The sequence below is a fragment of the Nipponia nippon genome, unplaced genomic scaffold, assembly GCF_047370975.1.
Source record: "Nipponia nippon isolate SJK-2023a ecotype South Korea unplaced genomic scaffold, ASM4737097v1 scaffold_22, whole genome shotgun sequence".
Classification (NCBI taxonomy): domain Eukaryota; kingdom Metazoa; phylum Chordata; class Aves; order Pelecaniformes; family Threskiornithidae; genus Nipponia; species Nipponia nippon.
The window spans coordinates 3,557,071-3,845,428 of record NW_028262339.1 but is presented as its reverse complement, the minus strand read 5'-3'; the positions used below and the strand labels follow the sequence as shown (position 1 = coordinate 3,845,428).

Here is a 288,358-nt window from a genome sequence, read left to right as displayed (position 1 = left end):
TAAGAGGTCAGTATAAATACTAGTGAGATTCATACAGCTGCCGTGGGAAATACTTAGCTGATTTAAATTCCTTGATGTGGCCTTCTACTCATCCCTGCAAGTGCTCTAGGGCTTGAAGTCACTTCTAACTCAGCTTCCATCAAATTCGATAAGAATTTAATGTGCTTTTCCCTTCTGTTTAAATGAAGAGTTAAACTCGACTTCTGTGTTGGTACTAAGTATAAGGTTTTCTATGCCTAGTAGGAGGCACTATTACACAGCACTATTATGTATAGAAATATTTTGGTTTGGTTTGTGACCTTATCTTTTAAAAAATAAAATACATTGTTTTATCATAATACCTTGAGATACCAATAATCACTGCAGAATAAGAAATATATCACCAAACTACTTTATGTTTCAAGTCTACTGTGAGCAAAAGATGTATCAAATATAACTTTGTGCATCAATGTGCTTTAAATACCTACATAATTACTGCACCTACTAAATTTGCTAACAATACAGTACAGTAAAATTGTTTCCATAGACTTGAGTAAGCACCTCATCAGAACACAGTCCTTCTATGTACTTGCGCTAAAACAGATAAAATATCATGCTATTGGTGATGACCCCAAAACCTAAATATGCATTTTAAAATTTCATATATTGATTATGATTTGCACAAAAACAGCACACATCATTGTTTCACTTTTTACAGATCTGCTTAAACACAGAAAGGTGCCATTCTATTAACTCATGATGTTTTCATATCTTTCAGTCTTTAGTGTCATTATATTTCTAGCTTGCTTGCTCTTAGAAGCTTATCTGACACCTCTCTCTTGATTTTAGGTGAAAAAAGATGTATTGTGGAATGTAGCATCATATTATTGAAGGGGAAGTGCAGCAAAGGGCAAAGAATTAGGTTAAAAAAACATTAAATTACTACACAGTACCATAAAGCGTGGGGTCTATTTCTGCCTATTGCATGGATTTGTTGCCAAATTCAAGGTGGCAGACATTTGCAAAGCTATAGCCATAGGTTTTATTTTCATTTGTATTCCTGAAATTAAGTTTGTTTTCTTTCCTCAGCACAGACATCTCAGTTCTGCTTTTATTTACCCATTAAATAATGCATTTCAAACTTTTTTCATAAAGTTTTCATGTTTGCAGTTTACTTATAGTTTATCCTCACTCTTTTACTAGTGAATAATAATATTATTAACTATTACATAATCTCAGAAGACATCTTCAACATCATGTTTTTTATTTTTCTCTACATTTTCTACTTTTTTCAATATTTCTTAGTAGCATATCATGTAATGGTGATGGAAACCATTCTCTACGGAGTTGACGGAGCGCATACTTTAAAAAAATTGCATAATTCCAATGATTTATATCGGGTCACTGTAATCAGATCAGATTGCAACATCTGCAGTAAAAGTGCAATGAAGTCAGGTGTAAGATCTTTCCCTTGGCCTTCATGGGCTTTTGGATCAGAATCGCCTAGTCCTATTATCTCCTTCCATGGTATTTACAGTACAACACTGCACTGACATTGGTATATGGAGAGAAAAAACTTCACCTATCTTCTGAAAAGTTTGGACCCAGTTCTACGCCAAGGAATCAAAATTTGCCCTATTTTATGGTTCTTCTTATCATATTACATTGCAAACTTATAAATGATTTAATGCCCTTGTATACTGATGTTTTTTTTACCATTTCTCCTCAGGGTTCCTTTATGCACAAATGTTTGTATCAATACTTCTAATGTTTAATGATCAAATTTATCTACTTACTGATTAAGATACTGGCCTGCTCTGAACAATCCTTGATATTTGCATGTTTAACCATAGCTATGCCTTCAAATATGGTCTGGTTTATAACCTGTGCATATGCATTTATATGATTCTACACTTTCTGATGTTTTAAGAATAAGCTAAACCTGTCTTCCTGGTATACATAATAGTTATGCTGGCATCATAGTTAAGTCTTTATTTCATCATCACCTAATAGCATCACCTAATGGTAATAACACTTACTGAAAATAATGTGTCTCTGTCTCAGATGCCAATCCTTAATGACTAATTTTAAAGAGTAATAGTCAGCAGAGACTCTAGTTCACAGTTTGAATGAATAGCACACACTTTTATAAGAGATTAATACAGTATAAATTGTTGTAAGCCAGGATCAATGCACATTAGAATTTAACTGAGATTTTAATTTTTCATAATATCTTTGAAAGTGATTTCAAGCAAATTATTAAGCATAATCATTCTGAATAGATGAATGGCATTTTAATTGTGATTATCATCAGCAGAGAGATCTGAACAACAAAAGTTTATTCTTTTATATACTCAAATCTTTATAATAGGATCTTAGCTTACAAAAAGTCACACTGACTTCTGACTTTGAACCAGAGAAGATAATGAGCTGAGTGCAACTAATAACCTGAGAAAAGACTCTTCTCCTCATACCCTCCTGTTCTGTCTCCAAAGAAGATTCAGAATATGCCTGAAGAAATAGAGCTGGACTTGGATTCGTGGTTTAACCCCAGCCAGCAACTAAGCACCACACAGCTGCTCACTCACTCCCCCCTGCCCCAGTGGGATGGGGGAGAGAATTGGAATGGTGAAAATGAGAAAACTCGTGGGTTGAGATAAGAACAGTTTAGTAACTGAAGTAAAAAGAAATAGAATAATAGTAGTAGTAGTAGTAGTAAAAATAATAATGATAATAATGATAATAATGATAATAATAATAATAATAATAATAATAATAATAATAATAATAATAATATAATACAATAATAATATACAAAGCAAGTGATACACTATACAATTGCTCACCACCCGCCGACCAATGCCCAGCATGTCCCCGATCAGTGATCGCTGCCCCCCGGCCGACTCCCTCCAGTTTATATACTGGGCATGACGTCATATGGTATGGAATAGCCCTTTGGCCAGTCTGGGTCAGCTGTCCTGGCTGTGCCCCCTCCCAGCTTCTTGTGCACCTGGCAGAGCATGGGAAGCTGAAAAGTCCTTGACTAGTGTAAGCCCTACTTAGCAACAACTAAAACATCAGTGTGTTATCCACATTATTCTCATACTAAATCCGAAACACAGCACTATACCAGCTACTAGGAAGAAAATTAACTCTATCCCAGCTGAAACCAGGACACTTGGAAACCATCAGAGAGTATTCCAAAATTGTCATTGATAGCCTCGATAATAAGAATTAGAGGAGGATGACACCTTGCCGGTCAATGAAATCTCCTGAACAGTGATCCTCTTTCATCTGAAAACTGTAAATATTCACCCAGGAAACACTAGGTGTATTCTTTATTATTTGCATTACAATTCTAAACACAACATCAGTCCTTCTTATTTTAAAGACACTTGGAAGCCAACACAGAGTATTACAATAATATTTCTTGCCCTCTGCTCACACTCAATACATGACTCCCACCACAGTTTTCAATTTTCCTCAGGTTCTGAAAGACTTGAAAACCAGGTGGGTTGCAATATTTTGTGCATCGTCAGTGAAAGGATGTGATTGCAGTTGCTTATCAGAATTTTTCAAACCAAAGCCTTTAAGAATCAGTGACTTGCCTCTGCAGCATTTCACCAGTGAAGTATTTTTGAAGCAAAATAAGAAATTCATTCTGAGACCAAACACAACTTGCTGTAACCAGATAAGATCTCAAAGGCAGGTTATTAATCCTTCATAATCAAAGACAATGTGATCCTTCTATAATGGAGCTTCTATTCTGAACTATTGAAATACAAATATAAACAGTTCACAAATGCATTACACCCATTAAAGACTTATAGGCTCAACCAGATCTGTCACCATAATATCCATTTATCTGAAGAGAAACTAAAGCAAACCTTCATAGTTTAAAATTTGCATATCTGATATTTCTGATGCATGGTTTGCTTTGTCTGTAATTGAGTTAGACCTTATTGCTTATATCCAGAGAAAGAGATTCTTACATCCACTTTTAGTTGTGCTGCTTTAGTAAAGCTCTCCAGAGGTGTTGCAAAGCTGCAAAACAGAGGTCTTATCTGTTTGCTCGTTGGTTTGGGTTGATAGTGCCCTATGTGAGGTGCTCAGTGCCAAATAACACAGCTAATCTATGACTTCCAACAGAAAGCGTTAAAGACAGGCATGAAGAGGAAAAGATTTTTCAAACCTGTGCAAAGAAAGGGACATTCTTCATTTTTTTAAGATGTATATGAACTATAAGTGAATGTGAAAATTGATATTGAACATTTTCTGAATTAGTTAAAAAGATGGGTAAATACTGAATGTTTTTTATTCCTGTCACCATAAATACAAGCTTAATTATAGTTATAACTGGCATTGGTAACACGGGGCGTATAAAAGCCCAAAGAATCAATCCTGCCTCTTGATTGTTTTATAAAGATACTTTGAACAAGAAATAAGATGTACCACTTGGCCCTCTAGTTCTTCATTAGCCTATGGCAATAGTTTTCTGTAGAGGTCTACTGGACTAAGAGTCTCCTCTCAAGGCTGTTTTCTTCTACCTCCATTATCTGGAACCAGAAAAAGAAACTTAGCCTTACTTCTGAAGTACTTCAGCATTCAGCTAAGCTATTCAGGGAGAACACCATGGCACAGGATTTAAAAACAAATGAATAAAGTCTTGTGGCTCAGTCACATGTTCTTGGTGCCTGCATTTCTCAGCTTGGTTCAAATAGCAAAAAATGCAGATCTGGATCCTTACATTTTACAGATGAATACTTGTAAAGCATTAGACACACACTGTTTACTTACATATCACAATAAATATAGGAAAGCTTTACACTGAAAGTAAATTCAAATACAAGGCCTTAAATAATCAAATATTTTGAATCACTTTGATTAATCACTAGAATATATTAAAAGATATGGTTTCAGCATATTTTGCACAGAAAATGTCTTTTAGTCAAACTCTAGTTTCTCTCTTTCTATCTGGTCCATGTATAATTCATGAACCTTTAAACATTATGGGATTATAGATAGCTAAGCTGACATTTTTACTTTCACTTAGCAGCCTGAATAATTGGCACACTCCAAGCATTTTAAATGCTAAAATAATCATTGCTTTGAATCCATCTTGTGATGTCATAGCAGCTGATAATTGACATAAGTTTCAAGAATATGAAAGCTTGAAAATAATATTAGAAATATTTCTTATTTTTAATACATTATATTAAATTTATATAAAATTATCTATAATCAGCAGTATATTCTGATGTTATCTTTAATGAAATGCTCTTTAAATGTATGATGTACTGTTATTGGTTTTCTACTTCTGGGCAAGAAGAGAATTCATTAAATTTTTTAGTGTGTTTTCCTCAAAGTCAGAAAGAAATGTATAGACAAAAATATCAAATCTATTTAATATCTTGAATAACAGTGGAAGTTCAGTGATGAAAATTAAAAATTTGACTTTCAGTGTAGGAAACTGCAGGAACTGTCATCTTCTCCTGCTCAGGAGTTGCTCTGGAAGCCAGTCACAGCCAAGTAACAAACCACTACAGCTTGCATCAACTATAATTTAACATAGGAGATAGCTGTAAACTACATCAAACCCCAGATGGCAACTGATTTCCTAGGAGAGGCTGGGGGACCTGTAGCCCCCCGACAACCAGTGCATGGTGCAGATCCTGGTCCCACAGTTCAGAAATGTCCACTCGGCCATGCAGCTTTCCTTGAAGACTTAGGTCAGATCCAGCTATGCAATTTCTGGAATAAAAGCCCATGATTTTGAGTACTGCAAATCAGTTCTTTCCTCTGGTTAGTGCGATTTGAACAGATTGAATATCTGTATGGGAAGGAGAAGACATCCATCAAAACAATATGTATTTTTTGAAGAGCAAAAATTGAATATTGCCCTTGGTGCTTCCTAAATAATGTGGGAAATGCTGTTGTCAGTTAGAAGGACATCAGCAAGATAGGAATTATGGCAAAGGTAATTTTTTAGCTTAATGAAATAACCCTTCAAGATCTGATATTTTTATTTATATCATAGAATCATAGAATTATAGAATAATTAAGGTTGGAAAGGACCTCTGAGATCATCGAGTCCAACCATTAACCTAACTGCCTGGTCCACCTCTAAACCATGTCCCTAAGCACCACATCCACACGTTTTTTGAATACTTCCAGGGACTATGATTGCACCACTTCCCTGGGCAGTCTGTTCCAATGCCTAACCACTCTCTCCGTGAAGAAATTTTTCCTAATATCTAATCTAAATCTCCCCTGGTACAACTTGAGCCCATTTCCTCTTGTTCTATCACTTGTTACTTGGGAGAAGAGACAGACCCCCACCTCACTACAACCTCCCATACATAGGTACACATTTCAGTATAAAGCTAGTGACTACGGAGATGAGCACAGAGACAGTAGGTAATGTTGCATTTCTATGGCACCTATCCTTTTTATTTCATCTTCATTATCTCCTTTAATAATAATAAGAGAATAAATGTTATATTTACCACTGTGCTTACCAAGATGCACAACCTTGCAATACTTCCACAGTCACCACCGTGTAGATGATAGTATGTATGATCTTTGGTCACATCTGCAATTCAGTTTCTTTACCCAGAGATTATGCTGCACTCCATAGGAAACAAGATATGTACTGAATATCAACATATTGGGATGGGAGGAAAGAAGTCTCATTGTCCTTCTCAATAAATCTTTAATTATTTTAGAGAAAAGATAGTAGCTTAAAAAAGAAAGAGTGAAAGAGGTTGCTTTCCCCAGCCACACAACCACATAGAGGCATGGACTGTATGCAAAAGCAGTACTTAAGATACTTCTTTTGGACTGAGTCCCATCTGCTGTTCCAGGTCACTGTTCTCTCCTGTTGGTCGTTTAGGTGGATGTCAGAAACAGCAATGGGGAGGGGATTTGTTTGGCTTGGGTGTTTTTTGGAAGGAAGATGGAAATGCAGATGGACTGCTTTGACTTAGTAGTCTTTCCCCAAAAGATGGTCCATAGCTCATAAAGCCTCAGAAGTTTTCTCTTTCTCTCCAAACTCAGATACCTTCTTGATCTTTCTGTTGACAGTTCATGTCTCCTTTCTGGCTTCTGTGAATTTGTATACTAGGGCAGGAGTTCTATATGGTTACAAGGAATCTAAAAAGTAGTAAAATATTTAGGATTGCAATGTCAAAAACCTTGGTAATGCAATGCAACTAGCATACCATTGAAAGTACATAAGTAGCAATGGTAAAAGCTGATCAGATCTAATAATTGTTTCAAGATAAACCTGTGTGAGCAACAGAACATACATTAATATGAAATTATATTTATATTACAGTAGCACCAAACATTCACAAGGAAGACTGGCACACTATTGCTTTGGACACACCATGATCAATGACAACAGAAAGCATTTTCTTGGGAAATAGCATGTTCCACCTCAGAGGAAATATCCTTTACTTATTCATTTATCGCATATGTAAGGACAAAGCTGAATCAATCAGTTAAGCTTTTGAAGCTGCATTACAGTAAGTAATGTAATTGTTGATTATGCCATGTTCACAGCCTAGATTTTAAGTTGAAAAAACTAAGGTTGATATTCTTCATATCTAAGTCTACCTGTCTAAACGAGACACGTCTCTCTAAACTAGCTGTCTAACACCCTCTGCAGTCAATGGAAAAAAGAAACCTTTGCAGAACAATTCAACCTGTCCCTAGGACAGGTGGGATAAATCTTGCTAGGGATCTCTCTATATATATTTAACAACTGTAGCACAAACTTAGACAACTAGCTTTGGTGGAAAAGGTTTTTCTTTTTATGTTGTATCAACAGCTCATGCAAATACATTGCACTGTTTGAGTTTTGCTTATTAAAATATGGTGTTGGCCCCAAAGTCTATTATTTAACTTGTAACCCAGATGAGGAAAGGTCAGATATGAAAATAAAGGAATTCAATGTCTGAAAAATTAATTAGTGTCCATGTTCACAACAAATACTTGCAGGGCAGGTGTATATCTTACTGCAAAAGCTCCATAAGTGTGGTGTATAGGCTCAGGCTTTAAAACTTAGCAGCTGTGGTAGTGAAAGGTAAAGATGCCAGAACGATTAAATGAGATATGGTAAATATTCATGCCCACAGAGACACTTCAAGGAAGTAAATCTAAGCTTATTTTGCTGAAGGTAAAAGAGACATCTAGTTTTTTGAGATCTCAAATAATAGTTGTTGTTTACACAGTGCCCATAAAACACAAGAACCTGTATATACTTTTATATAAGTATAAACTTTTCACAGAAATTCCTTAAACTACCAATGAAATGAAAAGTATAATCCTGAAATGTATATTCAGAATTCTTTTAGTCCATTTAAAAGAATTGCAATGAGGATTTATCTTCATCTGGTATTTAAAGATTGGTTTATTCCACGTGTTTCTCTTTAGCTTGATAACAGACTATATAGGAAGCAGATCTGGGAAATACGTACCCAGCACACAAGTGCCAAGCAGTGATCATGATACAAGAGTGGTTAAGCTGCAATCCTACATAAATCATGGTAGTGACAAAAACTCCTGCAATAACAGTCTATAAACAAGTCAAGTTCTCTACTACAGAAGAAGTGGTTTTATGTTTTCTAAAACAAGTGAACAAAGAATTCCATATGGATAATTACCATAAGGTTGACTGGAGTTTATGCAAAAGAAATTACTCAAATATTCCTGTCACTTCATCAGATGAAGGGGGCAATATGAAAATGGAATTAATCATAAAGATAATTCTATTACAACATCTAAGAACAAAAATACTGAATTATTTTTAATTTCTATTGCTTTGTTGACTGTTTTAATTGCTAAGGAACTCAGAGATCAGCAAGATAGGTTCTGCAGAAGCAAGAGTGTGCTATCTCATGAACTACAACAGCAAATTGAAGAGCTGTTTCCCAAGTTTCACATGTAGCTAAAATGACTCATCATATTAAAGTTTTCTATATTGCCATCACTGTATTCATTCTTTCTATAATTAAGGAAACAATTCAAGAGTTGATTGAAAAGGACATATTTGTTTCCTGTCCTCACTGATGCTTGAAACTATAGAAATATAAAAGTATTGATGAAAGCCATTTGTTACTACAGAGCCAAAAGGGCAATAATCCATTTCTACTTCATTATTTTAAAGACATGAAACTGCATTAAAAATATTTGCAAATGTAAAATGTATATTACATTTAAAAAGTTTGAACTTTAACTATTGTCGTGGTTTAACCCCAGCCAGCAACTAAGCACCACACAGCCGCTCGCTCACTCCCCCCCGGTGGGATGGGGGAGAGAATCGGAAGAGTAAAAGTGAGAAAACTCATGGGTTGAGATAAAGACAGTTTAATGGGTAAATCAAAAGCCGCGCGCGCAAGCAAAGCAAAGCAAGGAATTCATTCACTACTTCCCATGGGCAGGCAGGTGTTCAGCCATCCTCAGGAAAGCAGGGCTCCATCACGCGTAACGGTTACTTGGGAAGACAAATGCCATCACGCCCAATGTCCCTCCCTTCCTTCTTCTTCCCCCAGCTTATATACTGAGCATGACGTCATATGGCATGGAATAGCCCTTTGGCCAGTCTGGGTCAGCTGTCCTAGCTATGCTCCCTCCCAGCTTCTTATGCACCTGGCAGAGCACAAGAAGCTGAAAAGTCCTTGACTAGTGTAAACTCTGCTCAGCAAGAACCAAAACATCAGTGTGTTATCAACATTATTCTCATCCTAAATCCAAAACACAGCGCTCTACCAGCTACTAAGAAGAAAACTAACTCTATCCCAGCTGAAACCAGGACAACTATATATAATGATTTGCAAATTATAATGTCAACTTTAGGACACTCTCTCTACAAACTAACAGAAAATGAGAATGACTTCCTGCTAATTGTTCAATGATGTCATTCTTTCCATTTCAAATATTTCAGTTATTTTAATTTCAATTACTTTTTTTCATCTGTCAAGAGAGTTTCAGAGTCAGAGATGGTATATCATTATGTCAACCTTAAATACATGAAAATTCTGGGGTATAGCCCCCAAAACTTATTGATCTCTATACCTTCGATTAAAAGAATCCAGAAGAACAAAATTTAACATGTTTTCCAACATATTAAAAGTTACTTTAGTATTTTAGCTGCATTTTGGCTTGTTGAAATAACTTAATTATTTAAGGGTGAATGCAAAGGCACTTCTCATGGATGAATATTGTGTATCTCTCAGTAAAAAGGGGGTTTTATGACACGGTCTTCAAATTAGAATAGTCTGATCTGGTGTGTGATTAATTTTATAACATAATGCATTTTGCTGAAGGGTAAATTATTGATGACACTATCCTTAATCATAAATGTAAATCTTTTCCAAAAATATATCACAGCAAAGCTGAAAAGGGGAAAGAAATTTCAGTTTTATTTATGACCTCTCATATACTTTCAAACTATTTTCCAGCAAACAAATTATTGGCCAATTCTGCCACTTCATCTAAAAGAATCTGGACTTTCCAGAAAACAGTAACATTAGTGAAGACTTGAAACATGACAAAAATCTGGATGCAGATTGAGGAATTTTAAGAGGAATATCATGTATTGTTAAATTCTGTGGAGTGTTTGATCTTGCTTCCACCACTGAGTATGAATGTGTTATGATCCCCTTTCATGCTGTAAAGTTTCTTAAAACTTACAGGATATGTTATGTACACTCCTGACTCAGCTGTATCAAGAAAATAGGTATTTATTTCCTTTTGCAGGCATGCTAGTATAGGTTAGAGAAACCTGCTGAATGCTAATTTGGTTGTGAATTTCCAAATAAATTTAGTTTTAATTCAATGTGCAAATAATTTCATTAATTCATTTCTAAAAGCAAAAATTTAAATATATAGAAACTGTTCAATACAATTCAAAATAGCCAACTCTGGAATCTCACAGCTGGATTGCACATTCAAAGACAGTAGAAATGTACTTTTAGAGTAGAAATATATGAAGTTTCGCTAGGACACCCTTTAAAGTATTGTGCTTGTTTTTTATGTGTTGTCTTCTTGATGAAAGAGAAAAGATGGCTGCTTTGTACTTTTCTATCTCCCATTCACAATCTGTATGGATAATATCACAAAGATGATTAATAATCATTAGATTTTAAAAATGATAATTAATTACTTTATTTGTCTTTTGGTGTCAGCATGATCAGTGATCCTGCCTACTGACCCATGGGCTGGGCACCTTTTTTTTGCTGCTTCTTTGTGAAAAATTAGATGCTCAGATAGCAACCTTACTCCAGTATTAGTTATTTGAAGTTTTGCGGTAAAATAGCAAGAGCTGGCAACAATGCAGTACAAATGCAGCATGAGATTTTATAAAAGATGAATCTTGATGGGAGAAGATATGAAAGTAGTGAAAGATGTCCCAAAGGACAAACAAAAAATGTTTTTCTGCATTTTTTTTCCAAATGTGGAGTGAAATCCTAAAGTATTTGTTTCTAAAATCTCTGCTATAAACTCTCCTTTCCCTATAATCTTGTCAGCTCCGGGGCAACAGAATCTTTAAGGTCAGCCTTGCTGTTAACTACAGCATTTATATTTCTCCTCTATTTCATGGCAGTAGAAAGGAACAGATGATTTATTTTTAGTGAGTTGCTCAACCCTGCACAAGGAACTCAGTGACTTTTTTTTTTTTAAACTGATAGAACAAAAAGTTGTTTAGTGCTCAGTATTCTTTTAAAAAAAAAAAAAAAAAGGTTGGTTTCTTAGGGAAATTAAAACATTTTAAGGGAGGAGTCTCTTCTCCATTCCCAGACTGAGCAATTTCAATTTTGACCTCCCTTACCTTAAGTGGAGTTTACCTGTTTAAATTTGCCCTGCACTGATCAAAGAATTGATACTACAGTATTCATATCAGAAGTCTCTCTCTTTCCACAAATAAATCTCCAAACACAAAATAAAAATCTGTAAAACCAGAAACAATATTAAAGTAGAACCTAGAAAATAATGTGGTAGATGCTTTAAGCGATGTTACAGTAAGGATGCCATTAAAATGTTTTGTGAATATACAGATGATTTTTAACATGCAGTTGTCTAAAATAATATTCCATAAAAAAGAAATAGAAAGTAAGCTTTATTGTCTATGGAAATCTTTCTTTAAAAGGTTCTTTCAATTACAATATATCAAAGCATGTCTGTAAATGCTGACTGCAGTAGTAAGTTCACTTTACAGCCAACATATAAGAGCTGGAAATGTTGATCCCAGGCAGCTGAGAATGGCAATGCCATTTGTTAAATCATCAAGCAGGCAGCTTTGTGCTTTCTCTCTTCCTGTCTCGCAGATTTGCAGGAAGGCTTACATAAACAGTCCAAAACCAGTTTCATTATCATTCCTCAAACCTCTCCTTAAAATGGCCTTTTTCTATAATGCCTCCATAGGGCATGATGGAAATCAAGCTCCTGTTCTGCAGGACTGCCCTGGCCGCCAGGCTGCTGCCCGGGGGGGGGGGGGGGTACACGGCACAGGGCCATGGCACTCTCCCTCTTCACGTCGTATGGGTCGTACAGGTCATACCTTACAGTAGACTCTCCATCTCTGGAGGAAGGGCAGACTGGCTAGCTTGGATGGAAAGGTAGGTGCCTCTGTTAAAGAGGTGTGACACTCCATCCCCTAACACTCTCTCTGTTCCTCTGCTCTGCCCCATCCATGTCCTTGTGCCATCTTTTGTTTTCTGTTTGAGCTACAAGACGCTTCGGACAGATTTTTATCCTCAGGGTCCTGCATGCTTGGACCTTAGCTACTGTTCTTCTGCACTCTAATAGTATTGCAAATGAGTATTACAAACAGAGGTGTCCTCTTGGCTTTGCTATTGCTATGAGAAGGGATCTCTCCGAAAGCAGCACCCTGTGCTCATTGGGAGCCCATTCACCCCTGCCAGTGCTGGGGCCCAAGCTCGTCACACTAGTGGAGCCACAGCTGTGGCACTGAAGTAGGCAGAGGCTACACATGGAGCAAAGCATTGCAAAAGACAAGGAAGGTGGTGTTTCACTGGGGGCAGAGGCTTTCAGTGGGTTAGTTCTTGGAGTTGCTTGTTATTGGCAGAGATTTGTAGAGTCTGCATGGGATTCCTGACATTTCTTCATTTTCTTCCACCAGGTCTGAGGTTTAAGTAAATAAATAAATAAACTATAAATGACAAAGGGAAAGGCCAGGAGAGAGTTCCATCTATCATGATGCAAAGCCAGAATGCTTTTGACTCCAACTATGTTCCATTTATATTAACAAATGAAAATACAAATCCATATTTGTGCAAAAAATGCTAAAGAGCTGCTCTGTCAGAAAATTATTCTCATAACCATCATTTTTTATATTATATTCTTTCTCTACAAAATTTACAACATAATCTCAGCAGAATGTTTCCTGTATGAGATAAAGAATTTATTTTTTAATTATTTTTATGGCACCAATGAAAGGAAAAAAATAATGTACATAGCTGTCATCAGGTATTATTCCATTGCCTTCCAGTCTCATTGAACAACAATACAGTCTATTCATATGTTAATTATTTATATTAAAAGACTCCATCATGTACAAACAAGAACTTCTGAATAAAGTAGGCTAAAAAATGTTATTCATATTTTGGCATCAAAATAACTGGCCTAATTTTTAGATATGAGAAATATCTCCACTATTACTGACATGAAGAGTGCAAACAAACTCTCCAGCTGGTAGATCTAAGTGCTGGACAAGGTCTGATTCTGATACAGCAGGCTAAAATCAGCTTCAGGCTCCAGTTCAGTAAAATAGCTTTTTGGTTAACTGGATAATAAAATTGTAATAATACACGTGTACCAAAGTTAGATTATATATTTTGATATTCAGTTCAGTTCAGTATCCCCATGTATTTTTTTTCAGTGTAAGGCATATTCTTTGAATAAGTGTTGTGCTACTACGTCGAAGAATTTTAAAATCAGACTTTTTGGATCCAAGAAGACACCTGAAAGGCTTTTGTGAAATGCTCCATTATCTGGGTATTCCTGTTGAAAACATAAGCCATGAAACAGTTAGCAGCTTCCTATTTAAATTGCTGTTGTCAGACTTCAGAGTTAGTATCCGCAATGAATGATAAGCAACAGGCAGTTTAGGTAACCTGCCATTTGCAGTTTTGATCTTAGCAGAGCCCAATTCTTCCTCTTGGAGGCATAATGCTTATTTACTTTAAGGAATTTTTCCTGAAAAAGAATAGCTAGCATAGGCCCAATATATTTAATGTTTTCTGCACTTAATATCTAGTAGCTATCCTCATTAAAAAAATTATTTACCCCAATCTGAAAGCCCTCCTCATTTTAAAATAACACTAAGCTATTTTACATAGACACCTTACAATCATATTGTTTTTCAATAACTTATTTTCATTGATTGGTCTAACAGTCTGACATGTTATTTATGGGTACTGTGATGAATCACATCCATTTCCAAGGTAAAGTAAGCAAATTCTCTGTTTATAGGATTAAAGTTGAAGGTCAAACTTTGATTATATTTTCTATTCTACTACAGCAATATAAAGCAAGGCCTTTAGACTTCAGAACTGGCAACCAGTCATATGAGATGCTTTTATACTTAAAAATTGACCACAAATCTTGAGTAAATCATAATTAATATCCAAGAGGCAGGAAACCTAGCAGATGACTGTGACAGACTTTAAGAGAAATTTCTTTTGTGTTTTCAATATGCATTTTAATATTTTTTTTTACTTGCAAAGAGGATTTATTTATTTTTAATCTGTTTTAAGAAAAGAGTTTATGTCTACCGGAGTGTGAGAGCTGGGAAAACACTAACCTTTAATGCTTATGGTGTCATGTGATATTTATCTAACTCACTGGCCCACTGCTGTTGAACTTCTACCAGTGTATATTTATCAGTAAGCCATTGGCAGGTGCAAGTGAAATTTGCCGCGTCCAGAAATGTAATGTATAAACAACATTTAATCCCCCTTTTTAGCAACACATTATTAAAGTCTGAGTTGGGATCTTAGAGTTGCCGAAGCACTGACAACCTTAAATTGTAAAGGATGCTGTTGTGCGATGTAATAATGAAAAGTAATTACCCGAATGCCCTCCACTCCAACCACACACAATGTCCAGCATGCTCACATAGTCGAAGGGAGAGGGAGGAGACAGGGGAACCATTTGTGTTAAAAGATAAACGTGTTCCGATGAGAATCTCATCCAAAATGTCCCCACTAAATTATTTAACAAAGGAAGCATGAAAGGGAAGATTGTGAAGTGTATGATTTCAGTGAGCCATGGAAAGGTTGCTTAGGAGGCTTCTTGTGATGCAATGCAAGGATTACTGCATTTAGATTAGAGGTACTGACCTTCCTTCATCACCCAGCTTTATAAACCTGTCTCTACTTTGCATGCTTTTTTTATCTTGGAAGGATTTATGTCAAATCATTTGTTATCACATACATTGTTGTCCCAAGACTTTGCAAATCCTGGCTTGCAACTGCAGCCATCCTTTTAGGTCAGGATTAAGGAATATTTTTGGAGCATTCAAGGAAAACAGGCAGGATTCTTCCTTGATATTAGAACTCTTCTTTAGAGAGGTCTGAATCATGGTTAAAGATTTTTGCACAAGGAGACTTTGCTATGAACAGACTCCCTCTCCTATAAGCATGTGAGGGGGAAAAAGCACCCATTCACACAGGAGCATCCCCAGTCCACAGGAATTTGTGGTGCTAGGTATGTCCAAGGACCTCTCTTGGGGCTAAAAAGGAAATGGTTGAGCTAAAGAAGAAGAGGATAGTGCAGAAAGACAGAAACATAGACCATGTTATAGCCCCATGAGGAAGGAGATGGTGCTAGAAATGAGTGAGGCTGTGTGATTTTTGCTGTCCGTAACTATTATTGGCATAAATCTAGGGATCTCTCTAGTCCCAATACTGGAACGCATATTGGCCCTTTTTAGCTGTCCTGGAATTCTCTGATAGATGAAAAGGATTGAATTGATCAAGGAGACTAAGCTACCTCCTGGGTCTTAGAGCTTTAGCTGTATCAAGGCAGGGATGAGGAAGAGCTGAAAGCATGCAGAGCTGACTGCCTTCAGGAGATCTAGACTGAATGTAGAGCTCTCACACAGTCCTGGAGAGCTGGCTAGTGACGGAGGATTTTGCAGCTCTGGAGCCCCAGAGTGTCCCTTTGAGCTCAGCTCTGAGCAAAAGGAAGTACATAAATGCCCCAGTCCAGGAATAGCCTCAGGAAGCACAAATTCTCTAAAACAGTTTATCTCAGAAACACAATTTGTGTCATAGCCCATACCTACAAATTGCTACATCCCTCTATGCAAATGACCTGGCTGGAACAGCAAGTTCACCATAAAGACAGAATGAAGATTATATCTGTTTCCTTCCCTGAGTATTTGCTGCCTTAAACAGGGGCAAATTAACACCATGTAGTGAAGTCAAAAGTGAATTTTGCGGTAAGGGAGCAGCTGGACCCCACGCAATTCCCACCAATCACCCCGTGGATGCCTTCTGCCATCAGCTACACGCTCAGTTTAGCAAGGCTTGACCCAGAGTTTATGCAGCTTGAACAAGATGCAAAGTGGAGCCCTTGCTTTCTTTTATTCTCAGGCAGAGATATGGAGTGTCACACACAGCCTTGTCCTTACTGAATAAAATTTTGCATTCTCTTCAGCAGTTTGCTCTTTATCTCTGAGTTACAGCACCCACACCAATTAGATTATTCTATCTTTGCATTTCTCTTGTAAAGTAGGTCTTCAACTTTGAAGTTTAGTGCAATTAAAACTAAATACTTCTAATTAGGAACCCAGTGCCTCAGCTATTACTCAAATGAATTCTGTTGTCATGACTTAGGACTACCCACAGGAGCAAGAATTTTCAGGACTGGACTCCATATTCATTAAGGCAAAAGGCTGCTTTTTTCTGAAGTTGCAAACAGCAGATGGATCACAACAGGACCCTTACACAGCATAAAGTCAAGCAAATATATAATGATTTATAGGATCAGAATCCTCCTGAATGCATTGCTTGCACTTCACCAATTTCTGCTAACGAGGATTAAACTGTGCACAGTTTTCTTGTGTGCTGTGACTTTTGACAACAATAAAATGTTCCCTATTGCCATATGACACAGCCAAGTCCAGATGTGCTATTTTGGTTTGAGATGGTTAAATGTTTTTTGTTACTATGGAGATTATCTACTGAATGGTTTACTTACCGCCCCTAAGCTGTCATTGCGTACTGTTTAATTTATAAAGCCGGTCCAAATCTCTGTGGAAAAAAAAAGTCACCAATATTTCTCACAACTAATTTTGATTTATTTTTCAGTGTCAGCCAAGACATAACATTTATTATGATTCACCTTAGCATGATGACATTTCATTTTTCTTACTGAAGAAGATGTTCCTGAAAAAGGAGATCAAAATCTCCTTAGCCTTCTGGATATCACATAATAAATGAGGGGGTCTGGTTTTCCTCAGTGCCTCAATAGGAAGAAGTGTTTATGTTTCAGGAGCAAGCCCCCACAGAATATTTACAAAATTTGTTGGGAGGTGTTGAGCCATAAATCTGAAGTTCGAAACCTACATCAAATAGAAATGAAGACCTATAAAACACAGTGTAAAACAAAAAGTCAGAAGAAAAAATGTAAATATTTTAAGAATTATTGAAATCCTTAAATGTCTTCTGCATAAATAGCACAACTTATTTTATGAAATGGACTTTGGTGCTAACATTCTAAATATTATAAATTAATTAAATATTTTCATTGCAGTGTGCTAAAATAAAAAAGTCAAACATTCTAGGGTTGCTATAGCTAGCCAACCAAAGCCCGTTACACTCTTCCTTGAGCAAGAAAGAGAGACTTAAAATAGCATCTGCTTTACATAAGAAATTGTTATCAGAAGTTAAAACCCTAAATTGAAAGTTACTTTGAATTTCATGATGGTAAATGAATATGAATTTATTTTATTAAGGGGAAAATGTCTTGCAGAAAGCTCATGGAAAACAACCCACAGTAGGATATGATAAAAATATAAGAATAGCCAGATGATCATGCTATTCAATAATTAAACTACAGTTCCTTAGAAAACAGCATCACCCTCATGATCATTTCATAATAGCACTCGCTTTATCTCATCCCACGATCTGTAAGGCATACTAGGATTTTATTGCCTGATGTTCGTTGAAGTGTGCATATTTACTTTTCAGTACTTTTTTATTTATTAGCATTAAAAAATTGATATTATTTAAATTTATACTGAAACAGAATGAATATACTCTTCTATTAAGCACTGTATGCAGAGGGAAACAGAGTCTTGGAGGCATTTCTATTCTGGGGCCCAGATCACTTCTCAAGTCACATAAAGGCAGATGTCATAGGGATCATATAAAGGTCTCCACTCTGATACTAGCTTTAAAGAGACCCTCTGTGGGAACACACATGTCAGAAGATTGTGGGCTCTAAAAACATGTAGCCTAGCCTGACTATTAGGACATAAGTAGTTAGACAATATCAAGTTCTTACAGAACAGTTTCTGGTTGTTGAGGAAAGGTATTCTACAAAATAGACATTTCATTGCTGTAACCATGTTCATGGTCATGCACAACTGTGAGGTCACTGCCTCATGCACCTTAGAAGCATAAAGCTGTTTAATTTTCCCAGCTTTATGTTTTCTTAGTCAGTCCTGCATCTGAAAACCTCCATCTCTTGCTTCTATTCAGAGTCATATTCCTCTCTTACTTGCTTTCCCTCCTGCACACAGCATGTCAAACAACTACTTATTGCCCTGGATTTTAGACTAGTGACAGGGAAGCTTGTTAGCTGTGGCTTCACAGTACTGGCTATTCAGTGACTATGCAACTGAAAAATTGCCATGGATTTGGGACAATACTGGGTTATTTTTAGCCAGGTTATTCCCTGTTCCAGTTGCCGGTGCCATTGTGCAAACACATATGCCAGCACGGCACAGAGGAGAGAGGTGGGAATAAGAGGCTGGAAGAATGGAGGGGCAGGAACTTTTTACAGCAGCAGCAGCAGCTTCAATTCGCATCCTGTTACAGCCTCACTCAATCTTCCTTGCACAGTACTTTGCTCAGGTCTATATGCCTCCAGCTGCAGCTTCTATTGTTTCCAGCTATTTCACAACTAGACATTTAATTGTGCCTCTCATTTCACCTGAAGGAAGGAGATTTAACACATCTGTTGGTCTTAACCTCTTCTGTGGTTTTCCCACAGTTTAAAGGTTCACATGGTGGCTGTCTTAACCACTGGCAGGGCAGCAATACAAAAGCTCTGCAGTGAATGGAGGGGTTGTTTTTAATTAAATAAATATGTATTTCATTGTCTCAGATGATCCTGATGTTCTATATCAGCAGACAACATCTAACATGTCCAGAACACATACATCCCACTTCTGCCATGCAAGTCACGGGTCAGAGCCACCAAATGGGTACTGCCTTGTGCGTGCTCCCCACCAGGACTGCACAGAATGGGGAAGCCCTGGGCACATCGGGCAACTGAGGTAGACAGCCAGATCAGGCTTGGAGCACTGATGGGTTAGGAGGATTACGACAATCCTGGAAGAGAAAATAAGAAATAAGCATCAGAAGACTATAATTAGAGCTTGAAATTAGAAGAAAGAAACCAGTCGAGTGCTTGAAATAGTGGAGCAATGATGGCAAAAGGAAGAGGGGATGACTGTTTGCAGGCAGGTGGTAGAAGGACTGGTATGTGAGTGGCACTGGAGCCTCCCCCTGCAGCCTGTGGTAGCTCTACCAGGCAGCCGAGCCCTGGTAGTGCTGGAGCTAATGAGCTCCACCAGTGCAGTGCCGCCCCTCAGTGGGGCTGGCTTGCTTTTTGAGCTCTCTGGCTCAGCGGCAGCGCAAAGATCTCTGCACCTGACTCCCTTGTGCGATGCAGATTGTCCCTAAGCCTCTTTTACATCACTCTGGGAATGAAATACAAATACATTCAGGTTAAGGCTTGTTCATACTGCCAGTGTGGGATAAAGCTTTACTTTCCCCGATACACACATACTCACACACCATATATGCACACACAATCGTTCCACCAGCTCGAGTTACCCTCATTTTATGCACTGAAAGCCAGCCTCATACAAGTTACCATGTTGTAATCATGTATGCTTCATCACTCTGCCTCTGATCAACATATATCCTGCATGTAACTTGTGCTGCCATTTATGTCACAGCTGAATTTGTCCCAGAAATGTCATTAGTATTATTGCTGTTTTTTTACATTCCACATTTTTCCAAAGATCTTTGGTAACAGTATAAGTTGCAGCCAAAGCTGAATGCTAATCTCCTGAATTTTGAAAGCACAACAGGCAAAGTCAACATCTGAATACATCTGAAACACAAGCACTCAGAATACAAACATTCACAGGAAATAAAAAAGAAAGCCCTGCCATTTCTACAGTCAAATAATAGCACTAGTGCTGAACAAAGAACAATTTTAGAGAACAAAAAGGTAGCAAGATTAAAAATATACCTGATTAAAAGGGACACCATTTTGCCAAATGCTTGGGCTTTTGTTAGAAACAGAGAATCCCCTTCAATTGTGCGGGTCAAAATTTATGGGGATAAAAAACAACAAAAAGCGTAGGACATGATTTTCTGCAATGAGTAGCCAAGCAGTTATTTATCTGCAGTGCTGCGACAATGGAGACTTGGTTTCTATTTGCTGATGAGTGAATTACAAGCCGGGGGGGTGGGGGGGGGGGGGGGAGGGGGAAACAACGCAATGACCTCACTCGAGTGCACCTCACTACTGCTAAAACTGAGGAATACCTAAACCACAATTTATTTACAAACAGGTCCTTCCTTTTTGCACAACTCATGCTGTTCTAAGTGAATGGTTGTGTCCTACTGCTAAGTATGATGTCACATCTGTAGTCATCCTTTCCCCATTTAGTCACATGGTGAAATAATAAGAGCATATAGACCAGCACGCACAAAACCAGACCTAGTTCCAGAATTACATTCCAAAATTAAGAGTTTAATTGCTTGGCAAAACAAGCTTCTCACTCTTTTATTTATTGGTCTTTTTAGTCAATGAGGATACATTATCCTGCATGTAATCAAAAAGTATATCCAAACAATGATCGCTCCTAGAAAACAGAAGTAGTTGGCCAAGGCAGCCTGGGGAATCCATAAAGATCTAAGGGACAAGAGGAAATGGTGGGACAAAGAACTACTGGAAAATATTGCTTGGTAAAAGAAAAATATGTTATGTCAAGATCCCCTGCCTTCTTTCTGATCAGTGCTTTTCATCATACACATTTTTTTTCTCTAACACATTTTTTCTCTCTCTTTCTCTTCTCTCCCATTTTTTTTTCTGAGCATTACCTCAGAAGTTTTATCTAATCCATGAAGTTTTAGCTAACTCAGCTGCACTTAAAGCTCAGGTGCAATGGTGCTTCTAGCACCAGAGTCACAACCAAATAAACTGAAATAGGAGGCAGGGTTTCCTGCTTACAAAAGAAACACCAAGCAGGGACCAGTTTTCTGGTTCCAGGTTTGAATAGTGTCTGGCACAACAGGGTTTGGCCTCTGACAGAATCAGCAGGAACAGCTGCAATAATATTCAAAACACAATCTGCCAATTAATTATTCTCTAAAAGCCACTCCACTTGTCCATGACCACTCTGGAATCCATGTGCTGTAATGGGGCTGGTCTTCAGCTAGCATGAGCAAAAATAGCTCTTCTTTCATGATGATAAATCCATATCAGTAGAGGATCCTGCAGACTAACTTTATCCCATCTACAGATAATTGTGTCTGATTCTGCTCTTTATATTTTGATATTCAGTATCATATTTATTTTCTCAGCCCCAGAGTTCCCAATACAAGGCATGTGCCATTCTGAACTGTCACAGATGTAAGCAGGAATTCAAGCACTTCACTGATGACTCAAAAGAGCTTTAAAATGGGTATTAGTCCATGTCAGAGTGGATGCATTCTGGAATCCACTGCATGCCCATCTGGAGTGTCTTGGATACATTTTTCAAAGATTACAATATATAAATAAAACATTAAAAAAACATGAAAAAGATTAGAAAAATGCTTGCTGCTCACTGCATGGTAAAATCCATGATTGTTGCAAATAGTAGAGATTTATATTTTCACTTTTTCATTCCTATAAACTGAATCTCATAATTTTCATTTGGTTTCAATTTTGTTACATTAAACAGGCATTAAAAAGTTAGCAGAAATATCTATAGTAAAAAGCTCCAATAAAAAAATAAGAAACCTTAAATTGGAGGAAATAAATTTAGGGCACTTCATGTTAATCTTTAAACATATTTCATAAGAAATTTGAGGATCCAGAAAATAGGTTTCAAGATATTAATCATCGTCATCCCAGAAGCACAAATTTGTACTGGAACTCTATAGTGTTTTGAACTGCACATGCACATAGCAGAAAGACACTATGACCCCAAAACTGTCACTGTCTCCTACTGGCCAGCCCATGAATACATTTGGCATCCACCTAGTAGAAGACCCTCTATTTCAGGACAAAGAATGACCAAAATGATGCAAGCTATTTGTTGTACTGAGAACATCAGAGATTTAATAGGAAAATATTAACTCAGGAGCTTCCTTGGAGGGGTGTATATCACTTCGAAGAAACACAACTATCCCATAAACTGAAATTCAAGAACAAAAGGAACATAGAGCATAGGTTGCTTGGGAACTGGGAGAAGATTTTGCATAAATTGTTTGTTTGCCTGTTTGTTTGAATGCTGTAAGTTTGGAGGTGATAGTAAGGGTGACAAACCAAGACAACTTCATACAGGTTTTCTGAGATACCTTCTTCACCAGTGATATCTCCTAATTCTACCCTCAGCTCTTTGCCCCAACTACATATGATTAAGTGGCTGATGCAGACTAGACTGTACCATTAAAATCAGGGATTTTTTTGATGTAGTAGCATCATATCAGTAGTGCCTGATATGCAGAGATAAAAGACTAGTAAAATTAGCCCACCTAGCACTTTAAGAAGAAAGGTTTTAATGTCCATTAAAACACCCAAACAAACAAACAAAAAAACCCACCAGTGTAGATTCTCAGAGACAAATACTCTATACTGGTGTGCCATGTGTGTCATGTAACTGATGCACAATACTGTGATGTGTGCTCTATATGTGTGTGAATGAGAGACAGACTTCTTGGCCTTTGCCGTGTTATTCCCATACTGTTACGGGGGGAAAACTCAGGAGCTGTTAGACGTTATCTCCCTGTAGGACGACTGTCATGTAAAAATGTGAATGTTACAAATTCACTGCTGTGAAGTTTAAGCAGGGTGTCAATTTTCTGTAATTCATGAGCTGGATGCTAGTCAGCCTTTGAATCATCCTTTGGGTACCTTCTACCAGGTGGTAAAACAGCTTGTGAAGAGGCAGGCACAAGGCTGAACCTGATAGTACTTGAGAGCCCCACGGCAGCCCCTGGCACTGTCCCTGGCAGAGCTGAAAGCAGTAACACGCCTGTGTGGCCAACTGCGCTCAAGCTGCAGTGTTGCCTTCAGCTGGGCTGAGGCATGTTGTAATGCCTGGAGGTACAAACTGCAGGCATTTTCCCTGCACTGGAGAGCTAGGGAGATGCACTTTGCTTTGAAGCCTATGATCACAGTCAAGCAAGGTGTTATGGTTTAACCCCAGCTAGCAACTAAGCACCACGCAGCCACTCGCTCACTCCCCCACCAGTGGGATGGGGGAAGAATCGGAAGGGTGAAAGGGGAAAACTCGTGGGTTGAGATAAGAACAGTTTAATAACTAAAGTAAAATAAAAATAGAAGAGTAGTAATAGTAATAATAACAATAATAATAAAAACAAGTAATAATAGTACAATAGCAATAGCAAGCGATAACTGTACAATTGCTCACCACCTGCCGACCAATGCCCAGCACATCCCCAAGCAGCGATCATTGCCCCTCCCCCGGCCAACTCCCCCCACTCATATACTGAGCATGACGTCATGTGGTATGGAATAGCCCTTTGGCCAGTCTGGGTCAGCTGTCCTGGCTGTGCCCCCTCCCATCTTCTTGTGCACCCGGCAGAGCATGGGAAGCTGAAAAGTCCTTGACCACTGTGAGGGCCACTTAGAAACTACTTAGCAATACTTAGCAAGAACCAAAACATCAGTGTATCATCGACATTGTTCTCATCCTAAACCCAAAACACAGCCCCATACCAGCTACCAAGAAGAACATTAACTCCATCCCAGCTGAAACCAGGACAGTATCCACCCCTTATTCCATAACATTTACATCATGCCCAGGTCCCACATTATCCAACACATCCTCACTAACCACCACCCCCTCCCTTTCCTTTGATAAAATACAGTATCTTAGCAGCCTGATCCACCTGCTGGTTGTTTTGATGCTCTTCAGTGGTCCAACTCTTCGCTATGTGAGCATCTACGTGATGTACTTTTGCAACCAGGTTCTCTACACAGGCAGCAATATCTTACCATAATGCAGCAGCCCAGATGGGTTTGCCTCTGCACAGCCAATTGCTCTGCTTCCATTGCTGTAACAACCCCCACAGGGCATTTGCCACCCTCCATGAGTCAGTATAGAGATAGAGCACTGGCCACTTTTCTCGTTGAGCAATATCTAAAGCCAGCTGGATGGCTTTCACCTCTGCAAACTGACTCGATTCACCTTCTCCTTCAGCAGTTTCTGCCACTTGTCGTACAGGACTCCATACAGCAGCTTTCCACCTTTGATGCTTCCCCACAAGACGACAGGACCCATCAGTGAACAGGGCATACTGCTTCTCATTTTCTGGCAGTCTATTATACAGTAGGACCTCCTCAGCACGCATCACCTCCTCCTCTGGAGATATTCCGAAATCTTTGCCTTCTGGGCAGTCCATGATCACTTCCAAGATTCCTGGGCGACTGGGGTTTCCTATTCGAGCCCGTTGTGTGATGAGTGCAACCCACTTGACTCCATGTAGCATCAGTTGCACGATGTGTACAGGGGACCCTCCCTTTGAACATCCAGCCCAGCACCAGCAGTCGGGCTGCCAGGAGGAGCTGTGCTTCAGTACCAACCACTTCTGAAGCAGCTCAAACCCCTTCATATGCTGCCAATATCTCTTTTTCAGTTGGAGTATAGCCAGCCTCAGATCCTCTATATCCCCGACTCCAAAACCCCAGGGGTCGACCTCGAGTCTCCCCTGGTGCTTTCTGCCAGAGGCTCCAGGTAGGGCCCTTCTCCCCGGCTGTGGTGTAGAGCACATTTTTAACATCTTGTCCTGTCCGGACTGGCCCAAGGGCTACTGCATGGACTATCTCCTGTTTAATTTGTACAAAGGCTTGTCGTTTCTCAGGGCCCCATTTGAAATCATTCTTCTTCTGGGTCACTTGATAGAGAGGGCTTACGATCAGACTGTAATTTGGAATATGCATTCTCCAAAAACCCACAACACCCAAGAAAGCCTGTGTTTCCTTTTTGCTGGTTGGTGGAGACATGGCTGTTATTTTGTTGATCACATCCATTGGGATCTGACGACGTCCATCTTGCCATTTTATTCCTAAAAACTGGATCTCCTGTGCAGGTCCCTTGACCTTACTTTGCTTTATGGCAAAGCCGGCCTCCAGAAGGATTTGGACTATTTTCTTCCCTTTCTCAAAAACCTCTGCTGCTGTGTTGCCCCACACAATGATGTCATCAATGTACTGCAGGTGTTCCGGAGCCCCACCCTGTTCCAGTGCAGTCTGGATCAGTCCATGGCAAATGGTGGGGCTGTCTTTCCACCCCTGGGGCAGTCGATTCCAGGTGTACTGGATGCCCCTCCAAGTGAAAGCAAACTGTGGCCTGCACTCTGCCGCCAAAGGGATTGGGAAAAATGCATTAGCGATGTCAATGGTGGCATACCACTTGGCTGCCTTTGACTCCAATTCGTATTGAATTTCTAGCATGTCTGGCACGGCAGTGCTCAGTGGCGGCGTGACTTCGTTCAGGCCCTGATAGTCTACTGTTAGTCTCCACTCTCCATTAGACTTTTGCACTGGCCATATGGGACTGTTAAAAGGTGAGCGAGTCTTGCTGATCACTCCTTGGCTCTCCAGTCGACGAATCAGCTTATGGATGGGAATCAGGGAGGCTCTGTTGGTGCGATATTGCAGCCAGTGCACTGTTGTGGTAGCGATTGGCACCTGTTGTTCTTTGACCCTCAGCAACCCCACAATAGAAGGGTCCTTTGAGAGACCAGGCAGGGTAGACAGCTGTTTAATTTCCTCCGTCTCCAAGGCAGCTATACCAAAAGCCCACCAGTACCCTTTTGGGTCCTTGAAATACCCTCTCCTGAGGTAGTCTATGCCAAGGATGCATGTAGCCTCTGGGCCAGTCACAGTGGGGTGGTTCTGCCACTCATTTCCAGTTAGGCTCACTTTGGCCTCCAATACAGTCAGCTGTTGGGATCCCCCTGTCACTCCAGAAATACAGATGGGTTCTGCCCCTTCATAGCTTGATGGCATTAGGGTACACTGTGCACCGGTGTCCACTAGAGCCTTATACTCCTGTGGGTCTGATGTGCCAGGCCTTCGAATCCACACAGTCCAGTACACCCCATTGTCCCTTTCCTCCACCTGGCTGGAGGCAGGGCCCCTCTAGTCCTGGTCATAGCATTCGTTACTCACTTCTTGTAAATGCGAATCAAAAGTCCCTTTATTAGGATCGGAAACAAAATCAGCCCTTCTACCCTGTCTGGGGAACTGCTCACTGGAAACCGAAGCAGCAACTTTCCTGGGAGAACCCCCTTGTGTGATTCTTTTTCCTTGCAACTCATGTACCCATGCCTCTAGGGTCGAGGTAGATTTTCCATCCTGCTTCCTCATGTCCTCTTCGTGGTCATGCAGATAAAACCACAGGGTGGCCCATGGTGTGTATCCACTATATCTCCTCTCTTGAGCAGAGGGACGCTTACTCCTAATGGCTAATATACAGGTACGTACAGGTGAGGAGTAGGACATATCCTCTTTGAGTTGCTGGACCTTCTGGGACAGTTTCTCCACAGCTGAGATGCAGGCCTGTAGGGAGGAAGAGAGACTTTCTTCGTATTGTCAGAGTTGGCCAGCCATTTCATCCACCGTTGGTCCCTCTCCATCTTTCCAGGTCATTACTGCCAAAGAGTTTACATACGATGGTGCGCTCTGTACAAACTTCCACCACATGGGTTGTGTGCACTGGACTTCACCTGGTTCTTTGGGTAACTGCTCATTTTCCAGGTCATTATAAATCACCTCCAGCATGGCTAATTCCCTCAGGTACTGGATACCTCTCCCCATGGTGGTCCACTTGCCTGGCTGACATATAACATCATCCTTGAAGGGATACCTTTCCTTCACACCTGACAGGAGTCGCCTCCAGAGGCTGAGGGCTTGTGCCCCTTTTCCAATTGCTTTGTCAATGCCCCCTTCCCTAGAAAGGGATCCCAGCTGCTTGGCTTCCCTACCCTCTAATTCCAGGCTACTGGCCCCATTATCCCAGCATCGGAGCATCCAGGTGATGATGTGCTTGCCTGGACGACGACCAAAATCTTTTTGCATATCTCGCAGCTCACTCAGGGACAGGGATCGTGTGGTTACCATCACATTTATGGGTTCTGCCTCTTCCTCCTGTTCTCTTGATGGCCCTGGCTCATCATCAGCCTTTACTAAACGAGCCGATTTCCTTGTGTATTTTTTTCTTCTGTATAGGGGCAAGTGATACTGGCACGGGTTGGTTCTCTGGTTCAGCTGGCGCAGCCACGGGGGCCGGCGCAGCCACGGGGGCCATCATTTTGTCATCTGATCCAGAGACCTTCTCTTTCCCTTGAGGGTACTGAATAGTGTTGAATAAGGCTCAGTAGGCATGGGCCAGGCCCCAGCACATTGCAGTGATCTGTGTCTCTCTGGAGTTGCCAGGGTGACAACATACTTTTTCCAAATATTCTACTAATTTTCAGGATTCCGCACTTGTTCAAGGGTGAAGTTCCAAAACATTGGAGGTGCCCACTGTCCTAGGTACTTGCCCATACTCTCCCACACACCCTGCCACTCATAACTATCCAGCCTTGGAGGAGATCTCTGGATGATATTCTTAAGCTGCTTATTAACCTTAGAAAAAACTGAAACAAAATTCCCAAGAACTACCAATGGATATATCTTAACTACCCAAGGATGCTCAAGATAATGAAAAGTTGTTGTAATGAAGGAGGAAACATCATAGAAGAAAGCAACAAAGGTGCCATTCTGTATTTCCTCCATAAAAAAACTCTCAGAGGAAGAGGTATAATTGCTAATTGTCTCCACGAGGTGGTACCCAAACTACAGTGATGGCTTCACTACAGAACCCAAATACCAGATAGCACTCAAAGTCAGTGTTTTAATAACAAGTCTTCCAGGCAAAACATCACTCATTACGGCAAAGCACAGCAAACTGAAAAAACGCACACCAATCTTCAACATGCACAGCAAAAACAAGAGCATGGTGCAGATCAGGTAGACTAGTACCGAGAACGGGCAAATCAGTATTACGACCGATAACTGTTAACAGATACAAATTCCTTAATACGCTCTAGTTAATCTGTTATTATCTCAAACCCTTCGTGCCCCATGTTGGGCGCCAAAAAGGACTGTCGTGGTTTAACCCCAGCTAGCAACTAAGCACTACACAGCCGCTCGCTCACTCCCCCCCAGTGGGATGGGGGAGACAATCAGAAGGGCAAAAGGGGAAAACTCATGGGTTGAGATAAGAACAGTTTAATAACTAAAGTAAAATAAAAATAGAACAGTAGTAATAGTAATAATAACAATAATAATAAAAACAAGTAATAATAGTACAATAATAATACAAAGCAGGTGATAAACTATACAATTGCTCACCACCCGCCGACCGATGCCCAGCACATCCCCCAAGCAGTGATCATTGCCCCTCCCCTGGCCAACTCCCCCCACTCATATACTGAGCATGACGTCATGTGGTATGGAATAGCCCTTTGGCCAGTCTGGGTCAGCTGTCCTGCCTGTGCCCCCTCAGAACCAAAACATCAGTGTATCATTGGCATTTTTCTCATCCTAAACCCAAAACACAGCCCCATACCGGCTATCAAGAAGAAAATTAACTCCATCCCAGCTGAAACCAGGACACAAGGATTGTAAGGCATATGGTGCATGTGGGCAGGAGATATCTGCTTAAGTGCAAGGAGCTCATAAATGTGTGTTTCTGTGTGCATAATTTGCCTGCCATTAATCAAGGAAAACTTTTAAATGAATCGACCCGGTAAGCAAACTGGAGGGAAATCTGCTAAGCGATCCAAAACCAGAGGGCAACCCGGCATGGTGGCCCCGGCAGCTGCCAGCCCGGCCGGCGAGGAGGAGCTCGGCGCTGTACGAGCCCTGCCCAGAGCAGCGCAGCCAGCCGCCTCCCCTCCGGCGGGAGTTACAACCCATTGATGCATTTTGTTCCACGTTCAGAGGCGTGGGTATGTTGTCTAAAATTATGCAGACTCTGATTTTTTTTTTTTTTTTTAATACTAGTTTAAATGACTGGTACAATGGGGAGGAGGAACAATAGGACTTTGCCGTGCGGGGTGATATGTGGTGGAATAGGATTAAGGAGGCCAATAATTATATGGCAGAATCATGTTTCCTAACCTCCTACGTGATGAAGTGTAAAGTGTAATTGTAAATTACAATTAGCTGGAGAATAAAGGTTTCCCCAGGAGCGGGGTGGAATTTCATCGCGGTGTATCGATGAATATTAAACCCGAGCGGCTTGATCGGCACCATTGGGCTGGGGCTCTGACTCTCCGGAGGCGTTTTGCGGAGGGGTTGAGCCGCGGCTGCCGAGGGGTCGCGGGGAGAGGGAAAGCAGGTCCAGAAGGTCGGGGTCTCCTGGCCGCGCTTCGGAGCTGCTCTCCGGCAGCGCCGACCGCGCAGCAGTACGGAGCGGGGCGCGAGGCGGAGCGGGGCGCGGGGCGGAGCGGGGCGCGGGGCGGAGCGGGGCGGAGCCGCCCCCGGCACGGCGGCGGTGGCGTCCGGGCGCCCGGGGCTTCGGCTCCGCCGCTGGCAGGAGAGGGGCAGCGGTTAATCGGATTGGGAAAGATCCCGTAATACCAGCCCAATCGGCGGCTGTGTCTCCCTCTCTCCAATATCACTAATGTCACTTCTATTGGCTGCATTAGACAGATGTTCAAAAGCTCCCTTTCCCTCGCTCGCTAAATCTGATCCCCCCGTAATACTTTCACTGCTATTAAATCCACATGCACCCACTCTTCTTTCTCCCACCCCCCCCCCCCCCCGCCCCATCCTTTTTACTTTCCTGAGTGGATCCTGGCTGCTTTTGATTGCCTTTTCCAGGGCAAAACGAGATCTTCTGGCGAACAGACAATAGGATGGCCCTCCCTCCCCATCTGTTTGTCTCCCACTGAACCCTGTCTCCTCCAAGACCCCCCCAAAAAAGTAACAAAACCAACCAAACACACACACACAAAGTACAGCCAAACTAATACTGCCTGGGATGTGACTGTTGCTGGCTATTCAAGGGATTTGGTTCTCTGTTCAGAAAAGAATTATGAGACTTAAGTCTTCAACGCATGATTGCAATTAGAGTGTTGGGATGCTCTAGATCCCCCCCCATATAAATGTATAGATGGATAAACATACACACATATGTGTAGACAGATCAGACAGACATTTTTGGCAGATGCATCTTCCCAGTTTGTTTATCTGAACCGAGCTGTCTTTTCCCTAACTCTCCTTTTAAAGAAGGTTAGGAAATATCCAGCCGGACTGACTTTTAACTTCTTATTTTTGTTCTTGATCAGTTTTCCCTGACACTCTTTCCTGCTTCACTGCTACTGTTCTCCCTTACTTTTTGCAATCTTTTTCATTATATTCGCCTTTCCTTCTTACAAGGTCACAATCCCCTTTGTAAGTGTGTGTTTTATTCCCCCCCCAGCAGCTGTCCTTTTGTTGTTTTCTCTGACTATCCCGCAGAAATGAAATACATATGCAACTCTGTCTCCTTGCATTTTCAGATATTTCTCTCACTATTGTCTGTTACAGTTCATTGAAAGTGCAAAGTGAAAAAGATAAAAAATATACATATACACACACCAACTCCATGGCACGGAGAATAAATCTGGTAAATCCCATCAGAGAGAAAGAAAGAGAGAGAGAGAAAGGGGGGGGAGAAAGGGGGGAAGAGAAAGAGGAAGGGAGGAAAGAGAGAGAGAAAGAGAGAGAGAGAGAGAAAGAAAGAAAGAAAGAAAGAAAGAAAGAAAGAAAGAAAGAAAGAAAGAAAGAAAGAAAGAAAGAAAGAAAGAAAGAAAGAAAAAGAAAGAAAGAAAAAGAAAGAAAATAAATATTAATATATAATCTGCATCTCGGATTCCTAATTAGCACTAGCATTTTTATACCTAACATCTGATCGACACAATGTGTTTGTGTTGGAAATTTGCAGAGCCACTTTGCACAAAACCATTAACATATGTGTCAATCACATTTGAAACTGTTTGAAATGGCTGGACATTTCAGCACGGGGCTGACTTGAAAAATGCCGGAAGAAACAGAAATGCACGGGGGACGGATTCGGCTGAAAACACTTCTGAAAGTCCGTCACTTCTTTCCACCCCCCCAAGCCCTAAACTTTGCAAGCGGTTGAGTCGAGTGGGCGAGGTGGGGAGGAGGGGAGCTGAGTGGGGTGCCGGAGGGGGCAGGCAGGACCCCGCCGGGTCCGTGCGATGTGAGACGTGTCCCTCAGAGCCTACAGAGGTCGCCTGAAGAGCGCGGAGCGCGTCTGTGCAGAGGTCGGTGGCCCAGGCACCCCCCGGCACGGCCCGCAGGTGTAGTCCCCAGCCCAGCCCCAAACCCCGCCGGGGCTGTGCCCGGGAGGCTGCGGCCGCAGAGCAGTGCATCTTGGGCAGGCTGGAGTCTCTGGAAAGAGCAACCTGATGCTCGCGGGTCCTCTCCCTTTGGCCCAGGTCTGCTCAGTGCCTCTGCTGCTACCTGTCTGGAAACTCCTCCAGCCCCAGACAGGGATAGGGAAGGTGCCAGACGGATTTCCCCTTGATCTTGCTACTGTACAGTGCTTCACCTTGCTTGTTTGCAAATCCACCAGATAATTCATGCCAAACAACCATTTAGAAAACATTTTCTTTGTTTCTTTGAAACCCTAATGTACAGCTCCATCTGCCTGATATAAATGAATAATCCTTGATACCATTCCTAAACCATTTTTTTACAGTCGAATTGGAAAGGAAGGTGGAGGTGGGATTAATCCTCTTTAAAAATGGAAACCCCCAAACAGCCACGGATTCGACGTATTTATTGCTTCAAATTAATCAAATGTTCCCCCACCCAACCCCCTCCCTGGTGGTTGGATTTAGGACAAACGGGAAATTCTCAGAACCAAAATCCCATGCAAAATTCTTTGGAGTTTAGAGCCTAGATTCTTTTTTTTTTTCAAGGGCTAAGTAGCATCAGGCATAACTCGTATGTCTCAATCAATTCTTCATTAGACGAGGAGGAAGAAGAAAAGCAAGGAGGAGATTTTAGTCCTCGCGGAGGGAGGCCAGTCCCATGCTGCCCTGGATATCCCTGCAACGTTTCACTTCCCTCCCGTGCCCGGTCGCCGCGTTACAGAGGGCACGGGGCAATCATCGGTAATTCATTGTTTGGGAGGGAGCGAGGGAGGGAGGAGGGGAAGAGCAACTGAAAAGGCTGCAGATTCCCGCCCCCCCCCCCCGGAATGATAAACAGGGTGGAGAGGCTGTTTAGCTTATAATATACATCCCCCAAGGTTTCTGCTTTGCTAGCTTTTTCTTTTTTTTTTTTTCTTTCTTGTAAGTGCTAATATTTTTGGACGATAATGATGATTTTCGTGCGCCTCTGGCAAGGCGCCTTGGGAACAAAGAACACTTGTACCTCTTCTCTTGGACAATCAGCGCCTGTTCACATCAGGCACCTTTGCTCTGCCCCTCTCCCAGCGCCCCTCGGTTGTTTTTTTTTTTTTAAATTTAAATTTCCTAATGGAATTGCTTCTTTCCCTCCCTGCTATTTTCATAGATGTTTTATTTCCCGCCTCCCCTCCCATTTCCAGATCAAACGAAAGCTTCCCTATCATCCTGGGGTGGTGGTGGTGGGAGATTAGGTTATTATTGGAAAGCCAGATTCCCACAGTCAAAAAGGGAGAGAAAGGGAAAAATCTCAGGATTTAACGGAGCCAGGATTCTTCCGCAAAATGTTGACGAAGGCGGCGGACACCCGCGGGCAGCCTAGGGCGGCGCCGGGAAGGGCACCACAGCCTCGGCCCCGCATGGGCTGTCCCGGAGTGCTGTGCGCCCCGCAGGCGGCCGCGGATCTGGGGCGCCCTGCCACCCCCCCAGCCTTTCTTCACCACCCACCAGCCCCGTCCCACTCGGGGTGGTCACCCGCGGGTGCGGGCAGGGCTGAGGGCAGAAGGAGCGGCGAGCGCGTCGCGGAGCCCCCCGCGGGCACGCGTGGATTGCGCCCTACCACGCGTGGAGCCACGGGCTTCCTCCTCCGTGCCCGTCTTCACCGCCCGCGTATTTGGGCAGCACACACTTAGTTCCTTTCCTTAACACAGCAACAAAGGGGGAGAGAGAGAAGATTCCCAGCAGATGCTTACTTTTTTTAACTCAGAGATGATGTGAGTACATTTTCGGCCGAAAAAATACCAGCGATAATTAATGGATTAACGAAAACATTGATATTATTAATTATTATTACTACTACTACGAAAACCCTGGGGCTGTGCTGTCCGGTTCCGAGCCGAGACCTAAACATTTCTTTCCATTTCATAATTTCAAACCGACTTAAGTGCTGGATCATCAGTTTTTCCCTTTGTCTGCCCCAGTTGTAAACAATGGCTTTGAGATTAGCTAATTACGGCGCATTAATCACTGATAGAAAGGAAATAAATCAAAGCCGGGTTCGAATTTTCAAACTCACTAGTAGAGACGTGCATAGCAACTCTATCTGATAGGTGCTGTTTAAATTACTGAGGCTACAGAGTAAACCACATCCACGTCACTTTAAAAAAATGAAGATTTTATTTATACATACCAGTTGTGCCGTTAAGTGGAGGTTTGGGAGAATTTTTTCAGTCTAATTTTGTAAAAAAAGAGTTCCTATAGTGCAGTCTGAAGCCAGCAACGTTGAAATGTGAAATTAACAAACTTCTTGTAATAAAAGCAGAACATAGAGGAAACAGAAAGATGTAAAAGAGAGAGAGATATGCAGATAAAAATCTTGTCAAAAAGACTCATTATATTATTTTTCCTGTGACTAGATTATACAGAAGTCTGTATAACAACATTCATATTAGACGCTGTTTTTTTCAGCATTTCGCTAGCCCTCACATCCTTCCTGCTGTCCTCCCTACAGCACAGTGCGTTTTGTAGTCATGTCCTCTCAGTATTTTGAAGCATTTATCTTCGGGGGTGGGGGTTAGATAAGTATATGCCAGAAAGCAACAAGCCAGCTTCTAGGGGAAGAAATCATGTAGGTCTTCAAAAAAATAGAGTCTGCAGACGAAAATTCAGAGCCCCAGCGAGGAGACCTATAAATCCCCCACGGACACACACGGACACACACACACTCTTTCTCTCTCCCCCCAAAAGCACTCCTCCATCTGGAAGGAGACAGCGCCCACCGCAGCCAGCCTTGCCCTCCATCCCCCGCGCCCTCACTCTCGCCTCGCCTCATCTCGCCTCGCTCCGCCCGGAGACTGTACCTTCCCCGGGCTCCGCAGCCGCTGCCCGCTACAGCCGGGCTCTCCAACCCACACAACTGCCCCAAAAGTGGAGATGAAGAAGCCTCCATAGTCCGGCCACTACCGCTAGCACCCTCCACGCTATCCTTAGCTGGGCATCGCTGCGAAGTGCAGGTGGCCGAGGCTCTGAATACTAAACTCGCCTAATGACACCACCTCCCCCCTTCCTTTTAGTCAAGAACCTTATAATTAATTTTAAGTTACTCCGCGTACCGTATTATTAAAAACAGGCTGCGAAACAGCGTCAGATCCCGGGAGCGGGGAAGGGGAGGGCGATTTGCATAAAGCTTTATCTTTAGTGCGGGTTGAGCTGGCACGGGTTATAACGCTAATTGCACCAGATTAATGCTCAGATTGGTCTCCACCGCGCTCCTGCGCCTGGTTTAAACCCGGAGCTGCACTCGTTCCCCCATTCGCGGGCCGGCGGCCCCCGCCACTGAGCCCCCCGGGATCAGACCCTGACGCAGCGGCCGCGCTGCCTTTGCGGGGGGAGCGCTCTGCCCCGACCCCCCCGCCCCCGCCGTCGGTGCGGAGCAGTGGCCCCTTACCCCGCTGCTCGGGCGGCGGTGCAGCAGCGCGGCCATGGCAGGCAGAGCTGTCCCGCGGCCTCCCGCGGTGCCGTGCTGCCACCTGGCGGGCCGCACCGGAGCTGCCGCCCCCCCGCTCAGCCTGCGCGCCCTCCGCCCGCTCCCCACCGCGTCCCCGGGGCGGGGGGGTAGGAGAAGCGCTGTCGTTCCCCCCCAGCCCGGGCCTCGATCGGCACCAGCCCCTTCTGCAGGTGCTGTTCCCCCGCGCAAGCGTCCGCGGCAGCCGGGGGATCCCCGGTGTGGCGGCCCCAAACTGCCCTTCCACCTTCCATGCCGCGGGTGCCCTCCGGTAAGGGAGAGCGCGGTGTAAGCGTCACCTTGTGCACACTCAGTGCGCAGATGGGTGACAGGGTGCTTCCACCATCGCCCCCAGTGTGACACTAAACCGGGGGCATGATTTTACCAGGCTGTTGTACAATTCATGAAGTCTGCTTGGCTTACAGAGACAGACCTTTTAGACTGTCTTAAGCAGTAGTATGAGTAAAAGGCTGGCAAAAGAGGAGAACTGAGGGCCCAGGTTAATACATCCATGTTGCTTTCTACCTCAGGTAGTATAGTGTATGCTATTTTCTTCTGCCTAGTTTTTGGTGACCAGATTTGCCACATCATGCCTACTACTAAGTGGTGCCTTGATCCAAGACTGCATTTTCCCCTTCACAGTACTGTGGCAGCATACAGCATCTCATTATGAAGTACAACTGTGATGATAGTCAGGGATGGGGAGAGGGACAAGGGCAGGGAAAGCAGCACTCTTGCTTCCTCAGCACCCCATATAGTTCTCTCTTGCAGAATCTGACGTATGACACTTGCAGGATAAGAAGACTAAAAAGACCTGAAGTTTCAGTAGAATAGTCCTTCCTTAAGAAATTCTGCTTAAGTCTTGTGCTGAATGAGTTGAGATGACCTTCATTGTTGCTAATATCTAGAATGAACAAAATACTATTTTACTTTTAAATTAATGAGGTTCTTCATACCTTCAGTATTTGGATTAGTCTGAGAGTAGTTAATTTTGCTTCTTATGTCTCTCCCTGAGCTGGCTGTCTTGGTAGAGCCAGTTGTAGACTGGCAGTACAGGGATCTAGCTGTGCATAAACTCATCTCACTCTGTCCTGCCAAAGGAGTGCCAGAATAGGATGCAGCAATTAACAATCCAGCATCTGAACGTAAGCTTATTTTACCATCCATTTAAGCTAATAAGGAGGCAATGGTCATTTCTAGCAGGGGCTGAGGTGGGTAACTGGTTAATCACTGCAGTTAAACCAGGGCTCACCTGTCAGAAACACTGCTGAGCAGATCCTGATGGCAACCAGATCTCAGTGGGTCCCAGAACACAACAGATTTTCTAAGTCCACTTGCAGCACAAGTTAATGATCATTTTGCCTAATTATTAGTTTAATATAGTTATTTATCATTAGCTTGGCATAATCAGTTATGATTAGCCATACTTCTGCTTCCATTACTGTGCAAGCAAATGGTACATTACACACTTTGAAGTACTCATTAGCCACAAATCCCATTACAAGTATCCAGTGGACTTTAAGTTTAGCCTGTGCCTTCCTCTTCTATCTGCACATATTTGTGTCCTTTCATTAACTCTTTCCTAAAATCTTAGGAGTTGAATTCATACATAAGTAGGGATAGAGCATGCTCAGAATTTTTACATTTATTTCCAGTGATCAAATATTCTCACATTAAAGTACTTCAAAATTCGTGGCTGATCTGTGTGCACAGAGACATGCTGCCTGTCAATATGTTATCAAGCTGAGTGCAAACAACATTCTGTGCTTTGAAGACTGATAGCTCTTGTGTCCCTTCTGTTACATCCCCCATCATGCCATTTAAATTAAGAACTTTATTGACCCCTAGGAACTCCACAACAGATTCTTTCCCCAGGCAAGACAAGGGATTCCAGCTGACCAGACAATGAGGTGAATGGTTTCTTCATTATTATTGTAGAAGTCTAAAGAATCCTGAGTGTTTTCCTTGATTCTTAGAATGTATCACTGCAGGAATCGCTCCTAATTACGTTTAACTAGGAATCATTTATTAGAGTCATCAAGGACTAACGACTTGAAAGTCTATGTCAATTGCCTCAGCTTAGGATGTGGACATACCAACTAGAAACATCTGTAACAAAATAAATTAGCTACAGAAATTTCACTTGTTGTTTTCCAGCAATCAAATAAAATAGCAAATAGACACTTAATTTTTTTTCTGCCATCACTACTTCTCTATTTCCTTTTATTGAAGCTGCTGGAAATAAAATTAAACTATGAAACTAGTCGTATGATTGTTTCATCACCTGCTTAAGAGAAAAACTATATATATGCCTATACACATATGCATGCACATATATATATATATTTATATATAAAAATTCTTTTTCTTGCTGTGACAAAAGACCTTCTCCACTAGTCTTGTGTGTAACTATAAAAGCTATATAGTGTATTATAATCCATTTAGGCTATGGGTAAAATGTTTATTACAGGTGAGCAGTTTATTAACTATTAGTAATGATAATAGATACACGAGTGATAATATCAACAGTAAAGGCTATTATTACCACATCTACCACAATTACAATAGACATAACAACCACTTTCTCCTATGCTTTACATTATATACCTTTGTTTTCTTCATTAATTCACAAATTAAATATTAATAAGAATCTCTCAAAAGTATCTCTCAAATGTATGCTGACATATCATTAATAACCATTAATGTCTTTCTTTGCTTTTTGTATCATCTGTTGCAATCTGAAATACCAGACAAATTCAGTAGCTGGTGGGCTGGTATTCTTTATATGACTACACCAGAAATTAATTTGGCCCACACGCCAGCTTAATTCAAGAAGTCCAAGCTGGGGCCTCACCTGCTCTCTTTACACTTCGATTGCCCCATATCACTGACATTTCCACTCTGTAACATGTGTCTTTCAGCCACTAATTTTTATCGAGATGTATTAAAGATCTACTCAAGGTGTTTGCCTTTTCAATATTACATCTGTGTCCCCCAGGGTTTAGTTACACCTTCCACTCTGTGACAGAAAAGGCTATTACATCATTTACTTTTATCCATGCTCTTTTTCCTGTGAGAGAGGGTTGTGGGAGGATCCTCATAGGGGTTCATGCCCTCCTTCCATTGCTGCCTCATCAGTTCTGCTCCTGAGACAATTCCCTGGGAAAAACTCAGAGAGAGCAGCTCATGAAGAGACAGCCTTTCCACAGGTGAGGGCACAACCTAAGTGCAGCAGGCTAACCAGTGCTGAAAAGGGAAGAAGTGACAAGAGCACTCTCATGATGGAGAGACTGAGAAGGATGTGGTTTCATAAAAATCAAGAGTGCTTGAGATCAGGCCAGTTAGAAAGAAGCAGTGTGTGCTAAAGCCCAGAGCATCTGCTCTCTGTGAAAAGTGCAAAGATGAGAAAAAAGAAAAAGATTCCCTTTAACAAGAAGCAAACTTATTCGGGATAATACATCAAATCTAAGCTTCATACATGGCCATGTCTACATTTGTATCTATGCACAGTACTATGAACATATATTTTGCTACATTATAAATTTTCTGGGACAAGTACCATCTGTATTTGCACAGGCTTGAAGTCTGATCGGGGCCTGCAGGAGTTAGCACAACAGGCAAGCTAGGCAACTGTCTTAGTGCGATTCAGGACACAAGAAATTACTTCCAACAAATCTGTGGAAATCTGAGGCCTTATGCATAGCATCACGACTACATGAATAATAGCTCCAATGAGAACCACTGTAATTAATTCTCATAATTGAAATATGAAGTCTCTTGTATCTTATGGGAAATTCTGCTCTTTGAGTGTTTTTGTGCTTTCTCTTTCTGACAGAGTTGAGGTAGATATGGACATTTCTTGCAATTCTAAATCCAAAGCCAATAGCTGAGGAGGGCTGTGAAGTGGGGAGATCCAGAAGATAATAGGGCTCCCTGTCATTTGGCATTTGCTCAGGAAGAGTATTCCTACACAGTGATTACATCAGAAAAACTCTACTTTTAGCTTCCTTATGGAATTTAAGCCTAAACAGAATCAATACATTGTCCATATGAACCAATAACAAAACAAAACCCATCACAAAAGATTACAATCTTCTAGAAAAGTCTAAATATTCCTGCTCTATTGTGTGCCCAGTGACATACTTCTCAACCAGCAGGACAAGTGAGACACGGGTAGAATAAAATGAGAAAAAACACTTGAAAGTTTAACAGTTTGTAGACAGTCTAGATGTTTCCACACAAAAGAGACTCATCTATGTGCCTCTAAAATTGCATATAACTTAAACACCAAATAGCCACAAATAAATGTGATGAAGATTACTGCTGTATAAAAACAGTAGCTGTGCAAAGAAGGTAGCCCATGGTACCTGCACAGATTGTAGCTAATTCACAGACAGTTTTAACACTGGAGACCTGTGAGGTAAGGCTTTCTCCTGGGCATATGTGAGCAAGAGCTTGTGAAACCCAAGCGAAAATTCAGTGAAGCTCCCACAATGTGTAATAAACTATTGATAAGTATGATGCTGTATTCAGCAGCCTTAAATGTGGGGTAATCATTAAGCATGCCTGTTAAAACTGTTTAGTACAGAGTGGTCGTGGTGTAAAAAAAAAAAAACAACCACCTTTCAGTTTCTTCTTAGTAGCTATGTCAACTAGTGCAAATTAATTCTGTATGTGGTATATGCAAGCAATCATTTTCATGGAAGCAGGGAAAATAGCTGTTCCTTAGGGTCAAGCCACTAAAGATGTATTACAACATAGATGAATATTGAATCATTGAAGAAGATAACTAAAAGAGCTGGAATATGGTGCATCTGAGTGTAAAACTTTCCAGTAAGCATCTTTGTACAGTGCCACTTCAAGTCAAAGTCTATATAGGAAATAAAAAAGCACCAAAGCAAGAAGACAGTGCTCTGAAACAGTGGTCTCCAAACTTTTTTGAGCACACACCCCCAATATATGTATATTTATTTATTTATAAGTTATGTACATGTACTACTGAAGTTCTACTATTTTCTTCCTGCACCCCAATGGATGATCTTGTGCACCCCTTGGAGTGCATGCACCCCACTTTGGAGACCACTACTCTAAAAGAACTTCTAATGTTATACACTATCCTAAGAAATATTTTGCAATATCTTATACAAGAAAGACCCAAGAGAAAAACACAGTACAGGCTAAGGGGAATACTGATACTAAGAAACATCTTTAACATCAGCACATTAAAATATTCAGAGACTGTGTAGTATCATATATATCCCAGATAAGAGCTTTTCATGGACACAAACAAAAGATTGTTGCTAAAATTTGACCACAGGATTAAAACAAGTGTAGCTGTGAATGGTAGGCAGCTGATCAGGGTGTTTGGAAGTGGTGTACCCTGGACAACCTCCAGAGTATCTAGAAGAACAGAGCTCTCCATCATCATTTCTGCCATTAATAGAAATATAAACAGTTATAGTGCTTTCTTTCTGCTTTTCTAGAAATCCCCATTCTGTTAGCTAACTCAGTCTCCCTTGCACCTTGAGACTTGATATAGATAGCATCAACATTATCTTCTCCATATGAACAGCCACCATTGAAATGTAATCAAATTCTAGTTATTCTGCTTTAAGAATTTGTGTCACTGCTAAGAATCCTAAGGACTTCTTTAATGACAACTATGTTTCTTTTGTCCCTTTTGAAGTACAAAAGTGATGTTCTTGCACAAAGTGATGTTCTGAGAAACTGCAGAATGAATAATGTGTGGGTTAATGTTTTAGCTTGTGACCATCCCAGAGCTGAGTGTTGAAGCCTTTGAGTTAGACATAGAACACCCCTGACATCAGCATTTTACACTGATCCCCCACCCATCCCTTTGGCATGTGTGAGGCTCATTACAAGGCACCTAGTGTTCCTGGGTTTGGCATGAGACCAAGCTGGTCTGTACTGACAAGGCTGACAGACTTTGGGGCATGCAAAGAAACAGTGAGAATTAGCCTCCTAAATCTGAGTATCAGGATCACTTTCTTTTGTGGATCCAATTCTGTAAGACTTTCCCGAGGTTACAAAGGAGGCAGGTGAGGAAACAGGGAACTGAGCCCTGGCAGCACAGCCCTTGTGAGCTGAGGGGTGAATGCAGAAACAAGCAGCCTGCAGGGATCATGGGGAGATGTTTAAACCTGTGTCTCTGCTGAAGGTGGAGTACATGAGGACGTGGATGTGAGTCACTAACAGGCAGGAGCAGTGCCAGGGTTTGGCTGGAAGTGGAACTGTGTTTCTCTTTCCCTTGCTGCTTGGCTCCAGTCTGGAAGTCCCCATCCTGTATATCCAATCTCTGATTGCTCTGTCCCATCCCTCCACCTCTGATCCACCCACCCTCCTTGTCTGGGCACTGGGACCAGCTGAAATTCCTTTTCCTGCCTGCCCTTGAGCAGAATCTTAATTCTGAGTGACATGCAACCTGCCTGCGTGCGGGCTTGGCAGACCCAATCCAGCTAGTGGATTCCTGTCCCAATTTCTGCTCCATCTTTTTGTGAAAAGAGAAAAAAAATAAGGACAGTGACACTAATAGAATAGCACTTATATTAGTCTAAAATCCTAGAGTTTGCTAAAGAGTATCGTCCTCAGAATGGTTTGTAAACACTAGACTATAATTAATAGAAATCACCAACTCACCTATAACATACTTTCGTCAGAATAAAACATCTATAGAAAAGTTATTCTCTGTTAAAAGCTGCAGGCTTTTTCATGAGGAACTGACACTTTATATGTTTCTCATAAAAACTCCGGCATCTCCCACCTTTTTGACAGTAGTTTATCTCTTTCATAATATTCTGGTGTGCTACAGATGATAAAAGACATGGCTGAATTTCAGATGGATGCTTTTGAAACACCAGTGGGTGATCAGCAATGAGATGATTACCTGTCAAACAGTTGATCCAATTTGTCATGCTCTATTGGGATTTTAATAATTGTGAAGAGGCAAAAAAGTGATTTGTGTAGAGTCAGAAATTGATCCAAACCTTCCCCCAATACATTGCAGAGAACTCAGAACACTTCAGCTAATTTTTTTTTTTTTTTTATAATGAGAAAAGAACAAGCTATAAATCTCAAAACAAGATTCTTACCCAGATTTGAACCATGATGAAGGTCAGTCAGGATGTTTGGCTCTAGGTTTTGGGTCATCCGATTATAGGAGTAAGCAGCTCACCATAACATTTAAGATTCAGATAATTTTAATGTTTTCTAACATGGAAAGGTGTTTTGATTTGGGGTTTTGGCTACAGAGCAGGTTGAGTTTACTTTTATCATGGTTTTATAAGTGCATTTTCTTCCAAAAGTAGTTTGAACTCAAAGTTCCGTCTGGGGAGAAGACCCTTGCTCCTGCAAGATTTCAAAGAGAAAGAAGGAATGGAGTATCTCTCTAACTAATCTAGCAGGGCAAGAGGGAAAGGGTTGGTAAAATTTCACATACATTTGGACAAGCATATGTACTTTGTGATGATTATATGAAATACTGTTCCAAACTTTTGGAAAGATGCCTGGTACTTATCAACATCCATGAACTACTATTCCCTATGATGTGTGAATCTGATTAAAATATTGCAAAAATCCAATGGTATCATGATACAGTTGTTAGATTTTTTTGTAAGAATTGGAAAAAAATCATCACACCCTAATATTGCTCTAAAGCAAAGTCTTCCTGTTTATTTAACTCTCTTTCCTATTGTCAATTACTTTCTGAGAATTACTCTTTGAACCTCAACCTGAAGCTGACTGCACAAAATGTGAGTACTTGGCATGATCACCTTGTTTAGACTTTCCCTGCGTGAGAGCTGTGAACAATGTTATAGTCAATCTGCTCCACCAAACCAAGCATTTCTCAAACATCTGGAATCCTTTAATTTCTTCTTGCTCAATCTAACAGCCTTCTGCAGGGCAGCTTTCTAAAGGCCATCAAAACCAGCAGCATCTCCTAAACTCCTGGTGAGAGTAATTTCCACAAATGGGACAGGTACCTGCATTCAGAAACTACCTGCTTTAGGAGATGTTGGTTACATCCACTGTGTCCAAAATTTTCCATGGCTAACAATTTTTTATTATCTGCTAAGGAGTGGTGTTGGCAGCACTTTCTTGTGATGTCACTAGAAAAGCAGTAGGAATGACTTAAAAGCCAGGAGCTTTGTGTTATTGTGTAAGGTACTTGATTAGCTAGGTACTGTATTCTCCTCACATTTGTCTACAAGACAAGATGCATTTATGGGAAGTTTTCCAGATCTCTCTTCATTAAAATGAAGAGGTCACATTTTATTTGCTGCTAAATAAAATAGTATATTACATTGCAGATTATACCTAAGTGTGTGTGCTTGGATGGTACTTCACAGAAAGCAACTCAAGTGCAGAGCTATAGTTTGTTTCTTCTTGAGAGCCATCTTGGCTCAGAAAAGACCTTTTCTCTCCAAATGTTAAAGGTTTTGTGGAACACTTCTAATCTTACATTCTCTATATCATCATTTCAAATGCTTTCTGTTGACTGTTTAAACATAAATCAAAGTATAGCAGGGCAAATTTTGCCTAGCAAAGGCCTGGAAACCAAGTCCTCCTGGATTAGAGTTTTAAAGGTGCTATATCTGGTTTTGTAATGTTCGACTTTCATGTGCACTTCTGCCTCTTGAGTTTAACAGCTTCAGCTGTGTGTCCAGAGTGCAATTAGACAATCTAAAAGGGGTTGTGACTTAAGCATCGATCTCACACTTTAGGAGTTAAAAAAATGAGCTCTGTCCTTTGACACAAAGAAGTCATAAGTGAAACACCCCCATCCCATCTTCTAGGAATATTAGATGGCATAGCTTCACTTTGTATAAATAATTAAAGATTACAGGATAGGTAGCAATCAGACAAACAGGAACAATCAGGGGTATTTTCCTCCCTAGTGGATTGCCGTCAGTAAATCAGTTCTTCCTCACTGGCCTCTATGTCCCAGCCACAGTTGTTAGGAAATAAAGTTGATCAGATTCTAAAGAATTTGCTCAGTTCTGAGAAAAATCCTTTCCATATTATGCAGGTCCTTCTCTGGGATCTTTGGCAATAGCACAAGTATATCCCAGTCCTGGGTGAGCTGTCTTATCAGTCTGTGGGTGAGTCTGTCCAAGCCAAAGCTAGCATCTGTAAAGTCAAGGCTACTGTCCCACAGGACAATGTCTGTTTGGGTAAGGAAAATTTTACATTTTAAAGGAATAAGGGCAAATTCACAAATGAAAGTACATCCTTTGTGAAGGGGGTTGAATTTATGTCCAAGATTTAACTGAAAAATATGGGAAAGCAACAAAGACAGACAATTCCCTTAGTGAAGAAAAATATCAGAGCTTGACCTAGTCAGGTCTAGCTCTATTATGAAACATAAAATGTCATGCCCCATTCACAAAATCATAATAAAAGTCTAGCTTGAAAGGGATGCCTGGAGGTGATAGTCCAAGTCCTGCCTGACGCCGGGATAACTTCAAAGTGAGATGAGATTGCTCAGGGCTTTGTCCAGCCAAGTATTGAAACTCTTCACGGATGGAGATTCCTATGAGGGACTCACCTTTCTACTTCACTTTTTCTTTTACCTAGTTTTAAAAGATCATTTATCGAAATATTTTGGCATTGAGCTTCTCCTAAATATTTTTTTCAAAAGACTCTAATTTGAGATTTGCTTCAGAAGCCTCATGAATGTAAGCTGTTCATTTTATGTTTATGAAACCTGGTGGCAGAGAGCTCTGTGGACTGCCTGCACGTTCTACTTCAGCAGCAGGAAGCTGAGTATGTAAGCCCTGGTCTTGGCTTGGTAGCTCATCCCAGCTTTTAAAAAGTTCTTTTTCCCAAAGGACAGGTGTCAACAAGAAAAAATTTTAATGTCAAGGAAAAGTATTTCAGATAATTATATTCCTCCTTGAGGAAGAAAAAAAATATGATAGCTGTCCTCATCCTGCAAATATTCCTATGCTTAAATCTCAACACAAGGACTTCCACTACCTTTTGTAACCAATTGATTGTGATGTGATTTCACATCTGTCTAAATCTAAGTGTGCTAGTAAGTGTTTGCAAAACCCAGGTATTAGTACTGAAGATTGTTGAACCCCCTTGTGCCTAGGTGCCTGGAGCTAGGGGAGACAGGTAGGAAGAGGCATACAGAGGGTCTGTGCCCAAAAGAAGCATCACAATTCTAAGCCTAAAGGGAGCCCAGTCCAAAAGCAGTGTTGTATGTCATAGTCAGAGGAACCTGGATGTTCATCCAGGATTTCTGGACACATTGCAGAGGTACTGCTAATGCTCTGGGGTTGTAGAAACCTAAAAATGTTGTAGGGCCCTCAATGACATTTAAAAACAAGGAAGGGTATAGGAAGGGTATAAGAAGAGTGTAACAGCTTTAGCCTGTTGTTGTAGAACTGTTGTTCTCCAATGGCACAAACTCTCCTAGTGTTCTCTGCAAACCGTGACAGCTGTGCTGCTTCCCAGGATGCAAAGGAGCTGTAACGGAGGATACAGCATGATGCTGCTCTGTGTCTCTGATCTATACTCTAGAATGAAATATTTTAATTAAAGTACTGTGGAATGAAAATATAATTTTCAGTAGACAATGGAGTAATTGGACGTTAGAGGAGGAAAATGAACTGTCACTGGGGCAGCAGTTTAGTACTGCAGGAAAATTGCAGTAATCCTACTGAGGTGCTAAAAAGCAAAATGAAAGCAGTCCCAGTCAGATAGTTGATTTTAAAAACCCAGCTGGTTTAGGGCTTTCATATAAAATGCATCATCAACCTCATTCTTATCTACAATACTTTATCTATTATTGTCAAACACTGTCTTGACAGTGTGAGCTTCACCAAATGACCACAAAAATAAGGGGAAGTTGAAGTTAATTAAAAATGCAGTATTTTTTTTAAAAATTAAATCTTATTTAAACCCTGGTCAAGTATAGACTCTGTTTTACTGTATTAGTTCTGAAAGTAACATGATGTCCTGGTTTCGGCTGGGATAGAGTTAATTTTCTTCCTAGTAGCTGGTATAGTGCTGTGTTTTGGATTTAGGATGAGAATAATGTTGATAACACATTGATGTTTTAGTTGTTGCTAAGCAGTGCTTACACTGGTCAAGGACTTTTCAGCTTCCCATGCTCTGCCCGGTGCACAAGAAGCTGGGAGGGGGCACAGCCAGGACAGCTGACCCAGACTGGCCAAAGGGCTATTCCATACCATATGACATCATGCTCAGTATATAAGCTGGGAGGAGTTGGCTGGTGGTGGGGGACTGCTGCTTGGGGACTGGCTGGGCATCGGTCGGTTAGTGGTGAGCAATTGCATCATGCATCACTTGCTTTGTATATTATTATTATTATTATTATTATTATTATTATTATTATTATTATTATTACTACTACTACTACTACTACTACTACTACTACTACTACTACTACTACTACTACCACCGCTACTACTGCTGCTACTACTACTACTACTACTACTATTACTACTACTACTACAACTGCTACTACTATTTTACTTTATTTTATTGCAATTATCAAACTGTTCTTATCTCAACCCAGGGGGTGGGGGGGTGAACGAGTGGCTGTGTGGTGCTTAGTTGCTGGCTGGGGTTAAACCATGACAGTCCTTTTTGGCACCCAATGTGGGGCACGAAGAGTTTGAGATAATAACAGATTAACCAGAGTGTATTAAGGAATTTGTAACTGTTAACAGTTGACGATCACAGAATTAATTCCTCTTTTCTTGATATTAGTTTATCTGATCTGCACCATGCTCTTGTTTTTGCCGTACATTTTAAAAATATTGGTGTTGAGTTTTGCAGTTTGCTGTGCTCTGCAGTGATTAGTGATGTTTTGACTGGGAGATTTGTTATTAAAACACTGGCTTTGAATGTTATCTGGTATTTGGGTTTTGTACTGAAGCCATTACTGTACTTCGGGTACCACCTCATGGAGACAATTAGCAATTATACCTCTTCCTCTGAGAGGTTTATTATGCAGGAAATACAGAATGGCACCTTCGCTGCCTTCTTCTATGATGTTTCCTCTTTCATTACAATAACTTTTCTGTATCTTGAACATCTTTGGGTAGTTAAGATATATCTACTGGTAGTTCTTGGGAATATTGTTTTGTTTTTGTCTAAGGTTAATAAGCATTTTAAGAATATCATCCAGAGATCTGCCCCAAGGCTGGATAGTTATGAGTGGCAGGGTGTGTGGGAGAGCATGGGCAAATGCCTAGGACAGTGGGCCCCTCCAGTATTTTGGAACTTCACCCCTGAACAAGTGCAGAACCCTGAAAAACTTGTAAAGTATTTGGAAAAAGTATGTTGTCACCCTGGCAACTCCAGAGAGACACAAATCAGTGCAATGTTCTGGGGCCTGGCTCATGCCTACCGAGCCCTATGCAACACTATTCAGAACCCCCAAGGGGAAGAGAAGGTCTCCGGATCTGATGACAAAACAACAGGCGTTGCGGCTGCGCCAGCCCCCACTACAGGTGCTGCGGCTACTCCAACCCCCGCGACACGAACTGCGGCTACTCCAACCCCCGCAACAGGTACAGCAGCTGAACCAGAGAACCAACCTGTACCTGTATCAGTTGCCCCTATACACAAGAAGAAATACACGAGAAAATCAGCTCGTTTTGTAAGGAATGAATATGAACCGAGGCCATCACGAGAACAGGAGAAGGAAGAGGCAGAACCCATAAACAAGATGGTAACCACCCGATCCCTGTCCCTGAGTGAGCTCTGAGATATGCAAAAAGATTTCAGTCATCATCCAGGTGAGCACATTGTCACCTGGCTGCTCCTATGCTGGGATAACGGGGCCAGTAGCCTGGAATTAGAGGGTAGGGAAGCCAGGCAGCTGGGATCCCTTTCTAGGGAAGGGGACACTGAAAAAGCAATTGGAAAGGGGAACAAGCCCTCAGCCTCTGGAGGGGACTCCTGTCAAGTGTGAAGGAAAGGTATCCCTTCAAGGAAGATGTTATATGTCACCCAGGCAAGTGGACCACCATGGAGAGAAGTATCCAGTACCCGAGGGAATTAGCTGTGCTGGAGGTGATTTATGATGACCTGGACAATGAGCAGTTATCCAAAGATCCAGATGAAGTCAGGTGCACACGACCCATGTGGTGGAAGTTTTTACAGAGCACACCAGCATCGTATGCCAACTCATTAGCAGTAATGACATGGAAAGATGAAGAGGAACAACTGTCTCAGAAGGTCCAGCAACTCAGAGGATGTGTCCTACTCCCCACCTGTTTGGACCAGTATCTCAGCCCTTAGGAGTAAGCGTCCCTCTGCTTAAGAGAGGAGATATAGTGGATACACACCATGAGACAATCTGTGGTTTACCTGCATGACCATGGAGAGGACATGAGGAAGTGGGATGGAAAATCTACCTCGACCCTAGAGGCATGGGTACGTGAGTTGCAAGGAAAACCAACTACAAAAAGGGGTTCTTCCAGGAAAACTGCTGCTCCAGTCTCCAGTGAGCAGTTCCCCAGACAGGGTAGAAGGGCTGATTTTGCTTCCCATCTTAATAAAGGGACTTTTGACTCGCACTGACAAGAAGGGAGTAACGAATGCTATGACCAGGACTAGAGGGGCCCTGCCTCCAGCCAGGTGGAGGAAAGGGACAACCGGGTGTACTGGACTGTGTGGATTCGATGGCCTGGCACATCAGACCCACAGGAGTATAAGGCTCTAGTGGACATCAGTGCACAGTGTACCGTAATGCCATCGAGCTATACAGCCGCAGAACCCATCTGTATTTCTGGAGTGACAGGGGGATCCCAAGAGCTAACTGTATTGGAGGCTGAAGTGAGCTCAACCGGGACTGAGTTCCAGAAGCACCCCATTGTGACTGGCCCAGAGGCTCCGTGCATCCTTGGCATAGACTACCTCAGGAGAGGGTATTTCAAGGACCCAAAAGGGTACTGGTGGGCTTTTGGTGTAGCTGCCTTGGAGATGGAGGAAATTAAACAGCTGTCTCTCAAACAGCGGTCTCTCAAAGGACCCTTCTGTTGTGGGGTTGCTGAGGGTCAAAGAACAACAGGTGCCAAGCACTACCACAACAGTGCACCAGCGGCAATATCGCACCACACGCCCTGATTCCCATCCATAAGCTGATTCGTCAACTGGAGAGCCAAGGAGTGATCAGCAAGAGTTGCTGTCCCTTTAACAGTCCCATATGGCCAGTGCAGAAGTCTAATGGAGAGTGGAGACTAGCAGTAGACTATCAGGGCCTGAACGAAGTCACGCCACCACTGAGCACTGCCGTGCCGGACATGCTAGAAGTTCAATATGAATTGGAGTCAAAGGCAGCCAAGTGGTATGCCACCATTGACATCACTAATGCATTTTTCCCAATCCCTTTGGCGGCAGAGTGCAGGCCACAGTTTGCTTTCACTTGGAGGGGCATCCAGTACACCTGGAATCGACTGCCCCAGGGGTGGAAAGACAGCCCCACCATTTGCCATGGACTGATCCAGACTGCATTGGAACAGGGTGGGGCTCCGGAACACCTGCAGTACATTGATGACATCATTGTGTGGGGCAACACAGCAGCAGAGGTTTTTGAGAAAGGGAAGAAAACAGTCCAAATCCTCCTGGAGGCCGGCTTTGCCATAAAGCAAAGTAAGGTCAAGGGACCTGCACAGGAGATCCAGTTTTTAGGAATAAAATGGCAAGATGGACGTCGTCAGATCCCAATGGATGTGATCAACAAAATAACAGCCATGTCCCCACCAACCAGCAAAAAGGAAACAGAAGCTTTCTTGGGTGTTGTGGGTTTTTGGAGAATGCATATTCCAAATTACAGTCTGATCGTAAGCCCTCTCTATCAAGTGACCTGGAAGAAGAACAATTTCAAATGGGGCCCTGAGCAACGACAAGCCTTTGAAAAAATTAAACAGGAGATAGTCCATGCAGTAGCCCTTGGGCCAGTCCGGGCGGGACAAGATGTAAAATATGTGCTCTACACCTGGGTGCACTTGGTGGGTGCGGTGGTGCATTCCCCCCCCCCCCGCCCGCCCTATTCTTCTTGTGCACCTGACAGAGCATGGGAAGCGAAGCTGCTTCACAGTCTCAGTAACTCCTGTCAAAACTTGGCCTTTGTGTAATGAGTTTGGCGGTTAAGCGTCCCTTGACTGTATCAGAAACTCTTACATGGCTGAGGTGGGAGCAGCCCTGTCTGTCCCAGGGAGTCAGCCCTGACAACCTTGGAATGTATTTTTCATCTGTCACCACCTGGCAGCCTTGGGGTCTATCTTATCTAGGCTGTAACTCAGGAGGGTCTGTACCAGCATCACTGGAATTTCTGAGAACTTTAGTAATCTTCAACACAGGCTGTGAAGCTGGAATGGAAATTTACTGATGCCTAAAGTCAATCATCTCGTGACTCTATAAACAGTGGTACCAAGTGAGACCCTTTGAGCTCTCCTGGACCGCAGCGGGCTGCACCAGAATCTCCGAGTGGGACGCCTCTTGGAGCTGCGAACTCTTAAGTTTGCATGAGCTGATCTCCAGCACTCCTTGCTCCTTGAGGTTCGACTTTTGCCCGTTGAGACAGTCATTTACAGTATTTCACTAAACCTGGCAGGGAATTTTTATTGGCGCCTTTAACTGCGCATATTTCAATAGGTACCTTTAAATGTGCATATAACGAGTATTTAGGCCTATTGTGTGTGTGCGTGTGTGACTCGATTTAAATATTGTAGTAATCCTCATTTAATCATAGAATCATAGAATCGTCAAGTTTGGAAAAGACCCTTAAGATCATCGAGTCCAACTGTTAACCTATCACTGCCAAGTCCACCGCTAAACCACGTCCTCAAGCACCACGTCTGCCCTTCTTTTAAATACCTCCAGGGATGGAGACTCAACCACTTCCCTGGGAAGCCTGTTCCAATGCTTGACCACCCTCTTGGTGAAGAAGTTTTTCCTAATATCCAACCTAAACTTCCCCTGGTGCAGCTTGAGGCCATTTCCTCTCCTCCTATCACTTGTTACTAGGGAGAAGAGACCGACCCCCACCTCACTACAACCTCCTTTCAGGTAGTTGTAGAGAGCAATAAGGTCTCCCCTCAGCCTCCTCTTCTCCAGACTAAACAACCCTCAGCTGCTCCTCATAAGACTTGTTCTCTAGACCCTTCACCAACTTCATTGCCCTTCTTTGGACACACTCCAGCACCTCGATGTCCTTCTTGTAGTGAGGGGCCCAAAACTGAACACAGTACTCGAGGTGAGGCCAATGAACTGAATTGTATGATGTTAATTGCTATATAATCCTGTATATCATCACTTCTATGGTGGTTATATACCATATGTACAGTATTACATTAAGAATCATGAAGATTAATGAAGAATGAGGAAACTGAGCAAAGTGCAGCAGTGATGGAACCAGAACTGGCTTCAGCATGCAACAATCCAACACCACACACCATCTCTCCTGCCCTGAAAGACTGTGATGACAGATGAAGCCCAAAGTCATGGACTAAATGAACTCAACAGACATTTTAGACAGATGGCCCATAGACTAAGGAAATTATATCTGTGTGTATATATCAAAAGACAGGAAAAGTGGTGGTGATTAATTGGAATGTATTGGAAAGTGTAAGACCTGGGCATGACGTATATGGTATAGAATAAGGGGTGGATACTGTCCTGGTTTCAGCTGGGATAGAGTTAATTTTCTTCCTAGTAGCTGGTATAGTGCTGTGTTTTGGATTTAGGATGAGAATAATGTTGATAACACATTGATGTTTTAGTTGTTGCTAAGCAGTGCTTACACTGGTCAAGGACTTTTCAGCTTCCCATGCTCTGCCCGGTGCACAAGAAGCTGGGAGGGGGCACAGCCAGGACAGCTGACCCAGACTGGCCAAAGGGCTATTCCATACCATATGACATCATGCTCAGTATATAAGCTGGGAGGAGTTGGCTGGTGGTGGGGGACTGCTGCTTGGGGACTGGCTGGGCATCGGTCGGTTAGTGGTGAGCAATTGCATCATGCATCACTTGCTTTGTATATTATTATTATTATTATTATTATTATTATTATTATTATTATTATTATTACTACTACTACTACTACTACTACTACTACTACTACTACTACTATTCCTACTACTACTACTATTCTATTTTATTTTATTTCAATTATTAAACTGTTCTTATCTCAACCCATGAGTTTTCTGACTTTTACCCTTCCAATTCTCTTCCCCATCCCAACTGGGTGTGGGGTAGTGAGCGAGCGGCTGTGTGGTGCTTAGTTGCTGGCTGGGGTTAAACGACGACACATGAAAAACTGAAATGAACTCTGAAAGGCCTTACTATTTCATAAACAAAATATGTATACACAGGATATCTTCCAGCATAGTTGCCTAATTCACAGAGAAATATTATACTAAATATTCACCAAAATAAATTCACTTGTACATCAAAATACATTTGCCTGGCCTAATATATAGGGCATTCATACAGAGCTCTTGTTTAAATGCATTAAGGCATCCTAATTTTCAGCGTTTAGCTTCACTCCATATATCATTTCTTTCTTTATATCTGCAGTGTTATCTGTTGTCTGATTTTAAAAAATTTTTTCTCATGCAATGATATTCCTAGCTCCAGTCTGATCACTGAATTCACGCTGGACTCATGAACTAGCAAAGCACATAGGTATATGTTTAATTTTTCCTATGCAAATAGACTCATTGAGGTCTTGTGTGGTTACAGCTGGACACAGTCAGGAGTGTTCTACAGGATCTTCCTGAACCTCTGCTATTTCTGGCTGAGAAGGTGTAGGAAGGTCGAGAGAATAGGGACGTTGATGGTGTAGGACTCAGAAAGAGGAGTTTCAAGGAAGGGGCTTTGTTGCATTATATTAATGACTCTGCAAATAGAAAGTGAGATGAAAGGTGTGTTCTACTAATTTACTATGTTTGGAAGAAAATTAAAATCAGGGCATGAGTCTGCACATTTTCCACACACTCTGTGTATAGAACATCCCCTGCAAATATGATTTTTTAATTAAAAAGAAGTGCCAGTGAACTGTTGATATATTGTGAAGCTAAAGAAAGTCTGACAGCATTATATGTGGACCAATCAAGTGAGAAAGTGGCTGAACTTGGAAAGAAGATTATAGAGTAAACAGCAAATCATCTCAACTGTCTCTCCCACCCAAAGAGTACCTTACCTTCAGGAAGACAAAAAAAAGACCTGCCATAATGCTGAGGAGAAACCTGTTGTAAAGAATCACAGGCAAGCTGGCGTTTGGGAATTTTTATGGTATCCCTCGAGGCAAATTAAACACATGTTTGTGCTTAAATATAAAAGAAAAATTTAACGAACAATGCGTTGGGCAGACTCCTACTGCCATAAGTGGTTCTACATGGAGTCTGCAAAGATGCGTCACAAGGAGATTCCTTATATACTCTTGCATCAGCAGCAATCCTGTGAGCGGTTGCATGGGGCACCTCAGCCCAGCCCTGGGTCCATCCCCCAGCCCAGCTCTGCTGCCCAAAGGTGGCCCCTGAGCTTGGGCCCCTGAGCTCTCTAACTCCAGGATGGCTACAAGACAATGCTGAGGCTGTTTCTTAACTTATTACCAAGGGAAACTTCACTCCCTTGCAAGGAGTCTTCTGTCTATGGCATTCCTGCTTCCAGCCAGTTTAACCCCTTCTGCAGTTGGGCCTTCTTGCCCTTTGTGCCAGATCATTCCTCAGTCACAAATTACCACTGCTGAGCAGTTACAATTAGAATTTCCCCTTCACCAGCATTATGATTCAGCAGAGCATTTTATACAGTCTGCAGTTTCCATGGTGGTGCAAGCCTGACATCTACTGTATGTTGCATCTCAGGAAGCAGCTGGTTATGCAGTAGAGAGTGCTTTCAAAAAGAAGATGCTCTTGAAGAAGCTATTGGTTTCAAACTCCAAAAACCGAATTATGATGTAACTATTTTCCTTCTCTCTTTTTTTTTCCTCTGTCCCTTCTGAGCCAGTAATTATTTCTTAGGTAAACTATACATCAGTACTGAAGGGTTTATAATAATTTCTAACAATGTTATTATTACTCAGTAGCAATTTCATAGATATGAAGTATCCAAGGCAAAGGAACTTCCAAGCAAAGCCAAACATAACTTCAAATCTGCAATTGCAAAAAAAAAAAAAAAAAAGTTATTTCAGTCTGCATAAAAGCTATTAACATCTATGACTCAGTGAGCCAGAGGATACAGTGACCCAAAAGAGCTGGCCCTGAACGCTGCCTGACCCTCGTGCTCTCCACTGGCTGAGGACCTAGAGCCAGCTAACAAGAAATACTAGACACTGGATTTTAGATGGAAGTGAAGCTGCCTGAACCTAGCTGGAGGTTTTGAAAATGCTGCTAATTCTTTGCCACAACTTCAGTAGAAAGATATTGAAATGCTTTTAAAAATTTAGGGCAATGTCCAGCTCAGTTCCAAAAATAAACTGTAAGATAAAATTTGCAAAATCAAAGGCAGAGTTTAAAAAGCATTTAGGCACACAGAGGTAAATGTTGGGTTTAAGAGAGGTAAATCACACTTGGATCCTAGCTCCTTTTGAAGCCTTTAAATTGTTTTAATTTATGTGATTAAGATGCCTAGATACAGTTGAAAACTTTACCTTCTTGATTAGTTAGCTAGGCATTCAACTCCCACCTGGAATTCAGTTGGATTCCCACCTGGAAACATCTCTTAATCAGGGAAAAGAAATAGGCACCTCCAGAGGCTGACTATTCCCCTTTATACGTACATAGCTTAGGATGTCCCATAACAAGCCTTATAGATGTCTTTTAGAAAGACTTATATTCTTTGGATGAAATCTACAGGTAACTTCATCCCATTCCCAATGGCTACACAATGTTTATCTACTAGGGGCAAAATCATTTTCATCTTTCTCTGCCAGAATCATGAGTTGCCTTTTAGCAGATCTACTTCTCTCTCTTAGTATCTCAAATGGTGCACAGAATGGGAAATAAGTGCTGTTCAGACTACTACAACCAGATATGATTTGTTTTCCCCTGGAAGGATTACTTGTCCAATTACTACTTTCTAACATGTTGCAGCTGATGTTATGGGACCATGTGGAGTTAGCAACTATATATTACAAAAGCCTTTAGAAATCAGTGCAGATTTCAAAATGGAGCCATACAGGAAATGGTGGTAAGCATGTCTAGAGAAAGAAAAGGGATCAGGCTTTAAAAGTTATTACAAAAGTAGCTAGTTTTGTTCCTAGCAAAATTTACAAAAGCAGCTTTATCTCACTGCAATGCTCCTAACTCATTTAGACAATTCTGTAAATATCACTAGGCCTCTCTCTGCATTACACCTGCACAAATTTTGTCCAACACCAGTGACTCTGAAATGAAGTTTTTTAAAAAGTTTTCACCAATACCATTTATTTTTGATGCTCTCACAAACAGATCAGGTATAGGACTGGAAGTGGAATACAAAACAAAATGTGAATGGCTAAGTGAGAGGAGGTAACAGAGACTAATATCCCAAGACACTCTGCTCAGAGACATTTGTCTTTTAACATGTGTTGAAATAACCTGGAGTGAAAAAACAGCTGTAAACTCAAAGTTCTTTTTTTCAGGAAAACAAAATATCTATAAAATAAACAAAGATAGTAGGAAAGGAAATGTATTCTGTGCAGGCTGGAAAACTGCCTACAAACTGAATGCAACACAAACTGGAATTATGATCCTCTTCAGGGTTTGGGGGTGGTATTACATTATATCAACTTACACTCCTGTTTGGGGCAGAAAATGTGAAGAAAATGTGACTTCTTGGGGCATGAAAAGAAGGGATGTGAACTGTTTTATGAAGACTGTGGTAAAGCTGATCTTCTGATGACCTGACTAGTGTAGGGAAGGAAAATAAAACAAACACTTTGAGTGCGATATCCATAAGGTACTAATTACCAGAGGCACAAGTTTACATTATGTAAGTACTGGCTATACGAGAGGAAGTAACAGAGCTGTCACAGCGTTTGAATGTCCTTTTCCCAAAGCTTCAAGCTGCATTGTAGATGGCCCAAATTTGCAACATTTTTATGGAGACCTACCAAATTCAAGAAGAGTTTCTGGTTGAAAGCCAGAATTTTCACTCAGCACTAAGCTCTGTGAGGAAAAATTTTCTTTCCTAGAGTAAAATATAAGCATTACAAAATTGCTACCAGGCTGGAAAATCTGACACAAATAATTCTGAAATAAAGCATTAAATGTGGGTATGTTTCAATGACTCTTAATGAAGAGCTCAACATGCTGTAGCAGGGCTGGGGGCTGGGGCTCTGGGGCATATGGTTCTGGGGCACTGAGCCTCCACGCCCTGAGATCCTTTTGAGTTTCCATTTTCCTAATGCCCTGGCAGAGTCCCAGGGTTTCCTGGGGATCCTTGGGACTTCTTTGCTACAGAGCAGCGCTCCAGAAGCAGAGATCCCTAATGCTGCCAGGGGCTGGCTGGCTGCCCAGGAGACACACATTTGGAAATACAGGCTCCTCAGCAGTGCATTGGCAGTGCATCGGCAGTTTACCTGTTTGTCTCTATTTAATATTAATTCACAGAAGACAATACATTACCACAAAACATCCTTAAGCTTTATTGAATTGCCACTTTCCAATAAAATTGCTTTTTCTACCAAACATTTCTGTGCAGTCTTATTTCTGGGGCGATAAGAAATCAGGTATTGTAATGTACATCAGCACCTAACTGGCTGCAGCTGTCCATGCTTGTGCCTAGAAGTGATAAACATGTAGAAATCCAGTCCTGCTGAAACCCAACAAGCTGAAGAAATGGTTTTTAAAATGGAATTTAAGGTTCTTAGACATCAAGCGCTTTTGAACATTTCACTCTTGACCTTTGGCCAGACAGAATTTTTCTTGCTGAAGAAGTAGTTGGAGGCAGTCTAACCCTGAGCATGATGCTCAGGTACTCCGTGGAGCTTGCTGTGCAGGTGACAGGAGGAGACCCTTTTGATTTATAAGCTAAGCTGAAAAACAAGAAGTCTAAGAAATGGCCTCTTACTGCATTTGCAGGGCTTCCATTAAGATGCCCGGCTGCTTCTTAGCATATTTTTTCAAGATAAAATTTTGTCACCTCCTTTTCCCTCTATCTGCATAACCAGAAAAGGTGTTTTGCAATGACTTCTAAGTAATGTGATATACTGCCACTAAAACCTCCTCACAAAAAGAAAATTGCCAGGCACCTAAGCTAGCTCCCAGGGTGGCAGGGTCTATCTGCTGTGCATGGCAGAGCCTGCCATTTTGACTCTGTTTTTCTGAAGAAATGATTAGTTTCAGTCATTATCAGAAAGAAAGGAGGGAGGGAGAAAACCACAACTTTCTTGCTTTTTTCTATTATTTCCCCTATTTTTCTTTAAATTCAATATCTCAAATATTTAGGCTCAAAGTGAGAACAAATTAGAACTGATGACCTTACTGTCATTTTGAAGATTATTTAAGTACATGATTTAGTGAAGGGCATTCTTTTCTGTGATGTGCCAGAAAGGTCTGTTCTGCTGCGTGACACTGGCTGGTACCTTTTCTTCGTAAAGGATATGGTGGTGGATAGAACTCTGGCCCAAATGCCCATGTTCCGATAGAGATCCCTAAAGTTCCCTTGCTGCTCAGTCCAGAGGTAGGAGAACACACTGGAGTTTTTGTTAGACTACCTAATTATGTTGTTTAATTGCACAGTGCCAGCATCCAGGAATCTCAGCCACAAATCAAACTTCATTGTGTCAGACATTCAGATGCTCAGAATTACCAGATGCTCAGCTTACCACCTCATGCTCCTTCTGCGTCCCTTCTTCCAGCCTAGTGCTGCCTCCACCTTTGCCTTAATAACCACATTTGTTGCCTGGATGTACTAGCTTTCTGTGGAACAGCATGTAGCACTCTATGCCAGAGGAAATTTCATTGCTTAGTGCCTCAGTTTCCCTTTCTCTAAAATGAAAGGCAACAATAATATTTCCCTTAGAAGTACTGTAAGTAAATCTTAATGTAGTCAACACATTCATAGCTGTGAGGTGGCTAACGATGATGAAGATGTAAGTGAAAGAAATATCTGTTAATGACTAAGACCTTACAATTAATCAAAGCATTGCCACAATGAAGACATCTTAGAGGGCAGCAAGCATTTCTAATTAAGAAAGACGAGAGACAAATAGGGTATGTTGGGGATTTTTTCTCACCTATTTATACAGTTACAAAGTATTTAAAATACCTCAGTCATTGTGTTTGGGAATAATATATTAATTGTATTGCCTCCAAGCCATCCAGAGCACCTGGCTAAATCAGTGTCCTCAGAAATATGCTGAAGTATGTACGTGGTCTCTGCAATAGCTCCAGACAAGCATATGTTTAAAATGAACAGGCATATCTACTCTTATGTCTTGTATAACAGCTCCAAGCAGTTAAAGATTATTTTTAGTTTTAGCCACTTTTGCTAGCAGTCTAGCTTTCCTCCCCTTTTGAATATATATAATTTAATCTGTGTACCTGTAAAGAGAGAAACAAGGATAAATCAAGGGAAACATAGGGACAAAGACCATCCAGAGAGTGCTTGGGAGTGGCTGTCTTGTACATCACTGTTTTTTAGTTACCTAGTGAGATGGTAGCACATTTTGGCAAGTTAGATTTGCTAAATGCATCTCATGCACTTCTCATGCTGACCTCAGGGCCAGTCTTTCCATGGGGAAAACCTTTTTCTTCTTTGCCAGTGTTTAATATATACAAATGTGTAGTCATTTAACAGTTACTGGCATGCCAATATACATCTAGTTTATTTTCTTTATTTTTTAAAGACTATTGCTAGTGTTCTTTCCAAGTAAAATAAAATAAAAATAAAAATAAAAATAAAAATAAAAATAAAAATAAAAATAAAAATAAAAATCTTGTGAAATAAGCATTCTCTTAAAGTATAAACTATATAAAATACAAATGTCTGGGTTATAAGCCATGTCATGCATGAATCTTGACTGGTATCCTCTTGCAGCCCTATTCTAGATGACATTTCAGTGAAAAGACAACCCTTATTCTCATACTGAAAGAACATGGAAAAAGTATCATATCATATTCCAAGATAATCAAATCTCCCTAGGCTAATGCTGAAGGAAGATGAAGTAACATTACAGGTTTTTGAACTGTCCATTTCATAGACATAAAAAGTAAATATTCAGTTATTCATACAGATAATTTATTTTATCCTTCTCCAGCCAAGAATTAATCATTTGTGCTTGATGAGCACTATCAAAGATTTATAAAGTCAAAATATAAACCTCAGGGCTTATAGATCCTTAAAACCCTCTGTACTTAAGTGCTTACACATTAAATGTATTTTGGCCATGCAGCTTGTGGCCAAATGCCATATCTGATAATGCTTTTCAATGCCTCAACACAGCTGATAATGATAATTATCAGTTTACATAATTCATTGCAGTAATAAAAATGGAGGTAAATGACCTAAATCTACACTAGTAGGAAGAGGAAATAGTATAAAATCTAATCCTGCAGCTCAGCAAATTTGGAAGAGAAGTACTACTGTTGCATATCTCATCATTTCCCCTTAGATAAAAATATCTAATAAAACCTAGGAATGCTCATTTTGCTGCCTTATTTTTTTTATTTTTGCCATTACCTGTGGGGTTAACAAATATTACAACCATGCAAGAGATAAAGGTAAAAATAAGTTTTGAATACATCATTCCTTAAGGAAGCAAGCAAAACACAATACTCAGGTGATAGGAATAAATACTTTGCTGAGTTGCTTTTAGAGGCATAAATGAGTCCATTCTGAGAGAAGGAAATAAATTACTTCAAAATTGGAGCTTCAACTTTATAGACCATCATTATTCCCCTCCCTGCTGGCTAGCACTCAGGTCTTAGAAAAATTCCAGAAGTCTAACAAGGTCTGGCTGGAAAAGCTGGGATTACAAGCCAGAAAGCATAAAGATGACTATGATAGCAGATCTTAATAGTCAAACCAGAGTGACTATGCTCCAGTACAATGTGTGGAGGCAGTTGCACCCTGTAAAAAGGCATAATAAATCTATATACAAACCAACATTCACTTAAAATTCAGAAAACATGAAATAGACAGTACTTTTTCAGAGGTTAGATACCTGCTGGGCAGCTGCAAGCAAATACTTCTATAATACAGAGCACTGAAGGTAGGTGTGTTATATCTATTCTTTTAAAAAATTGAGCACAGTACATTTTCTTTTTTAAAGATTGCCAAAGATGGCACTGGCTTTTATGAAAGAGCACTATAGTTTATCACTAGTACGAGACTTGGATCTACACGGCTTCACAAAAGGCAGATCGTGCCTGACAAATCTGGTGGCCTTCTATGATAAAGTGACCTGCTCCGTTGACATGGGGCGAGCGGTCGACGTTGTCTACCTGGACTTCTCCAAGGCTTTCAATATGGTTCCCCACGACCTCCTCTTGGAGAAATTGATGCATTATAAGGGTGGTGGTAAATAGCTCTTTTTCAAACTGGCAACCCATCACAAGTGGGGTGCCCCAGGGATCAATATCGAGCCCAACGCTATTCAATATTGTCCTGGTTTCAGCTGGGATAGAGTTAATTTTCGTCTTGGTAGCCGGTATGGGGCTGTGTTTTGGGTTTAGGATGAGAACAATGTCGATGATACACTGATGCTTTGGTTCTTGCTAAGTAGTGCTAAGCTGTTGCTAAATAGGCGCTAAGTGGCGCTCCCACTGGTCAAGGACTTTTCAGCTTCCCCTGCTCTGCCGGGTGCACAAGAAGCTGGGAGGGGGCACAGCCGGGGGGGGGTGGGGTGGGTGCTGACCCAGACTGGCCCAAGGGCTATTCCATGCCATATCACATCATGCTCAGTATATAAGCTGGGGGAAGAAGAAGGAAGGGGGGGACATTGGGTAAGATGGCGTTTGTCTTCCCAAGTAACTGTTATGCGTGATGGAGCCCTGCTTTCCTGGAGATGGCTGAACACCTGTCTGCCGATGGGAAGTAGTGAATGAATTCCTTGTTTTGCTTTGTTTGCGTGCATGGTTTTTTGCTTTGCTTATTTAACTGTTCTAATTTATTTTACTTCAATTATTAAACTGTTCTTATCTCAACCCACGAGTTTTCTCCCTTTTACCCTTCTGATTCTCTCCCCCATCCCACTGGTGGGGAGTAAGCGAGCGGCTGCGTGGTGCTTAGTTGCTGGCCAGGGTTAAACCACGACAAATATGTTCATAAGTGATCTGGATAATGGTATCAAGTGTAGCCTGATGAAGTTTGCAGATGACACCAAAGTGAGTGGGGAAGTAGACACTCTGGAAGGCAGAGCCACCCTGCAGGAAGATCTGGATAGGCTGGAAGAGTGGGCTAACAAGAACCTTATGAAGTTTAACAAGGACAAGTGTAAGGTCTTGCACCTGGGAAAACATAATCCAGGAGTGCAGCACAGACTGGGATCCACCTGGCTAGAGAGCAGCTCTGTGGAAAGGGACCTGGAGGTCCTGGTGGACAGGAAGCTCAACATGAGTGAACAGTGTGCTGCTGCGGCCAAGAAGGCCAATAGGATGCTGGGTTGCATCAACAAGGGCATCACCAGCAGAGATAAAGAAGTCATTATCCCTCTCTACTCGGTGCTTGTCAGGCCACACCTGGAATACTGTGTACAGTTCTGGTCCCCATTATACAAAAAAGATGCGGACAGGCTGGAGGGAGTCCAGAGAAAGGCCACCAAGATGATCAAGGGTCTGGGAAGCCTGCCGTATGAGGATAGGCTGAGAGAGCTGGGTTTGTTCAGCCTTGAGAAAAGGAGGCTTAGAGGTGTTCTCATCACCATGTACCAGTACTTAAAGGGGAGCTACAAAGAAGATGGTGACTCCCTTTTTACAAGGAGTCACATGGTGAGGACAAGGGGTAACGTGTACAAGTTACTCCCAGGGAGATTCCGATTGGACACGAGAGGTAAATTTTTCACAATGAGAACAGTCAATCATTGGAATAATCTTCCCAGGGAAGTGGTTGAGTCCGCTACACTGGACATGTTTAAGACTCAGCTGGACATGGTGCTGGGCCATCTCGTCTAGATTGTGCTAGAAAGGTTGGACCAGATGATCCTTGAGGTCTCTTCCAACCTGGTATTCTATTCTATTCTATTCTGTTCTGTTCTGTTCTGTTCTTGGATCTATTGTTTTCTTCCTTTGACTGAGATAAATTTCATATCTGCTCCACTGGGAAGAACAGACCAAGTTGTGGGGGCCATCCATCACCCTTTCTTTGGCACGACTTGTCTCTTATTCTGGCTTTAGGAAATGCCCTAATAGCCCAGTCTCCTATGGGAATTCCAGTAGCCAGGTTTATTGTCAATTTGGGATATTTATAAAGTTCAGAAGCAGGGCTAAAGAAAGTCCTATGAGACTAATTAATTGGAGTTAGTTTTATGAGAAAAGGACAACTATAAAGATGGAAAATGACTGGGCACATAATGTTGCACATACACACTTCTCCATAACCCAAACACTATCCAGAACCCATTTGTTCACTGGTACTGCTAGTAGAAAACATTGCTCACATACTCATTTTTCTGCAGCTCTCATTCTATAAAATCATAGAATCATAGAATATCTTGAGTTGGAAGGGACCCATAAAGATCATCGAGTTCAACTCCCTGCTCCTTGCTACCTAAAACTAAACCATATGACTAAGAGCGTCGTCCAGACGCTCCTTGAACTCTGACAGGCTTGGTGCCATGATCACTTCCCTGGGGAGCCTGTTCCAGTGACCAACCACCCTCTCAGTGAAGAACCTTTTCCTAATGTCCAATCTGAACTTCCCCTGATGCAGCTTCATTCCATTTCCTCATGTCCTATCACTGGTCGTCATGGTTTTATCTTTCACAGATTAGCTTCCCTTGCTCCTGGACATTTCTATTGACAACTGATATCAGCTGGGACTCTCAGGCCTGAGTCCCCAGCGAGGAGCTGAAGCACTGTGCTCGAGCCTGCTTTCCTTGGGGACCATTTTGCACTGTTGGTATTATTGAGGAAGAGCTCGCTGCTCTCTGCCCACACAACCAATGACAAACCCCAGAAAATACTTGCTTTCACTGTGCTAGTTACTTTTACAAGCTAAAGAAGGCTTTGGGCATTGTAAAATATGCATTCTCTGTGCTTTCAGTTCTTTTTGGTGTATATTACATGTATGGATGTATGTCTGTGTCCTCATCTTCTTTCGGAGTCATGTGTTGGTGTACCGTGGTTTTGCATGAGTTATGAGTTGAGAACTGCTGCCCTGCGGCATATGAAGGGTAATGGAAAAGGGATTCTTGGAACAGAGGGAAGAACCCAAATCCCACCTCCTGGTTTTCAGCACCAGATAAATCACTACTGTCAGTTCCTGCATCTTTGACACAGGGCTGCATCGTGTTCAGAAAGTTTTCTACTGTTGTGCGATTTGGTATACTACTTATATAGAACTTGTTTAGCATAACTTGCTTAGCATTAGTAGCTAAATTTGCTGAAACCTTAGGCCGCAAGCTGTGAACTTTCACCTAGATATTTTGAACTTTTACCTAGTTAAGTAAAAGAAGGCCCCAGAGCCGGTTCAAGCTGGAAGATAAGGAAGCTACAATCGTCAGCAGAAGCTGCAACCTTATAGATAAGAAAAGAAACAGCCCACCTAGAGACAATGAAAGGACCCAATGAAGAATGGGAAAACCCCAGACCCTAATATTACTATTGGTCTGAACTGTCTCGTGAGGGGTGGGGAACTTAGATTGTAAGGGTATAATTGCCCAGGGATTTCTCTGTTCAGGGTCCCTCTTCGGAGGCACCCAGCTCGAGCTGTAGCGCTATTAATAAAAAGTACTTTTATAGAGGAATCTATCTTTCGGCTTATCGATTCAGCGGAAACCTAGAGTCGAACCCTGTTATGGTGTCTGGAATGCGTAATTTCCATAACACTACTCTCTCACAGGTACAGCTTCTTAGTGATATTCCCCCCTACGTATGACATTCTGTATGTATGGCTGTAGGAAAAGACTGAGTTTTTGAGGCTGATCTCTTTTAGGACTGCCATATGCACATGCAGAAGGCAGTCTCTGACTTGAGTTTGGTATGTGCAGCATGTATTTCAGGGGACTATGGAGGAAATGGTGTAGTGCATTCATCTTACACAGCAGTGATGAGAATCCAAATCTGATTATGCTGAGGTCAGCGGAGAGTTTGACAAGAAGTGTTTGAAAGCTCAGGCTGTTCTACTTTTGTTACTGCAACGCTAGTGTTAGATTTCAAAAGTATCACATATTACTGTGCTAAGTCCAGCAGGGAGTTTACACATTCTGCTTTTCTATCAGCTTACATCTTTTACACAGGAGAAGGTGAATAATTTGAACAAAAATGTGTGATTGGTGACTTCTCTGGTAACACAGCAAACCCAGCTGGTAGAAAGGCTGATGCTGGGCCAGGGCCTGTGCCCCAGTGGCATGGCCACTTTGCATGTGAAACTCATATGAGTGTAAGAAGAGCCAGAGGCAATACTGTCTAGGGTGAACAAAGGGAAAGGTGAGGAGATGGGCTTTCAACCCACAGACATTGCCCAGGAAAGGTAATATGGACATAGCAAGGTGATCTTTCCTGTTAGGTGCTCTCCATGATGGGGTATACTTCCAAGACAGCATTGAAAAAATGACTTTTATGCAAATGTTTAAAATGTGAGCACAGAACTGTTTTCTTGAGCAAGAATGCATGCTTTGCCCGAAGAGAGTCTTTGGAGCTGCTGGAGATGAATTAAAAAATAGTTCAGCTTTAACCTCCAGGAGGCAAGGGCAAAAACAGCAGGGCAAATAAGAGAAGGTGAAAGACCCTGCGGCTCAGGTGTGACTGCAGATAGCCCTCAGTTCAGAGGGAATCTGCAGCAATGGCCAAATTTCCAGGCACTCTCTCTGGTGCACCCTGCAGGAAGCAAACTCTGCTCACCAAAAAAAGCTCGAAAAAGCAGTTCTCATGGAGGCTTTCTCATACCAGCAGTCTGGTCCAGTATGGCCACTGTAGGAAAAATCCTATAAGTAAAATTGCTTCCTCAGTTAAGTAGCCCTTAGGTGGTTGGCCCAACATCATGACCTAAAGAAATTAAATCAAAAGTAAAGATACAGAGATGAGCTCAAACCAGCAGAAAAAGGAAAGAATAAATTTCACTTACTGCTGAAAGGGCTCAGTGAAACTGAGTGTCCCTCTTCAAAATATCTAACTACTATAGCATGACTTTCATCAAGTGATCACATTATGTTGGTTGATTAATCACTGCAGGAAATGAGTACTTCAATTCAGGTTTTATGCAGACCAGCAAGAGGGTGCAAGGAAGTCTGTGTTGCATATTGCTACTATAACTTTCAAGTTTTTTCTCAAGAGAAATGAGGCATTCATAATGTGGGGAAAAATAAAAATCATAGAGAGCACCGTAAATCTAAAGGACTAAGTTGTGGAAATCACATCTTTAAACTGACACAGCTGTGATTAACTGGCAATGGCTTTTACAGTTAGAAAAGTTTTTGGTTATAGTGATTTGCCCAGAGAAAGCTTCTGGTGGAAAAAAAAAAAAAGAAAAAAAAGAAGAGCAAGTACAAGTATTTAATCAAATGTTTGTTTTGGGTCTGGTAGGATGGAATCTGTTAAATCACAAGCCTTGCACCTCAAGAAGCTTGGTTTTGAATCTGTTCTGATCACACAGACTTAACTTTCCAATAGTCATTGGCTCACATTTTTTTATAAAACCACCCACAGGATTCAGTAGTCCCTGTTCAGCAGAGCACTGGAATAAATTGTTGTTCATGACTGAGCTCTACTCGCTCAGCCGTCTTTGCAAGTTTAGACAATCTCTGCATATATAAACGAATGGTCCCCACTTTCCTGTATTCAAACACCAACTTGCCAATCAAAATTAAAAAGGATATATGCATGTGTGTGTATGTATGTATAGTTAAAGAAAACAAAGGTAATTATTTTTGATATTGAAGTCTTTATAGAGGCCTGAATCATAATTGACTTAAATGCTGTGGAATCACTTGTACTTACTCAAGATGTAGGAATAATGCTACAAATCAAAAGAATAGCATCCTTCATCCATTTTGCATTTGCATTTGCATTTCACAGGAGACTGTACAAAGTGAAAAGCAAGCACAGCAGTGTCTTAGAAATGTAATCTTCCACCAAGGAATAGCTTCACTGCTACAGAGCAGGCAAAGATCTAGGTCTAGACAAACAAACCTCCTGAGTTTGACCAGTATGGCTGTGCCTATACAAACAAATTGAACAGGCTTGAGAACATTGCTGGGCATGGAACGTGACTGTATGGCTCGTAAAACTGCTAGAGCGATCCCTTGCACAATTTTATCCTACATAAACTCCCACATGATTTCCAGGCACAGTTCAGGAGTCAGCATGGACCATGAACCACATCTTTACTGTAGCTTTGTTTCTTTCTTTGCATTTATGCATGCTAGAGTTGTCAAGAATATATGTGAATAAAGATCCACAGAGCAGTCAATGTAAAGGAACAGTTTGCACAAAGGGACATCATTTACAGATAATAGAATTATATCAGAACGGCCAGAATTTTTAGCTCTATCCAATGGGCCAATGATACACTAAAAGAAAAAAAACAAAAGCAGTCCTCATTTGGACCAATTCATAAATTGTAGCACTACACTAAAGCATCTGCTGCCCAGGCCACGGAAACTCTACTTACAAAGAAACAAGTAAAAATTTTTCATAATAAATCTCATACACACATGCCATCAAATCTTTCAATCTTCTAAGGAAAAATTTGATTCAAGTAAATGGACTTGGGGTTTACAAATGTAAAAAATCTCTGTGGAAAGCAAGCAAATGCATGTGGTAGCTTATTGATGAAAAAGCCCATTTCAAACCAATTTATGGAAATTGTTCAAGCAGATTAATCTAGGAGATCAATAACATTCCTTAAATTAACTAAGACCCCAGTAAACTTTCCTAATAATAACACAGGAAAAGAAGAATCTAGGAAGGAAAGACCAGCAATCCAACCTGAACCCTATTTAAAGACATAGCCAGAACTACAGGTAGGGAGTATTTTAAACTTACACTGCCAATTTTGCTTAGATGAAAGGAAATTATGAGAGGAAATTGTGTATATAAAACCCCTTAGCTTTTAACAGCATCCTTCTCGGCATACTCTTTCAGCCACACATTCTTGTTCTCATGTATGAGTTAATGGTTTGTACACATGCTTTTCATATTGCAGGACTGTAATTTCAATACTTTTTTATTATTCGTGGCCACGCATTTTTACATTTTAACTGAAATATCCTCAGTATTGTATTTTAATGCTAATATTTGATGCTCTTCTAAAGGCTAGTAGTGTGAGCAAAAGAGGGAAGAGAACTGCAACGGATTAGAAATTCAGGTCACATTAGCATAGCTACACAGAATATGAAGTCCTTGAACAACATAACAAACAGCAAAATGGTCATCCCCCCAACAAGTCCTCTCTTCTTTATATAACTTAAATTTATATAATACATATTTACATTTAAATATATATTTAAATTAGCTTGGGCTCTGACTCCTCTTATCTTCAAAATTCTTCATGCTGAATTAACCTTGGTAGATGACTGTGAGCTGAAATCTTCCCAAACCCCAAGCTATTTGTCTAGGAGAGAAGGAGGGAACAAGATTTTTTTCTTAAACAGTCAGAAAAATTGTTTGTTCAACAGCTCACATGGGAAGAATAATCTGATCAGAGTTGAAAATCAGCAAGGAAAATATCAGCCACCTATTCCCTTTCTGGACTGTTTTACCTGTACAGACTCCATCAGAATATGTAAATAAAATATGAGACAGGCTCCAAGGAGATGTCAGCTGAGCCATTCTTCATTCTGTCCAAGAGCTATAAGAAAGTCACTACTGCTGTAAGTAAGCCTGCTACATGCAAGTACAGTGGGATATTTCCCCAAGCATGCTATTAGACTGAGCTATACAGTTACTGGACAGCAGGTTGAAGAAAACTAACATTTTTTTCCCTCATTTCTCCCAAACAATGGAAAGCTTTCTCTTTAAAAGTTATAAATTAGAATTGCTTTGCTGATGATAAACTCTGGCTTTTGTTGAGCAAACCTTAAGCCAGGAGTTCCTGTATTTTTTTCCAGACAAGATCTCTTGAGACTTGTGCTGCTCTTGCTTCTGCAGCAGTCTCTGTTCCTGCTGCTAGTGTTATTCCCACTGCTTCAGCATTTTGCAAAATGCCAGTTTTCTGACTGAAATCCAATAGCTGACGCCTTGTACAGGGGCTCACTACATTCAGTGCTGCTACTAAAAGGGTCTTATGCCCTGTTCAGAGGCTTCAATTTCCTTGTGTTGAATTACACTTCTCTCCCTCAAATGTGAATGGAAAATGTTTACCACATTTAAGAAAATCATCCTGAGGGAGCTATTATGTGGGCTAATAAAAAATGCCAATTTAAAATCTACTGGTTTTTTTTTTTCACATGCTGTTTCACTTTTTCACCTGTTTTGACACTAAGCTTTTGCAAGGCACTGAGTCCTAAAGTAAGCCTTTGTTATATTCCTTAAGATTTCTTCTTTCTAGTAACTAAAGAGCTTGCACTGTGTTGAGAGCTGGGGCATAGCAAAGTTGTGGCCCTCAGCTACTATTTGCTGCAATCTGCATTGCACAGTAATTCACAAAAAAGAAGTTGGCCAAGTGTGCAAACACAGTTTAATGAATACAGCACGTACTCTTTCCAACGGCCATAAGATCTTTTCTTAGCAAATTTTCTGCTCTTCCTCCTGTCAAAAAGGCAATGTGTGCATTTGAAAGCAGCTCTGTTCCATTGCAATAATTTTGTATTGCTGTCAATCAACATTTGGATTATTAATCTCTTGGGTCCCACATTGAACTGTTCAACAGGCGAATACAAAACTTTCTCAATGAAAAATTGACTACTGATGCATATTCAGAGAGCTTGCAATGCAGTGACTTGGAAATGGAGTAGCAGTTAAGCCAAAGCTGGTACGAATCTTGTCCCTCCTGCTACCTGTGAGTACTGATTTTAGTGGAGTCTGAGATTTCACCACTGATTCAATTCTTGGCTTGCAAGCTTGGAAGTCACTGTTTCTTCCAACCTTAAGGTCCCCAAAATATGGAATATCTCTTCCATTATAGAATTCAAGCTCCAGCCTGTAGACTCCAAAGGCAAATTATCAGTCATTGAGGGTAGCAATGATGTGTTTTTTCCTCTCTCCCATAGTTATATTTGTGTAAAATACTTATCAGCATTCAAAATAATAGTATCACTTTAACTTTTCCAATCCAAAATCTGCAATAAACAATATAATAAATTTAACAAAGCAAAAGCTAAAATTTTCAAAAGATACAAGTTAATATCTGCCCATATAATTAAAATGAGCTCATAGGCAGTGAAAAAAATAGTACACTTACTGAATTAATAACCAGTCCCACAAATGTCTGCATATTTTATGAGCTGCAGATGTGCATACCCATTTTAAAGTATGACATGGTTCTTCATATGTTTGCTATGTTTTCATGACAAAACCAGTTCTACAGAAAAAGAAAGAGAGAGGACTTCTTTAAAAGCAATTATAAAATGCATCTTGAAACATTCTTATGCATTTTATATGATACTGTACATGCAAAATACTGCTTCAATTCCAGTATCTCTATTTTGAACCAGTCATGTAACCCATTCAGATAAAAACAGCATGGAAAGCTGGTTTTACAGTTCATCTAAGTGTTTTTAAAAAGATCAGTGCAGAAAAAATTTACTCCAATAATATGTGTAAAAGCATGGCATAACCTTTAGATGTTGTTGAGATTAGCAAAAGTCAAGAAACTGCTTCAGACTCAATTTAATTTAATCAATCAACTTAGTTTTAACTTCGAACAGAGTTCTCAAAATACTGCCCAAATGCACAGGATTTGTTGAACAAATTCTGATTTATTGAAAGTAAACATTTACATTGGCTACAATGTTATAACTTACAAAGCTGGATAAAAGAGGCTTAAAGAGCAATAGAAAGCAAGTGCAGTAAAAAGTGATTAGAGAAAATATTTGGCCTTAGTGATCTTCTGGCAGTATTTACATTATGTATATTTTGTTAAATATTTGTAGTAACTCTAAGGCACCATAGGCTAAATAGCAGGCTGCAGTACTGTCTTGTGCACAAAAACTTAATAAATTTATTTGGAGAAAAAAAGGCTGTAGAGTTAAAAGAAACATATATTTTATGTTTACATAAAGGAATGGCTGCTTCTTAAAATTCAAAGATACAATACATACTGGGTAAATTTAAAAACTATTTTTAGAACATTAAATTATATTGAATGTCTGTGTATAAGGACTATTTTTACTGACTTGCTGGTAAATGTTTAATGTAATCATCTATTCTTCAACAGGGTTTTCACATGCTAGATATGTTCATCTAAAAACTACTTGAATTCTTTTTTTTTTCCTTACAAGAGTCTTATACCTAGTATGTCATACTGTATACAAAATCCCAATGCAAAGTGTAATGGGTAGTAATTTACATCATAGCCATTCCGCAGCAGACAAAAACTTAACAGGAACACACAATCAAATATTATGTTTGTCACACGAAACAGCAGCTCAATGTATTTTATTCCATTTGCTCTTGTCCGTGGCTGTTGCTTCAGCCCGTGAGCAGAGTAAGAAACTTCCATCCAAGGAAAGACAAAGGAGCTCAGCACTTTCAGACCTAAAGTTTCCAAAACCAAATCTGGAAATTCAAACTACTGGTGACATTCTTGTGCATTTTATATGACACTGTGCTTGCAGAACACTGCTTTGTTTCAAGTAAATCTTCCCATTTTTATTTATCCCATTCTGAAGCACAACTTTCCCTCCACTCCTGAGCACCTTAAGGAATAAATTTGATTATTATTACAGCCCTATCTGACTCGACTCAAGATACTTTTTGAACAACTTTCAGCCCTACACATATTTTAACCACTCTCCAAACAAAAAACCTTGCTTAGTTTAGTCAACAGGCTCATCTTTCACCTTGAGGTAGTGTTTGTAATGAAGAAATTGTGCAGGACACCAAATTAACACCTTGGGTTTGAAAAGAAAGCGTCGCAGAACCCTAAGTACCCCAAGAGACAAGTGGAAATGCAGCCAGTGCCAGCCGGGTTGCTGCAGTGCTCCTGGCACACTGCCCACAGTGGTGGCAGCCAGCGGAGGGACCTCGTGGTGCCTGCAGGAGCGTGGCAAGGCTCGGCCCCGTCTGCCAGGACCCTCCCAGCCCCGGGGCCCTCCCAGCCCCTTCTCCCCCCTCACCTCCACCACCACAGCTGCCATCCCACTCTCACGCAGCCAAGAAGCTCAGTCCTGCTAGATCCCGCCCAGGCGTACAGGCCAGGCAATGCACAGGCGTCTGCACGCTAATCCCATCTGCAATGGGCCTTTGCCTCAGAGGCTTTTAAAAAACTTACCATGAGAGTGAGGAATGACTAATACAAAAAAAAAAACAACAAAAAAAAAAAACCTGAGGTCCCCAGCAAATAAGTCTGGAATGCTAAAATACATCTCCAAGTATGTGCTCCTAGGCCCAATAACACTATTTTACTTGCAGGGCACTTCAATTACAGCAAGGAATAAGGGAGTGCAGAAAGAAGGAATCACCCATTACTGCATATCTAATGCAGTTCTGTTTAAAAGAAACAAACACTGGCCTGTGCTCTGTTGTGCTGTTATTTGGCTCTTCGGTATCCTTATTAAGAAAATAACATAATAGATGATTCAGTCTATTTTTGCTTTCTGAGGTGGCCTGTAATAATTGCACAGATGCGTAAGTTGAACTGGTCTCCATATTTAAGGGTATGATTTTATGCCTTGGAGACTTGGTGTTGTCATCATGCTCACTTGGAAAAAACAGTTGTTAGTTTAAAGGACAGAAAGATTCGATTTGATTTGTTTTCCCTTAGGAATAAATTAATAAAAATATTTCACCAAGACAAAATCAGTAAAATTTTGCATTTGTTTGTATTTTCTGATGTACAAACAATCAACTCAGTCATGTAAAAGCCCTAATTCAGCAGGTACTTTTAAATATGTGGCTAAATTTAACCACAGAGCAGTCTCACTGAAGTTAAGATGAAAACATTAAAGAACCTTGTTGATCTAAAGAAACTGTAAAATCTAGTATATAAAAAACAAATTTGTAAAAAGGAAGTTAACAGCTTCAGGATTTCCAGGTGTTTGCTAGGCTCGTATAATTAAAAAATGCAACTGAGCTACTTAATGAATAAGACAGTGTTTCCAGAGAAGAAAACTAAACATACACCATCAAAGTCATTACTTTTTGCTTTGTTTCAATCATTAAATCAAAAATGTATTGTCGTTTTAACCTTTGACTCTAAATCCTAGCTGCATCTGTGCAAAATAATCAAAGATAGCTGCAGGTAACCAATCTCTTTAATTTGACATGTTCCAGACAACCTTTTATTGTGTTTAAATACGGAATATTTTACTTATTGCAGAGTATCCTGCATAATACAGATGCTCTGCTATAAAATCTTCTCTCTTGCTTATAATTAAGTAATTCTAAATTTAAAATACTAGTATACAGTACTAAAACCTCCAACTGAAGTTTAATGTAAAAATATCAGCACAAAACTCCTTTTTAAAGTCTGTTTATTGTGAACAACCCAAATGCCTGTTTAATTATTATTAGTTGTAGTATATTAATAGACTTTGCACCCCTACAGTTGCTAATTCATACCATCTCAGGTATTTTGATGAGATAAGAAATATTAAGTAAGAAAACAGTAAGTATTCAAAGGGTTAATTTGATTAGAATAATAATAATAAATTAGTTTTTTGCATCTTCTTCAGTTCAAAATCCAGCTTTGAGACCGAGGAAGGCTTCCAAATCACATCAATTAAATAAGAGTGGTCCTTTTAACCAGTAGCAGTTTGATTGCCAATGACTCGAAGAATCTCTTTATGAATGCTTGTTTCCTGTGTATTTATACTTGTATCACCCACTTGACCATCTTCATAACTAAAAAAAGAGTACAGAAAATTAAAATCAAATTAGTTTTTTATTAATCTACCTAAAAACATCCAAAACTCTGTTTCATTCAATAATCAAGAGTGTTTATTCCATATGTTAACGTTTCCTATTAAAATGCTCTGCTGCACTTCACTGTTACATGCAGATCCTAAACTCTATAGAGAGTGAAGGGTGGTAGGGCTGCCACTGTCATCGAAACCCTGTGGTTGAATAACCCACTAGGACCCAAAGGGGACTTCTGCCAGCACCTGGCCCACCAAGGCATGTTAGCAGCTTCCCTCTTGCTGGAGGTATAAAGGAAAGGGCTGTTTCTGTTTCTGCAGCTGCTCCCAGACCACCCTATGCGAGGCTGGTGCCAAAGCACGCACAATGTACTGCAATGCCTGCGGTACCCAAACTCCTGTCACAAGTGGGCCTCCACTTAGTGGTGACACCATGACAACCTCCAGGGTTTTTCTCCTTATGAGAACTCGCCTGCATTAAGGATTTGCACGGATAAAGCAATCCTGATCACTGAAACCCCCAGTGCTGGTCAATCTGAAGTCAGCGTGCTCCTCCACTGGTCTGCATGACTCTCTTTGCAGGGCTGAAATCTATGCCGATATATAATTACAAGTCATAGGTGAGAGGGGAAATGCTCACATCATAGACAGGAAGCCTTTAATGAATTCCTCAGCTTTAAAACATGCACCCAAATACAAGAGATATTTTATGATACATGGATAGACTTACTGTAACATGAGGTAATGCTATAGAGTGGGAAAAATCAGTAACTCTCCATTCATTTATTCTATAACTAAACATCTACTAAACCTTTGTCACTAACTTATACATACATTTCCTAACGAAAGTAAGTACAGAGATAAATAAAAAATGAAGTGATATTTTAAAGAATTAGGAAGAAACATCTTTTATCTACTTCATTTACAGCTGTTGGAGGGAACATGGGGAAAAAGGCCTAGAATGGACAGATGTTGAATGTTAACAGAAGCTTTGTACTCACACAAAGAAAAATCTTGTACACACATGATCCGTATTGGGAACTACCCATATCTCTCCATGTTTGTGCAGATCAGATGAAGTTATCACTATCAGGGAAAGAATAAATTTCATAGTGATGAAAACATGCCTGGAAAATATTGCTTTAAAGGATTTGCAAGGATTTGCTTTTTTAAACACTTTAAATAGCCTTCTGGGAATGTGTAGTTTTCCAGTCCATGTCTGTGGCATGGTGTAGACTCTGAGTTGGCTGCTAGTACAAACAGGGAGATGAACTTGATTCTTGTTTCCAAAATATGTTATATTTTCCAGAAAACACAGATATATGGGAGCCAGTTCTTAATTGGAATAAAAAATGAAAAAGTATATTTATTAAAAACTGATTTTAAATGTCCATAGGGCTGTTAAGGAGCATCTGAGTCAACTAATCAGCCTTTGGAACAGAGATATTTGTGTTTGATGATGGCTGAGCCAAAAATAAGATGTGAAAGATAAAGCCTGAAACTGAGATACTACAAATTTGGGATTTGCAATACTACCAAATATTTTAAAAAAATTAGCATAGCAATTATGACTCAAGGGGATCACAAAGCTTGCCAAAACTTGTTCAACGTTTAGAAAACAACAATGTATTTGATGATAGGTTATTTACCAGCAGAATTAGGACAACAAAGGAAAGAAACCTTTTTATTGCTAGGTAGAATCTTTACTATCAATCTGTATTTGAAAAGATTTCTATAAATGCATTTAAACACTACCATGAATAAATGCATATTCAATTTTTATACGATTTCTTCCATGAATTGTAATTTTTAACAAACATTTTTCTCTTGTAATTAATTTTATTTAAAAACTATATTAACCACCTCCCCTAAACACTTCTTTTCACAGAAAAATGAAGTGAATATGAATGATGTAAAATATATTTTACCAAATATTTAAAATTCTCCCTTATAAGATCCATAATCCATTAATAAATGTGAGGAAAGAATGACATAGATGAAAAAGTCCTTGGGAAAGATGTAAGTTATATTTAGAAACTTCAGGCATTAAAGGCCAAGTAAATTCTAGTAAACTCTAGATTCATATCTTCTGAAAGTTTTAGAACTAAAATTATGTATTTTTCTGTCCAGATCAAATTGCATTTTCATGTTGACTGACATCTCCTTAATCATATTAAATATTTCACTTGAACATTCTCAAATATATATATATATTTAAAAGTAGCATATATAGCTTAAAGCTTCCATTTTGAAATAACATCTTTTCCACCATGTCTGAATTTTTACTTTTAAAAATAAACAAATGCTCAAAATGGAGGGCAAACTGAGTTTACTATAATTTCTTTTTGTTTGGCCAATGAGACTAATTACCAATTACTGGTACAATTCTTATTCAAATTTCATAATTTGTTGTTCTCAAAACCTGCTGAGGTTACATTAGTTATTAAAAGAATAGCCAAGTCTTTCAAGAATGACCATACTCATGTGCACTGGATTTTAACTTCACAAAATTTCTGCAGCCATCAGAGAGAGCAGACTGGTTACCAGATGAACAGTATATTTGTCTGAGAAGTGAAAAATTATTTGGAAATTCAATAGGAAAGCTGTTTTTTTTTCTGACTTGTAGGTGTTTAATGCATTTGTCAAGAGCTTGCAAGAAGTCACTGTTTCAAATAAAGACCATGACTTGGGTTATATGGATGGATTAGGAATATGATCACATTTGAAAGACAGACCAGATGATCAGTTGCTATGTGCATATGATTATTTAATGAAAATTCAGCATGTGTTACAGGTTTTGTTTGAAAAGGGAAACATTCTGAACTGAAATATAAAGGTCAGCTATTAAGCAAGTACTCGTATGCCTACCAGTAATCTCTTACCTAAAAACAACCAATACTGGAACTAAAGGTCTCATTGATTTGCATCCAGTAACACTGTGTCCATGACTAAAACAGTTTTTCAAGGGCTTTCAGCTTACCTTCACATAAGGCTATGCATTTTAAGTTACGGCTTTGCAAAAATTGTGACTGTTGTCCTTTCTTCTGTGACTGTGATGTAAAAACATGAGAAAACTTAATTAGTGCAGTAAGACAAACTGAGTGAAAAAGTAACAAAGGAGAGGGCTGCTATTTTCAGTGGTTTATTAATGAACAAAGATAGAGGTAGTCTTTCTAAAACATTTCTATTGTATTTCTAACTGTAATAGAATTTCTAAAAACATTTTTTTTTTTATTATTGTAGGAGGGATTTGAACTCCTTTATCCAGAAAGAAAAGTTCCTAATTATTACAGAATGAATAATATTATTAGAAATATCAGAGTGTTACTGACAAACAAATTGATAGTAGAAAAAAAATAATTACAAGGTGAATTTGATCATCAATTCTTTGGCCACTACCCTGATATTTTACTGGCCTTCTCATTTCTGAGGGCTTCTGCTGTTACATACCAATCTCTCTCCAAAGCCAGATTATTCTGTAGTTTTTACATGTTAACTATAGAGACTATAAGATTTCTTTCTCAAAATTTAGCCCTACACATAAATGCTATGAGTTTGCTTTAGATAAAGAAGAATTCTAATGGTTTAATACATAAAAACTATGAAAAAGAAAAACTGACTTGCTATCAATGAAATGCTACTCATTTTTCAGCAATAACCACTCTCAATTCCTTTTGCATCATTCTTCTGCAAGTCTAGAACTCAGAATGCAAGGGCTTGCTAAGGGTCATAATGCAATCTGTATTTCATTTTCTTTCTCTTCCCAAATACTACTACTTGGAAAAGAAGGGCACAGGGACCTGCAGTATATTCTGTAAATTGTTACTAAAACCAGTTGGGCTGTATTTGATGGTTGCAGTCTCTGAAGTTGTTGATTTCTTTCAATAAAATAAAACTGTTTTAGCTTTCACAAAGGGAATATTGCCTCCTTTTCAGCTATCAAGTTCCCAAACATAAACCCATAAATCTTCCAGAGATGGTTGATGTACTGTACCTGTGATGTATTACTGCCCTTACTGCCTGAAGCTGGTTCATCTTTAGCTGACACCTTCTGCTGTTTCTTGTTCATCCCTAAGAACATTAAAATCATATAAGATACCCTGGCATATAAATACCTTCATAAACAAAGTTAAGTATGGAGAATGAAACAGGTAGCATAGTGGGAATCCCAGTCCTTTGCATGGCAGTCAAAAAGCTAGTTAACTTTGTCATAGAATATTTCAATTTAATCCTGCAAATTGCCAACACATCTGCATGTGTTGCAAAGACCTTAGGAAAGTCAAATTAGCATTAAGCAGGTGCAAAAGCATCTAAACATGAGCTTAAATGCCACTAAATTCAGCTCAGGAATGCTCTTAGGTGGTTGCTTAGCAGAGTAGCATGTCAGGATGTCTTAACTGACCCTATTCAGGTTGAAGTAACACAGTCTGATTTACGGTGGGTGAGACAGTAAAATCATGAGAGAAAGAACTTTAGATATTAATCTTTAACACTTTATTTAGATTTATTAAAAGTCTAAAAAATTTTTAGGAGTAGTTAATTTATTTAAAGGTAGTTTTAAAGTCTACCTTGGTTTAATTAATTTATCTATAGGTAAAAGTACTAAATTATTTGTCAGCCACCTTTGATCCAATTTCCATCTCAGAAATCTAAACACCTACATTTGTGCCTTACATCTCTCTCATATTCCTCATGCTGGTTTATATAAAATTCCTGTACTGTATGCTACTACAGGCTTCCTTGCTTTTCCAGTATCCCATATTTCTTGGCAGTTTGCAAACACAGACTGAATTATGGGGAAGTTTAAGTCTTTGAAGTAACAGGGAGTGTAGGACTTCTCCATGGTTTTTATTGGCATCAAGTATTATATACTTCATGGGAATACAGGCCTCCTTTCTGGAGGAGATTGGATGGAAAAGATCAAAAAAGTAGAGATGAGAAAAAACACATTGAAGCTGACAAAGCAATGTTGTCCAAAAAGAAGGGCATTTTGTTAGATAATGATACTGCAACCTGCACTTTTAGTGAGTCCTAAAGAGCTTCCATACTTGTGTAATCTCCTAAAAGCTAATAGTGCATTTAGAGATTACTGATATTGAAATTCAATAAATACTAGTAAAAAATGTTGAGCTCTCAAAATGAATCGTGACATTACCTAAAAATACTGAAAATCAGAAAGCATAACTAAAACTCTCAGAATTAAATTTATCTACATGCACACAAACACACATTCAACTATACCAACACTTTCATATGTGAGGAAATGGAGAGACATGCATTTGGTGGAAAAGGAATTGGATGGATCGATGGTCGCACTCAAAGAGTTATGGTCAACGGTTCAATGTCCGGGTGGAGACCAGTGATGAGTGGTGTCCCTCAGGGGTCTGTATTGGGACCAGTATTATTTAACATGTTTGTTGGGGACATGGACAGTGGGATTGAGTGCACCCTCAGCAAGTTTGCGGATGACACCAAGCTGAGTGGTGTGGTTGATACTCTAGAGGGAAGGGATGCTATCCAGAGGGACCTTGACAGGCTAGAGAGGTGGGCCCGTGAGAACCTCATGAAGTTCAACAAGGCCAAGTGTAAGGTCCTGCACCTGGGTCAGGGCAATCCCAAACATGGATACAGGCTGGGTGATGAGTTGATTGAGAACAGCCCTGTGGAAAAGGACTTGGGGGTACTGATAGATGAAAAGCTGGACATGAGCTGGCAATGTGCGCTCACAGCCCAGAAAGCCAACCATATCCTGGGCTGCATCAAAAGAAGTGTGGCCAGCAGGTTGAGGGAGGTGATTCTGCCCCTCTACTCTGCTCTGGTGAGACCCCACCTGGAGTACTGCATCCAGCTCTGGGGCCCCCAGCATAAGAAAGACATGGACCTGCTTGAGCGGGTCCAGAAGAGGGCCACAAAGATGATCAGGGGGCTGGAGCTCCTCCCCTATGAGGACAGGCTGAGAGGGTTGGGGTTGTTTAGCCTAGGGAAGAGAAGGCTCCGGGGAGACCTTAAAGCAGCCTTCCAGTACCTGAAGGGGGCATACAAGAAAGCTGGAGATGGACTTTTTACAAGGGAGCATAGTGATGGGACAAGGGGTAATGGTTTTAAACTGAAAGAGGGTCGATTTAGATTAGATATTAGGAAGAAATTCTTTACTGTGAGGCACTGGAACAGGTTGCCCAGAGAAGTTGTGGATGCCCCCTCCCTGGAAGTGTTCAAGGCCAGGCTGGATGGGGCTTTGAGCAACCTGGTCCAGTGGAAGATGTCCCTGCCCATGGCAGGGGAGTTGGAACTAGATGATCTTTAAGGTCCCCTCCAACCCAAACCGTTCTATGAAATGGTAAATACAACATAACTAAAGAAAAAAGTCACTGTAATTTAAAATCTCTACGAAAGTTTCTTAATATACACATTAGTGTGTCATGTTTCTATTGTGCTTCTATTTATGATTTTATTCTTACATAGAAAACTCTGCATCACTCATTTCTGGATTTATTAGTGGGACAAATTATGTTCCCTCCCCTTCTCATGCTAAAATAAACACACTGTCCTGTAGTTTTGTCGTGATTTAACCCCAGTCAGCAACTAAGCACCACACAGCCACTCGCTCCCCCCCCCCCCCCAGTGGGATGGGGGAGAGAATCAGAAAAAGAAAAGTAAAACCCGAAGGTTGAGATAAAGGCAGTTTAATAGGACAGCAGAGGAAGAAAAAAAAATAGCAGCAATGATAAAAGAATATACAAAACAAGTGATGCACAATGCAATTGCTCACCACCTGCTGACTGATGCCCATCCCATCCCCGAGCAGGGATCACTGCCCCCTGGCCAACTCTCCCCAGTTTACATACTGAGCATGATGTCATATGGTATGGAATAGCCCTTTGGCCAGTCTGGGTCAGCTGTCCTGGCTGTGCCCCCTCCCAGCTTCTTGTGCACCGGGCAGAGCATGGGAAGCTGAAAAGTCCTTGACTAGTGTAAGCCCTACTTAGCAACAACTAAAACATCAGTGTGTTATCAACATTATTCTCATCCTAAATCCAAAACACAGCCCTATACCAGCTACTAGGAAGAAAATTAACTCTATCCCAGCTGAAACCAGGACAACTTTCTATGTAACCCTGACATGGCGGTACTTGAGAATATTCTTAAACATAGACAGTTGAACATGTCTGTTAATGAATATTTGTTTTGTCAGATCAGGTCCTAAAAGCCCATGAATCCTTAGATAATGTTAGATGGACTTAGGCAGATACTGACAAAAAAAATCACAAACACAAAGTTGGATTTCCACTGCATAATCAAGACCTGCTCCATTACACACAACATCCAGTATTAGCTACTATTTACTTCAAGCACAGTGTCAAGATACTCAGTACCTTGGAAAAAAAAAAGACAGGTATTTAATAAGGGTACTTAGATTTTCTCTTTTTTAAATAAATTAAATCTTGGCCTACAAAGATAAAATTTACTACAGTGTTGTAAACAGTGAAGCTGGTAAGAAAAGCAGTAGACTAAGATACCCCCCCACATTTCTCCAACTTCAGAGTGATTTATAAATATCACCTGAGTAACCAAATGATATGCTTGACAATGGACTAAGGTAGATTCCACTTCCAAACATTGCACCATGGAGCTGAAAAAGAGCAGAGTGATTGTTTAACATTAATTTGGTTATCTGGACAAAATAATAATGATAGGCACAGGTCCTAATGTAGATAAGCATCTGCCCCACTGCACTAATTTATTGTCTGGTAATAAAGGGTGTTCAAAGAAGTCTTTAAAAAAATCATGCTGTGAATATACAACTAAGATACTGTATATTCTGGAAACCATATCCAAATGCCCAAAGATAATTTTACATCATTTTTTATATATAATATTGCATTTTCTGTTTTTAAATCTAACACCCTGAAGGATGCCTACAGAGGATGCTTCTGTAGATGGCCAAATACACCTTAGCCTTAAGAAGGCTGAGCAAGCTCAGCATGTGTCTCACATCAAAACCTTGGCAGGAACCACAGCCTAAGCCAGCCTTTGTGAATTATCATCAGCAACAGCTGCTTTTCTTTAAGGTAAGAAATGAAGAGATGGTGATAACACTGCTCATATGCTACAGAAAAGTTCAGTCACTAATTCAGCCTGAGTACTGGAGGAATGGGTTCAATCAAGCTTTTGCCTGAGCCAATTCAGACATGCATATCCCATCACTGCAGGACTGTGCTTTAGCCACAAAGCTACCAGCTGTCTGAAAAGAAGAGAGGAAAGGGAAGACTCCACCAAAATCACTGCTTCATGTCATGGAGCTTGGGCTAAGCAACAAGACTTTTTATTAGCGCTGTGGTCGTTTTCTTGTCTGGAAAGGGGGAAGTATGGGTTTCGCTTCTCCTCCAGGGACTGACTGCTTTATGTGGAAAAGTCTTTAAAGAAAACACACAAAGTAGTTGTTGGAGCACAAACGAGAACCCAGAGTATCTCCTACCCAGGTAGATATTATGACCACTGTGCTTCAGAGTCATGCTCACCCTTATTTCTTTCCTCTGACCCAATGACATTTACATCATCTCTGCAATGTGCCAGAGCTCCCATAGGAATGTGCAATCATGCTCTCACTCCTCCAGATCCTACAATGTTGTATAGGATCCTTGGTGAGTAGATGTTTTTTCCTGACTGGTTGGTACTGGGGTAAGCAGAATGAACTGGGCTCAGGATATGCCCTAGTTGTGTGAGAGATTTTAAAATGATGACTTGTATAAAACAGGGCTTTACTGCTTCCTCCTCTTCCCAGTATCTCAACCCTGAACAAAAAAATAAGCATGAACAAAGGGTTTTACTTTGGTGAATTTTGTTATGTAAATCCTGCTTTCTTGGGAAAGTATCTTACAAAGATGCTAATAAAAACACCCAAACCACTAAGAGGAACAGCAGAGAATTCCATTCCCTTTTTTCAGTGTTTCCTGTTCCCTGATCCTTAGTCAGCACCCAGGGATCCTCCTCCAAGGTATCATGGACTCAGTTCCGGGGAAAGAGCTGTCAAAATCCTGATGCTAAAATACTCCGAATTACAGCTCCTCAGTCCCTCTGATACTGCCTACTTTGCTCTGCAATAGTGGTCTCCTGATGATTCAGTCTGAGAAACCAAACTGAAGTTTGCAATAGCTCCCTCCTGGCCAGTATACTCATATTCCCTTCCCAAGGAAACCAGAGAAGAGAAGATGCTGTAAAGCCAGGTTCTCTATAGTATGCTCTTGGATCCTATAACATAGACATAGTTTATGTAGCTCTAAATTTTAATCCCTGAGACTGCTTTTAAGCAGTACCGACCTAAGACTCCTGGAGGTGCTGCTGTGCAATGTAAAATTGAAACACTGATTCCACCAACAGGATTTTTTAGCCATTTTAGCAGACACATTATTTCATTGTAATTGCTTCAGAAAAGTACCTTTTCCAGGAAACATGAGGGTATTTGAAATCACCCCTTTTTGCCACCTATATGACTACCAGAACCACATCCCTTGAAAACTCACCTAAGCTTAATATGTAATCAAACATGCACAGGATAGCTAAAGTCTATTTAGTCTGCTATTTACCTGCAGCCTTGTATTGGAAGCGACAACTAAACCATTCCTCAGGATGGAATGCCAGTTTTCAATGTGTGAACCACTGAAAAAATGAAAGAGAATGCATTAAAATCCACAGTGTTGTGGTGGGTTGACCTTGGTTGGACGCCAGGTGCTCACCAAGCTGCTCTATCACTCCCCTTCTCAGCAGGACGGGGGGGAGAAAATGAGATGGAAAAAAAACCTTGTGGGTCAAGATAAAGGCAGTTTAATAAAAGCAAAAGCAAAGGCCATGCACAGAAGCAAAAGGAAAACAAAGATTTTATTCTGTACTTCCCATCAGCAGGCAACGTCCAGCCACTTCCCAGGAAGCAGGGCTTCAGTATGCGTAGCGGTTGCTCTGGAAAACAAATGTCGTAAATAACTAATGCCCCCCTTTCCTTCTCCTTTCTCTTAGCTTTTATTGCTGAGTGAATGTCATATGGTATGGAATATCCCTTTGGTCAGTTTGGGTCAGCTGTCCTGGCTATGTCCCCTCCCAAGATGTTGCAAACCCCCAGACTACTGGTGAGGGGGGGAAAATGTTGGAGAGACAGTCTTGATGCTGTGCTAGCACTGCTCAGCAGTAGCCAAAACACTGGTGTATTATCAACACCTTTCTAGCTACCAATACAAAGCACAGCACTATGAGGGCTGCTATGGTGTCTTAGGTTTGTGTGGCAAGGTTTTGGTAGCTGAGCCAATCAGCGATGGTGGTAGCGCCTCTGTGATAACATATTTAAGAAGGGGTAAAAAATTCTGCGCAATGGCAATTGCAGTGGGAGAGAGGAGTGAGAATATGTGAGAGCAACAACTCTGCAGACACCAAGGTCAGTGAAGAAGGAGGGGGAGGAGGTGCTCCAGGCACCAGAGCAGAGCTTCCCTGGCAGCCCGTTGTGAAGACCATGGTGAAGCAGGTTGTCCCCCTGCAGCCCATGGAGGTTAACAGTGGAGCAGATATCCACCTGCAGCCTGTGGAGGACCCCACACCAAAGCAGGTGGATGCCCAAAGGAGGCTGTGACCCCATGGGAAGCCTGTGCTGGAGCAGGCTCCTGGCAGGACCTGTGGACCCGTGGAGAGAGAGGAGCTCATGCTGGAGCAGGTTTGCTGGCAGGACTTGTGACCCCACGGGGGACCCACACTGGAGCAGTCTGTTCCTGAAGGACTGCACCCCATGGAAGGGGCCCATGCTGGAGCAGTTCATGAAGAACTGCAGCCTGTGGGAAGGACTCACGATGGAGAAGTTCGTGGAGGACTGTCTCCCGTGGGAGGGACTCCACACTGGAGCAGGGGAAGAGTGTGAGGAGTCCTTCCCCTGAGGAGGAAGGAGCAGCAGAGACAATGTGTGATGAACTGACCGCAACCCCCCCATTCCCCATCCCCCTGCGCTGCTTGGGGGAAAGAAGTAGAGAACTCGGGAGTAAAGTTAAGCCCAGGAAGAAGGGAGGGGTGGGGGGAAGCTGTTTTAAGATTTAGTTTTTATTTCTCATTATGCTACTCCGAGGTGATCAGTAATAAATTAAACTAATTTCCCCAAGTTGAGTCTGTTTTGCCCGTGACGGTAATTGGTGAATGATCTCTCCCTGTCCTTATCTCGACCCACGAGCTTTTTGTTATATTTTTCTCTCCCCTGTCCAGCTGAGGAGGGGGAGTGATAGAGCGGCTTTAGTGGGCACCTGGCATCCAGCCAGGGCCAACCCACCACATATGGGGAAAATTAACTCCATCTCAGCCAGACCCAATACAAGTGTAAAATGCAAAATGAAATCAGTTATCCTTTAAAACAATAAATTCCCAGCTGTAAACCTCAAATAGCAAGAACATAAAATAGCATGGCATTTTGGTAACCTTTGATTAATATGAATATATTTACTCACTGAAATGCAAAGGTACTTCCGTAGAGATTTTTAGCAGCTCGGAAATTGGATTCTTTGGCTGGTGGACTGCTGAGAAGTAGGAACTGGTGGGGAGTGTGCATAAACTTCAGTTGCTGTAAAATATAACAGTGTACAAGTGAAAAGAAGTTGATTAACACAAAAGCATTGTATTTCCATAGTGGCGGTTCTTAAGATACCATGCTGTTTCACACAATATATGACTGCATCTAAATAACTACATGAACTAAGATGAAAATGGTCCATTACCATAGTTTTTACCTGAAATAAAAAACTTCCTTCAGTTTATGAAACATATGGAAGTTTCTGAAACATATTTCAGCCTAATATGGCTCTAGTAAAGTAATTAAATTGAACAATTTCATCATGGTATACTGATCAGAGCTGGCTTTGAATTAAGGTTCAGAATTGAAAGGCTGCAGATTACTACGCCCTTAATCATAGGATCAGAGGCACATACTCAGAAATGAATCTCAGCACCATCCTTCTAAAATTCTAGGGCTATATTCTTTTTTACAGTGTACTCATATGTGGACCTCCTGGTACATCATGTTTGTGTGCACTGCTTTTTGTACAATTCTGTATCTAATATTCTATATGGTAACAAAACAAATAGTGACTTTCTTCTCACCCAGTCTCAGATGACTACAAGGTAGACGCTTACATTTGAGCTACTCACCTCAAATAGGCTTTTTCTGAGAATTATTCCTTTGACCTATTTTAGGTATTCACAACGTGATTCTATGAGTCATGACCTGAAATTGCCTATTTCTCTCCCCTGTTAATGGAGCCCATGTGATTAATTTGAATGTAGACACCTACATTTGGACAGGAGACTCCCACCTAAAACGCTAATACGAGCCATGAGAAATGAGAAAATAATAAAGAACCCACAGACACTTACCCTATTCACCGGCAGCTTCACAATATGTGATCTATTACTAGAAATAACCCTAAAATAAGAAACAGTTAGATGTATTAGACATGATAACCAAACAGAACTTTTCTTCTTAAGCATGTGTTATGAATGGCCACCACAAAGCACCCAGCTGCAGGCCTTTGAACCTATCAGATGGAAGTAGACCAAATCTTGACTAGAAAATCAGATCCGAGGCCATACAAATAAGCTGGAGTCTTTCCAGTGTTTTCAGAGGGCCCAGATGAGGTCCAGAAACAGTCCAGAAACAAATGCAGTTGCAAATGTCAACCCTGATGTTAATTCTTATGGTGAGTTTATACCAAATTAAATTGGTGAAGTGATTATTCATTCAACTAGGTACTTTAATAATTATCATCTCATGTGAGTCAATTTTATACCACTGTAGGAGAGGATGTGCAAGCGGGTCTTGTTTATCCATCTGCTTCTTTATTTCCAAGTAAGGTGCCTAGAAAAGAGTAATTACATTCTTTATTTCTAGTTGAAATCATAAGGTTAAATTTTATATGTTAAATTGCCCATGATTTCATCTATTAAAACAAATACATGGCACTCATTATTAGGCTTAAATCACAGTTTTACTGACATTTAGCATTGTACAGTTATAAATGTGTTTTGACAACAACAAGAATTAATATAGCAATTATTTTCCCTGGAGTAAAATAATAAGCATATAATTAACATCAAAATGAGTGTATTATAGCAAACATTGGTGATCTCAGGGAGAACAACAGAAGATGTCTATTTATGTTTGGCTCTTGGAATAAGAAATTGGACTGGAACTACACAAAATTAAGTCTCTCAAAATACCCCAAGATAATCCACTCCAATTTGTTAACTGTTTTATGGTATAAACTGGTAAAGTAAAATACTATATCAGCTTATAATCCCTTTAAAAACCTTTCTTGATTTCAATCACAGTGCAAAGCATACCTTTAAAACTCTTTAGTTCTAGAATTATTTTAACATTAAAAAAAACATTCAGAAATTTTTATCAGAAATAGTGTGGCCAGCAGGACTAGGGAAGTGATTGTCCCCCTGTACTCGGCATTGGTGAGGCCACACCTCAAATACTGTGTTCAGTTTTGGGCCCCTCACTACAACAAGGACATTGAGGTGCTGGAGCACATCCAAAGAAAGGCAACGCAGCTGGTGAAGGGTCTAGAGAACAAGTCTTATGAGGAGCGGCTGAGGGAATTGGGGTTGTTTAGCCTGGAGAAAAGGAGGCTGAGGGGAGACCTTATCGCTCTCTACAACTACCTGAAAGGAGGGGGTTGGTCTCTTCTCCCAAGTAACAAGTGATAGGACTAGAGTAAATGGCCTCAAGTTGTGCCAGGGGAGGTTTAGGTTGGATATTAGGGAAACCTTCTTCACCGAAAGGGTAGTCAGGCACTGGAACAGGCTGCCCAGGGAAGTGGTTGAGTCCCCATCCCTGGAGGTATTTAAAAGACAGGTAGACGTGGTGCTTAGGGACATGGTTTAGTGGTGGACTTGGCAGTGCTAGGTTAACAGTTGGACTTGATGATCTTAAGGATCTTTTCCAACCTAAACTTTTCTATGATTCTATGATTCTATGATATTAGGTAACAGAAATAGCTAATTTTTTAAATTTTTACAAGATGTTACATTAAGTAACAAAAATATCTGGATTTTAATTTTCATTGTATTTTACTGCTCTCTGTACACCTCATTCTTCATTCCAGAATCCCAAAGTACTTTACGAATACATATAGAATAAGATTTATAAACTCTTGTGAGGTTACATTTATATAACAGTTGGAAAAGCAAGGTACATGAGAGAGGTTTCAATAATCACTTATAATCAGCTGGGCTGTTTGGGAAAGGAAGTGTAACAATAAACATAAGTACGGCTATCAGATTCTGTCCCACTGTGAATATTGAGAAATTGTATGGTAGTAATCCGAAGAGACCCAGCCTTCCAAGTCCCCAACCATACTTAGCTGATCAAGTGTTTTGTTATACTAGAAATAAAGCTATCATTCAGAACACTGTCACAAAATCAATTTCTTTTGCTTTGGAAATAAAAGACCCAGTTTGACTTTGATGTTTCCAGAAATGCAGCAGTTGGTGATCATCTTGTTACAATGTCCCATTTTGCTGTTGTTATCTCTTATTTAAACTTCAAAAGATCTGAGATCTACTTAATCACTTTTATTTGACTGCCATTATGGATACTCTAGGTTTTTTTTTATTTTTAACACACATTTTAATATTATTACAGCTCTATCGGAAAGAGATGATACTATTGACTTCCCTACTCATCATAGGCAATCAATAAAACCATCTTCCTATTTCTAGAAATGGTGATTAAGTTATGTAAAGATTTTTAAACTCACCTGCGTCATCTCTCTAATAGAAGTGATACTATCCAATGCTTTCATGACTCGGTCGTAATTCTTCTTCTGATGTAGCATAAAATAAGCAAATAAATGAAAAGAATATTGGTCTTTGGCTCTACAAAAACCTGAATTCTTTGAGTGTGTATAAAACCAAAGTTAGGATGAATGTTCAGCAAAATTCCCTGAAAAAATGTTATCATGATGGTTTTTCTTTACCTTCTGACTGGGAACCACTACCAGAGGGCTCCACCTTTTCTGAACATATGAGCTTAACAGTCCATGCTTCACCAGCTCCACATGCCACGTTGCCTTCAGGAGCCTCATTGTTCCCCATCTTTGGGTCTTGTCAACTTCTGCCCATGGGCTTTCACCTCGCCCATGCTGGCAAGAAGCTGAGAGGAGGTGGTGTGGGCCCTGCCAGCCCAGGGGCTCTCTCCACTCCTCTTCTGGTGTGACCCCTTTTCACATTCCCTCATCTGCTTCAAACCCCTGCCCTGCCTAGCTGCCAGACTAGCTGTCTCCTCATCAGCCCCTTTCTAAGCACCTTCTGGCAAGTCTTCCTTCCCGCACGCTACAGAACGCACTCGCCCCTTCCTCTGAGAAAGACCACCACTAACTGGCCTTTGTTCAGAAAAAGTGAAATGCATCACAATGCAGGATGTCCAAAGTTCTCGTTTATGCCCTTGAGGGTGGCTCAAGTGAGCTGTAATAGTTCACAGCTTCCCTAGGGCTTCCCCGAGAGGCAGCATTTGCAGCCTGAGGAGCAATTCTTTACTTCAAAATTTGATGCTTTTACAAAACTCGACTGTTATGTTCAACATTTGATAAAATTAAGTTTAAGGACATAATTGTTTGCAAAGAGAAAATGAGGTGACAGCAATAACCACTTTAAGAACAAAAAGATGGACTGGAAATCCCCCAGTCTACATGGTCTACACCTCCCAAAGGCCATCTTTCTCTTTGTATCCAATGTGTACACTGAGAGAAAGACACTAAGAATATACAATTTTGCACCTAGAATTTGTACCCTAAAAGAAGTTCTTGGCTTCAACATAACTTTGAATGCAACTTACAGTTTATTCACAAATACCTTCACAGAGACAATTAAAAAAACTACAAAGTTCTGAAAATAGTCACACGCTTATGCTATATTCTGGAGCTGTATCTTTTACAGTAAAGGAGACTCCTCCAGAAGAAGGCTTTGCTTTGAAATCTAACGCATGACTGAAACCAAGCTATGACATAATGAAAGATAACTACTTACCCTGGGGTTAAAGGCCAGCATCTGAGGATCATTAGGATCAACTACAGAAGGATATGGCTCAAAAATAACAACTTTCCTAGGTGACTCTAACGCAGACCGACACATGGATACTAGCAGATCAACCACCTAAAGACAAATATTTATTTAATATATGTACTTTCATATTGTATCATCCAGTCTGCTTTTTTTACACATTACAGTAATACCATATTTCATTGTTATCTATATTACCCAAACCATGTTATCCACAGGACATAGTTTAGGACTGAAATTTTTCCATTGACCTCAACAGGCTTTGGGTCCAGCCCTGGTACATTATTCCAGGTGCATAAGTAGGACCAGTATCTGGTCCTAAATGTATTATCACATCAAATACATTGCTTGCAGTCCTGCTTTATCTTGTGTACATGTGCTAATTCCTGAATTAAATTAATTCTCTAGGGAAATGAAGTTGTGCTGGACCTGTGTATCTTTGTGCAGTAGATGCCAATGAAAAATGTTGCTCAAGAAAGAGGAAGGGATTGTGAATCTGTACCATTGCCTGCTGTTCTCCTGAAGATTGTAATCATGGAAACACTAGCAAACATTGCTTCTGCTAAAGCCAGAACAGTGCAGTGATTTAACAGTCATTTGCATGGCTCACACTGGGAGATCCTCTTCCTTCTTTCCTGTTGTACAAAATTATGACATGACTTCGAATATCTATTATTTCCAAGATTTCACTGTAAGATCATGCATGTAATGTGTACACAGGTATGTATTCACATATGTGCACATAGGCACATATACAACTTAGCAACAGATTTCTGTACAATTGTTTCAAAAGCAATCACAAAACAGAGAGAATGCAGCTTTCTGGCAACTGTGAAACCTAAATCCAGCTCATAATGAAATCCAAAGTTGCTACATAAAAATGTAGATGCAAATTAGCTCATTTCCCCCTGGCTCCTCTGTGCCTTCTGAAAACATTCCTGTGTAAAAACAGACTTTTCCATGAAAGAAAGGAAAAGTGGAGATGAGCTGTACTTAGTAGGCATCCCTGGTTCCTCCCACAGTTCCACATGGATCAGAGCTCATCTCACAGCTCAAGCTGTTCTAGAAGTTATTATATATCTGCCACTGTATCTGGTGATTTGGAGTAAAACAAATTGATGGTCCTTTAGAGAAGCAGAATGAAAATAAGAATCATGATGAAAGGGAAAAGGAACTGCCCTGCAGTGAATCATACTGTTGCCATTCTCCTCCTCTGCTCCTCTAGCATGAATGGACAATTTTCTCCATCAGTTTAAAAATATTCTGTTAGCTCCAGTTACTAAATATCTCACATATATTGAAAAATGAAGTTATTTAAATAATGATTCCTTCCTCCATGGTGCTCTGATTTCTTTCCAGTTTAAAATACCTACAAGTGTGATGAATGTTTCAAAACAGAGCATCCGCATTAGCATTTGCAAAGGACACTAGGAGCCTGCATACACAGCCAGGTCAGGCAACAGGCCTGCAACTGTGTAAATGTATTACCATGAAATTGAGCCTGAGTTCATACACCCTGCTTCTCAGAAGCACCACTTAGCCTCCAGTTGCAAAATACTACTAGGGAAGAGTTGTTTGAGTCCCCAAACTTCTTAATACAGTGACCCAAAGTTGTCTTGCTTTATGATTTGCAAGATGGGACTTTGTCTTAAAATTGGCACAGTTCTTCTTAGAACACCATCCCAAAGCCTTCCTTTAAAACAACTGTTGACTCCTATATTGTTTCTTACCATGATACCAGCATATTGTTCTGACATGGGGGAAAACATGCATAGATCAGGCTTAATTAAACCCCTGATTTCCCCTGAAATCATTGTTTTGAGCTGATGGAATGCAGAACAACTTAAACTGGGAGGTAAGTCTAATACAAACATTATAATACAAATTTGCGTATGCGTTCCTTGGTAATAGGAAGTGCTGTGGATCTAGTAAATGTCCTTATAGCTGGGCCCAAACTTCTCCTTAACAGTAGATACTGAAGTACATAAGTTAGGATTTAAATATTTTCAAGGAGGACAAGATGACACTTGCTGATGACAATTCTTTTATGACATCAGTCTCTCAGACAGTGCCTCTCTCTCTCTCCAGACACTCTCTACAGGGAGTCTGAACTATCAACAAATCTGACATTTAATTTTCAGGCATTTTGACTACGTGACTAAAATAAGGCAAGGTGAGTTCAGGCTTGAAAGTTTTAGAAAGTACAATCTCTTATTATTAAGAAGGAGCCATCAGAATATTGGGAGTGACAAAGTAGGGGTGTATACCTTAGGAAACTAGCTGAAAGCACAATAGAAAGAACAAGATGTGATTTCTAATAATGGGAACCTATACTTAGGCTCTTTCACTACACAAAATAATTTAGAGGAAGATTCATCTGATGAAATGTAGAGATTCACAATGCGAACACCTAACTCCTACTAGTCAGCCTAGGCTCTCTTTATAATCAATGGAGAAAATAACCACTGTGCAGTGATTCACACCATCCTAAACTAATGTCAGAAATAGCTCAGATGAATCAAACCCTAAAAGTGTTAAATTCTTTCTGCAAATGGGAACGGGAGCTCAGCCACATCAGATGTAGTGAGCTGGGTGCAATGCTATCACTAGAGTGAGACTTTTAGCAAAATTTAGTCATCTAGGTCCAATGGGACAATCGACAAAATCTCTTATCTAACTCTTTTAAGTACCATTAAGGTTGTAATCACTTCAGTACTCTTCAGCAAAGCTCTGTAGATGTAGATGTACTCAAGATCTAGAGCAAGCTCTGCATATGCCTTCAACAGTGATACCTACATAAAACACAGACTGAGTGCTAATCAGGACCACCTCTCCTGTCAGATGTATTTAAAAAGAGAAGTGAGAGCTACTTGTTTGTACCTAAATACCATGTAAGTGCCTACATTCAAGAAATAAAACTCTAGCTCCACAGAAACACATAGCTGAGGTCTTCAGAGGACTTCAGGCTGGGGAAGAGGTGGGGCTTCATCAGCACACCTCTCTATGTTTCTTACAAGCTTGCACAGGTATCCCAACGTTTGGCATGCTAGATGTTGCAAATATAGCCATCTAACTGTCTTCAGACATCAGATGAGCTGATGTTCAGATCCCACAGTTATATACTCAAGTGAAGAAGCTGGTGTACACTGCTGCAAGTTTCTTCCTTTCAGGATATGCCCATAGGTGGCATTCAGGCACTTAGCCGAATAGTTTATTTCCAGTGGCTAGACTCACTAGTACTATTTAAAGTTAACTGAACTGAACATTTGCTCTTCCAAAAACCGTGTTGCTTACTATGTAAGTGCATAGTGAATGACATATGTTTAGGAAATCAGAGAGGAATGCACTTTTCCATAAGATGTGTAAATTTTTAACTTAAGATTTTAAAAAGATCTTAAACATAAGATCTTTTAATTTTTTAATTTACTGAAGTCTTGTAACTATTGTAATATAAGGTTAAATGGTGATTTGGAAACATAGTTTAAAATACTTTAAGGCATACAAAATTATGAAAGAAAACAATTATATGGTTATAACTACATTAATAACTGAACTTAGAGTCAAGAAGCAAGCTTACATTAAATTCCTGATCCTTGAGAAAAGAGAAAAAAACCTATATAGCAACATCAGTAAGGACTTTCCCACTGTTATTTAATGATCAAAACAACAGATGCTCAGTGGATAGCTGCATCCCAACACCATGAACAGGAAGTAGCTTATTAATTGCATGAGAGTAGTAATGGCTCATTAGGTGAAAATAAATGGGAATTATCTCCAAATGACAATGGCTGTCTTTATTAACAACCCAGGTGACCTAACTGAATACAACAGAACAAGAAAACAGGGTTACTCTAATTACATGGAAGCAAAACAATGAAAGCACCTCATCAGTACTGTTTGAAAATGCCATGCATAAACCAATGTATTTACAGCTATAAGAGTGGACAAATCAATAATACTTACCAAAGAGTACTCATATGGTACTCATACAAGTCAAAAAGTACATAGAGTACTCATACAAGTCAAAATAAATGCTAGAAGAGATTGAGAAGACTGAGTATACTATAGAAAATCAGATATGCAATAAGCATTAGATAATTCTACCTGAGCTCCAGTTGCAATTTCATCAGCAGCTTCATTCATCACTCCTAATGTTTGGAAAGCAAATACACAGAGCTCCCGTTCACAAACAGTGGGCTACACAGAGAAAGTAAGTTAATTATATTTTTGTTCTAGTTTTGGGTTATTGGTTTTATCATGCAATACCTACAAAAAACCCAAACACATTTAATCTTAATTTTTTTTCTTCAGATATTAACTGCAACATTAATTTCAAATTATGAATACATGTCAATTATTGAGGAAGATACATTAGAGAAGCATTTTAATAATCTGAAGAACAAGTGTTAAGAACTCTAAAACTTATAAGTATTCACAGAGGCTAAACTTAAAAGAAATCCAAACAGATTGCAAAATCAAAATTACAGTCATAGTACCCAAATGTCCTTAACACTGTCCTATCAGATGCTGAAAATTTCCTACATAATTAAAATTCATGGAGAACAAATCCAGAAACTAATGGGGGCACACCCCCTTCATAAATGCAGGCTTATTCTTCACAGAAAATGCAGGTTTATTCTTCACAGATTGTTATTCTGCTGTTGAGAACACACATAAAAATATGATCCGTAAGACAAATTTCTTGAAGAAGCTACTTTTAATTTAATTTTTAACTAATTGTATTGGGTTTGTGTGGCAAGGTTTTGGTAGCAGGGGGGCTACAGGGGTGGCTTCTGTGAGAAGATGCCAGAAGTTTCCCCCATGTCCAATAGAGCTAGTGCCAGCCGGCTCCAAGATGGACCCGCTGTTAGCCAAAGCTGAGCCAATCAGCGATGGTGGTAACACCTCTGTGATAACATATTTAAGAAGGGGAAAAAAATTCTGCGCAATGGCAGGTGTTCCAGGCGCCAGAGCAGAGATTCCCCTGCAGCCCCTGGTGAAGACCATGGTGAGGCAGGCTGTCCCCCTGCATCCCATGGAGGTTAATGGTGGAGCAGATATCCACCTGCAGCCCATGGAGGACCCCACACCAAAGCAGGTGGATGTGCTCGAAGGAGGCTGTGACCCCATAGAGAGCCTGTGCTGGAGCAGACTCCTGGCAGGACCTGTGGACCTGTGGAGACAGAGGAGCCCACACTGGAGCAGGTTTTCTGGCAGGACCTGTGACCCCACGGGGGACCCACGCTGGAGCAGTCTGATCCTGAAGGACTGCATCCCGTAGACAGGACTCATGCTGGAGCAGTTCGTGAAGAACTGCAGCCCGTGGGAAGGACTCACGATGGAGAAGTTCGTGGAGGACTGTCTCCTGTGGGTGGGACCCCACGCTGCAGCACGGGAAGAGGGAGGAAGGAGCGACAGAGACAATGTGATGAACTGACCGCAACCCCATTCTCCGTCTCCCTGTGCCACTCAGGGGGAGGAGGTAGAGAAAACTGGAATTTGAGCCTGGGAAGAAGGGAGAGGTGTGGGGGAAGGTGTTTTAAGATGTGTTTTTTATTTCTCATTACCCTACTCTGATTTGATTGGTAATAAATTAAACTAATTTCCCCAAGTCGAGTCTGTTTTGCCAGTGACGGTAGTTGGTGAGTGATCTCCCTGTCCTTATCTCAACCCATGAGCCTTTTGTTATATTTTTCTCTCCTCTGTCCAGTTGAGGAGGGGGAGTAATAGAGCAGCTTAGTGACCACCTGGTGTCCAGCCAAGTCAACCCACCACGCTAATTTTACAATTTATTTGTAAACTTTAAAAAATGCATTATATTTTTGTAGAATAAACACTGTATTTGGGAAGACCACATGTTATTTTATAAATAAAGGCGTTTGCACCCTTTTTTCAGATGTCAAAAATAATAAAAAAAAAATTGCTGTTGAACCATTTTTTGCCTATGTTATTGAAAAATTTCATTCACAATTGCCATCACAATGATCAAATAAAATAATGTAGTTAAACTTCTGTATATTGAGTGATAATTGAGTGTTCTGCCTTCATAAAGCAAACAAAGCAGAAACAAAAAAGACCACAGCTTTAAGTAAAGAGAATAGGCATGTCTTCATAAGCTTCCTAATTGGTTACATCCCTTACAGCAACTCCATGCTCATTTACCAAAAGATAATTAGTAGATCAACTTTTTAAAGGGTCAAGTAATGAATCACACGAAGTGAACTGTTATAAGCATTCAAAATGAACAAACAGTTGAAAGAAATACAAGAAAGAAACATAAATTAAAACCTTCCTTAAAATTGACCCCAATAAACATAACTTTTTATTAAAATGTTGAAAACAATCAAAAATATTTTTTGGATATTATTTGTTTGAATCCATATTATTAAATCCTAACTCACTGAAACTTAAAACGATCTTTGGTAGGCACTACTGAACTTTTATAGCTCAAAATTCTGAGTCTAGCTACAATGATAATCACTAAAGCATTCATAGTGGTACGCTTTGAAGTTCAAGCCAATGTCTCTAGGAAGCACTTGCAGAAATGAAAAAATTTATTGAGCACACGAAGAAAACAAACATAAAATTTAGCTGAATTCTGTTTCAGGTACCAGCTTTGTCAGTAATAAGCATACTGCTGTATTTGTAGTTATTTGTTTCATATGCATTTGTTGGGTTTCAAATATTCTAGACTTCAATAAACATCTGAAATCTACTGCATTGACATATTCTCACATCTGTTGCTTTACAAGAGCTATCATCTTTCAAGTCTAATAGTCGATTTATTTTATCTGCTATGTTACATTGTATTAGGCAGCATACAAAGCCTAACATAATCCAATTCACTGTGCCATGGCACACTAGACAAAAAGTATTTATTATTGTCATTATTCTTAGGTTTTCCACATTCAGAAGGTCGTTAAATCACTTGCTTAGTTGGGGAAGTATGGTGGCACTACCACCTTGACTATCATAATCAACAGTATACACAGACTCCCTTTTATTCCAGAGCAAGGGATTGCTCTGGGATAGCAGAGCAATCTAAGTTTAGCCATGCTTGCCATGAAGAAAAGCGTTAAGATACTTATTGTTGTCATTTTGTTTATAACCTCAACAAAGTAAGTTACCCTGAGACTTAAAGATGTCAAATGGAACACAGGATTTGTCATCTTTGCTCTTTTTTTTTTCCTTCCTGTGTTATTGTCCTGGTTTTGGATGGGATAGAGTTAATTTTCTTCCTAGTAGCTGCTACAGTGCTGTGTTTTGGATTTAGGATGAGAATAATGTTGATAACACACTGACGTTTTGGTTGTTGCTAAGTAGTGCTTACACTAGACAAGGACTTTTCAGCTTCCCATGCTCTGCCAGGTGCACAAGAAGCTGGGAGGGAGCACAGCCAGGACAGCTGACCCAGACTGGCCAAAGGGCTATTCCATACCATATGATGTCATGCTCAGTATCACTGCTTGGGGATGGGCTGGGCATCTGTTGGTGGGTGGTGAGCAATTGCATTGCGCATCACTTGTTTTGTATATTCTATTATTATTATTGTTGTTATTATTATTATTATCATTATTATTATTATTATTATTATTATTATTATTATTATTATTATTATTATTATAATTTTCTTCCTCTGTTGTCCGATTAAACTGGTTTTATCTCACCCTGCAGGTTTTAATTTTTTTTTTTCTGATGCTCTCCTCCATCCCACCAGGAGAGGGGCAGTGAGTGAGCGGCTGTGTGGTGCTTAGCTGTCGACTGGGGTTAAACCATGACAGTCCTTTTTGGCACCTAACGTGGGGCTCAGAGGGTTGAGATAATGACAGATCTGACCAGAGTGTGTTAAAACAAATTTGTTATAAGCATTCGTTATATTAGTTTAGTAATCACTGGTCACAGTGTTGATTTACTTGCTCTCAGAGTTGTGGTATTTGCTCTCAGAGTTCTGTTATGTAACACCTTACTTGCCATATATACTGTTTGTCAGTATTTGTGTGCTGTTTATCACCTCTGGGAGATGGATTAAGGTTATCGCTTTGCTGTACTGTGTAACACTGGCTTATGGTATGATAAAGTTATTGGGCATGAGATCAGTCTTGCATTTCTATTCAGCATTGCCATCACCTCTGTACTTCAGGAGCCATCTATCATAAATTATTAGTAATTACACTTTTTATTATTTCTCCTCGGAGAGCCAGCCTACAGGGGAGACACCTTCCTCCATCTTCCCCTTCTTCTCCCCTTCTTATTTAAGAACACTGCGCTACTCCAACCTCCGCCACAAGCATTATGGCTACTCCAACCTCCGCCACAAGCATTATGGCTACTCAAACCCCAGCGACAGGCACTGCGGTTACTCAAACCCTGGTGACAGGCACTGTGGCTACTCAAACCCCAGTGACAGGCACTGCAGCTGAACCAAACAACCAACCTGTGCTGGTCTCAGTCGCCCCTATAGACAAGAAGAAATCTTGGAAGCGAAAGTCAGCTCGTTTAGAAAGGGATGATGAAAAAACAGGGCCATCACAAGGAGAGGAGGAGGAAGAACTTGTAAACGAGATGGAAACCACCCGATCCTTGTCCCTGAGTGAGCTGCGAGATATGCGAAAAGATTTCATCTGTCGTCCAGGCGAGCACATTGTCACCTGGCTGCTCAGATGCTGGGATAACAGGGCCAGTAGCCTGGAATTAGAGGGTAGGGAAGCCAAGCAGCTGGGATCCCTTTCTAGGGAAGAGGGCATTGAAAAAGCAATTGGAAAAGGGGCACAAGCCTCTGGAGGCCATTACTGTCACGCGTGAAGGAAAGATGTCCCTTCAAGGAAGATGTTATCTATTGCCCAGGGAAATGGACCACCATGGAGAGAGGTATCCAGTCCCTGAGGGAATTAGCTCTGGTGGAGGTGATTTATGGTGAGCTGGACAACAAGCGGTTATCCAAAGAACCAGATGAAGTCAGGTGCACATGACCCACGTAGCAGAAGTTGGTATGGAGCACACCAGTGTTGCATGCAAACTCACTGGCAGTAATGACCTGGAAAGATGGAGAGGGACCAACGGTGGATGAATTGGCTGGCCAACTCCAGCAATACAAAGAAAGTCTCTCTTCCTCCCTTGTCTCGGCTGTGGAAAAACTGTCCCGGGAGTTCCAGCAACTCAAAGAGGATAGGTCCTACTCTCCATCTGTACGGACCAGTATATCAGTTATTAGGAGTTAGCATTTTGCTCAAGAGAGAGGATATATTGGATACACACCATGGGGCACCCTATGGTTTTATCTGCGTGACCATGGAGAGGACATGAGGAAGTCGGATGGAAAATCTACCTCAACCCTAGTACAGAACAGGTACGTGAGTTGCAAGAAAAACAATCACACAAGAGGGTTCTTCCAGGAAAATTGCTGCTCCAGTCTCCAGCAAGCAGTTCCCCAGACAGAGTAGAAGGGCTGATCTTATTCCTGATTGTAATGAAGGAACTCCTGACTTGAATTTACAAGTGAGTAATGAATACTATGACCAGGACTAGAGGGGCCCTGCCTCCAGCCAGGTGGAGGAAAGGGACAACCGGGTTTACTGGACTGTGTGGATTCGATGGCCTGGCACATCAGACCCACAGGAGTATAAGGCTCTAGTGGACACCGGTGCATGGTATACCCTAATGCTATCAAGCTATAAAGGGGCAGAACCCATCTGTATTTCTGGAGTGACAGGGGGATCCCAACAGCTAGCCACAGTAAAAAAACAAGAACAACAACATTAACACATTTATAAATGTAATATATGTATATATATGGGAAAGCATCGGAGGTGGAAAGCTGCTGTATGGAGTCCTATATGAAAAGTGGCAGAAACTGCTGAAGGAGAAGGTGAATCGAGTCAGTTTGCAGAGGTGAAAGCCATCCAGCTGGCTTTAGATATTGCTGAATGAGAAAAGTGGCCATCGCTGTGTCTCTGTACTGATTCATGGATGGTGGCAAATGCCCTGTGGGGGTGGTTACAGCAATGGAAGCAGAGCAACTGGCAGCACAGAGGCAAACCCATCTGGGCTGCTGCATTGTGGCAAAATATTGCTGCCCCGATAGAGAACCTGGCTGTAAAAGTACGTCACGTAGATGCTCATGTACCCAAGAGTCAGGCCACTGAAGAGCATCAAAACCACCAGCAGGTGGATCAGGCTGCTAAGATTGAAGTGGCTCAGGTGGGTCTGGACTGGCAACAGAAGGGTGAATGATTTCTGGCTCAGTGGGCCCATGACACCTCAGGCCATCAAAGAAGAGATGCAACGAGATGGGCTCGTGATCGAGGGGTGGACTTGACCATGGACACTATTGCACAGGTTATCCATGAATGCGAAACATGCGCTGCAATCAAGCAAGCCAAGCGGTTCAAGCCTCTCTGGTATGGAGGATGGTGGCTGAAATATCAATATGGGGAGGCCTGGCAGATTGATTAGATCACACTCCCACAAACCCGCCAAGGCAAGCGCCATGTGCTTACAATGGTGGAAGCAACCACCGGATGGCTGGAAACATATCCCGTGCCCCATGCCACCACCCGGAACACTATCCTGGGCCTTGAAAAGCAAGTCCTATGGCGACATGGCACCCCAGAAAGAAATGAGTCAGATGACAGAATGCATTTCCGAAACAACCTCATAGACACCTGGGCCAAAGAGCATGGGATTGAGTGGGTATATCACATCCCCTATCATGCACCAGCCTCCGGGAAAATCGAACGATACAATGGACTGTTAAAGATTACGCTGAGAGCAATGGGAGGTGGGTCATTCAAACATCGGGATACACATTTAGCAAAGGCCACCTGGTTAGTCAACACTAGGGGATCTGCCAATCGAGCTGGCCCTGCCCAATCAAGAGTTTTACGTAATGTAGAGGGGGATAAAGTCGCTGTAGTGCACATAAAAAATATGCTGGGGAAGACATTCTTGGGTTACTCCTGCCGCGGGCAAAGGAAAACCCATTCGTGGGATTGCTTTTGCTCAGGGACCTGTGTGCACTTGGTGGGTGATGCGGGAGGATGGGGAAGTCTGATGTGTACCTGAAGGGGATTTGATTTTGGGTGAGAATAGCCAGTGATTTGAATTGTATGATGTTAATTGCTATATAATACTTTATGTCATGCGTTTTGGATTAAGAATGAGAATAATGTTGATAACACACTGATGTTTTAGTTGCTGCTAAGTAGTGCTTACACTAGTCAAAGACTTTTCAGCTTCCCATGCTCTGCCAAGTGCACAAGAAGCTGGGATGGAGCATAACCAGGACAGCTGACCCAGACTGGCCAAAGGGCTATTCCATACCATATGACGTCATGCTCAGTATATAAACTGGGGGAGTTGGCCAGGGGGCAGTGATCCTTTCTTCGGGATGGGATGGGCATCGGTCAGCGGGTGGTGAGCAATTGCATTGTGCATCACTTGTTTTTTATATTATTTTATCATTGTTGTTATTATTTTCTTCCTCTGTTGTCCTATTAAACTGTCTTTATCTCAACCCGCGGGTTTTACTTTTTTTTTTCTGATTCTGTTCCGCATCCCACCGAGGGCGGGGGGAGGGTGAGCGAGCGGCAGTGTGGTGCTTAGTTGCCGACTGGGGTTAAACCACGACACTTACGATCCCAGAAATGTCTGAGTATCTGGAAGAGGGAAGTTAGTTAAGTGATCATTGTACTCATGTTTGACATTTGAAAGGCCTTTTTACTCTCAGGTGGACACTGGGGCTAAGATCTTAAGGCTGGAGAACTGTAGGTATGAGGAGAAGCAAGACAGCAAAATTTGAGCTCTGAAGAGGAACAGACATTACTGTTAGGGTGTATAAAATTCTCTTGATTTTATGCGTTCAATGAACCTTTATGCCCACTGAATATTTTTTAGAATAAAGACTTCAGAAAACAATGCTGATAAAATAACATTTTAAGCAATGGAAAGAGTGACGGATCTCTACATTTCCAAATTACTCACAACCTAGTATCTATTTCAATATTCAGACATTACATGTACAGAAAATACCTTGAAATTGAACCCAAAATCATTCAAGAGCTCCCAAAACATTTGTTAGAACTTCACATTCTAGTAAGCATGATATAATATACAATAAATGATGTGATAATAAAACCAGAGGAACTGCTTTGCTATCTTTGTCTACCTCCTTCAAAACACAAGAAAAAACAACTTTTCCCAGTAATGGGAATGGGTTTCACCAAACCCATTTCTATTTGAGAAACAACATATACTTCAGGAGGCTACATAGTTTTGCTGCACAAAATTCTAGTAAATAATAAACACCATTTCCAGATTATTTTCTCCAAGTTTTAAACTTGCTATTAAAATTTAAGGTATCTCTAGTCTGAATTTGTCTCCCTTGATTCACTACATCTTTAAAGCATTTCTGTGGTAGATTCTGTCAAATTTCAGAAATCATTAAATCCCTGTTTGAAGTGGCATTGGTTAAAGAAAAACACAAAAAGAACTACACAAAAAATTGAGCTCTATACAGTGTCTGCATTCTACATACTCTCTTCAACTAAAAGCTGGAGCAAATACATAGTTTTGCATTAGATGAAAACATCTGGGCTCTGCCAGTCTAATGGGGAAAATAACCCAAACCCAGACACTTCAATAGCCTGCTTTCATATATCCACCCTGGGTGCCTTCTTGCTCGAACTCCAGCCATTTTAATAGCCCTTTTGGATCTTATTTCTGAAATTTGTCCCAATTTAACCAAATCAGAAGCTTTTAACTTAAATTTCCCACAACTGTTGGTAGAGTGTTCTGAGACATGTTGGTATGGCCATTTCACTGTCCTCTACTCCAGTCATTAGTTAGGTTCAAGCATTTAAACTCATCCCTTTCCCTTCAAAATGGAAAGATTGGCTTACAATTAAGAAGCAAACATTTGGAGGGCTTTTGTTTGTCACATGATGGTGACTTATCTATTCAGTGTCACATTTCTGTATTTCGGTTTTGTCCACAACTGTGCATGCTAGAACCAATGAAAACATATGAAAACTAAGTTAATAAATCAATTCTAGAAGACAGAGCTTAAAGAAAATTACAAGCTTTATGGTAAAACTGGGATTCGAGGCCACTCTTACACTGCTGCTAGTGTTTTGCATACTGCCAGTGTGTTTCCCTTTATGGCATCCACTTGTCTCTTCTCTTATAATAGGATGTGAGCCCTTGGGACAGGAACAGTCTTGTTCTGACTTCGTACCATAAATATGAGAAATGCCCCTAGCCACAGTAAACAAACAAGAACAACAACAGTAACACATTTATAAATGCTAAGTTGTTCCAATGTCATTTCTGGATGCTCTTATTTTGGTTCAAGTCCACGTACTGTTCAGCAAGCTGAACTATCTAAGAACTTTCATGTATGTACATGAAAGTATAGACATGTTCTTACTGATGTGGATCAATATCCACAAAGGTATACAATTGCCAGCTTCTATTAGATTACTAGTTTCCATTGTCTTCAAAGGGAAAATACATGACTAAATAGGATTTATACACTTAAGTATATGTTTCCAAACGTGAACCTCATCTTAGGTGCACGCAGAATTTTACAGATTGCAACCATCACCTTGAAGGCACGCAGAGCTGACTAGCTGGGCAACTTTGTTCCCCACTACCTGAAGAGGGCAGCTGTAACTCCCCTTCAACAACAGCAGCCAGTGGTCTCACATATACTTTATTTTTAACTTGAAAGGAGAAAATTAACGTAAGGCCATTGGCTTCCACAAAACTATTAGCTAAGTGAAGATCATTGGTGCTGAAAGACTATTTAGAAGGATAATTATTCCGGTGGGGAAAAGCCAGAAGAAAATAAGAGATGGACAGTTAACCTGAGACCGCAAATGCTTGGAAGCAGAAGGCACTGACAGACGCAGAAAGCATTTTTTGAGCAGAGTAAGGTTTTTGGAGTTTTCCTTTAGCCACCCCCATTCTGTGCATGCTCAGTAGTACCCACCCAACTGCTGCTGTGACAAAAAAGTGCTCAATCAGAATTTCCGCATGCGACAATGCAAGCGCCACTTCTTACAGCAGTGACTGTGAATGGCAGACAGGCAAACCACCTAGCTACTATGACATATTCTGGATCCTGGACTCATGCATTACTTAAAGTATTTTTCAGACATTCTTTCAATTTGAAAAAGTTTAAACTTTCATAGCCGATATTGATCTATCTTGCTATTTCTAATGTGTGCTGCAACTGTGCTCAGAAGAGCAATGTGACACCCTCTCCTGTATCCTGAGGGGCGTCACACAGACACTAATGAGGCTGCAACATGACTGACTCACCTAAAAATTCTTGATCTAAAAGGAGAAGCTCAGGGAAGGCTCATAGCCTGACTTACAGCAAATGTACAACAAATGGTAAAGGTGAAACCATTAGCAACCATCTCACTTCTCCTAATGAAAGCAACAGGCAGTGGAGATTAAACGTATCTTCAAATCCCTGTTGTTTCCTACTTTCAACCATGGTAACTGTCAGTTTTTCCATAGGAGAAACTTCTTTCTTTCTGTTCGTTACACTCACCAGAAGGATGAGGATATAACACAGCAGCAATAGTATTGAAAATGTGGACAGACAGATACAGAGAAAGAAAAAGAAAAAGAAAAAGAAAAAGAAAGAAGGAAAGAAAGAAAGAAAGAGAGAGAGAGAGAGAGAAAGAGAGTGGGAAAGTAAGTGAGAGAGAGAGGAAAGGAGTCTGGTTTCTTTTGCAAGGGAGCTTTCAAGTTTTTGAAGTTTATTTCATAGTTTGTGTCAGTTATGGATTTTTTTATATAAATGTCTGTCTTAGCTATATTTGTAAGAAAAGGCAAAATAAGATTGGTTGCCAATTCTCTACCACCTGAGTCCGTATTACCTAAAGGATCAATTCTATTTGGACCAATAAGGATAACATTACCACATCTGAAACAGAATCCAGAGCTGTAGGAAAGGCTCTCTTCTGGCTGTCTCATAGCTTACATCTGTTAGTCACGCTATTAGATGAATTAACAAATGCTACAGAAACCTCAGTTGTATCTACAGATCTGACATACGAGGTAAAAATGGTACCTGGAAGACAGGCACTAATGAGGCACTTGTATACTTTCTACCAGTGCTACTTAAATGCCGTATGTAAAATTCTCATTCTCTGTAAGAGGACTAGAGCAAAGCACGTTTATGAGTTTGAGACTTTTACATTTCCTATAGTATAACACAAGGGTCAATTCAATTCAAAATTGATAAAATAAAAAGTTTTAGGTAATGTGTCTCTTAGAACACACTCCCACAGAATTACAAGGTAAAGATTTAAGAGTTGAAAGTGTATGATTTGTGTACTTAAATCACTACTGAAACCATCCAGAATTACCATTTACTGTAACATAAGGTTCATCAAGCTTCAGAGTTTAAGCAATTTTTAATTATTAATGATCAAGATTATTTTGAAAGGCAAGTTAAATGCACATCTGCCTGCTCTGCCATGGTTTATACTTCTGAGTATAGCATCTGGCACTAGCTCATAGTGGATTTAAAAACCTCTGATTTATTAAAATTAAAATTCAGCTTTGTATTTTAATAACTTTTATTGACAAGTTTTTGCTTTATACTATAATACATATATTAAAATAAACTTATTCAAAATTAAATATTTTATGATAGCATTGTATACTATGGCCTAAACTTACACAGATTTAGGAATTGCTTTAAAACTAGATAGTTACCAAGAAGTACACCTGTGTCCTGAATTTTCAAATGAAGTCAAACTACTGACTCAAGTTCTATACGGGTATACACACTGCCAGAGAACAGGAATAATTTATTTACTAACCTGTCTCACTATAAATCTGTAAGGTAAGCTCTCTGAACAATCTCACAATATTCATGTGATATGTGGAACACACTGCTGAAACATGTGGGAGATACCACTTGTTCTGTTTGGTTTTATTTTGGCTGATCCAGATTTTATTTTCTGCTTTTCATTTTTTCTGCATTCTTGGACAGCTTAGACACTCTTTAAAAATTATTTTTACTTGCCAGATACATAAATAGATGGCAAATAAGCATTATGGAGTGCTAGCTGGGCAAGGCAAGATTTGGTAAATTCTTGGCAACGGGACAAGCTATACTGCAGCCATTTTACTCTCTCAGTAAACAATAAAGCAATTGAAGTCCATTCTGCTAAAGTACTGATTGCAACTGGAGAGGCTTTTTTTCATAAAAAGAGATAAAACCAGGTTATATTGTGGACTAAGGATAAGAAGGATCATGGCGTTATTCCACAAGAATCTTGGCATTCCACAAGCATCTTGGCTAAACTCCAGTCTGGCTAAATGTATTTGTACACCTACACTTTTCTCCATAGTTCAATGATGTTTATTCTACTCCAGAAACCTCCCACCCCTAAGTGGTGTACTGTTTCTGGAACATCATTGCTACTGTGTTTCAGTTGTGGCTAAGAAACATATATATTCAAAGGACAGAGAAATCCAAGACCTATTCAAGTCAACAGGAACTCACTGAGGCCAAGATTTCACCCATAATGAATAAATCATAACTGAGTACTTTGGGATGAAAAACATTCTAAAAATGTAAGGTTATTAATATAAGTACACATATACCAGAATTACCAGATTGTACTTATTTTTACAGCTAAATACAAACAACAGGTATTTCAAATATTGTTTTACAGTATTTTACCATTCATATTTTATGAGAAAAACTTTAAACAGCAGAGATGTCTGTACCAGAGTACAAATTTCAAAGAAACTAGCTCCAATATTTAGTTTTGCTGAGTTTTTTTACTATTTCCTGCTTTGTTCTAAAGAGGCCTCAGTCTGAGGCCACAAGATGGCACTCTGGAGAGACTTCTTGACTGCAAGAAAAATTATTGATACCCAGAGGTTTTTTTTATCATCTTACTGAATACATTTCGAGAAATTTTTGTCCTGTATAATTGTCTCACAGGTCTTTAAAATCCATTCCAATGATGCTTTTTTACCAATGGCTTTAGTATTTGTAAATGAGGAATTCGGGAAGGCATACAGACAGTAAGATAGTCATTAGCTACACATCTTAAATTATACTATGTAAAAGCTGAATAAGATCACAGAACTACAGAATGATTGAGGTTGGAAGAGAGCTCCAGAGGTCATCTGGTCCAACACCCCTGCTCAAGCAGGCTCACCTGGAGCCAGTTGCTCAGGACCATGTCCAAATGGCTTCTGAATATCTCCAAGGGTGGAGATCTCCACAACCTCCCTGGGCAACCTGTCCCCATGCTCAGTCACCCTCAAAAAAGGTGGAAAAGTGTTTCCTGATGTTCAGATGGAACCTCCTGTGTTTCAGTTTGTGCCCATTGCCTTTGGTCCTGTCACTGGGCATCACTGTAAAGAGCCTGGCTCCATCCTCTTTGCACCCTCCCTTCAGGTATTTATATACATTGATGAGATCCTGCCTGAGCCTTCTCTTCTCCAGGCTACACAGTCCCAGCTCTCTCAGCTTTTCCTCCTATGTGAGATGCTCCAGTCCCTTAATCATCTTAGTGGCCCTTTGCTGGACTCTATCCAGCATGTCCATGTCTCTCTTGTACTGGGGAGCCCAGAACTGGACACAGGACTCCAGGTGTGGCCTCACCAGTGCTGGGTAGAGGGGAAGGATCACCTCCCTCCACCTGCTGGCAATTTTATTGTCTAATGCAGCCCAGGATACCATTAACCTTCCTTGCCACAAGGGCACATTGCTGGCTCATGTTCAACTTACTGTCCACCAGGACCCCCCAAGGCCTTTTCTGCAAAGCTGCTTTCCAGCTGGGTGGCCCCCAGCATATATTGGTGCCTGGGGTTGTTCCTCCCTAGGTGCAGGACTTTGCACTTCTCCTTGTTGAACTGCATGAGACTCCTATCAGCCCATTTCTCCAGCCTGTCGAGATCCCTATGAATGGCAGCACAACCCTCTGGAGCATCACCCACTTCTCCCAGTTTTGCGTCATCTGCAAACTTGCTAAGGGTACACTCTGCTCCATCATCCAGATCATTAATGAAGATATTAAACAGGACTGGACCCAGTATTGATCCCTGGGGTACACCACTAGTTACTAGCCTCCAACTAGACTTTGTGCTGCTGATCACCACCCTCTGAGGCTAGCCATCCAGCCAGTTTTCAATCAGCCTCACTGTTTGCTCATCCAGTCCATGCATCAACAGCTTGTCTATGAGGATCTTATGAAAGACAGTGTCGAAGGCCTTACTGAAGTCCAGGTAGACAATATCCACTGCTCTCCCCTCGTCTACTAGGCCAGTCATTTCATCATAGAAGTTTATCAAGTTGGTCAAGGATGACTTCCCCTTGGTGAAGCCATGCTGACTACTCCTGATGATTTTCTTGTCCTTAATGCGCCTGGAAATGGTTTCCAGACTTAGTTGTTCCATCACCTCCCCAGGGATCAAGGTGAGGGTAGTTCCCTGGGTCCTCCTTCTTGCCCTTCTTGAAGATAGGAGTGACGTTTGCTTTCCTCCAGTCTTTGTATATGATAATATATTTTTATTATACTTATCTTAATCAGATCCTTAAATATAATAACCACTTTTATTAATGACTCATGATTTCATTATATTTAAATGTTTGTAATAAAAGTACTGTTATCACATGCTGAATTCCTAAAACAAGATATCTCTCTATTAATATAGCAGCAAAACTGTTGCATTAAAATGCAACGTAGTCCTTCCCCAGAATATTATTACCAGCTCTAGAGCAACAGGAAGAAGTTCATATGGCATTAAAAAAATGTTAATAGCCTTTTAATATAGAACCAAATAATGTTGAAGTTTCTTTAGTACATTATTATATCTGCTTTGCAAAATACATTTTTTAGCTAGATGAACCAAATTATATGGTTGAGAAGGACCTTTGGAGGTCAGTTAGTCCTTTTACTCTCTCATACAGAACTAGCTTTCTCTAAACTTTATCTAAAGTTTTAGATAAAGCTAAAATTAGCTTTCACTAATGCTTTATCAAGCACTGGAACAGGTTGCCCAGATAGGCTGTGGAGTCTCCACCCTTGGAGATATTCAAAAGCCAGTGAAAGGCAGTGGATGAAACAAGCTCCAGTTTCAGGGGCTTTTCACTAGAGACATCTGCCCCATGGGAGAATATCTCAGTACTTCAGAATGGGCTTTGTGGAGGTCGTTAAAATTTCCTAAGTTTACTTCTAATATTTAGTCTAGTATGTTAGTTTGACAGAAATCATGATAATCTATTTAACTATTTTAACAACACATATGTGAATGAGATACCAACTGTTTGAAAATGTCAGAAAAAAAACCATTTCAAAATATGTTCTTGAAACAACTCAAATCTAGCCATTAATTACAAACAAATAATAGTCCATGTCTCACTCATCTAAACAACTTCTCTGTTGAGAACAAATTCAAAGACAGTAACACAAGGCGCTGTCTAACAATTCAAATGAGCAGACTCTTACCGTTTTCAGTAGGTTTACCAGGTCTGTCTTCTCCATCTCTCCTCAGCACAAAACCTATGATGTCTGACCTCGTACTTCCCACTGTTTTTCAAAGCTGAGCAAAGAGCTACTTCAGAAGAGACTCATGACAGAGCTCCTGAGAACTGTGCAGCACAGGTCACCTTGCAGGAGGATGCAGCCTCTTTCTCTGTGATTCTTTACATGAGAAAAAGGAGCGGTTTGGATAAAAAGGCTGCAATCCCAACACTTGCTAGTGATTTCAAAGCTGTTTCTTAATCCTTTTATGAAAAGTGAAATTCTGATCTGATTCTGATCGCTGTTAGGAATAACTGCCTGAAATAGTATGGTCTATGCTATTCAAGAGGTTAAATAATACTTTTTCTTCTTAGGCTCCATGTATTCATTGAATTTTCCCTGTGCTTTGCAGAAAGACTGCAAATCATGCTATGCAGTGATTTCAGGGAATTTGCAGTTTTCGGTGGCATTCTATATAAATGTGTATCTCTAAACATCCAATTTAGCTTTTATAACTTTGGGTGCACTGTAAATAATCATTAGATCTCACTGTGCTCTTGAAATAAATACTAAAGAAACATGCTATGACGAGAAATTACATTCACCCTCATCTCATATGGGAAAGGTGTGAATACCTACAGGAAAGCATCACCTACTTCACTGGCTTTTTTAAAAAGGGAATGGAATGAAGTAATGGACCATGGACCTTTATAAAAAGAAGAGTATTACAGCTTCATGATGCATTATAGTACTTTTCTAAGACTCCTTCTTCCATCCTCTGTCCAGGAAGGCTGGATATTCTTCAAGAAGGAAATCTTAAAGGCACAGGAGCAGGCTGTCCCCATGTGCCAAAAGACGAGACGGCAGGGGAGAAGACCGGCCTGGCTGAACAGAGAGCTTTGGCTGGAACTCAGGAAAAAAAAAGAGTTTATGACCTTTGGAAGAAGGGGCAGGCAACTCAGGAGGACTACAAGGATGTCATGAGGTTATGCAGGGAGAAGATTAGAAGGGCCAAAGCCCAACTGGAACTTAATCTGGCTACTGCCGTAAGAGACAACAAAAAATGTTTCTACAAATACATTAGCAACCAAAGGAGGGCTAAGGAGAATCTCCATCCTTTATTGGATGCGGGGGGAAACATAGTGACAAAGGATGAGGAAAAGGCTGAGGTACTTAATGCCTTCTTTGCCTCAGTCTTCAATAGTCAGACCAATTGTTCTCAGGGTACCCAGCCCCCTGAGCTGGAAGACAGGGATGGGGAGCAGAATGAAGCCCCCATAATCCAAGGGGAAATGGTTAGCGACCCGCGACACCATGTAGACACACACACAAGTCTATGGGGCTGAATGGGATCCACCCAAGGGTACTGAGGGAGCTGGTGGAAGTGCTCACCAAGCCACTTTCCATCATCTCTCAGCAGTCCTGGCTAACTGGGGAGGTCCCAGTTGACTGGAGGTCAGCAAATGTGACGCCCATCTACAAGAAGGGCCAGAAGGAGGATCCGGGGAACTACAGGCCTGTCAGCCTGACCTCGGTGCCGGGGAAGGTTATGGAGCATATCATCCTGAGTGCCATCACACGGCATGTACGGGACAACCAGGGGATCGGGCCCAGTCAGCATGGGTTTATGAAAGGCAGGTTCTGCTTCACTAACCTGATCTCCTTCTATGACAAGGTGACCCGCTTAGTGGATGAGGGAAAGGCTGTGGATGTTGTCTACCTGGACTTTAGTAAGGCCTTTGACACTGTCTCCCACAGCATTCTCCTGGAGAAACTGGCTGCTCATGGCTTGGACGAGTATGCTCTTCACTGGGTAAAAAACTGGCTGGATGGCCGGGCCCAAAGAGTAGCGGTGAATGGAGTTAAATCCAGTTGGCGGCCGGTCACAAGTGGTGTTCCCCAGGGCTCAGTACTGGGGCCAGTTCTGTTCAATATCTTTATCAATGATCTGGATGAGGGGATCGAGTGCACCCTCAGGAAGTTTGCAGACGACACCAAGTTGGGCAGGAGTGTTGATCTGCTGGAGGGTAGGAAGGCCCTGCAGAGGGATCTGGACAGGCTGGATCGATGGGCTGAGGCCAACTGTATGAGATTCAACAAGGCTAAGTGCCGTGTCCTGCACTTGGGTCACAACAACCCCATGCAATGCTACAGGCTTGGCAAAGAGTGGCTGGAGAGCTGCCTGGCGGAAAAGGACCTGGGGGTGCTGGTCGACAGCCACCTGAACATGAGCCAGCAATGTGGCCAAGAAGGCCAATGGCATCCTGGCTTGTACCAGAAATAGTGTGGCCAGCAGGACTAGGGAAGTGATTGTCCCCCTGTACTCGGCATTGGTGAGGCCGCACCTCGAATAGTGTGTTCAGTTTTGGGCCCCTCACTCCAAGAAGGACATTGAGGTGCTGGAGCGTGTCCAAAGAAGGGCAACGAAGCTGGTGAAGGGTCTAGAGACCAAGTCTTACGAGGAGTGCCTGAGGGAACTGGGGCTGTTTAGCCTGGAGAAAAGGAGGCTCAGGGGAGACCTTATTGCTCTCTACAACTACCTGGAAGGAGGTTGTAGGGAGGTGGGGGTCGGTCTCTTCTCCCATGTAACAAGCCATAGGACAAGAGGAAATGGCCTCAAGTAGCGGCAGGGGAGGTTTAGATTGGATATTAGGGAAAACTTCTTCACCGAAAGGGTAGTCAGGCACTGGAACAGGCTGCCCAGGGAAGTGGTTGAGTCCCCATCCCTGGAGGTATTTAAAAGACGGGTAGATGTGGTGCTTAGGGACATGGTTCAGTGGTGGACTTGGCAGGGGTAGGTGAACGGTTGGACTCGATGATCTTAAAGGTCTTTTCCAACCTCAACAATTCTATGATTCTATGATACCTTTACAATACAGTCCCAGTAATGTGACAAAATATAAATGGATCTGAAAAAAGTTCCAATTGTGCAAACACTAACCACAAAGTGATGTGCATCTCCAAACAGATAGACAGACAAACAGTACTTAGAATCACGCGAGTTAGAAATACGGAAGATAGCACATGACATGACATGGTTCTGAAAATAAAAGTTTGCATGAGTCAAATACAAATAAATATACAGGCTTTTTTCTCTTTCACACAGTGAAATAACTATTGAAGCAGAGGACTTGTGCTTTTTTTAAACAGTGAAATAAAAACTGATGTAATTAAATAAAATAACAGTTACTGAAAAACAACCTTATTATCTTCTGGAAATGAGAATTAGAAGTCTCCACAAAAAAGACAAAAATTAAAAGGAGGTGGACCTAAGTTTTCATGCACATATTAGCACAGCTATGGAAAAAGTGACTGTTAATCAAGGGCAGCAAGAATATTCTCACTATATTAAAATTTATTTTCTTTTCTGTTACAGAACTTAGAACTTGAATTAAATCCCACTGAAGTCCAAGGGAGTCTTTAGTACTTGACAAAGAAGATTACTGTCCTGGTTTCGGCTGGGGTAGAGTTGATTTTTCTTCCTAGTAGCTGGTATAGGGCTGTGCTTTGGATTTAGGATGAGAATAATGTTGATAACACACTGATGTTTTAGTTGTTGCTAAGTAGTGCTTACACTAGTCAAGGACTTTTCAGCTTCCCATGCTCTGCCCGGTGCACAAGAAGCTGGGAGGGGGCACAGCCAGGACAGCTGACCCAGACTGGCCAAAGGGCTATTCCATACCATATGACGTCAGTATATAAACCGGGGGGAGTTGGCTGGGGGGCAGTGATCGCTGCTTGGGGACGGGCTGGGCATCGGTCAGCGGGTGGTGAGCAATTGCATTGCGCATCACTTGCTTTGTATATTATTATTATTACTACTACTATTTTACATTACTTCAATTATTAAACTGGTCTTATCTCAACCCACCAGTTTTCTCACTTTCACCCTTCCAATTCTCTCCCCCATCCCACTGGGGGCGGGGGAGTGAGCGAGCGGCTGTGTGGTGCTTAGTTGCTGGCTGGGGTTAAACCACGACAATTACAGACAAGTTGCACAGAAAATACAAGACTTCTGGCCCCTGCCACGCTCCTGGTATTTCTAAAAACAAGTACTTAATCACTTTTCTAAAAATTGCAAGATGTATTCCAAAAGGTGCAAATTTTTGTCAGCACTTTTTTTCTTTTTTTTTTTTTTTTAATATTTGCACCTTGCTATACAGCTGGCCTGTGAACCATTTCACATCTATGCTATTTTCTGGATTCCTGATTAAAACAAGGTTAATGGATTTCTAAACAGCTTTTTAAGTACCCTTTAAAATGTTTTGAATGTGCATGTCTGCATCTCAGCAATTTGTTTTCAGATATATAGGCCACCTTAAATCTCTTTCTGAAACACATTAGTTCAACGAGTTTCCGTATCCCCTGTCATCCAGTAACTGATGACCCAGCATCAGTCACAGCTATTTTTTGCTGCTAGATAGAGCCAGGTGCTTGCAAAGAACTGAAATTTGTCCACACACTCTTTCTTCCTTTCACTATACGTCAAAACTCCCCATGGTGCACCTGCAGTTATACAGAAAATAACAAGTGACTCTTTTGTCACAAAAGAGTAATCTTTTCCTCTGGATGTTGGAGAATGTGTGTGTGATGACATATGAAAAGTCCCAGGCAAATCTATTGATGACAAATGGGAACTATTCCAAAGAGAGATGAGCAGTGTCAATACGTCAAAAATGGCACTGCTTTTATTTCTTGACATAACTCGGAGGAACAGAGGTGCTGAGTCAAAGTTATTATATGTTTGCATTTGTCACTAAGAATAATTGCGCTACTGGTCCTTTCACACAAAGTGCATCTGAATCAAATGGTGAACATTATTCATAAAGCCCCGCTTGATTTAGCATGTTATTCAAATAAAGGGGATACAGAAGACTGCAACTCAACCATTTCCCTTTTGCAAAGCTTCCAATGAAAAAAGCATGACAACTTCTAGTAAATGCACAGAAGTCTACAGGATTAATCATCACTCCAACAAACACGAGGGCACTCCTAAAAATAAAAATAGCACTTATCAAATAAGCAAATCAAAGACACTTGGGGGGAAAAAAGTGTGTGCTGTGTCACTCATTTTATGCATAGAAAGAGTTACGCTAAAATATGGCTACGTGTGCAAAGCCAGGTTGTCCACAATCAGACTATACTAGAATCAGACCATTTCATCCAGAACTACAAAAGCAGCCTCTTCTTGCAGTCACCCTGTCTGACCAGGTCCAGCTCCCTCCTGTTGACAGATTCTCTTTAAACCTCTCTTCTGTGTTCTTCCTTCTCTCCACTGATCCCACTGGTTTTAATTCTCCCTCCATCCTCCCCATTAGCTCTTCATTCAATTTCAGTCTTCTCCAGGATACAGAGTGCAAAACAAACTCAGGACAGTAACCTCTTAACCCAGCTCAGCTGCAGCCAGAGCAGCATATATGATCACAGCCGTTAGGCACCTTATTTCCAGGGTTGGGCCCATCTTCTTCCACTGTGTGTTTTCTACAGTTTTGGGTTTTTTTTTTTTTTTGGTTTGGTTTGGTTTGGTTTTTTTAAGGAAAAAAGTTTTTCCTCTCTTCAGTTTCTTTCTTTTCCTTTTGGAGCACTGTTGTCAGAAGCAACCACGATATGCTCTTTTTGGAGCCAGTTAAGAGTTATCTTAAAGCCATGAATTTTTGGTCCACATTGTTCCTATTGGAAGGCTGTTCTGAGGCTCTTGTGACTGTAATTCTAGTAACTCAGTTTTCAATTCAGATCTTCAGACTTTATGATCTTAAAGGTCTTTTCCAACCTAAACGATTCTATGATTCTATGATTCCAGAGAACCTTTGTCCTTCCCATTCACAGTAATACAGCTGCAGTTCCTTGTGAAAGCATTAGGTTTGAGTGTTTTGAAGTTACCCCATCTACATAATGTGTTTTTATCTACACATGCACTTGTAGAGTACACACAGGGACTGTATCTGTAATTCTGGTCTTCTGTATTTCAGGGAACTTTTGGAGCTCAAAAGAAAAGTGGTTGTCCTGAAAGATCCATACTTTGTTCTGTAAAGAAATTCCCAAGAGAAATCTAGAATTTTGTCTTTATTAATCTTCAGTAAGTCATTAAGAGAGCCTCTTTATTTACCCTCAATAAGTGACTAAGATAGCCCAACAACATCCAAAGATTCCTGTGTACAACAGGATGCCTGAACCAGCAGGGAACATTTTATTGCAGGGGGGTTGGACTAGATGACCTTTAAAGGTCCCTTCCAACCCAAACTATTCTATGATTCTATGATTTGCATGATTAGATACTACTACTGTTAGAGCCTAAGTAATACCTTTGAGATATGGATATCTGCAGAAAATCTGATGAAGTTACTGTGGTATCAAAACCATGAACACTCTAAAGCTCTTCATGAAGGCTAGGGATATTACATATGGGATCCATTAAGCAACACAAGGCTAGATTGCATGTAGCCTTACCTTAAATGAAAGCCCCCTGCATTCTGTTTAATAAGGTACTGTATTTCTGAGACTGCTGTTGCAGCAGTATTAAACATAAAGTGCTCTTTCAGTTGGGTCATTCTTTATTCCCTTTACATACATTATATGTATGTATGTGTGTGTGCAGCTCAAGCATGTAAATAAACCCTAAAATTGACTACTTTAGGCTGCCTCTGCCAGAGCTCTCAGTAGAATGAAGCATAAATTTCCTTGAGACCCTTTGGCAAACTCAAGCTCTATTCAAACTGAGATCCTTTCTCATCTACAGAACTGCAAACTCATTAATGGTTAACGGTTGGACTCGATGATCTTAAGGGTCTTTTGCAACCTTAACGATTCTGTGATTCTATATTGCTTATTGAGTCATTCAAGCATACACAGAGCATGCTAGATTTCTTCCTGCTATCTCCTTCTCCTTGGGTTATATAAGGACACCCTTTCATTTTTGCAAAGCTTGCTAGGTTATGCTGCTTGCAAAGGCACTGATGAATATGTGTTTAGTGGCTGTCCTGGTTTCGGCTGGGATAGTGTTAATTTTCTTCCTAGTAGCTGGTATAGGGCTGTGTTTTGGATTTAGGATGAGAATAATGTTGATGATACACTGATGGTTTAGTTGTTTCTGAGCAGTGCTTATACTAAGTCAAGGACTTTTCAGCTTCTCATACTGCCCTGCCAGTGAGGAGGCTGGAGGTGCACAGGAAGCTGGGAGGGGACACAATCAGGACAGCTGACCTAAACTGGCTAAAGGGCTATTCCATACCATATGACGTCATACTGAACAAAAAAAATGGAGGGAGTTGGCCAGGGGGGCACAGCTGCTGCTCAGGAACTGGCTGGGCATTGGTCAGTGGGTGGTGAGCAATTGCATTTTGCATCGCTTGTTTTGTATATTGTTTTATCATTATTATTATTATTATTATTATTATTATTATGATTGTCCCTTCCTTTTCTGTCCTATTAAATTGTCTTTATCTCTCAACTCACGAGTTTCACCTTCTTTCTGATTCTCTCCCCACCCCACTGCGAGGGAGTGAGCGAATGGCTGTGTGGTGTTTAGGTGCCTGCCAGGTTAAACCACGACAGTGGCAAATGTTTGCACTTTCCTCTGTTCTGAAGCACCGACAAACTCTCAAACAGATGGCTAAAATGACCCCTCTTTAAGCTGAAGACAGAGAAAAGTCATTCTGAGTGATTTCAATCTCTAAGGTGGGAAAGCAAGAAGAATTGCAATTTTTTAATTTAGAGCAGATGACTTTCCATTCTGTTTTCTTTTCATCATGTTATCCTGTTCATCATGTGAACAGGAATAAATCCTACTGTTTGCTTTGTCCTATGGACAACAGATAAAACCCAATAATTTAAATAATTATATTATCCAAACTTCACATATTATTCAATTTGTCTTATCTCATCCTGTCACAGGTAATATGCATAGCAGTGCATTCAAAGACGAATGACAAGAAACTGGTGCCTTTTCTATAGGCTTCTGATCAGGGTTTGGTTGCTGATAAATCTGGCAGAAAAACATGTTTTTAACACGTAGATATGACCTTGAAGAGGCAAATAAACACCTGATAGGATTTTCAAAAGTACAGAGGTTTAACCATGACTGAAAACGGTGTTAACTGAATATGTAGATGCTTTTGCAAATCCTATTAGCAGCCTATTTACATACCCCACCTGCAGTCAGAATGCCTGACTGTGGTGCCACTGAGTGTCACGGGGGATGATGCTGAGGTGACTTCTGCTACCATGTAAGCAATAACCTTCCTGAATTTAGTTCCATGGAACTAGCATAGATGATGTCTGCTTCATCTTATGTGTAGTTGCTCACCACACTGTGGAGAAATTGGCAGATGAGGTGTCAGACCATTCACACACTGATATTAAACAGTTTTCCATGGCTTTAATCTTTTAAGATTACTCAGGTTTCCATAGGATTCAGGACAGGTGAAACAAGAAGGATTCTAAACTGCAAGGTCAGTCCTAAAGGTAAGAATTTTATTCTCCTATATACTCTTTTACAAAGCTGCACTGATCCAGAAGCTCCAGGCAGGGTGTGTCTTTCATGACCAAGCTTATTCTTTTTTACTATGCATTCACCAGCAGCACGAGAGGGTGCAATGTTCAGCATGCAAAATTCCTGGTTCCCAGTTATACAGAAATGAAAGGAAGGAAGAGCTGTGTAACTGGCCAGTCCTTGGGCACACTGAACCACAACAATTCCCCTGGACTAGGTCACTGCTAGATCAGACACTTCACAGAGCATCTCCTTCTACTGCCTTTTTTATCACATTATGGAGGATGGTTCATTCCAGTGGCCCATGAGCAAGAGTGTCAGAAGACCTTCATAACCCTGTAGCATTAACACCCGCGTATCTGAATACCCTGGTCATGGCTTGATAGGAGCTAAAGGACTGAGGTGACCCTAAGCTTTTAAGAGAGTGCCAGAGGACTGGGAAAGCACTCTAATGCACTTCCTCTAGCTTATCCAGTTATGATTACTCTAGCACAATAATGTTCAGTGAAATACAACCCTCCTTTATGTTTCTATTATTATTATACAAGCCTGCTTTCCATCTCCCTTGCTTGCAATACATTTTTGCAAATTTACAGTAAAATCTAGCTAATATGCATTACATTTTTGCATCTTAAAAGGATATTAGGATGAAACACGCCTGAAATAATTCAATAGTTTTATAACAACAGGTTTGTATTGTTCATTGCTATTTAAGGCATTAGAAAACGCAGTTTATCCCAGCAAGCACACTACTTACCCTCAGCATAGGGCCATTCTGGAACACATGGGGTTCATCACAAACTACACAGTATTCATTCAATACTGGTATCCGCTGCTCAGCAAATTCAATAGTCTGAGAACAATGAAAATGAGAAACACAACATCTGCTTAAAAATAATTAACAGTCAGCTCATGCTCCACAGTGTTTCATAAATGGGTAAGATATGACATCCTACCTGCACAAGAAAGCCACGATCTCGTGCTAGAATGCATTTTGCACCATAATTTTGCTGCAAGGAAAAAGTTCAGGCAACTTCAGTGTTGGTAGACTAATTATAAGGAAATGGTAAAACATTTGCATTTTTTGCGTGCAAATATGTTAAACAATATTTGCATCAAAAAAATATCTCTCATTTGTATAAACCAACCATTAGAAATAATCAATCCTTTTACTGTTTGCTGAATGTGGGGTAGATTTTTAGCATTTCTTTTTAGTTCTTAAATCTGATGACGTTTTGTGTCTCAGCATCCCAAAACCTTTAATCTCAAATGGAAACACCAGTGCCTTCACTTCATTCTAATAAACTGTCATTTGGTAACTTCCTTTAAATTTTAACTGCTTATTATCTGTCCAAATATAGGCTATATGCTTTGGCTTGAATGACTAATGTAACTCTCAGAACAGTTGAAAATCTTTTTCTTTTATATATTTACTAAGATCTAACTTCTGTGGGCACCACACTGACAGATCTCTGTGCTCAGATCCCACTCAGATTCTTTCTGCCTTTTTATTTCAATGTACAACAAATAAATTAGAAGGAACTTTTGTTATAGGAGTCAGTAAGGTACAAAATTCTCTCTGGGCTGATATCTATCTCAATCAACCCTTGTTTTGAATAAGAGTCAGATCAGCTCCATTTACAGCTTTTTTTGGGTTTTGTTTTTGTTTATAGTCTTATTTCCTTTCATTTTCTACCTGCTTATTTGGGAAACTTTTCCCTTTTTTCTCCTGGGAAATAATCCTCCTAATTGTATTCATATATGAGATTCAAATATTTAAGCTGAGAACTGAAGAGAAGTTAGGGACCTGATTCATCGCTTCCACATTCCACTGACTTCAAATCGCAGTTAGGCACCTAGATTACCCATATATCTGGTGCCTGCATATAAAATGTGAAATAGACTCTTGACGCCCTTCTGCTAACATCAGTCAAACTGCACCTGACCCTGTATGTGATGATTTCCCCTCAAAGTAAATGCATTATAGCAATAAATTACTGGTAGTTTTTATAGACTGTCAAGCAGGGCTTGCATTTTTTCCATATCAGCTGATAACATCAACAATGAAACCACTTAGTCAACTCTTCATTATCTTATCAAAACCAATGAGACATTTTATATTAACTTCAGGAGAGAAAAGTCTGCTAAGTTAAGACATCTTTTGCTGATTCAGAAAAAAATGAATCTCTAAACTGTGAGAAGTAAAAAGTCTATTGGCTCACCTTAAATTAATTTTGCTGTGCACATTACAGGAACCAACCACACAGCATGTATATAAATGTTTTTATGATAGTATATCACTGCTTTTAGATTTTATGAGTATAGCTCACAGCTTATTAAACTAATTTACCATGAGACATAACACACTCAATGTAACTTCATTATTCCAAATACACTATTTTGAATATATATATGGTATTTCAAGCAAGAATCAGCTTTTGTACGCTGAGAACATCAAGGTACCGCCAGGCTAAGGGAGCAGAGAGGACTCTCTCTGAAGTGTCTCTCCCCAGGTCTAACACAGAAAACAGACCAGTGCCTTGAAAGAGCACAAACAGACTCACTCTTTCCTCTGAAGTATAAAAGCCATCTTTTAAGAGGCAGAAGAATTAATTTTGAGAGCTCTTTCTTAAATTTAAGAATATGTGCTACCCTTTGTTTTCCCAATCGATCATGTCTCTGGGGAAAGAAAGGGGGCCAGTGTGGGCCTAATTCCTTCCCCGACCTCCAGCTGCCACCATCACATTTGAAGGTTCAGCCTTTCACAAAGCACAAATGTGCAAAAGGTGAGCTGAATCATGACTGCATTCCTTCTAGTATGATGATGATCACAGCTGAAAAGACCAGAAGGAGAGGTGACTTGGCACCCGAACAAGCCAATGGATGGTTGCTTCCCCCACAAAGCAAACAGGGAAATGAGAGAAGACCTGTGTGACCAAGCCAATTTTGCAGCACGGAAGCTCACACTCTCCCTTCTTCCTGCAGCAAGAAAGAAGGCAGGGAAGGAAGTGGATGATTGAACTTTTCCCATGGCCAGCAGCTGTACATTGAGCTGTATTCAACATGAGATGTAAAATTTCTGTCTTGACCTAAGCAAATTCTGGTTTTATAACTTAAATATATGTGCATGCACAATTGTATAAATCCTCCTTAAAAAGTTGACTCCATTGCTCTTGTCTTCCAATATATTCAATATATCCAATATATTCACTAACATATGTCCTAAGTATTAGTGCCTTTGCATAATAAGCATAATAGTACATTTGGAAAATAATAGGAGGAAAATGAGCAGAATAAAAAAATTATTACGCACAGCAGCTTGTGAAGGTGATGATGAAGATGGTGTTAAGATACCAGTAAGCCCTGAGGTAAGAGAGAGACACCTGCTCTCTGCTATGGTGGACTCCTTGAAAGGCTCCATTTTGGATGATTTAGGGGCATTGGAGTAAGTTTTGCCGAGTAACTTGTGATTCTTCAACCCATCCAATTCTTCCATTCTAAGATTACTGGAGTAGGACCTGCTTAAAAGTTTGTGGGGCTTCAAGGTGCTGTTGTGCTCACATTGAGGGTCCCCAGAACACGACCTACTTAATAGCTTACGGGGCTTTAAAGTGATGCACTCCTCCTGCTTGATGGCTGCAGAGCAAGAATGGTTCAACAGTTTGTGCGATTTAATAGCTATTGTCTGTTCAGCCCTAGGGCCACTCGATAACGAGCGGCCAAAGGTTCTGTGAGATTTTGTGGCACACACATCCTCTGCCTTAACTGTGTTAGAGTAAGTCCTTCTCAGTAGCTTGTGAGTTTTGGAGATCCCATCCTGTTCTGACTTCAGTTTTGATTTATTTTTACCACAGCCAGGTGGAGGATAACTTGGTGACCTTAAAAATAAAGAAGGCGAAGACGTAGTTGGAGAATAATCAGTCTTGTGCAAATCAAACAAGTCCAGACATATGTACAAATTTTTAATTGCCACCTGTCTTTATGTATTTGACTAGTGATAAACACAGCCCAACATTAAAAAAATGAGCAACTGTATGTAGGACTAATTTCCCAATACCAAAAAGACATCTTACTCCTATTTATACACAAACCCATCCACTGAAAAGATGACTAACTACTTTTAAGACAAGTTAGAGCTATATCCTTACAGCTCTTTGTAAAGGTCTCTATGTCTCTAAACAAACCATTTATTCAGGAGATTATCTTTGAAATGAAGCCCGCATATTTCACACAAGATTATATCACGTTTTTCTTATCAAAATCTATCTTTCCTATGTAATCATCATGGCACGATCCCATTAAAGTTATTTTCTTCTGGACATGGCATAACAAATTCTGTGTCCAGATCCAATGGAAGATATAATGAGCAGTGAAACTTGCAGGCAGTAAATCAAATTTAATTCAGCTGAAATGAACATTTTTTTAAAAAAACATCACAATAATCTGGGTGCTTTGTGGAAGACAATTTGATGCCCTTCTTTCCTGTTTTATACAAATTCTAGCTCTGTAACACTAGAAATGAGAATGTGAGGGATCTAAATTATGAATGCAGAAAGTAAAGAACAAAAAGGTTTTTATGTAACAACATTCACATGAACTGTCACATTTCTATAAGGTTCATGTTCACCTGTCCTTGCAAAACAAGAACCAGTATCAGGTATGCTGAATCATTTTTCTATACTTTACAAGCAACCCTAATCTTTGGAGTATTTTTTGGGCTTTGATCAAATAGAAAAGAAGTGAAACCACAAGGGGAGAGTCTGACAGGTTTCACCACCCTGTTAGCAAGTGGTGACAGTGGAAAATGCACATGGAGGTTGCTGACTCACTGTTGCAGTTGGCTCATTAACACCCTTGGGCAGACAGGAGGTAGGAATGGTGCTCTAGGGAGAGAGAGGGTTCTTGTGTTTGGGCTGAGCGGTCTTTGGACAGGCACCACAGCAGCAGTCAAATCAAGAGGAGAAAGATCGAGCTGGCTTTTGTATGTCCTTTCTGAATAAAACCAAACCCCAAGTTACAGCCTGCACGAGGCAATGGTGCGTGGCATGGTAGGGAATGGGTAAGCTTTCTACTTAAAACACCATCTTCCTCTTCTACCTTTGAAAAGACAAATAATCTTTTGTTATCTTTGACATTCCTCCCTTCTTCAATGTGAGTGATCACTGTACTCCCTCTCTTTTTTATACATGGAATTTAGAATGGAAAAATTCATTAAAAAGAAGGAATGTTCAAAGAAGCATTCAATTCAAATGTACAGAAGGGGTGATCTGTCAACCCTTCATAAGCAGGAAAACATGCTAAATAATCACATTCTTGAAAGAGGTAAAATCAGAGTCTGATTTTACAGACACTTTTTAAAGAGTATGAGTAACTGGCAGAAGTCATAATGAGTTCAAATTCAAAAAATTCACAAACTACTACTTATGTTTTAAATGCCTTTGTTCTTTGAAATTCTGTGCCTGCATTTCAGAAGTGGTGAACATTCATGTACTCAAACAGTGGAGAGGGGTGGGTGCTCAGCAGCTCTAAAGACAAGTCTTTCATTAATGCCCAATCTAGTTTTAAAAAATTAAAAATATACACAGCTGTGGAAAGAACAGCTAGATAACCACAAAATTTTATATATATATATTTTTTTATCTATATTCTTGCTATTCAAGTAACAGTCAAATGCTACCAAGCTAGTAAAGATACAAACAATTTAAATAATATAAAATGAATTATTTCCAGTTCTAGATGAATCATGGCTGTTTCAGAGAGCAGGGCTCTTCCTTCAAATATTCTTAGAAACTGCAATAGTACCCAGTTCGCTTTTGATGTCATGCAAGGTAAGGACTGGAAACCCATGAGGTAAGATAAAAATAGAGCACTTCTCCGTGGAGAAAAGTCAACATTTCACCTTGTGAAGTCTGCTGTGGATTTTTAACAGGATATGGTGGTAACAGCTCATTTTCCTTGCTATTACCTGCGCAGTGTAGAAAAGATGTGCAGAGGGGATTTCACCTTTTTGTCAGACACCTTCTTATTGTGTGTGCAATTAGATTTCTCTTTGCTGTTTTTCCACTGTTGTGTAACAAATGTCTGCATGATTCTGCAAATTAAGAAAGAAAAAAGGATTTTCTTATCCTAGCCAAGACATACTCACTTCAATACTAGGGTCTATCAGTTCACCACATAGGCAACATGATGTAGAGTTTCTCTGTCACATATGTGGACTGACAATTGGGTGCTTCAGCTCTGCAAAAATGCTTTTTTTTCCACATAAAACTAATTCACATGGAACTCTTATTGAGAATACAGTCTGTGTAAATAACCACTGCAAGACATATAATTATGCCTCTCTAGAGACAAACTGATTCAAAGGCATTCTATCCAACTATAGGCATCTGTCTCTCCAGTGACTACAGAGGTAGGCTACAGCATCCACACTGCTCAAGTAGGAGCATATTCTCCTAAAGCACAAACATGAAGGTAAGGATGTCAAATATTACACTACCCAAAAGGATTTACAAAGAAGACAGAGCCAGACACTTCCCAGAGATGCACAGCAAAAGGCAGTGGTCACAAGTTGTAGCAAGTGAAGCTAAAAAACATAAAGGCTATAAAGAAAAGACATCCACAGAAGAGTGGTTAAATACAACAGGTTGCCCACAAAGGCTGGAGATTTTCACAGCTCAGCTGCCTGAGGTCCTGAAGTGAACTAATCTAACTTTGACGTCAGTGATACTTGGAGCAGGAGGTTGCACTAGGTGACCTACAGCAGTCCCTTCTAAGCCAAATGACTCTGTGACTCTAATCTAGAAGTGGGGGTCTATGCAGTGATAAAGTCAAAATGGAAGTTGGTATGGACTGTATAAAAATTTTACCGACTCTTCAAAGATGAACATCCTGTTGCTCACAGCCATGAGGGGTCACAGAGTTCATAGGTATTCTGACTTCCACTCAACTGTGAATTATACAGATATGTACCTGAAAAATGTCTTATGGGAACCTTTGGTAATTACCCAGTGCACAAATCAGAGACAGTGTAAGTACTGAAATGTTTTAAGAGACTTTTCATGCCAGGGGAGCTTTTTTTTTCTTCAAAGTCATGTACCATAGAGATTTTAATAACATTGCTTCATTTGTATGATTACGAAAACGCTGCACTGAATGAATGTCTTTAAACACCAAACAGTAAAGGATTTTTTTCTTAAGGGATTCTTACTGTTGTAAGGGTCAGATATTAAAGCCTGTATTCTTGTCACTTTATTACACATACAAGAGCATATGTGAAAAGATGACTCAGCAAAATGTTATTAAATTGAATTGTACCATGAACACATGAAACTGCTAATTTTTTCAACTATTCTTCCCTCTTGTCCTCAAAACATGGATGGCCTAATTACTGTGGTACATCCTACATAGCCCCCTTAGGGTATGCATGATGCTAAAAAAGATTCCTGCTCCAGAGGCTTCACAATCTAAGCAAAAGCATGAAATTGAACACTCCTAGCTACAGTCTTTTTGAACTTTTGTAGCTTACTTCCTAAATGGCAGTAAAGTGACAGAAAACCCTGGCAGGCAGCACAAATCAAGTTCTCTCCAACAACTGTCAAAACTGAACTTAAAAAGGCAAAACCTGTTATTTTTTATTTAAAGAAAAACAAGTTCAGAATACTTTGATCCAACTAATCTGACAACCTGTGAATTTTATCCTACTTGACATGGTCTGGGAACTAAGAGAGTGTAATATTTACTTAAAAACAGGGGTTTACACTTTTCCAGACTTACTTTTTCAGCTGATGTCCCAACCCAAATCTTTCCTTAGTAGAGATCTGAAATACATCCACAGTTGGCACTACGGAAAAAGGAGATATTGCTGATATATGAACTTAAAGCAATAATCAAGAACTCATGACCATACAAGTCATATTTAAGGACCCTGTTCTATCTGGACCTTTACTATAGGCAATGCCATTGAAGCAATGGTGAAAGCAGACATGTCATCTAAGTCTATGAAGAAATGAATGTTCCTTTTTGGAATATTAGCCAATATAATTTGTAATTTTACAAATGAGTATTTTAGAAATTGGCAAAATGTATCTCTTCCCACTAACTTTAATTACATAAATGTATTTTTTTTTTTTATATTACGGAAGTACTAGAGAGCAGCATCAGATTAAATGTATCTGGACTGGTAATTCATCTCATCTAATACCTTAAACTTTCTTCCAAGCAAGTAGTCTTTACACACTACAGTTCCTGTGACTATGAAGAAAACCCAGAGTGGAATAAACTGAATTAACTAATATCTGTGTTTTCTTTCTGAGGGTGTTTTAATACAAGATTCATAATCATCATCTAAGTGCCTGATGTATGAATTCCAGTGGCCAAGGATTACACTGAATTTTCCTCAAGACCCCTCCTAACGTTGGTATATCCATATTCATCTGTCAGAAAACTGAAAGTGTAAGGGGTGAAGGCTGGAAATTAGCTCCTGGTATTACTAAAATCCTTTAATAACATTTACTAGATAGAAGTGGCAGATGGAATCCAGCACTTGTTGAGAGACTCTCAGGTCCTCAAGGTAGAACAACAGCCAACACATATTACAAGCACGAATAGACTTTATATTTTGTATTACATAAGGAAGTAATGACGATAGCAAAATAAAAAGGAATGAAAACAAAAAATCTGGGTTCGATTTAAATTTCATTAGAAAAAGAAAATCAGTATTTTAAAATCTATATAATTCTGATCAATCGGAAAGCCAGATTTTATTCAGAATGTCAAAGTTTATCCTTTAATTTCACTTTAATAAATTAATTTTAAAAATAAAATACAATTTATATAACCTGGCCATCCAATTTCACTTAGTTCAAAGCACTGTAGATACCCTTTCTCTAATGTTATTATTCAAATATAATCTCATCTTTTAAAGACAAATTGATGAATTTTTCAAAAGGGATAAATGATTTGATTAGGGGTAGCAATGTCTTTAGACTGTCAAATTTAGGACACACGGTAGGGGGAGAATATTTTCAATGAGAATCATCATGCCTAGATCAGCAATCTTAAAATCTGACATCTAGACTACAATTGTTGTCTAAACTCTATAGCTAGAGGAGACAGCCCGGTACCTCCAAAGGCTTATTCATCCTAATGTAAGACAGGTTTCTAAGGCACATGGGAGAAACTGCCCACAGGTACAATAATGAGACAAGGTATTAACTAGAAGAATGACTATCTAAAATCAGGATATTAAACAGCTACAATGTGCTATGTATACCTCCCATTGTGCTTTGGAGTATACTGCATTTCTGTTTCTTTTATCAATAAACAGAAAGTACTATAGGAGAAAAATATGTAGCATAAAGTTATGGCCCAGTAGTCTCAAAACAACATAATTAAGGGGGAAGAGGAATACACAGAGAAAGGGTTTTGTTAACACAAAAGATGGTGGATCTCATTGCCCTTTTCTGGTAAATAAATAAACATGGCTGCAACAGCAGCTGAGCTCATAAAAACAGTAGCAGCGAAGCACTTGCCTCTAGCCCTGATCTTGCCTTTCTTGGTACTCAGGCACTTCCACAATCAGTCAGCTGCAGGACTGGGAACTAAGCTTCCTAGTTTAACCTTGTCAGTGGTGCAGAAGATATCTTGTTGTTACTTCTCATTTCACTAGATCATTTCTTACTGCACGCTGCTCTTCATGCTTCACCCTCTCTTATTTGCTGCACTTTTTTCTTTTTTAAATTACATTTTGATAGACATATTCTGAATACTAACACTGCTACCTGCTATAGCAAATACATATTTTAAGATCTGCATATTTACAAAAAAGATTGAAGCAATAAAAAGACCAAAGTCAAGTACTGACAAAAAGACTAAAGTCAAGCAAAAAAAATAATGACTGATGTCATGAAATGCTTATTTGAATGAACAGAATATAGCTTATAGTTAGAATAGGCAGGCAACATATCCTATAAAAATAGCTTATTGGGACAGATTTAGCTAAACATATTATGACTGGAAATATCTATTAATTTTCCAGAGGCAGAATTCTCCCACAGATACAAGCCTGAACTGACAGCTTGCACTGGAAGCCTCCAAAGCTGGGCAAGTTATGATGCAAATTACACACTTAGTTCTGACTTCCCATTGTAAAAATATATCTGAAGTATATGAATGTTTCCAAATCTTCAGTCTCAGTTGATTCTTCATGAGTTTGACCATTTTTACTCTCATGAGGAAGCTTTATTCACATAATGACCAGAGAGTAGGATGTCAACATAACATTTAAAATTCTCATTCAAATTTAAAGATCCCCAGAGTTCACACAGTCATACAGAAATCAGAAGCTGGCAGGATAATTATCATGGCCTGATTCTTCGAAGGTGCATGAAAAAGGGCATATTAATGTGCTGCACAGATCTGTGTATGTATACCTTATCAGTGATTTGCATCTGTGAAGATGATCTCTGATTTCCAAAATCAGGAAATCACATATTAGAAACTGTTGATCTTTATTCCTTAATCCCTGGTTCCTAGGGGAAGCAGCTGCATTTCAAAGGATATCAAGAAAACAAGTTCCAAAACTCAACCTATGAAAGTTTAAACTAGATGCCCACGTCATTTTTGAGGGCCTAGCCATGCAAATATATGTAAGCATAGTTTCAAACCAGGACTGCTCTCAGCAGTAGATTTAAGCACATGCAGGGTCAAAGATTTGGCAGTGAATATGTATCTATCACCTAGTACATGGCTCAGACTGAGATACCATACAAGGCACATGAAGAATACACAGGTGACTAACCTGGACCATTTAAGTACTGTGTAAGTGAACAGTGCAATCGCACTATTATAGGCTCTGTGCGAATTACATCCCAAGCCACAGCAATCTCTTCCTAGTTCAAGATAAAAAGAAAACAACAGACACCATTAGCCATCATGAGGAGCTGTTGCATTTTGTCAGTCTACCTTAGGGTTGTTATAAACACCATCCATCCATTTACCCAGTCATGGAATATCTACTCCAACTTTAAACTTGAGACTTAGGCCAAACTATTGCCTGCTGATGCCCCTAAGAGCAGTGTTAGACTGCTTCCAGTTCTTGAGCATGCTCATTTAAACTGGGCACAGGTTTCTATACAAAATTACATCTGCAGTGCAGGCAGACATGTTTCCATCTATCAAGAGATACTGCTTCAAAGCTGAGAAGCAAAGGAGCAAATAAAAATGGAAAGGAAACTCATCCCATAACATAGGGCAAAAGAAATGTTTGCTCCTTCTTAAGACTGATTAAAATAATTCAAGGTATGACCAAATTTTCTTAAATTTTAGAAGAGCCTGAGAACTTATGTGCTGTGCTGACCTGAGAATATGACATATCTGTGCAAAAGCTAATGATGCCCCTAAAAGCACTAATTTTCATTCTGCATCTAGAGGACAGGAAGTTACTGCACAGATGAGGTGGGGAAGTATGGAGTTAATGACAGCATAACTGTTACAGAAGCCATGCTGCCAGTTGACAGCACCACTGTCCTGTCTCTTTTGCCACTCAAACCTCTCCCTAATCAGCTGCAGATGTTGAGAAGCACACAGGAAAGCTCCAGCCAAGGTCTTCTTCCCCCCAGGACTCTATTAAGTGCTTTCACCTAACTAGTGTCTAGGATAGCAAAAAAAAAAAGTCTTTCATTTATATCAGTTAAAACATTTACCATTCACAAAGCATGTTTGAAAGGCCATACATATGCAGTAAATAAAAGCCTACAAAGCATTTTAACAATGCGTTCATAAAAGGAAAAGGAAACCTTTCCACTGAGTAGCGATCAATAATGTGACAGCCACTTATGAAGATCAAGCCTCTGAAAAAGGAACGTCTCAGTGGTTGTCTAGAGTCTGATGTGTATCAGAAGTAAATGGGTATTAATGTTCATTATGTAATCCTGTGATTAGATTACTTACATCAAGAAAGCTAACATCAATATGCAGATCAATATCTACATCATCAATGGCTCCATATTCCCTGAAAGGAAAGAATTACATTACATTAGAGCTCTTTAGGATACTCCTCAGCCCAGAAGTACTTATAACAGAGAAGATTTTATAAAGGATAATCTTGTCTGTAAAATCAGAATGGTGATAAAGTACACATCTACATAGATTGGATCAATATTCCCAGTGGGTGACTGTCTGCTGCACTGAAACCTTCTTTCAGTAGATCTTGCTTAAATAGGCTAAATCTTATTTCTACTAATTCCCCCAAATTCTCTCTCTATGTATTTTTGTCTCACGTATTTGCGCAAATAAATCAAGCAAACAATAATGGTCACATGCTGCTCCTATTTATGACAAAAGAAAACCCTAGTTAATTTTCAAAAGTATTTTAGGTTAACAGCCAGCAACCTAAGGAGAGGCTTGAGAAAAATCATTGAAGACAAATACAACATAGCCTAGAGGGTGGCATATTATACCTCTGGTATTGCTTCATACATTCAAGAATTTGTTTGTCAAAACATAAAGATTGCCCTGCACTGCGCTCAAGGCAATAGTTACCTTATTTTATCTGCTATGTGTAGTATTGCTGGAATCCCCAAGGTGCAGATTTAACTTATGCTCATAGGTGTTTCATTGCTGTCTGAAATCTTACATTTAAAGTGTGACTTTTCTGCCTCTTATTTTCTGACTCATTCTGATTGCCCTCCCCCAACGTACTTGAAGACTTATGAAAAATAGGGTTAGAAAATACTCATTCATATACCTAAATAAAAAATTACTTTCCTTTTCATTTAAATTACTTAAGTGGATAATTCTGTAAAAGTACAATCACTCAATTTTTCACAAATTAGCTTCTAGTCACTAGGTTTTTGCTTTACACTGCATTTATATGCTTGTTCTCACAATGATTTCCACGTTTTTCTATTAAACTAGACTAAGACAGTGCATAGTAGAAGTAGTGCATAAATAAATTGATAAGGTAATTTTGAAATACAAAAATATTTTTGTGAATGTAACTATCTCCTAACAGAGTGGCCTCTCAGTCCATGGTAGGACCTAGCTCGCACTGGAAATGCCTTGACCTCTTGTGAAATTTTGTGGAGGGAACCCCTTCCACCAAACCTCGGCATCCCAGTGGTTGTCTCTGGTAAGGTCAAACCCAAAGTCTCTCTCTAGATCAGACGCATCCACACATGGCACACACGGGGCAGGTGAACGGCTGACCAGGGCTGCATTACCTGGAGGCTTCCCAGCTACCCTTACGGCTGCTCCAGAGTCCACTCACCCAAAGCCATACAGGTGCTTGCTGACCTCCTACAGCTCACTGAAGACCTGACTTGGAAACAGTGAAATTCTCCGCTTGCTGAATGGCTTAGCCACTATGCTACACAACAGTAGCCTCAGATTTTTTTGTAAATTTTCCAGAAGATCCAAAGAACAGATTGCTATGAACTCCTAAGTAATATTTATGAATGCAGGCTGGTGTTACTCACATGGCTGAGATTCAAAAGACTGTGAACAGGCATAATTTTATAAATTAAACAAAAACATAGTTGAACTAACTAAACAAAGAAATATCAGTGGAAGAAAGGATAAGATAAAAATAAGTTACAGCTGTGCAATTTCCATAATCACTGAAATCCCTTTGACCCCACTCCATTACCATCATAGAAAATGGATTTTAGACACATGATGCTGACTCTAGTTTTACTTCTCCAAGCTGAAAGGGAGGAAGAAATCATGTTTTCTTCCAGTGCCTGAAGCTTATGATCTGCTGCCTACAATGGCTCCACGAACACATCTTGATTTTGAAGCTCCCAGAGGTCCTCTGTCCATCAATGCATAAGCAATGTAAATAAATACTGAAGAGTTTGGATCAGTCAGTCCAGAGGGCTTTCTCACAGCTTTGGTGGCCAGATTTCAAAGGGCAGTGGTGAAAAGCATGCACGTATAGGAATTTCCCTTTTATATGTAGTTGACTCTCTCACAGCAGGAGACTACTAAAAGAGGTTCAACTGTCTAGGAAATATGCATCTTAGTGGGTGTCACTGTCAGACAGACTTGTTGCAGTCACAGAAGTGGAGCTGCAGGAGAGGGATGAAACCGAAGGCTTAATGCTGTGTTTGTCGTTTCCAAGAATTTATGAATATTTTCAATTGCAAACAGAGTGGAAGAAGTATGAAAGTTTTCCACATGCCAAAAGCAGCCACATATGCCAATTTCTACTACAGTGAGCCCAAGGAGATCACAATGTTTCCAAAATGTTTTCCAGCTGAGGTAATAGGAGCCAACAGGGAAACACCGGTGAAATACCTCAAAGGAATTAAGGGGTGTTCCTCTAAAAAGGTGACATGGCTGACAGCCCAGCTGAAGTGCCTCTACACCAATGCACACAGCATGGGCAACAAACAGGAGGAGTTGGAAGCCACCGTGCTGCTAGAAAGCTACCACCTAGTTGCCATTACTGAAACTTGGTGGGACGAATCCCATGACTGGAGCGCAGCTCTCGATGGCTACAGGCTGTTCAGAAGGGACAGGCGAGGAAGGAGGGGCGGAGGGGTTGCCCTCTACATCAAGAAATGGATAGATTGTGAAGAGCTGTCTCTGAAGAATAGCCACGAGCAGGTTGAAAGCTTATGGGTAAGAATTAGAGACCGAGGCAACAAAGGGAACCTTGTGGTTGGTGTTTACTACAGGCTGCCTGATCAAGGGGAGCCTATTGATGAAGCCTTCTTACTCCAGCTACAGGAAGCGTCGCGCTCGCAGGCTCTCATCCTGCTGGGGGATTTCAACCACCCTGACATCTGCTGGGAAAGTAGCACGGTGAGCTGTAGACAATCCAGGAGACTCCTGGAGTGCATGGAGGATAACTTCTTAAGCCACGTAATAGACAGCCCTACCAGAGGGGATGTGATACTGGACCTGATGGTCACCAACGCAAGTGAGCTAATCGGTGACGTCAAGACTGGAGGCAGCCTGGGCTGCAGTGATCACGCACTGGTGGAGTTTGCAGTCCTGAGGGATATGGGACAGGCAAAGAGTAAAGTCAGGACCCTGAATTTTAGGAAAGCAAACTTCCAGCTGTTCAAGGAGTTAGTCAATAGGACTCCCTGGGAAACTTCCCTCAGGGACAAGGGAGCAGAACGGAGCTGGCAGATCTTTAAGGACGCTTTCCATAGAGTGCAACAGCTCTTGATCCCCAGGTGTAAGAAATCAGGAAAGGACAGCAAGAGACTGGCATGAATGAATCAAGACCTGTTGGTCAAACTAAAGTGCAAGAAGTAAATACACAGGCAGAGGAAGCAGGGACAGGTGCCCTGGGAAGAGTATAGGGATGCTGCCTGGTTGTGTAGGGATGGGGTCAGGAAGGCCAAGGCTCGGCTGGAGCTGAACTTGGCAAGGGATGCAAAGAATAATATGGGATGGAGCTGATGAACACAACTGGCAAACTGGTAACAATGGATGAGAAGGCGGCTGAAGTATTCAACAACTTTTTTGCCTCAGTCTTCACTGGCAACCTCTTTTCCCACACCTCTCGAGTGGATGGACTGCAAGGCAGGGACTGGGGGAGCAAAGTCCCTCCCGCTGTAAAAGAAGATCAGGTTTGAGACCACCTGAGGAACCTGAGCATATATAAGTCTATGGGACCTGACGAGATGCATCCCAGAGTCCTGAGGGAATTGGCTGATGTAGTTGCCAAGCCATTCTCCATGATATTTGAAAAGTCATGGCAGTCAGGCGAAGTCCCTGGGGACTGGAAAAAGGGAAATATTGCACCCATTTTTAAAAAGGGTAGAAAGGAGGACCCTGGGAACTACCAACCTGTCAGCCTCACCTCTGTGCATGGGAAGATCATGGAACAGATCCTCCTAGAAGCTATGCTAAGGCACATGGAGGACAGGGAGGTGATTCAAGACAGCCAGCACAGCTTCACCAAGGGCAAGTCCTGCCTGACCAACCTAGTGGCCTTTTATGATGGAGTGACTACATCAGTGGACAAGGAAAGAGCTACGGATGTCATCTATCTGGACTTCTCTAAGGCCTTTGACACGGTCCCCCACAACATCCTTCTCTCTAAATTGGAAGGATATGGATTTGATGGATGGACTGTTTGGTGGATGAGGAATTGGTTGGATGGTCACATCCAGAGGGTAGTGGTCAACAGCTCAATGTCCGGATGGAGATCGGTGATGAGTGGTGTCCCTCAGGGGTCCGTATTGGGACCAATACTGTTCAATATCTTCATCAATGACATAGACAGTGGGATCGAGTGCACCCTCAGCAAGTTTGCAGATGACACCAAGCTGAGCGGTGCAGTTGACACGCCTGAGGGATGGGATGCCATCCAGAGGGTCCTGTACAAGCTCAAGAAGTGGGCCTGTGTGAATCTCATGAGGTTCAACAAGGCCAAGTGCAAGGTCCTGCACCTGGGTTGGGGAATACCCCTGGCATCAATACAGGCTGGGGGATGAAGGCATTGAGAGCAGCCCTGAGGAGGACTTGGGGGTACTGGTGGATGAAAAACTGGACATGAGCCGGCAATGTGCTCTCGCGGCCCAGAAAGCCAACCGTATCCTGGGCTGCATCAAAAGAAGCATGGCCAGCAGGTTGAGGGAGGTGATTCTGCCCCTCTGCTCTGCTTTGATGAGACCCCACCTAGAGTACTGCATCCAGCTCTGGGGTCCTCAGTACAAGAAAGACATGGACCTGTTGGAGCGGGTCCAGAGGAGGGCCACAAAAATGATCAGAGGGATGGAATACCTCTCCTATGAGGACAGGCTGAAAGAGCTGGGGTTGTTCAGCCTGGAGAAGAGAAGGCTGCGGGGAGACCTTATTGCAGCCTTTCAATACTTAAAGGGGGCTTGTAAGAAAGATGGGGACAAACTTTTTAGTAGGGCCTGTAACGATAGGACAAGGGGTAATGGTTTTAAACTAAAAGAGGGTAGATTCAGACTCGATATAAGGAAGAAATTTTTTACGATGAGGGTGGTGAAACACTGGAACAGGTTGCCCAGAGAGGTGGTAGATGCCCCATCTGTCACAGGAGAGTGGTTAAGCTGCTTAAAGGGGGGGAATGCACCACCACACCATCCCTGGAAACACTCAAGGTCAGGTTGGATGGGGCTCTAAGTAATCTGATCTAGTTGAAGATGTCCCTGCTCGTTGCAGGGGGGATGGACTAGATGACCTTTAAAGGTCCCTTCCAACCCAAACTATTCTATGATTCTATGCTTCTATGATTTCCCAAACCCATATACAACTATTTGGATTTTAATTCCCCAGGTCCTCGATATGTAATGAATTTCCACTTAATTTAAAAAGGTATAGTACACCATAGTTGTAGACATACTCTCTCCTTAGACTAAAATAACAGAGCTTATTTTTTAGAGGTTAATGGGAATTGTTACTTGCAATATATGTATGCCTAAGGTTATTATCTTCTCTGTATCTTCTCTGTACAAATGACTTTATTTTTTGAATAACTGTTATTATGTCCTCTCCTTCTGTCTTTTTTTCCAGACTAGACAAATCGAATTCCTTCAGTCTTTCCCTAGGGAAAACATTTACTAAATCTCTTATCATTCCTCTTGTTCACCTCCAGGGTAGAAGACAGGATATGACAGAAAAGAAGTTTAACAAGGGTTTAGAGTAATGCTGAATAGTAATTTTCAACAAAATACAACAGCCTGATCAAATACCAACTGAACTGCAAAAGACAATGATGTTTTAGAAGAGGCTTCCAGGGCTTGTTCTCAGCATAGCCAGTTGTATCAGTACTCAACCACAAAAAGAAAAAACAAAACCAGCATTATTGCTAGCCAGCAGTGTTCCTTCCTTTTGCCACAATATACAGAAATCATCAGAAGAGACTTGTGTTTTGGCAGTGAGGGAAGGTCCACATGGAAGTCAATCTCCAAAACGTTAAAGGTTCCACAGTACAGAAGGGTCAGTGACATACCTGAGAGATACTGCATTAGGTCCATAGATCTCTCTTACTGCTGTCAAATCAGCTTCCAGCTGTGGGTGCTTGTGAAGTTCTCCATCATAGCTAACCTACCGGAAAAAGAAATATTCTAGGAGTTCTTATTTATTTCATTACTGGCACCTAATCTAGGCTCTTGAAGGTTCCCCCTGCAAAATATGCTGCATAAAGATTCCTTAATGCCATGCTCAGAAAGGACACTGTGTTGATAAGCTGAAGCACTGAGGTGGTCTAGTTCTCCTAAGCAATGCGATTTGCAAAGCAGGCACTTCTGCATCGAAATTCCAGAGGGTCCTGCTCCTGTTTGTGGGAAGAGAAGCTGCAAAGGACTCATCTCTCTGTCCTGTCTTGTCTTGGGGTCTGTTCTGGGCCACTTGTGCATTTTAAAACTGGTAAGTAGGAGAAGAACCAGATCTCCCCAGTCATAGCATCCCAGTCCAACCACTACAGGACAAAGGTTTGCTCCCTCTTGCTTGTTATCACACTCTCATATATTTTAGACACAGAATGGCTTGGGCTCAACAAGAGAAGCATGAGACTATACTGTATACCAAGTGTCTCAGTGTCTAAGTTACATTTTCAATCTACTCATTGGCTGTATTCGACTATTCTATCTACCAATGCAATTATATCAGATCAAAAAGAAAAATAATTAAATAACACTTTCCCATTTTAAGTATTTTACCAGAGAAGGTGTAAAGAAATATGTGTTTAGACATCATCCCCATTTTTTAAAACTCTGCATGGAAAGTGGAAACAGTTATGTTAGTGCTTATACTATAAAGAAAAAATGTGAGCTGGTTTGGTTGGGCTGTATGAAGTCAAAATAATTAATATCCTCCTATCTTCTGAAGGACCAAAATATCTTTTTAGGCTAGTAACAATCTATTAAAAGTCTATTACTACTTTCTCTTTAAGCAATATGCTCCTGATTGTGTGAGCCTAATTCTACTTCTTTACATCAATTAAAATTACAATAATTCCACAAAAGTTGATGAACTCCCTAGATTTGGACAGTTTCAGAAATGAGAGTAGGATTTGGCTTGTACCTTTGACAAATTCAGAGAGCAAAGCACAAGAGTGCAATTTATCCCTTTAGACATATATACATCCTTATACAGGAATTCCTGCTGAGAATTCTTGCTATTGCAGGATCTTATCTAACTGCAGTACTGTTTCTTCCATTTGTACATCCAAATCTGTAGGAGACCAGTGCTGTGACACTTTCAGCTCTGATACCTAGAGATGTACTTTTCAATCTAATTAAATAATTTTCAATAGAATTAAAATAATAATCAGCTGATCACTTTTTGCATGTGAAAATTAGCAAAGAATAATTTGATTAGACTTAGAATTCTTCAAATATAAGGCACAGAATTCATCAGCATAGCATGGGCATGTATTTATCAGAGATATCAACGATATTCATGACCAGAAGGGTATAAGCCAAGTATCCCTGCCTTGTTTGGGCAGGCATGTCAGAATAATTTCCCAAGTAGAAGAGCACAGGAAGAAAACTTTTGTTATAATTTTTTTTTCCACTTAAGGTAGGAGCAAACCAATCCTTTTTACATGCTCATTACTCAAAGATGAATTCTTTAAAGATGCATCAATAATTGCTGTCCTGCTTCCAAAGAGAGCACAGCAATCATTTCACAAATCATAGCTATGGCTCACCCGTCACCTTTGTTGGTCCTAAACCACATTTTTTAAGCAGTCTTCTGTATCAATAATAGTAAAATCCAAAAGGAACACTATGCAGAACATGGAACTGCTCAACATAATGCTTTCTCCAATCTATTTTCTGATGGTAAGAGGTTATGAACTCAAAAAGGAAACAAAGCAGTGTTCTGGCAAATTGTAAGATCACAGCATGGTATTTTCCATCCCTGAATTAGTGCCACAGACATGCTGATGTACGCAGAGGAGACTGCCAGAGTTTTGTATATCTGCATTTGCAAGTATGTCCTGTAACTGAAGCACAAGAGAGAGGGAGAGAGAGTGCCAAAGGAAGTAGTATTACTGTTTCAATCTCCTGTTCTCTTTTGCAAATGTAGAAGATGATAGAGATTCAAAGTAAGAATTAACAAAGAGTCTCAGAGAAAGTGAATATAAAAGCTAAAAAATCTGATAACTTTGCTATGTCTGAAGGGTCTGTGTTTAGAAAGTCTCAGTTTTTAATCTGAGACCTGATTCAGATTATTTTGTCCCACATAATGACCCACTGAAAATCAGTAGGACTTAGGCTATTGAATCACTTAGCTACTTTAAAGTATTTATCTGTTAAATCCTTAGGGAGGATTACAAGCAGGTGCCTAGGAAGCGGATACAAACATTTAATTTATGACCAAAAGGTCATATCTTGTTTTCACTGCCCATCAAATGCCATTTCCCATTTTCCATGGTCCTTGTTTCATCATCAGTTGCTCTCTTGTCTTTCCAGCTGTAACCACTTAGAAATGTTAGAATTATCCCTGACCTCCACCTTTTCCAAGTGTATTGCACACAGTTATACTAGCGTCTATTCCCTCTAGTTACTAAAGTTAACATTTCTGTCCCCTTGTACACACCTGTCTCAAATGAAGCAGCTTACCTTACTGGTTCCCTACATATACTTTGTTTTTCCAATATACCTGGTGCTCACTTAGTAACTCTTACAATCAATTTCTTTGAAAAAGGACTGTTCTTTTTATCTCTCAAGGGACTTTGCTCATTATCTGATTTCCTACTTATTTATTTCATTCTAATATTTTTTTTAAATTCTTCTTTAGAATTTTGTCTTTTTGACCATGAAAATTTAAATTTAAAATTTCCTTTTTTCTCTCGTTAAATATACTTTCTGTAATGTCTGGGGTTTTGTTTGTTTGTTTGTTCTCCTTATTTTGCTTTTTGAGTATTCTATACTCAAGACATACGCAGTCATCTGATATTTTATTTTTATTGCTGATTTAATTGTAATTTTACTGCTTTTTTTTGCCAGTTATCATTCCTTCAATTAAAAGTACTACCTTAAAAAAATGGTAATGCAATATAATGTAGTTTCCACTTCAAATATAAGGCAACTAAATTCTAACCAGTATTTCCTATTACACAGGTCTTTTACACCTTGCAAAATGATTTACTGCTCTCTGTGTTCATATCACATAGGCAGCATTAATATTTATTCATTCGTTTGGGCACTGGCAGGCATCCTTTACTAAATGTATTTGCGCTGGTTCAAGAAGTAAACACTCCCAGCCGTTTGCTGCCTTTTCCTTCACCTTAAGGTTACTGCCCTTTCTGCAGAGCTGAAAAATGAAGCCAGTACACACAACTCATCACTACAGGGCAAAATCAGAAGATTTTTTCCTTTCAGGCAGATTAAAATAAGATACTGGTCTTTGCACTGAAGCATGTGTACACGGTCCTTCCCAGCTCTCTGCGGACTGTAGGAGTCAGCAGCTGAAGGGAGGCATTTCCTGCAGTTATTTCTAAAGTGAACATGAGCCAATACCTCATGTCAGTTATTTTCTGACACTGAAAAAACATTCTTTCAGTTCCAGTTTCAATATCACTTTTAATAGCTTTTTAGGGACATGCTTTTTTTTAGAATAAAGCACCTCAACATGTATTTTGTGTTCAAACCCCACCACGCTGTTGGCTCTGCAAGAGAAGAGTCTCGGCGATGTCCTGCTCTTCAGCATCCCATGCTCTCTGCACTGACTCAAACCGGTTGGCACTGCTGGCACACTCCTGCAGCCTCAGCTCTACACACCCAGGGCACGGATGGCTTCAGCCTCAAGGCTGAGGCAGTGACAACTTTCATAAACAGCGACAACTTTCATAAACATCGACTGCAGTTCATTAAAATGTTCATCAAAATAAACAGTTCTAATAACATAAGTGAGGAATGATTCCTTTGGGGCAATAGACTAAAAAGATAAGAAAAATCTGAATGAAGAGATAAAGCAGCGTGAAGTGCTCTATTGACATTGCAAAAGGAAAAGATATGAAGAGATTTTATTTCCCAATACATAAAAGAATGTAATAATAACTAATTCTGCTGAGGGAACAAGAAGTAAAGACACAGAGCAGTACATTCATCTAAAAATCTGCAGCATTTTTCAAGGTGAATTTAACTGTAGAGCTCAGAAAAAGAATGCATTATTGCCTAGATCAAAATTGTTTTGTAATAACCTTTTTACCATTAAATTCCAGTGCTCTTGACTTTACAAAATGGCAGTCCTCCAGAAGGAAACAGATTTGGATCCAGCCTGACTTCCCATTTGTATCAATAATGGGATATGCTTTAAAGAGTGAATATCTGTTTCCTGGAAGTAAGCAACTGGCTTCTATTTTCAAATGTCCTGAAGAGCACTTGTTTTTTCTATTCTTACAGCTTTACAAATGTAAACAAACTCATCTTATTTTAAATTTTATATATTTATACAGTAGAACATATTCAATACTTCTACTATAAAAAACTACATATATATACACATGGCATTCTATTCTATGTTGAATAAACATAAGAAATTAATTATTATCATAAATTTATAATAGAATGAACCACAGAAGCTTTCAAATATTAATTTCTTGAAAATTGTGCAAAAATATCCTCCATTACCTGTCCTCCATAATAAAATTCCTCAGAATCATTATCTCCTTCAGAGTCGTCTTCAACTGTGCTGTTGTGCTGTGACTCCTTAATGGAAAAGGAAAGTTAACAATGATACAAGCGATATGTTTATCTTGCATTTATAGTTCTAATTATAACTACTGTAATTATGTTTTTACAAATAAGCTCTAAGCACCCTTTATTAAGAGATCTCAGACAAAACAAGCACCCACTAACTAGGTACATAAAAATACCCTGAATATATGTTGGAGAAATAATACTTTGTCTGGGTACAGACACAGTGTGGTATTTTATGGAACTGGAGAATTCAGTAGACCATGAAGGGATACTTCACACTGTGCTTCTGCTAAACAAACAATAATTTACCCACCAAGAGAGGTTCTGGACTTAATTCATTTGACGTTTAATTGACCTAAAAAAATTTACTTTACTTTATTCTGGTAAATCAATTCTAATAGTTTAAGGAAATAATTCAAGCCTGAGCATGGGATCTCTTAACTTCCTTTCTGTGAAAAACTCTCTGACACACTGCTGCTTAATAATTATTTTTCACAGAAGTACCAACTGTTGCCAGAAAAGTTCAAACTTAATTTTCTGACTAGCTCTGTTCTAAGACTTTGAAAATTAAGGATTAAAAAGTAATATGCTTACCCAAGTAAAACCTGCTCTAAATAGGCTGCTCTGTGAATAATTGCACTCAAGTAAATAGAACTGATCATGGTACAGAGTGCAACTCAGCATGAGCTGCTTCCTACCAATGGAACCTTTACTTATAATTATGTAATTTCTTGAAGATATTAATTCTTGTTTCCCACAATCCATTTATTATTTCTAGGCCCTATGCTGACAAGGATCCCATAAAGAATACCTGATAAAATCATAATTTTTCACTTCAACCTGAACATGATGTATTTATTGCATATTTTTTATTTATGTCCTTCACAGAACTGCCATAATGGAATAGAAATCATATGTATGAATCAAAGATTAGAAGTTACCCCTGAATCCCATATATTCATAAATGTCAACTATACTCTTATCACCAATTTCTATGGTCAGACATTCTAATCCTGTTTCCTTACCTTTGTCTCTAAATTCCTGCTCTATTCACTGTATGTATACATAGAACAAAAATTGTATTTCAGCCAATTTATGGCAATTTTTTAAGACAAGGCATAAAAATAATTTCTGCTTCTACTTTACTGAAAAGAAACAAAGTGACTTCAGTCATCTTTGTTTTATAATAACCTTAGCTCAAGGGGAAGTCTGTGTTAAAAGAGAACTCAACTGAACAAAAATTCAACGCAAACCAAAGAGAAATGAAACTCTCACACTACAGTAGTGACAAACCCATCCTATCCTAACCAAAACCTCTAACTGTCTAAACAACAGAAACGGTCAGTCTTTTATTTAATGGCTTTTTTCAGTACTTTCATACTTACGTACCTCCTTCAACTGAAAAAATAAATAAATAAAAGCTCAAACTCTGTCCCATAGAAGCTCACTGTATCTCAGGCTTTTAATCAAAAGAGTAAATTCTTACTGCACTTGAATTTCTAATGTTTACAGAGCACTGAATACAATTATGAGGCAGCAGAAGCAAACCATTTCCAGTGCAGCTTTTTACATCAAATCAGGTTTCATCTACAAAAAAACCCAACCATACCCATTATCATATCTGAACATGCTTATCTGCCTTTTCCAGGATCAAATACAGATCGGAGTCTAAAAAGCAATAGTCAAGAAATAAGTATTCCAAACAAAGCAACCACCCTTACCAAAGGAAGTCTTTAAGAAGTCAAGCACTTGAATTCTTGATACAGTGCTAGATTTCTTGCTTGGGGTGGGAGCCTATGTGGTACTTTCTTTGAGCCCATAACACTGTCAACCCCTGTATACCTTACGTTAGTGCTGCTTCTTTCTTGAGTTAATGTCTCAGTGAGACTGGTCAGGGACCCATGCTAGAGGTACAGCACAAATACAACTGTGACTGGAAGGCCTTAATACTCCAGACACTACTTATGGTGAATAGTGTCGTGCAGAGGTCCAGAGACTCCAGCGGGACTGCTGTAGGCCACATGAAGAAGCAATGAGCTAATAAATGGGATGTGGTCCTACGTGCAAGACTAGGTTAAAAGGTAATGGCATCATGATCTACTTCTCCAGGAAAGCTGTATTTTTAGGGCAGATAGGGTCTATGCCACTGCTGAACAAAAAATAAAATAAATGTCAAAACCATATCTCCTAGGATGGGAGCATCCCTGTCCCAAGTGATTCACTGGTTAATCCACATATGAAACCCAGAGAACTACACTCACCTTATGAAATGTGCAAACCTACAGTTTGGGTAAGCATAGATTTGACAGGAAATCTATAGTAAATATTAATATTTTATTATTTTCTGTTGTTTCTTAAAATAACTTGTTAAAATATACATACAAGAAATACATACCTCTCCATTCTCCCTCTGTAATTTTGATTTTATGGATAAGCAATAGTTGACATCACTGGTTTTTCTTAATTCTTAAAAGAAACAGGAAAATAGTGAACATATGTGAAATAATTTTGCATATGCAGACTTGAAATACTTGGAGTAGTAGAGCAAATAAGGAACAAAAAATTACAGATATGAAAAGCACCAGAGTTTACAGTGCAACAGTCTAAAATTAAGAAGCCCCACCATCTCAGAAGACTCATATTTTTAACTGTGAAATGAAACTCAGCTGATCCATCTAGGAGATTTGTTTCTCCCAATCTGTAATTTACACTTCAGTGTCATTCATTAATTTTGTATACTTTATAAAAGAACAAAAAATCAAAATCCCTCAGCAAAATTAAATCAGTTCATCTTCTATACAAAATATAGGGTTTTATTCTATTTTAAATGACAGGCTTTATTTCTTTTTAAATTACAGAAATATTTGCAAGTAAAATTTGTCTTAAACTTCTGAGTATAATGGCCAGTTTTTGTTTTGGTGCCACTCCACTGACTTCGATAAAATTATTTTTTATTTACATCAATATAAATGAGATCAGAGACTGAAGATCATATTGGTTTCCCAGTGGAATTCAAAGTAATTCTGTGTTACACAAAAAAGCCATAAAATATTGTAATAATAATAAAAAGTCTGAAAAGTCAAGTGTTCCTATCTGAAAAATTGCCAGAATTAAAACTGCTCTATGCAGTTTCTCCTGCAGCCTGAAATCATCAGGGAATTTGGCTGCTAGAATCTAAAAAATCTCTATGGAGTACACACAAATATTGATTATTGTCCTGGTTTTGGCTGGGATAGAGTTAACTTTCTTCCTACTAGCTGGTATAGGGCTGTGCTTTGGATTTAGGATGAGAATAATGTTGATAACACACTGATGTTTTAGTTGTTGCTAAGTAGTGCTTACACTAGGCAAGGACTTTTCAGCTTCCCATGCTCTGCCAGGTGCACAAGAAGCTGGGAGGGGGCACAGCCAGGACAGCTGACCCAGACTGGCCAAAGGGCTATTCCATTCCATATGACATCATGCTCAGTATATAAACTGAGGGGAGTTGGCGGGGGGATGGCAATTGCTGCTTGGGGACGGGCTGGGCGTCGGTTGGTGGGTGGTGAGCAGTTGCATCACTTGTTTTTCCTGGGTTTTGTTCCTCTCTCTCTTTTTTGTTGTTTTCCTTTTCATTACAATTTTTTAAATTATTATTATTGTTATTATTATTATTTTATTTTATTTCAATTATTAAACTGTTCTTATCTCAACCCACGAGTTTTCTTACTTTTGCCCTTCTGATTCTCTCCCCCATCCCACAGGGGGAGGGTGAGGGTGAGCGAGCAGCTGTGTGGTGCTTGGTTGCCGACTGGGGTTAAACCACGACAATTATATATTGTATAAATGAGCCTAGATGTCTGAAAAGCATGACCTTTCATGTATCAAATACTTTTTGAAAGTATGTAAATAATTTCAAATGAAGAGGTTCCCAAAATCACTGGGGAAAAAAAATAAAATTCTATAGTCTCATTTAGTGAAACAGCTGAACCATTTTGTTTGAAATTTCCTGAAATAATTCACCAGAGGCAACGGTAGTTGTAGACTGTTTCATCCCCAATGGTGAAGATTTAGTGAAGTTTTAAGCAAGTGGCATGAAAACTTATAATTGGGAAGTATTAAGCACCTCTAACTGTATTCAAGGAGAATTGCTTCAGCACAGACTGCAAGACATTAAAAGAATAAAATACATTCAGCCTACACAATCATGTTGATCCCCAAAAGAAATATTTTAATTTCTTCTTTTCTGAAATGTAGGACAACTTACTACAGCAAGACCGTGAGAAAATAGCAAACTGTACACACATTAACATATCTCCCTTTAAGTACAGGCAATGTCTTGTCTTTCCTCACAAAATATGAACTTGATAAAACACTCGGGACATAAGATTACCTGTAGCGATTTGGTGGAAAATTACTGGAATTGGCTCTGTTGTAACTAACACATCTTCATCGTTATCAGAACTGGAAACATAAGTGTTATCTACAAAAGAAAAACACCTTGCATGGTGAAGTCCAATTGTGCTCTGCCAGTCCCTTCTGATGTTGCCCATCCCACCCTTGTACCATAAGGAACTGCTTCCCATGTGGTTAGGGAAGCCCACCACTATCATCTTCCTGGTGTGTTTTTTTCTGCTGAGATTGCTAACGAAAAGAAAAATACCAAAAGGATGGAAGATTTGGACCCAAATTTTATAAAAGCAAATCCCTGGAGTCCGATGTCATGGCTTTCAGGAATCACACCAAGCGCTGCTCTGAACTGTCCCACAAGGCTTATGGGGGTTTGAGCCAACCTTTTCCAAAATGAAGACTTGTTCTATGCTTTTTGTCATGCCTGACACTAAAACTCAAGCTAGGTCTGGTGTGCAGAGTGAAGGCTGCATTCAGACCTGGGTGTTAACAGCCCATTATGCAAAATACCTGTTCCTCATTTTGTCTAGTCACATAAAGGATGTTTGAAGTATCTTCTAATCAGTGGATAACGTTTCTTGTGCCTAATTCAGGAAAAAAAATAATCTTTCCTCCCACTTAACAAAAATGTTAGGTATGGATATGAATATGGAAAGTCTATTCCAAACTTTCTTACAAAATGTGGAGATTAGGCTGTGATTTTTTTCTTTTTTTTTAATTTCCAGCCAAATGTTTAGTAACAACAAACAAGGAGCAGCAAGTTTTTATGTAGTATCTGCAGAAGCTTATTTTGCATTAATTGCTGAACTGCCTATGAAAGTAATAAGATTTTGTTTTCTACTGATCTGGGCTGAATCGAAATGTACGCTCTAGAGCAGAAAGGCTGACAATTAAGATAATCGCAGATAAAGAGACAAATAAGAGAACTGAAACAAGGACTTGATCTATCATAATTTCAAACACTCCAGTCCCACATCAGCAAAGTGCGTGAACTCACACATAATTTTTTTTTGCATACTGCTGCAATCTCAAAGCCTTTGACCACAGTGCTTCCAGTAAAATGTTAAAAATGTTAATATTAATTGTTCAGTAAATTCAGCAATATTATTATTTGTATTACGGTGATTCTTAGAAGCCTGTATCAAGACAAAGCCCTGGCACTGCCGCCCCTTTCTCACACAGGTGTGCTATGCTGCCTTTGCAGACTAGCAGCTGTGCTGCTACACACAGACAGGTGCATGGGGCTTTCCCAGCCTGCCACCTGTGAAACAGCCTTTCTGCCACATTCACACAGATCTACTGAGTCTGACACTATCCCACACCTTCACCTACTTCCACTCCTGCGCTGTCCCATAAGGTAATCTGAGTAATCTGCGCTCAGCTCAACAAACATATATTGCAAGCAGGCAATCTCTGCAGGAGGCTGACACCACTTTTCCCTGAGCACCGCACTCCAGTGGGCACAGCAACCTGCTCCATCTGCTCAGTTTGTGTCTGCTCGGCTACATGCTTGGCACAAGGATGTGTTTTAGAGCCACAGCATTGTGCGAATAAAACGGGGTCCCTCCAGCCATCTGCCAGCATTCACTCCTTCTCCCACTTTTGTCTGTCAGCAGGACAGGCTGTAAACTATGCCTCCAGCTGCATCTCACCCTCTCCATGAACCCCTGCCTTGCCTCTATTTGCATGTTCCACCTTGCTGCCATCATTTCAGTGTCAGCCTCACCATGCTGGATGGCTCTGGGTATACAACACATGCCCATTCCTTTCCCAGGTTTGGGAGTGTAACTTACTGGTATAGAGTCGAACGAGCTGAAATAACCGAGGTCAGCATTTCACTCTAAATATACCATATATATGTATGGGAGAAAGGAAATCCATGTGCTAAAACTTATTTCTGTATGAAAAGTAGGAAAAACAACAATATGTGCTGTACAGAATATACAATTATCAAGATATACATATATGAATTTTAATTATATTTTTATTTCCATTGTTTGTCATTCTTTCTTGGCAGCTAGATAATATACTTTTCACTGCCAAGTTTTTGTTTTCCTTTTCTATTTGACAACCATTGTTTTTTTTTTTTCCTTTCCTTCCATCAGTCTAATGAAACTGGAAATTAAGATACTGGGTTTGGTTTGCTTTCTTCAGCATCCAGTTTCTAACACGCTACACCCAGGAACACCTCTCCTCTTAAGTGGAGTCTGCCTGGACCTAGTGGAGGGATGCAACAAACCACTCGATGCCAAACCAGTTTTCTCTGTCTCTGCTCCAATCTAACAAGGTCTAAGAAAAGGATGTTTCTGTTAACACGTGTGTAACCCACAAATCACTGGGATAAAAGACTACAGTGGTTCTACAAGTTTATGGCAGCCAACACGTATCACTCAGAACATATATTCATTAGCAAAATGCTTGCTGCTGTAATGGTTCTCACAGGAGTCATGATCCACTCATATTAATGGAACTTTAGTCTACTCACTGATATTATATTCTATAACTGCTCCTTAGGAGCATTATTTTCCCCCAGTTGTGTCAATGTTATGAGAAAATGGTTACAAAGATATTTTGCTGGAACTGATACTACCTGCCTCTAAAATTTTCAGTGATATTTTCACAATTTCAGCAATGTATATATAACTTTGAGACATTACTGTCTCAACACTATTCCTATTAAGTACTTCAATGTGCCTTTGTGAGCATATTTTTAGCTTTCACTCATAATTATGAAACATTCAAACACCTTCCATTATTGAAAGTTGTCACATCATATTACAGTTCCCATAGGTATGATTTAATGCTCAGCTATTTGTAATCTTCTGATGCTTTATGAAGCAATTCAGCAATAGCTACACACTGTTATCAGTGACAAAGCGGTGACACTGCATACATAACAGCAATGCATGGAGCTAGAGTATATGCAGTACCCAAAGCTCTTCTTATAATATCTAAAATTTACTTGTGGTGATATCACTTTCGGCTGAATGAACATCATTTGTATGGTAACTTAATCTTTTCTATTTTCATATATTTATTGCATACATTAGCAATTTATCTGATGATCAACTCTGACAGCCTTCTCACAGATTTCCAAATTTGATCCAGTGTGTATTACACAGTCTTAATCTCCAAAGGATACAACTTTGATATAGCTACACACTAATGGACTTAAACCTTGATCTGTAAAGACTTATCCCGTGAGAAATTTAATTTGATGAGCATATGCTGCTCTGAACTCTAGCAACTAGCAGCAATACTTGAAGATCATCTTCCAGTTGAGGAGCATACCAGCACAGAACTTCCCAGGCTTGACACCATCACACCCTGACATGTCCCTGAAACATCCCTTAAAATACATGCCAGAGAAGAAATAGCCACAGTCAGCAGTAATGTTAAGCTGGAGATTTAGCACAAAGAGAGGAGACAAAGAATCTGGCTCACCAAGTCAAAGCGAGTATTTTTAGGATCAAAGCTGTAAAATGGCAGTCATTATCCTTCCTAACACACTAAACACCTCTTCATCACAAAGCAAACATACATACTGCAAAAGCTTGAGATATGAATGAAATCAGCTCTTCCAAAGACTTGAATGGTTAGATTTTTAATCAGTAAACATGCACAGCTGGTTTACCCCCCCCACACCAAGTTAGCTACAGTGTAAAATGTTCAAATTCTATCTGGCTTTAAAATATAGGGGATGATGGCAGAGAATATTCATTAGGTTTTAGAACCACCAAAGTCACTCAGGCTTGTAGGCCATCAGGGCATGCTGCAAACAGCATCCGTAAGGGAAGTTTGAGGTCCGTCAGACAGAAGAGTTTGCCAGGAGATGAGATCTTATGTGCTGTGGGAGTAACTGGTGGTTCAGTGCTCCAGCTTGCCATTTAGTTTAGGGGTTCATAGAGATCAAGTTCAGTGCCTTCATATTAGCTTAATCCCTGAAATGAATAAATCCATTACTGACGTTTAGTAAAACAAGCCATTAATAAAATATGATGCAGATTTTTTTCAACTATTTGTCCCTCCTTTCATTGTCAGGTCAATGGAGTAATCAGTGAATCAATTTATCACTAGTATGACTGTGTTTTATGAATCTCAGTTTCTCTGCTTACTACATGTTGAATAGATTATTAGTAGTAGCAGTTTTTCCTCCAGTTTTTACTGGTGAAAAAAATATCTCTCACAAAGGTTGTGAGCATTCTTTCACATGATCCATTATATTTAGCATCACTGCTGACGCTGATTTCTCTCTGCATCTGCTTCAAACACTCTGGTGTTTTGAACAGACATAGTCTACTCCTGCTTATCAGTGAAGAAGATCAAAGCCTCACTTCTTAAGAGATTCTAAAAGAAACAAGAAATATTTCTTTTAGAAATATTACAGAGATGTTACGGATAATGATCAAAAAAGGCCAGAGTGTTTCATATCATTCACGGTACTTACACTATTAAATATTCCCAGGTGCAAAATACACAATGTGGTGCAAACCAACAGTACTACCATGTACCTTTACTTGCACAGTGCCTGTCTGCCCTCACCCTTCCCTCTCCTGCTTCTGCTGACCTCTGTGCCACCTGAAGTATCTGTGCATCTCCTATCACTGTTGGCTCCAGACACGGAAAGTATCACAAGCTCCTTGTGAACCAGGTTTTCTCACCCTGACCCAGTTGATAAATAATGCCTGAAAAGGAGAAATGACTGTGAAAATAATCTAACTAATGGAAAATGATTAGCACAAGGATGCACCTGGAAGACATTAACACCCTTTCAAATATTCTCATCTGAATATTGCAAATTGCAGTAACATGCATACAAGTGTCATGGACAAGAATGTTGCACTGTACCTGGGTAATCCTCAGAGACATGCACTGAATAGGATACACTGTAAAAAGAAAAAAAAAGAAACAACAGAATTAATAACAACAACATTAACTGCTGGCATAAGATTCTTTTCTTGCTCCTGTATTATTTTATGTTTATTTATAGGTTCCTGACACTTTCCAGGACAGAAGGTAACAGCTATTTTGATGGCTTTTGAAGTGTGCAGCTAAAAAAAAAGTGTCATGCCCATTTTGAAAGCTTACTTTGCTAAATTGGCACATCCATATTTCAACCTTCATAAAAAGAATATCAAGACTGCATTATATTCACTTTAGAGTAATATTTCACAATGTCTGTACTTATGCTTAAAAAAAAAAAAAAGTTGCTCTTTGAACACCAGAACTAGAAAAGCCCAGTTTTCTCTGCATCTGTTTCTGGGGTTTACTCAAGGCTCAGTAGTACTTCTGTACGTTCCTGTTTGTTAGTTTCAGCAAAGGCTCTGTATGGTTTGGACTCCTTCCTCTCATCAACCCCCCATATTTATAACAGTTGTGGCAATCTTATTTGACAGCTCTACCTCTCTGCCAAGGTGAGTTCAAATCAAATTTGAAAGAGCCACGGTCACACTAAAGGGTAGCTTCACTACATGGATTACCTGAATCTGCTTCATCAGAAAATGGACATACAAACATACTGTCCTAGTCCTCCAGCTCAGCCCACATGTGCTTTCCCTACCACCTAGTGAGATGTTCACTAAACTCACTGTTGAGAGCAGGACAAATGGGCATGATGGTCTGCTCAGTTATCTAAAAGTACCCACCAAGTCCCTTTGATTTTTTTAAGGTTAATGTGTGTGTCTTCATTTTGCATTAAAAACATTTAACTCTGCAGCACGCTGAAAGCTTTCTGTTGTATAATTAATTCATGTTCTTTCTACTTCTAAATCCTATAAATTGTATGTGTCAACCTACACATTTAAATAACACGTTGTGTGTTCATGTCTGTAGTGAGTTAAGCAGACAAAGGCAGGATGGCACAGTCCTCTTAATAAATTTTGGTATGTATTGTACATTGCTGAAAATTGATTCAGTGGATCTTTCTAAATTACATGAATACAACTTCCATGTAGATTACAAAATAAAACCACAAATGTTTTTTTTTTCTTTTTCTCTCTCAAGGACTTCTGTTATGTATTTTTTGACTAAGAAGTAAAGATGCCTGTTTCTTCAACAGCTGCAAATGTTCACGTAAATTGAAGCAGAAAGAGTGTTTATTACAGCTGACAACAGATTTAGCAACACAACTCTTGATAGCCTCAGTCAAGCCAGAATTAAATCCCATCACTGTGTAAATTCAACATTTTGTGATTTTTCTCTTTTAGTTATTTTTCAGACATTTGGAATAGGCAGTATCTGTATCACCTCATCTTGGAGTATTTTCCCTAAAGACCGGGGTATTTAAATCTAATTAATCTGTAATGGCATAAAATATCACAATTTTAAATAGGGAAATATTCCAAAATAAGGAAATGTTTTATCTCAGTGCAGTCATATGTGGTGAATTTTGTCCTGTGGTGCAAAAAAAACCCACCAAAAAAGCCCCCAAGAAGTTAACTAAGGGCCTGTTCTTACCAAAAACTATCTTCTAGACATTGTGTTTGTAACCATGACTTCTTTCTTCTACTACCAAAAGAAGTACTTCAGTCTTATTCTTTTAGATTGACTGCTTGCCACACCTCTGCTGCCTCCAGAATTTCTGTGTATAGGTTTGTTTGACTATTGTTATATAGGATTATCTTCAAGTGTGGACTTTTATTCTAAGAGAAGAAAAATCTTTCTAGAATTCAGGAATTACTCCATGTTCAAATTTAAAAACTATCTCAATCCAATTTAAAAGCTGCAGCAAAGCAGGGAAATTCCACGTACATATTAAAAAAAAAAGTTCTTCATATTGAGGACAGGAACAGGGGCTAGAGAAGTTACAGAATTTCTATCAGTGAAGATATTAAAAACTCAACTGGATAAGGCCCTCAGCAACGTAATCTAACTTTGAAGCTGGACTTAACTTCAAAGTTGGTTCTGCTTTGAGTGGGGGGTGGACCAGGTAGTCTGCACAGGTCATCCCCCCACATAATTACTCTATGCTCCTATGTGCAGAAACCCTATGAAAGTGTGTTTCTCTTCCTTCTTCTTCATTATGTGATATCTGTGGCAGCAGCTGTGGTGACATTAAATGGAAATTAATGAGAAAAAAATATACTGTAGTTCTTGTGAGATGGAACTAAAATGAAAAGGTTCATGAAGATGCAGGTTAGAAATAGTCTCAAACCAGATCCTGTAATGACTGCAAGCAAATTCAGGGTCTGATCCAGAGCCCACTGAATCCAGTAGTGGTCTCACTACTAAGATGAATATTATCAGAGAGGGGAAAGCAAAGATAAAAATCATATAAAGTAAAATTATTCTGTGATCCCAGTAATAAAAAGTCCCCTTACAGAAAAAAATTTGCCACCAAAATCTGATGCCACCTCCATTTGAAAAGCATTAATATAAAATCTATCTGCCAAACCAAAATCAAATGGTAATATGTTGGAAATAATAATGGAATCTGATAAGCCTGTGCTGCCACTTCAGAGGAAAGCATTTAAAAGAGATGTGAACCAAAGATTAAAAAACAAAATGTCTGAAAATGGAATATTTACTTCCAATTAAAATAAACCAGTAGTTTTTATTAGAAACACTACTCACTCGGTTTAGGAACTGAACAAACTTATTTTAGTCCTCCACTCAGCAGAACTATTTCTTTATTATGCTGGGTCTGTTTAACCCTTTACACTATTCCCCCCCCCCCCCCAAAAAAAAAGGAAATGTCTAATTGTCTTCTTTCTATCTAAATTCACATCTTCAGCACATATTGGGATCTCTGTGCTGCCCTCTCTTCAGTGTCCCCAGATCAGTATACTCTGAGAAGTATTAGTGAAGCTCTCGTGGGAACAGCCTTTTAGACAGGCCATTCCTCTCACATGTATTTAAACTCATATTCGGGGAGAATAAACGGATTGTTTGAGCCCCCAGAGACAGGTGGTGGTGCTTTCCTTGGGCTTGTAATCATATGTTAGTTATGCGCAGGCTATGGAAGCAAAAAGCCAAAATAAAACTACTGAACAGAACAAAACTTGGTTTTGTGTCCCAGCTCACAACTGTGATGATTGTCACATAAGATCACACTTTGGCACATTTTTCTGCACTCAGGATAAACTGCTTCCTAACGATTGTGTACCTGATTTGTCAGAAAACAAGATATACCAGGCTAACAAAGGTCTCAAGAGGTTCCAGTCCTGCAGCCACCCAAGCATTTTCCCACTGACTTCAATGAGATTTAGAGCCAAGAAAAACACAGGACTGTGATGGCTTACAGAACCTTCAAAAAGCAGAGACTTCAGCGAAGATGCAGATGTTCAACACCTCTAGGTGTTAAATCGTCTCAGAGCCAAAGCAAGCCTTTACTGAAGCAGCTTTCTCGTTTAAGTACTCAGAAATTCAACTGGAATTAATTTAGGCCTGGCCTCCACATAGAAGTACAAAATGATTATTCCAGTGAGGGATGTGATTTTTTCTTCTGGCAATGCAGTTCCTCTGTACAACCCTATTGCAGTTACATTGCTATAAATACAGCTTATAGTACTATAATTTATTTCCATTCCCATAAACACATTCTAACCAGCCAACCATTGTCCTTGCTCATTCAGTTATATTACTTTAGCTACATGAACATAGTTAAACTCTCGAGTGTAAAAAAAGCCTCAATGATCGTGTTATTTGTTTTATTCAGCTTAGACCCTCTGCAGAAGGCATCCTACAGTACATATATTTCTCAATCCTTAAGCTCAGAACAAGCTTCATACTAGAAATGGCCTTGTAAAATTTTTGTTATTTAACAAACAGTAAAGCACCATATGAGAAACTAGTGAGAGATGTCATCTTTCACTGCTTATGAGTTTTTAATGTAAACTTCATATTGCTTGAACTAATATTAATGTGTAGAGCCCCAGCCTTAGCTCAGAGTGGTGGGCTGACCTTAGCTGGACGCCAGGAGCCCACCAAGCCACTCTATCACTCCCCCTCCTCAACTGGACAGGGGGAGAGAAAATATGACAAAAGGCTTGTGGGTCAAGATAAGGACAGGGAGAGATCACTCACCAATTACCATCACAGGCAAAAGAGACTCGACTTGGGGAAATTAGTTTAATTTATTACCAGTCAAATCAGAGTAGGATAATGAGAAATAAAACCAAATCTTAAAACACCTTTCCCCCACACCTCTCTCCCTTCTTCCCAGGCTCAACTTCACTCCCAATTTTCTCTACCTCCTGCCCTCGAGCAGTGCAGGGGGATGGGGAATGGGGGTTGCGGTCAGTTCATCACACCTTATCATCTCTGCTGCTCCTTCCTCCTCAGAAGGAGGACTCCTCACACTCTTTCCCTGCTCCAGCATGGGGTCCCACCCATGGGAGACAGTCCCCCACGAATTTCTCCAACGTGGGTCCTTCCCACAGGCTGCAGTTCTTCATGAACTGCTCCAGCATGGGTCCTTTCCATGGGGTGCAGTCCTTCAGGAACAGACTGTTCCAGCGTGGGTCCCCCGTGGGGTCACAAGTCCTACCAGCAAATCTGCTCCAGTGTGGGCTCCTCTCCACAGGGTCACAGGTCCTGTGAGGAGCCTGCTCCAGCACAGGCTCTCCACGGGGTCACAGGCTCCTTTGGGTGCACCCACCTGCTCCGGCATGGGGTCCTCCATGGGCTGCAGGTGGGTATCTGCTCCACTGTGGGCCTCCATGGGATGCAGGGGGACAGCCTGCTTCAGCATGGTCTTCACCACGGGCTGCAGGGGAATCTCTGTTCTGGTACCTGGAGCACCTCCTCCCCCTCCTTCTTCACTGACCTTGGTGTCTGCAGAGTTGTTGCTCTCACATATTCTCACTCCTCTCTTCTGGCTGCTGTTGCACAGCAGGTTTTTTTCCCCTTCTTAAATATGTTATCACAGAGGTGCTACTACCATTGCTGATTGGCTCAGCTTTGGCCAGCAGCAGGTCTGTCTTGGAGCTGGCTGGCATTGGCTCTATTGGACATGGGGGAAGCTTCTAGCAGCTTCTCACAGAAGCCACCCCTGTAGCCCCCCCGCTACCAAAACTTTGCTGTGCAAACCCAATACACTTAGTAACAATTCTGTTCACAGGGCATTTATTGCAAGCTTTTTCTAATGTGTTTTAACCATATCTGTTCCTTCTTCAGAGAGATTATCCTGCAAAGGTCTATCTGCATTTGAGAACTAATTCATAAACTAGATGGGGATCCACAACATAATTGCTATTTTTCAAATGAATCTGTCCAATTTTGATACAGAACAAGCAGATTCACCTGCATTTAACATTGCTATAATTTCTCAAAACTAGTTAAAAAGGAGTCCAGAGTCCAGACTGATTATAGTACCAGGCAAAATATTACCCCAAAATGTAAGCTCTTGGGCAAAGAAAAAAATTCATGAAAACTGAAAAAGGCAGCAAAGCAAAAGTTACTGTGACAAAGCACGTTCATAAAAAGGAAAAGTACCAGCTTCATCTCTTTGCATCAGTTTGTAAGATTGTTTCCTGTGCCTTGAACTGCAGTTTTTACCCACCACAATACAAACCCCAGAATCAGACATGCATCCTAAAGCCACAATAGTGACGCTGGAGCTGGAGTGTATGACGTATCTTCCCATCAAATTCACGTTATCTCAGTTCTGTGCTACCTGTAGTTTCTCTTTAGAAAATAAATCCTTTAAGCTGAATATCCAGCTGTTTTGCACAGCAGGAACAGCATGAAGCATCTGGTGCAAGTCTAAGATTTATGCCTATAAAATGGTTATGACAATTCAACCTGCAATATGCCCTCTTCACTGATGGGTCCTGTCGTCTTGTGGGAAAGCATCGGAGGTGGAAAGCTGCTGTATGGAGTCCTATATGACAAGTGGCAGAAACTGCTGAAGGAGAAGGTGAATCGAGTCAGTTTGCAGAGGTGAAAGCCATCCACCTGGCTTTAGATATTGCTGAATGAGTGTAGTAAAGATAAGGGCTGGCGACCGGAAGATCATGCGCTGTACGGAAAGAGTTAAGGGTCGTCCCTCCCTTGTCTCCACCCCTTATAACATGGCACGCCTACTGCTGGGAGTATAAAGGTAAACTACTGCGCAATAAACGTTGAAGCTGAACACCCACACTGTGTGTGCTGACTGTTCCTTCCCCAGCCCGGGTCGGCTGGAGATCCGCCAGTATAACCTTGATATGTAACAAACGCTACATAGTGGTAACCCCGACGTGATCGGCTGCAGGCAGCAGCGATGGAGCTCGCGGAACTCGTAAAGGTACTAAAGTCGGTAGCGACGGAGGTGGGCGAGGATGGGGCGATAAGGAAAAGGCCCACAGGCGACTGCATCCAATGGATGCTACGCCGGGGAGTGCTTGGCGCTCCCACAGAAGTTTTGGACACCCCAAATTGGGGGAAAATACGGAATGAGCTGACAGAAGCGATCATAAGCAATGTTGGAGGAGCCAGTGACCGGCTTCGTGCCTGGGGAACAGTGGAAAGGGTGCTCAAGAAGGGGTTTGCGGCAAAGCGGTGCTGGCTTGCCGCACGTAGCGCGCTGATGGGGCATGAAGTTCCTGGGAACGAAAAGCCAACGGGTTTAGTCTCGGAGGGGACACAGGCTGGCTGGGAGGGAGCACAGCCGGGGGGGCTGACCCAGACTGGCCAAAGGGCTATGCCATACCATATGACATCATGCTCAACATATAAAGCTGGGGGAAGAAGAAGGAAGGGGGGGACGTTTGGAGTGATGGCGTTTGTCTTCCCAAGTAACCATTACGCGTGATGGAGCCCTGCTTTCCTGAGGATGGCTGAACACCTCCTTGCCTACAGGAAGTAGTGAAAGAATTCCTTGCTTTGCTTTGCTTGCGCGCGCGGATTTGCTTTACCCATTAAACTGTTCTTATCTCAACCCATGAGTTTTCTTCCTTTTACCCTTCCGATTCTCTCCCCCGTCCCACCAAGGGGGAGTGAGCGAGCGGCTGTGTGGTGCTTAGTTGCTGGCTGGGGTTAAACCACGACAGTTTTTTTTGGCGCCCAACATAGGGTGCAAAGGGTTCGCGATAACGACAGATTTAATTGGAATGTGCTAGATCGAAGTTATAGCTGGTATTGCTGTTTAGCTATTAATTGGCAGGTTTCTGTGCTTGCCACGGGGCTTGCTTGCCTTACTGTATATTAGAGTCTAATGCTCGTTAGTGGCTGCTTTTTGCTTTTGCTGCTTGCTGAACTGCTTATCATCTTACTCCGCTGTGCCTGGGAACATTTTGATAACAGCAATGGCTATGTGCCTGGGCTGGCAGATGGCCAGGGCATCTCTGCTGTTTTTCTGTACTGCTGTACTGGACAGGCTGGAACTCCAGTGTGAACTCGAGTTGAAGGGGTGGCCTGTGGGGCACAGACGGGGCCGTCGTTACTGGGGGCTGAGCCAACGGAGGAAGGGGAGGCGCAGGGAGGCTATGGTGCAGCGGGAACAAAGGAGTCGGGAAAGGTGTTCCCGTTACGAGTGGGAAGTCTAGAGCAGCCGCCCACGGAACCTTCCGCACCTTCTGCACCGGCGGATCCGCCACCTCCTCAGTACCCCTGGGGCGAGTTGCAACAATGTGTGGAAAGGGAGCTGACTGATAGGTTGCTGGATTGGGTCCCGGGGGCCGATGTGGGATCCCAGCGGTATCGCGAACTACGTGAAGGAAGATGGCAGGAAGGAGAAAAGGAGGGCAAGACACCATCACCTTCTGAGGACGCCCTGTTGCATCCCAGTGATCGACGGGTGCTGGACACACAGAGAGCGGAGCGCAGGAAAGGATCTGAGGATCAAGGAGAACAGGCATCACGGCTGACGACATCTGGGGGGGGGGGGGGGGGTGGTAGGGCTCCCCCGGCACTGCCAGTGATACCTGAGCTACCAGAGGGACCCCCTACCCCTTGGGCAGTGGGAAAGCGAACTGGTATTCCTTCACAGTGGAGGGAGCCTGTACACGATTACCCCATGAGCTCTGATAGCAGTGAGGACGAAGGGGGCGACAAGGGATCCTCGACTGTTGCTTATCCTGTGTGTTCCAAAGGTCCCCTCTGGGAGGCAGGGGTAAACCCTCGAGGGTTGCAGCCCAACCAAATATGGCAGTCTGATGTTACGATTTATGAACCCTTTAATCCACGTAAGTATCTGCATGTTACAGTTGATACCTGCAGTGGAGTTATTTTAGCCACTATGCATGCTAAACAAAATGCTCTCTCAGTTATTTTACATTGGCAGGACTGTATGGCGCAACTTGGCATCCCACAAAAAATTAAAACAGATAATGGAGTGGCATATGTCAGCAAGAAGACAAAGGACTTTTGCGCGCGCTGGGATATTCAGTTGAGTCATGGCATTCCCTACAACAGTACGGGCCAAAGCATCGTAGAACGCGCGCATCGCACATTAAAAGGGTTACTCGACCGACTTAGGGAGGGGGAAAAGATAAGCCCAGGAACAGGGGTTCCCCCTCCCCTTGACCCTCCCTTATTTCGGGCACAGCGTCTGTTGACGACGGCACTAATTACCTTAAATCATACCATTCGAGGGAACACCTATAAAACCCAGACTGCAACCCAGGCACATTTCCGGCTCGATGAGAACGAAGGGCCTTACCCTTTGGTTCAAGTACGGGACCTGCAAACCCGTGAATGGGGGGGGCCCGTATTCCCTCCGTTGTCTGGGACGTGGGTATGCGTGTGTGCAAACCGAGAAAGGGACGCTAGAATGGGTACCAAGTCGAAATATTCGACCGTATAAACATTAATCAATCTATTGAGTCTTATCTTGACAGGTTACCATTTCCCTATGCATCCTGATGGTGTGGGGGAGCAATGAGGGAGCCACGACGAACTACTGGCTGGATTGGGCAAAATCCATGAATGTAACGGATGGGTGTCTGTATATGCCGGCTATTGGACAAGCCTCTACCTGTCTATTGTTCACCCCCTACTTCACTAGCGATAAGGAGGACAGTGGCTGCCACAAGTCAAACCAGAGCTCCACTATCCCAGGCTTACAAAACTGGAATGTTAATAACACCCAAACTTTTAATAACCGGGCTCATAGTCTTGTTACTTGTTCTTGACCTTGTTGTGCTATTACCCTGTCTGTTATGCTTAATTATGCGTTCTATGAGTCGTATATTAAGAAGTCTTACCACATATCGATTATTTTATGCGCAGCTTCCCCAGCGAGATCCAGAGCTACTGGAGCTAAGGGAGGGGGAAATGTAGTAAAGATAAGGGCTGGCGACCGGAAGATCACGTGCTGTACGGAAAGAGTTAAGGGTTGACCCTCCCTTGTCTCCGCCCCTTATAACATGACACGCCTACTGCTGGGAGTATAAAGGTAAACTACTGCGCAATAAACGTTGAAGCTGAACACCCACACTGCGTGTGCTGACTGTTCCTTCCCCAGCCCGGGTCGGCTGGAGATCTGCCGGTATAACCTTGATATGTAATGAACACTACAAATGAGAAAAGTGGCCAACGCTGTGTCTCTATACTGACTCATGGATGGTGGCAAATGCCCTGTGGGGGTGGTTACAGCAATGGAAGCAGAGCAACTGGCAGCACAGAGGCAAACCCATCTGGGCTGCTGCATTGTGGCAAAATATTGCTGCCCCGATAGAGAACCTGGCTGTAAAAGTACGTCACGTAGATGCTCATGTACCCAAGAGTCAGGCCACTGAAGAACATCAAAACAACCAGCAGGTGGATCAGGCTGCTAAGATTGAAGTGGCTCAAGTGGGTCTGGACTGGCAACAGAAGGGTGAATTATTCCTAGCTCGGTGGGCCCATGACACCTCAGGCCACCAAGGAAGAGACGCAACCTATAGATGGGCTCGTGATCGAGGGATGGACTTGACCATGGACACTATTGCACAGGTTATCCATGAATGCGAAACATGCGCTGCAATCAAGCAAGCCAAGCGGTTCAAGCCTCTCTGGTATGGAGGACGGTGGCTGAAATATCAATATGGGGAGGCTTGGCAGATTGATTAGATCACACTCCCACAAACCCGCCAAGGCAAGCGCCATGTGCTTACAATGGTGGAAGCAACCACCGGATGGCTGGAAACATATCCCGTGCCCCATGCCACCACCCGGAACACTATCCTGGGCCTTGAAAAGCAAGTCCTATGGCGACATGGCACCCCAGAAAGAAATGAGTCAGATGACAGAATGCATTTCCGAAACAACCTCATAGACACCTGGGCCAAAGAGCATGGGATTGAGTGGGTATATCACATCCCCTATCATGCACCAGCCTCTGGGAAAATCGAACGATACAATGGACTGTTAAAGACTACGCTGAGAGCAATGGGAGGTGGGATATTTAGACGTTAGGATACACATTTAGCAAAGGCCACCTGGTTAGTCAACACTAGGGGATCTGCCAATCGAGCTGGCCCTGCCCAATCAAGAGTTTTACGTAATGTAGAGGGGGATAAAGTCGCTGTAGTGCACATAAAAAATATGCTGGGGAAGACATTCTTGGGTTACTCCTGCCGCGGGCAAAGGAAAACCCATTCGTGGGATTGCTTTTGCTCAGGGACCTGGGTGCACTTGGTGGGTGATGCGGGAGGATGGGGAAGTCTGATGTGTACCTGAAGGGGATTTGATTTTGGGTGAGAATAGCCAGTGATTTGAATTGTATGATGTTAATTGCTATATAATACTTTATGTCATGCGTTTTGGATTAAGAATGAGAATAATGTTGATAACACACTGATGTTTTAGTTGCTGCTAAGTAGTGCTTACACTAGTGTAGTAAAGATAAGGGCTGGCGACCAGAAGATCACGTGCTGTACGGAAAGAGTTAAGGGTCGACCCTCCCTTGTCTCCGCCCCTTATAACATGACACACCTACTGCTGGGGGTATAAAGCCCGGGTCGGCTGGAGATCTAGTGGGATAACCTTGATGTGTAGTGTTTGCTACACAGTGGTGACCCCGACGTGATCAGGCAACAGCGATGGAGCTCGCGGAACTCATAAAGGTACTAAAGTCGGTAACGACAAGGGTGCTCAAGCGGGGCTTTGCGGCAAGGCGGCGCCGACCTGCTGCACGTGGTGTGCTGATGGGGCAGGAATCTCCTGGGAACGAAAAGCCAACAAGTTTAGTTTCGGAGGGGACCCAGGCTGGCTGGGAAGGAGTGGCCTGTGGGACACAGACGGAACCGTTGTTACTGGGGGCTGAGCCAACGGAGGAAGGGGAGGTGCAGGGAGACTATGGTGCAGCGGGAACAAAGGAGTCGGGAAAGGTGTTCCCGATACAAGTGGGGAGTTTAGAGCGGCCGCCCACGGAACCTTCGGCACCTCCTGCACCGGCGGATCTGCCACTTCCTCAGTACCCCTGGGGCGAGTTGCAACAATGTGTGGAAAGGGAGCCTCCATGGGTCCAAATACGGCAATCGTTAAGTGAGCCCTTCACAAAGTTTTTAGACCGGCTGCAAGCGGCGCTCCAGGTTGCTCGACTTCCTGAGCAGGCTAAGGAGGCAATATTGCTTGACTGTGCACGTACGCAAGCAAACCCACAAACTGCAGTGTTGCTAAGACAGTTACCCATAGGGACCACGCTTTCACAGATGATTCGTTATGTGCTGGAACAGGAACAGGCGCAAAGTATGCAACCGGTAGTGGCCGCAGTCCATGCGGCCTGCCGCGGCGCACGACTTATGTGCCATAGGTGTGGGGGGCAAGGACACATGGCGCGACAATGCCCTTCAAAAATAAACACCCCCGGAACAGGGGAAGGAAAGAGAGACCTACGATGCTGGCGCTGTGGGCGACTAGGCCACAGAGCTCGACAGTGCAAATCGGGGAGTCAGCAAAGGAGACCGGGCTGGGGAAACGAGAAGAGGGGATGGCTGAGGGCCGTGCCATCCCCACCTGCCCCAGTGATCAGCTCAACAGGCCCGACGACAGCAGCGCAATGTATGGCACAGGGAGTCTCTCCTTCCCCGGGACCAGCACAGTCGCCTGCGGTCCCAATGATGCAATATCCAACTCAGCTGCCTTGGGGAGATGGGAGCGCGCAATAGAGGAGGCTGGGGATAGAGCCTCGCCGTGTGTGGCACTCACCCTAAACATGACCACACGACCAGAAGTAGATATTATAGTTACCCCATGGCTCCCAGAGTTGGGGGGAACACCACGCCTCGTGTTAAGAGCCCTTTTAGATACAGGAGCGGATGTTACAGTAATCCCATCACATCTATGGCCAGATGATTGGCCACTCAAACCGAGAGGTTCGCTGCAAGGCGTGGGAGGCATGCAGACCTCGCATCAAAGCAGGAACCCAATGCAAATTATGTTGAAGGATCCGGAATCTGGACAAGCTAGGGTAGCATGGTGTAACCCTGTCATTGCTGAGTTACCCATTGTCATCTTGGGACGATGTTGCTTGCAGAAGATGAATATAGTGCTGCGTACAAATTTATCATAATGGCCACTGCCTGTGTCCGCCCATTAAAACTCACCTGGTTGACAGATAAACCGGTGTGGGTAGAGCAGTGGCCATTGACAGAGGAAAAGAGGGCGGCTGTTCGACAATTGGTACAACGAGAACTTGACGCAGGACACATCGAACCCTCTACAAGTCCCTGGAACACCCCCATTTTCGTGATAAAGAAAAAATCGGGAGCGTGGCGACTGCTACATGATCTACGCGCAGTTAATGCATGTATACAAGACATGGGTCCGCTACAAGCGGGCCTCCCTTCTCCGGCCATGATTCCACCTGACTATCAAATAGTGGTTATAGATATTAGAGATTGCTTTTTTAGTGTTCCCTTGCATGAAGAAGATAGAGTACGCTTTGCCTTTACTGTTCCTGAGCCTAACAATCAACACCCGTGCGCCAGATAACAATGGAAGGTGTTACCCCAGGGCATGAAAAACTCACCAGTCTTGTGTCAAATTGCTGTAGCTGCTGCGATACGCCCTCTTCGAGAAAATTTCCCTACGGTCATCATTTGCCATTACATGGATGACGTGTTACTGGCGTCCAACCAAGAGGAGTTACTGGAAAAGGCACGCGTGCAGCTGATAGTCAGTTTGGAGCGACATGGGTTACACATTGAGCCTCGGAAAACACAGGTAGGGCGTGCAGTAAAGTATTTAGGTACTCAACTGAGGCCACGAAGCGTGACAGCACAATCATTTGAAATTCGGACTACAGTGACAACACTCCATGAGGCACAAAAATTAATTGGACAACTATTGTGGCTTAGAAACTTTATTCCAATATCTGAGGCAGAAATGACTACCTTATATCAACTCCTGAAAGGAGGAGATTCCCCTAGCTCCAAGGACTCTTTCAAGAAACCATCAGGAGATTCTTAGGACAATTATGGAGCGAGCCCAGCATTGGGGTCTCGCTCGATTTACACCTGAACAACCAGTCACTGCCCTGATTTACATGACCGATACCGCTGGCCATGGTTTACTAATTCAAAATAATGGTGAAAAAGGCTGGCCTTTTGCTTGGTTGTATCAAGGCAAACCAAAGACGGCTTTAATTTCTTGGCCAACATTATTATCCCAGCTTATTCTCCGCTGTCGGAGGCAAACTCAACACTTAACAGGGAAGGACCCGGAGGTCATCGCATTGCCCTGTTCTTTGGCACAGTGGGAGTTGGTACTTCCACAAGTGGGGCTCCTGCAAGCGGCGATAGCTGAATTTACGGGTCGTATTGAAGGTCTAAGACCACACCCCTGTGGGGAGATAATCCAGGTACTCCATTTTTTGCCAGCTAGTGCCATAGTTGAACAACCCACCGGAGGCCGCACGGTTTTTACCGACGCGTCATCGATTACTGGGAAAGCTGTCGTTACATGGCAGGAGGATGGTCAGTGGACCCACATTAGTTATCAAGATCAAGGGCAATCCGTGCAGTATCTTGAGGCCAAGGCGGTATGGATGGCTCTCACTCAATGGCCCGAAGAGGCCTTGGATCTAATCACAGACTCTTGCTATGTATATAAGTTACTGAAGAAGTGCCGATGGGCACTTGGGGCAACGTCAGAGATTGCCGGAATGTTGCTCACCGCACTGCAAATGAGAACCGCTCCTGTCTGTCCTATCCATGTTAATAGTCATAGTTCCATACCGAGTTTTCTTTCTGCTGGGAATGAAATAGCGGACAGCTTAGCAAAGAGCGTACTGGCGGTTGAAGAAACTTCTAACCTAAGGCGAGCTTTCCGCCTGCATGAGCTCCTCCACTGTGGAGCTCGCGGTTTAGCTAGGCTCGCTGGCATTACGTTGCAAGATGCTCGCTCTGTGATTGCTGCTTGTCCTGTGTGTTCCAAAGGTCCCCTCTGGGAGGCAGGGGTAAACCCTCGAGGGTTGCAGCCCAACCAAATATGGCAGTCTGATGTTACGATTTATGAACCCTTTAATCCACGTAAGTATCTGCATGTCACAGTTGATACCTGCAGTGGAGTTATTTTAGCGACTATGCATGCTAAACAAAATGCTCTCTCAGTTATTTTACATTGGCAGGACTGTATGGCGCAACTTGGCATCCCACAAAAAATTAAAACAGATAATGGAGCGGCATATGTCAGCAAGAAGACAAAGGACTTTTGCGCGCGCTGGGATATTCAGTTGAGTCATGGCATTCCCTATAACAGTACGGGCCAAAGCATTGTAGAACGCGCGCACCGCACATTAAAAGGGTTACTCGACCGACTTAGGGAGGGGGAAAAGATAAGCCCAGGAACAGGGGTTCCCCCTCCCCTTGACCCTCCCTTATTTCGGGCACAGCGTCTGTTGACGACGGCACTAATTACCTTAAATCATACCATTCGAGGGAACACCTATAAAACCCAGACTGCAACCCAGGCACATTTCCGGCTCGATGAGAACGAAGGGCCTTACCCTTTGGTTCAAGTACGGGACCTGCAAACCCGTGAATGGGGGGGGCCCTTATTCCCTCCGTTGCTTGGGACGTGGGTATGCGTGTGTGCAAACCGAGAAAGGGACGCTAGAATGGGTACCCAGTCGAAATATTCGACCGTATAGACATTAATCAATCTATTGAGTCTTATCTTGACAGGTTACCATTTCCCTATGCATCCTGATGGTGTGGGGGAGTAATGAGGGAGCCGCGACGAACTACTGGCTGGACTGGGCAAAATCTATGAACGTAACGGATGCGTGTCTGTATAAGTCTTACCATATATCGATTATTTTACACGCAGCTTCCCCAGCAAGATCCAGAACTACTGGAGCTAAGGGAGGGGGAAATGTAGTAAAGATAAGGGCTGGCGACCGGAAGATCACGTGCTGTACGGAAAGAGTTAAGGGTCGACCCTCCCTTGTCTCCGCCCCTTATAACATGACACACCTACTGCTGGGGGTATAAAGCCCGGGTCGGCTGGAGATCTAGGGGGATAACCTTCATGTGTAGTGTTTGCTACACACTAGTCAAAGACTTTTCAGCTTCCCATGCTCTGCCAAGTGCACAAGAAGCTGGGATGGAGCATAACCAGGACAGCTGACCCAGACTGGCCAAAGGGCTATTCCATACCATATGACGTCATGCTCAGTATATAAACTGGGGGAGTTGGCCAGGGGGCAGTGATCCTTTCTTCGGGATGGGATGGGCATCGGTCAGCGGGTGGTGAGCAATTGCATTGTGCATCACTTGTTTTTTATATTATTTTATCATTGTTGTTATTATTTTCTTCCTCTGTTGTCCTATTAAACTGTCTTTATCTCAACCCGCGGGTTTTACTTTTTTTTTTCTGATTCTGTTCCGCATCCCACCGAGGGCGGGGGGAGGGTGAGCGAGCGGCTGTGTGGTGCTTAGTTGCCGACTGGGGTTAAACCACGACACTTACGATCCCAGAAATGTCTGAGTATCTGGAAGAGGGAAGTTAGTTAAGTGATCATTGTACTCATGTTTGACATTTGAAAGGCCTTTTTACTCTCAGGTGGACACTGGGGCTAAGATCTTAAGGCTGGAGAACTGTAGGTATGAGGAGAAGCAAGACAGCAAAATTTGAGCTCTGAAGAGGAACAGACATTACTGTTAGGGTGTATAAAATTCTCTTGATTTTATGCGTTCAATGAACCTTTATGCCCACTGAATATTTTTTAGAATAAAGACTTCAGAAAACAATGCTGATAAAATAACATTTTAAGCAATGGAAAGAGTGACGGATCTCTACATTTCCAAATTACTCACAACCTAGTATCTATTTCAATATTCAGACATTACATGTACAGAAAATACCTTGAAATTGAACCCAAAATCATTCAAGAGCTCCCAAAACATTTGTTAGAACTTCACATTCTAGTAAGCATGATATAATATACAATAAATGATGTGATAATAAAACCAGAGGAACTGCTTTGCTATCTTTGTCTACCTCCTTCAAAACACAAGAAAAAACAACTTTTCCCAGTAATGGGAATGGGTTTCACCAAACCCATTTCTATTTGAGAAACAACATATACTTCAGGAGGCTACATAGTTTTGCTGCACAAAATTCTAGTAAATAATAAACACCATTTCCAGATTATTTTCTCCAAGTTTTAAACTTGCTATTAAAATTTAAGGTATCTCTAGTCTGAATTTGTCTCCCTTGATTCACTACATCTTTAAAGCATTTCTGTGGTAGATTCTGTCAAATTTCAGAAATCATTAAATCCCTGTTTGAAGTGGCATTGGTTAAAGAAAAAACACAAAAAGAACTACACAAAAAATTGAGCTCTATACAGTGTCTGCATTCTACATACTCTCTTCAACTAAAAGCTGGAGCAAATACATAGTTTTGCATTAGATGAAAACATCTGGGCTCTGCCAGTCTAATGGGGAAAATAACCCAAACCCAGACACTTCAATAGCCTGCTTTCATATATCCACCCTGGGTGCCTTCTTGCTCGAACTCCAGCCATTTTAATAGCCCTTTTGGATCTTATTTCTGAAATTTGTCCCAATTTAACCAAATCAGAAGCTTTTAACTTAAATTTCCCACAACTGTTGGTAGAGTGTTCTGAGACATGTTGGTATGGCCATTTCACTGTCCTCTACTCCAGTCATTAGTTAGGTTCAAGCATTTAAACTCATCCCTTTCCCTTCAAAATGGAAAGATTGGCTTACAATTAAGAAGCAAACATTTGGAGGGCTTTTGTTTGTCACATGATGGTGACTTATCTATTCAGTGTCACATTTCTGTATTTCGGTTTTGTCCACAACTGTGCATGCTAGAACCAATGAAAACATATGAAAACTAAGTTAATAAATCAATTCTAGAAGACAGAGCTTAAAGAAAATTACAAGCTTTATGGTAAAACTGGGATTCGAGGCCACTCTTACACTGCTGCTAGTGTTTTGCATACTGCCAGTGTGTTTCCCTTTATGGCATCCACTTGTCTCTTCTCTTATAATAGGATGTGAGCCCTTGGGACAGGAACAGTCTTGTTCTGACTTCGTACCATAAATATGAGAAATGCCCCTAGCCACAGTAAACAAACAAGAACAACAACAGTAACACATTTATAAATGCTAAGTTGTTCCAATGTCATTTCTGGATGCTCTTATTTTGGTTCAAGTCCACGTACTGTTCAGCAAGCTGAACTATCTAAGAACTTTCATGTATGTACATGAAAGTATAGACATGTTCTTACTGATGTGGATCAATATCCACAAAGGTATACAATTGCCAGCTTCTATTAGATTACTAGTTTCCATTGTCTTCAAAGGGAAAATACATGACTAAATAGGATTTATACACTTAAGTATATGTTTCCAAACGTGAACCTCATCTTAGGTGCACGCAGAATTTTACAGATTGCAACCATCACCTTGAAGGCACGCAGAGCTGACTAGCTGGGCAACTTTGTTCCCCACTACCTGAAGAGGGCAGCTGTAACTCCCCTTCAACAACAGCAGCCAGTGGTCTCACATATACTTTATTTTTAACTTGAAAGGAGAAAATTAACGTAAGGCCATTGGCTTCCACAAAACTATTAGCTAAGTGAAGATCATTGGTGCTGAAAGACTATTTAGAAGGATAATTATTCCGGTGGGGAAAAGCCAGAAGAAAATAAGAGATGGACAGTTAACCTGAGACCGCAAATGCTTGGAAGCAGAAGGCACTGACAGACGCAGAAAGCATTTTTTGAGCAGAGTAAGGTTTTTGGAGTTTTCCTTTAGCCACCCCCATTCTGTGCATGCTCAGTAGTACCCACCCAACTGCTGCTGTGACAAAAAAGTGCTCAATCAGAATTTCCGCATGCGACAATGCAAGCGCCACTTCTTACAGCAGTGACTGTGAATGGCAGACAGGCAAACCACCTAGCTACTATGACATATTCTGGATCCTGGACTCATGCATTACTTAAAGTATTTTTCAGACATTCTTTCAATTTGAAAAAGTTTAAACTTTCATAGCCGATATTGATCTATCTTGCTATTTCTAATGTGTGCTGCAACTGTGCTCAGAAGAGCAATGTGACACCCTCTCCTGTATCCTGAGGGGCGTCACACAGACACTAATGAGGCTGCAACATGACTGACTCACCTAAAAATTCTTGATCTAAAAGGAGAAGCTCAGGGAAGGCTCATAGCCTGACTTACAGCAAATGTACAACAAATGGTAAAGGTGAAACCATTAGCAACCATCTCACTTCTCCTAATGAAAGCAACAGGCAGTGGAGATTAAACGTATCTTCAAATCCCTGTTGTTTCCTACTTTCAACCATGGTAACTGTCAGTTTTTCCATAGGAGAAACTTCTTTCTTTCTGTTCGTTACACTCACCAGAAGGATGAGGATATAACACAGCAGCAATAGTATTGAAAATGTGGACAGACAGATACAGAGAAAGAAAAAGAAAAAGAAAAAGAAAAAGAAAGAAGGAAAGAAAGAAAGAAAGAGAGAGAGAGAGAGAGAAAGAGAGTGGGAAAGTAAGTGAGAGAGAGAGGAAAGGAGTCTGGTTTCTTTTGCAAGGGAGCTTTCAAGTTTTTGAAGTTTATTTCATAGTTTGTGTCAGTTATGGATTTTTTTATATAAATGTCTGTCTTAGCTATATTTGTAAGAAAAGGCAAAATAAGATTGGTTGCCAATTCTCTACCACCTGAGTCCGTATTACCTAAAGGATCAATTCTATTTGGACCAATAAGGATAACATTACCACATCTGAAACAGAATCCAGAGCTGTAGGAAAGGCTCTCTTCTGGCTGTCTCATAGCTTACATCTGTTAGTCACGCTATTAGATGAATTAACAAATGCTACAGAAACCTCAGTTGTATCTACAGATCTGACATACGAGGTAAAAATGGTACCTGGAAGACAGGCACTAATGAGGCACTTGTATACTTTCTACCAGTGCTACTTAAATGCCGTATGTAAAATTCTCATTCTCTGTAAGAGGACTAGAGCAAAGCACGTTTATGAGTTTGAGACTTTTACATTTCCTATAGTATAACACAAGGGTCAATTCAATTCAAAATTGATAAAATAAAAAGTTTTAGGTAATGTGTCTCTTAGAACACACTCCCACAGAATTACAAGGTAAAGATTTAAGAGTTGAAAGTGTATGATTTGTGTACTTAAATCACTACTGAAACCATCCAGAATTACCATTTACTGTAACATAAGGTTCATCAAGCTTCAGAGTTTAAGCAATTTTTAATTATTAATGATCAAGATTATTTTGAAAGGCAAGTTAAATGCACATCTGCCTGCTCTGCCATGGTTTATACTTCTGAGTATAGCATCTGGCACTAGCTCATAGTGGATTTAAAAACCTCTGATTTATTAAAATTAAAATTCAGCTTTGTATTTTAATAACTTTTATTGACAAGTTTTTGCTTTATACTATAATACATATATTAAAATAAACTTATTCAAAATTAAATATTTTATGATAGCATTGTATACTATGGCCTAAACTTACACAGATTTAGGAATTGCTTTAAAACTAGATAGTTACCAAGAAGTACACCTGTGTCCTGAATTTTCAAATGAAGTCAAACTACTGACTCAAGTTCTATACGGGTATACACACTGCCAGAGAACAGGAATAATTTATTTACTAACCTGTCTCACTATAAATCTGTAAGGTAAGCTCTCTGAACAATCTCACAATATTCATGTGATATGTGGAACACACTGCTGAAACATGTGGGAGATACCACTTGTTCTGTTTGGTTTTATTTTGGCTGATCCAGATTTTATTTTCTGCTTTTCATTTTTTCTGCATTCTTGGACAGCTTAGACACTCTTTAAAAATTATTTTTACTTGCCAGATACATAAATAGATGGCAAATAAGCATTATGGAGTGCTAGCTGGGCAAGGCAAGATTTGGTAAATTCTTGGCAACGGGACAAGCTATACTGCAGCCATTTTACTCTCTCAGTAAACAATAAAGCAATTGAAGTCCATTCTGCTAAAGTACTGATTGCAACTGGAGAGGCTTTTTTTCATAAAAAGAGATAAAACCAGGTTATATTGTGGACTAAGGATAAGAAGGATCATGGCGTTATTCCACAAGAATCTTGGCATTCCACAAGCATCTTGGCTAAACTCCAGTCTGGCTAAATGTATTTGTACACCTACACTTTTCTCCATAGTTCAATGATGTTTATTCTACTCCAGAAACCTCCCACCCCTAAGTGGTGTACTGTTTCTGGAACATCATTGCTACTGTGTTTCAGTTGTGGCTAAGAAACATATATATTCAAAGGACAGAGAAATCCAAGACCTATTCAAGTCAACAGGAACTCACTGAGGCCAAGATTTCACCCATAATGAATAAATCATAACTGAGTACTTTGGGATGAAAAACATTCTAAAAATGTAAGGTTATTAATATAAGTACACATATACCAGAATTACCAGATTGTACTTATTTTTACAGCTAAATACAAACAACAGGTATTTCAAATATTGTTTTACAGTATTTTACCATTCATATTTTATGAGAAAAACTTTAAACAGCAGAGATGTCTGTACCAGAGTACAAATTTCAAAGAAACTAGCTCCAATATTTAGTTTTGCTGAGTTTTTTTACTATTTCCTGCTTTGTTCTAAAGAGGCCTCAGTCTGAGGCCACAAGATGGCACTCTGGAGAGACTTCTTGACTGCAAGAAAAATTATTGATACCCAGAGGTTTTTTTTATCATCTTACTGAATACATTTCGAGAAATTTTTGTCCTGTATAATTGTCTCACAGGTCTTTAAAATCCATTCCAATGATGCTTTTTTACCAATGGCTTTAGTATTTGTAAATGAGGAATTCGGGAAGGCATACAGACAGTAAGATAGTCATTAGCTACACATCTTAAATTATACTATGTAAAAGCTGAATAAGATCACAGAACTACAGAATGATTGAGGTTGGAAGAGAGCTCCAGAGGTCATCTGGTCCAACACCCCTGCTCAAGCAGGCTCACCTGGAGCCAGTTGCTCAGGACCATGTCCAAATGGCTTCTGAATATCTCCAAGGGTGGAGATCTCCACAACCTCCCTGGGCAACCTGTCCCCATGCTCAGTCACCCTCAAAAAAGGTGGAAAAGTGTTTCCTGATGTTCAGATGGAACCTCCTGTGTTTCAGTTTGTGCCCATTGCCTTTGGTCCTGTCACTGGGCATCACTGTAAAGAGCCTGGCTCCATCCTCTTTGCACCCTCCCTTCAGGTATTTATATACATTGATGAGATCCTGCCTGAGCCTTCTCTTCTCCAGGCTACACAGTCCCAGCTCTCTCAGCTTTTCCTCCTATGTGAGATGCTCCAGTCCCTTAATCATCTTAGTGGCCCTTTGCTGGACTCTATCCAGCATGTCCATGTCTCTCTTGTACTGGGGAGCCCAGAACTGGACACAGGACTCCAGGTGTGGCCTCACCAGTGCTGGGTAGAGGGGAAGGATCACCTCCCTCCACCTGCTGGCAATTTTATTGTCTAATGCAGCCCAGGATACCATTAACCTTCCTTGCCACAAGGGCACATTGCTGGCTCATGTTCAACTTACTGTCCACCAGGACCCCCCAAGGCCTTTTCTGCAAAGCTGCTTTCCAGCTGGGTGGCCCCCAGCATATATTGGTGCCTGGGGTTGTTCCTCCCTAGGTGCAGGACTTTGCACTTCTCCTTGTTGAACTGCATGAGACTCCTATCAGCCCATTTCTCCAGCCTGTCGAGATCCCTATGAATGGCAGCACAACCCTCTGGAGCATCACCCACTTCTCCCAGTTTTGCGTCATCTGCAAACTTGCTAAGGGTACACTCTGCTCCATCATCCAGATCATTAATGAAGATATTAAACAGGACTGGACCCAGTATTGATCCCTGGGGTACACCACTAGTTACTAGCCTCCAACTAGACTTTGTGCTGCTGATCACCACCCTCTGAGGCTAGCCATCCAGCCAGTTTTCAATCAGCCTCACTGTTTGCTCATCCAGTCCATGCATCAACAGCTTGTCTATGAGGATCTTATGAAAGACAGTGTCGAAGGCCTTACTGAAGTCCAGGTAGACAATATCCACTGCTCTCCCCTCGTCTACTAGGCCAGTCATTTCATCATAGAAGTTTATCAAGTTGGTCAAGGATGACTTCCCCTTGGTGAAGCCATGCTGACTACTCCTGATGATTTTCTTGTCCTTAATGCGCCTGGAAATGGTTTCCAGACTTAGTTGTTCCATCACCTCCCCAGGGATCAAGGTGAGGGTAGTTCCCTGGGTCCTCCTTCTTGCCCTTCTTGAAGATAGGAGTGACGTTTGCTTTCCTCCAGTCTTTGTATATGATAATATATTTTTATTATACTTATCTTAATCAGATCCTTAAATATAATAACCACTTTTATTAATGACTCATGATTTCATTATATTTAAATGTTTGTAATAAAAGTACTGTTATCACATGCTGAATTCCTAAAACAAGATATCTCTCTATTAATATAGCAGCAAAACTGTTGCATTAAAATGCAACGTAGTCCTTCCCCAGAATATTATTACCAGCTCTAGAGCAACAGGAAGAAGTTCATATGGCATTAAAAAAATGTTAATAGCCTTTTAATATAGAACCAAATAATGTTGAAGTTTCTTTAGTACATTATTATATCTGCTTTGCAAAATACATTTTTTAGCTAGATGAACCAAATTATATGGTTGAGAAGGACCTTTGGAGGTCAGTTAGTCCTTTTACTCTCTCATACAGAACTAGCTTTCTCTAAACTTTATCTAAAGTTTTAGATAAAGCTAAAATTAGCTTTCACTAATGCTTTATCAAGCACTGGAACAGGTTGCCCAGATAGGCTGTGGAGTCTCCACCCTTGGAGATATTCAAAAGCCAGTGAAAGGCAGTGGATGAAACAAGCTCCAGTTTCAGGGGCTTTTCACTAGAGACATCTGCCCCATGGGAGAATATCTCAGTACTTCAGAATGGGCTTTGTGGAGGTCGTTAAAATTTCCTAAGTTTACTTCTAATATTTAGTCTAGTATGTTAGTTTGACAGAAATCATGATAATCTATTTAACTATTTTAACAACACATATGTGAATGAGATACCAACTGTTTGAAAATGTCAGAAAAAAACCATTTCAAAATATGTTCTTGAAACAACTCAAATCTAGCCATTAATTACAAACAAATAATAGTCCATGTCTCACTCATCTAAACAACTTCTCTGTTGAGAACAAATTCAAAGACAGTAACACAAGGCGCTGTCTAACAATTCAAATGAGCAGACTCTTACCGTTTTCAGTAGGTTTACCAGGTCTGTCTTCTCCATCTCTCCTCAGCACAAAACCTATGATGTCTGACCTCGTACTTCCCACTGTTTTTCAAAGCTGAGCAAAGAGCTACTTCAGAAGAGACTCATGACAGAGCTCCTGAGAACTGTGCAGCACAGGTCACCTTGCAGGAGGATGCAGCCTCTTTCTCTGTGATTCTTTACATGAGAAAAAGGAGCGGTTTGGATAAAAAGGCTGCAATCCCAACACTTGCTAGTGATTTCAAAGCTGTTTCTTAATCCTTTTATGAAAAGTGAAATTCTGATCTGATTCTGATCGCTGTTAGGAATAACTGCCTGAAATAGTATGGTCTATGCTATTCAAGAGGTTAAATAATACTTTTTCTTCTTAGGCTCCATGTATTCATTGAATTTTCCCTGTGCTTTGCAGAAAGACTGCAAATCATGCTATGCAGTGATTTCAGGGAATTTGCAGTTTTCGGTGGCATTCTATATAAATGTGTATCTCTAAACATCCAATTTAGCTTTTATAACTTTGGGTGCACTGTAAATAATCATTAGATCTCACTGTGCTCTTGAAATAAATACTAAAGAAACATGCTATGACGAGAAATTACATTCACCCTCATCTCATATGGGAAAGGTGTGAATACCTACAGGAAAGCATCACCTACTTCACTGGCTTTTTTAAAAAGGGAATGGAATGAAGTAATGGACCATGGACCTTTATAAAAAGAAGAGTATTACAGCTTCATGATGCATTATAGTACTTTTCTAAGACTCCTTCTTCCATCCTCTGTCCAGGAAGGCTGGATATTCTTCAAGAAGGAAATCTTAAAGGCACAGGAGCAGGCTGTCCCCATGTGCCAAAAGACGAGACGGCAGGGGAGAAGACCGGCCTGGCTGAACAGAGAGCTTTGGCTGGAACTCAGGAAAAAATAGAGGTTATGAACTTTGGAAGAAGGAAGGGCAGGCAACTCAGAAGGACTACAAGGATGTGACATTATGCAGGGAGAAGATTAGAAGGGCCAAAGCCCAAATGGAACTTAATCTGGCTACTGCCGTAAGAGACAACAAAAAATGTTTCTACAAATACATTAGCAACCAAAGGAGGGCTAAGGAGAATCTCCATCCTTTATTGGATGCGGGGGGAAACATAGTGACAAAGGATGAGGAAAAGGCTGAGGTACTTAATGCCTTCTTTGCCTCAGTCTTCAATAGTCAGACCAATTGTTCTCAGGGTACCCAGCCCCCTGAGCTGGAAGACAGGGATGGGGAGCAGAATGAAGCCCCCATAATCCAAGGGGAAATGGTTAGCGACCCGCGACACCATGTAGACACACACACAAGTCTATGGGGCTGAATGGGATCCACCCAAGGGTACTGAGGGAGCTGGTGGAAGTGCTCACCAAGCCACTTTCCATCATCTCTCAGCAGTCCTGGCTAACTGGGGAGGTCCCAGTTGACTGGAGGTCAGCAAATGTGACGCCCATCTACAAGAAGGGCCAGAAGGAGGATCCGGGGAACTACAGGCCTGTCAGCCTGACCTCGGTGCCGGGGAAGGTTATGGAGCATATCATCCTGAGTGCCATCACACGGCACGTACGGGACAACCAGGGGATCGGGCCCAGTCAGCATGGGTTTATGAAAGGCAGGTTCTGCTTCACTAACCTGATCTCCTTCTATGACAAGGTGACCCGCTTAGTGGATGAGGGAAAGGCTGTGGATGTTGTCTACTTGGACTTTAGTAAGGCCTTTGACACTGTCTCCCACAGCATTCTCCTGGAGAAACTGGCTGCTCATGGCTTGGACGAGTATGCTCTTCACTGGGTAAAAAACTGGCTGGATGGCCGGGCCCAAAGAGTAGCGGTGAATGGAGTTAAATCCAGTTGGCGGCCGGTCACAAGTGGTGTTCCCCAGGGCTCAGTACTGGGGCCAGTTCTGTTCAATATCTTTATCAATGATCTGGATGAGGGGATTGAGTGCACCCTCAGGAAGTTTGCAGACGACACCAAGTTGGGCAGGAGTGTTGATCTGCTGGAGGGTAGGAAGGCCCTGCAGAGGGATCTGGACAGGCTGGATCGATGGGCTGAGGCCAACTGTATGAGATTCAACAAGGCTAAGTGCCGTGTCCTGCACTTGGGTCACAACAACCCCATGCAACTCTACAGGCTAGGGGAGGATTGGCTGGAGAGCTGCCTGGCGGAAAAGGACCTGGGGGTGCTGGTCGACAGCCACCTGAACATGAGCCAGCAATGTGGCCAAGAAGGCCAATGGCATCCTGGCTTGTACCAGAAATAGTGTGGCCAGCAGGACTAGGGAAGTGATTGTCCCCCTGTACTCGGCATTGGTGAGGCCGCACCTCGAATAGTGTGTTCAGTTTTGGGCCCCTCACTCCAAGAAGGACATTGAGGTGCTGGAGCGTGTCCAAAGAAGGGCAACGAAGCTGGTGAAGGGTCTAGAGACCAAGTCTTACGAGGAGTGCCTGAGGGAACTGGGGCTGTTTAGCCTGGAGAAAAGGAGGCTCAGGGGAGACCTTATTGCTCTCTACAACTACCTGGAAGGAGGTTGTAGGGAGGTGGGGGTCGGTCTCTTCTCCCATGTAACAAGCCATAGGACAAGAGGAAATGGCCTCAAGTAGCGGCAGGGGAGGTTTAGATTGGATATTAGGGAAAACTTCTTCACCGAAAGGGTAGTCAGGCACTGGAACAGGCTGCCCAGGGAAGTGGTTGAGTCCCCATCCCTGGAGGTATTTAAAAGACGGGTAGATGTGGTGCTTAGGGACATGGTTCAGTGGTGGACTTGGCAGGGGTAGGTGAACGGTTGGACTCGATGATCTTAAAGGTCTTTTCCAACCTCAACAATTCTATGATTCTATGATACCTTTACAATACAGTCCCAGTAATGTGACAAAATATAAATGGATCTGAAAAAAGTTCCAATTGTGCAAACACTAACCACAAAGTGATGTGCATCTCCAAACAGATAGACAGACAAACAGTACTTAGAATCACGCGAGTTAGAAATACGGAAGATAGCACATGACATGACATGGTTCTGAAAATAAAAGTTTGCATGAGTCAAATACAAATAAATATACAGGCTTTTTTCTCTTTCACACAGTGAAATAACTATTGAAGCAGAGGACTTGTGCTTTTTTTAAACAGTGAAATAAAAACTGATGTAATTAAATAAAATAACAGTTACTGAAAAACAACCTTATTATCTTCTGGAAATGAGAATTAGAAGTCTCCACAAAAAAGACAAAAATTAAAAGGAGGTGGACCTAAGTTTTCATGCACATATTAGCACAGCTATGGAAAAAGTGACTGTTAATCAAGGGCAGCAAGAATATTCTCACTATATTAAAATTTATTTTCTTTTCTGTTACAGAACTTAGAACTTGAATTAAATCCCACTGAAGTCCAAGGGAGTCTTTAGTACTTGACAAAGAAGATTACTGTCCTGGTTTCGGCTGGGGTAGAGTTGATTTTTCTTCCTAGTAGCTGGTATAGGGCTGTGCTTTGGATTTAGGATGAGAATAATGTTGATAACACACTGATGTTTTAGTTGTTGCTAAGTAGTGCTTACACTAGTCAAGGACTTTTCAGCTTCCCATGCTCTGCCCGGTGCACAAGAAGCTGGGAGGGGGCACAGCCAGGACAGCTGACCCAGACTGGCCAAAGGGCTATTCCATACCATATGACGTCAGTATATAAACCGGGGGGAGTTGGCTGGGGGGCAGTGATCGCTGCTTGGGGACGGGCTGGGCATCGGTCAGCGGGTGGTGAGCAATTGCATTGCGCATCACTTGCTTTGTATATTATTATTATTACTACTACTATTTTACATTACTTCAATTATTAAACTGGTCTTATCTCAACCCACCAGTTTTCTCACTTTCACCCTTCCAATTCTCTCCCCCATCCCACTGGGGGCGGGGGAGTGAGCGAGCGGCTGTGTGGTGCTTAGTTGCTGGCTGGGGTTAAACCACGACAATTACAGACAAGTTGCACAGAAAATACAAGACTTCTGGCCCCTGCCACGCTCCTGGTATTTCTAAAAACAAGTACTTAATCACTTTTCTAAAAATTGCAAGATGTATTCCAAAAGGTGCAAATTTTAGTCAGCACTTTTTTTCTTTTTTTTTTTTTTTTTTAATATTTGCAGCTTGCTATACAGCTGGCCTGTGAACCATTTCACATCTATGCTATTTTCTGGATTCCTGATTAAAACAAGGTTAATGGATTTCTAAACAGCTTTTTAAGTACCCTTTAAAATGTTTTGAATGTGCATGTCTGCATCTCAGCAATTTGTTTTCAGATATATAGGCCACCTTAAATCTCTTTCTGAAACACATTAGTTCAACGAGTTTCCGTATCCCCTGTCATCCAGTAACTGATGACCCAGCATCAGTCACAGCTATTTTTTGCTGCTAGATAGAGCCAGGTGCTTGCAAAGAACTGAAATTTGTCCACACACTCTTTCTTCCTTTCACTATACGTCAAAACTCCCCATGGTGCACCTGCAGTTATACAGAAAATAACAAGTGACTCTTTTGTCACAAAAGAGTAATCTTTTCCTCTGGATGTTGGAGAATGTGTGTGTGATGACATATGAAAAGTCCCAGGCAAATCTATTGATGACAAATGGGAACTATTCCAAAGAGAGATGAGCAGTGTCAATACGTCAAAAATGGCACTGCTTTTATTTCTTGACATAACTCGGAGGAACAGAGGTGCTGAGTCAAAGTTATTATATGTTTGCATTTGTCACTAAGAATAATTGCGCTACTGGTCCTTTCACACAAAGTGCATCTGAATCAAATGGTGAACATTATTCATAAAGCCCCGCTTGATTTAGCATGTTATTCAAATAAAGGGGATACAGAAGACTGCAACTCAACCATTTCCCTTTTGCAAAGCTTCCAATGAAAAAAGCATGACAACTTCTAGTAAATGCACAGAAGTCTACAGGATTAATCATCACTCCAACAAACACGAGGGCACTCCTAAAAATAAAAATAGCACTTATCAAATAAGCAAATCAAAGACACTTGGGGGGAAAAAAGTGTGTGCTGTGTCACTCATTTTATGCATAGAAAGAGTTACGCTAAAATATGGCTACGTGTGCAAAGCCAGGTTGTCCACAATCAGACTATACTAGAATCAGACCATTTCATCCAGAACTACAAAAGCAGCCTCTTCTTGCAGTCACCCTGTCTGACCAGGTCCAGCTCCCTCCTGTTGACAGATTCTCTTTAAACCTCTCTTCTGTGTTCTTCCTTCTCTCCACTGATCCCACTGGTTTTAATTCTCCCTCCATCCTCCCCATTAGCTCTTCATTCAATTTCAGTCTTCTCCAGGATACAGAGTGCAAAACAAACTCAGGACAGTAACCTCTTAACCCAGCTCAGCTGCAGCCAGAGCAGCATATATGATCACAGCCGTTAGGCACCTTATTTCCAGGGTTGGGCCCATCTTCTTCCACTGTGTGTTTTCTACAGTTTTGGGTTTTTTTTTTTTTTGGTTTGGTTTGGTTTGGTTTTTTTAAGGAAAAAAGTTTTTCCTCTCTTCAGTTTCTTTCTTTTCCTTTTGGAGCACTGTTGTCAGAAGCAACCACGATATGCTCTTTTTGGAGCCAGTTAAGAGTTATCTTAAAGCCATGAATTTTTGGTCCACATTGTTCCTATTGGAAGGCTGTTCTGAGGCTCTTGTGACTGTAATTCTAGTAACTCAGTTTTCAATTCAGATCAATTGAAAAGAAACCCCTTGTCCAGTCCCTGTATGAAGCCTCTGTGTTGAGATCTTTCAAAATAAAAATAAAAGGGCACAAAAAGAAACAACCATGATCCCAAGGCAGAGACACAATGCAAATTGCAAACTGAACAGTTATAGTTTAACAATGATCCAAGCAACAGAAGAGAGTGTCATCATAGGAAGTTTTACCTGATCATTTTAGCAGATAATTCCAGCATTTTACCAATTATTAAAAACATAAATAAAGCTCATATAAATCCCTGGAGAGATTCACTGTTTAATTTCATTGTGTCCCTATGTCATGGTCAGACCCTCTACCGCTGTCTACCCCTTGAAGGAATAAGGTTCTGAGTCCGAGGTACAAAGTGAGGTTTATTGGGATAAGGCACTTATTAAGTGGATAACAATTACACCACCCTGCTAGTGGGGACTATTCTGCTTCTATTCCAAATTCCTTATAATCTACCTAATAGGTATCACTCAGTTCCCAGGAAAATGTCCTTACCTGGCGTCCCAAGTAAGGGGAGATCACCAAGGTTTGGGCCGGCCGTTCCTCAGGAATGCTTGAATCGGGCTCTCAGGGAGCGGTTTAATTACGCTTCCTTGGTGGTTTCTGTGGTCACCGCCTAGCGGTATCATTTCGCTGTTACCGGGCAAGCTCGGGCCCAGCACAACGAAAGGTCAGACCCCGGACCAAAGCACTGCCACTCGATCTGGATCGTCTCCTCACACCCTAACAAGTGGAATGGTTCCTTTCCTTTACATGCAGTGTTAGGCAAAGGAGAAAAGTGCTGGGCATCCTTCTTAGACCATTCAACACATTCATTAATTAGTTGGCATTTTGCTTGTTTATCTAATGAGGTATGCGACAGCCACTGCTGTGCAGGGAAAAAGTAACAAACTGAAATACTCTTGCTCTTCAGTTCTTTGAGATATCTGACAGAATCCAAATTTTTCCTTTTTATTTTTATAAATAAAGTCCCCAGTACTTCTTAGTATAGCTGAAATATTGTATTTATGGACTAAAACTATTTTTTTCTGTAAGTTCCATACATACAGCTTCCATTAACATCAGTACAAACTGAATATATAACTTCCAAATATAGAATTTGGATGTCAAATTATAGTTTTTTTGAATACTCTAAACTAAAAAATGTATATTCTTGTACACATTCAACATAAGAAAATCACATAGTGCAAGATTTTCAATAGATGTTACATATAAAATTGTCCAACCCAGTTTATTCATGCCAATATAATGCATTCACATAATTCAGGACCACTGGCATACCTACAGCCAGCTATTTATCTGTTGCTTACAGGTACACACAGTCTCCTGGTCAAGTCAATAAGGCAGCACCCAGTACCTCTGAAAACTGTTAGATTATGATACACCACAGACCCATATCCTGCACAAATTTTAATCCAAGGCAACAATCGCTGTTCCCGACTACTATGCTACACAGCTGCAAGGATTGCTTGCAAAACTGAGGGGTTGGCTCATCCTGCTGTCCCATTACACTAACATGGTTAAAATCACACCATTTTCTGTGGTTAGAGACACAAAAGGAGGCACTACAGCTCTCTGCAATTCCAGCAGTCTTTGCCTCCTCAGCCCAATAGACCCAAGAACTACAGCAGTGCAAGGGACAATGTGAAGCATGAGAGCAGGTCAAACTCTCACACCTGGAGCCACACTGGGATACCTGTAACATCTCTGCCACTATACTACAGTCATGAACAGCATCGACTCATGAACAGCAAATAAAATGTAAAATTCAGTATGAGATGACAAGAAAAGACAATCTTTTTTTTTCTTTTCAGCTTTGACAGTTTCAGTTTGAGGGCACAGGTGAAGTAACACTTCAAATACAACATTCAGTCCTAGGTGTCCTTAGCATTAGAAAGATGTCAGTAAACTGGGGGGAGTTCAGGAATCATCAAGAAACAACTGCCAATCTGGCAGAACAGGCCGGCGAGGAAAAAAATTTAAATGGGTTCAGACAGCTAGGTATACAGAGTGTGGCAAATCAATGAGCAAGTGTGGTAGGAAATGCGATGACTGCTGAGACATGTTTCCCAGAGTACAAACATGAAGATGGATGTCATATTTACACAATGACCCAAGGGAAAATGGCAAGCCATATTCAGGTGAAATTAGAGGACAAAGTATAACTTGGCCAAAAATCAGAAATGGAGAACCCCATTAAACAGTGAATTAGTCTCCCAGGGAAGGAGTAGAGGGCTAATCACATAGCCATTTAAAGTCAGGTTGGAAAAGGAGTGTAAGAGACTGAAGTGTTAAGAACAATTGTCTCAAAGCTTGCTTGTGTGTGTTTATCTGATAAGACCGGACAGTAGACCACTCTTTTGTCTGACAAGACCCGAGGGCAGACCACTCTTTGGCTTATCAAGTACCACCATCTGGCAAGGAAACTTTTGCAAACTTGCTGAAGCAGCAGGCCATTCTTTGGCTTATCAGGTACCACCAAGAATAGGACACCAACTGGTATCTGGGTCAGGCCGTTTGCCCCACCAGCAATATATTAGATGTGCATGTGTTGGGTACGTGATGTTGCCCTAGGTAACCAAACGGAAAGGAGAGGGCAAACTCCCTCTCCAACACCAGATAAAAGACGGCACAACGAAACCTGAGTGTGGCCATCCACCACCGAAAAACTGAAGACAGGACCAACGGGACGCCGCTGGATCCATGGTGGTGACTATCCTTTGCTTATCTCTCTGAATGCTTGCTTAATTTCCTCCTAATATTTCCTGCCTTTCCTATCGCTTTACTCTCTTATATTTACCCAATAAAACGTCTGATTGGTGGCATATGACCTCGTTTGTGTCTTAATTTCGCCCTTGGGATCATTACAAACCTTCCCCGAGCCTGACAATCAGACCGGGACTTAACAAGGAGCTTAAATAAAATTTATGGAAAAATTTTGCATTGGCAAGGTTGCTAACTAATATGTTTCCCATTGATAGTTTCAATGAGTTATGAATGAGTAAAATGTTACTTGCCTTTTTCACTAGTAGCTTGGAGAACAAAGTTGTAGGTTGAATATGACATTGATGACTCTCAATATGTTACTCATGGAAAAAAATTCAAAGCATACCCCTGTACTATTTCAGTAGTGTGCAAAATAATAGCAGCAGGGAATTTCAGTTCAAGAGCTGTTTATGCATTTGAAGTGGCAGCATTGGCTAAGATCTGAAACAGTTCTTCCACTAACTTCTCATGAATTTTAGCTGTTTTTGAATATCACACTCTCTGATTTCTTCTTCATGACAGAATGCAACAGAAAGCATACTGCACTAATTTTTTTTGCATTTAGGCATATTTAGTAACAGTTCCATAAGGAACAATTCTTAAATATATGGGCTGTTCTTGGGCCAAAGAATGCTTCTAGATGCATCACTGCTCACAGAATATTAATTTCATACTATACTCAGACAACCATACCTGAATATAGTCTGGCAGACATTCTTACAGAAAATGCTAAGCAAACTATGGAACAAATAACAAAAGATAATTTTAGTACCCTACCCCAACATGTAGTTAAATTTTGAATATCATTTTAATTTGTAAAAATACAATTTAAAAAATCCCTCCACTAGTTTTAATTAGATCCCTGTCTTCCCATAAAACTAATTACATATCAGATGAAACACTGGCTTAGGAAGCCCCTGTATTCTTGCAAAGGCAGAGGCAGTTCTATTCCCAGTGATTTGCTATATACCTCCCAGCAATAAAAAATGCACACATTTTCAAAAGGCGATCAGTAACTACAAAGTGTTCTAGACACTGATTTACCTTTCATGTGTGCTGAATCTCTACATCTCCAACAGAAATCAGCGGGAATCATCAGCAGTTTTGAAAAATAAGGCTTTATAGTCCGGATTTAAAAAATAATTAAGCAACAAAATTTGTGCAGAAATGGCAGTTAGACAAACTGTTTATATTCCCTTGAAAATCCCATCAGTACATATTCACCATTTTAGATAATTCTTACAAAGGTATATAAAGGTATAAAAATGTCCATTTTATCATGGATTTCTATAGAAATTTAGTTATCTTAAAAGGGATTTGGCTACCTAAGCACCTTTTATGAGGCCAGCATGTAAATACCTTTGGTAAAATAAGATTAATGCTAAGGCACTCAGAATTGGTACATACTTTTCAAAACACACAATGAAATCCCGGCCCCATGAAATTCAATTGGCAAAACTCTCACTGACTTCAAAAAAGTGAAGGTTTAGCCTTATCTCAGCTTCTTTACCAGCAAATCTGCAATAAAAAAATTTCAGAGATGATGTACTCCCTTCATCCCTTCCTTACTCCTTGCTCTGTCTGTACAGTTAAGCACACTCAGCCACCAAAATGATCACCAAAATACGGAAAGCATACTGAAGATGGGAAATGACCTCTAAGTGATAAGTTTTGTAATCAGACATTCTATTCTGAAGTATTTCCATTAAATCTAGAGAATGAGAGTAAACATGAACAGAAAACTTCAGTCTTCTGCTAATGAGAGATTAAAACCAGTAAGTCTTTCACTAATACAGAGCTCTTAATCTGAATATCTCCTCAGAGTCTTTAATAGAGATATGAAGACTAATGTAAAAAATGAGATAGTATAAAGAGAACAAAAACAATTAACCTATAGAATGAAATAAAAAAGAAAAAGGATCAAACACCAAAGAATAACTCCTCCTTTCTTGATGCTTCACTGACACCACATGCACTTGCAATGACTTGAAGAACTGTTCAGCCAGCAGTGCCCCAGACTGCATCAACGGAAGCAGTAATGCAGCTGCAAGTGCTTGTCACCCTGTTTACTGAGGCCATTGTACTGAGAAACCTAAACACAGAGATTAAAAAATATGATTCAGACATCTACATCTTAAAATCTGGGCCAGTTTTACCAAGATCCAAACTGTCTTCTCAGGCATGTCGGGATACATAAAACATACACAGCACAGTAAGTGAACTGCAAATAGTTCAAAGTAGGCAGAGTCAAAATAATGTAAACATGAACACTTGGGAAGATTTTTCTTTTTTTAGTCTGAGGGTTGGGGTCTCAGGTTTTTCTTGAGGAAGGAGAGTTCACAAAGAAAAAAATTCAGGTAATATTGCCCTAAGTGGGTGGGTACATTGCATTTTAACATCCTCAAAAAATTCCCCTGAAAAACTTACCAGCTCTTACCAGACTTACTCTTACTGCTCACACAATTGTTTATCATCAGATGCATTAGTGATATGACTCCTGTGAGCACCTAGATCAAGAAACATCCCGATTTCTTTCACAGCCCTGTCAGGTGCTATGGGGCTACTGCAGAGGCTGCTCCTCCAGAACAGAAAATCAGGAGTCTGGTGGCAAAGTGATTATAGCTCACTCCATTTTGAGAAGTTACTCACTTTCCATCATCTCATAGCATCATTAAGCCCAAGAGAAGTGGGATAACTGTTCAAAATTACTGCCTGGGGTGAAATGGAACAGTAAAGCCATATCACTTATTTGCACCAGAGAAATTAAAAGGAAAAATAGCAGTCTCCTTTCACACCAGGGCACGTATAGCAGAGGGCCTGAAAAATATAGCAAGATTTTACTGCTTAACAAAATACTTACAGTGATATATTAAGGCACAAAAATTATTACCGTGGAAGAGTTCATGATGTATTAATCAAAACACATTTGAAAAGCTTCATCGTATTTTTAAATTACGCTAGACTGTGTGTGATCCAGCCTCATGAGGACACAGCCACCTCCTGGGATGTGCTGTGTTCTCACCTCCTACTGAGAAGTCTGTGGGAACAGAGGATGCTTAGCACTTTGCAAGATAGGGCCCTCGATGCTCAAAGGAAAATCTAACCTAAACGTAACCTAAATGACTCAATCAGATCAAGCAGCATTAATTAACAACATCTAACAAGAACATGGTTAGTAACATAAGCAAACAAATTTCAAGCTTTTTTTAAAAAAAAACCCAAAACTTAGTACTGACTAATTCCCCTCCCATATTACTCAGCAGCAAAACTCTGGTTGAGTTGAAGGAGATAGAAATCATAGAATCACAGAATCACAGAATACCAGGTTGGAAGGGACCTCAAGGATCATCTGGTCCAACCTTTCAAGGCAAGAGTACAGTCTAGACGAGGTGGCCCAGCACCATGTCCAGCTGAGTCTTAAATGTCTTCAGCGTAGCAGAGTCAACCACTTCCCTGGGGAGATTATTCCAATGGTTGACTGTTCTCATTGTGAAAAATTTACCTCTCGTGTCCAATCGGAATCTCCCTGGGAGTAACTTGTACCCGTTACCCCTTGTCCTCACCATGTGAGTCCTTGTAAAAAGGGAGTCTCCATCTTCTTTGTAGCTCCCCTTTAAGTACTGGTACATGGTGATGAGATCACCTCTAAGCCTCCTTTTCTCAAGGCTGAACAAGCCCAGCTCTCTCAGCCTATCCTCATATGGCAGGCTTCCCAGACCCTTGATCATCTTGGTGGCCTTTCTCTGGACCCCCTCCAGCCTGTCCACATCTTTTTTGTATAATGGGGACCAGAACTGTACACAGTATTCCAGGTGTGGCCTGACAAGCGCTGAGTAGAGAGGGATAATGACTTCTTTATCTCTGCTGGTGATGCCCTTGTTGATGCAACCCAGCATCCTATTGGCCTTCTTGGCCGCAGCAGCACACTGTTCACTCATGTTGAGCTTCCTGTCCACCAGGACCCACAGGTCCCTTTCCACGGAGCTGCTCTCCAGCCAGGTGGATCCCAGTCTGTGCTGCACTCCTGGATTATGTTTTCCCAGGTACAAGACCTTACACTTGTCCTTGTTAAACTTCATAAGCTTCTTGTTAGCCCACTCTTCCAGCCTATCCAGATCTTCCTGCAGGGTGGCTCTCCCTTCCAGAGTCCTACTTCCCCACTCACTTTGGTGTCATCTGCAAACTTCATCAGGCTACACTTGATCCCGTTATCCAGATCACTTATGAAGATATTGAATAGCGTTGGGCCCAATATCGATCCCTGGGGGACCCCACTTGTGACGGGTTGCCAGTTTGAAAAGAGCTATTTACCACCACCCTTTGGGTGCGGCCTGTCAGCTAATTCCTCACCCACTGCACAGACCACTTGTCTAGGCCATAACACATCAATTTCTCCAGGAGGAGACTGTGGGGAACCGTATCAAAAGCCTTGGAGAAATAAGCCTCTCTCTCCCCCCCCCCCCCCCCCCCCAATTCCTCTAGTTTCTTGACCACCAGAAGACATACCTATTTCTCTCTTTCTCAGCTGCATTCTCTCTGGGCCTCAGCACTTGTGGAAACACCATCAAAAGTGCTGGGACAATGCTTTGGTGGTAAAGCCATTGATATCCCTCCTGTTTTATAGGTGGGAAACAAATACCCAGGGATGACACTGAACTGTTTCAGCTCATGCAGATAGTCAGTGGTAGATAACAAGAGATCACAAGCACCAGCTGGAAGACCATCCTTTCTCATATAAAAGTCTTCAATGCTGGTAAAACTATTGTTATCCACAGGATATGAGTCTTTCACATTGACTCCTGCCAAATACAGGTATTTTCTATCTCAATAGAAGGTTTAGAGTTGACTGAGTTTTCACTACATTTTTCAAGTCATCAGCTATATAAGCAAAATGTTACATCTACTATCTGCCTAATTTAGCTAGGTATATCCAACCATGAATATGTTGTGCAATGAAATTCCAATACAGACAACACTGCTTTGTTCCTCTGCAAACTGCAAAACCCTGCCACTTCCGTTTTTGAAATAACAAAGAAGAAAGGCTTACATGAAGGCAACTGCTATGTATTTTCAATAAAATAAAGATTTTTGAGTTTTACTTTTGGAACACCCACTATACATTTTTTACCAAACTTCCACCAAACATAGTGACAGCAGTTGACCATTTAATTGCCACTGCTTCCCAGAGCAAGGGGATTTTACTAAAGTCACATTTGCTAAACTGTCTACAAATAGAATTAGATGAGTGGTAATCAGTCTGATTTTTTAAAAGCTTGAAAATTTTACAAACATTATGTGCTGTAAGTAGTATAAGAGGCAATGGGAACAAGAGGTATTTCCACTGGGAAGTGGCAAAGCTAATACAGAGCTTGCAAATATAACAATGCTACAGAAAACTGGTAAGCAAAACTGGAAGAAAAATCATACAGGGCCAGTTAAGTGACTTCAGAGACAAACAAAACCTCTGTTATAGATTTTCTTTTTTTTTTAAAACATTATTTGCAATATGGATCACATTGAAATATGAGAATATGAATACTGCTCTTGTACAATATACTTCACATCATTAATGAATCCTAGCTTTAATGAGAAATTACTATAATTCAAATTCAATCTCTCTTAAAAAAATTGTTGTTCCTCACCTTTTGTGAATTCACCATGTCATTTTAACCTAATGAACATCAGTGTAATGCATACTACATCTTTCTAACATCAAAACCACTTGCCTCCCAAAATAATAATTAGAAAGAAATGAAATTATAGATAAACAACTACATTTTGTTTGATTTGTTTTAAAAACAAAAAGCAGATCCTGCAGGACACTGGATCCACTACTGAGTAAGTATGAAATGAAGCTAATTTTATTTGATGTACTATATTTACTTTATTAGATCCGGAGAGAAGTGGAAATGCAGTAGCATATTGTAAATGTGCCTAATAAAGTAGGTAAACATAGGCATCAACAACTTAGACAATATATTTCCAGTGAGCTATATTTGTTTTTATCAAAGTATTTGTGAAAGCAGAAACTACAGTCTAAATCTAAAGCTAAAAAGAAAAAAAAAAAAAGGGCACACCTCGTTCAGGCAACTAGAGTTCTAGGCATGTAAACTATTTAATTTAGGAGTCTATTCTTCTTTTCAGGGTCATACAATCCCCCCACAGACCTCAGCGGATCTTACACTGTCAGAAAAACAGAATTCTAAGTCAAAGGTGGTTTGCCTCTCCTTTTACAGCCTCTTCTTTCAAATCCACAGGCGTAAATGAACCTCCTCCTTTCCTTAAGAAAGAACTGAAAACAACATACCATAGGAGAGGACACGGGAAGAGAGGGGCAAGGAGAGGGTATGCTTTAACCTAAAGAATGTGTGGGGCTGAAAAGATGTGGAGAGCGACATGAACTGGGAACGCTTAGCAATTACATAGAATCATAGAATCGTCTAGGTTGGAAAAGACCTTCAAGATCATCGAGTGCAACCATTAACCTAGCACTGCCAAGTCCACCACTAAACCATGTCCCTAAGCACCACATCTATCCATCTTTTAAATACCTCCAGGGATGGAGACTCAACCACTTCCCTGGGCAGCCTGTTCCAGTGCCTGACTACCCTTTCGGTGAAGAAATTTTTCCTAATATCCAATCTAAACCTCCCCTGGCACAACTTGACCACATTTCCTCTCATCCTATCACTCCTTACTAGGGAGAAGAGACCGACCCCCACCTCCCTACAACCTCCTTTCAGGGAGTTGTAGAGAGCAATATGGTCTCCCCTCAGCCTCCTCTTCTCCAGACTAAACAACCCCAGTTCCCTCAGACACTCCTCATAAGACTTGGACTCTAGACCCTTCACCAGCTTCGTTGCCCTTCTTTGGACACACTCCAGCACCTCAGTGTCCTTCCTGGAGTGAGGGGCCCAAAACTGAACACAGTACTCAAGGTGCAGCCTCACCAATGCCGAGTACAGGAGCACTATCACTTCCCTGGTCCTGCTGGCCACATTATTTCTGATACAAGCCAGGATGCTATTGTCCTTCTTGGCCACCTGAGCACACTGCTGGCTCATGTTCAGGTGGCTGTCAGCCAACACCCCCAGGTCCTTTTCCACCAGGCAGCTCTCCAGCCACTCCTCCCCAAGTCTGTAGCATTGCATGGGGTTGTTGTGACCCAAGTGCAGGACCCGGCACTTAGCCTTGTTGAACCTCATACAGTTGGCCTCAGCCCGTCGATCCAGCCTGTCCAGGTCCCTCTGTAGGGCCTTCCTACCTTCAACACTCCCGGCCAACTTGGTGTCGTCTGCAAACTTCCTGAGGGTGCACTTGATCCCCTCATCCAGATCATCAATGAAGATACTGAAAAGGACCGGCCCCAACACTGAGCCCTGGGGAACACCACTCGTGACCGGCCACCAACTGGATTTAACTCCATTCACTGCTACTCTTTGGGCCCGGCCATCCAGCCAGTTTTTTACCCAGTGAAGAGCACACTCGTCCAAGCCATGAGCAGCCAGTTTCTCCAGGAGAATGCTGTGGGAGACAGTGTCAAAGGCCTTACTGAAGTCCAGGTAGACAACATCCACAGCCTTCCCCTCATCCACTAAGCGGGTCACCTTGTCATAGAAGGAGACCAGGTTAGTGAAGCAGAACCTCCCTTTCATAAACCCATGCTGACTGGGCCTGATCCCCTGGTTGTCCCATATGTGCCATGTGATGGCACTCAGGATGATCTGAACTGCCCCTAAAACAAGTGGGAGCCCCAACATCCATTTCCATAAGGAAAAAACTGCTTTCGTGCAGTTAAAAAGCTTCATACAGAATCAGGCAAGTAGAGGTTTCAATAAGTGAGCATCCAGTATGAGAGATGAAAGTGAACTGGCTCTTTGCTTTATGATTCATTAAGGGATCTAGCAACATAGAAGAAAAAGGAGAAAAAAAGATAATTTGCCCAAATCAGTATGCCCTCAAATCATATTTAATTTAAATAAACAGACAAAAGGGTTCAAGGAGTTCAGCTGTGCCTAGGCACAAGTGAAAGTAATGCAAGCTCGTCTATTAATAGACAGATAAAACCATCCAGAAACTGCCTGATGAGTCAGTACGACTCAGCAGCTGAGGGAGATCTCTACAGCTTTCACACATGATGAGTGCCTGGTCTATAGCTGAAGCCACTGGCAGCAGCACACAGCTCTCCGGAGCTGGTTGTGGGAAGAAGCGTTAAACAGCTGTAATGGAAATGGGGGCACTCCGCGCTTCACTCGGGTTACTGGCAGGTTAGGTGATCATCTCCACACACACACCCAGGAGCACGCAGGCACGACGGCCAGTGGAGGAACCCCGATAGCCTGGTCCGAGCAACGGAGTCCTAGGTGAGCTGGGGTTGCCCCAGGAAGCCATCAGCCCCATGGGCTGGAGCTGACACCCAACACAGGAGGGTCAGTGGGAGAGGCTCCCCACAGCACCCTACAGACTGAGGGGTTACTGCAAGGGTGCATGGGACACATTATGGGATGCTGGGGAAGAGCGCTTCGGAACTGCCCAGGACTTATGATGGGTTGCTTAAGGGAAGGACCAAAGGTCGGGAAAGGTGGTTTGGGGGGAACAAACAAGGGAAAACAGAGGGACAGGGGGATAAAAGAGGCTGGTCCTGTGTCAACAGGTCAGTATGCTTGTCTGGCTTGGCTTAGCTTAGCTTAGCTTAGCACAGGCTGGCCTGTCATGAGCAACAAGCTGGACTACCTGGTGAGCAGGATAGGAGGCTGGGGGGCCTATAGATAGATAGATATAAAAAGATAGATAGATACATGCGCATGTTGTGCCTACTGGGAATATATGCTCAACCTTGCTACCAGGTGGACTTGGGAACATGGAGCTGTGGCAGCCTCACCTCTGGCAGGCTACCAGGGTCGGCAACTCCTAGCAGATACCATCTTTGCACAGGATTTACATAAATAATTGTGAACTCCTCATTTGATATCCAAATAGGAACAACCGATATACCAACCAAAGTATGGTTAAGGATATCCTAACTATAATCATCACAGCTCACAAACTTCCAAAGATCAGTTATCATGGAACAATATAGAAAGCTTTCCAGATGTTCTACCTATGCAAACTTGAAATCTGAGAGTAAATACTAACAAATCTAATAAAAGGTGTAATAATGATGTAGAAACTGTAATAAAAGATCTACACTTCTATTGGGGAAAAATATTAACTCAAAAGTCACATTAGCTTGCCAGAAAACAAGTTTGGGGTAATAAATACTGGTTTGTGGCTGTAGGTTTGTAGCTTTACATTCAGCTGAGCCATCAGCATCTTTGAACAGCTGAGACTGATAAAAGCATGGCCCAGTGAAAACAAATGAGGATGAGTTCTGAGCTTTGCACCTGGCAACTAATAAACTCCTTTACATGGCTTTGAGCCTCATGCTTCCTGTTCCCTTTCTGCAAAATGCTTTGAAAACTACAGATGAAAAGCCTATGTTTATTACACATTATATTGAAGCCTTATACTCCAAAATAAAATACAAAGTAAATTAGCAGCCAATTTCTTAGATGGTAAACAGCAGCCTCCCCCCAATCCCAGCTGATAATTTTCTCAAACCTGTGACAGAAGACTTCTCAAAAACTGCTTGCAAAGCTGTGATATGTCAAAGCCTCTACCTTCAAAAGCAACTAACGTCCCTGGCCGCATCCGACAGAGCCAAGGCAGAACTGGCGAGCAAGCCCTGTCCTAGCAGCCCCATCATGCCACCACAGGGCGGGCTGGAGCAGCACTTGCAAAAGGGCTTGGGACAATCAATCTCTGCCAAGGTTCTGCCCCAGTTTCTTCCAAGCACAGAGACTCAGATAGCCCAGCAGCTTGGCACAGCCCTCACATCAGCCATGTCATACAACTGCCAAAGTGGGAGCCACGTCTGAGCTGTTTGTGAATTCTGGGCAGATCAAGTTGGTCACTTCTTGCTGTGACTTCCCAGCGGTTTCAAAGAAAAGAAGATCTGTGTAAGGGAATGCAAGCAGGATCAGACCTTTTGACTGGTAAATCAATTGACACACAGTTTGTTTGAAGATCAACATTTCTCTAATGACTGTTGCAAAGTAACAATATCTTTTCTTGATGACTCATTTTCCACACTAAAGAACGTCTGTGGGTGGAAGAACAGAGCTGAAGTAATTCTATTTTTTTTCCTCCTGTCACTATTGTAGCAGTTCTAAATTCCAGCATAAAATAGAAATGAAGCACTTGCAAGATGTTTCCAGCAAGTAAACTGAACAACACTATTTTGTTACCTCTTTTGTCACCATTTTTATCTAGACGCGTATTATATTCAAATCATTTCAGCACTGTTATGCTCACCGGCAGAATCTGACCTTCCAAACACAGAGGCAAAAGTGGGGTTTTTATTGCATCCATCAACTGGATGGTGCGTTATTTGCAAAAACTTCTTTGCTATTAGTGTTGTGAGTCCAGTCATGCTTTAGTTAAGTTAGGAATGAATTAATTTAATGAGAATATATTTATCCCACAGGATTAGACTCTAAACAATAGCCTCTCGGAATAAGGAGTGCCTCAGAAAACCTCTGCAACATCGCTGGACTCTGAAACACTACAGAGCTCGGCAAGGGCTTTCTGCCTCTTGCCCCAGTGCCCCCTACTACGCTACACCTCAAGTGGAGATGATAACATAATCCCTTTTGTTCTAGATGACAAAAGGTGTGGCATATTAACACCCAGAATCAGGAGAAGTAGGTGATCCCAGCATCCTCATAGTGAAGGAACAATTTTCATACACTCAGAAGCTGGGCAGAAAACAGCCCACAGCTTCTGGAACCAGTGTGCCCAAAACAGAAACAGCGGGAAGTATGGGAAGACTTATCATAAAAGGAGATTTCCTCACCTCCTCCTCCTCCTTCCCTTGAGCAAGCTGACTCACGGTTTCTCAGCAGCACAGGCACAGAGTCTTTCCCAGCAATGGCAAAGCACGCATCCTGGAGCAGCAGTAATGAAACTCCAGTGGGTTGAAAGGGGATGACAGAAAAAGTGGGTTTTTTTGTAAAGATAGGGGGATAGGAGGAGCTAGTTTCAAGGGGGATCAGAAAGCTCTCATCAGGTGGTAAGCAGCAGTGGGCACCTCTTGCCCTCCAGTATCATACACTGTCCCCGTACACCTCCAGCAGAGAGATTGGGACCCCAGCCCACACCTCTTCTGCAACCGGAAGAGCCACTCTGCTTCCCACGCACTGAGCATCCATTCTGTCCTTACCCACATGTGCCTCCCTGCCTGCTGCAGAGGGGAGAGGCCGAGGCCAGCCAAGGGGGAGGCCAGTACACTTTGTTCCTTGCCACCATGGAAGGAGCAAGCATTAAAAAGAACAAACTTTTCTGCATGGAGAAGGAGGCAGAGGAACTCTCTCTGTAGAGGAGGCGATCAAAACGCAGATTGCCCCAAGTCCTACGCTTTGAACATAAACATAAATCAAGAGTTGCCTTGTTCTTAGCTTAAGAGGGAAGGCATTTATGCTCATTTTCAGTGAAATATGAATACATATTCATTTAAATTCAAGTGTCTCTTGTTATTTTGAGACCATTTTCTCTAATGCTTTGCTGTGTTGCAAAAGTCATTACATTATAGGGTTGCCTGTGATGATTCAGGAATTCCTTCCCATGCTCTTATTTGCTAGATAAACTTATTTATTCATTCAGGTTTAAACATTACACAGCACCAGGTACACGCTCTGTTACAATCATTAAAACCGCAGGTGTCCAGTTAAACCTGTCCAATAACAAATATTTGACATGGTTCATAGATCTCTATCTGAGATAGTATAGTCTTGCAGACTGACTTTGATTTTACACTTATAAGGGGAAAGGATCAAGGTTTGCTCATACAAAGAGAGAGGATAGGTGCTTTCAGGCAGAGACAAAAATTTTCACAAGCAACCACAGGTATACCCAAAAGAGTAGTGCTTTCAGAGAGCATTAGTGCGAGCAGCCCTAAAGATATATACAGAATAATCAGTCGCCTGTGTGTATAAACTCCTTAACCCAGCAGCTGCTGATCTGAGAGCAGATCTGAAGATGCCTTTCCACACTCTTCATCTCTCAAGTCAATACCAAATACACATCTACAGATTTATTTCCCAACATGAGAATAACTCGGGCACTTTTTACTGACCGCAGACCCAAAGGTGGGTAATACCAAATGGATTCACTAATGTTTGTACGATGTGATGAAGAAACAAGAGAGACACAAGCACTACCAAACTGCAAAACAGTGCATCAGGAGAGGCACTAAGGTTTTCTGTTCACTGCATTTAGGATTCAAGTATGATTTTCTTGAAACCTGCTGACACAGTCAAAGAGCTGACAGCTCTTTGAAGAGAAACAAAAAGGAAACAAAAGGCACTGGAATAAAAATAGAAAGCCAATGGCAAACATGACACACAATCCTATAGGGGCCTCGAAGATTATTTTTAATATTAAAAGAAAAAAAAACACTTGTCCCTCTCCCCCATTATAAAGCATTTTGTTTAGATGAAGTGCAACACTTGGCTTTCTGTAAAGAATGCCAACTGAGCTCTCCCAGGTGACCCAGGGGGCTCTGCCACCCTCAGCCAGGGGACAGAAGAACACTTGTTTTCCACATTCCCACCTAATCTAATTCTCAGGACTGAGCAGCCTGAAAAAATACTATTCATATTCCATGCCAACTTGCTTCTCTATCCTGTAGAAAAACCTAAGCAACAATAAATTCAGGACTATTTTTAACTTAAAAATGTGTATGTTACTATATTTTCAGCATACAAATAAAATCTGGTTGCATTAATTTGACAGTTTCTAAAATCTAAATTTCAAATACAAAATAACACTAGGAAAGCATTGTTGCCCATGAAAATAGAAGCCTGCAGATTTCGTGGAAAGCTAAGATTTCCAAAGCATGTTTCTTACAGTTTATGTTTACAATTTTAAAGTGCACATTTGTTTACGAAATAAATTATTTAAAAGACTTTTGGTAAGGATTCCTGCACTTCAAATTACATTGCTTTAAAATTACTGAAGGGATAATTTTTGTTTCTCTTTGTTCTGTTCTTTTAATCACTTACTGATATACAGACAAACTTCAGTTCATTCTAATATGGCAAGACAGTCAAATCCTCCATTCCCTCTCTTCCCCAAGATGTCTTTCTTCCTGATTTGCCTATCAGATTCTCATCCTCCTTCCCAATTTTATTCTGGATTTTATTTTCTTATCTTCTCTTCACATCCATTTCTCCTCTCTTCATCTGCATAGAGCTCTAAAAGGGCTATAGTTCATTATGCTAAATGGAAAGGGTTTAAAAATTCCTCATTATTTATTTAAACATTGAAAATCATGTCTCCACTAAACCAAAAAATTCCATGAGAAGCATATGCTTCCTACAGATGAGTTTTCAATCAAAATGGTAAATATCTTCCAACCAAAATATTTTTATATGGCCTCAGTGCATCCTGGAAATTGTAGTTGAGGAACCTCGTGTCCTCTGGCCTGAACAGATTAAGTATCTCATATTTAACACAGTGGCAGACCCTCTTACACATGATACATCACCCAAGGCAAATAACCAAACAACCAAACACACATTTCATTGCAAAGAGATAATAAAAGGAACTCTAGAGGGAAAACAGGAGCAGAAGCTCCATGGGAGCCAATGTGCAAAATGTCTTGGGCTGAAATAAGAAGTTTACACTTGGGCAACTTTGCTGCATTGAGCTGCCAGGTAAGGCAAGCACAAAGAACACAGGAACAGCCCAGGGGTCACCAGGAACAGTAACGTTTGTTTGTTTTGCAATTTCCTTGCCTGTAACACAATAAGGAAGGCAAGAAATAATATTAGGCCAGTATCTAAGCTGAGATGTTTACAAACTTTTACAATTAGACAATTTATTATGAAAAATCACTTTAATTGAATTTAATTATGAACAGCTTAAATTAATTACTTGTACAACATTAACTTAGTCAAGAGTAGGGCTTTCTGTGCTTTGCACAGTTTATTCAGTCCTTCTAAAACTTATGTCAGCACCACTTCCACCAGGGAATTTTTTGCCTCTTGGTGGGAGAGAAAAACAAACTTCAGCTGAAAATTGCACTTCACAATTAAAATCCTCCCTGGGCTATACTTCCAAGTATTATTGAGTATTTACTCAAAAACACTAAAGGGGATGAGATGCATAAGCCTCATTAGAGAATACACAGATTTCTGTATTATTAATAATCTCCCTCTTTTCTTCATTCATATTAGGACACAGAATTAACATTTACCATCTAAGTGTCAGTGGTAATAAATAATAAAAAATAATAATAACAATGCTGGTGTGAGCATAGGAAACTCTCCACAACCTGAGGGTATAGAAGGTATATTTATTATTCCCTTGAGACTTGCCACATAGGCTATATTGGTCAAGTAAGGAAATAAAGCACAAAACCCAAATCCCACTGTCCCCATAATGACTAAATTATAATATTAGTGCAAAGCTATTATTAAGGCCATTTAATATGATCCTCCTAGAATTCCAAACAAGTTTCACATTTTGCCTACTTACAAATACACTAAAATGGATCCTAGCTAAATTATTGTTTTGTTTACTTTGGAGTCTGTTCATTAGCAGAACCCCTACCTTCTCCATGCATTATTAAAATTCCTTTCTTAATTAATCTTTCTACAAAATATATTAGAAATATATTATTGACACAACTCAAACACAAGCATATACTGTGTCAACAGTGCTAAATTATCTTCATTACACAGCGATGCAGAACTGAAACAAAAGCTACAGCACTGCATCCTTTAATATGGCATGCCAGGCTAAATGGTCCCACTTCAGCAAACAGTCTAGAAATCATGGATTTCAAAGAGGAGAGTGTCTATTAATATAATATAGGAATCTGAAAGGCTTACACAAAAAGAGAGATTTGTAACTCCTTGCTTTCTCTAAAATGCAGAGAGGGGAAAATAGATTTTTTTCCCTGAGGAAAACAGAACAGCTGAAGAGAGAATGCACAAAGAAAAACAGCTTATTTTGATCATTCACCCTTCACATAAGTCAAATATCACAGAATCAAATAACCAAAACCAGAAGGCAAAAATATGAGAGAGTAAATGTAAGAAACAATAAAATGCTATATTAATGCAAGAAAGTTAGGGAGTTATATTAAATAAAATAGTCTTCACATCAATTCCACCTATTGGAGCAGAAGCATCAGTTCCAGGTAAGTACCTAAAGCTAGGTGGAATACATCTGTGTCCATGTCAAGAAACCCTACAAACTTTGAAGACATGATGAAGGCATGCCCTTGCACAAAGAAGTACACATATGAAATGAATCTTGGCTGAGGGCCCAGTCTGCAGCTCATACATCACTGTGGCTCTAGTGAAGAATGCAAGAACTAGCTTACGCCATTCCTCAATATGCAAAGTAGAAGTAAATATAAATCCAAGTATAGTTTTATTATATATAGCATATCATGTGCAAGTACAAAATACACACCAATGAAAAACAATGGTGCTGGAGCTTTTACTTTTTTAGCCTCAGGGGAAAACAAAGTACTTCTACAGCCATTATTGAGCTATGTCTACATGCCATGTATTGAGACTCTCCACCAAGGTCAGAAAACCAACTATATGAAATATAAAGTATTCATATATATTTGCACTTGCTTTAATTTTATCCTAAAACATTTCCATTTTTTATATAAAAGAAAAAGAACGTGACAGCCATCCCATTAATCATTAGGATAGATTTTTCTAGATACAATTTTTATTAGCAGAACCCAGTGCAACATATGTTTGCATTAAAGTACTTCACAGACTCTTCCTTCCACCTCTAGTATATGTGAATCTACAACTTATCAAACTATATTTTAAGTTATTACAATGGAACAGCCAAGTCCAATAAATGAGACTGTTGCTAGACAATAATGGGGAACACCAAGTTCCTTAATTTACACTACTGTCTGATACCAAGAACAGATGGTTCAAAAGAAAATGCAAACAGTCCCTTATGAGATGCCAGGTTAACAGCTGCTGCTTTTTAAATGGCTGAAATCTTTTCCAGCTGAGCAGAATAAATGAAATGCAGCCATGAACAAGAAGCTATGGCCTTCAGTTACAAACCTCTAATTTAGAAGTGTCTTTCTTTTAATCATATATATTTGTCAAAGGTGCAGTTAATAAACATTTACTACTGATTTAATAGGCCCTACCTAATATAATAAGCCAAAGTGCAAAGATGAAGATCGGAGTTTATTTTGCAGTCTGAAATCAGACCTAATGTCCCAGGTTCTTCACAGCCATTCCCAAACTGAATGATCGGGCAGAGGGAGAATCATCCTTACAAGAGGGATCCAACCAGGGAGGCCAAGAAAAAAAATAAAACTTGAGATGAGTGTGGCTTGTCTCTGACAACATTCTAAAAGAAAGAGCATCTATTTAATGTAAAGGAAAATGTTTGTGCAAGAACAAGTGGGTGGGTGCTGCTTCACTACCTACAGTTAGGTTGGAAATGGGAAGAATTTCTAATAATCAAGAGAAAGGTGGCTGAAACTGTCTTTCAATGTAATTAATTTACCTTATATGGAGCTTTATACATCTACCAAGCGGGTTCCACAACAGGGTTACCCAGAAATACCTTGGATTCAGTGCTACAGAATCTATTCAATTTTATATTCAAAGCTTCAGCCAGGTCTCTCACCAGAATATATAATCTTCAGTAAGTCCATATCATTCTCAGCAGATTTATTAGGTAGGCAAACCCCAAAGCATGTCTAACACATGCCTGCTCCTTTCCCAGTTCTTATCTTCAAGCGTGAGGAAGTGGCTGCCTAGTTATCACAATTACCTGCTTTAGCAGATACAGATAGTTGGAAGTCATAATACCATCATTGCTGCTCTACAGTGATTAATATTAAGGCTAAGGAAATTTTCTGATAGCTAATTCTCAACCTGACAGTTATAACCAGAGCCTAGCAGGAGCACAACTGCTCCTGAATCCTTTACTGGTCTGCATGCAGTAAGGATGTGCCTGCTCCTGCCGCTGCAGCAAGACAGTGAGAGATTGTCTTAACGTGCTCTCTGCATAAAAACATGAGTCTGAAGGAGCAAATGTTACAGTGTGTATCACACCTCGGGCATCAGAGGAACTAAACACCAGGTGTATGCCTAATGAAATCCAAACCAGAGGAACAAGGCAAGATGCTTATGGCTTTCTCTATCAGAATGTGTATGGCATACAGCTATGCCTGGGATGACAAATGTATAAATACAAGGGATGAAGCAAAACAAGCTTAAACCAAGGGGGAGTGAAATGTTCTGACTGACAGGGGAGATGTGTGGAAACAAGGACAGTGAATTACAGTGGTACTGAAAGATCACACAGTTAAATAAATATTAGATCCCTGAGAGAGCAGCTTCACATTGTGGTTAATTTGACTTAAACAATGGGCTGCCACCAAGACGACATCCCTTTCTCTCCCCTTCTCTCACCATTTTCACTGCTCTCAAGACCCAGCAACCCATTTCATCTCTCCCTTGTGCTGCCTCTAATGATTGTGCAGCCATAATCATCAGTTTCTAACAAATCAACTCACTGGTAGAAGGGAGGGGATATTAATATAGCCACATATCCCTCTTTACTAGGGGGCAATGAAAAAGTTGCCTTTGGGCAGCAGTCTGCAGCTAGGTTGGATACGTACAACAAGGAATGAACTCTGGAACTGCACAGCCTCTGCACCTGCACTTTCCCAAATGTTTCACCCATTTCCACCTTGAATTTGCATCTTCTGACTTAAATTTTCAGATCTGGATAGCTATACACGAGACATCATCTTGGTTATGAAAACATTTTCCCCATTTAGTCCCAAAACTATAATGAAAACCTTTCAGATATATCAAGGGATGTCAAAGCCCCTGAGGAAATAACTAGCATGGTCACAAGCATGAACTGTGAAATTCTCTTCTTGCAAATCATGGAAAAGATAAGCACTGAAATGTCAAGTCCTAAGGTATATATCCACAAAGACTTAAAGTACCAACTGCATATATAGTTCAAACAAAAAAGAAATGTAAATGTTGAACAAGTAAAGGCAAAAAAAAAGAAAGAAGAAAACAGAATGAAGTTTGCTAGGCAGATAAATGGACTACCTTATAATTTTCACACTAGTCACGGCAGGCAAATATAGAGAGTTCAGCTGTGGGAGCAGAGATCATCCAGTGCTGAAACTGCAACTATTCTTGCTGACTGAACTTCAGATATCATAATGATGGCAAGCTTTGACAGTTCTGATTTAATATCAATAAAGCACCATGAACTAATTAACCTCAAAATACTACTATGAAGTAAAGTAACATTATTCCCATGCAATACTGGTGAAATTGAGGTACTAAACAAGTTGATAGTTAAAACACTGCTTTCTGGCTTTCAGGCATGTACTATAGCCTTGCTTTTGTAGGCACAAAATAATACTTTCTGCAACAAACTGAACTCACCACACTGATCATTTGTTCTGTGACGATACAAAGATTAAGGATGTGACAGCTGAGAGGCACAAAATATGAAAAATAATATTTTCAATTCACAGTTGAATACTATATACTACAAAACAGGAACTCTTTGGTGCTTAAAACATACTAATCTTTCTGCCAAATCTCTATTGCAAAGTCACTGTGTAAACAGCTACGCAAACAGAAAAAGTAGCCTTTCAAAAAATCTTCTGTGCTCATGAGATTAATTTTGGCAGCATACTATGAGGTCCTACCCATACAGTAATCCCTCTGAAACTGATAGCTTCCTTCTCCAAAACTATGTTCAGCACACAGAGGTAGCATCTTCCCTGACAAGTATGTCAGCCTTTCTTTCTGCCCTCACATACATAAGACCTGTTTGATTCTGTGCAGGGTTTGCTGTGTGGGATGGCAGCAACTGAAGCTAGAGGAGAGGAATGTTGCATAATGCTAGGTGCATTTGTCCCCCCTCAAGTTTCAAGTCTCCACCGAGGCACAAAAAAACCCAAATAAAGCCAAGAAAGCAGAAAGCAACATGTAAGAGAGAAGGACTTAGAAAAAAAGAGTATCTGCATTGGGCATCTGAAGCCTGTATTTTTGCAGATTAAAAAATGCATGTGCAACTGAAAGCATGACAAAAATTTTACAGCAGTGTTCAAATGCCTTAGTTAAAAACGATCAATACAGAGAACAGGAGATAGCACAAGCAAACCTTGAAAATGCTGTCTGTAGTGCTGTGGGTGAATCTGTATATATAAAACACACGAATTCTGTTTTGCCTTTATGAACTGCCTCGATTTTTATGTCTAACAGCTGCTTTTCACTCTGACAGCATACTGAATCATGTTCCTTCTGCTAAAAAAAAGAGCAATAACAACTACCAATTCATCAGGGAAAAAAACCACTAAAGTAATTAAGAGCTAGTAAGTAGTGAGTAAGGTTACTTCAACACAAAATGGCTTTTCTGTTTTCTCTGAAAAAGGGGAACTACAGGCCTGTCAGCCTGACCTCGGTGCCGGGGAAGGTCATGGAGCAGACCATCCTGAGTGCCATTCTGCGGCATGTGCGGGACAATCAGGGGATCAGGCTCAGCCAGCATGGGTTTATGAAAGGGAGGTCCTGCTTGACCAACCTGATCTCCTTCTAGGACAAGGTGACCCACTTAGTGGATGGGGGAAAGGCTGTGGATGTTGTCTACCTGGACTTTAGTAAGGCCTTTGACACTGTCTCCCACAGCATTCTCCTGGAGAAGCTGGATGCTCACAGCTTGGATAAGTGCACTCTGCGCTGGGTTAAAAACTGGCTGGACAGCCGAGCCCAGAGAGTGGTGGTGAATGGAGTCAAATCCAGTTGGCGGCCGGTCACAAGTGGTGTTCCCCAGGGCTCAGTACTGGGGCCGGTCCTGTTCAATATCTTCATTGATGATCTGGATGAGGGGATCGAGTGCACCCTCAGGAAGTTTGCAGACGACACCAAGTTGGGCAGGAGTGTTGATCTGCTGGAGGGTAGGAAGGCCCTACAGAGGGACCTGGACAGGCTGGATCGTTGGGCCGGGGCCAACTGTATGAGGTTCAACAAGGCTAAGTGCCGGGTCCTGCACTTGGGTCACAACAACCCCATGCAACACTACAGGCTTGGGGAGGAGTAGCTGGAAAGCTGCCTGGTGGAAAAGGACCTGGGGGTGCTGGTCGACAGCCGCCTGAACATGAGCCAGCAGTGTGCTCAGGTGGCCAAGAGGGCCAATGGCATCCTGGCTTGTGTCAGGAATAGTGTGGCCAGCAGGACCAGGGAGGTGATAGTGCCCCTGTACTCGGCACTAGTGAGACCGCATCTTGAATACCGTGTTCAGTTTTGGGCCCCTCACTCCAAGAAGGACACTGAGGTGCTGGAGTGTGTCCAAAGAAGGGCAATGAAGTTGGTGAAGGGTCTAGAGACCAAGTCTTATGAGGAGCGTCAGAGGGAGCTGGGGCTGTTTAGTCTGGAGAAGAGGAGGCTCAGGGGAGACCTTATTGCTCTCTACAGCTACCTGGAAGGAGGTTGTAGGGAGGTGGGGGTCGGTCTCTTCTCCCATGTAACAAGGGATAGGACAAGAGGAAATGGCCTCAAGTAGCAGCAGGGGAGGTTTAAATTGGATATTAGGAAAAATTTCTTCACCGAAAGGGTAGTCAGGCACTGGAACAGGCTGCCCAGGAAAGTGGTTGAGTCCCCATCCCTGGAGGTATTTAAAAGATGGATAGATGTGGTGCTTGAGGACATGGTTTAGTGGTGGACTTGGCAGTGTTAGGTTAACGGTTGGACTCAATGATCTTAAGGGTCTTTTCCAACCTTAACGATTCTATGATTCTATGTTTTTAGGTGTTATGTTCCAGAACAACAAAAAAAGAGTCCAGGCTCCGATGCTGCCTTTTGTGATTTCTGAGGTACTGAGGGGAAGGACGTACAGACAGAATTGCCAAGCCGAACACAGGCTAAGATGTAGGGCTTTCCCAGCAGGCAGGCAAGCCTCAAATTTGGGGGTCAGCCTGGGCTCTGGGAAGGTGGTTTACACAGACAAGAGCCAGCACAGAAGACCCTGATCCAGGGCCACAGGATTTTTCATAGCAGCAAAGAAATATGCCAGTCAACCTCTGTTTATAGTACTGGCTAAATTAAGCAAAACTTAGACAAGAAACCCATGTGGAACCTACCCTTCTACTTGTTTCCTTTACCTCTCACTTGACAGCTATTTGTTAAAGCGTAAATCCACCCTGGAGGTGAAGCTCTGGAAACAAATGTTAATAAGCAGTGCAGAGCCTGAGGCATCAGTAGTAGCACTGGGACCTGTAGGCTACATGGTCCCAAGCCTGGAAGGGTAACAACAGAGTGCCCATGCTCAGGGAACATGTGGAGAAAAAAAAAGAGTGGTAGCCTCTACAAAACCCAAAGAAATGTGGAAGCTGTAATTTACATGACCCAAACTCCATCTCCCACTGACCGTACAGGAGGAGGATGTGGTAACAGCAGCCCTGAAGCTTTGCTTGTTGTGTCCTTGCATCCCACTCGCTGTCCTGGTTTACCCTTTTCTCACTTCCATCACTTCACTTTTGGAGGAGGACCCACACGAGTGAAGAGATGAAGCTAGTAAGTCTGACCTGTTTCTAAAAAGCTTCTACTGATATAAAGTCTGTCCCCCGAAAAACTGCTTTGGTTCTCTGAAAGATCAGGATCTAGCTAGGGAGACCTATTAGATGCTGCTCAGACAATGGTGCTTTTTCAAAAACACAATGGGTGACCAGGTAGACCTGTATATGACAGCCAAGGACAAAACACTCACCTGGGAAAATCTGACTTCCCTACGGGAGGTCAGCTGAATTCACACTCTGAGTATCTTTAGGATACATGATAACCCTTTCCTGTCAGACAAAGCATTTCTAACACACCTAAAACAACATTCACAATGCAAAATGCTTCCTGTGCAGAAGGCACAGCAGTAGAAAAACTCACAAAGGGTGGACTATTCAATAACAAGAGCTACTTTGTACAGAAGAGCCTCATGTTCCTTAGACAAAGAAGCAAAATATCTACAGATATTATATTATATATCTACAGGTATTGTAATATATATATCTACAAGTAGACAGAGGCCACTTTCACAGCAGAATTGGAGCACTTATGCTTAAATGGGAGCAAGGTTAGGAGAGTCTAAGCTTTGGTACAGAGAATATTTGGTTATACGTATGGGCTTCCTATGCAAGACAGCAAAGAGTAGACTAGGAGTGTGACCAGTACATCCCACCATTCAGATACAGCAGTTCTGCACGGCAGAAACACAGAGCTGCTGCTCTGCCTGCAAATGTGACTACCTACAGACCTCAGCAGTTGTGCAGTTTCAGCAGCAGATCTTAATGAAATGCTTTGGAAGGCAGGCTGTTAAGAAACAGCATTGGCAGCATGCATTTACATAAATCTTATTCCTCTTTCAGAAAAGAGGAAACTCTTCAAAGAATGGGAGCCAGGGGAGTGATGTTCCCACCACTGCCTCCAGAGAGTGCACAGATGACTGGCTCTAACCCACAGCCCTGCGCTGCTCTAAGGGTGCGCATCAGACACTCTTCTTTAAGAAATGTATACAGTAAGAAACAGTTAATGGGACCATATATTTTAATTTTAAAGTGTCTCAGCACTGATGGATTAAATACATGACAGCATAAAAATGTAATTTTCAAACCTTTTCCAAGGTTTTTACTTTTGGAATACCATGAGCTGCTTTTAAAACATGCATAATAGTACCAGCAACAGACCCATACCTCACTGCAGCTCCTGTCAGTAACTCTACCTACCACAGTCCCCACATACTTCTGCAGACTTCATTCTGAATCCTTAACTGAGCATCCCCTGCTGTAGCCTCTTTATACGAGTAAATTTATGTGAATCAGGATTGCAATCCATATTTAAAATCCCACTGACAATTACACAGACGCTACAAACTTCTCCTTTATCTTTACGCATACAAGTATGCAAGTATTTAGCTTTCAGACTGCAGAAAAAAAGTAAAGCATAAGAAACATAGACCATATACATCCAAAAGCTATTCTATAATTACTCAGATTTAATTTGTTTGCCTGAAACTAAAATGCCAGCTCTGAGGATTTTTGCTCTATTTTATTTTTCTGTAGCCTGTTTTGTCCCTGTAAATATAGCAACAAAATGTATTTTTCCCTTTACTCCCATGCCTAGCCTATTTTAATCATTTTGATGTGGACTGGCACATTTCTTTAGAAAATAACACATTTTAAAATCCTCTCCTTTTTTATCAAGAGGGTTTCTTTTTTTTCCAGATACGATCTTTCCTCACATGCTCTTATTAGCAGCGTTTTCTCTCTGACTCAAGCTCTTACACGTCTTTCCATTTCCCCTTCCAATGTACGTGTGCATCTGCTTGTCACTCCCTCTATCCTTTCTATTGGTATCCAGCCATCTTCTGCTCCCCATTCTCCCCCACTTTCTACACCACTGTCTCCTCATTACACCCTTCTCTATTGTCCTGGTTTCGGCTGGGACAGAGTTAATTTTCTTCCTACTAACTGGTATAGGGCTGTGTTTTGTATTTAGGATGAGAAGAATGTTGATATAACACACTGATGTTTTAGTTGTTGCTAAGTAGTGCTTACACTAGTCAAGGACTTTTCAGCTTCCCATGCTCTGCCAGGTGCACAAGAAGCTGGGAGGGGGCACAGCCAGGACAGCCGACCCAGACTGGCCAAAGGGCTATTCCATACCATATGACATCATGCTCAGTATATAAACCGGAGGGAGTTGGCCAGGGGGGCAGTGATCGCTGCTCGGGGACAGGCTGGGCATCACTTGGCACGTGGTGAGCTATTGTATCCTGCATCACTTGCCTTGTATATTATTACTATATTATTATTATTACTGCTACTACTACTACTGCTACTATTACTACTATTTTACTTTATTTTACTTCAATTATTAAACTGTTCTTATCTCAACCCATGAGTTTTCTAACTTTTACCCTTCCGATTCTCTCCCCCATCCAACCAGGGGGTGGGGGGAGTGAGCGAGCAGCTGTGTGGTACTTGCTTGCTGGCTGGGGTTAAACCATGACAGTCCTTTTTGGCACCCAACGTGGGGCACAAATGGTTTGAGATAATAACAGATTAACCAGAGTGTATTAAGGAATTTGTATCTGTTAACAGTTGCCAGCCTGATTCATCTGTTCTCGGTATTAGTCTACCTGATCTGCACCATGCTCTTGGTTTTGCAGTACATGTTAAAGACTGGTGTTGGGTGTTGCAGTTTGCTGTGCTCTGCAGTGATTAGTGATGTTTTGCCTGGGAGATTTGTTATTAAAACACTGGCCTTGAGCATTACCTGGTATTTGGGTTCTGTAGCAAAGTCATTACTGTACTTCGGGTACCACCTCATGGAGACAATTAGCAATTATACCTCTTCCTCTGAGAGGTTTATTATGGAGGAAATACAGAATGGCACCTTTGTTGCTTTCTTCTATGATGCTTCCTCCTTCATTACAACAACTTTTTTGTATCTTGAACATCCTTGGGTAGTTAAGATATATCTATTGGTATTTCTTGGGAATATTGTTTTGGTTTTGTCTACAGTTAATGAGCATTTTAAGAATATCATCCAGAGATCTCCTCCAAGGCTGGATAGTTATGAGTGGCAGGGTATGTGGGATAATATGGGCAAATGCCTAGGACGGTGGGCCCCTCCAGTATTTTGGAACTTCACCCCTGAACAAGTGCAGAATCCTGAAAATCCAGTAAAGTATTTGGAAATAGTATGTTGTCACTCTGGCAACTCCAGAGAGAAACAAATCAGTGCAACGTGCTGGGGCCTGGCCCATGCCTACCGAGCCTTATTCAACACTATTCAGAACCCTCAAGGGGAAGAGAAGGTCTCTGGATCTGACAACAAAACGACAGGCACTGCAGCTACGCCAGGCCCAGCGACAGGCATTCTGGCTACGCCAGACCCCATGACAGGCACTGCAGCTACTCCAGCCCCCGTGACAGGTGCTGCGGCTAAACCAGAGAACCAACCTGTGCCAGTATCAGTCACCCCCTATACACAAGAAAAAAATCCATGAGAAAATCAGCTCATTTAGGAAGGGATGAAGATGAACCAGGGCCATCAAGAGAACAGGAGGAGGAAGAGGCAGAACCCACAAATGAGATGGTAACCACCTGATTCCTATCCCTGAGTGATCTGTGAGATATGTGAAAAGATTTCAGTCATCGTCCAGGCGAGCACATTATCACCTGGCTGCTCCGATGCTGGGATAATGGGGCCAGTAGCCTGGAATTAGAGGGTAGGGAAGCCAGGCAGCTGGGATCCCTTTCTAGGGAAGGGGGCATTGACAAAGCAATTGGCAAAGGGGCACAAGCCCTAAGCCTCTGGAGGCAACTCCTGTCAGGTGTGAAGGAAAGGTATCCCTTCAAGGAAGATGTTATATGTCACCCAGGCAAGTGGACCACCATGCATAGCGGTATCCAGTACCTGAGGGAATTGGCCCTGCTGGAGGTGATTTATGATGACCTGGACAACGAGCAGTTATCCAAAGAACCAGATGAAGTCGGGTGCACACGACCCATGTGGCAGAAGATGGTACAGAGCGCACCAGTGTCGTATGCCAACTCATTGGCAGTAATGACATGGAAAGATGGAGAGGAAGAGACGGTGGATGAATTGGCTGGCCAGCTCCGGCAATATGAAGAAAATCTCTCTTCCTCCCTATGGGCCTGTGTCTCGGCTGTGAAAAAACTTGTCCCGGGAGTTCCAGCAACTCAAAGAGGATATGTCCTACTCCCCACCTGTATGGACCAGTATCTCAGCCCTTAGGAGTAAGCGTCCCTCTCTTCAAGGGAGAAGATATAGTGGATATACACCACAGGCCACCCTGTGGTTTACCTGTGTAACCACGGAGAGGACATGAGGAAGTGGGATGGAAAATCTGCCTCGACCCTAGAGGCATGGGTACATGAGTTGCAAGGAAAAACAGCTACATAAGGGGGTTCTTCCAGGAAAATTGCTGCTCTGCTCCAGTTTCCAGTGAGCAGTTCCCCAAACAGAGTAGAAGGGCTGATTTTACTTCTGATCTCAATAAATGACTTCTGATTCACATTTACAAGAAGGGAGTAACGAATGCTATGACCAGGACTAGAGGGGCCCTGCCTCCAGCCAGGTGGAGGAAAGGGACAACCAGGTTTACTGGACTGTGTGGATTCGATGGCCTGGCACATCAGACCCACAGGAGTATAAGGCTCTAGTGGACACCGGTGCACAGTGTACCCTAATGCCATCGAGCTATGAAGGGGCAGAACTCATCTGTATTTCTGGAGTGACAGGGGGATCCCAACAGCTGACTGTATTGGAGGCTGAAGTAAGCTTAACCGGGAAGGAGTGGCAGAAGCACCCCATTGTGACTGGCCCAGAGGCCCCATGCATCCTTGGCATAGACTACCTCAGGAGAGGGTATTTCAAGGACCCAAAAGGGTACCGGTGGGCTTTTGGTATAGCTGCCTTGGAGATGGAGGAAATTAAACAGCTGTCCACCTTGCCCAGTCTCTCAAAGGACCCTTCTATTGTGGGGCTGCTGAGGGTCAAAGAACAACAGGTGCCAATCGCTACCACAACGGTGCATCGGCAGCAATATCGCACCAACAGAGCCTCCCTGATTCCCATCCATAAGCTGATTCGTAGACTGGAGAGCCAAGGAGTGATCAGCAAGACTCGCTCACCCTTTAACAGTCCCTATATGGCCACTGCAAAAGTCTAATGGAGAGTGGAGACTAGCAGTAGACTATCAAGGCCTGAACGAAGTCACGCCACCACTGAGTGCTGCCGTGCCAGACATGCTAGAAGTTCAACACGAACTGCAGCCAAAGGCAGCCAAGTGGTATGCCACAATTGATATCGCTAATGCATTTTTCTCAATCCCTTTGGCAGCAGAGTGCAGGCCACAGTTTGCTTTCACTTGGAGGGGCGTCCAGTACACCTGGAATCGACTGCCCCAGGGGTGGAAAGACAGCCCCACCATTTGCCATGGACTGATCCAGACTGCACTGGAACAGGGTGGGGCTCCGGAACACCTGCAAGGCACTGATGACATCATCGTATGGGGCAACACAGCAGCAGAAGTTTTTGAGAAAGGGAAGAAAATAGTCCAAATCCTCCTGAAGGCCGGCTTTGCCATAAAACAAAGTAAGGTCAAGGGACCTACACAGGAGATCCAGTTCTTAGGAATAAAATGACAAGATGGACGTCGTCAGATCCCAATGGATGTGATCAACAAAATAACAGCCATGTCCCCACCAACCAGCAAAAAGGAAACACAGGCTTTCTTGGGCGTTGTGGGTTTTTGGAGAATGCATATTCCAAATTACAGTCTGATCGTAAGCCCTCTCTATCAAGTGACCCAGAAGAAGAACGATTTCAAAAGGGGCCCTGAGCAATGACAAGCCTTTGTACAAATTAAACAGGACACAGTTCATGCAGTAGCCCTTGGGCCAGTCCGGGCAGGACAAGATGTAAAATATATGTGCTCTACATTGCAGCCGGGGAGAATGGCCCTACCTGGAGCCTCTGGCAGAAAGCACCAGGGGAGACTCGAGGTCGACCCCTGTGGTTTTGGAGTCGGGGATACAGAGCATCTGAGGCCTGCTATACTCCAACTGAAAAAGAGATATTGGCAGCATATGAAGGGGTTTGAGCTGCTTCAGAAGTGGTTGGTACTGAAGCACAGCTCTTCCTGGCACCGTGACTGCCCGTGATGGGCTGGATGTTCAAAGGGAGGGTCCCCTGTACACATCATGCAACCGATGCTACATGGAGTCAAGTGGGTCGCACTGATCACACAACGGGCTTGAATGGGAAACCCCAGTCGCCCAGGAATCTTGGAAGTGATCATGGACTGCCCAGGAGGCAAAGATTTGTGATCGATCAAAGATTGTGATCGAGGGGTGGACCATGGACACTATTGCACAGGTTATCCATGAATGCGAAACATGCCCTGCAATCAAGCGAGCCAAGCGGTTCAAGCCTCTCTGGTATGGAGGACGGTGGCTGAAATATAAATACGGGGAGGCCTGGCAGATTGATTATATCACACTCCCACAAACCCACCAAGGCAAGCGCCATGTGCTTACAATGGTGGAAGCAACCACCGGATGGATGGAAACATATCCTGTGCCCCATGCCACCGCCCGGAACACTATCCTGGGCCTTGAAAAGCAAGTCCTGTGGTGACATGGCACCCCAGAAAGAAATGAGTCAGACAACGGGACTCATTTCCGAAACAGCCTCATAGACACCTGGGCCAAAGAGCATGGCATTGAGTGGGTATATCACATCCCCTATCATGCACCAGCCTCCGGGAAAATTAAACGATACAGTTGACTGTTAAAGACTACACTGAGAGCAATGGGTGGTGGGACATTCAAACACTGGGATACACATTTAGCAAAGGCCACCTGGTTAGTCAACACTAGGGGATCTGCCAATTGAGCTGGCCCTGCCCAATCAAGACTTTTACATACTGTAGAGGGGGATAAAGTCCCTGTAGTGCACATAAAAAGTATGCTGGGGAAGACAGTCTGGGTTACTCCTGCCTCAGGGAAAGGAAAACCCATTCGTGGGATTGCTTTTGCTCAGGGACCTGTTTGCACTTGGTGGGTGAAGCAGAAGGATGGGGAAGTCCAATGTGTACCTCAAGGGGATTTGATTTTGGGTGAAAATAGCCAATGAACTCAACTGTATGATGTTAGTTGCTATATAATACTGGATTTCATCACTTCTGTGGTGGCTATATGCTATATCAACGGTATTACTGTAAGAATCGCCCAGATTAATGAATAATGAATTTTGATGAAACTGAGCAAGGTGCAGAGGTGATGGAACCAGAGCTGGCTTCAGCATGCACCAATCCAACACCACACACCATCTCTCCTGCCCTGAAAGACTGTTATGATGGATGAAGCTCAAAGTCATGGACTGAATGAACTCAACGGACTTTTTAGAGGGATGGCCCATAGACTAAGGGAATTATATCTGTGTGTATATATCAAAAGACAGGAGAAGTGGTGGTGATTAATTGGAATGTGTTGGAAAGTGTAAGACCTGGGCATGACGTAGATGGTATAGACTAAGGGGTGGATACTGTCCTTGTTTTGGCTGGGATAGAGTTAATTTTCTTCCCAGTAGCTGGTATAGTGCTGTGGTTTGGATTTAGGATGAGAATAATGTTGATAACACACTGATGTTTTAGTTGTTGCTAAGTAGTGCTTACACTAGGCAAGGACTTTTCAGCTTCCTCTGCTCTGCTAGTGAGAAGCTGGGAGGGTGCACAGCCAGGACAGCTGACCCAGACTGGCCAAAGGGCTGTTCCATACCATATGACGTCATGCTCAGTATATAAACTGGGGGGAGTTGGTCTGGGGGCAATGATCCTTTCTTCGGGATGGGATGGGCATTGGTCAGCAGTTGGTGAGCAATTGCATTGTGCATCACTTGTTTTTTATATTATTTTATCATTATTGTTATTATTATTATTTTCTTCCTCTGTTTTCTTATTAAACTGTCTTTATCTCAACACGCGGGTTTTACTTTTTTTTTCTGCTTCTGTTCAAAAACAGTTGCTTTGTTAACATTTTCTCTGGCAATATCGCAGATTTTTAGGATCCTGTCCTGGTTTCAGGTGGGGTAGAGTTAATTTCCTTCCTAGTAGCTGGTATAGGACTGTGTTTTGGATTTAGGATGAGAATAATGTTGATAAAACGCTGATGTTTTAGTTGTTGCTAAGTAGCGCTTACACTAGTCAAGGACTTTTCAGCTTGTCTTGGGCTCAGCGACCATGAAATGATAGAGTTTTCAATTCTTGGAGAAGTAAGGAAGGGGGTCAGCAAAACCGCTACCCTGAACTTTAGAAGGGCAGACTTTGGATTGTTTAGGAGTCTGGTTGAAGGAGTCCCTTGGGAGGCAGTCCTGAAGGGCAAAGGACTCCAGGAAGGCTGGATGTTATTCAAGAAGGAAGTCTTAAAGGCGCAGGAGCAGGCCGTCCCCATGTGCCATAAGACAAGCAGGCGGGGGAGAAGACCGGCCTGGCTGAACAGACAGCTTTGGCTGGAACTCAGGAAAAAAAGGAGAGCCTACCACCTTTGGAAGAAGGGGCAGGTGACTCAGGAGGACTACAAGGATGTCATGAGGTTATGCAGGGAGAAGATTAGGAAGGTGAAGGCCCAGCTAGAACTTAAACTGGCCACTGCAGCTAAAGATAACAAAAAATGTTTTTACGAATATATCAGCAACAAAAGGAGGGCCAGGGAGAATCTCCCTCCTTTGTTGGACGCAGAGGGAAACATTGCCATGAAGGATGAGGAGAAGGCTGAGGTACTTAATGCCTTCTTTGCCTCAGTCTTTAATAGTCAGACTGGTCATCCTCAGGGTTTTCAGACCCTTGAGCTGGGAGATGGAGAAAGGATGCAGAATGAAGCCCCAGTTGTCAAAGAGGTGGCAGTCACTGACCTGCTCCTCCACCTGAATGCCCACAAGTCCATGGGGCCAGATGGGATCCACCCAAGGATACTGAGGGAGCTGGCGGAGGAGCTTGCCAAGCCACTCTCCATCATTTATCAGCAGTCCTGGTCAACCGGGGAGGTCCCAGATGACTGGAAGCTAGCAAATGTGACGCCCATCTACAAGAAGGGTCGGAAGGAGGATCCGGGGAACTACAGGCCTGTCAGCCTGACCTCGGTGCCAGGGAAGGTCATGGAGCAGACCATCCTGAGTGCCATTCCACGGCATGTGCGGGACAATCAGGGGATCAGGCTCAGCCAGCATGGGTTTATGAAAGGGAGGTCCTGCTTGACCAACCTGATCTCCTTCTAGGACAAGGTGACCCACTTAGTGGATGGGGGAAAGGCTGTGGATGTTGTCTACCTGGACTTTAGTAAGGCCTTTGACACTGTCTCCCACAGCATTCTCCTGGAGAAACTGACTGCTCTCACGGCTTGGATAAGTGCACTCTGCGCTGGGTTAAAAACTGGCTGGACAGCCGAGCCCAGAGAGTGGTGGTGAATGGAGTCAAATCCAGTTGGCAGCTGGTCACAAGTGGTGTTCCCCAGGGCTCAGTGTTGGGGCCGGTCCTGTTCAATATCTTCATTGATGATCTGGATGAGGGGATTGAGTGCACCCTCAGGAAGTTTGCAGACGACACCAAGTTGTCCGGGAGTGTTGATCTGCTGAAGGGCAGGAAGGCCCTACAGAGGGACCTGGACAGGCTGGATCGTTGGGCCGGGGCCAACTGTATGAGGTTCAACAAGGCTAAGTGCCGGGTCCTGCACTTGGGTCACAACAACCCCATGCAACTCTACAGGCTAGGGGAGGAGTGGCTGGAAAGCTGCCTGGTGGAAAAGGACCTGGGGGTGCTGGTCAACAGCCACCTGAACATGAGCCAGCAATGTGGCCAAGAGGGCCAATAGCATCCTGGCTTGTACCAGAAATAGTGTGTCCAGCAGGACTAGGGAAGTGATTGTCCCCCTGTACTCGGCATTGGTGAGGCCGCATCTTGAATACCGTGTTCAGTTTTGGGCCCCTCACTCCAAGAAGGACATTGAGATGCTGGAGTGTGTCCAAAGAAGGGCAACGAAGCTGGTGAAGGGTCTAGAGACCAAGTCTTATGAGGAGTGCCTGAGGGAACTGAGGCTGTTTAGCCTGGAGAAGAGGAGGCTCAGGGGAGACCTTATTGCTCTCTACAACTACCTGGAAGGAGGTTGTAGGGAGGTGGGGGTCGGTCTCTTCTCCCATGTAACAAGGGATAGGACAAGAGGAAATAGCCTCAAGCTGTGCTAGGGGAGGTTTAGATTGGATATTAGGGAAAACTTCTTCACCGAAAGGGGAGTCAGGCACTGGAACAGGCTGCCCAGGGAAGTGGTTGAGTCCCCATCCCTGGAGGTATTTAAAAGACGGGTATATGTGGTGCTTAGGGACATGGTTTAGTGGTGGACTTGACAGTGCTAGGTTAACGGTTGGACTCGATGATCTTAAGGGTCTTTTCCAACCTTAACGATTCTATGATTCTATTATATGATTCTATGAAAAAGCTTCCCATGCTCTGCCAGGTGCACAAGAAGCTGGGAGGGAGCACAGCCAGGACACCTGACCCAGACTGGCCAAAGGGCTATTCCATACCATATGACATCATGCTCAGTATATAAACTGGGGGGAGTTGGCTGGGGGCAGCAATCGCTGCTCAGGGATGGGCTGGGCATTGGTCGGCAGGTAGTGAGCAATTGTATCGTGCATCACTTACTTTGTGTATTATTATTATTATTATTACTACTACTACTACTACTACTACTGTTACTGCTACTGGTACTATTACTACTATTTTACTTTATTTTACTTCAATTATTAAACTCTTCTTATCTCAGCCCACGAGTTTTCTCCCTTTTACCCTTCCGATTCTCTCCCCCATCCCACCAGGGTGGGGGGGAGTGATCAAGCGTCTGTGTGGTTCTTAGTTTCTCGCTCGGTTTAAACCACGACATCTACATGCTTTCTGACTCTGACTGGAGGAAGGCAGCTCCGGCACACCCAGCTGAGGATTTTTTATGTGTATCTAGGCTGAGCTATGGCCCGAGTTGGATTTTCCGTCCCTGTAGCTACTGGAAAGCATGAAGCTCGACATGGGACAGTGAGAAAGCATTATTCCTGCAATGTCCCAAAGCATTCTAATGAAGCTGGTGACATCCTCTGATGTCACTAAACCTTTGCATTTGTAGACTTCATAATGAAAAGTGACAACAGCATCCATTTAGTTGCTAGACATACACCAAAGCTACATTAGGGCAAGATTTGCATAATCATATTGCTTTAAAATTGACCTAACAGCATTCCTAATCGTTGAAATCCACAGATGTCCATGCTGCTGCAACTATATGTCACCTTCCCCTATGCCATTAAATAACACCTTAAACGTGATTTCAAATATCTGAATGCAAGTATACGCCTTCATACAGTACAGATCCTCGAGTTCATAAGCTCATAATTGGTTTACATTGTTTCATCAATGCAATACCCATCTGTGAAAGATAATCTAATCTAGACCTTCTCCTCTATTATCTCTAACCTTTTTAAAAAATACAATCTGAGAAGGAGAATACATGAAAGCAGAAACTGGTTATAAACCATGTTGCACCAAGGCAGATTGAGGTTAAGTTGTAAGAATGAGATAGATATATTTATTTGGGGATCAGAATACACAGACTTTACCAGTGAAAAAAATAATGTTATTTTTCTTTACTGATGAAATATGTCCTAGATGTCAAGGGCTTGATGTATCCTTCACAATTCAGTGGCTCCTGAATCTCACACAGACGGTACACTGGAGCTGCAACTGCCATTTCACTCGAAACACCACAGTGAGGCAAGAATCTCACAACTGCTTTGTATTAAAAGATGGATTTAGAGCAAAATTCCATTGAAAAATACATGAAACTATGTCAACTGACATCAGATGAGTTTCACTTCACAAAAGGAACTCATTGGTTGACCCAGGAGACAGATTGAATGCTCATTAAAAAGTCTTTTGACATCTCCATTCCTAACCAGCTATGTCCCCTAAGCACCTACATTTCTGCTCCAGATTCTGCATCCAAGCAGTCTTACACAATTAGTCACAGGCATATAAAAAGATTTAGGGATTGTGAGACCAAATTTTAGAAACCTCCACAGCTAAATGACAAACAAGAAGGGGCCTGGACAATGCAGAGGTTTTAAGAAACTTTTAGGCACTGGGTTCCTCCAGTGGCTTCAGATCTGTTTTCAGGCCAGAGCAGCCTAATTGTGGGGCTGGAAGTACTGTGGAGTCTCACAGTTGAACATCCTGATATCTTTACCCTGAGGACTAGAGCAGGAATGCACCCTCAAAGTGGATCATACGCTACCAAAGGAAAGGGAACCACTGCCACAAAATAGCTGTATTTTGGAACAAAAGGGCTAGCGTTGATACTTAACGCTTCAAGACTCTGGACAGGAGGCAAGTACCTAAATTCCCTGAGAGTGCATGTCCCAACACAAGCCTGGCAGCTTTTCCTACCAGGCACCTCAGGACATTCCCTCTTCATTTGCTGAGGCTTTGCAAAGCCTCTTCTTGGCAGCCTGCCAGTCCTCCCAGGAGCTGGGTCCCCACACTGGCAGCTCCAATGCACAGGAAACCAGACACAGGGCCAGTTCGTGTTGTCAGACAGGTGCTATAAGAAATTAATAAATTTCATTTCACAGATACTTTGAGAATGGTTCAAAAGGCCAACAAGTATAAGTTTCTCTGATGCAAATGCCTCACTGCATTCTTACTAGCACACTGGCACTTGCTTGGTATGTTCATTCATCTTTACTTTCAATGGAAAATTAAGTTCTTTTAGATTTTATTCTTAAAGGTGAATGTTTTTACCATGCTGTTTATCAAGACACCTCTGCAGGATCATTTGCCATTTTACTAGTGTAACTGTGAAGTAGCTGGTTATGAAATAATGAAAGCTGAAAGTTCACTGACCCAACTTCCCATCATCAACATGAACATATGCTTGTATCAGGAATATAAACATGGCATGTTACATGTTGGAGAATCCTGATGGAAATCTCAGATAAAGTAAAATCCCTCACAAGTTTAATTAATGGATAGTCCCCTGACCATTTATTCTTCTCTCAAAATGCTATTGACCATGACATTGACCATGTGAGATGTTAATGAAAATAATACTAACAAAGGAATTTCTGAGTATCTGAAACCTCTGTAAATAAATATATATTACATATCTAGCTAGATGGCCAGGTGGATACATAGGGTTAAGTTCTTCAAGTGTAAATAAAACCAGTATCATAGCTTCAGCTTTATGCAGATGACTCAAGGCCTCAAGCTGCGCCAGGGGAAGTTTAAGTTGGATATTAGGAAAAACTTCTTCACTGAAAGGGTAGTCAAGTATTGGAACAGGCTGCCCAGGGAAGTGGTTGAGTCCCCATCCCTGGAGGTATTTAAAAGACGGGTAGACGTGGTGCTCGAGGACATGGTATAGTGGTGGACTTGGTAGTGATAGGTTAATGGTTGGACTCGATGATCTTGGGGGTCTTTTCCAACCTTAATGATTCTATGATTCTATGACTGCAGCTACAGGTATTAAGACAGCAAAATACATCAAAGCAATTCAAATTATAAATAGAATTATTTCAAAATGAAATTTGGCCAAACATTAAATGTTTGCCTCAGTTACTCCAATAATATCTAACTGAAATCAGTGGAATATAAAGGCAAAATATGACCATATAAAGGAAATTATACTGCACTTTCTCTTTAGTTAGGCTTATGTCATCTCATCAGTTTACATAGTCTTGAGGTGGAGAGGAACAGGCTAAATATAGAAACCTTTTATGTATTTAATTTCAGTCAAAATACCAATCAGCAGCAAAAGAAAATCTTTATGTAATAATCTCCTGAAACTTATCAAGTACAACAATAAAAACCTCAGCAGTTCTGACCGATTGACTTCAAAATAGAAATAATCTATGCAGGAAAGTCCCAACATCACCCCAGCCCACTCAGCCTTCACCTCACGATTCAAGAATTTTTCACTAGAGTATATCATCTAGTTAATTGTGAGCATATTGCAATCATTAGACATTGAAATCACTGGAGTTTGAGAGGTGTAAAGGATTCTCACTCAGTAGCAGCTAATGTCCCAATCAATGTACTGTTCCAACAAGGAACTTCAAAATACTAGGGGCAGAACAGTTCAACTGTTTTACCTACCTGAACCTTGAATGCATGTCAGTCAGATGCATAAATTATTATTTTTTTAATTTTATTTAGAAATATTAGAATAAGATGTGGTATTGGTCATCCTCAGCCCTTCAAAATAAAATGAAACAAAACCTGGCAATGTATCTCTGAAGGAAATAACACTACCATAATATGTAACATGCCCAGTTTCAACCTCCTGCCAGAATTATTCATTACCATTAAAAATAAATGATAAACAGCTCTTGGAGAAAATATGGAGGTAAACAGATCATGAGAAAACAGATATTTACATTGTGGTTATTGTCTTTTAAAGTATTTTAATTGTAGATGAAAGCAGATGGCAACAAATAACATCTTATCCTGTCTTCAGTATTTAATACACAATCTCTTTAGTAAAGATGCCGTTCCACACACAGCCAGACTGAAGTGAATGCCATTACTTCCATTTTGCAGTGATGTAACTCAGAGCTGAATGCCGACCCATGCTTTTTCTTTTCACCACGCCCTCCAGATTTCTCTTCTATAGTCCTTCATGCAACAGCAGCAACAACAAAAAGGAAACAGCGACCCTCTTCCTGTGACAAGGCTCTGCCGCATTCGGTCACACATTAGCACTCCCCCGAGCAATGGTGCAGAGCCTCTGCCACCCTCCTGGCCATTGTGGCAACTTACCAGGAAACTGAGGGGCAAAACTCATTTGCATGCACATTTAAAAAACGCACACAGATTTGAATCAGAGAAAAAAAAAAGAAAAAAGAGAGTTCTTAATATGGAGCACTACAGATGTATTCAGAGCTATAAAACCTCTGAGAAAGAAGAAAGGACAGAATGCTAAAAAGAAAGCTGACAGCACTTGTCTAAAATCAACATGCATGCACGCACTGGATATGGTCTGAAGCAGCTGCATATGCTGCAGGTTTGTGCACGCTAGATTACTATATAAAATTAGCAACGGAAAAGAAATACTCTCTGCTTAGCTCCTCTCCAGGAGAAAATATTTTATGCTCACCCTGAAGGACTCTGGGAAGCAGAGGCAATGAGAAAAGTCTGTGATCCATCTTCAACTCTTTTTTTTGCAAATTTCACAGATACTAAACTCACAGAATTCCTTCCATTTGCCTGATGATATTTTTGCTGGCAACAAAAGGTTTCCCCCCCATATTATTTCATTAAAGTAGTTATTTATTTTACCTGACCAACTCCCACCAAACACTCCTGTGGAGCTATGCTATCTTTCAGCCTGCCACGAGTCACACTTTTCCTGACATAGGAGGACAGCAGTCATTCGGACACGCATGCTCCGATGGCAGGCTTCCAGGCTCTGCCCTGCAGCCTGCAGTGGGCTGCTGGCGGAGAGCACCAGGGTACCATGCCACTCCACCTGGAGCAGCTTTCTGTCCTGCTCTGAAACCTCTCTGATCAAAGACGGTCACTTCAGGTAGATCCCACATGTGCACATAGGTCTGCTAAAGGCAAGAGAGCTTGCATCTTTGGTAGGCTGATTACTGTGACTCTTCGTACTCTAGAGACCAATACTAAACTAATTTAAAACTTCTGTTGGCCTGAGTTAACAAAACTAGTGTATGCCCAAGGAGATTCTTGCAGAGGTTATGTTCCTCCTGTTGCCACCTAAACATATCCAGTTTCACTCTTCTTGTCATCCACTGATAAAATATGAGTCCTTTTTCAACATATAAGCCTACAAAATCCTACTACTGAAATTTTATGCCAAGCCTAACAAGCCTTGTTCTATAGGATGGTTAAAAGTCTTTATAGCAAAATGATTCTCTAACATTATACATTCTTAAAAGAAAAGAATTAATAAGCTCAGTTTTCAGCTGTAACTCCATTAGAGCTACAACCATGTACGAAAGATTTCATGTAATATTCATAGAACCAAATTAAGCCAGTAGACAACCTTAATTTATATAATTCCCTATCTATAAGGAAAGGCTGTTGATAGTGTCCATAACTGCTGTACTAAGGCATTAACCAAATATATGTTTTCCAGAAGTTTTTAATACTTGAAGGTTATATTTTTTGGTCTGAAGTACTGTAAAACTTTTGTTTTTTATGTTCCCACTGTTTTGTATAAATATATATTGAAATGACCAGATTTCACAATTGTAATCTGGACAAAGTTAATTTAATCTTTTTAGGTGTTTTCACAGAATAGTACCCTTGAAGAAATCACCATTTCTATTTCAACTAATGGCTATATCTACAAAAAGCTCTGAAACCATTCTGGGACTCAGCTTAATACTGATTCTGAGTGAGTGACAGGTAAAGAGGTTTTCATGTGGCCTAGCAAATTACATTCTTAAAAGAGGAGTCTGTGACAACCAGGTTTTCAGATGCTAAGGCTAAAAAGACACAGGAAGAAAAGAATGCTTTTGACAAGTGGCCTTCTATCTGTGCCCTCTGCAACACTAGTGACTTGATAAGAATGCATGAAAGCAAGCTTTTTTCCTTGGATAAATTGCAGCTCTCCCACCATCCAGGAAAGTACTCAAAATGAGAATACATATGCAAAGATGGCAGAAAACAGAACTCTGGTCTTCGTAACTCCCCCCAGGTGAAAAAAATCACCTGGATTGCTGTTCACTAGGAGTAGTCAGGGCCAAATAAAAAATTCATCAGTATTGCTAAGGACCCAAGTGAGCCCCATCACATCAGTGGAATTACTCCAGATTTATACAGCTGTAGTTGAGATCAAGCAGTTGACTATCAGCAAGTACTTTTAGGACAATGAAGTGCTTCCTGGTTTTGACACCTTTATCAACCCCAGGTCCTAATCTGACAGAAGAGCATCCTAATTATTTTCATATCTTGCTGTATGTATGATCATTATGGGGTGAGAACTCCCCATCAAAGATGGATTTTTCAACATTAAGGAAAAAGAATGAGCAAAGCCACAAAAAAACCTAAAATTAAATATTCTATCATTTGCAGAAAAGCTAATGACCTGGAATACCATCTCTAATCCATAGGCTATTTTCTCTACTTGAGAGCAAATGCTGTCTGTCACAAATACCTTATTGGGTAGAAACAAGACAGTTGAACGGTGCAAAGTTATCCTGCCTTCTAGCTTTGCTCTTAAAATATGAAAAAATCTTATCTATAAACATAAAATGGAACATTCATTTAAAGCAACAAGATTTCAAGATGGCAACCTGTAATATATGAGATAAAATGCAGAATGCTACACAGTTTGAAAGGAACTTATTCTTTAATTATATACTTCTTTTTACAAATGGTATATCACCATTTTTTACACTCTCTTTTGGCAAACAGTACATTTCATTACACAGGAGACATGCTGTTGTTCCTTTTATTTCTGATCAATGCCTCGAGGCTGGAAGGAGATGTCCGGAGGGCTTGCTAGTTTCTTTGAGCTTCCTCTTTGCCCTCAGTTCTTTGCTCCAGACAGGCTCCCACTGAGCACCACAGAAGTCTTCCTCAGAAGAGCTTCATCGAAGGGATTCAGATCAATCCTAATTGCCAGGACACGCCACAGTCTTCTACAACAGCCAGGAGAAGCCAAAGCCTTCTACAGGGCTCACGCAGGTACTCTGCCTTGAAGTAAGATACAGAAAGATGCTCAACCTCCAACCTTTACCCAAGACTGGTTTCTCCCTGTTACCTTATGTGAGCATGTGGAAAACCATGACTTAATCCCATGGGATTACATAATGCCAAAAGCATGTATGATGATGTTTAGCCCTTGCAGTAGGGGAACACAATGTCTGACATAAAGCTCCCTGGAGATAACAGGTCCTCCCAGGAGAAGTCTGACTCATAAAAGCTACAATTGTTCCCAGTCCTTAGGCAAGGCTCTTTCCTGCTCTTCCTCCCATATAAATAGGCTGGATGCAATCTTGTGTGACCATACAGAAGGCTATCAAGGGAAGGAGATGTATTTCTGTACCTTGTTTAGTCCCTCGTCTTTCAGTGAGATTTTCTAGCTACTGCTGTACAGGATAGTAGGTTTATCTTTATGAGTCAATTTTACCTTGTTAAAAGGAGTTACTTTTCCTCAGATGAGGCCAGTTCAATGAAACATCTGTAAAAATCTTCACCCTCCTGTAGCAAGGAGGACATTAATTCTTAAGAGCTGTCCTCTTAAGTGGGATTTATTTAATGCCAAGGCAGAATTATAAATTGGACTTTTTTTTTAGATTTACTCACATTTCATCCCTTTCTTAGTTTTAATTGTAACTAAACTGAACTCTCCCAGCAGTTTAAAATTTACTTTCCCTCTAGGTGCTGAAGCTTATTAAAGTAGGTATTTTGACTATGAGTGATTAGACTCTGACTCAAATGAGAATTCATATTCTGCACAGTAAGTAATCCATGGAAAAAATATGCCAACAGGTATCTTCAGCTCTTTATTTATGAGTGATGAAAAATATAGGAAATTATTAGAGACTAACAGGAAAAAACCAAAAATGTCATTAGTCCCAGTACAGAGAACAGTGATCTAAATTAATTTTGTCAGAGTGAACTCCGCTTTCAAATGTATTTGTCTTATCACATTAACACTTTAACAATGACAGCCTACAGTTCTATTTTTAGGTACTTAATATGTTAAAATATGTGATGAAAGCAGAGAAAGAAGAAGATACTGAAAACATTTTCTGTAAAGACATTCAGGCACTCTTCCTAGTGGAGTTCTGCAGGGATCCATCTTGGGGCCAGTGCTCTTCAATATCTTCATAAATGACTTGGATGCAGGACTTGAAGGTTTGCTATCAAAGTTTGCTGATGACACAAAACTGGGAGGAGCCGTTGACACTCTCGAGGGCAGAGAGATCTGGACAAATTAGAGAGCTGGGCAATCACCAACCATATGAAGTTTAACAAGGGCAAGTGCCAAATTTTGCACCTGGGACATGGCAACCCTGGATGTACATACAGACTGGGGAACAAGAGGCTGGAGAGCAGCCCCACAGAGAGGGATCTGGGGGTTCTGGTCGACGGCAAGCTGAACATGAGCCACCAGTGTGCCCTGGCAGCCAGGAGGGCCAACCATGTCCTGGGGTGCATCAAGCACTGTATTGCTAGCCGGTCGAGGGAGGTGATTGTCCCACTCTACTCTGCACTGGTGCGGCCTCCTCTTGAGTACTGTGTGCAGTTTTGGGCACCACAGTACAAAAAGGATACGAAGCTACTAGAGAGTGTCCAGAGGAGAGCCACGAAGATGGTGAAGGGTTTAGAGGGGAAGCCATATGAGGACCGGCTGAAGTCACTTGGTCTGTTCAGCCTGGAGAAGAGGAGACTGAGGGGAGACCTCATTGAGGTCTACAACTTCCTCACAAGGGAAGGAGGAGAGGCAGGTGCTGATCTCTTCTCCCTGATGACCAATGATAGGACCCGAGGGAACGGTAGGAAGATATGCCAGGGGAGGTTTAGGTTGGACATTAGGAAAAGGTTCTTCACCCAAAGGGTAGTGGAGTATTGGAACAAGCTCCCCTGGGAGGTAGTCACAGTACCGAGCCTGACAACATTCAGGAAGCATTTGGACAACACCTTCAGACATATGGTATGATTTTTGGGGTTGTCCTATGCAGGGACAGGAGTTGGACTCAATGATCCTTGTGGGTCCCTTCCAACTCGGGACATTCTATGATTCTATGATTCTATGATTCTATGATTCTATGATTCCCAGCTCTGTGCTGGTGAATCATTCAAACAACACTGCATACATTTGTATGACAAAAACACCTGCATAAAGAATCTGTTGCTTTTTAAAAGTGCTAAGCAATGCACAGTAATACTGAGACCACTATGTGGTGTGGCAGTTCGGCACTTCTGAAAACTAGGCCATTCATTTAAGTGCCGAAAACCACATTTTTCTCACAGAAAGGCAGACATTCACAATTTGAAGGTATTGTTCTTAGTATCAGTACAGTATGCAGCAGAAAGAGGATAGCCACTCACTTCACCAGACTAGAAAGAGATTTCCACAAGTCCATAATATCCCTGAAGTATGTAATTTTTACAAGATGCACTGATGGGGATTGGGTTAATTTCAGACACTGCTGATTTTCTAACAGCAAGGCAAGAAAGCTCTATCAAAAATAAGATAATCAAAAAAAGGCGAGCTCAATGAGACTGTGAGTAGAATGGCGTTGATTTTGCTTTTCACAAACCCTCAACATTGCCTATTTTTTAAAAGTACCCAAGGCTATATTCAACATTACTTCATCTACAGAATCTTTAATGAAGAAATTAAAATCTCAATGCTTTCCATGTTATATCTAAACTAGATTCCTGTCTCATATCACAGATTTCTCTTCCAGAAAATGGTGCTGTCATGGCAAAAATGTTAAGCCCTATTTGATAGGAAAGTTAAAATTGAAAGACGATGTACAACCTTCCAGGTATTCTGAAATAACAATATACAGAGGACTAAGTACAAGCTGTGTATATAGTTTTCATCCCTATCTTACTGTAGTAGAGGTAGATTTTAGGAATGTAATTACATATTTAATAACCTGAACACAAAGTTAAGCGCAGCCATCAGCAACAGAAGATGACCTGTACTCACACCAGCCCTTTCTAAGCTCTGTATAAAAACGATTCCAGCTAAACTAAAACCATTCAGAGCAATGGATTCCATAAAAATTGTTTTCTCCTCTTTTTAAGTCATACTTTCATGGACACTTTCATCTTATGTAAGCCAGCACCGTTTCTAAAAGGAGCAGTCTAGCCTTCTCTTCCCAAACCTTGCACAGCCAGTAAACACATCATTGCCATGCAACAAACCAGACAGAGGAGCTAGGTTAAAACTAACCTATCCAAAAAAGGCTGGTCTTAAAATAAATTATTTTGGAAAGGAAAGAAAAAAAATGAAAATGTTCAGGAAAGTGTTCCATTTTGATATTTTAAGATGGACACATTTTTATGTTTCAGTTTTAAAAATGTTTTTCAATTGTCTCTCTCCTTTTTTGCTACAGTACATATAAATTGAACATAAATTTTCAAATAAAACACATCAATTAGCCCAAAACCATTTTTCTTCACCATTTTTTTGTATTGAAGACTTTCAGTGTTATCAGAGTGACACCAGAATTTTGAAATTATTTACCAAATGGAATCTCTGATGTAGGCAGAGTTTTATTAAATTCATGTAAGTAGCAATAGGGCATACCACTAAAGGGGAAAAAAACATTCTATGTATTTATCATCAAGTGGTTCAAACACCTGGTGGACATAATGCACTAGGACTTTAGACAGTGGTTTTCATCTCTAGCTATAGAAAGCCACAAGCAATTTAGTTACTCTTTCAGTGGCACAACTCCCCAGCTATGAAATATTTCATTGCTACAGTGAGGTGGGAATTAATTCATCAATTTATATGAGGATTTCTGATACTACAATATTAAGCACTATGTATAACCACTTGAATAAAAACAAATAGCCAAATATTCAAAATCAAAACAGCATAAGTTAACGATTTGTCATTATTTTAAGCAAAAATAAACAATTACTTCAGACTAAAATTCAACTTTCCTTGCATCTGCAGAACTGTCATTATTATAATCATTGTGCTCATGCAGGGAAAGCAGAACACAACAGGGAATTTTGCTGACAAAATTAATCTGTGTGTTTAGTTCTTACAGGTCTTACTCAGTTTCTTTACAATATGCTGCAGTATTAGATCTGTTCTCATGCACAGCCTTATTATCACTGTCCCTCACTGCCAATGAGAGTTAAGTACATATTTGAATAAAGAGGTATTTCAGAACTAATATGATGTCCTTGTCCTAGAAAAAAAAAAGGGGTGAGAAAAACACTAAAAAAAAGGAAACTTTTTTCAGGAAAACCAAGCACTGCTTTTATGTAAACCATGTCAAATGACATATAAAGCGAAAACAACTTCAGGGTATCACGCATATCTATTTGAAAGATGACAAATCAGAAGTTCTGTTCAGTCTACAGGGTTTCTGGAGGAGCAATGTTTCATACAGGGGCAGATAACAGGAAAAATGAAATGAGATTCTTTTAAAAAAAAATCTCAACATGTTCACACTGTAATATTATTTTTAGATCCTACAGTAAAAAGCATAAAGAATCCAGCCATTTCTGATATCCTGCCAGATGTAGTTAAAGAACTGTAAATCTTGCACAGTCACAGTACCTGAATGAACACCTCACTTTATAAGAAATCTGTCACCCTACTTATCACTTTCTGACAATGAAATTAAAAATTATTAAATTGATAAACAATCTGCCCCATATTTAGTGCCCACATTATGCACAAAGATGTGCTTCACTAATAAATTTCTAATTAGAACCTTCCCAAAACCAGTAAGCATCTCTGCAGTGTCAAACTCTAATAATTTAGAAGTGAGAACACAGTGCATTAAAAAAAAAAAAAAAGTACAGTCAGAACATGAAATACAGTCCAAAAGGATTAACTGAACTACATAGGTAAAGGATTATTTATGATAATTCGCACAATACAAAAAAAGTGCTGTGATTTGTATTGGTAGCTAGAAAGGTGTGATAACACACCAGTGTTTTGGCTACTGCTGAGCAGTGCTGGCACAGCATCAAGGCTGTCTCTCCAATTTTCCCCCCCCCTCACCAGTAGTCTGGGGGTTTGCAACATCTTGGGAGGGGACATAGCCAGGACAGCTGACCCAAACTGACCAAAGGGATATTCCATACCATATGACATCTGCTTAGCAATAAAAGCTAGGAGAAAGGAGGACGGGAGGGGGGGCATTTGTTATTACAACATTTGTCTTCTGGAGCACCCGCTATGCATACTGAAGCCCTACTTCCCAGGAAGTGGCTGGACATCACCTGCTGATGGGAAGTAGAGAATAAATCTTTTGTTTTCCTTTGCTTCCGCACGCAGTCTTTGCTTTTGCTTTATTAAACTGCCTTTATCTTGACCCATTAGTTTTTTTCCATCTTATTTTCTCCCCCACTGTCCTGCTGAGGAGGGGGAGTGATAAAGCTGCTTGGTGGGCAACTGGCAGCCAGCCAAGGTCAACCCACCACAACTGGAAACCTGACCGAATGCTACGGGTACACGGTACAGCATAGCCACTGCTCAGCAAGCACCTTCTCTAAGAAGAAACCACTAACTCTTCTTCGATGTGAGAAAGAAAAGTTTGGCCCTTAATGGTCAAGGTTTAGGGTTTTCATTTTATGTACTTCACAAGAGAGCTTGCTACCATAAACTTGCCACTCAGTACACCACTGTGTACTAAGAATATTGTAAAACATCTTTCAAAATCAAAATACAAACAAGCAGAGAACATGAAACCCTTCTCTCAAAGCATGCCTTTTAAATGTCCTTAAAATGTCAAAAGGAAAGTGAAATTTGAGTATGCTCTAAGTAACAACCCACTTTTGCCAATTTCTCTAAGCGTAACTTTTATTTCTCAGTGCAGCTTGAATTTTAAAGATCCTGAGACTAGTTTCTAGTCAACAGTTTCCTTAAGCAAATGCTGACCCCAGTTAAAATTCAAGGCTGCAGGATGTAAGGCCATCTTCCGTCTCTCGTAGAAGTGACAACGTTTTGTTTCAACATTTATAAACCAGTTTGTTTTATATCAGTTATGCCCTTAGGCTTTTCACTTTATTCAGCTTGGAAAATGGAAACAATAGACAGGTTTTACTTCCTGATTTCTTGCTGCAATATTTGGTTTAGAAAACAGTGCAAAGTAACTTTCAAATTTGATTGTTTTAATTACATGATAAATAATATTTCTATTAGATAATTTTTACTGTATCAAGCCTTTCAAAATTGTCTTTTAAAACAAGGCCAAAACAAAACATATACTAAAACCCTAAATTAAAGAGTATACTAGAAGCAACCTGAAAATACATCTGATTCTCAGCTACTGGGTGAACTGAACTATTCTACTCCACTGAAAATGATAGTAGTTGTCTTTTCCTTTAGTAGGAAGAGGCAGGGTAGTGAGGTGGGAAAGCATTTTTCTGAACAGTCTCGCAGCCTGGTGACCATCTGGGAGCCTGGTCCTGCAGCCAGGCCCTGAAGCATGCACAGGGGAGAACCGATGGCTGTAGGAGCATTGCCTGCACTGAAAGGTTCACTTGCAAAGAATACAACACTTTAACCTGACGCACCCTGGTAAAGAAAAGCAATCACCAAAGATATCAGATGAACTGTCTGAGGAAAAAAAATTAAAACAAAAAAAACCCTAAGACATCTTGCCAAGTCTAATAAAATTCAGCTAAAAGATAAGAGGGTGACCTAGCACATACTGTAAATACCATGTTAAGTAAAAGGTAACTAAGAGCCAGGGAAACAAAAAGGATGTGTGTTCAAGCTTTTACATATATTTCCTTTTGAAAACAGACAAACACAACAAATGGTGAAATAAAAAAATGTGTACATGCACAATCCAGTTTATAACCAAAAGCTCGTAACCATTTAGAAATAATATTTAAACTACCATTCAATAAAACATCTTTTTAGCCTTAGAAGCTATACAGACATTTCACTTAATGTCTCAGTAGTTTAATTTGGTCAAGCCTCCAACAACTAGGATCACCTTTCTCATCACCTCCCTCAACACTTCCTCCTCAATTTATATTTGCGTGAAGGCAGATGATTTATTGATCCTTCTTGCAAAAGGAAAGGAAACAAAAAAGCCTGCCACGGTATTGAAACACTGCACCTCACTGCCAGCAGGAAATGGAGGGAGTCATTGCTGTAAAAAAAAAGTACCTTTTGGAGCCTCCAACATAGGTGAAGGTAAAGGTGGAGTCTGAGTACCTGAAATCTGAAATACAAAAAGAGCTGCGTTATTACAACTTGTCTTTATTTTGGCTGAAATATCTGAGGTCTTGCAGACCAGCATTCTGCTACCGACACGGGGGGGGGTGGGGGGGTGGGGGGGTGGGGTGGATCAGCATAGAATCAGAGGAAATGAAGCAACTCCCCCCCAGCCCCTCGCAACAAGTGCCCGGTGCTATGGCAACGGCAGGGATTTCCATTGTCAGAAACGGCAACAGGCAGCCACAAACCGGGCTCCTGCGACCGCAAATCACTGCCGGCACCTCCATGTCCCCGCCAAGAAAGCGGCGAAACCCCGGGGTTTTTTTGCACGGAAGGGGGGACGTTTATCGCTTGCCATTTCTCCAGCCCTGAAGCCAGGCGGGCGTGCGGGGATAAAGGCATGCACCGAGGATGACAGGAGCCCGGCCGCCCGGAAAACAGCTGTGTAGCGCCCGCCGAAGCAAAAAGCACCAGGGCTGCGCTCGGCTGGGCTCTCGCCCCAGCAGCTGCGGGCTGCGCCAGGCAGCGGGGGGCACGCACACTCGCACACACCGGCCCAGTTTTGCGTGTGGCCACTGCCACGCTCCCTGCCTCGGGATGCCCCCCCCCCCCCCCCCCCCGCATTCCCAGCCGGCGCCTGGTCTCATCTGCCCTCAAATGCCCTCGGAAGGAGAGGAGGAAGAGGAAGAAGGGGGATGAGGGCAGGCACAAGCCGGCTCGGCGGCGGCCCCCGCTTCCGGGAACGGCGGCGAAGGGCACGGGCACAGCCCGGGCAGCCGCGCAGCGGCGGGGTCTGGGACGGGCGGGCGGCGGCAGCCTCCGCGCCGCCAACCTGGCGCCTTGGAGAGAAACTCACCTGCAAACAGGCAGTCCTTCTCCGCCTTGCACTTTTGGATCACAACGTCAATATCCTTCTGAATCCTCTCTTGTCTTGAACACATCCCCATGAAATAAATCCCAGGGGAAAAAAAAAAGCAGCCTTTATTTCCACCCCACCCCCCGCTCTGCCAGTTTTAATATTCAGTCCGAAAGACGGACCCTGGGGCTGGCGAGCAGGAGTCTCCCCGCGCCCCGGAGGGATCCGCTCGGCCGGCTGGAGGACGGAGGAGGAAGGCGGCGGGAGCCGATGTTGCATGCCCAGATGTGCCCGCCCAGACGTGCCGCCGCTGCCGGCGAATGGCAATTTCCTCACAATAGATCCAGCGGAGGGTGGCGACGGCGACACAGGATCCCCACACACCCCCCACCCTCTAGGCTTTTGGGGGTTGGTTGGCTGGTTTGGTCTTTTTTTGGAAGGAAAAAAAAAAATAAAGGGGGGGAGGGGGGCAAGCCGACCCGGCCGCTCACATCCCTGCCCCTCCCGCCAGCAGCGGCGATCGCCGCGCAGCAACAGCGCGGAGAGCCGGCGGCGCCCGCACCCGGTCCCTGGCGGCGCGGCGGGGCCGGCGCTGCTGCAGCGACGCCGAACCGCAGACCCTCCCCTCGCTCCCGGCCCCGGGAGGAGGCAGCGCGGGGGAAGGAAGAGGCGGATGCACAGAGCCGTGCGGGCAGCCTGTGAGGCGGAGGCTCAATGGCCCCGGCCCCGCTGCCGGCCCTCGCCTCCTCCCCCCGCCCCGGCCCCGGGCATAGGCTTTCGCCTCCTCCCGAGCAGCGGAGAAATGCAAATGGCAAGTGATCTAGGCGGCGGGGCGGCTCCCAGGCCGGCACCGGGGAGGAAGCGGGCAGCGCCGTGCTGCGCAAGGCCGGCGGCGGCGGGGCACGGGGGAGGGGGGCACTTCCCAGACGGGCAGGGCCCCACGGGGCCCGGCAGCAGAGGCAGCTCGCCCTTTGTCCCGGGGGGGGGACGCCGTCTGGCTCCCAGCGGGGCGGGCGCTGCGGGCGGCCCCCTGCGGCTCTCCCCCGCCGCAGCTCCCCTTCCGCCTGCGTCCGCGCCCTTCCACCCCCACAGCGGGTGCGCTTCTACCCGCCACTGAGGGCGGGCGTCGGCAAGCGGCACCCCGGCCCCACCGCGGGCAGAGCTCCTCTGCCTGGCCCTTCCCCGGGCAGGAAAATCGGGCAGCCCACCCTTATCAGAGTGCCATCCCCTGCCTGCCTCCGCATCCGTCCTATCGACGGGGACGCGTGCCCATTGAAACAATAAACAGAGAATTAACGTGTTTATAATCCGTCTCTAACCACCGGGATTTTTAATCACGCACCTCTCCCGTCAGTCTTCAGCAAACCTGTCTCTCAAACCTAAGGGCTTCGGGAGAGGACTCGGGCTGTCTGTACAGTGCCTAGCAGTCAGCACTAATCCAGGCTAGAGGCTTTGGGCACTAATGGAATACAAATAATGACCGTAAAACGGGTGTGAACACAGTGGAAACAGATTTGATTAAAAATTCAAAAGAATATTCATAAAATTCATTTTTTATGTATTCACCCAAATCTAAACAGCTCCCATGGATTATTCATTATTGACCCCAATAGTGTTTTTTCATTAAGCAAGTCTGTATTAATCATGTATTGTTGATTTCAAACACAGGGAAGAAACACAATCGTTATTTTGTTATTTGTTCTTAAGTGGAAATAGCTAAAAAAGTGAGGTTAAACAGATTCCATATTTATTCCTATCTTGAAAAGATTTTGTGTCTGAAGGAGGGAACAGAAGGGAAATTATAAGAAAAAGCAGGTAGTGTTTAAAGAGAACAAAAATCCATCATGTGATATAACTCTCTGCCTCTAAGAAAATAATTTATCTTTGAAGGGGGACTTCCAGACTACTTTTCAGTGCTGTTCACTAAATTCTCTTCTACTGCGGTAAGACTTTTCCAAGGTAGGATACAGAACTTGTCACTGTAGTCAGAAATACCGTGTAATACAGTAAAACTGTCATTCTGTCAAGTTATGCCAGCTTGGTCAACGAGTGATGCTTTTCTAGAGTTTTTTCTAGCTATTCAAGCTAGGACATCAGCAGCCATGCTTGCTGCCTTCCCCTTAATCATAGTTAGAAGATGTAACAGAACTTGATTTATTCTGGTGGGGTTTTGGTCCTGAACCTTGTAGAGAAAGGTCTCTGTTATCCTTCCCATGTGGATCGGGAAGGGGGGAAGGTTATTAGATAGTTACAGGATATTTATGCTGACAATTCTGCTCACAGCTTATTCTGACCACAGGGTTCTTTTCAGTGTCATGTCAGTTAACACAATTCTTGACTGCCTTTTTAAGCCTTAGACTATTTTCATGGACTTGGTAACAGTGAATTAAAAAGTCATCCACAAAGAAACACTACTGTCTTCAGGAAAACTAATATGGTTGGTATCTGGTTTCACAGCATCAACTGAATAGAACAAGAAGTCTGGGAATATGGTTGGTTATTTATTCCATTTATTATTATTTATTGTAAGTGGCTCTTAAATTTCTAGATTCCAATTTGGCCCTTGATTTATCTGATGACTCTAGTACTGTTATAGCAGGAATGGTTGATTTCAGTGAGGAAAAGTTAGATTATATATTGAGGTTATTCTAGTGATTAAAATACTGAAAATGGAAGTGGTAGAAAATCAAGGTGAATCTTTAGAGTTAGAGTTGATCCTTAAATTTGTACAGATTGACAAGCTGCTGACATTGCTGATATCCAAGTACCCTAAGCATTATTGCAACAGTGTCCATATGCGTGCTGTAATCCCTATAATGATGTAAATTATACCACCCTCTTGAAGAAACTTTCTGAAGAGTTTTACAAGTAATTTCATGAATGATAGGACAGTTGGTCTTGGAAGTAATGGTCTTGGCTCAAGGGAATTCAATGTATGTCTTTCCAATTGCTTTCTCAGTCTTGAAAATCAGCTCATGTCATTTCTAGTTTTGTCTCAAGTTCAGCTCAGCTCAGTTAGATTGTACTGAACTGATTACCCCAATTAAGTAAAAAAGAAACAAAAATAACTTTTATGTTTGTATTCCTGGGAACTTGATAACATTTACAGAGGTGTAAATCAGGTAAAAAGAAATTGAAATCTGTGGAGTTACATGATTATAAAATTTACGTGAGAAGTTTCGCTCAAAATGTAATGGGCAAACTATCTAAAGAGATAGAAACAACACAGTGAATGTGTTTCAATAATATGTGAGCAATGACTGAGAAAGTTATTGAGGAAATGCACAGATCAGCCAATTTCTGCTCATTCTGGTCAGCCGATTTCTGCCTCCTTTAGACTAAGCAGATTTTTTTCATTTTATGCAGAGAAAAAAAAACTTTCCACCTATTAGTAAAGCTGTTAGAAATGTTTCAGTAAGCATCAGGGCACCCTGTTCTGTCCCAAAGTATTTTCTTTATATATTTTTCTAAACATGTTCCTCTTTGTCATGGCTTTAACCCCAGCCGGCAACTAAGCACCACACAGCCGCTCGCTCACTCCTCCCACAATGGGATGGGGGAGAGAATCGGAAGAGTAAAAGTGAGAAAACTCGTGGGTTGAGATAAAGACAGTTTAATAGGTAAAGCAAAAGCTGTGCATGCAAGCAAAGCAAAGCAAGGAATTCATTCACTACTTCCCGTTGGCAGGCAGGTGTTCAGCCATCCCCAGGAAAGCAGGGCTCCATCACGCGTAACGGTTACTTGGGAAGACAAACGCCATAACTCTGAACATCCCCCCCTCCTTCTTCTTCCCCCAGCTTTATTTACTGAGCATGATGTCATATGGTATGGAATAGCCCTTTGGCCAGTCTGGGTCAGCTGTCCTGGCTGTGCTCCCTCCCAGCTTCTTGTGCACCTGGCAGAGCATGGGAGGCTGAAAAGTCCTTGCATAGTATAAACACTACTTAGCAACAACTAAAACATCAGTGTGTTATCAACATTATTCTCATCCTAAATCCAAAACACAGCACTATACCAGCTACTAAGAAAATTATCCCAGCTGAAACCAGGATACTCTTCATATAAACACATATTAGAAGTCTTAAGAAAAATAAAAAATATGCAGACTTGCCATTGAAGGGAATATACAGAACTCAGGGCAATGAGATAATTTGGCAGATATCCTATATTTCTAATATGGGAGAGCGTTCAAAAGGGCAGAAAGAGGGAAAAGAATCCAAACCCCTCCAAAACACAAAACTGCCATCAACCCTCCAAAACAATTAAAAAACCCTGTCTCCACTTTTACATGCCCCAGACAAAACTCTAGTACAAAACAAACTAAAACTCTGCTTTTTATCCAATTTCAAGCACTATTTGCCAGTCACCAATACAGCAAAGCTCATTGATGTCTGTAGACAGTGAGCTCTCGGAGGTGGAACATTTAAAGGATCAATACCATTCCACTCTTACAGCACAAAGCACAATGCTACCCTTCCAGTAAACTTCTTCAAAATGACACAGTCATTTCTAAATGACACTGTGGCATTAAAGTCTGAAAACATAAGCACTAAGTTGTGAGAGATGTAGGATCAACACTTAGTTGTTCCCACCAACAGAGAAGTGACACAAAGCATAAAAAAATACTTGGCTTTAAACTTTAGTATGATTTTTACCCGAACTCTATTGTTAGCAGCTGTAATCTAATATTCTGATGTAAGATAATATTCAAGTAAATACTCTGAGTTTATAGTTAATTTTCTTTAAGCCTGTTCCAGTTTTAGACAGATTTCAAGGCAGCTGTTTTCTACACCACTGCTCTTAGTTGTCCTTCCAAGTAGTCATTGCCACTCTATGTAGCCACAATCCTTAGCCAAAGCAGTCCATAAAAGACACTCAAATCATGGTGAAGTTATAAAATTTTTAAATGGGTGTTAATAGATTGGCTTATTTGGGTCATCACTGTAAGTCTGTGATGACTTGGATTAAAAACACACTAGCATGGTGGACCTATCATGATTTAAGAGTGAATTTCACTGTGAATAAAGCATCTGAACTGATTTTTTGAGTGGGTTAGCACTGGTCCATTGATAAAAAGCCATAGCTTTTAAAAAAAGCATGCCAGTTAAAATGGAATTAATAACATGACTTAAAATACTGCTTAATAGTTAATAAAAGCTTTAAATATTTTTGTGTGATAAAAAATGAAGTAATGACTTAGATTACAATATGAAACAACAGCTTAAACTATCATCTGTCCAATCCACCATAAGTTTTTAAAAATTATTTTAAGCCTTCTCATCTAGCCTGGGGGGGGAACCTTCAGCTAGCATATTTTAACATTATGTATTTTATTTGCTTTTTTTTGGAATAGCAGTGGAGGAAGAAAAAATAAAAGCATTGAAGTGATGTACCAGAGGACCAAGGCTTTTTTTTTTTTCTTCAATTCAGTGTTGAAATTTCCAAAGTGACTGTATTTTTTTTTCTTAAAAAAAAAAACAATAACATATTAAACAGCAGTAGTAGTCACCTCAAACAAAGCAAAAGGATGTACAGGTGCTACACGCAGATGTGTGGGTTGCTATGACAGTTCTAACTTTCCATCAAAGACCAAGTACTCATCCTTCCAGATGTCACTGAAGCCCACAATAGCTAAGCCTATGGCTGCTGGCATGATAAATGCCCTCAGCAGTGTTCAATAAATAATGCAGAGTCCCAAATGACGCCACAATTTATTGTAACTCTTAGCATTACACTTTCTAATGATGGTTTTAACTTGTTCTTGTTTTTCCTCCTTCACTAATGTTATCTCATCTTTCAGTCTCTACCCATTACCCTCATTTCTCCTATTACCTGGCAAATTTCTCAATTGCTGAGCAAATGCATGGTTAAAAAAAAACCCTTAAAACAAAGCTCCTCTGTTGCCTATATCCAGGCTGCAATTTCTTAATTGCAAACAGTCATGCCAGAAAGTACTCAAACTGTAAAATACTTACCTTGCTAAAGATATTCCATTTAGTCCATTTTCTGCAACAGTAAATATGATTCACCATGTTACCATCTGTTATCAGGTACTGATGCTTTCCTGCTATAACAACCTCCATTGTAGCCAACCTGTGCATGATCTCAACTAAGAATTTGTAATCCAAAATTAAAAGGAACTGCCAAGTACTCTCAGTTTAGCTGAAATTGATAGGGTGGGAAGCACTCAGTACCTTGCAAGATTAGCCCTTAGAAACTGAGTACTAATTCCATCAGTAGACCATGTCTCATACTGCAAGTGGTCGGGTACTGTTTTGATCTCTGACCTAACTCTAAATGAGAGGCCAAGAAAGAGGGAAAATTAGCACACACAGAGTTTTATGCTGCTGCAACTACACTGTTTCCTGTACCCAAGCAAACTCATTTAGCGTTTGCTCAGCTATTGCTGCACAACCAACTGTGTTTAACCCCACAGATGTAATTAGATTTGGGTGCCTGCATTTGTTCCCTTCAGAAGATTGGGACCAGGGGTTAATGCAATGTTCAGTCAGTCTTCTTAAACCAAAGCACTCTTTAATCTTAAAGAACTAAACATAAAAGAAAGTGACATTTACAATAATTAATGAGTATATGCAACTGTCTCATCTAACTCTTACCAAAAGCATCCCAAGCTTGCATACAACAGTCTAACTTTCAGACTCCATACAGATGTCTTCTTTAGTCACTTTCCCACAGTCTCCTGTCCAGTGCGCCTATGGCTAAGAAAAGGGTTTTAGCATTTTAGCTGTTTATAGGCTGTATTTTATGGCTGTTTCTCATCTGGTAAAACAGCTGTGTAACCTGGCAGGAGCCAGAGTAGGTTTTTTTCTTTATAAATAATAGCTCAGGCATCATATTTAACATTAAACTCATACAAGGGAGTACATTGTATGTGTTTTTGCTTTTTTCTTTAGCTGCTAGGAAACCCAGCCAAATGTGTACAGTGTACAGTATTCATTCCATTGACCATATCTTTTGGTATGATAATTTGTTTGCAAGCCATGTTCATGATTACTACAAGTCGACCCGTTCCCTGGTTTCCCTGTTATCTTAACCCTGAGGTACAATGTGAGCCAACAGTATCCAGAATGCAGAAGTCACTATTAAAAACTAAATAACGCCATAACCTAAACTAGTAAAAATCTGCAGTTTTTGCTATACCCCAAACAGACTGGAACAATTAAAAAATTCTTAGGCAAAAAGGCTGTGGAGTTATAAGTCAAAACCACCAAAGTATTTGGAGAAACAAATCCACTCCCTTTTATATATTTGAGGCACTTGGTACAGTTTAAGTACAAAATCATGCTTACCACGTATAAAGTAGATATGTCTTTTTCCTTTTAAAACCATGTGCTGACTTCAGAAGGTTTTTCAGTAGATGACCAGCCTAAGATGTCCAGTGGTGAGACTGCTGGCTGTCTACAAGATAGGAAATGGGTGAAACAGAAGAAGTGGCAATGAAACAAAACCTGACATCCCTCAAAGACATATATATCAAATGCAAAAGAAAGGGTGCAATGTTTACAAGAAAAAGATCTGTCAGAGGTAAATCTACAGTTTGGTGGGGGGAAAGGAAGGGAGGAAGGGGAGAAAAAAGCTAGAGGAGTTAATAAAAAAAATCCAGAAATAACTGGGAGAAAAGGAGTAAGATTGCTTTTACTTGGCAGAGAAGAAATATTTAAGTACTTCACTTGATTTTTTTAAAGGAGATCATGTCAGCATTCTCGCTTCTTATTAAAAAATAATGTCCATGGGTATTAAAAATTAATATTGAAGACCAAGCCTTCATTGCAGAAATTCTGAATTCAGTTAGACCTTGCTTTTGCAAATCACATCTAAGCTTTCAGCTTGAGTAGTCCCATTGATGTGAACAAGACAAGTTGTGAATTAAAATGAAACAATTTTAATTAGTTTTTAAACACAGGTCTTAGTTGTGCCACATCCATACTTACTCTGATTTTTAAACCCCATATATTTGTGTGCAGCATATAAAAAAGTGGCATTTTCTGTAAGCCTAGTGAAGCTCTGCCTATTCTGATAATATTATTTCTATATATTTCTAAACATATTATTTAAATGAATACTAAAAGCAAGTCTCTTTAAATACAATATATTCTTGAAAAGGATATAAAAATAATTTACTGTCACTGTTGAAAAGATTCATAAATGCCATTGTGAGGAAGGAGGTTGGGCTATGCCCATTAATGAAGCAATGCCTATATGGTATAAGGGTTTGAACATTCACAATGCTATCTACCTTCTCAGTTCCTTCTCTGATATACAAAACACGCAATAAGACCAAGGTTATAACCTAAAAGTAAAGTAAAGATACCCTCTTGAAGGCAATTCCTCTACCTTAGCCCAGAGGGGGGCATATTACTTCAAAACCACAAAATTAATGAGGAAAAAAATGCAAAAAAAGTTTCTGGATTAAGTGTGTTTTTCAGATCTTCTATGTGACCTTTTTCTCTTTCCTCTTCTTCCTCAATTCTGCTTTTATTTTTCTCTGAAATGAGATCTGGGCTGCCAGCAGTGAAGTAACCCATTTTACAAATCCTGCTGGAGCCCCATCTGTTTTGGTTGAACTTTGTATTTATTTTGTCCCATCTAACACCCATAAACACTAATTCAATATATTATAAAATGTAGATGAACTGTCTTGTGACTGATAAGATTGTTTTACAAGGCTTACAGTGTGTTTATACTAAAACTTGTGTTTTATGAGACCAATTTCTTCTAACATTCACAACGTACATAAAATATATACTTGTGTAAACAGACTAACTCAATTAGTCTGTGGCAATAGTATAGAAAAACAGCCACAATTGAAACTAGCTCATTATTACGGATTTCTAGATGTAAACTTTAGTTATTACATATTTTTATATAGCATTTTACATTTGATGCTTTCCTTTTTTTCTTTCAAAATGGTGAAAACCATGAGGCTAACATAAATCTTTAAAAAATTTTCAAAGTTGAAAAGAAATTTCCAGTAAAATAATTAGTTGATAGTGCTTCAACAAACTTTTCTTTATACATTTGCTGTTCCCAAAAATCAATTATTAATATGTCCATCATTGTCTTTAAACTATTTTTATAGATAAACAGTTTTATAGATGCTCTGTAAGGTTTTGGTGTGCAAAACAGTGATAAAATGTTACATAAGGAGATTTATCTTAGCTCTTGTGTCTTGGTGGGTTTTTATTCAGCTACAGACAGTTCTATACTATAAACCCTATTTTTATTTTTTTATTAAATTAATTTTTCATCTTCCTACATAATTATCTAAATTCTGTAAACTACACAGATATAGCTCTTGGCACAATATTTCATACTGACAAGAGAATGCTGAAAGAGAAATGTGGCTGGATAAACTCCTAAAATACTCAGCACTGATTTATGCATTTTGGTAAACTCAGTCACAAGAACAGATGTAGGTAAATAATAGGAAAAATTATTCATGGAGACATTTACAAATCCCTTACAATTTGGCTATCGTCCCACCCCTTATACTTGCTTGTTTTAAAAAATATTCAGCAGGATTGTTTTATTGGATGATGTCAATATTCAGACATGATAATTCTTGTACCAATATTAGTAATTACATGTGAGCCAGAAAATTATTTTCTTCTGTTTGCATGGTCAAGAAAGAAACAATATTATGTAACATAATTCCAACACATATCATAAAGTATTGTAATTGATTAAAGATATGATTAGAGCGAACAGTTCTCAAGCAATACAGTACTTGATAGCTGTTCACATAAAGGTGTTTAAATAATGAAGAAGTGATAAATACGTTCATAAAAATGACAGGGCAAAGGTCTTCAGCATTCTGAGGTCCTTTCAACTGGGACTTCTGCTGTTGAATCAAAGAAAAAGGAAAATCATATTTGGTTTGTATCAAGCTAAACTTATTTTTGTCATCTCTTTTTTGTCATAGAAATAGGAGATAGAGAAGTTCTGGTCCATTTAACACAAAATTATTCTTTTCAGCCTGAAACAAAAAGTTTCATTTTGGGACACTCATTTTAGGAAAAACAAGAAGTCATAAAACTGCACTATGACTAAACATCCTTTTATTCTATAGCTTACAAGGCCTGAGGAGACCTCATGTCGTTTGTCACATCTTGGCCTCTCGACATTTATTGAAGTATTTTACAGAAGGTGAAACAGCTTCAACAAGAGCACCCTGCTCCAAAAAATTCCTCCAGCTTCTAGCTAGAATACTTGGTAGAATCCAGGTTTGGTTTTGTTCCTGCCTTGAGTGGAAAAGAGCTTTTATTTGAGCTGCACGTGAAGGGAGAAGCAATGAACCTTCAGCTCCGTTGTTTGAACAGTCACTCAGGAGGATTCCAGGCCCTTGCTCAATGTACTTTTGGTTTAGACAAAGAGAAACAGCTTTACAAACACAGAGCAAGAGCACTTGTCTGAGAGCAGTGTATTTATGGCACTCTGTTCATAAGTGTAAGATCTAAGTCTCCTGAAGAGGAAGGAATTCAGTTCAACTTTCCCATATCTTGAGTGAATGCACTAGCCACATTACTCAGTGAAGGAAAAGATTGTGAATGAAGGCCAGCAATGTGCCCTTGCAGCCAAGAAGGCCAATGGTATCCTGGGGTGCATTAGGAAGAGTGTGGCTAGCAGGTCGAGGGAGGTTATCCTCCCCCTATACTCTGCCCTGATGAGGCTACATCTGGAGTACTGTGTCCAGTTCTGGGGTCCCCAGTTCAAGAAAGACAAGGAACTACTGGAGACAGTCCAGTGGAGGGCTACAAAGATGATTAGGGGACTGGAGCATCTCTCATGAGGAAAGGCTGAGAGAACTGGGTCTGTTTAGCCTGGAGGAGAAAGAGGGGATCTTATCAACGCTTACAAATATCTTAAGGGCAGGTGTCAGGAGGATGGGGCCAGACTCTTTTCAGTGGCAACAGGATAAGGAGCAACGGGCACAAACTGAAACACAGGAAGTTCCATCTGAATATAAGGAAAAACTTCTTCACTTTGAGGGTGACAGAGCACTGGAACAGGCTGCCCAGAAAGGTTGTAGAGTCTCCTTCTCTGGAGATATTCAAAACCCACATGGATGCAATCCTGTGCAACCCGCTCCAGGTGAACCTGCTTTAGCAGGGGGGTTGGACTAGATGATCTCCAGAGGTCCCTTCCAACCCCAACCATTCTGTGATTCTGTGATTAGCAGGGGGGTTGGACTAGATGATCTCCAGAGGTCCCTTCCAACCCCAACCATTCTGTGATTCTGTGATTATTTTCTGTTGGGGAAAAAAAAAATTATCCATACAATTAACCAGAATAAATAATTCAAGATCTCCCTTAGAAGGCATTTTTGTTACTAGATAAAAAGATCAATTGTTCATATATCACTCCTAAGAAGGAAGAAGGAACAAGTAAGAGGAATGTCCAGGAAAACAAGGTATAGTTTGAGCACCTCTGGAGTTTGGAAATCCTTGACTCTCAGAAAAATATTTGATTGACATAGTCATTACCGTTCTCTAAGGCCATGTTTCTCAAATGGTGGTCTAGGGTCAAAATATGATCAATGAAAATGGCTGTAAAATAGAAGCAGGGAAACAAACACAAAAGAGGATAAAGAGATAAAAGCAAAAAAAAAACAGATTAAACTTTGAATATGCATTTATATGTGAATTTAAACAACAGCCACTGCAACATACTGTACAAGGTAGTTCCTTCATTCCCCTCCCCTCCTCCTCCCCCAAAATGATGATGAAATTTCACAGATTAAGTTCAAGCTTCCACAGTCCACTACCTTTGGCTGTGTTTTAAGCCCCTTTGCTAGGCCAGCATAGGAACTTGTGCAAACCCACAATGAGCTGGTGCAGGGAATGAAACCAAAAATCAGGTATACATAAACAGCAATTTTGAGTGAGATCAGCTCTTGAAGTGGCTTATTAGAGAACTATACGTTAAGCAATATGCTGGTTCAAGAGAGGGGACAGGACCACAGCAGACCCCATTGATAAGTTGTAGCTATTCTGAGAAGTTTCCTAAGTCCAAATCTGATCTCGCATACACTGATTACAGTCAAATAGTCTACTTCTTGCACAGGAAAGAACATAAATCTTACAGTCTAAAACATTGTCCTGGTTTTGGCTGGGATAGAGTTAATTTTCTTCCTAGTAGGTGGTATAGGGCTGTGTTTTGGATTTAGGATGAGAATAATGTTGATGATAACACACTGATGTTTTAGTTGTTGCTAAGTAGTGCTTACACTAGTCAAGGACTTTTCAGCTTCCCATGCTCTGCCAGATGCACAAGAAGCTGGGAGGGGGCACAGCCAGGACAGCTGACCCAAACTGGCCAAAGGGCTATTCCATACCATATGACGTCATGCTCAGTATATAAACTAGGGAAAAGCTGGCCGGGGGGCCGCTGTTCGGGAACTGGCTGGGCATCGGTCGGCGGGTGGTGAGCAATTGCATTGTGCATCACTTATTTTGTGTATTCTTTTATCATTATTTTTATTGTTGTTGTTATTATTTTCCCTTCCTTTTCTGTCCTATTAAACTGTCTTTATCTCAAACCATGAATCTTACTTCCCCCTCCCCGCCTCCCTGATTCTCTCCCCCATCCCACTGGGGAGGGGGGGAGTGAGCAAACGGCTGCATGGTGTTTAGCTGCCTGATGGGTTAAACCACAACAGTCCTTTTGGCGCCCAACGTGGGGCACGATGGATTGAGATAATGACAAATCTGACCAGAGCATGTTAGAACAAATTTGTTATAAACATTCATTATATTAGTTTGATAGTCACTGGTCACAATGTTGATTAATTTGCTCTCAGAATTGTTGTGCTTGTTCTCAGAGTTGTGTTATGTAACACCTTACTTGCAGTATATGTTCCCTGTTGTGCTGTTTATCATCTCTGGGGGCTGGGTCAAGGTTATCATTTTGCTGTACTTTGTAGCACTGGCTTATGATATGATAAAATGGCTGGTTGTGAGACTAATCTGGTATTTATACTCAGCATTGCCATCATCTTCGTACTTTGGGAACCATCTCTCGGAAACTATTAATAATTACACTTTTTACTTTTTCTCCTCAGAGAGCCAATTTACAGGGGAAACACCTTCCTTCACCTTCCCCTTCCCCTCCAGGCTAGTTAGAATAGCTCTTGAAAATTCTGAATAACCTTGGTATGTTCAAACTAGCATGTTCCTGTTGCTTCTTCTCCTGAATATGTTTCAGGTCTTGTTTAAAGTTAAAAAACTATTTAAGAATACCACCCAGAGATCTGCCCCGAGGCTGGATAGTTATGAGTGGCAGGGTATGTGGGATAGTATGGGCAATTACCTAGGATGGTGGGCCCCTCCAGTGTTTTGGAACTTCACCCCTGAACAAGTGCAGAATCCTGAAAAACTAGTAAAGTATTTGGAAAAAGTGTGTTGTCACTCTGGCAACTCCAGAGAGAAACAAATCAGTGCAACGTGCTGGGGCCTGGCCCATGCCTACTGAGCCCTGTTCAACACTATTCAGAACTCTCAAGGGGAAGAGAAGGTCTCTGGATCTGATGAAAAAACAACAGGCACTGCACCTACTCCAACCCCTGCAACAGGCACGGCAGCTACTCCATTCCTGCTGACACGCACTACAGCTACTCAAACCTCAGCAACAGGCACTGCACCTGAACCAGAGAACCAACCTGTGCCGGTATCAGTCACCCCTATACAAAAGAAAAAATCTTGGAACAGAAAGTCAGCTCATTTAGTAAGGGATGATAAAAAAGCAGGGCCATAATTAGAAGAGGAAGAGGCAGAACTCATAAATGAGATGGTAACCACCCGATCCCTGTCCCTGAGTGAGCTGCGAGATATGCGAAAAGATTTCATCCATTGTCCAGGCGAGCATATCGTCACCTGGATGCTCCGATGCTGGGATAAGGGGGCCAGTAGCCTGGAATTAGAGGGTAGGGAAGCCAAGCAGCTGGGATCCCTTTCTAGGGAAGGGGACATTGAAAAAGCAATTGGCAAAGGGGCACAAGCCCTAAGCCTCTGGAGGCGACTCCTGTCAGGTGTGAAGGAAAGGTATCCCTTCAAGGAAGATGTTATATGTCACCCAGGCAAGTGGACCACCATGGAGAGAGGCATCCAGTACCTGAGGGAATTAGCTGTGTTGGAGGTGATTTATGGTGACCTGAAAACCAAGCAGTTATCCAAAGAACCAGATGAAGTCGGGTGCACACGACCCATGTGGCAGAAGATGGTACAGAGCGCACCAGCGTCATATGCCAACTCATTGGCAGTAATGACATGGAAAGATGGAGAGGAAGAGACGGTGGATGAATTGGCTGGCCAGCTCCGGCAATACGAAGAAAGTCTCTCTTCCTCCCTCGTCTCGGCTGTGGAGAAACTGTCCCGGGAGTTCCAGCAACTAAAAGAGGATATGTCCTACTCCCCACCTGTTTGGACCAGTATCTCAGCCCTTAGGAGTAAGCGTCCCTCTGCTCAAGAGAGAGGATATAGTGGATACACACCACGGGCCACCCTGTGTTTTTATCTGTGTGACCATGGAGAGGACATGAGGAAGTGGGATGGAAAATCTACCTCGACCCTAGAGGCATGGGTACGTGAGTTACAAGGAAAACCAAACACACAAGAGGGTTCTTCTAGAAAAATTGCTGCTCCAATTTCCAGTGAGCAGTTCCCCAAACAGAGTAGAAGGGCTGATTTTACTTCTGATCTTAATAAAGGGATTTTTGATTCGCATTTACAAGAAGGGAGTAATGAATGCTATGACCAGGACTAGAGGGGCCCTGCCTCCAGCCAGGTGGAGGAAAGGGACAACCAGGTTTATTGTACTGTTTGGCCTAGCACATCAGACCCACAGGAGAATAAGGCTCTAGTGGACACCGGTGCACAGGGTACCCTAATGCCATCGAGCTATGAAGGGGCAGAACTCATCTGTATTTCTGGTGTGACAGGGGGATCCCAACAGCTGACTGTATTGGAGGCTGAAGTGAGCCTAACCAGGAATGAGTGGCAGAAGCACCCCATTGTGACTGGCCCAGAGGCCCCATGCATCCTTGGCATATTTCAAGGACCCAACAGGGTACAGGTAGGCTTTTGGTATAGCTGCCTTGGAGATGGAGGAAATTAAACAGCTGTCCACCTTGCCCAGTCTCTCAAAGGACCCTTCTATTGTGGGGTTGCTGAGGGTCAAAGAACAACAGGTGCCAATCGCTACCACAACAGTGCACCAGCGGCATTATCGCACCAACAGAGCCTCCCTGATTCCCATCCATAAGCTGATTCGTCGACTGGAGAGCCAAGGAGTGATCAGCAAGACTCACTCACCTTTTAACATTCCCATATGGCCAGTGCAAAAGTCTAATGGAGAGTGGAGACTAACAGTAGACTATCGGGGCCTGAACGAAGTCACGCCACCAGTGAGCACTGCCATGCCAGACATGCTAGAAGTTCAACACGAACTGCAGCCAAAGGCAGCCAAGTGGTATGCCACAATTGATATCGCTAATGCATTTTTCTCAATCCCTTTGGCGGCAGAGTGCAGGCTGCAGTTTGCTTTCACTTGGAGGGGCATCCAGTACACCTGGAATCGACTGCCCCAGGGGTGGAAAGACAGCCCCACCATTTGCCATGGACTGATCCAGACTGCACTGGAACAGGGTGGGGCTCCGGAACACCTGCAAGGCACTGATGACATCATCGTATGGGGCAACACAGCAGCAGAAGTTTTTGAGAAAGGGAAGAAAATAGTCCAAATCCTCCTGAAGGCCGGCTTTGCCATAAAACAAAGTAAGGTCAAGGGACCTGCACAGGAGATCCAGTTTTTAGGAATAAAATGGCAAGATGGACGTCGTCAGATCCCAATGGATGTAATCAACAAAATAACAGCCATGTCCCCACCAACCAGCAAAAAGGAAACACAGGCTTTCTTGGGCGTTGTGGGTTTTTGGAGAATGCATATTCCAAATTACAGTCTGATCGTAAGCCCTCTCTATCAAGTGACCCGGAAGAAGAACGATTTCAAATGGGGCCCTGAGCAACAATAAGCCTTTGAACAAATTAAACAGGACACAGTTCATGCAGTAGCCCTTGGGCCAGTCCGGGCAGGACAAGATGTAAAATATGTGCTCTACATCGCAGCCGGGGAGAATGGCCCTACCTGGAGCCTCTGGCAGAAAGCACCAGGGGAGACTCGAGGTCGACCCCTAGGGTTTTGGAGTCGGGGACAGAGAGGATCCAAAGCCCACTATACTCTAACTGAAAAAGAGATATTGGCAGCATATGAAGGGGTTCGAGCTGCTTTGGAAGTGGTTGGTACTGAAGCACAGCTCCTCCTGGCAGCCCGACTGCCAGTGCTGGGCTGGATGTTCAAAGGCAGGGTCCCCTGTACACATCATGCAACTGATGCTACATGGAGTAAGTGGGTCGCACTGATCACACAGCGGGCCCGAATAGGAAACCCCAGTCGCCCAGGAATCTTGGAAGTGATCATGGACTGCCCAGAAGGCAAAGATTTTGGAATATCACCAGAGGAGGAGGTGATGCCTGCTGAGGAGGCCCCACTGTATAATAAACTGCCAGAAAATGAGAAGCAATATGCCCTGTTCACTGATGGGTCCTGTCGTCTTGTGGGGAAGCATTGGAAGTGGAAAGCTGCTGTATGCACTCCTGTACGACAAGCGGCAGAAACTGCTGAAGGAGAAGGTGAATCGAGTCAGTTTGCAGAGGTGAAAGCCATCCAGCTGGCTTTGGGTATTGCTGAATGAGAAAAGTGGCCAATGCTCTATCTCTATACTGACTCATGGAGGGTGGCAAATGCCCTGTGGGGGTGGTTACAGCAATGGAAGCAGAGCAACTGGCAGGGCAGAGGCAAACCCATCTGGGCTGCCGCATTGTGGCAAGATATTGCTGCCCGGGTAGAGAACGTGGCTGTAAAAGTACGTCACGTAGATGCTCACATACCCAAGAGTCGGGCCACTGAAGAGCATCAAAACCATCAGCAGGTGGATCAGGCTGCTAAGATTGAAGTGGCTCAGGTGGGTCTGGACTGGCAACATAGGGGTGAATGATTTCTGGCTTGGTGGGCCCATGACACTTCAGGCCATCAAGGAAGAGATGCAACCTATAGATGGGCTCGTGATCGAGGGGTGGACTTGACCATGGACAGTATGGCACAGGTTATCCATGAATGTGAAACATGGGGATCTGCCAATTGAGCTGGCCCTGCCCTGTCAAAACTTTTATGCACTCTAGAGGGGGATAAAGTCCCTGTAGTGCACATAAAAAATATGCTGGGGAAGACAGTCTGGGTTACTCCTGCCTCGGGCAAAGGTAAACCCATTCGTGGGATTGCTTTTGCTCAGGGACCTGGGTGCACTTGGTGGGTGACGCGGGAGGATGGGGAAGTCCGATGTGTACCTCAAGGGGATTTGATTTTGGGTGAGAATAGCCAATGAACTGAATTATATAATGTTAGTTGCTATATAATACTGGATGTCATCACTACTATGGTGGCTATGTGCCATATCAACAGTATTACAGTAAGAATCACCCAGATTAATGAAGAATGAACTTTGATGAAAACTGAGTGATAATGGAACCAGAACTGGCTTCAGCATGCAACAATCCAACACCACACACCATCTCTGCTGCCATGTAGGACTGTTATGACAGATGAAGCCCAAAGTCATGGACTAAATGAACTCATCATTTATAGGGAATGATATCTATGTGTATATATCAAAAGACAGGAAAAGTGGTGGTGATTAATTGGAATGTATGGGCATCGGTCAGTGAGTGGCGAGCAATTCCATTGTGCATCACTTATTTTGTGTATTCTTTTATCATTACTATTATCATTATTATTATTTTCCCTTCCTTTTCTGTCCTATTAAACTGTCTTTTTTTTGATGAGGTGAGCTTCCTGACTGAGTGATCCATAGAAGCAATCCTTGTTAAGACCATCCCTCACTTCTGTCTTCCTACCCAGGGAGGAGTGCTGATACTAACCAATAAGTTATTTTAAACAACACTTGCTAAGAATACAATTCCGAAAAAATACTCAAGAAAAAAAATGCATAGTTACTCTCCATACAAGCATTTGATCACTGTGATGGGTGTGCTCGACCCCTTGGCCAGAAAGTTGGAAGAGAAGGTCGAGATGATGCTCACACGGGCCCCACATCCCTGTAACCCCATGCAAATTAGGAAACTAATAGTGTCCCCAGAGGACTGGAATGGTGATATTTGGGGTGATCCTGATGATTATGATGAGGGAAATGATGACCCCTTGTTCCCCTCAGATTCCTCTGAATATGAGGCTAGACCCATCATTAAAGCAGAATACATTCTGATTCCAGTTGGCCCTCAATGACAACTGGTGAAATTTCTAATAGATACGGGAGCACAAATTTCAATACTAACACAACAGGATGCTGAGAAGCTTGGTATGTGACCTGGACAGCAAAGAGTTAAAGTCACCAGAGTAAACAGAGCAAGGGTTATTTGCCAAACTATGAAAGTTAATTTATGGCTTCTGGGCAAGAAGCACATGTCCTCCGCTGGCTTTGCAGTTAAAAAGCACAATGGAAATATTTTGTGTTTTGATGTTTTGACCAGACAAAACTGGTGCTTGCCAGACAGCAGCATGTGGTTCTTCAGTACAAGTACCGACCCCAACCCCGGTAGAAATTGGGAGGCTACAGAACACGTACTCCGCGCAGCCCCTGCACTCCCCAATTCAAAAATTACCAATGTACCGCAGTATCCGATTCCTGCTGCGGAACAAAGTGGAATTTCTGATGTAATAGCAGACTTGGAAAAACAGCACATTATTTCCAGAACCCACTCTCCATACAATTCACCCATCTGGCCAGTACGAAAGCCGGATGGGAAACGGTGTCTGACAACTGCTTATGGGCGCCTAAATGCCAACACAGCTCTGCTAAGGGCTGCAGTACCCAATATTGCAACTTTAACAGCCACGCTACAAACAGCCGCACATCCATGGATGGCAGTGCTAGATGTCAGAGATATGTTCTTTATGGTCCCCTTGCAGGAGAAGGATAAAGAGAAATTTGCTTTTACTTGGGAAGGTATACAATACACCTTTAACAGACTCCCACAGGGATATAAACATTCACCTACAATTGCTCATGCTGTGCTTGCTGAACTTTTACAGATAGTCTCACTCCCTCAAGATGTGAAACTGTAGCAATATATAGATGATATCCTAATTGGAGGGACCTCCCCTGAAAAGGGGGGGGAAGCAGCAACGACAGTGTGGCAAGCACTATATGAAGCAGAAGTTGATGTTCCACCTCAAAAATGTCAGGGACCGAGTAGAGAAGTAAAATTTTTAGGTACTTGGTGTATTGCAGGTAGTGCAGCAATTCCACTGGACACCCTAAGTAAAACAGAACAATTGCAGATGCCCCAATGTAGGAAAGAATTACAACAGCTTATGGGTACTTTAGGATATTGGAGGAAACACATACCTGGATTTTCTATTATTGCTCACCCACTGTACTCACTTTTACGAAAGGGGAAACCGTGGAAATGGAACCCAGAACATGAAGAGGCAGTCAAAAGTCTAATACAGGAATTAAAGACATATCAGTCACTGGGGCCAGTACACCCCCGCAACCCTATTATAGCAGAATGGGGTTTTGCAGAACATGGTACTTATTGCAATCTATTCCAGACTGGGCAGAGCGGGCCAAAGAGGCCTTTAATGTTTAACTCGACTGCATTTAAAGAGACACAACTGAGATATTCTGAGTGGGAAAAGGGACTTTTGTCTTTAGTCCAAGCAGTTAAACAAGTTGAGCCACTAAGGGGTAACCCATTCGGAAAAACCCCACCGAGACTTGTATTGTTTTCCCTTTCCAGGAATGATACTGGGAATGATACCAGCACACCTCCCCTGGAGACTGGGTTAACCATCAGAGGATTGCTTATCCTTCTCTCAGGAGTAATCATTGCCAGCATGAACCAAATTTGGTTCACACGTCGACAAGCCCAACCCACAGGGTGGAGACCCTCACTTCTTTTATTTATGCTAATCAATGCGGTAACTATAGTACATTCTGTACCATACATGTTTCTCAGTTGTGGGTGCAATCTACTGTAACAGCAATTATAAGGGAAGGCAATGAGGGCACCTTGCCCACTGAAATTCAAAAGGTAATTTGGGATAATGCGACTCAATTTGAAAGGGATTTCCAGTCTTGGTGACATTTAGTTAATTCCACTTATGACCCCACCAACAGTAAAGCCACAGCTTTTGTTTTGACAATACGCAATGCTTTGGTATACACCATATACCCAGTCATTGTGCTGGGATTAAATCACCCTGGAACTGTACTCTATGCATTAGAACATAGAGTATGGGCCCAACAAAATGGGAACAAATGGCAAACTATTGATGTTGACGCATGTGTTGTATGGGAACAACAGGGATTTATTTGTAAAAGTAATACCATTGAGGCCCAAGACATTTGTCTTGACACTGAACAAAGTGTTTGTCATTTTGAAATACATCCTGATGAAACCCCTGAAACAGTACTTGTCTATGTTGGAAATAGATGCATTTGTATGAGAACCCTTTGTGATTCTATATTTATAGACAACATCACTGTAGATATATACAATCACTCAAATATCTGTATTTCTAATTTTACCAAAATTATGGGATTCGACTTTAACTATTCAGCTCCTGTCACAACCCACCAATTGCTACAATCTAACTATACATTGTATCACGATTTATTGCCTGCCCCCATTGGAATGAATCTCACATTGGTGAGAAAACTGTTGCAACATGATAACCTGAGTCAATTGCTAAAACGAATTTGGAACAACGGACAAAGAACACTGGTTACTGTCCATCATAATGCAGAAGAGATACACCATGTCCTGGAAAGAGTGAAGAAAGATGGAGAACATCACTGGTGAGAAACTCTTTCTGGATGGTCCCCAACAGCAACTGGAACTTTGAATTTGATGCTGTATCCAATTGTAGTTTTGTTACTTTTTATTATGTTTGCTGCTTAGAATCCTAGAATCCTAGAATTGTTTATGTTGGAAAAGACCTTTAAGATCATCAAGTCCAACTGTTAACCTAGCACTGCCAAGTCCACCACTGAACCATGTCCCTAAGCACCACATCTATCCATCTTTTAAATACCTCCAGGGATGGGGACTCAACCACTTCCCTGGGCAGCCTGTTCCAGTGCCTGACTACCCTTTCAGTGAAGAAGTTTTTTCTAATATCCAACCTAAACCTCCCCTGGCTCAACTTGAGACCATTTCCTCTCGTCCTATCGCTTGTTACATGGGAGAAGAGACCGACCCCCACTTCCCTACAACCTCCTTCCAGGTAGTTGTAGAGAGCAATAAGGTCTCCCCTCAGCCTCCTCTTCTCCAGACTAAACAAACCCAGTTCCCTCAGCCGCTCCTCGTAAGACTTGTGCTCTAGACCCTTCACCAGCTTCGTTGCCCTTCTTTGGACACACTCCAGCACCTTGATGTCCTTCTTGGAGTGAGGGGCCCAAAACTGAACACGGTATTCAAGATGCGGCCTCACCAATGCCGAGTACAGGGGGACAATCACTTCCCTAGTCCTGCTGGCCACGTTATTTCTGATACAAGCCAGGATGCCATTGGCCTTCTTGGCCACCTCGGCACACTGCCTGCTCATATTCAGGTGTCTGTCGACCAGCACCCCCAGGTCCTTTTCCACCAGGCAGCTCTCCAGCCATTCCTCCCCTAGCCTGTAGCGTTGCATGGGGTTGTTGTGACCCAAGTGCAGGACCCGGCACTTAGCCTTGTTGAACCTCATACAGTTGGCCTCAGCCCATTGATCCAGCCTGTCCAGATCCCTCTGCAGGGCCTTCCTATCCTCCAGCAGATCAACACTCCTGCCCAACTTGGTGTCGTCTGCAAACTTCCTGAGGGTGCACTCGATCCCCTCGTCCAGATCCTTGATAAAGATATTGAACAGAACCAGCCCCAATACTGAGTCCTGGGGAACACCACTTGTGACCGGTCGCCAAATGGATTTAACTTCATTCACCGCTACTCTTTGGGCCCGGCCATCCAGCCAGTTTTTTACCCAGTGAAGAGCACACTCGTCCAAGCCATGAGCAACCAGTTTCTCCAGGAGAATGCTGTGGGAGACAGTGTCAAAGGCCTTACTAAAGTCCAAGTAGACAACATCCACAGCCTTTCCCTCATCCACTAAGCGGGTCACCTTGTCATAGAAGGAGATCAGGTTAGTGAAGCAGAACCTGCCTTTCATAAACCCATGCTGACTGGGCGTGATCCCCTGGTTGTCCTGTACGTGCCATGTGATGGCACTCAGGATGATATGCTCCATAACCTTCCCCGGCACCGAGGTCAGGCTGACAGGCCTGTAGTTCCCCGGATCCTCCTTCTGGCCCTTCTTGTAGATGGGCGTCACATTTGCTGACCTCCAGTCAACTGGGACCTCCCCAGTTAGCCAGGACTGCTGAGAGATGATGGAAAGTGGCTTGGTGAGCACTTCCACCAGCTCCCTCAGTACCCTTGGGTGGATCCCATTCAGCTCCATAGACTTGTGTGTGTGTCTACATGGTGTCACGGGTCGCTAACCATTTCCCCTTGGATTATGGGGGCTTCATTCTGCTCCCCATCCCTGTCTTCCAGCTCAGGGGGCTGGGTACCCTGAGAACAATTGGTCTGACTATTGAAGACTGAGGCAAAGAAGGCATTAAGTACCTCAGCCTTTTCCTCATCCTTTGTCACTATGTTTCCCCCCGCATCCAATAAAGGATGGATATTCTCCTTAGCCCTCCTTTGGTTGCTAATGTATTTGTAGAAACATTTTTTGTTGTCTCTTACGGCAGTAGCCAGATTAAGTTCTAGTTGGGCTTTGGTCCTTCTAATCTTCTCCCTGCATAACCTCACGACATCCTTGTAGTCCTCCTGAGTTGCCTGCCCCTTCTTCCAAAGGTCATAAACTCTTTTTTTTTTCCTGAGTTCCAGCCAAAGCTCTCTGTTCAGCCAGGCTGGTCTTTTCCCCTGCCAGCTTTTCTTTTGGCACATGGGGACGGACTGCTCCTGAGCCTTTAAGACTTCCTTCTTGAAAAACGTCCAGGCTTCCTGGACTCCTTTGACCTTCAGGATGGCCTCCCAAGGGACTCTGTCAACCAGGGTCCTGAACAGGCCAAAGTCTGCCCTCCGAAAGTCCGAGGTGGCAGTTCTGCTAACCCCCCTCCTTACTTCTCCAAGAATCGAAAACTTTATCATTTCATGATCACTATGCCCAAGACGGCCTCCAACCATCACATCACCCACAAGTCCTTCTCTGTTCACAAACAGGTCCAGCGGGGCACCTTCCCTAGCTGGCTCACTCACCAACTGTGTCAGGAAGTTATCTTCCACACACTCCAGGAACCTCCTAGGCTGTTTCCTCTCCTCTGTATTGTATTTCCAACAGACATCTGGTAAGTTGAAGTCCCCCACGAGAACAAGGGCTAGCAATCGTGAGACTTCTCCTAGCTGCTTATAGAATATTTCTTCTGCCTCTTCATCCTGGTTGGGTGGTCTATAACAGACTCCCACCATGATATCTGCCTTGTTGGCCTTCCCCCTGATTCTTACCCATAAACACTCAACCCCATTGTCACCATCATCAAGCTCTAGACAGTCAAAACACTCCCTAACGTACAGGGCTACCCCACCGCCTCTCCTTCCTTGCCTATCCCTTCTGAAGAGCTTATAGCCGTCCATTGCAGCACTCCAGTTGTGTGAGTCATCCCACCATGTTTCCGTAATGGCAACTATGTCGTAGTTTTCCTGCTGCACGATGGCTTCCAACTCCTCCTGTTTGTTGCCCATGCTGCGTGCATTGGCGTAGATGCACTTCAGTTGGTCTATTGATCCTGCCACCTTTTTGGGGGGACAAGCCCTAATTCCTATGTGACTGTTCTCAGATGCTTCCATGGTTTCTAACATCCATAGCCCTTGCATCTTTGCTACCGCATGGGTCTCCATCCCCTACCTCCAATGAGATGGCAGACTGAAGGACCTCACTAGCACACGGTCCCTCAAACACTGGCGTGCCGCCCCCAGGCCTATCTCTAGCAAGCCTGGTTTTACCCCTTTCCCCCTTCCAATCTAGTTTAAAGCTCTTTCAATGAGCCCTGCTAACTCCTGTGCAAGGATCCTTTTCCCCCTTTGAGACAGGTGTACCCCATCTGTCACCAGCAGGCCTGGTGACATGTAAACCAACCCATGATCAAAAAACCCAAAATCTTGCTGGTGACATCAGTCTCAGAGCCAGGTATTGATCTGCTGGCTCTTCCTGTTTCTTCCAACATCATTCCCTGCAACTGGAAGGATAGAGGAGAACGCTACTTGTGCCCCTGATCCCTTAACCAGTCACCCCAAGGCTCTGAAGTCTTTCTTGATTGCCCTCGGACTTCTAGTTGCAATTTCCTCTCTGTCTACCTGAAAGATCAATAATGAATAGTAATCTGAGGGCCATACCAGGGTAGGAAGCTTTCTCTTCACGTCTTTAACCCCAGGCCCCAGGGAGGCAGCAGACTTCCCTAAGTGGGTCCAGTTTGCATATTGGGCCTTCTGTTCCCCTCAGAAGAGAGTCTCCTATGACAATGACCCGTCTGTTTTTCCTTTGTGGAAGCAGTTTTGATGCAGGGCACAGGCCGACTTGACCTCAGCAACACCTCCGAGCTAGATGTACCATCGTCCTCGTCAATGTTTGGTTCCACTTCCCAGGGCACCTGGGAAGGTGAGGCAGTCATAGAGGAGGCACGCCTACTGCACCAGGCAGGAACCTGTTGCCATTGCCCCCTATCCCTTAAGTCACTGTGTTCAGCCAGGCGGAGAGAGGATAGGGAATCTTCTGTGTCATGGGTCCTGTCTGCCTGTTGGGCCTGTCTCAGGGAAGGTAGGGTGCGATTCCAGTATTCTGTCTCTGTCTCGCACTCCCTGATACTCCTCAGCCTACTCACCTCCTCCTGGAGCTCTGTCACTAAGCGGAGGAGCTCCTCTACCTGGGCGTACCTCCCACAGGTGCTCACTGCTGCCATCTCTAATCTTTCTGTATATCAAAGTTTGGCAATAAATGAAACAAATTACATCAGTCCAGCATGTAAAATGCATACAATCAACTCATTCTGTATGTAAAATGGTATATTAGTAAAGCCTTTGACACCATTTCCCACAGCATCCTCCTGAAGAAACTGGCTGCTCGTGACTTGGACGGGTGTACTCTTCGCTGGATAAAAAACTGGCTGGATGGCCGGGCCGAAAGATTTGTGGCGAATGGAGTTAAAACCAGTTGGTGGCCAAGCCCAAAGATTTGTGGTAAATGGAGTTAAATCCAGTTGGCATTTGGTCACAAGTGGTGTTCCAGAGGGCTCAGTATTGGGGCTGGTTCTGTTTAATATCTTTATCAAGGATCTGGACGAAGAGATCGAGTGCACCCTCAGGAAGTTTTCAGATGACACCAAGTTGGGCAGGAATGTTGATCTGCTGGAGGGTAGGAAGGCCCTACAGAGGGATCTGGACAGGCTGGATCAATGGGCTGAGGCCAACTGTATGAGGTTCAACAAGGCTAAGTGCCGGGTCCTGCACTTGGGTCACAACAACCCCATGCAACTCTACAGGCTTGGGGAGGAATGGCTGGAGAGCTGCCTGGCGGAAAAGGACCTGGGGGTGCTGGTCGACAGCCGCCTGAACATGAGCAGGCAGTGTGCTCAGGTGGCCAAGAAGGCCAATAGCATCCTGGCTTGTATCAGAAATAACGTGGCCAGCAGGACTAGGGAAGTGATTGTCCCCCTGTACTCGGCATTGGTGAGGCCGCATCTTGAATACCGTGTTCAGTTTTGGGCCCCTCACTCCAAGAAGGACACTGAGGTGCTGGAGTGTGTCCAAAGAAGGGCAACAAAGCTGGTGAAGGGTCTAGAGCACAAGTCTTACGAGGAGCGGCTGAGGGAACTGGGTTTGTTTAGTCTGGAGAAGAGGAGGCTGAGGGGAGACCTTATTGCTCTCTACAACTACCTGGAAGGAGGTTGTAGGGAGGTGGGGTTCGGTCTCTTCTCCCAAGTAACAAGTGATAGGACGAGAGGAAATGGTCTCAAGTTGAGCCAGGGGAGGTTTAGGTTGGATATTAGAAAAAACTTCACTGAAAGGGTAGTCAGGCATTGGAACAGGCTGCCCAGGGAAGTGGTTGAGTCTCCATCCCTGGAGGTATTTAAAAGATGGATAGATGTGGTGCTTAGGGACATGGTTTAGTGGTGGACTTGGCAGTGCTAGGTTAACAGTTGGACTTGATGATCTTAAATGTGTTTTCCAACCTAAATCATTCTATGATTCTATAACTAACATTAATTGTGACACTTAAACTAAACAGCTTATCAAATAATTGGACTCTTACCACTGATCTGCAATACACCACATATTTATGACATAGAGGCAAGAGGTAGCCCTACTACCACTCTATGAGTCGACAAAGTGGATTGATTGTAGTCATGGGGTGGAGTGTCATGGGTGCGCTCGACCCCTTGACCAGACTGGCGGTGGTTTGGTGCAGGCTGACAGTGATTGATTGACAGTGATTCTTTAAGTGATCTAAATCACCCATTTGTGACAATCAGAAGTTCAGAAACTTATTTCCTTTAGTAGCATATGGCCCATTAAATTCTTTCACATTTTAAAATTATGTATTGTCCTATGGCCATATTACCTTTAAAGAAAGTAATGTAGCATTTCTAATTCTTCAGGAAGAAATGAGTGTGGATACCTATATCCTTGTATTCATTCTTTGTCTGATGTGGTATTCAGCTTTACGTTTTAGTCGATTTATCCAGTTTATCCTGAAATATTTTGTACTGGTAAAAACAGTGTATTGGAATCAAACTTCTCCCATTGAGTCCAAAGAATAAAGCATGTTATGTGGCCTTTTGCAGCTTTCTTTAAAGATTCTGTGCATGTGATGTACATCCAGAAATAACTGGGAGAAAAGGAGTAAGTTTATGCTTCATAATTTCATACTACAAAATATAAAAAGGATTTGATGTGATAGGATTTGCTAAATCCCACCTCACTATCTTATTGTCTCCAAGATCATAGCAAATAATACACGTCCAAGTGAGAAAGGAACTGTGCAAGGTGTGTACCACTGCCCTCTAACTGTATATCATCAGAACTATTCAGTTAGACATCTGAGGCTCTGTATATATTCAGACATCTGAGGCCTTGTACATTCAAAATTTTTGTAAGCTAAAAATTGCCTTTTACCTATACAGATTCTTTGGGTTCTACGACTGCTCGTCAAATTGGTCAGTTCAATTTTGTTTTGTTTTGGGTCTTCTGGGAGATGGGTCGGGTCGAGGACTTTGGGGAACATGGGGGGTTAAACATAACAGGTGAACGAGAAAGGAAGTGTGCTAGGTGCATAAGCCAAGTAGACAACACAAGTGGATGGTTTAGTTTTCATTAAAAAGTTTCCTCCCATCAGACTTTTTTTTCCTAAGCAACTGTGCTTTTATAGCAGAACCTGAGTTCTAGATCATTACTTCCAAGAAACATTCCCCTTGTCTCCTCATCAGTGTGCTGATTGCTACTACAGGTAATAGCACATGGCAAAAATTGTTGCAACACTGGGAGCTGGGGGGTAGCTAATTGTAGAGGATGAGGCTCCTGTACACAGCCTCAGCTGCTCCTTCAACAACTGGATGCAAGCCACCTGTCCTACTAAAGTGTGTGCATATGCTCTGAAACCTATCATCTCCCCCGTCCAACTAGTTGCAAGTGTCATGAGGTAACCAGAGCTTCTGTCCTGGTTTCAGCTGGGATAGAGTTAATTTTCTTCCTAGTAGCTGGTATAGTGCTGTGTTTTAGATTTAGGATGAGAAGAATGTTGATAACACACTGATGTTTTAGTTGTTGCTAAGTAGTGCTTACAATAGGCAAAGACTTTTCAGCTTCCCATGCTCTGCCAGGTGCACAAGAAGCTGGGAGGGAGCATAGCCAGGACAGCTGACCCAGACTGGCCAAAGGGCTATTCCATACCATATGACGTCATGCTCAGTATATAACTGGGGCAAGCTGGACAGGGGGGGAGCGATCGCTGCTCAGGAACGGGCTGGGCATTAGTCAGCGGGTGGTGAGCAATTGCACAGTGTATCACTTCCTTTGTATATTATTATTGTATTATATTATTATTATTATTATTACTACTAGTACTACTACTACCATTCTATTTCATTTTACTTCAGTTATTAAACTGTTCTTATCTCAACCCATGAGTTTTCTGACTTTCACCCTTCCAATTCTCTCCCCCACCCCACCGGGGTGGGGGGAGTGAGCGAGCGTCTGTGTGGTACTTGCTTGCTGGCTGGGGTTAAACCATGACAGTCCTTTTTGGCACCCAACGTGGGGCACAAATGGTTTGAGATAATAACAGATTAACCAGAGTGTATTAAGGAATTTGTATCTGTTAACAGTTGCCAGCCTGATTCATCTGTTCTCGGTATTAGTCTACCTGATCTGCACCATGCTCTTGGTTTTGCTGTTCTTATTAAAGACTGGTGTTGGGTTTTTCAGTTTGCTGTGCTCTGCAGTGTAGTGATGTTTTGCCTGGGAGATTTGTTATTAAAACACTGGCCTTGAGCATTACCTGGTATTTGGGTTCTGTAGCAAAGTCATTACTGTACTTCGGGTACCACCTCATGGAGACAATTAGCAATTATACCTCTTCCTCTGAGAGGTTCGTTATGGAGGAAATACAGAATGGCACCTTTGTTGCTTTCTTCTATGATGCTTCCTCCTTCATTACAACAACTTTTTTGTATCTTGAACATCCTTGGGTAGTTAAGATATATCTATTGGTAGTTCTTGGGTATATTGTTTCGGTTTTGTCTAGAGTTAATAAGCATTTTAAGAATATCATCCAGAGATCTGCCCAAAGGCTGGATAGTTATGAGTGGCAGGGTATGTGGGAGAGTACAGGCAAATGCCTAGGACGGTGGGCCCCTCCAGTGTTTTGGAATTTCACCCCTGAACAAGTGCAGAATCCTGAAAAATTAGTAGAACATTTGGAAAAAGTATGCTGTCATCCTGACAATTCTAGGGAGACACAAATCAGTGCAACGTGCTGGGGCCTGGCCCATGCCTACCGAGCCTTATTCAACACTATTCAGAACCCTCAAGGGGAAGAGAAGGTCTCTGGATCTGACAACAAAACGACTGGCACTGCAGCTATGCCAGCCCCAGCAACAGACACTGTGGCTACGCCAGCCCTTGCGACAAGCGCTGCCGATACGCCAGCCCCTGTACCAGGCGCTGTGGCTACACCAGAGAACCAACCCATGCCAGTACCAGTTGCCCCTATACAGAACAAAAAATACACAAGAAAATCAGCTCGTTTAAGTAAGGGCTGATGATGAACCAGGGTCATCACAAGAACAGGAGGAGGAAGAGGCAGAACCCACAGATGAGATGGTAACAACCCGATCTCTGTCCCTGAGTGAGCTGCGAGATATGCGAAAAGATTTTAGTCGTCATCCAGGCGAGCACATCATCACTTGGCTGCTCCAATGCTGGGATAACGGGGCCAGTAGCCTGGAATTAGAGAGTAAGGAAGCCAAGCAGCTGGGATCCATTTCTAGGGAAGGGGACATTGACAAAGCGATTGGAAAAGGGGCACAAGCCCTCAGCATCTGGAGGCGACTCCTGTCAGGTGTGAAGGAAAGGTATCCCTTCAAGGAAGATGTTATATGTCACCCAGGCAAGTGGACCACCATGGAGAGAGGTATCCAGTACCTGGGGGAATTAGCCGTGCTGGAGGTGATTTATAATGACTTGAACAATGAGCAGTTATCCAAAGATCCAGATGAAGTCCACTGCACACGACCCATGTGGCAGAAGTTTGTACGGAGCGCACCATCGTCATATGCAAACTCATTGGCAATAATGACCTGGAAAGATGAAGAGGGACCAACGGTGGATGAATTGGCTGGCCAACTCCGACAATACAAAGAAAGTCTCTCTTCCTCCCTACGGGCCTGCATCTCGGCTGCGGAGAAACTGCCTGACGTGCTAGCTGAGAAATTATCCCGGGAGTTCCAGCGATTCAAAGAGGACATGTCCTACTCCTCACCTGTACGGACCAGTATCTGTAGTAAAGATAAGGGCTGGCGACCGGAAGATCACGTGCTGTACGGAAAGAGTTAAGGGTCGACCCTCCCTTGTCTCCGCCCCTTATAACATGACACACCTACTGCTGGGGGTATAAAGCCCGGGTCGGCTGGAGATCTAGGGGGATAACCTTGATGTGTAGTGTTTGCTACATAGTGGTGACCCCGACGTGATCAGGCAACAGCGATGGAGCTCGCGGAACTCATAAAGGTACTAAAGTCGGTAACGACAAGGGTGCTCAAGAGGGGGTTTGCGGCAAGGCGGCGCCGACCTGCTGCACGTGGTGTGCTGATGGGGCAGGAATCTCCTGGGAACGAAAAGCCAACAAGTTTAGTTTCGGAGGGGACACAGGCTGGCTGGGAAGGAGTGGCCTGTGGGACACAGACGGAACCGTTGTTACTGGGGGCTGAGCCAACGGAGGAAGGGGAGGTGCAGGGAGACTATGGCGCAGCGGGAACAAAGGAGTCGGGAAAGGTGTTCCCGATACAAGTGGGGAGTTTAGAGCTGCCGCCCACGGAACCTTCGGCACCTCCTGCACCGGCGGATCTGCCACTTCCTCAATACCCCTGGGGCGAGTTGCAACAGTGTGTGGAAAGGGAGCTGACTGATAGGTTGCTGGATTGGGTCCCGGGGGCTGATGTGGGATCCCAGCAGTATCGTGAACTACGTGAAGGAAGATGGCGGGAAGGAGAAAAAGAAGGCAAAACACCTGAGGACGCCCCATTGTATCCCAGTGATCGACGAGTGCTGGACACACAGAGAGCGGAGCGCAGGACATCGAGGGGGGGTGGTAGGGCTCCCCCGGCACTGTCAGTGATACCTGAGCCACCAGAGGGAACCCCTATCCCTAGGGCAATGGGAAATCAAACTGGTATTCCCTCACAGTGGAGGGAGCCTGTACACGATTACCCCATGAGCTCTGATAGCAGTGAGGGCGAAGGGGGTGACGAGGGATCCTCGATTGTTGCTCATCCGCCCCCGCTTCCAAGACGGACTAACGAGGTTTCAAGGGAACTCGAGGCATTGATCAGCCGATTGAGAGGGGTGGTGGCAAATGCGGAAAGTCTTATGCCAGGGGGAATGCCGAAAGAGAGGGCAAACGGGACAGATTGGCAGATGATTGCAAAAAATTGTGTCTTGGAAGGAGTGCGATTCCAGGCCCCTCCGATTCAAGCATTTCCTATCCGAGCAGCCCCAGGTGGAGGATATGAGTGGCAACCGTTAGATGCAAAGTTGGTGAAAGAATTGGTCACAACGGTGAAAAGTCATGGATTAAATTCCCCAGAGACCCAAGTCCTATTAGACTGTGTTTTTGCAACGCCGCTTGCACCTTTTGATATCATTCAGTTGATGCGGGCCGTATTGACCCCCTCGATGATGGTATTGTTTAGGGAGGAGTGGAGGAATCGGTGCACCCAAGTTGTTATTGAGGCGCAACAGGCCAACCATCCCATGGCAGGAGTGACTTTAGAGCAGCTGATGGGTGAAGGGCAGTTCGCAACTCCTCAGGCACAGGCTCAGCGAATGCGGGGGCGCGATTTTGCTGCATCTTCGAAAGCTGCCCAGGAAGCAATACGCATCATCGCAGCTCTTGATAAAAGGGAGCCTCCATGGGTCCAAATACGGCAATCGTTAAGTGAGCCCTTCACAAAGTTTTTAGACCGGCTGCAAGCGGCGCTCCAGGTTGCTCGACTTCCTGAGCAGGCTAAGGAGGCAATATTGCTTGACTGTGCACGTACGCAAGCAAACCCACAAACTGCAGTGTTGCTAAGACAGTTACCCATAGGGACCACGCTTTCACAGATGATTCGTTATGTGCTGGAACAGGAAAAGGCTGGCCTTTTGCTTGGTTGTATCAAGGCAAACCAAAAACGGCTTTAATTTCTTGGCCAACATTATTATCCCAGCTTATTCTCCGCTGTCGGAGGCAAACTCAACACTTAACAGGGAAGGACCCGGAGGTCATTGCATTGCCCTGTTCTTTGGCACAGTGGGAGTTGGTACTTCCACAAGTGGGGCTCCTGCAAGCGGCGATAGCTGAATTTATGGGTCGTATTGAAGGTCTAAGACCACACCCCTGTGGGGAGATAATCCAGGTACTCCATTTTTTGCCAGCTAGTGCCATAGTTGAACAACCCACCGGAGGCCGCACGGTTTTTACCGACGCGTCATCGATTACTGGGAAAGCTGTCGTTACATGGCAGGAGGATGGTCAGTGGACCCACATTAGTTATCAAGATCAAGGGCAATCCGTGCAGTATCTTGAGGCCAAGGCGGTATGGATGGCTCTCACTCAATGGCCCGAAGAGGCCTTGGATCTAATCACAGACTCTTGCTATGTATATAAGTTACTGAAGAAGTGCCGATGGGCACTTGGGGCAACGTCAGAGATTGCCGGAATGTTGCTCACCGCACTGCAAATGAGAACCGCTCCTGTCTGTCCTATCCATGTTAATAGTCATAGTTCCATACCGAGTTTTCTTTCTGCTGGGAATGAAATAGCGGACAGCTTAGCAAAGAGCGTACTGGCGGTTGAAGAAACTTCTAACCTAAGGCGAGCTTTCCGCCTGCATGAGCTCCTCCACTGTGGAGCTCGCGGTTTAGCTAGGCTCGCTGGCATTACGTTGCAAGATGCTCGCTCTGTGATTGCTGCTTGTCCTGTGTGTTCCAAAGGTCCCCTCTGGGAGGCAGGGGTAAACCCTCGAGGGTTGCAGCCCAACCAAATATGGCAGTCTGATGTTACGATTTATGAACCCTTTAATCCACGTAAGTATCTGCATGTCACAGTTGATACCTGCAGTGGAGTTATTTTAGCGACTATGCATGCTAAACAAAATGCTCTCTCAGTTATTTTACATTGGCAGGACTGTATGGCGCAACTTGGCATCCCACAAAAAATTAAAACAGATAATGGAGCGGCATATGTCAGCAAGAAGACAAAGGACTTTTGCGCGCGCTGGGATATTCAGTTGAGTCATGGCATTCCCTATAACAGTACGGGCCAAAGCATTGTAGAACGCGCGCACCGCACATTAAAAGAGTTACTCGACCGACTTAGGGAGGGGGAAAAGATAAGCCCAGGAACAGGGGTTCCCCCTCCCCTTGACCCTCCCTTATTTCGGGCACAGCGTCTGTTGACGACGGCACTAATTACCTTAAATCATACCATTCGAGGGAACACCTATAAAACCCAGACTGCAACCCAGGCACATTTCCGGCTCGATGAGAACGAAGGGCCTTACCCTTTGGTTCAAGTACGGGACCTGCAAACCCGTGAATGGGGGGCCCTTATTCCCTCCGTTGCTTGGGACGTGGGTATGCGTGTGTGCAAACCGAGAAAGGGACGCTAGAATGGGTACCCAGTCGAAATATTCGACCGTATAGACATTAATCAATCTATTGAGTCTTATCTTGACAGGTTACCATTTCCCTATGCATCCTGATGGTGTGGGGGAGTAATGAGGGAGCCGCGACGAACTACTGGCTGGACTGGGCAAAATCTATGAACGTAACGGATGCGTGTCTGTATAAGTCTTACCATATATCGATTATTTTACACGCAGCTTCCCCAGCAAGATCCAGAACTACTGGAGCTAAGGGAGGGGGAAATGTAGTAAAGATAAGGGCTGGCGACCGGAAGATCACGTGCTGTACGGAAAGAGTTAAGGGTCGACCCTCCCTTGTCTCCGCCCCTTATAACATGACACACCTACTGCTGGGGGTATAAAGCCCGGGTTGGCTGGAGATCTAGGGGGATAACCTTGATGTGTAGTGTTTGCTACAAGTATCTTAGCCATAAGGAGTAAGCATCCCTTTCTTCAAGAGAGAAGATATAGTGGATGCACACCACGAGTCACCCTGTGGTTTTATCTGCGTGATCATGGAGAGGACATGAGGAAGTGGGATGGAAAATCTACCTCGACCCTAGAGGCATGGGTACGTGAGTTGCAAGGAAAAACAGCTACAAAAGGGGGTTCTTCCAGGAAAATTGCTGCTCCAATTTCCAGTGAGCAGTTCCCCAAACAGAGTAGAAGGGCTGATTTTGCTTCCGATCTCAATAAAGGGACTTTTGATTCGCATTTACAAGAAGTTAGTAAAAAATGCTATGACCAGGACTAGAGGGGCCCTGCCTCCAGCCAGGTGGAGGAAAGGGACAACCGGGTGTACTGGACTGTGTGGATTCGATGGCCTGGCACATCAGACCCACAGGAGTATAAGGCTCTAGTGGACACCGGTGCACAGTGTACCCTAATGCCATCGAGCTATAAAGGGGCAGAACTCATCTGTATTTCTGGTGTGACAGGGGGATCCCAACAGCTGACTGTATTGGAGGCTGAAGTAAGCTTAACCGGGAAGGAGTGGCAGAAGCACCCCATTGTGACTGGCCCAGAGGCCCCATGCATCCTTGGCATAGACTACCTCAGGAGAGGGTATTTCAAGGACCCGAAAGGGTACCGGTGGGCTTTTGGTATAGCTGCCTTGGAGATGGAGGAAATTAAACAGCTGTCCACCTTGCCCAGTCTCTCAAAGGACCCTTCTATTGTGGGGCTGCTGAGGGTCAAAGAACAACAGGTGGCAATCGCTACCACAACGGTGCATCGGCAGCAATATCGCACCAACAGAGCCTCCCTGATTCCCATCCATAAGCTGATTCGTCGACTGGAGAGCCAAGGAGTGATCAGCAAGACTCGCTCACCCTTTAACAGTCCCATATGGCCAGTGCAGAAGTCTAATGGAGAGTGGAGACTAACAGCAGACTATCGGGCCCTGAACGAAGTCACACCGCCACTGAGCGCTGCCGTGCCAGACATGCTAGAACTTCAACACGAACTGGAGCCAAAGGCAGCCAAGTGGTATGCCACAATTGATCTCGCTAATGCGTTTTTCTCAATCCCTTTGGCAGCAGAGTGCAGGCCACAGTTTGCTTTCACTTGGAGGGGGGTCCAGTACACCCGGAATCAACTGCCCCAGGGGTGGAAACACAGCCCCACCACTTGCCATGGACTGATCCAAACTGCACTGGAACAGGGCAAAGCTCTGGAACACCTGCAATACATTGATGACATCATCGTATGGGGCAACACAGCAGCAGAAGTTTTTGAGAAAGGGAAGAAAATAGTCCAAATCCTCCTGAAGGCCGGCTTTGCCATAAAACAAAGTAAGGTCAAGGGACCTGCACAGGAGATCCAGTTTTTAGGAATAAAATGGCAAGATGGACGTCGTCAGATCCCAATGGATGTAATCAACAAAATAACAGCCATGTCCCCACCAACCAGCAAAAAGGAAACACAGGCTTTCTTGGGCGTTGTGGGTTTTTGGAGAATGCATATTCCAAATTACAGTCTGATCGTAAGCCCTCTCTATCAAGTGACCTGGAAGAAGAACGATTTCAAATGGGGCCCTGAGCAACGACAAGCCTTTGAACCAATTAAACAGGAGATAGTCCATGCAGTAGCCCTTGGGCCAGTCCAGGCAGGACAAGATGTAAAACATGTGCTCTACACTGCAGCCGTATCGGGGATACAGAGGATCCGAGGCTGGCTATACTCCAACTGAAAAAGAGATATTGGCAGCATATGAAGGGGTTAGAGCCACTTCGGAAGTGGTTGGTACTGAAGTACAGCTCCTCCTGGCAGCCCGACTGCCAGTGCTGGGCTGGATGTTCAAAGGCAGGGTCCCCTGTACAAATCATGCAACTGATGCTACATGGAGTAAGTGGGTCGCACTGATCACACAACAGGCTTGAATGGGAAACCCCAGTCGCCCAGGAATCTTGGAAGTGACCATGGACTGGCCAAGAGGCAAAGATTTTGGAATATCACCAGAGGAGGAGGTGACGCGTGCTGAGGAGGCCCCACTGTATAATAAACTACCAGAAAATGAGAAGCAATATGCCCTGTTCACTGATGGGTCCTGTCGTCTTGTGGGGAAACATCAGAGGTGGAAAGCTGCTGTATGGAGTCCTGTACGAGAAGTTGCAGAAACTGCTGAAGGAGAAGGTGAATCGAGTCAGTTTGCAGAGGTGAAAGCCATCCAGCTGGCTTTAGATATTGCTGAATGAGAAAAGTGGCCAATGCTCTATCTCTATACTGACTCATGGAGGGTGGCAAATGCCCTGTGGGGGTGGTTACAGCAATGGAAGCAGAGCAACTGGCAGGGCAGAGGCAAACCCATCTGGGCTGCCGCATTGTGGCAAGATATTGCTTCCCGGATAGAGAACCTGGTTGTAAAAGTACGTCACGTAGATGCTCATGTACCCAAGAGTCGGGCCACTGAAGAGCATCAAAACCATCAGCAGGTGGATCAGGCTGCTAAGATTGAAGTGGCTCAGGTGGGTCTGGACTGGCAACAGAAGGGTGAATTATTCCTAGCTCAGTGGGCCCATGACACCTCACGCCACCAAGGAAGAGATGCAACATCTAGATGGGCTCGTGATCGAGGGGTGGACCTGACCATGGACACTATTGCACAGGTTATCCATGAATGCGAAACATGCGCTGCAATCAAGCAAGCCAAGCGGTTCAAGCCTCTCTGGTATGGAGGACGGTGGCTGAAATATAAATACGGGGAGGCCTGGCAGATTGATTAGATCACACTTCCACAAACCCGCCAAGGCAAGCGCCATGTGCTTACAATGGTGGAAGCAACCACCGGATGGCTGGAAACATGTCCCGTGCCCCATGCCACCGCCCGGAACACTATCCTGGGTCTTGAAAAGCAAGTCCTGTGGCGACATGGCACCCCAGAAAGAAATGAGTCAGACGACAGAACTCATTTACGAAACAGCCTCATAGACACCTGGGCCAAAGAGCATGGGATTGAGTGGGTATATCACATCCCCTATCATGCACCAGCCTCCGGGAAAATTAAACGATACAGTTGACTGTTAAAGACTACACTGAGAGCAATGGGTGGTGGGGCATTCAAACACTGGGATACACATTTAGGAAAGGGCACCTGGTTAGTCAACACTAGGGGATCTGCCAATTGAGCTGGCCCTGCCCAATCAAGACTTTTACGTAATGTAGAGGGGGATAAAGTCCCTGTAGTGCACCTAAAAAATATGACGGGGAAGACAGTCTGGGTTACTCCTGCTTCAGGCAGAGGCAAACCCATTCGTGGGATTGCTTTTGCTCAAGGACCTGGGTGCACTTGGTGGGTGATGCGGAAGGATGGGGAAGTCCGATGTGTACCTCAAGGGGATTTGATTTTGGGTGAAAATAGCCAGTGAACTGAATTGTATGATGTTAGTTGCTATATAATACTGGATGTCATCACTTCTGTGATCACTATGTGCCATATCAACAGTATACAGTAAGAATCACCCAAATTAATGAAGAATGAACTTTGAGGAAATCGAGCAAAGTGCAGTGGTGATGGAACCAGAACTGGCTTCAGCATGCAACAATCCAACACGACTCACCATCTCTCCTGCCCTGAAAGACTGCTATGACAGATGAAGCCCAAAGTCATGGACTAAATGAACTCAACAAACATTTTAGAGGGATAGCCTATAGACTAGGGAAATTATATCTATGTGTGTGTGTATATATATATAAAAATATATCAAAAGACTGGAAAAGTGGTAGTGATTAATTGGAATGTATTTGAAAGTGTAAGACCTGGGCATGACATATATGGTATGGAATAAGGGGTGGATACTGTCGTGATTTCAGCTGGGATAGAGTTAATTTTCTTCCTAGTAGCTGGTATAGGGCTGTGCTTTGGATTTAGGATGAGAAGAATGTTGATAACACACTGATGTTTTAGTTGTTGCTAATTAGTGCTCACACTGGTCAAGGACTTCTCAGCTTCCCATGCTCTGCCAGGTGCACAAGAAGGTGGGAGGGGGCACAGCCAGGACAGCTGACCCAGACTGGCCAAAGGGCTATTCCATACTGTATGATGTCATGCTCAGTATATAACTGGGGCAAGCTGGACAGGGGGGGAGCGATCGCTGCTCAGGAACGGGCTGGGCATCAGTCAGTGGGTGGTGAGCAATTGTGTAGCGTATCACTTCCTTTGTATATTATTATTGTATTATATTATTATTATTATTATTACTACTAGTACTACTACTACCATTCTATTTCATTTTACTTCAGTTATTAAACTGTTCTTATCTCAACCCATGAGTTTTCTGACTTTCACCCTTCCAGTTCTCTCCCGCACCCCGCTGAGGGGGGAGTGAGCAAGCTGCTGTGTCGTGCATAGTTGCTGGCTGGGATTAAACCACGACAGCTTCCTCCTCTGCTGTGGGCTGGAGGTGTCCCCAGACTATGTGCTTTTTTCTGCCTGTGACTGCCTTCAGTTTCTTAAACTCTTTACTGTTCCTCTTCCTGTTGTGTGCCAGGCTGTGAACTCTGCAAGCAGTTGTAAAGAAGACTTAAACTCCATTGTGCAAAGAGATTTCCATCAGAATCGGGAAGGGGGGAAAACAAAAAGCAATGACAGTTTTTCTTCAAAAGGAATGAAGATAGATTCATACAATTGAAATATATAGTAAAACAAAGGCATGGAGAACGTGATTACACAATTTCCAGGCTGGTAGAAAATACACTGGAGGAATACTTGCAGAAAGAAGCTACAAATACCCTTTTTGGCTACAAAGTCAGTGCTTTGAAGTTAAGGAAGCAGTCTCCTATAGACACTGTATAGGATGGAGGACCAGATGGATTCCAACTCTCTCGTTGGTGTCAGTTTAACCTTGATGTTATAGTTTAACCTTACAACTTGTGTTTCATTGGTAAAGTACTTGTATATTATCTTTCAAAGAATAATATGGTTAAATATCTCAATGCAAGTAAACACATGCGATAACTCCCCCCCCCAGTATAACTTCAAATACATGTTGTACATATCTTTCATTCTAAGGCAATACTAGTTTATGTTCTCATATCGATGAGAGATTTCCTCTTTCTGAACTAGATCATTACTACACGGTTTTATTTTCTGTTTTGAGGAAGAGAAAAATGACTCTTGGGTATCTGAAGAAACATGACCGCTTGTAGTTTAAGCAAAACCAAGTAGGAGGGGTTTGTGTTAAACTATCATGTTGTGGTTAATAAACAGTCATCCGTATATACAGACTGTGCTGTACTGGGTTGTAATAACTGTTCCGCTTAATAATGCTGTAGGGCAGCCTAAAATTAGATATAAACACTTCATCCAATTTTGAAGCATGTGCAAGATTTATCACTGGCAACTGTTTCTGTATTTTATATAACGTTGACAGTATATGTTGCATACAATTTAGCAACACTATCTTAAAGGATGAATAAAAAATGAATAGGTTTTAAATATATATCATGGGAAAGAGTTATAATCCAAGAATGCATTGACAGAAAAAAATGGGAGAGGAAAGAAGGCAAGGGATAAGCCAGTTCAGAGACTAGTAAGAGCATAAAAAAATAATAAACAAGCAAAGGACAACTTGCCTATTTATTGCTTTACATTGAAGACACTAATTTTGCCTCTGTAGTTATATTAATATTCTCTGATGCCTGTTCCAGAAATTGGAATCTTGGATCTAATATCATTCTGTTCATCCCTAAAAATACAGCCGATTATGGTAAGTAATTAGTTTACCAACATTATTTACTCTGTCACAGTAGCACATAGTTTATTCCTTCTCCAAAGTGAACTATAAGCGGTTTTCTCTGGTGAAAGAAGTCTTGAAACTAGTGCTAGAGATCATTAGAAAAACCACTCAAATTACCCTTTGATCTGAAAAGGCATTTAAATTTTTGCCACAACAAAGTTTATTTCACCTTTGATAGTGGAGAAATCTATCCTCAAATGACCATGATGTATTGGTCAGAACTGATTTAATCATGTTATTGATAGTTCACAAAGGAAGTGATTGGGGGGGGTGGGGGGGTGAGTCAATTCAACTCTTCTCCGTATCTTGATGTTTCAGTACTTGGAATTACTTACAGTCTCTGAGCTACATGAGAATTTTAAATATGGTCATCAAAAAGGACTAGACACATCTTCAAAAGCATCAGCCAGCCAAAGTCCTTACATTAGATAATTTATTGACCTCTCCAAGTTTTCCCAGTCTGGAATGATTCTATTTATCTGTATGTTATTTTACTGATACCTTCTTAAATGATGTGAAAATCCTTCCTCCTGAAAAAGTCTGGTTGATTTTCAACATAGTGCAAGAAATGTACTGGGTTATGGGACAATTGTGTTCAAGCTTCATTATATTCTCTGAAACTGAAATGCCATCTGCTTTAGTTTATAATACTTCTGCCTCTATACCTTCTTCTGCCTTTTACCAAGGAGCATCAGGAAGGAAAAATAATTTTTGAAAGGAACACTGCAACTAGAAGAGACTATTTAAGAAATCATTGCCAAGCCCTAAAGAGGCAGAAACTGATAACAAATTGCATAAATGCATAAAAATACAGGCAAAATGCTGACTATTGTACAACATGAGCAGTTCCTACTGAGGCTTAAAAGTAGTGGGTGAGCAAAATTGTACATACAGGTGCATTTTTACTCCAAGAATTGCTAAAACATTAAAATTACAGATAAGATTATTTTATTTCATTCAATTATATGTTGATAGCAAGAATTCACTGCTCTACTTCAGAAAACAAAATCATAATTAAAGGAATAAAAACTACCATGCTTTTCCTTTGCCGTTTTTTCTTTAGATAAAATTAAATACTAAAATCCTGGACTGTTATCAAATCTAGACTTTCCTGAATGAGAATAAAAGAGGACATTTAAAAACTGAACTATGTAAAAGCACTATGGTTTTGAAGAGATTCACAATAATAACAAAAAAAATTTGCCTGTCTTGAGGCAATGAAAGATTACTTTTTTTGAAAGGATTATTATGCGAGTCCTTTAGAGAATATGTAACCCTTAGGAGGTATGTAACAATCAAATGACAACTAGTATGAACCTGGGATAGATCCAGGGAAGAGAGAGGTCCTTCATGTAGGAGTTAGAGAGGAATTATCTACTCAGCCTGAAAATACCATTTAGCTGGCACCTTACCTTGGAAACACCCAAATGCCATGGGGTGCCATGGGCTGTGCCTTTGAGGGACTAGCTCTGCACACCATGCATTCGTTTTGACAGGACTGATGTGCTCAGCCCCCCCCAGCCAGACTGCACTGTAATCCATGCACGTGCCTCTGTGTTTTGGGGTGGGTTTTTTTTTTTAGCACTGCTAAGAACCAGCTCCCTTCCTGAGGGGAGCCAGTCCCCTAGCACTAGCTCCATACAGGACAGCCATGGAACAGCCCTACAGTGAGTCCCAGGAGCCAGAATTCATGATCAGCAGGTAAGACACTCCTGGAAACAAGAGAAAGAGCCACAGTTTGAAGTCCCCTCCACAAGGCATCCCCTCGCCCAGGGAGATTTCCAGACCAAGCGTGTCTCACCTCACCGGCAAGGCTGCCCCACCACTGCGGAGAGTCCCTGTTCAGTAACTGGATTTCAGGGGCTGGCAGTAACATGAAAGGGATTTAACTTCACAAGGGCCTTTTCCTGGTCTTTGCTCCAAGGTCTGTTATTAATTAAACTGTCATTAGATGAAACACTCATGTAATGATTGGAGTGGCCCCTAACACACAAACAGCACTGTTGTCTGCTCCCACTGCCTGCCTTGCTGGTCCCTCTCTGGCCTCTTGCGCCTGTGCGTCTTCATGGATTCAGTTACAGAAATACCTTCTCAAAATGAGAAATAAAGACGTACCTGAAAGATGCAGATGTCTGATCACAGTGCCCATCGACAGACCCAGCCAGGCCCCAGGGCCCTCCAGGGAGCCCTGCCAGGAGTGAGAGGAGCCGGACTGCAGACAAGCTGTAACGGGGCCCTAACCTCCATCCTGTGTGCAGGACCCAAGACAGGCACACCGAAAATGTAGCCCAGGCAGGGACTGACAGACTGGTCTGGGTGGAAACAGGGTCCTGGGCACAGGTAGGGTGGGGAGAGGCTGGGGGGCCGGGCAGGGCCTGCTGGTACCCTCTGGGCCCGTCACACACAGGAACCAGGCGGGACATGACAGGCCTCATGTGGGGAGGGAAGAGGAGGGCACCGCCTCTACTGCTTCATACTTAGTTTGTCTTCTGCTTTCTGACCTGTGAAGAAATGCTAATTTTCAAATTTGTACTCAGAGGTGCTGGAGTTACTAAGAGTGCCATGAACACTTCAGAGCTGGGGCTCGGCACCTTCCCCCGACGCCAGGGCTTCTTCTGCTTCCCACCATGGGGCTGAAAAATGTTTTTGGTACAGGAAAAACATGGCTTGATACCTACTGGATAAGACTCGCTCTGAAAGGAAAATTTGAAATATGAAATTAAATGAAAAAATTGGATTTCCAACACTGTTTCAAGAACAGTTACTTAACAAAGTACATAAACGGGATTTAGAGTATTTCCAGTCACTCCCTAGCGAGTGCTTTGACCACATGGCCACAGATTCATGCTCCCTTTCAGTCCGTCTGTTTGGCCTGATTAATCTTTAATTACGCTGTGACATATGTAAGAGCTATGGCAGAGGGGGTGGGGACACACTGGGGTTAGGAAATGAGGGATAGGGCTGGAGCCCACTGTGGTGAAAGAGCAAGTCTCATCTCACTGCCACCTCGACAAGGGGATTTTATCCCATTCTGGATGTTGAGAGGATGTCATTTCACAATTTCTCATTCATCAACCAATTTAGGTCAGGGTCAATCCCTGGGACAGATTGATCTCTACATCTGTTCTAACTATAAATGTAATAAGAGCAAATTATTTGGGATGTTGGTATCAATAACTCTTGCCTTGAAAATGAGCTTGCAATATCTGGTTATGTACTTTTAGTACTGTATTAGAGAGACAAAGGCAGATTTGCTTTACCTTCTTCTTTAAGGAAATCAATATATTCTGAAGTGCCTGTACAAGCATAGCTACCGAAACAATGAAAAAATTCACAAACAATGCCAAGTAGGTACAAAAATAAAAGCATTGTCTTCATTCTTGGACCTGGGACAGAAGGGTGTCTGTTAAAAGGACAAAGCTCTGAAGTGCCAGGACAAGCCTGAGGGATAGGGAAGAGAAATGACAATCCTTTGTTGAGGGGGGGAAGTGTGAGCCCCGAGAAGATACAAATGATGACAGACTACATGCATAAAAACATAGGCAAACTGCTAACTGTAGAACTGAATAGGCTGTTCTAAATTCAGCATAATGATAGATGAACAGATTTTCATGTGCAGGAGTACATGAATTCCTTGCTCCAAGGAAATAAACAATTGAGATGAAATCTAGAACATTTGAATTATAAACAGAGAGAGAACTTAGTGCAAGCAAAGACAAGAAAAAAAGGACATGGGTCTTACTCTGGGGTATAACTTTCTCAAGTCACAACTTTTCTCACCATGAAGGGAAAAGGGGAAAACATTGAATGCATGGAGGTTTAGGTAGGTACAGCAAGGGAAAAAAACAGAAATAAGTAGGTGCTGACTTTACATATACGGAAAGGAATGCAAAGAAATTGAGAGACACACAACAGCCACTATTTCCCAAAAGTGTTTTCCCTAGGTTTCCCACTGGTTTCACTAGATGTTGTCTGCAACATGAAGCATCTAGCACTTAAAGATATTTAAGGTGCTGTGCCAAATGACCTTTAAGGACCTGACCCAAAATTTTACAATTTTTTTTCCTCTCTGAAAGAAATGAAAGCTCTCAAAAGCTCCTGTGCTGAAATTTTTCACAATGTATTTATCACCATCACTAGAACTCTTGAATTATCAACTACAACTAGATAACTAAGGCTTTGCTTTGGTAATTATCAGATTACAGGGATGTCCTCAGTAGCATTTAGGCAGATATGCCAGCATTAACCATAGCATTCAAGTGTTTGAAACAATGCATTTTAATGTTCACAAGGAAAAGACAAAGCATCGTTTCTAAGGCCATCTCCTTATTTTGTGTTGATTGCTACAAAATGAGGTCTTTGCTGACATTCAGTGTTCAGTATTCTCTCAGATTTCTAAGCGTGTGAACACAGTCACAATCCAACTTACTATTATAATAGGCATAAGAGAGATGAATAATGCTTAGAAACGTTTAGGTGATGTAAGCATTATCAGAAATAACAGCAAAAAGATCACACAGACCATGTTAAAACATTTACGCTTCTTGATCTAGTCACATGACCAATATTCATCATATTACAGCTTGCTATCAAGAAGAAATAAGACATTCTTAGATGCAATCCTGCATACTTACAACATCCATTTCTCTTGACTGAGCAAAATGCAGGGGTTTGATATACACTTTGAAAAGCAGAAAGATTTTCAACTGTCATCAAACAAACTTCTATTGAAAACACTCTGTTTAACAAAGTTCATTTTGTTTCTTCATGGTTGTACTAGTTCTTCATGACCATGGTATTTCTGCTGCTTTTTTGAAATTCTCTGCAAGCTTAAGTGCCAGTTCTGATTCTTTATCAGAGCTCACTATGAAAGTAATCAATATTGAAACTGCATTCAAATCTAGGAATAAAAGACCCCTATAAAAACACACAGCTCATTTCTTATTCTAGCCTTTCCCCTCTGTTTTGACCATAAACTCTCCACACCTCCTTTTAAACCACCCGTACAATAAAGTGTTCATTTTTAAAATGTCTTGTACACTGTATCATAGCTTCAAAAATTGTATGCAATACTCAGCAGAACAATATAATGCAAGTCAGAGAAAACTGACACTTCAGCAGTTCAATACAGTCAGTAAAATTCAGTTATTAGGAACATTCATGCTAGGACTATGACATGTCACTGAATGCATGATTTACCACAACCAGTCTCACCTGACTCTTGTCCCCTCCTCTCAAAAAAAAAAAAAAAAAATCTCCCAAAACAACCAAACATGCAGTATCTTCTAGCAAGGAGCAATGAAATTTTTTTACATTTAAAACTACAGAGTTGTTTAGGTGTCTCCAGAGAATGATCACCTCTCCTTTTATCTTACAGGTCAGCAGTTCAAAACTAGCTTGTCTCAGCAATGAGTGAATGCTGTTACCTTCATAAAAGTATTCAGTGCTTGATATAATGCACTATAAAGTCTTGTTTAGGTATAAAAAACTCAGAATGCAACATTATTGCACTATATGGATAATTTTAGCACATTTAAAAACAACTGGAATATTCACTTTTAGACACATCCTACCTAAAAGAAGAAATAGAAAGCTCAGAAAAAGGAAGACAAACAGGCTGCTCAGCTATTTTTGAAGGAAGATGGCTTTAAAATGGAACAATAAAGGGACTAAATGTGTAAGCGTCCAATGAGATAACAAAACACAGTAGGAATCTAGAACTGGTTGGAAACTATGCACAAAAAAGTACAAGAAAGTTATTTATTGTAATAGAGGAATGCTATCAAATTCTTAGCTGTGTTTAAAATAGTACCAGACATTGTAGTCCCAGGAGTTTCTCTGCAGTCTCAGACAAGCACAAACAAGGGAACTACCATTCAAAAGTGCATTCACAGTGCCTGCTGAGCTTGGACCAGCTATGAGGGCCTCTGCTCCTAACCCACTGGTGTCTGGTGTCCAAACACAGCCTGGCTGAAGGGCTGTTTGCTGCAAGGCACTGCACCTCCATTGTTCAGAGCTGGAATTCAGGAGATTCACAATTTGCACTGAATATCAGGGGGAGATCAAGCTCCCCCAGGAGGGCTGGCTCTACTCTGAAAAGATTTCTAGTCATAATTACAGAGGAAACTAGATGGCGTGCCAGGAGTAGGATATTCCTTTAGCTCATTAGACAGAACTCAAGTTCAGACATGCACTCATCTAGCCAGAAAGCATAAATGTGCCCTACATAAAGTGCAGCAGAAAGTGCAAAGAAGTCAAAACAAATCCAATTTTCTTTTCTAATTTTCTGTCAGAGTAATGATAAATATTTGCAACAAGAATTGGTAATAACTCACAGAGAAGGGCAGATTGTGTATGATTTTGAGATAGATGTTACTCTCAGTTGTCTTTAAAAGGGAAAGTTTTTTTCTTGATATGTATCAGCGATTTCTTTATGCACGAGTTTAACCCACCATTTAATTGTTGCAGATATGTGCACTTTTTCCTATTGTTAGCTTAACAGAGCTTACTGATTAGAAAAACAGAGACTGCAATTTAAAAATATGTTTAGTGGAAGATATACTGTGATAAAAGTCAATTAATTTCCCAGCTGAGCAGACACCACCTTCTTCCCCAAAATAAAACAGCTGCCACTACCCATCTACCCTCTCTACTGTCACTGAATCCAGCATGCTGGCAAGTCAATATGTCAGTATCAGCAGTGAAGTTGCCTAGGGATAACAAGACAGAACCTATAAAGAGGAGGTTTTCTTTCCTGCAGAGTTGTGCCCCAGGGAAGATTACTGTTATCTGTGAAAGGAAACTAATGACTTGTCATTATAATAAAAAAAAGTTAATTTTGCTTTGGAGAAAGGTTTCTTGCTTTGTTTTAAGCCTGATTTGCATATTCCTTGTTAGTTGGGGTTTGTATCCAAAACAAGCCATGTTTATATGTCTACACTGCCTTTCAGATACAGACCCAAACCTGCACTCAAGTCCAAGTTCATCCATGCCAGAAGTCCGTGGACTTTGGGTGAGATTTGACCATTCCTAAAAGGACAGCGAATCGCATGCTACAGTTTAGTATGATCCCAAGCACGTTCCTGCCTGCTCTCTGATTAGTGCCTACTGACAGTAAAACTGCTGCCTCAGAGACACTGTGAAGAACTTGATGCATGTTTCCTATAAGACATTTTTTTGTGCCTGTAGTTCATGATCTGATAGTATTCTACAGACAGCATTTTCCCTCTAGGTCTATGTAGGAAGAAGAGTGATAAAGAAAAAAATACTATATAAACTTAGCATTAAGGGGATGATATTCACATTTTTTATCTTCTCTGATAAGAAATACAACTGATGTCTGTACTTGTTCATTCAAATTATACTCATGCACATACAAAAAAAATGGCAAAAGCTATCGTGGGCAGGTAACATCAAGAGAGCAAGAAACAAATATGCAGTTGATTGATAAACATTATTTTCTAGCTTCTGCTGTGGGAGTGAAAAAATAGCAAACACTGCACAAAGGCATTATCTGAATAAGAGATATAAAAGTGCTACTTGATAGCTCTGCTGTTTTCAGTAGAAATCTTCTGGAAAAAATGTTTGCTCAGTTCCCAGACAAATCCAGTCCTTTTGTGAGATATCTCCCTTTTGTACTTTGCTTCCTTTTTAAAAGCCTAGAAGTTTAATTTTTTTGAACTACAGAGGATGCCTGTTTAGGACTAAATGTGGACAGTCATACTGTGAATCAGATAAACTGCATACTTGGCATACAGACAAAGAATTGGAAACAGTGATGTTTCTGGCTTCAGTTGACTTCAGGTTGCCATTACAAGATCCTGTCCCTTTGAAAAGTTCCTTTTTTGAAAAGCTCCGAGTGTGGTGAGTTTTTTGTGTGTTATACAATGTTACGCAGTATGTGTTTTAGGAAAACGTAGACAGTAAAAATGTCCCCCTTTCTTCTGACATCAACTTAAGACCACCAAAAAGTACTTGAAAAGAGATTCATTTTTGCAACTTGCAAAAAAAAAAAAAAAGGTGTGAAATGAGGTAATTGAAAGGTCATTACTCAATCTGTTAGTGAGATTAAATTAAGTGTTGTATGATGGACCATATTATATTCCCTGTTACAAGCTCATCGAGAGATGGGCTTTCCTTGCAAGGATCTCTGTTTCTCCAGTATTGCTTCTACCTGAGACATCACAGAGCATGCTTTGAAGGTCTGCTAAAGAGCACAAAGGTCTTCAGGAATGAATACATAGCCTAAAGGGGAAACTGCCATAAAAGTAATAAATGCACATGAATCATTTTTTTTTTCCTGCTAGGAAGGAAAGATGTGATTCATGGAGTTTCAGTGGGTAGAGCAACTTCTGCATCACACAACAGCTGGAAAAATTACTGCACTGTAATGAGAGCTGCCTTAGAACTAGTTTCTCTTTCACTGTTCAAGGATGGGGCTGCAGAGAAGCTGTAGAAATAGTGATGAATTATGCTGCACTGATAAACTGGGATGTACTAGATGATGCAGGAGGTTTGTCCATACTCATATAAAGAGTCCATTTTTCCCTTATCAAGATTAAGTTTCTACTTAAGTGACTAAGAAAGGCCTATGAAAAGAGAATCATGTATTTTCCAACCACTCTAGTCACAGAGTCAGGCAGTGACTTCTGCAATTCAGATATATTCTCCTATTTTCCTACTACTAAGTTCAATTAACTTACTGCATGGAGGTCATAGTCTGTGTGTGAAGTACAAACTATTTAATGATTACTTTAAAAAAATGTAATTAACACGTGTACTGCCCCTGGCTTGATGCATTGTAATAGTGAGGCACCATCATCCTCAAGGGTGTATTATCAAGAGAAGAAAAAAAGCCTTAAAGTAATTTAGAATTAATAGGCTTTGTTTTAGCAACTTCATGAGAAGCTTTAAATAATTTTATGAAACTTTCAGGCATGCTTAAAAGAAGTGTGTACCAATAAGAAACTGTAACTGAAATTTTATTTCCAGTTTGAACATAGGAGTGAGCACACCACTTTTAGAGTAAAGCTGGACAGTATCTATCTGTAAAGCCCAGAAAAGACACCTCTGTAAGAAGCTTCAGCTTCAAAACCAGCCTTTTTCCTAGTTGATATACTACACTAGCTGTAAGTCCAGGAGACCAGTAACCATTAAGTCCTAGAGATCTACAAACAATCAAATCCCTTGCAGAAATCCTAGAGCTTAATGAACCTGTTGCACAACAGCAATTTTTCAGGCCACTCGTACTTGGAATCTAATTTCCAACATAATGCCAATGTGTAAAAGTACTCAAACATTCGCTTGCATGAAAATCACCATGTTCACACAGCTGTCTGCAGTCTCAGATGCTCACCTTGAAATCTATGCTGTTTGTTAGAGGGGGCAACTCAAATTCTTCCCTAGCCAAGTCCAAACATGCTGTCGCATGGCTTGCTCTCTCCTAAAAGAAAGAGGAGTAATAAAACAGGTCAGCAGGGAATGCCTCTGACTTTTTCAGTGCACCCTGAGTAGTCTTTTCTATCTACCCAGCTTTATTCTGGGGAATCAAAAAGAACCTGGCACAGGACAGAACAAGCTAGAAAAGAAAAGTCAAGTGTAACTCTCTTCCTGAGTTATCTCAGGTGAGCCACTTAATGTCTCACTGGAGTTAACATTACCCACAAGGCTGATGTGAGGACAAACACATTAAATGTTGTCAATCATGGGAATGGGGTCCACATAGAGAGATCACATTTTCCTGTCACAGACTTGTTTCAAACACTATGAGAAGTTAGTCAGAAGAATATATGTCATCTAAATAGTCAGAATGACCCAACATTCTCACAGTAGACAGATTTACATTTTTCTCTGAAACCTTATTTTCCAGTAAATAATTACACAACCCTTAGCAATACACTTTCTGAAGTCTTACTAATGTCAGATGTAATTTATTACTTATCCGAGTTATTTAAAAAAACAAACAAACAAAATTATTTTTTTCTTCTAAAAAGCTTTCTTAGCATTACTGATTCTAACTTGTGGCTGAATTAATTAAAATGCAATAATTACAACAAACTAAGTCTTATACTGTAAGCTGAAATTCTACAATACAGTTTACTATTGGTTCCAGTAATTCTTATAACCAAAAGGTGCAAAAAGCTGAAGAGGAAGCTGGAACAATGAAGAATGAAAAAATGCTTTTTTTCTGGCATTTATGGGGTTTACAAAGCCTGAAATAAACTTGATAGATCAGCCAGGATAAGTTGATATCAGCGATTGTTGAAAAAATTTACATTGCTGTGGTGGGTTGACCTTGGCTAGCCACCAGGTGCCCACCAAGCCGCCTTATCACTGCCCCTCCTCAACTGGACAGGGGAGAGAAAATATGACAAAAGGCTCATGGGTCAAGATAAGGACAGGGAGATCACTCACCAATTACCATCACAGGCAAAAGAGACTCAACTTTGGGAAAATTAATTTAATTTATTGCCAATCAAATCAGAGTAGGGTAATGAGAAAATAAAATCAAAATCTTAAAACACCTTCCCCCCCACCCCTCCCTTCTTCCCAGGCTCAACTTCACTCATGATTTTCTCTATCTCCTCCCCCAAGTAGCACAGGGGGACAGGGAATGGGGGTTGCGGTCAGTTCATCACACCTTATCTCTGCTGCTCCTTCCTCCTCAGGAGGAGGACTCCTCACACTCTTCCCCTGCTCCAGCATGGGGTCCCTCCCACGGGAGACAGTTCTCCATGAACTTCTCCATCGTGAGTCCTTCCCACAGGCTGCAGTTCTTCATGAACTGCTCCAGCGTGGGTCCCTTCCACGGGGTGCAGTCCTTCAGGAACAGACTGCTCCAACGTGGGTCCCCCATGGGTCCACAGGTCCTGCCAGGAAACCTGCTCCAGTGCGGGCTTCCCACAGCATCCCAGCCTCCTTTGGGCATCCACCTGCTCTGGTGTGGGGTCCTCCATGGGCTGCAGGTGAATATCATCTGCTCCACCATTAACCTCCATGGGCTGCAGGGGGACAAACTGCCTCACCATGGTCTTCACCACAGGCTGCAGGGGAATCTCTGCTCTGGCACCTAGAGCACCTCCTCCCTCCTTCTTCACTGACCTTGGTGTCTGCAGAGTTGTTCCTCTCACATATTCTCATTCCTCTCTTCCAGCTGCTGTTCCACAGCAGTTTTTACCCCTTCTTAAATATGTTATCACAGAGGCGCTACCACCATCGCTGATTGGCTCAGCCTTGGCCAGCAGTGGGTCCGTCTTGGAGCCGGCTGGAACTGGCTCCGTCCGACATAGGGGCAGCTTCTGGCATCTTCTCACAGAAGCCACCCCTGTAGCCCCCTCGCTACCAAAACCTTGCCACATAAGCCCAATACAATTGCCTTTAGATTTTTCACTATTGATATGTTCTGCACATTCTTCTCTTCATGAGGACTTTTTTTTTTAAATTGTTGTACTGTAAAATTCAGTTACAATAAGTTATCTTTGCTTAATCCTTCCCAGCTACTGCATGCAGAAATATTTGGAAATATATTAACAATTGCTGAATCAGACCTAAAAGTAACAATTACTTATTACCAGTCTTTTTCCCTTTGAAATTCACATTCTACATACTAATCTATTTTAGGCATCTTTTGCTTAAAAATATATATGTATTTTTTCTCTGGAAATATTGATAACATTGTACAAATTATATTATAACCCTGATGAATCCTTCATGGAAATGCCTCCCAGATCAAATTTGCTGTTAAAAAGTCACCTTCAGAAGTTCATCTTTGAAGCCTTCTGGCATAATATAAGCTCAGCTGAAAAGTGCATTTTTAACTCCATTATTACCAGTGTCAAGTAAAATTTATGTATTAATAGGACTAAATGGATATGTAAGATGACTGTAATGCAGCCCAGTAGTTCCTCTCTCACAGATCCCACTGGACACTTCTAATGGGGCAGTTTATGGCTCTAGATGAAAATGTTTCCTGTACAGAAGAGCACGTACCACATTAGGCATCAGAGAAAATGTGGGATTATTATGCATAGTCAGACTGAAAAAGACAACAAGGGAAAATGGTTTTGTACAAATAAGTATTCCACAAATTCTAGACATGCAAAGCTTGAATCCTGATACTCTTTCTTATTGCAGACAGGGAAGTTTCTTTATGAGAGTTCTGGTGGCTTTCTTTCCTTTGTCTGAACTCTGCTACATGCAGTATCCACTTCTCCAAACAAAATATTTGCAAACTGGGCAACAATCAATTTCTAAAAGAAGCTCTTCTACATGCGAAGAAATAGAAATGTTTGCAGGCTGTTTTGTTTTAGAATGGTGTTTTCCTTCCCACCCAAAGAAAAATATCCAAGACCACCTCTCTCTGGACCAACATACTTTTTTATTAAACTACTAAGCTATTCAGTTCTGAGTACACATCATTTCAGTGAATATTTAAATAGTTCTGTACCTGTTACATAGATGTTACATTTGGGCGAATTAAAAGCTATAAGAATCATCACTGTGGTAAACCCTGAAACTGAATTTTCTCTTTAACAGAAATTGTATGGTACAAGAAACATGGGTATATTCCTGTAGCGTGCAGATTCCAGGGTACAGATGGCATGGTTCTGCCAACACATATATGGATTCTTAAGTTTTAGGAGAGTGAATATTCACATTCACTCAGAGTCACTATTGTTAGATATTCCTAATGCATACGGACTGAGGTTTCTGCCTCTGTGCTGATAAGGATAGGGACATATTTTACCTGTGTTCTGTGAAGTTATGAAGTGATCAAACGACAGCATAGTTCTTCCCACTTTAGTTCTTCAGTTTTGGCTATGATGATTCTGCAGTCAGTAAAAGTGCTGAATATTTTATCACAACTTTTGCAAACCTTTTTCTTCTTTTTTTTCTTTTTTCTTCTCCCTTCCATACAGCTCCCACTTCTGGAGTCCTGTAATTTCAGAAAACTTAGCTTTCATTTAAGAGAGAAAAGAATTTTCTATGCCATATGTATATAAAAAGGAGCTGGAAAATGTAGTTTTACTACATACTAAACATTAAAAAGCAAAAGACTAATAAAAACTGTTCAAAAACTCAGGATTTTGAAATTACAAATAACAGACTAGTTTTAGTTACATGGCTTTCTCCACTTTTTTTCCGAAGTCCTCTTTTCTCTTTCTAAAATAATACATAAAGACTAAAGGAAAAAAAAATGTTGAAAGTGAAAGGATGTAGTTAGAGGTACAGTTTCTTGTCCTGGTTTCAGCTGGGATAGAGTTGATTTTTCTTCCTAGTAGCTGGTATAGTGCTGTGTTTTTCTAACTTTCACCCTTCCAATTCTCTCCCCCATCCCACCGGGGCGGGGGGCAGTGAACGAGTGGCTGTGTGGTGCTTAATTGCTGGCTGGGGTTAAACCACAACAGTCCTTTTTGGCGCCCAACATGGGGCATGAAGGGTTTGAGATAATAACAGATTAACCAGAGTGTATTAAGGAATTTGTATCTGTTAACAGTTGCCGGTCACAATATTGATTCATCTGTTCTCGGTATTAGTCTACCTGATCTGCACCATGCTCTATCTCTATACTGACTCATGGTGGCAAATGCCCTGTGGGGGTGGCTACAGCAATGGAAGCAGAGCAACTGGCAGCGCAGAGGCAAACCCATCTGGGCTGCCGCATTGTGGCAAGATATTGCTGCCCGGGTAGAGAACGTGGCTGTAAAAGTACGTCACGTAGATGCTCACATACCCAAGAGTCGGGCCACTGAAGAGCATCAAAACAACCAGCAGGTGGATCAGGCTGCTAAGATTGAAGTGGCTCAGGTGGGTCTGGACTGGCAACATAGGGGTGAATGATTTCTGGCTTGGTGGGCCCATGACACTTCAGGCCATCAAGGAAGAGATGCAACCTATAGATGGGCTCATGATTGAGGGGTGGACTTGACCATGGACAGTATGGCACAGGTTATCCATGAATGTGAAACATGGGGATCTGCCAATTGAGCTGGCCCTGCCCTGTCAAAACTTTTATGCACTCTAGAGGGGGATAAAGTCCCTGTAGTGCACATAAAAAGTATGCTGGGGAAGACAGTCTGGGTTATTCCTGCCTCGGGCAAAGGTAAACCCATTCGTGGGATTGCTTTTGCTCAGGGACCTGGGTGCACTTGGTGGGTGACGCGGGAGGATGGGGAAGTCCGATGTGTACCTCAAGAGGATTTGATTTTGGGTGAGAATAGCCAATGAACTGAATTATATAATGTTAGTTGCTATATAATACTGGATGTCATCACTACTATGGTGGCTATGTGCCATATCAACAGTATTACAGTAAGAATCACCCAAATTAATGAAGAACGAACTTTGAGGAAACCGAGCAAACTGCAGTGATAATGGAACCAGAACTGGCTTCAGCATGCAACAATCCAACACCACACACCATCTCTGCTGCCATATAGGACTGTTATGACAGATGGAGCCCAAAGTCATAAACTAAATGAACTCAACAAACGTTTTAGAGGGATAGCCTATACACTAAGGAAATTATATCTCTGTGTGTGTATATATATATATATCTCAAAAGACTGGAAAAGTGGCGGTGATTAATTGGAATGTATTGGAAAGTGTAACACCTGGGCATGATGTATATGGTATGGAATAAGGGGTGGATACTGTCCTGGTTTCAGCTGGGACAGAGTTAATTTTCTTCTTAGTAGCTGGTATAGTGCTGTGTTTTGGATTTAGGATGAGATTAATGTTGATAACACACTGATGTTTTAGTTGTTGCTAAGTAGTGCTTACACTGGTCAAGGACTTCTCAGCTTCCCATGCTCTGCCAGGTGCACAAGAAGCTGGGAGGGGCACAGCCAGGACAGCTGACCCAGACTGGCCAAAGGGCTATTCCATACCACGTGATGTCATGCTCAGTATATAAACTGTGGGGAGTTGTCCGGGGCGGCGGCGATCGCTGCTTGGGGACAGGCTGGGCATCTCTTGGTGGGTGGTGAGCAATTGCATTGTGCATCACTTGCTTTGTATATTCTTTTATGATTATTATTATTATTTTCTCTTCCTTTTCTGTCCTATTAAACTGTTCTTATCTCAGCCCACGGGTTTTATTTTTTTTTCCTGATTCTCTCGTCCATCCCACCAGGGGTGGGGGGAGGGGGAGTGAGTGTCTGTGTGGTACTGAGTCCGAGTGGGATTAAACCACAATACATTGCTATAAAAAAAGCTAATTAATTTAATTTATGATCTAAGAAAAACTGTCTTTGAGTTTCTATGCCTTTTCATTTTCTTTGGGGAGGTCATTAGAAGAACAGAGGCAAATCCACCTCATAGCACAGAATGTGGGAGACTGGACACAATGTGCAAATATATTTAGGCCAGATTTTTCACATGTAGCTATGTGAGCTCAAGCACCTGGCAGTTTGTATATAATCTATTAAGCTTTTTGGCATCTCCAAAGCCATTCACGCTAGGATCTAAAGTTGTTATTGTGAGAACTTTCTGAATATTTGTTAAAAAGTGAGTCTTTTGGTTTTTTATTTTCTACAAAATAGAAAAGTTGCTTTTCCATAACATTGAAAAATCCCTTGACTGTAGACTCTACAATCATTTTTCAGAGCTATCCTGGAAAAGGAAATGACTAGGGCACTGAACTGAGACTGAGCAGATCTAGAATTGTCTACTGATTTTCAGAGCTATTCTGTGACATGATCACGGACAATTCATTTTAACATTTGGTTGTCCATCTATAAAATGGAAATAAATGATACTTCCCAATTATTACAGCAAATTAGGAGGAAAAATCCATTAGTGCTTGTAAGGTAATCAGATAATACTCAAAGAATGCCTTAGAAAGCACTCAGAGAAAACCAGTTGTTACTGTGACGCAATTTGGAAGGTGCAAAGTAGTTAAGACCTCACGCTACATATCAGACAATCAGACAATGATACATTATAGACCGGTTACCTCATTCAGTGGGTACGACTGCTTTTTGTAGTACTATGACATAGGGTTGCTTGGGTTGCTTCATGAATAGTACCTGGCAGAAATGTAATAAAATATTTCACACACATACACCTGTCGTAGTTTAACCCCAGCCAGCAACTAAGCACCACACAGCCGCTCGCTCACTCCCCCCACCCCAGTGGGATGGGGGAGAGAATCGGAAGGGTGAAAGTCAGAAAACTCATGGCTTGAGATGAGAACAGTTTAAAAATGGAAGTTAAATGAAATAAAATAGTAGCAATAATAATCATATCATAATAATACAATAATAATATACAAAGCAAGTGATACACTATACAATTGCTCACCACCCACCAACAGATGCCCAGCACGTCCCCGAGCAGCGATCGCTGCCCCCCAGCCAACTCCCTCCAGTTTATACACTGAGCATGATGTCATATGGTATGGAATAGCCCTTTGGCCAGTCTGGGTCAGCTGTCCTGGCTGTGCCCCCTCCCAGCTTCTTGTGCACCAGGCAGAGCATGGGAAGCTGAAAAGTCCTTGACTAGTGTAAGCACTACTTAGCAACAACTAAAACATCAGTGTGTTATCAACATGATTCTCATCCTAAATCCAAAGCACAGCCCTATACCAGCTACTAGGAAGAAAAATGAACTCTCTCCCAGCTGAAACCAGGACAGTATCCACCCCTTATTGCATACAAACTTCTGCCACATGGGACATATCAGACAATGATACATTATAGACCGGTTGCCTCATTCAGTGAGTACGACTGCTTTTTGTAGTGCCATAACATAGGGTTGCTTCATGAATAATACCTGGCAGAAATGTAATAAAATATTTCACAGTACGTACACCATACACACACAATGAAGAAGAGTTATAAAGAAAAATGTTCAGGTGACAAGGAGTATAAAAATCCTTTATACATTCAGAGGGAGCCTGTGTATATTACCATGTGATAGGAGAGATGCCATCAAGCATCTGACTGACTTCAGCCAGAATCCCACACTGGATTCCTCCAACACACAAACACCAGCTGCATGGATGAATGCTAACAGAAGTTCACAGATTGAAGGTAGTAATAAGTTTTTGAACTCATAGGCTGTGTGTGTCTCAAACCACAAGGAGAAAGCAAGACCAACTTTTCCAAGTAGCATATGTATTTCTTCACACTCCCAAACCAGACCCAACCCATAGAAGAGTACCAGGTAACCATACCTTCTCTTATATGTCAGCAAATCATCTTCTGTGCAAGATCTTTATGTTAATGAAGCACTTTAAATTGTTGGGAGAAAAGACAGAATGAAGGTCCCATTTATGTCATATTACATTTGTATTACTGTGGTGGGTTGACCTTGGCTGGATGCTAGGTGCCCACCAAAGCTGCTCTATCACTCCCCCACCTCAGTTGGACAGGGGAGAGAAAATATAACAAAAGGCTTGTGGGTCAAGATAAGGACAGGGAGAGATCACTCACCAATTACCGTCACAGGCAAAACAGACTTGACTCGGGGAAATTAATTTAATTTGTTGCCAATCAAATCAGAGTAGGATAATGAGAAATAAAACCAAATCTTGAAACACCTTACCCCCAACCCCTCCCGTGCTCAACTTCACTCATGATTTTTTTCTCTACCTCGTCCCCCCTGTGGTGGTGCATACCCCCCTCCCCCGAACTTTTTTGAAGTCTCAGTAACTCCCATCAAGACTTGGCCTTTGTGTAACGAGTTTGGCGGTTAAGCGTCCCTTGACCATATCAGAAACTCTTACATGGCTAAGGTGGGAGCAGCACTGTCTCTACCAGGGAGCCAGTCGCCCCCTGACAACCTTGGAACATATTTTACGTCTGTATCAGGAATAATCAGCCACCCCCGACAGCCTTGGGGCATATCTCATCTGGGTTGTAACTCAGAAGGATCTGTACCAGCATCACTGGAATTTCTGAGAACTTTAGTAATTTCTAACCCAGATTGTGACAATAGGATGGAAATTTACTGATGCCTAAAGTCAGTCATCTCACGACCCTATAAACAGTGATGCCAAGTGAGACCCTTTGAGCTCTCCTGGACCACAGTGGGCTGCGCCAGCATCTCCCTCTGAGCAGGACGCCTCTCACAGCTTCACTGAATTCAAAGGGAATTTTTACTAGGTACCTTTATATATGCTTATTGTGAGTATTTCACTAAAGTCGTGACAAATTACTAGGCCTATTGTGTGTGTGTGTGTATCGATACAACTATTGTAGTAAACCCTATTTAATCACCTTGTAGATGCTAAATTAACCAATGATTAGTTATTGCTAAATTCCTGTGATTCTCTCTTAACTGTGAACAAACCTTAAACTGCTGCTAGACATATATAATCCTTAGACATAAACCGTTGACCAAGTCTGAGACTAGGATTGGATCCAGCCGCACCTAGGCTCCTCTCTGAGAAGGAGTTCAGAAAGCAAAGGGGTCCATTCTGAACCTCGTGACCCTTTTGCTCCTTGTATTTTCTTCTAACTCAATTTCCTCTTTCCTTCTCTTTATATATATATATATTCCATTCATTTAATAAGTAATAGAGTGAACCTTGCCATTGAACTCTGTTGAATCACACTTTCATAGATTTCTATTAAAATCACTATTTGCAAATATCTTTGATGGTGATTCTTTAAGCGACCTAGCCACTCATCTGTGACACCCCTGAGTGGTGCAGGGGGACGGGGAATGGGGATTGCGGTCAGTTCATCACACGTTGTCTCTGGCACTCCTTCCTCCTCACACTCTTCCCCTGCTCTAGCGTAGGGTCCCTCCCATGGGAGACAGTCCTCCACAAACTTCTCCAACATGAGTCCTTCCCACGGGCTGCAGTTCTTCACAAACCACTCCAGCATGGGTCCTTTCCACAGGGTGCAGTCCTTCAGGAACAGACTGCTCCAGCATGGGTCCCCCGTGGGGTCACAAGTCCTGCCAGGAGCCTGCTCCAGGGCAGGCTTCCCATGGGGTCACAGCCTCCTTTGGGCATCCATCTGCTCTGTTGTGGGGTCCTCCACGGGCTGCAGGTGGATATCTGCTCCACTGTGGACCTCCATGGGCTGCAGGGGGACAGCCTGCCTCACCATGGTCTTCTCCACGGGCTGCAGGGGAATCTCTGCTCTGGCGCCTGGAGCACCTCCTCCCCCTCCTTCTTCACTGACCTTGGTGTCTGCAGAGTTGTTTCTCTCACATATTCTCACTCCTCTCTTCCGGCTGCTGTTCCGTAGCAGTTTTTTTCCCCTTAAATATGTTATCACAGAGGCACTACCACTGTTGCTGATTG

At 41.8% G+C, this 288,358-nt stretch overlaps 2 protein-coding genes across 8 annotated transcripts; one reads left to right on the top strand and one right to left on the bottom strand.

Annotated features, from left to right (window-relative positions):
* Positions 1-71,829: 71,829 nt before the first annotated feature.
* On the bottom strand, positions 71,830-233,016 carry LOC148055436 (protein mono-ADP-ribosyltransferase PARP8-like). Of its 3 annotated transcripts, XM_087760400.1 has the most exons (26): positions 229,288-233,016; positions 228,381-228,435; positions 149,464-149,501; positions 144,599-144,688; positions 142,622-142,692; positions 140,158-140,235; positions 135,528-135,622; positions 129,536-129,596; positions 128,385-128,475; positions 125,360-125,426; positions 123,552-123,677; positions 120,900-121,464; positions 118,543-118,596; positions 118,344-118,439; positions 93,698-93,790; positions 89,561-89,686; positions 88,294-88,359; positions 86,317-86,384; positions 85,904-85,952; positions 84,982-85,094; positions 83,095-83,167; positions 81,071-81,140; positions 77,505-77,581; positions 76,491-76,560; positions 74,512-74,596; positions 71,830-73,496 (listed from the first exon to the last, which is right to left on the bottom strand). In XM_087760400.1, exons 1-26 carry the CDS (start codon positions 229,376-229,378, stop codon positions 73,394-73,396), a joined length of 2,571 nt encoding a protein of 856 aa, XP_087616526.1. In that variant the 5' UTR covers positions 229,379-233,016; the 3' UTR covers positions 71,830-73,393. The 3 variants fall into 3 exon arrangements, 2 of the variants coding, with proteins under 2 accessions (XP_087616526.1, XP_087616527.1); XM_087760401.1 differs by lacking the exon at positions 118,543-118,596; XR_015705363.1 differs by lacking the exons at positions 71,830-73,496; positions 74,512-74,596; positions 76,491-76,560; positions 77,505-77,581 and having other exon boundaries at positions 81,093-81,140; positions 83,095-83,464.
* Positions 155,673-161,780, top strand: LOC148055437 (uncharacterized). 5 transcript variants are annotated; one of them, XM_087760452.1, is made up of 2 exons: positions 155,673-155,842; positions 158,376-161,780. In XM_087760452.1, exon 2 carries the CDS (start codon positions 160,560-160,562, stop codon positions 161,625-161,627), a length of 1,068 nt encoding a protein of 355 aa, XP_087616578.1. In that variant the 5' UTR covers positions 155,673-155,842; positions 158,376-160,559; the 3' UTR covers positions 161,628-161,780. The 5 variants fall into 5 exon arrangements, with proteins under 5 accessions (XP_087616578.1, XP_087616576.1, XP_087616577.1 ...); XM_087760450.1 differs by having other exon boundaries at positions 157,526-161,780; XM_087760451.1 differs by having other exon boundaries at positions 155,673-157,721.
* Positions 233,017-288,358: the final 55,342 nt, after the last annotated feature.

Excerpts from the sequence above, each read along its gene's own strand:
- LOC148055437 (XM_087760452.1), top strand. The coding sequence starts at position 160,560 with ATGGAGCTCGCGGAACTCATAAAGGTACTAAAGTCGGTAACGACAAGG.
- LOC148055436 (XM_087760400.1), bottom strand. The coding sequence starts at position 229,378 with ATGGGGATGTGTTCAAGACAAGAGAGGATTCAGAAGGATATTGACGTT. Across the intron at positions 144,689-149,463 it reads TGTCTCTGAGGATTACCCAG|ATAACACTTATGTTTCCAGT; the intron begins GTACAGTGCAAC and ends TTTCTTTTGTAG. Across the intron at positions 85,095-85,903 it reads TGAAGCTGCCGGTGAATAGG|CAACTGAAGTTTATGCACAC; the intron begins GTAAGTGTCTGT and ends TATATTTTACAG.